This window comes from Pelobates fuscus, chromosome 2 (assembly GCF_036172605.1).
Source record: "Pelobates fuscus isolate aPelFus1 chromosome 2, aPelFus1.pri, whole genome shotgun sequence".
Classification (NCBI taxonomy): Eukaryota; Metazoa; Chordata; class Amphibia; order Anura; family Pelobatidae; genus Pelobates; species Pelobates fuscus.
In genome coordinates, this window is record NC_086318.1 from 10537113 (window position 1) to 10775620 (window position 238508).

Consider the following 238508-nt stretch of genomic DNA (forward strand, 5'->3'; position numbering starts at 1 on the left):
TATTCATGCACCTTTGGTCAGACAGTGTTTGAAACCCAGAAGTTAGACTCTATGGTGTTCCGTGCACATTACCAGGGGGTGAAGCAGGAAAGACCATAGAGAGTGACCCAGAATCTATCTGTAAAATTAATCCCAGAGAAGTGAAACGGCAGGCAATGTAGACCGAGGAAAACAAAATGGCGACGCCCATGTATTGAGATCCAGAAGGAAAAAAAAGCTAATAAATAAAAATAAAATCAAAATCCACGTTGGGGAGTAAAGTTATTAATATACACCGGGCATGGGGAAACGAAAACTGAAACAAACAAAAACAATCACTTTGTTACTTGAAGTAAAGAGCAATCCTCTTATTGAATTCCATAAAAAATGAATAATTAATTAGCCGAGATTTGCTTATCCCATCTTACAGGGCCGCCAATGAAGTTTAAATGTAAGATACGGGTAGCTGGCAGCTGGGGGGAATTTGCCCATTGGCACCTTTGGTCTTCTTTAAACCAAATTCATTTTTTGTTAGTGCACATGTAGGGGAGGCAGATACCCATCAGTTCATAAATCAAAGCACTAGGGGTGTGAGCGTGCTTCTTAGAGAATGAAATCAATGGCTCTGAGTTACCCACAAAATGCTAGGGTTTATACAGTGCCGTAGGAGGTGATGGGTGTAATATGCTACTGCTGTAGGTACCGACCACCTTACTTCACCCACCAAAACTCCAGGGTCACACCTCCTCCTTGCCTGAAAAGTAAGAACGGGAAAGAGGTGATGATAGCGTTAAATAAAACCAATGACATTGTGAGGAGTTAGATACAAATGGGGCGTAAAGGGCACAGGAATAAGGGAACAGAGGTGACATGTGAGGTACAGTCCAAGAAGTAAGGACACAGGAGAAGGAGAGCAGGACACACAGGTTTGAGATGAGGGGAGAATGGGGTAAACGATTCAGAGAGGAGGGAACAAAATAAAGAAAGCAGGAGGTGCACAGGTGGGTAAGGGGAGAGAGAGCAGGAGGTAAAGAGATGGGTGAATAAGAGTAGGAGGTACACAGGTGAGTGAGGAGAGGGAGAGCAGGAGGTACAGAGGTGGGTGAGGAGGGAGAGAGCAGGAGGTGCAGAGGTGGGTGAGGAGGGAGAGAGCAGGAGGTACACATGTGGGTGAGGAGGGAGAGAGCAGGAGGTACACATGTGGGTGAGGAGGGAGAGATCAGGAGGTACACAGGTGGGTGAGGAGGGAGAGAGCAGGAGGTACACAGGTGGGTGAGGAGGGAGAGAGCAGAAGGTACACAGGTGGGTGAGGAGGGAGAGAGCAGGAGGTACACAGGTGGGTGAGGAGGGAGAGAGCAGGAGGTACAGAGGTGGGTGAGGAGGGAGAGAGCAGGAGGTACACAGGTGGGTGAGGAGGGAGAGAGCAGAAGGTACACAGGAGGTGAGGAGGGAGAGAGCAGGAGGTGCAGAGGTGGGTGAGGAGGGAGAGAGCAGGAGGTGCAGAGGTGGGTGAGGAGAGGGAGAGCAGGAGGTACAGAGGTGGGTGAGGAGAGGGAGAGCAGGAGGTACAGAGGTGGGTGAGGAGAGGGAGAGCAGGAGGTACAGAGGTGGGTGAGGAGAGGGAGAGCACGAGGTACACAGGTGGGTGAGGAGAGGGAGAGCAGGAGGTGCAGAGGTGGGTGATGAGGGAGAGAGCAGGAGGTGCAGAGGTGGGTGATGAGGGAGAGAGCAGGAGGTGCAGAGGTTGGTGAGGAGGGAGAGAGCAGGAGGTACAGAGGTGGGTGAGGAGGGAGAGAGCAGGAGGTACAGAGGTGGGTGAGGAGAGGGAGAGCAGGAGGTACAGAGGTGGGTGAGGAGAGGGAGAGCAGGAGGTACAGAGGTGGGTGAGGAGAGGGAGAGCAGGAGGTATGTAGGTGGATGAGGAGGGAGAGAGGAGGTGATGAATGTGTTCACTAAACTGAGAACTATAGATAATTGTACATTTTAGGCTAACATATCTTAGATGGAAAAATATGTGAGTTTAAGAACGTTTACAGTTTGACTATTTTTCCCTAAAATGTGCAATTCCCTTTTAAATTCTTCACAATTCCCCATTTAGTGAATAATGCGCGTGTTGCTAGACGTCCCGTGTCACAGTCTTACTTAGTGACGGGGTTAGAGGTTAAATTAATTTTCTGACATTCTATCCACGCTGAGTGTTTCTCTCCCCTTAACGCTCACACAATCCCACCCTCCGCATCCTGTGCGGTGTATTAATACAATTAGCGAAGACGCTCTCTATATGTGAATCTAGGAGCAGTCACTCAGCCCCCTCTACTCCCCCTGCCTATATCCTCCTGCTGGGCTGTGCGATCAATAGACAGTTTCCATTCCCCCTCCTCCTTCCGGCTCAGGCTTTCGGGTAATTAATGGTTTAACCCTTTCTTCGCTTACGTCTGTAATCCTGATGAGTATATTTTTATTAACTAATCTAGGTCAGAGAGAAGTGAGAGCCAGGGCGCGGAGGGAGGAGCCTAATTAACTGTCTTAACTATTCTATTCAAACAGTCCAACACTGACTCTGGGGAGTTTTATCAATAGCGATGCTATTCCTAATGCTAAACCTGTCCCCTGAATCACATGACTAAACCGATGAACTCAGATAAATCATTATACACTCTGCTGAGTTCATGCGTAATATGAAGGGATACTCAGGGGTTTTAAAAAACATGGATTGAAGTTTTGGACTGATTGATGTCAAGTACGGCATTGTCTGACTACTGACTTCCGCTCTCTATAGACTGAATCCTGAACCCTGCAGCTCTCCATAGACTGAGCACTGAACCCTGCAGCTCTCCATAGACTGAACCCTGCAGCTCTCCATAGACTGAATACTGAACCCTGCAGCTCTCCATAGACTGAGCACTGAACCCTGCAGCTCTCCATAGACTGAATACTGAACCCTGCAGCTCTCAATAGACTGAATACTGAACCCTGCAGCTCTCCATACACTGAGCACTGAAGCCTGCAGCTCTCCATAGACTGAAAACTGAACCCTGCAGCTCTCCATAGACTGAATACTGAACCCTGCAGCTCTCAATAGACTGAATACTGAACCCTGCAGCTCTCCATAGACTGAATACTGAACCCTGCAGCTCTCATTAGACTGATCCCTCCATAGAATGAACACTGAACCCTGCAGCCCTCCATAGAATGAATACTGAACCCTGCAGCTCTCCATAGACTGAATACTGAACCCTGCAGCTCTCCATAGACTGAGCACTGAACCCTGCAGCTCTCCATAGACTGAACAATGAACCCTGCAGCTCTCCATGGACTAACCACTAAACCCTGCAGCTCTCCAGAGACTAACCACTAAACCCTGCAGCTCTCAATAGACTAAATACGAAATCCTGCAGCTCTCCATAGACTGAACATTGAACCCTGCAGCTTTCCATAGACTGAACACTGAACCCCCCGGCTCTCCATAGACTGAACATTGAACCCTGTAGCTTTCCATAGACTGAACACTGAACCCTGCAGCTCTCCATAGACTGAACACTAAATCCTATAGCTCTCCATAGACTGAACACTGAACCCTGCAGCTCTCCATAGACTGAACACTGAAGACTAACCACTAAACCCTGCAACTCTCCATAGACTGAACACTAAATCTTTTAGCTCTCCATAGACTGAACACTGAACCCTGCAGCTCTCCATAGACTGAACACTGAACCCTGCAGCTCTCCATAGACTGAGCACTGAACCCTGCAGCTCTCAATAGACTAAATACGAAATCCTGCAGCTCTCCATAGACTGAACATTGAACCCTGCAGCTTTCCATAGACTGAACACTGAACCCCCCGGCTCTCCATAGACTGAACATTGAACCCTGTAGCTCTCCATAGACTGAACACTGAACCCTGCAGCTCTCCATAGACTGAGCACTGAACCCTGCAGCTCTCCATAGACTGAATACTGAACCCTGCAGCTCTCCATAGACTGAACCATGCAGCTCTCCATAGACTGAACACTGAACCCTGCAGCTCTCCATAGACTGAACATTGAACCCAGCAGCTCTCCATAGACTGAACATTGAACCCTGCAGCTCTCCATAGACTGAACACTGAACCCTGCAGCTCTCCATAGACTGAACACTGAACCCTGCAGCTCTCCATAGACTGAATACTGAACCCTGCAGCTCTCAATAGACTGAATACTGAACCCTCCAGCTCTCCATAGACTGAACACTGAACCCTCCAGCTCTCCATAGACTGAACCATGCAGCTCTCCATAGACTGAACACTGAACCCTGCAGCTCTCCATAGACTGAACACTGAACCCTCCAGCTCTCCATAGACTGAACACTGAACCCCCAGCTCTAAATAGACTGAACACTGAACCCTGCAGCTCTCCATAGACTGAATACTGAACCCTGCAGCTCTCAATAGAATGAACACAAAACACCACAGCTCTCCATAGACTCAATACTAAACCCTAAACCTTGTCACGGATTCTCGGAGGGGCCTGCTGGCCAGCCTCATGCCTCAGGACTATGGGTCCTGCAATATACCTTGCCCAATGCACTTGAAAAGGTTCTGTTCATGTAAGGTATGTACTTTTGTACTCCAGACAGAGAGACCGACCGTTAGCCCTAATTCTCTGTAACTGTTTTGGGCAAGGGACCATGCGGGTGGGCGGTCGGTTAAAATTAAAACTTCCAGGAAATTCCTGAACCCCAGAACTGATCTGGGTGATTTTTGGTTATGTTAGTCACCCAGATCAGGGCTATCAGGGGATGTAACGTTTGTGGAGGTTTTATGTATTTTAGGGTAGTTTTGGGGTATTTGGGAAAGTGTGTTTTTTTGTGCTTGGAGATAATTGGATTAGATTAGTACAGTTCCTGATCCAATTATCTCTCAGGCACAGAGGAGGGATTGTCTGATTTTGTATGGAAGTGTCCTGGACCTAAGACCCAATGTGATTGTGTATTTATTTATACTGTGGTTTACTCTCAGGTCCAGGGGGGAGTGCCCCTTGCATGGGGACTGTCATAAAAGCCCAGTGTGGCTACCATGAAACTGAGATTCGTTTTACCCTTCATGAAGTCTAGGCTCATGTTTGGGGGATTGGAGAGCTACATTCACACTCTGGGGATTTCTATAATCACTATACTTCCTTGGATCACAACACTTGCTCTTATAAGAGCAGCCTGCTTCGCTCTCTGGACTAGGAGAGGTCTACCAACTGAAAGCTGGATCCTGATCTTGGGTCCAGGGTGGGTGGAGGACAGCGAGACCCCAGCCAAGCTGCGGCGGTTTGTGGCGTTTACAGTGGCTATGGTGTTCCAGTGCAGTGCTTATGGTGCTCGCAAGTACTAGGAAGCAGCGATTGATGGAGGTACCCGGTCGGGGTGCCAGGCGGTCTGTCACACTCTCCATAGAATAAACCCTGAACCCTGCAGCACTCCATAGACTGAACACTGCACCTTGTAGCTGTCTGTAGGCTGAACTGTGAACCCTGCAGCTTTTCATACACCTGTCACTGCCGCTGTTGATTGAATACTGGATTGGACATTAAACCATGAAGCTCTCGGTAGATTGAACACTGAACCCTGCATCTTTCTATGGACCAATCACTGAACCCTGCATCTTTCTATGGACCAATCACTGAACTCTGCATCTTTCTCTAAGCCAGTCACTGAACTCTGCATCTTTCTATAAGCCAGTCACTGAACTCTGCATCTTTCTATAGACCAATCACTGAACTCTGCATCTTTCTATGGGTCAGTCACTGAACTCTGCAACTCTGTATAGACCAATCACTGAACTCTCCAGCTTTCTATGGACCAATCACTGAACTCTCCAGCTTTCTATGGACCAATCACTGAACTCTTCATTTTTCTATAGACCAATCACTGAACTCTGCATCTTTCTATGGGTCAGTCACTGAACTCTGCAACTCTGTATAGACCAATCACTGAACTCTCCAGCTTTCTATGGACCAATCACTGAACTCTCCAGCTTTCTATGGACCAATCACTGAACTCTCCAGCTTTCTATGGACCAATCACTGAACCCTGCATCTTTCTATGGACCAATCACTGAACTCTGCATCTTTCTATGAGCCAGTCACTGAACTCTGCAACTTTATATAGAACAAACACTGAACTCTGCATCGTTCCATAGACCAATCACTGAACTCTGCAGCTTTCTATGGACCAATCCCTGAACCCTGCAGCGCTCTGTGGACCAATCACTGAACTCTGCATCTTTCTATAGACCAATCACTGAACTCTGCAGCTTTCTATGGGTCAGTCACTGAACTCTGCAGCTTTCTATGGATCAATCACTGAACCCTGCAGCGTTCTATGGGTCAGTCACTGAACTCTGCAGCTTTCTATGGGTCAGTCACTGAACTCTGCAGCTTTCTATCTACCAATCACTGAACCCTACAGCTTTCTATGGGTCAGTCACTGAACTCTGCAGCTTTCTATGGGCCAGTCACTGAACTCTGCATCTTTCTATGGACCAATCACTGAACTCTGCAGCTTTCTATGGGTCAGTCACTGAACTCTGCAGCTTTCTATGGGCCAGTCACTGAACTCTGCAGCTTTCTATGGGCCAGTCACTGAACTCTGCATCTTTCTATGGACCAATCGCTTAACTCTGCAGCTTTCTATGGACCAATCACTAAACTCTGCATTTTTTTATGGACCAATCACTTAACTCTGCAGCTTTTTATAGACCAATCACTAAACTCTGCATCTTTCTATGGACCAATCACTGAACTCTGCAGATTTCTATGGACCAATCACTGAACTCTGCAGCTTTCTATGGGCCAGTCACTGAACTCTGCAGCTTTCTATGGACCAATCACTGAACTCTGCAGCTTTCTATGGACCAATCAATGTACTCTGCAGCTTTCTATGGACCAATCACTGAACTCTGCAGCTTTCTATGGGTCAGTCACTGAACTCTGCAGCTTTCTATGGACCAATCACTGAACCCTGCAGCTTTCTATGGACCAATCACTGAACCCTACAGCTTTCTATGGGTCAGTCACTGAACTCTGCAGCTTTCTATGGACCAATCACTGAACCCTGCAGCTTTCTATGGACCAATCACTGAACCCTACAGCTTTCTATGGGCCAGTCACTGAACTCTGCAGCTTTCTATGGGCCAGTCACTGAACTCTGCATCTTTCTATGGATCAATCACTGTACTCTGCAGCTTTCTATGGACCAATCACTGTACTCTGCAGCTTTCTATGGACCAATCACTGAACCCTGCAGCGTTCTATGGGTCAGTCACTGAACTCTGCAGCTTTCTATGGGTCAGTCACTGAACTCTGCAGCTTTCTATGGGTCAGTCACTGAACTCTGCATCTTTCTATGGACCAATCACTGTACTCTGCAGCTTTCTATGGACCAATCACTGTACTCTGCAGCGTTCTATGGACCAATCACTGAACTTTGCAGCTTTCTATGGACCAATCACTGTACTCTGCAGCTTTCTATGGGTCAGTCACTGAACTCTGCAGCTTTCTATGGACCAATCACTGTACTCTGCAGCTTTCTATGGGTCAGTCACTGAACTCTGCAGCTTTCTATGGGTCAGTCACTGAACTCTGCAGCTTTCTATGGGTCAGTCACTGAACCCTGCAGCTTTCTATGGACCAATCACTGAACCCTACAGCTTTCTATGGGTCAGTCACTGAACTCTGCAGCTTTCTATGGACCAATCACTGAACCCTGCAGCTTTCTATGGACCAATCACTGAACCCTACAGCTTTCTATGGGCCAGTCACTGAACTCTGCAGCTTTCTATGGGCCAGTCACTGAACTCTGCATCTTTCTATGGATCAATCACTGTACTCTGCAGCTTTCTATGGACCAATCACTGTACTCTGCAGCTTTCTATGGACCAATCACTGAACCCTGCAGCGTTCTATGGGTCAGTCACTGAACTCTGCAGCTTTCTATGGGTCAGTCACTGAACTCTGCAGCTTTCTATGGGTCAGTCACTGAACTCTGCATCTTTCTATGGACCAATCACTGTACTCTGCAGCTTTCTATGGACCAATCACTGTACTCTGCAGCGTTCTATGGACCAATCACTGAACTTTGCAGCTTTCTATGGACCAATCACTGTACTCTGCAGCTTTCTATGGGTCAGTCACTGAACTCTGCAGCTTTCTATGGACCAATCACTGTACTCTGCAGCTTTCTATGGGTCAGTCACTGAACTCTGCAGCTTTCTATGGGTCAGTCACTGAACTCTGCAGCTTTCTATGGGTCAGTCACTGAACTCTGCAGCTTTCTATCTACCAATCACTGAACCCTACAGCTTTCTATGGGTCAGTCACTGAACTCTGCATCTTTCTATGGACCAATCACTGAACTCTGCATCTTTCTATGGACCAATCACTGAACCCTGCAGCGTTCTATGGACCAATCACTGTACTCTGCAGCTTTCTATGGGTCAGTCACTGAACTGTGCAGCTTTCTATAAACCAATCACTGAACTCTGCAGCTTTCTATGGGTCAGTCACTGAACTCTGCATCTTTCTATGGACCAATCACTGAACTCTGCAGCTTTCTATGGACCAATCACTGTACTCTGCAGCTTTCTATGGGTCAGTCACTGAACTCTGCATCTTTCTATGGACCAATCACTGAACTCTGCAGCTTTCTATGGACCAATCACTGTACTCTGCAGCTTTCTATGGGTCAGTCACTGAACTGTGCAGCTTTCTATAAACCAATCACTGAACTCTGCAGCTTTCTATGGGTCAGTCACTGTACTCTGCCTGCTTTCTATGGACCAATCACTGTACTCTGCAGCTTTCTATGGACCAATCGCTGAACTCTGCAGCTTTCTATGGACCAATCACTGAACTCTGTAGCTTTCTATGGGTCAGTCACTGTACTCTGCAGCTTTCTATGGACCAATCACTGAACTCTGCAGCTTTCTATGGACCAATCACTGAACTCTGCAGCTTTCCATAGACCAATCACTAAACCCTGCAGCTTTCTATGGACCAATCACTGAACTGTGCAGCTCTCCCAACCCAAACAGTTAAGTGTATAGTTCAGTTGAAACGTGTAAAGTGTGAATTGTATTTGTGTAGTGTGCCCTATGTGTATATCAGCGCACCACTCATGATAATTGGCAGCCGTAAAATAAATCTGCCCATTGGGAATGGGGTGAACATCTTGGAGATCAGGAACTCAGTCTTCACATCAGTATTTTCTTTTAGTTCCTCTGGCACAGTATATATCAGGTATATAGCGCCATAATATTCCTGTTATTTTCATATTTTAATAGAATGGGTCACACTCATTAAAGCACTGTTTGTGCTGGCACCTTTCTAGTTAGGGGGTACATGGAGTTAGTGTTTTGAGTTAGGGTTCCAGCCATGTTAGGGGGTACACAGAGTTGGTGTTTAGGGTTCTAGCCATGTTAGGGGGTACACAGAGTTGGTGTTTAGGGTTCTAGCCATGTTAGGGGGTACACAGAGTTAGTGTTTAGGGTTCCAGCCATGTTAGGGGGTACACAGAGTTGGTGTTTAGGGTTCCAGCCATGTTAGGGGGTACACAGAGTTGGTGTTTAGGGTTCCAGCCATGTTATGGGGTACACAGAGTTGGTGTTTAGGGTTCTAGCCATGTTAGGGGGTACACAGCGTTGGTGTTTAGGGTTCCAGCCATGTTAGGGGGTACACAGAGTTGGTGTTTAGGGTTCCAGCCATGTTAGGGGGTACACAGAGTTGGTGTTTAGGGTTCCAGCCATGTTAGGGGGTACACAGAGTTGGTGTTTAGGGTTCCAGCCATGTTAGGGGGTACACAGAGTTAGTGTTTAAAGTTAGGATTCTAGCCATGTTAGGGGATACACAGAGTTAGTGTTTAAAGTTAGGATTCTAGCCATGTTAGGGGGTACACAGAGTTAGTGTTTAAAGTTAGGATTCTAGCCAGGTTAAGGGGTACATGTAGTTGATGTTTATGGTTAGGGTTCTACCCACATTAGGGGGTACATGTAGTTTGTGTTTAGGGTTCCAGCCATGTTAGGGGATACACAGAGTTGGTGTTTAGGGTTAGGGTTCTAGACATGTTAGGAGGTACACAGAGTTGGTGTTTAGGGTTCCAGCCATGTCAGAGGTTACACAGAGTTGGTGTTTAGGGTTCCAGCCATGTTATGGGGTACACAGAGTTGGTATTTAGGGTTCCAGCCATGTTAGGGGGTACACAGAGTTGGTGTTTAGGGTTCCAGCCATGTTAGGGGGTACACAGAGTTGGTGTTTAGGGTTCCAGCCATGTTAGGGGGTACACAGAGTTGGTGTTTAGGGTTCCAGCCATGTTAGGGGGTACACAGAGTTGGTGTTTAGGGTTCCAGCCATGTTAGGGAGTACACAGAGTTGGTATTTAGGGTTCCAGCCATGTTAGGGGGTACACAGAGTTGGTGTTTAGGGTTCCAGCCATGTCAGGGGGTACTCAGAGTTGGTGTTTAGGGTTCCAGCCATGTTAGGGGGTACACAGAGTTGGTGTTTAGGGTTCCAGCCATGTTAGGGGGTACACAGAGTTGGTGTTTAGGGTTCCAGCCATGTTAGGGGGTACACAGAGTTGGTGTTTAGGGTTCCAGCCATGTTAGGGGGTACACAGAGTTGGTGTTTAGGGTTCCAGCCATGTCAGGGGGTACACAGAGTTGGTGTTTAGGGTTCCAGCCATGTTAGGGGGTACACAGAGTTGGTGTTTAGGGTTAGAGTTCTAGCTATGTAAAGGGGTGCACAGAATTTTGGTTGGGAGTTGCAGAGAATACAGATAGTAACCTAATTAATGATATGAAGAACACATCTGTAATTTGCCACCGGAAACATGATATGTAACACGCTGTGTACGCTGACAGGAACATGTAATATAACATGACAAAACATACCCAGTATAACGGAACACACAACATATGGATACACACAGGAATACCTAACACACGGAATTCACAATATAGCTTACTGAAACATACACATAAATACACAGTATATCTAAATATAACACACAATACAACAAATATATCACACACAGAAATACACAGTATATCTAAATGTAACACACAATACAACAAATATATCACACACAGAAATACACAGTATATCTAAATATAACACACAATACAACACAATATATCACACACAGAAATACACAGTATATCTAAATATAACACACAATACAACACAATATATCACACACAGAAATACACAGTATATCTAAATATAACACACAATACAACACAATATATCACACACAGAAATACACAGTATATCTAAATGTAACACACAATACAACACAATATATCACACACAGAAATACACAGTATATCTAAATGTAACACACAATACAACACAATATATCACACACATAAATACACAGTATATCTAAATATAACACACAATACAACACAATATATCACACACATAAATACACAGTATATCTAAATATAACACACAATACAACACAATATATCACACACAGAAATACACAGTATATCTAAATATAACACACAATACAACACAATATATCACACACAGAAATACACAGTATATCTAAATATAACACACAATACAACACAATATATCACACACAGAAATACACAGTATATCTAAATATAACACACAATACAACACAATATATCACACACAGAAATACACAGTATATCTAAATATAACACACAATACAACACAATATATCACACACAGAAATACACAGTATATCTAAATATAACACACAGAAAAATACAATGTAACAGACTGAAACACACACAAAAATACCCAATAGAATATATCAAAATACACACAAAGCACACAGAACTAAACACTATAACATTACAAAGTACACACAGAACACACAATACAACCGAAACATACAAACTCACAGAAAAAAAGCCTTGATACACTGACACAGATACACACAATGTAAAATGTCACTCTTACACTGCACACACTTGGTACTGTCAGATGCTTTTTAAGTCCTCTCTTTGCTCCTGTATTGTCCCCCCCCCCCCCCCCCCCTAAGCACAGCAGCAGTGGCTGTGTGACAGACAGTTTGATAACTCCCAGGGCTGCCGTATGGACGTCAAAGGGTTACAGGATCTGAGTTTTCTTAGTGAATGAGCCAGGACTCTGTGTTTAGGACACAAACCCAGGCTTATCCCCTACCAGAGCTCCCTCCTCCTCCTCCTGAAGTGGAGGGGGGCTGGGATAAACCCTCTGGAGGTGAAGGGATAGGGGCTGGGGTGGAGGTGGAGCCTCTCCACTTGTCCTGTACACAAATCTGTAACTGTGATGAAGCATCCCACTTGGACCACAAGCACCATGGCACATAGAGGAGCAGTCGTTGCCTCCCACTGTGCCTTGGTGATGCTTCCCTTGGACATGTTCCTGACGATGGGATTGATGATGATGATAGTGTTAGTAGAAAGCTTGGCGGAGACCCTGGACCCTTGAGTTTTTGCAGTTTTTGGAGGGCTATGCAGCAGGACCAGGAACACCATGGAGAAACTCTCAGTTGGCATCTCCGAACTCAGCTGGAGCTCGGTGGCTTTACCCTTGGATGTGATCGTTAGCAAATTCCGACTGCCGACCCTCGTGAAAGTGGGCAAAGGTAAGAAGCCAGTTAATGCACTTTACATGGCAAGACGCCAAGCTTTCATTCAAACCAATGACACTAGCCATGCCTGTTAAGGGAGACCTCTATGCCGTCTGTGCAGTATCGGACTAGACCTGCTCTAGATCTAGTCTAGATGAAGCAAAGCCTAATGTTCCATATTCTCCGGCATAGGTTCCTAGCTGAGCCCATGAAGCTTACTCTCTAATTGGAGGTCCTGTATATCTGTGACCTGTCCAGGGCACTGAGAGATGAATGAGTTAATCTGAGATATAGCATTTTTTATTGATAAAGGTAGTCTAGGGATGATAAACAACCTCACAGCTATTAATTACTGAAACTAGGGCTTTTATACACAGATAACCAGCATCACTTTAACATCACAATGGACAGAGAGTACTTCTCCTATGTTAGCCAGTACTGGATCCATTAATGATGGATAAACTTGTAATACTGAAGGGTACTGCATCCATTAATGATGGGTAAACTTATAATACTGGACGGTACTGGATCCATTAATGATGGGTAGACTCCTAATACTGGACGGTACTGGATCCATTAATGATGGGTAGACTCATAATACTGGACGGTACTGGATCCATTAATGATGGGTAGACTCATAATACTGGACGGTACTGGATCCATTAATGATGGGTAGACTCATAATACTGGACGGTACTGGATCCATTAATGATGGGTAGACTCGTAATACTGGACGGTGCTGGATCCATTAATGATGGGTAGACTCGTAATACTGGACGGTACTGGATCCATTAATGATGGGTAGACTCCTAATACTGGATGGTACTGGATCCATTAATGATGGGTAGACTCGTAATATTGGACGGTACTGGATCCATTAATGATGGGTAGACTCGTAATATTGGACGGTACTGGATCCATTAATGATGGGTAGACTCGTAATACTGGACGGTACTGGATCCATTAATGATGGGTAGACTTGTAAAACGTTTGCCGGTGTATCTCTATGCCGGGTTAGAGGGCCTAGAGCCGCACTGCTTAGCAGACATGGACCATTGCCCTTTATTCCTGTGATACTAAGATATGTCCTGTATTATGGACAAACATAAGTATATGTAGGATACTCTACATATATGGCTAAAGTCTGCAAAATTTATATTTTATGTTCGTCAATGAAATACCAGTTGGTAGCTTTTAACCCACTGTGTGCCTCATATATGTAGAGAACACTGCTGCCCTCCAGACCTGAAGGGGTTAATTGTAGATGTATCCAAGCCCTCTGTAGAGGCAGACACCTCTCAGCTGACCCCGGCTCAGGACTTCACCAATTAATAGGGAGACGGAGTCACCCAGCCAATAGCTCTAGCAATGAAGCTTCAGACCAGCTGTTTGGCACGGCAGCTTGCATGGACTGCAACTCCCATCATGCAGAGCAGTGCAATAGAGCTAGGACTGGAATATAGAGAGTTGGAAAAACTGATCCATGTAAAGCTACAAACTCAGGGTTATTCACTAAAGTGAGAATTCAAAGTGAAATTCTAATTTATGGCCAAAGTAGCCAAAATGCTCAAATTCTCTCATTCACCGGTGCGTCCAGATCGGCTACTCTGAGCTAAAGTTAGAAATGCCCTTTAATTGTTAGTGACTAGTCCTGTGTCTGTGTCTGTAGTATTGTTTGATTCACCTAAACATGGTGCTCTTTTATTACCCTTATATATCTGACAGAGGGTGTGTGGGCACCTAGTACCTACCTGATGCAAAGAGTCAGAGCTCTCTGTTTTAATAGAAACGTACATTTATTGACAGTGGTCGAAGCTCGTTATCCGGTTGAGGGCTCTTTGACGTAAATGCATGGCCCGCAGGCCCAGCACAGGCCGGCTCAGGGCTGCGTTCGTTATTTGGTGTAATATTGATGGCAGCCAGAGAATTCAGGAGCGAGTACGTGGGGGGAGGGGCTGACGAAATCCAGGGGTAAGTAATAATAAAGTTATAATGACTCTGAATGGGAAACAGACTAACAAAGCCTGTTTATGACTGACATTGATTCACTTAAAATATAGCAAAAATAGTGAAATGTATCAAAATAGTAACTTTACAAAGTAATATCATAAGTTTTATAGGAATGTACTTTATCAAAGCCAAAATGTAACTTCCCAAATCCTGTTTGAATAACATTAAATAGCATGTTATATTGTGCTTTATATACTACTCTAAAACACAGATAGCTCCTCCTCTTGCGCAAGCTTCCTGACATCACTGAAGTTTTGCAGACATTGACCGGTGTGTAGACAAAACAGTCCATTGTCTGGCACAGGCTCTTATTCGCATGGTGACGCACAAAATGGCCACCCTGCGCAGTGACGCGGCACCTTCCACTTGGCCGACTGGACATGTAGCTCATGAAACATCCAAATGTATTTTGCCCTAGAATAAATCAAGGAAAATAATGATTATTCTATTGATTGTGGAAAAAAATTGTAGTGGTTATTGATACATTTTAATGTACAAATATTATTTAGAGTTTGAGGTTTGTTCTTGAAAATCAATGAGGCATCAATTATGTAATTGCACTAAAAGTCATCCTGGGTTACATGGACTCATAAATAAACTCGGTACAATATTATTTTTAACATCGATATTGGTGTGTTTATAAAAACAAAACACTCATGTATTTCTAAAAATATACTTTCCTTATTCTATTAATGTAATCTGACACACATAGGAACCCCCTCCCACCAAATAAATCTGCCCCATACACTTTACTTATTTATTAGGTTACTATTTATTGTTTCTAACTATAATGTAGAACTATTACTAGGCCTGTCCTCCTGTTACTGAACCTGTCACCAGGGAGATGAGTGTATCATTTGGATATAGTGAAAAAACTAAAACACACAATTGCCCATAATTTGCTCAAAATGCTAGTTCCAGTTTCGGAAAACATAGAATTCACCTACAGTTTGGTAAATAAACCCCTTGGTTAATAAACTGGAAAGGAAACGTCCCGAATTTCACCAACAGGCCTAATTTTAGATTATTAATCTACATTCATCGACCATCTTCAGACATCCATAGCATCTCCGTTGTCATCCTATAAAAGAATCAATAATTCGGGATCCAGACAGTAATCCGGGGCTGGCGCCCTCTGCTGGTAGGGTATGAAGTGCAGAGAGCAGCTGTTTGAACTCACTGGGCGAGCACTCCATGGATTGGAGTGCGCACACTCACTCAATGCACTTTAGTAGCCCAATCTAACTATATATATAAACATCTAACTCTCCTAGACGTACGGACTCTCACCATTCAGTTCTGCCATTAAATGGCTGTGAATGATGGAAACAGATTCTAGGAACAAAGGCTGGCGATATTGTATTCAGTATATCTCCATGGTTACTATCGAAGACTAGAAACGAGAATTAAAACCGATAAAACAAACGTCTTATTTCTGGTAATAGAGAAATAGCAGACTCATAGAAAGTATCGCTATAGGAACGGGATTCGCTTTACGATTTATAGGATAATAGTCAAGGGATTGAATCATTTCTGGGAATATGTGCATAAGGCTACACTTCAAAAGTAGTAGGTGCACAGAATGACCTCCCAGCAGACACGGCAGAAAGGAATTTAAAGTGGAATTGTCACAGCAGAGGTTTTTGAATGATAGAACCTGCTATTAATTTATTTTTTATTTCTATTTCATAGCTGACCGTTCTGACACCCAAAGAGCATGACGTGTAAATGAGTTAAATCCCCAGACATAGTGACGCAGGGGGTAATTAGGGCAGGAATGACCTGTGAAGTATGAGCTCGCTCTGAGCCTCAGGTGGTAATAATTTCACATTCAGCATAAAAGGAGTGCGTTACAGACCTACCTCCACTGCACCACTCACCTCGCTAACAGGGGTGTTTGCTAAAGTAAGAATTGTTGTCAATTCAAATTGAATTTCAAATGTGTAATTTGCAAAGACCCCCGAAAGGGTCTAGTGGCTGCAGGGTACAGAGGAAGGTAGCGGGATCCCTCACGGTCTCTTCCTTATTTGCTCTGCGCATTCTCCAACGCATGCGGTGAGGTCAGAGGAGGATCTTGCGAGATTGTGTGAGTCTCCATCCATCGATGTAATATTCCATCAGCTGGGGCTACTGATGGGATTGGGCAAAAGTACATGGCAAAGCCCCGCCTTTTATTAAGGGAACACTATAAGGTCAGGAACACAAACATGTATTCCTGACCCTATAGCAGGGGTAGGCAACCTTTTAGCAGCACTGTGCCGATATAGGATTATGATGTCCCGTAGCGTGCCGATCCTATTTTTTTAAATTGAGGTGTGTATGCTGCTGTATTCTGCTTGTGTTATTTTTACTGTAATTGCTTTGTATCGTTGTATTTGTGCGTATATGTGCTATTATATTGTATATGTTCATTAGTAGTTTATGGTATCGTATATGATACATATGAATGTGGGCTGTGTATGAGGGCTGCTTGTGGAATTGTGTGTGGATGGATATGTCACATTGTGTGTTTGGTAGTGTGTGGGGGCTGTTTGTGGTATTGCATGTGAGAGGCTGCATGTGGGGTTGTGTGCATGTATGTGGATTGTTAGCGGGTTATGTTTGTGCGGATTGTGTGTATGTTTGCGTGTAGGCTGTTCGTATTATTTGTATGAGGGGAGGGTTATTGTGTATTTCTGTGTAAATCTAGCAGTGTGGGTGGCTTCCCCTGGGTTCCAGTGGGGACCAGGCTGGCCAGGTACAGGTCAAGGACAGGAGCTGCAACAGCAGCTGCAGGCTGCTCTACTACAGTGTGGATTCCCATTCACAAGTCCTGGGATGAAGTGATCTGAGATCACTTCCTCTCCGTTCTGCAATGCATAAATTGAGGATTTTCCTTCACCACCTTTTCGTATTAGCAGATATCTGAAGTTTCACTGAGACTCCTTATAGGCCAGAGCCTGTTTGGCTCTAGCAGCCTTGAGTGCCGTGGAAAGACACCTTGAGTGCCGTGCATGGCACTAGTGCCGTAGGTTGCCTACCCCTGCCCTATAGTGTTACAAACAACATCAAACCCCTGACCCATCTTGCAACCCTAAATATAGTAAAATCTTACTTGTATTCAAGTCGGCAGCTGCTGGCTCTGCTACTAATCTGGCTGCATGGCTGACATCATCTGGGTGATTCTCTCAGCCAATCACAATTCTTTCATATAGGATTGGCTAAGACTGTCAAGGAGGCAGATCAGGGGCAGAGCCAGCATGATTCAAACCCAGCCCTGGCCAATCAGCGTCTCCTCATAGAGATGAATTGAATCAATGAATCTCTATGAGGAAAGTTCAGTGTCTGCATGCAGAGGGAGGAGATACTGAATGTTTGGATGCATTTTAGGCAGCCATGACCCAGGAAGGATCTCTAACAGCCATCTGAGGAGTGGCCAGTGAAGTTATCACTAGGCTGTAATGTAAACACTGCATTTTCTCTGAAAAGACAGTGTTTACAGCAAAAAGCCTGAAGGGAATGATTCTACTCACCAGAACAAATTCAATAAGCTGTAGTTGTTCTGGTGACTACAATGTCCCTTTAACTTTAACGTTAAACTTATGATACCTTATGTCTTGTGGTATCTTTGGAACGTGTTAGAATTTCACAGAATTTCCAACGTATTCGGGATAAATATTGTATCTTTAGTAAATACTGAGGAGAGGCCGATCCACTTTAGGCTAAAGTAACTGACTTGGGGAGTTTATTTTCAGTTCGGCCATTTTGTCCTTAAATTCGAATTCACTAGAATTCAGTCAGTATTTACTCCATATTTTATCTCAGTTTCTCTTAGAACCTTAGTACATAGCTCTGACGTGCGCTGGTATGGGCAATGTGCTCTCTGGAGATCACAGAGATTGATTCACTAGACCAGCGGTTCCCAAAGTGTGGGTCGCGACCCACTGGTGGGTCGCAGGGCGATCCCCAGTGGGTCGCGCTGACCCACACATCCAGGGCCGCCGGGCAGTCAGGCAGACTGACACCAGGAGGGAGCCCGGCGGCTTGCCCTGTATGCCGCCGGGCTCCCTCCAATCAGTCTGCCCAGCAGCTCACACCGGCCTGCAGCTCCGCCGGGTGCAGAGCTGCAGACCGTGTGATAGAAGTCTCGCGAGCTCCCAGAGCGTTACCATGGAAACACTCAGGGAGCTCGCGAGACTTTTATTACACGGCCTGCAGCTCTGCACCCGGCGGAGCTGCAGACCGGAGTGTTAACCCACCGGACCACCAGGGAGACACTGGACCACCAGGGATGTCTAATGAAGGTAGGGCACAGAGCCCAAACAATGCCCCCCCCCACCCCAATGTAACCCCTTCTAAGCCTACCCCCACCCCCCCCACACTGTAACGCCTTCTCTGCCCCCCCCACTCCACTGTAACCCCTTCTCTGTCTGCCCCTCTCCCCCCTGTAACCCCTTCTCTGCCTGCCCCCCTCCCCCACTGTAACCCCTTCTCTTCCCCCCCCCACTCCACTGTAACCCCTTCTCTGCCCCCCCCCACTCCACTGTAACCCCTTCCCTGTCTGCCCCCACTGTAACCCCTTCTCTGCCTGCCCCCCTCCCCCCACTGTAACCCCTTCTCTGCCTGCCCCCTCCCCCCACTGTAACCCCTTCTCTGCCTGCTCTCCCCCACTGTAACCCCTTCTCTGCCTGCCCTCCCCCAATGTAACCCCTTCTCTGTCTGCCCCCCTCCCCCCTGTAACCCCTTCTCTGCCTGCCCCCTCCCCCCAATGTAACCCCTTCTCTGCCTGCCCCCCTCCCCCCAATGTAACCCCTTCTCTGCCTGCCCTCCCCCCACTGTAACCCCTTCTCTGCCTGCCCTCCCCCCACTAACCCCTTCTCTGCCTGCCCTCCCCCCCCTGTAACCCCTTCTCTGCCTGCCCTCCTCCCCCCTGTAACCCCTTCTCTGCCTGCCCTCCCCCCTGTAACCCCTTCTCTGCCTACCCTCCCCACTGTAACCCCTTCTCTGCCTACCCTCCCCACTGTAACCCCTTCTCTGCCTAGCCTCCCCACTAACCCTTCTCTCCCTGTCCCTCCCCCACTGTAACCCCTTCTCTGCCTACCCCCCACTGTAACCCCTTCTCTCCCTGCCCCTCTCCCCCCCACTGTCGCCTTTTCTCCCCCTGCCCCCCCACACTGTAACCCTTTCTCCCCCTGCCTGCCCACTGTAACCCTTTCTCCCCCTGCCTGCCCACTGTAACCCTTTCTCCCCCTGCCTGCCCACTGTAACCCTTTCTCCCCCTGCCTGCCCACTGTAACCCTTTCTCCCCCTGCCCGCCCACTGTAACCCTTTCTCCCCCTGCCCGCCCACTGTAACCCTTTCTCCCCCTGCCCGCCCACTGTAACCCTTTCTCACACTGCCCCCCACACTGTTACCAGTACACACTCCCTCCCACACTGTCACCCTCACCTCCTGTCTCTGCGTGTCCTTTTGTGTCGGTGTGTGTGTGTGTATTTGTGTGTCTGTGTGTATCTGTGTACATGAGTGTCTGTGTATCTGTGTGTGGGAAACTAAGTGTCATTGTGTGTATCGCTGTGTCAATGTGTGTATTTGTGTGTCTGTGTGTGTGTATACACTGCACACATACTCCATACAAAAAACATGCTTACATTGAAACACACATTGTGTATATGTATATTTTATAAACACAATATACACACACTGCATCCACTACACACACACACACACACTGCAATCAAACGCAAACATTACATACAAACACACCCCTGCATTAAAACACTAAAATGATCTACAAACACCCCTTCATTCAAACACCAACACTACACACAAAAAGCACACCTGCATTTAAAGTCCTACACTACATATACAAACACCCCTGCATTCAGACGCAAGCATTACAAACAAGTACACCACTACATTCCAATAGCAACAGTACATACAAATACACCCATACATACACACATATACTTAATACAAAAACATGCTTACATTCAAACACTGCTCACAAATATAACCCTGCAATGATGTGCAAATGGTAGATCTCCATCTGGCATATTATTGTTGAAGTTCTCCGACAGATGGAGATCTACCTTTTGGCCACACTTTCACTAGATGGGGGCCCAGAAAACATACTTGCACCACGGTCCTCTCTACATTAGTTCCACCACTAGGATAATCAACGTGAGGTGCCTGGATGAAAGAGCAGGACAACAACATTTCTGATTCTGAGTTTGTGAGTAAGCAGTTGTATGTCTCTAAAACTGATTGCCATGATGTGTAAAGTTTCTGCCTCTAAAACTGCCATGATATATCAAAATTATGCCTCTAGAACTGCCATGTTATGCCGGTGTGCCAATTGACTGCTTCTGAAACTGATTGCCATGATGTGCCACGTTTATGCATCTAAAAGTGATTGCCATGGTGTGCCAAGTTTATGCATCTAAAGCTGATTGCCATGGTGTGCCAAGTTTATGTATTTAAAGCTGTCATGATGTTCCAATTGTATGCCTCTAAAACTGATTGCCATGATGTACCAATTTTATGCATCTAAAACTGATTGCAATGGTATGCCAATTGTATGCATCTAAAGCGGATTGCCATGGTGTGCCAATTGTATGCATCTAAAGCGGATTGCCATGGTGTGCCAATTGTATGCATCTAAAGCGGATTGCCATGGTGTGCCAATTGTATGCATCTAAAGCGGATTTCCACGGTGTGCCAATTGTATGCTTCTGAAGCTGATTGCCATGGTGTGCCAAGTTTATGCATCTAAAGCTGATTGCCATGGTGTGCCAAGTTTATGTATTTAAAGCTGTCATGATGTTCCAATTGTATGCCTCTAAAACTGATTGCCATGATGTACCAATTGTATGCATCTAAAACTGATTGCAGTGGTATGCCAATTGTTTGCATCTTAAGCGAATTGCCATGGTGTGCCAATTGTATGCATCTAAAGCGGATTGCTATAGTTTGCCAATTATATGCTTCTAAAGCGGTTTGCCATGGTGTGCCAATTGTATGCCTCTGAAGCTGATTGCCATGGTGTACCAATTTTATGCATCTAAAGCTGATTGCAATGGTATGCCAATTGTATGCATCTAAAGCGGATTGCCATGGTGTGCCAATTGTATGCATCTAAAGCGGATTGCCATGGTGTGCCAATTGTATGCATCTAAAGCGGATTTCCACGGTGTGCCAATTGTATGCTTCTGAAGCTGATTGCCATGATGTGCCAAGTTTATGCATCTAAAAGTGATTGCCATGATATGCCAATTTTATGCATCTAAAGCTGATTGCCATGGTGTGCCAATTGAATGCTTCTGAAGCTGATTGCCATGATGTGCCAAGTTTATGCATCTAAAAGTGATTGCCATGATATGCCAAGTTTATGCATCTAAAGCTGATTACCATGGTGTGACAATTTTATGCATCTGTTTGCGATGGTGTGCCAATTGAATGCTTCTGAAACTGATTGCCATGATGTGCCACGTTTATGCATCTAAAAGTGATTGCCATGATATGCCAAGTTTATGCATCTAAAGCTGATTGCCATGGTGTGCCAAGTTTATGTATTTAAAGCTGTCATGATGTTCCAATTGTATGCCTCTAAAACTGATTGCCATGATGTACCAATTGTATGCATCTAAAACTGATTGCAGTGGTATGCCAATTGTTTGCATCTTAAGCGAATTGCCATGGTGTGCCAATTGTATGCATCTAAAGCGGATTGCTATAGTTTGCCAATTATATGCTTCTAAAGCGGTTTGCCATGGTGTGCCAATTGTATGCATCTAAAGCTGATTGCAATGATATGCCAATTGTATGCATCTAAAGCGGATTGCCATGGTGTGCCAATTGTATGCATCTAAAGCGGATTTCCACGGTGTGCCAATCGTATGCCTCTGAAGCGGATTGCCATGGTGTTCACTTTTTAAAATACGCATTAAAAGCAAGTGGGTCTCGAAAAATTACCATTTTGAAAAGTGGGTCTCGGCCCATAAAAGTTTGGGAAGCCCTGCACTAGACAATGCTTTTTATGTTTAATTAAAAGCTGCATTTCTACAATTTAGGACAAATTTATTTTAGTGTAAATTGGTATATTTATTCCTTCCCCCTGCATGCAGGATTCTTACAGGGTAGAGAGGAGACCATTACAGAACACAAACCTTCCGGAATTGTTTAAAACCGCCATTTTGGTTTTTAATTGGTTCGGGTGCAGGACGTCCCCTACTTCCTGCCCCTCAACTTAAAGCTGCAATTAATCAGATAAATGGACACTTTACTTCAGTTGGGCTGATTGAGTTGCCCTATGGATAACCAAGTTTTATTAAAGTTTTTTTAAAGTTTTTTTTTTTAATCCTAAATCACATAAAAAGTGAACATTTTGATAACCAATGACTTAACCCTTGAATCTAAGGAGTAATTGGAAGCCAGATATTCTCACCTGCCTATCGATCTCTGACCTGGTCACATGATGTCCCTTCCTCCCTCTCTTCCTCCCTTCCTTCTTTCCACCCTCTCTTCCTCCCTTCCCTTTCCCTTCCCTCTCTCCCTCTCTCCCTCCCTCCATTCCTTCTATCCTCTTTCCTTCTTTCTTCCCTCTTTCCCTCCCTCCATTCCTTCTATCCTCTTTCCTCCCTCTCTCTCTCTCTCCCTCCCTTCCTTCTATCCTCTTTCCTTCTTTCTTCCCTCCCTCCCTTCCTTCCTTCTATCCCTTTTTCCTCCCTTCCCTCTCTCTCCCTCCCTTCCCTCTCTTTCCTTCTTTCTTCCCTCTCTCCCTCCCTCCCTCCCTCCCTCCCTTCATTCTATCCTCTTATCTCCCTCCCTCTCTTCCTCCCTTCCTTCTCTCCTTTCTTCTTTCCTCCCTCTCTCCATCCCTTCCTTCTATCCTTCCCTTCCTTCCTTCCTTCCTTCCTTTTCAAAGTGAATTATAAACTGAAATTCCCATTGAATTAATAACAATTCCCACATTAATAAATAGCTGTCTCACTGAGAAAGATTCACTTCCTGACATTTCACACTGTAGCGGACCCTGGGTAACCCAACTGGTTACCTCCGCTATTATCTTCCTTCAGCTGCTCAGGAACCACTTTAAAATATACAGAGACCCATTTCCCCCCAGTAACTGTACGACACACAGTTCTGGAGGTACAACACGATTTTATTACACCACACTCGGCTTTTATGCATAGCCCCATGCAAGGCGTCCATTTCACAAACACACAGGGGTCATATCCCAAGATTGTCTACACCTGGGAGCCAAAGTACGTGAAAGGGGGGTCGCTGACCACTCGGGCCAGGGATCTCCCGCCAAGTTCGACAGAGGGTTCTTCAGCCTCTGTACCTGGGAGCCAAAGCGTAACTGTGGCGAAACGGACCTCGCCACGTGTCCTTGGAGGGGGCTGCTTGCCCGCCTCTTGCCTTTGGACTATGGCCCTGGGAGATTGGGCCCTTTTACAAAACGTATTCGGCCCTAACAGAGTGCATGTCACTCATTCTGGCCCTTTAAACACAGTGGGGCCATTCGGTACTTGCCCTGTGTGAGCAGTGATACCCCCAGATAGCTATGCCATGGAGCCTATTCATATAATGAAAGACTATGGGAACGACTTTGGCTCCATGGCAATTAAACTGTATTTGTGTGGTCTGCATGCCATTCACCTAATAATGTGCACGGAGACCTGAGCTATCTGGGGATATGTTACATGTCTGGGTTTAATGTATAAAAAGTAACTTTATATATTTTAAAACATAATCCTGTATTTAGGTCCCCACATGTGTAATGGAGTTTTGTCTTTGACCTGGGAGATAATTGGATTACTTCTCCAATTATCTCCAGGGCAGAAGGGAGGAAGCCAGGATGCATTGTGGGGATGTTTTACTTTTACTGTTTGAGCCAGATTTTGCCATGCTGCCAGCCAGGGCCCAAAAGATACTTTTACTAACTTTTGAACCCCTGGTCTGATTAATGCCAATTTTTAATATGTTGTTCCCCTGAATGGATTGATTGTGGATATGTATTTTTATGTGAATGTGATGTATGGTTTTAAAGTTACAGAGTATGTGTGGAAACTGTATTTTTACTGTAGGTAATAATTATGTTAATTGCTTATCTGAGGGGAGGGGATGTGTAGGTTGTACTGTTGCTTGATTGGTTGTTTTATGCCTCCCCCTGGGTGTGTCCTGTATGTGCACAACCGTAATAAAAACCAGGCTGGGTGTTCCAGACCTGAGTTCCTGCTTAACCCTCAAAGTGAAGTGTCGTCTCCTTATTGGGGGAGGATTTATTGTATGCTGTTCCAGTTTGACTGCTAGGAGTGTAAACCTATTCGTAGGGTTTTTCCTATTCGGCTGTCTACAGCATTCAAATGCTAGAGAGGATTCCTATGCCTCTCAGAGTCGGTGGTTGTGGTGTCTGCTGCAGAGTGCTTGGAGACCTCGGAAAGCACTAGGAGCATCCGTCAGCGGAGGGTACCCGGTCGGGGTGCCAGCGGTTCCGTTACAGCAACAAAGTCTCTTTGTCTCCCAGGCACAAAAAACCCGCCAAATTAGCCAGTGCCCCAAAAGTGTCGCCACCAACCTCAGACGTCCTCACAACGGCACATTCCCCGGTTCAGTCTCCGTTCGCGGGGTTCTGGTGCTGAAACCGGCAAGGGAATTGTCTCCTTTCGGGACCAGAATGCTCCCCCTGGCTGACATTCATCTATACAAAATGGGGGAGCACTCATTAATTACTTCCCTTGTGTGTTTCCCACACCCTACTCGGTGTCCCAGGTACTGCACTTCTGCCATCCCTATGTGGCACTTACTGGGCTTTAAGGTTAATCCTGCCTCCCTTATCTGGTCAAATACAGCTCCTACATGTACCAGATGCTCTTCACAAGTGTCGCTGTATACGACTGTGTCGTACAGGTATGCACAGGTATAATTCTGGAGGCCCTCCAACAGCCGGTCCTTGAACTTTGGAAAGTGGCCATCCTTTGGTATTCTTCATCCCAAATGGCATTACCTTAAATTGGTACAAGCTAAATGGAGTGACGAATGCCAACTTGGGAATAGCATCTGCAGCTAGGGGAATCTGCCAGTACCCCTTACACAAATCTATCGAGCCTGAAGGCTGTGATGGACCGCTTTGCACTCCGACCGAGTAACTCCGTCAATCGCTGCTTCCTAGTACTGACGAGTGACATAAGCACTGCGCTGGAGCACCATAACCACCGCAGACCCCACAAACCGCCGCAGCTTGGTTGGGGTCTCGCCGTCCTTCTCCCACTCTGGACACAAGACCAGGATCCAGCTTCCAGTAGGTATACCTCTCTTAATCCAGAGAGCAGCAACAGCTCTTACAAGAGCTTAGTGATTATACTCTGGGGAGTGTAGTGATTATAGCAATCCCCAGAGTGTAGGTCTCCAATACCCCAAACATGAGCCAAGACTTCATGAAGGTGCAAGATGATCTGAGCTTTAATGGTTCAGGTTGGCTTTTATACAATTCTCCAGGCCAGCGGAACACCCCTTGGACCTGATGGGGCACAGGAACACAAAGGACATAAACCAATCAGAACAAACATACAGTCTGTGACACGCCCATGTACAGCACACAATCCCTCCCCTCTGCTTGGGAGATAATTGAGTAAAGTCCTGTAAGTAACTCCATTATCTCCAGGCAGAATACCCACATTTTCACAAAGTTCAGAAAGTACCCCAAAAATGTCACATCCCCGGATAGCCCTGATCTGGGTGAACAACATATCCAAAAATCACCCAGATCAAGGCACTGGTTCAAAAGTTTAATGGAAGTCTCTTATTGACTGGCTGCATGCATGGCTTCATGGCCAAAACAGTTCCAGGGAATTAGGGACAGCGGTCGGTCTCTCTTTGTGGAGTACAAAAGTACATACATTACATTAATGGAGGGTAAGGTATATTGCAGGGCCCATAGTCACAGGGTAGGAGACAAGCAAACAGGCCCCTCCAAAAACTTGTGACAACTTGTGACAAACTCACAGAAAAAGAGGAGTTTGTCACAAAGGCCATCTGGTCTAATAGCTCGTCTGTATGGGGCATGGGTTAAGCATCCAAGACCATCTTGTTAATGAGCCTCCGGTAGTCTACACAGAACCGGTTGGCTCTAGTTTCGGGAACAGCACTACCGGAGAGGCCCAAAGACTCTTAGACGGCTCGATGACCCCCAGTCGGAGCATCTCCTGGATCTCCTGTCTCGAACCGCCTCTGGTACGGGGTTTGACGCAGAGGCTGTTGGTCGGGGTCTCTACCTTGTGGGTGGTTAGTGGGGTAAACTCTGGCAGATTGGAGATTGTCTCCCTCTTTGCAGACAGCATCTGCAGCGCCTGTCTGCATTCCTCAGCAGTCAGTCGGTCCCCCAAGTGGACCTCATTTATGGACCCTGCCTGAGCCCCATCCTCCAGGAGGTCAGACAGGGGAAGATTATCAAAATCTTCTGAGGCAGGAGCACATATAATGGCTACCTCCTCTGTCCGCTCGTGGTAGGGCTTCAGCATGTTAACATGCAACATGCGTCTAACTTCTGTACCTGAGCACGGACCAATAACATAAGTAGTATCACACTTCCGTTCCACTACCCAGTATGGGCCCTGCCAGGCAGCCTGTAGCCTATCATGCTGGATGGTTTCAGAACGAAAACCTTCTGTCCGATCTGAACTCTACGGCTCCTGACTCCCGGATCATACCAAGTCCGCTGGTGCCTCTGAGCCAATGTTCCCACACACCAGGTGAGTGAGTTCCTCCAGCCAGTCCCTGAACTCCAGCACATATGGGATGATGGGGGTCCCTTCCTGATCCCATTCCCCTCCCAGTGTTCTTGGACAAGGTCTAGGGGCCCTTTAATCTGCCCGAATCCTGCAGATTCCTGGGGCACCTCCTGGTATGCGAACAGGAGATGCGACAGGAATCTTGCCCAATCCGCTGTCGCTGCAAAGGTACGGAGCATCTGCTTCAACATGCCATTGAAGCGGTCAAACATTCCATTGGTCTGCGGATGGTATAGGGAGCTCTAGATCGGCTTAATGCCGCATAACCTCCACAGTTGGTGGGTCATCTCGGCAGCAAACTGGGTGCCCTGATCTGAGATGATCTCTCGAGGAAGCCCCATCTGAGAGAACACTCGCATCAGGGCTTCGACTACAGTCTCTGCCTGAATATTACTCAGGACGACTGTCTCGGGGTACTGAGTAGCGTAGTCCACAATGGTCAGAATATATTTGTTCCCAGAGGACCTATAATGTTGACAGCTACACTGCCGAAGGGGTCTTCAATAATGGGTAGGGGCTGGAGCTTGGCCTTATGCAGGTCGCCCTGCCTCCCCACTCTCTGGCAGACTGGCAATACTGCCTCAGGTCCTTAGAGATGCCTGGTCAGAAACGTTTTGGGTGAGTTGATGCTTAGTACGACTCACTCCCAAATGCCCTGCCAGGGAAATATTGTGAGCTATCTTCAATAGCTCATGTCGATATTTCCTGGGGACCACCAGCTGCTGAGTGGTAGTAGGAGCTGTCCCTTTGTCTCCCAGACACAGAAAAGACTGCCAAATTAGCCAGTGTCCCAAAAGTGTCCCCACCAATCTCAGGTGTCCTCACAACGGCATATTCCCCGGTTTAGTCTCCGTTCTCAGAATTCCGGTGCTGAAACCTGCAAGGGAAGTGGCTCCTTTTGGGATCCGAATGGTCCCCCTGGCTCGCGTTCATATATGAAATGGCAGCCACCCAGGGGAGCACTCATTAATTACTTCCCTTGCGATTTCATGTTGCCAGTGCGAACGTTGCGGTTTCACAGTGCAAACTTTCTGATTAATTGGTGGGAACGTTCTAATGGGTCACCAGGTGGTCCCCGTTCGGGAGGCGAAGGGGTTTTATTCGTATGAACGCTCCCAAACGGGGAAACCGAGTATAAGGCACGAAAGTCAGGATAAACACATAAAACAAAGGGGAAAAGGCATGAATAGGCAGTGGTTCTGCCACACACACGTTAATAAATAGCCGGCTGGCTGACAGCGTCACTTCCTGACATTTCACACAGCGAATAGCCGTCTCCGTCCTGAGTTGTACAGACATATTTCCTGGCTTCAGGTGACCACCTAGTCAAACTAGAGGAAACCAGTCTTTGTGGAAGGGAATGCCTGAGCTTAATAGGAGTGGTTGACCAACGCGTAAGCTACCGAGAGCTCTATGTCTGATGACAGGAGATAAATGTAGAGTCCTGGGAATGTGGAAAGCAGGGGCTCACATGGCTCCAGACAATGGCAGAAGCTGGTGCTGATTTAGTGCACACGGTTATAAATTAGTGCATTTCAGGGCTTCCCTACAAACATCCCTTACCCCTTGGCACCCAGTGTGTGTGTCTCATTAACATGCAGGGCGCAGGGCGCAGATGGCAAAGCAAGCATTCTTTACACACACAGCCCTCCTGTTCCCATCCGCCCCCCTCCCCCAAACACTCAGCAAAATGGGGGGGGGGGGGGGGAGGTGGGTGGAAATCCCATTAACCTATTCATTGCCACTATACTGCCTGCCTGATGGGGTTAAATGAAGACACGGGGGCTCATTCGCTAAATGGGGAATTGTGGCGAATTGACAAGGGATTTGCAAATGTTAGAGGAAATTAAAACTGGAAAAAGCATCTGAGCTGGAGATAAATCAAATTGTTATATTTGTGGCATTATATCTATGTTTCCCCAGTGAACGAATAAGCCCCACTAACCCCATTAACTAGTTATAGCTTTTAACACGGTCTCATTACAGCGTCTGTTAATTTGCGCTAGCTAATAATCTATCAATGGAGGATAGTCGGTGTCTACCATTCCCATTACCTTAATCCAGCAATAAACTACAGAGTAACAGGGCGCCGACAGAGGAGCAATGTGAGCTGATTTTCTGCAATCAATATAGAACAATTTAGAATTCTAGTTTAAGGTGTCAATAAATCCCAATTGATCGGATGATTAAAATCCCTCTGTATGTTTCAATATATTTAGCGCTGCTTAGTATATGTTTTAAGGAATTCTTAATTCCATGTTCACTTACAATCCCCTACAAGTTTCTACTGACGTTTAACCTAATTTGGTTGGTGACTGATCTCACGCAGGACTCTGGGTGCTAGAGGTCCTGTCACCCTGGAGGAATATAGGTGTATTATTTAGATCGGTCACAGTGTTTCAGAGATGTGCGGACCTCTGATAGCACAGAGACTAACAGCTGATATCACATCTCCTCGGGGGAGGGGTGTTTATCTTATCTCCACCCACGCGGATAGGTTACACCCACTATGGCTTTTCTTGCTAGCTCCACACATTTAACTGTTGGCAACAGTAGTCTCCCGGCTACTGCTGATTGGTCATTTACAGTTGTATGTGGTGATCATGTACTGCCAAGGAAGGTTGAATCAGGAGAGACTGACTATGTTGGAAGGGTACTACTTTGACCTTAAATCTGAAGTTCACTTTGAATTCTCACTTTAGTGAATAAGGAGTGAACATTCGGCATTGTGTGACTCTCTGTGTTATTATTTTGCATTGTATAAAGATTTATATTATTATTCAGTGTTAGCTGTTCATATGCCCCACCTTCCTTTAAGTTGATATTCTAATGGCAACACTGAATACTCACAGCTAGCTTTACGCAGCACTGAATACTCACAGCCAGCTTTACGCAGCACTGAATACTTACAGCTAGCTTTCCGCAGCACTGAATACTCACAGCTAGCTTTACACAGCACTGAATAGTCACAGCTAGCTTTACGCAGCGCTGAATACTCACAGCTAGCTTTACGCAGCACTGAATACTCACAGCTAGCTTTACACAGCACTGAATAGTCACAGCTAGCTTTACTCAGCTCTGAATACTCACAGCTAGCTTTACGCAGCGCTGAATACTCACAGCTAGCTTTACTCAGCGCTGAATACTCACAGCTAGCTTTACCCAGCACTGAATACTCACAGCCAGCTTTACACAGCGCTGAATACTCACAGCCAGCTTTACGCAGCGCTGAATACTCACAGCTAGCTTTACCCAGCACTGAATACTCACAGCCAGCTTTACACAGCACTGAATACTCACAGCTAATTTTACCCAGCACTGAATAGTCACAGCAAGCTTTACGCAGCGCTGAATACTCACAGCTAACTTTACGCAGCGCTGAATACTCACAGCTAGCTTTACACAGCGCTGAATACTTACAGCTAGCTTTACTCAGCTCTGAATACTCACAGCTAGCTTTACTCAGCTCTGAATACTCACAGCCAGCTTTACTCAGCTCTGAATACTCACAGCTAGCTTTACCCCACACTGAATACTCACAGCTAGCTTTACCCAGCACTGAATACTCACAGCTAGCTTTACCCAGCGCTGAATACTCACAGCTAGCTTTACCCAGCACTGAATAGTCACAGCTAGCTTTACGCAGCGCTGAATACTCACAGCTAGCTTTACTCAGCTCTGAATACTCACAGCTAGCTTTACGCAGCACTGAATAGTCACAGCTAGCTTTACGCAGCACTGAATACTCACAGCTAGCTTTACTCAGCTCTGAATACTCACAGCTAGCTTTACGCAGCGCTGAATACTCACAGCTAGCTTTACTCAGCTCTGAATACTCACAGCTAGCTTTACGCAGCGCTGAATACTCACAGCTAGCTTTACTCAGCTCTGAATACTCACAGCTAGCTTTACGCAGCGCTGAATACTCACAGTTAGCTTTACTCAGCTCTGAATACTCACAGCTAGCATTACGCAGCACTGAATACTCACAGCTAGCTTTACACAGCACTGAATACTCACAGCTAGCTTTACCCAGCACTGAATAATAACAGCTAGCTTTACGCAGCGCTGAATACTCACAGTTAGCTTTACGCAGCGCTGAATACTCACAGCTAGCTTTACGTAGTGCTGAATACTCACAGCTAGCTTTACGCAGCACTGAATACTCACAGCTAGCTTTACGCAGCGCTGAATACTCACAGCTAGCTTTACGCAGCACTGAATACTCACAGCTAGCTTTACACAGCACTGAATACTCACAGCTAGCTTTACACAGCACTGAATACTCACAGCTAGCTTTACGCAGCGCTGAATACTCACAGCTAGCTTTACCCAGCACTGAATACTCACAGCTAGCTTTACCCAGCACTGAATAGTCACAGTTAGCTTTACGCAGCGCTGAATACTCACAGCTAGCTTTACGCAGCACTAAATACTCACAGCTAGCTTTACGCAGCGCTGAATACTCACAGATAGCTTTACGCAGCACTGAATACTCACAGCTAGCTTTACCCAGCACTGAATACTCACAGCTAGCTTTACCCAGCACTGAATACTCACAGCTAGCTTTACCCAGCACTGAATAGTCACAGCAAGCTTTACGCAGCGCTGAATACTCACAGCTAGCTTTACCCAGCACTGAATACTCACAGCTAGCTTTACGCAGCGCTGAATACTCACAGCTAGCTTTACGCAGCGCTGAATACTCACAGCTAGCTTTACGCAGCGCTGAATACTCACAGCTAGCTTTACGCAGCGCTGAATACTCACAGCTAGCTTTACTCAGTGCTGAATACTCACAGCTAGCTTTACGCAGCGCTGAATACTCACAGCTAGCTTTACCCAGCACTGAATACTCACAGCTAGCTTTACGCAGCGCTGAATACTCACATCTAGCTTTACCCAGCGCTGAATACTCACAGATAGCTTTACGCAGCGCTGAATACTCACAGCTAGCTTTACGCAGCTCTGAATATTCACAGCTAGCTTTACGCAGCTCTGAATACTCACAGCTAGCTTCACGCAGCGCTGAATACTCACAGCTAGCTTTACTCAGCTCTGAATACTCACAGCTAGCTTTACGCAGTGCTGAATACTCACAGCTAGCTTTACGCAGCGCTGAATACTCACAGCCAGCTTTAGGCAGCGCGGAATACTCACAGCTAGCTCTAAGCAGCGCTGAATACTCACAGCTAGCTTTACTCAGCTCTGAATACTCACAGCTAGCTTTACGAAGCGCTGAATACTCACAGCTAGCTTTACTCAGCTCTGAATACTCACAGCTAGCTTTACGCAGCGCTGAATACTCACAGCTAGCTTTACGAAGCGCTGAATACTCACAGCTAGCTTTACTCAGCTCTGAATACTCACAGCTAGCTTTACGCAGCGCTGAATACTCACAGCTAGCTTTACTCAGCTCTGAATACACACAGCTAGCTTTACTCAGCTCTGAATACACACAGCTAGCTTTACGCAGTGCTGAATACTCACAGCCAGCTTTACGCAGCGCGGAATACTCACAGCTAGCTCTAGGCAGCGCTGAATACTCACAGCTAGCTTTACGCAGTGCTAAATATTCACAGCTAGCTTTACGCAGCGCTGAATACTCACAGCTAGCTTTACGCAGCGCTGAATATTCACAGCTAGTTTTACGCAGCGCTGAATACTCACAGCTAGCTTTACACAGTGCTGAATACTCACAGCTAGCTTTATGCAGCGCTGAATACTCACAGCTAGCTTTACGCAGTGCTGAATACTCACAGCTAACTTTATGCAGCGCTAAATATTCACAGCTCGTTTTACGCGGTGCTGAATACTCACAGCTAGCTTTACGCAGCGCTGAATACTCACAGCTAACTTTACACAGCGCTGAATACTCACAGCTAGCTTTACCCAGCGCTGAATACTCACAGATAGCTTTACGCAGCGCTGAATACTCACAGCTAGCTTTACGCAGCTCTGAATATTCACAGCTAGCTTTACGCAGCTCTGAATACTCACAGCTAGCTTCACGCAGCGCTGAATACTCACAGCTAGCTTTACTCAGCTCTGAATACTCACAGCTAGCTTTACGCAGTGCTGAATACTCACAGCTAGCTTTACGCAGCGCTGAATACTCACAGCCAGCTTTAGGCAGCGCGGAATACTCACAGCTAGCTCTAAGCAGCGCTGAATACTCACAGCTAGCTTTACTCAGCTCTGAATACTCACAGCTAGCTTTACGAAGCGCTGAATACTCACAGCTAGCTTTACTCAGCTCTGAATACTCACAGCTAGCTTTACGCAGCGCTGAATACTCACAGCTAGCTTTACGAAGCGCTGAATACTCACAGCTAGCTTTACTCAGCTCTGAATACTCACAGCTAGCTTTACGCAGCGCTGAATACTCACAGCTAGCTTTACTCAGCTCTGAATACACACAGCTAGCTTTACTCAGCTCTGAATACACACAGCTAGCTTTACGCAGTGCTGAATACTCACAGCCAGCTTTACGCAGCGCGGAATACTCACAGCTAGCTCTAGGCAGCGCTGAATACTCACAGCTAGCTTTACGCAGTGCTAAATATTCACAGCTAGCTTTACGCAGCGCTGAATACTCACAGCTAGCTTTACGCAGCGCTGAATATTCACAGCTAGTTTTACGCAGCGCTGAATACTCACAGCTAGCTTTACACAGTGCTGAATACTCACAGCTAGCTTTATGCAGCGCTGAATACTCACAGCTAGCTTTACGCAGTGCTGAATACTCACAGCTAACTTTATGCAGCGCTAAATATTCACAGCTCGTTTTACGCGGTGCTGAATACTCACAGCTAGCTTTACGCAGCGCTGAATACTCACAGCTAACTTTACACAGCGCTGAATACTCACAGCTAGCTTTACGCAGTGCTGAATACTCACAGCTAGCTTTACGCAGCGCTGAATACTCACAGCTAGCTTTACGCAGCGCTGAATACTCACAGCTAGCTTTACGCAGCGCTGAATACTCACAGCTAGCTTTACGCAGCGCTGGATACTCACAGCCAGCTTTACGCAGCGCTGAATACTCACAGCTAGCTTTACCCAGCACTGAATATTCACAGCCAGATTTACGCAGTGCTGAATACTCACAGCTAGCTTCACGCAGCGCTGAATACTCACAGCCAGCTTTACGCAGTGCTGAATACTCACAGGTAGTTTACGCAGTGCTGAATACTCACAGCTAGCTTTACGCAGCAATGAATACTCACAGCCAGCTTTACGCAGTCCTGAATACTCACAGCTAGTTTACGCAGCGCTGAATACTCACAGCTAGCTTTACGCAGCGCTGGATACTCACAGCCAGCTTTATGCAGCGCTGAATACTCACAGCTAGCTTTACCCAGTGCTGAATAATCACAGCTAGCTTTACCCAGCACTGAATATTCACAGCCAGATTTACGCAGCGCTGAATACTCACAGCTACCTTTACACAGCGCTGAATACTCACAGCTAGCTTTACGCAGCGCTGAATACTCACAGCTAGCTTTACGCAGCACTGAATACTCACAGCTAGCTTTACGCAAAGCTGAATACTCACAGCTAGCTTTACTTAGCTCTGAATACTCACAGCTAGCTTTACACAGTGCTGAATACTCACAGCTAGCTTTACGCAGCGCTGGATACTAACAGCTAACTTTTTGCAGCGCTGAGTACTCACAGATAGCTTTACGCAGCGCTGAATATTCACAGCTAGCTTTACACAGCGCTGAATACTCACAGCTAGCTTTACTCAGTGCTGAATACTCACAGCTAGCTTTACACAATGTAGAATACCCACAGCTAGCTTTACGCAGCACTGAATACTCACAGCTACCTTTACACAGCGCTGAATACTCACAGCTAGCTTTACGCAGCGCTGAATACTCACAGCTAGCTTTACACAATGTAGAATACCCACTGTGACAGACCCATCCGTCGGGACTAAAACTATTTGGGTTCGTCTGATTTGCCCAGTACTTATGGTCCCTGAGAGATTATGCGAAGGGTTGTGACTTTGTATAAAAGACATTTCAAGTACGGCGGAAACTAATGAAACGCCCAAGCTACCAAAGTCCTCGAGGTGGCCGACATCGGACAAAGGACCACGTGGCGGCGGCCATTTTAACTTCGAACCCGCCGACCCGTATTATCGACGATACTTCGACAGTTCAACGAAAGTCGAAGTACCGACCCACCTCGAACGGGACTTAGCCATTTTTAGGCCAGCAAGTGACCGACCGCACAGCCCGAATCCAGGGAACTATTTTGGGCAAGAAAAGATACCTGCGGTCGGTCATAAACGAACATTCGCGTAACTTTTTATTCACTGAAGGGATTGATGTGATTTTTGAGAATGGTTATGTTTTCAGTATGCTGAATCTGAATATGTGTCTCTTATGTGAACATGATGGATGGATTTGAAGTTATGAAAGTTATATAAAAGTATATTTCAAACTGTATGTATAATAGGATTATGTGTCACACCAAGGGGAGGGAATGTGTGGGATGTAACATCGATGCCAGTGGTTATTTTATGCCTCCCCTTGGGTGTGGCCTGTGTGTGTGAAATGCAAATAAAAGGCAGGCTGGCTGATCCAGTCCTCAGTTCATGTTTTACCCTCCTAATGGAGCTTGGTCTCGTTATTGGGGGAACCGGGAATACAAGTGACTAACGACTGTGTCTGGAGCTCGGAAGGTGGTACCGTAACAACTGGTGGCAAGCGACGGGATGATCTTCAACGCCCAAAGAAACCGCTACGACCAAGAATAAAATGGAACTACAATACCAAAACCTGAGAAGAGCTACCTTAAAAGACTTATTGGAACAAAGGGGCGGACAGGCCAGTAACCTCAAGAAGAGGGACATTATTGCTTTATTGCTGGAAATGGATGGAGTACCAGCGGCAGAGGGAGCCAATGGACCCAGCCCCGACGACAGAACCCCCGAGGAGGCAAGATTTGACCGGGCGGTAAGAATTCGGCTGGCCCATTATGGCCCCAACCCCTCCGTAGAGATCATCACCCAGGTTCAAGCCGCTGTGGAGGCCAGCCTGCTACGCCAAAACGGTACTGCAGCGGCCCCAGTCACAGCAAACCCGGGGGACAAACAGAAAGTGCCATTTGCGGCCTTCAAAGCCTTCAGTGAGACCGAAGGAGAGATTGACGGGTACCTTGCGGATTTTGAGCGGCAATGTGCCCTGCACAAGGTACCCCCGGCAGACTGGGTTGCTATACTGTCCGGCAAGTTATCCGGCCGGGCCAACGACGCTTTTCGGGCTATTCCGGATGAGGAGATCGGGGATTATGTTACCGTCAGGGAAGCTTTACTTGCCCGGTATGCCGTCACCCCCGAGGCATACCGGAGGAGGTTCCGGGACACTGCAAAGACCTCTGGGGACTCATACGTGGAATGGGCCTGCAAGGTACATCGCACAGCCGCGTTTCGGGCCCTGAAGCAGGCTCTTGTGAATGCCCCTGTCCTGGCTGCCCCAGTCCCTAACAAACGTTTTCTTGTCCACACAGACGCTTCCATGTATGGACTGGGGGCTGTGCTGAGCCAGGTCGGGGAGGATGGAGGAGAGCACCCTGTCGCATATCTCAGCAGAAAGTTACTACCTCGAGAAGTGAGTTATGCGGCAGTAGAGAAAGAGTGTTTAGCCCTGGTCTGGGCACTGAAGAAACTGAGCCCTTACCTATACGGACAAGAATTTTCTCTCGTAACAGACCACAACCCCCTTGTCTGGCTTAACCGGGTCTCTGGGGACAATGGCAGACTGCTGAGGTGGAGTTTGGCATTGCAGCCTTACAATTTCACTATCAGTTACCGGCCCGGTAAGCAGAATGGGAATGCGGATGGGTTATCCCGGCAAACAGACGTCCCTATCCTCCCTAAGTCCGGTCATCCCCAAGTTGACCCGCCACAGGGTCAAGCCGGGTCTGCCGGAGTGTTCCACAAGGAGGGAGCCATGTGACAGACCCATCCGTCGGGACTAAAACTATTTGGGTTCGTCTGATTTGCCCAGTACTTATGGTCCCTGAGAGATTATGCGAAGGGTTGTGACTTTGTATAAAAGACATTTCAAGTACGGCGGAAACTAATGAAACGCCCAAGCTACCAAAGTCCTCGAGGTGGCCGACATCGGACAAAGGACCACGTGGCGGCGGCCATTTTAACTTCGAACCCGCCGACCCGTATTATCGACGATACTTCGACAGTTCAACGAAAGTCGAAGTACCGACCCACCTCGAACGGGACTTAGCCATTTTTAGGCCAGCAAGTGACCGACCGCACAGCCCGAATCCAGGGAACTATTTTGGGCAAGAAAAGATACCTGCGGTCGGTCATAAACGAACATTCGCGTAACTTTTTATTCACTGAAGGGATTGATGTGATTTTTGAGAATGGTTATGTTTTCAGTATGCTGAATCTGAATATGTGTCTCTTATGTGAACATGATGGATGGATTTGAAGTTATGAAAGTTATATAAAAGTATATTTCAAACTGTATGTATAATAGGATTATGTGTCACACCAAGGGGAGGGAATGTGTGGGATGTAACATCGATGCCAGTGGTTATTTTATGCCTCCCCTTGGGTGTGGCCTGTGTGTGTGAAATGCAAATAAAAGGCAGGCTGGCTGATCCAGTCCTCAGTTCATGTTTTACCCTCCTAATGGAGCTTGGTCTCGTTATTGGGGGAACCGGGAATACAAGTGACTAACGACTGTGTCTGGAGCTCGGAAGGTGGTACCGTAACACCCACATCTAGAATTACGCAGCACTGAATACTCCCAGCTACCTTTACGCAACGCTGAATACTTTCAGCTAGCTTTACGCAGCACTGAATACTCACAGCTAGCTTTACGCAGCACTGAATACTCACAGCTAGCTTTACGCAGCGCTGAATACTCACAGATAGCTTTACGCAGCGCTGAATATTCACAGCTAGTTTTACGCAGCGCTGAACATTCACAGCTAGCTTTACCCAGCACTGAATACCCACAGCTAGCTTTACGCAGCGCTGAATACTCACAGTTAGCTTTACGCAGCGCTGAATACTCACAGCTAGCTTTACGCAGCGCTGAATACTCACAGATAGCTTTACCCAGCACTGAATAGTCACAGCAAGCTTTACGCAGCGCTGAATACTCACAGCTAGCTTTACGCAGCGCTGAATACTCACAGCTAGCTTTACGCAGCGCTGAATACTCACAGCTAGCTTTACGCAGCGCTGAATACTCACTGCTAGCTTTACGCAGCGCTGAATACTCACAGCTAGCTTTACTCAGTGCTGAATACTCACAGCTAGCTTTACGCAGCGCTGAATACTCACAGCTAGCTTTACGCAGCGCTGAATACTCACAGCTAGCTTTACCCAGCACTGAATACTCACAGCTAGCTTTACGCAGCGCTGAACACTCACATCTAGCTTTACCCAGCGCTGAATACTCACAGATAGCTTTACACAGCGCTGAATACTCACAGCTAGCTTCACGCAGCTCTGAATATTCACAGATAGCTTTACGCAGCTCTGAATACTCACAGCTAGCTTCACGCAGCGCTGAATACTCACAGCTAGCTTTACTCAGCTCTGAATACTCACAGCTAGCTTTACGCAGCGCTGAATACTCACAGCTAGCTTTACGCAGTGCTGAATACTCACAGCTAGCTTTACGCAGCGCTGAATACTCACAGCCAGCTTTACGCAGCGCGGAATACTCACAGCTAGCTCTAGGCAGCGCTGAATACTCACAGCTAGCTTTACTCAGCTCTGAATACTCACAGCTAGCTTTACGAAGCGCTGAATACTCACAGCTAGCTTTACTCAGCTCTGAATACTCACAGCTAGCTTTACGCAGCGCTGAATACTCACAGCTAGCTTTACTCAGCTCTGAATACTCACAGCTAGCTTTACGCAGCGCTGAATACTTACAGCCAGCTTTACGCAGCGCGGAATACTCACAGCTAGCTCTAGGCAGCGCTGAATACTCACAGCTAGCTTTACTCAGTGCTGAATACTCACAGCTAGATTTATGCAGCGCTGAAAACTCACCTCTAACTTTACGCAGCGCTGAATACTCACAGCTAGCTTTACACAGCACTGAATACTCAGAGCTAGCTTTAAGCAGTGCTGAATACTCACAGCTAGCTTTATGCAGTGCTAAATACTCACAGCTAGCTTTACGCAGCGCTGAATACTCACAGCTAGCTTTACGCAGCGCTGAATATTCACAGCTAGTTTTACGCAGTGCTGAATACTCACAGCTAGCTTTACACAGTGCTGAATACTCACAGCTAGCTTTATGCAGCGCTGAATACTCACAGCTAGCTTTACGCAGTGCTGAATACTCACAGCTAACTTTATGCAGCGCTGAATATTCACAGCTCGTTTTACGCGGTGCTGAATACTCACAGCTAGCTTTACGCAGCGCTGAATACTCACAGCTAACTTTACACAGCGCTGAATACTCACAGCTAGCTTTACGCAGCGCTGAATACTCACAGCTAGCTTTACGCAGCGCTGAATACTCACAGCTAGCTTTACGCAGCGCTGAATACTCACAGCTAGCTTTACGCAGCGCTGAATACTCACAGCCAGCTTTACGCAGCGCTGGATACTCACAGCCAGCTTTACGCAGCGCTGAATACGCACAGCTAGCTTTATGCAGCACTGAATACTCACAGCTAGCTTTACGCAGCACTGAATACTCACAGCTAGCTTTACGCAGCGCTGGATACTCACAGCCAGCTTTACACAGCGCTGAATACTCACAGCTAGCTTTACGCAGCACTGAATACTCACAGCTAGCTTTACGCAGTGCTGAATACTCACAGCTAACTTTATGCAGCGCTGAATATTCACAGCTAGTTTTACGCGGTGCTGAATACTCACAGCTAACTTTACACAGCGCTGAATACTCACAGCTAGCTTTACGCAGTGCTGAATACTCACAGCTAACTTTACACAGCGCTGAATATTCACAGCTAGTTTTACGCAGTGCTGAATACTCACAGCTAACTTTACACAGCGCTGAATACTCACAGCTAGCTTTACGCAGTGCTGAATACTCACAGCTAGCTTTACGCAGTGCTGAATACTCACAGCTAGCTTTACGCAGCGCTGAATACTCACAGCTAGCTTTACGCAGCGCTGAATACTCACAGCTAGCTTTACGCAGCGCTGGATACTCACAGCCAGCTTTACGCAGCGCTGAATACTCACAGCTAGCTTTACCCAGCACTGAATATTCACAGCCAGATTTACGCAGTGCTGAATACTCACAGCTAGATTCACGCAGCGCTGAATACTCACAGCCAGCTTTACGCAGTGCTGAATACTCACAGGTAGTTTACGCAGTGCTGAATACTCACAGCTAGCTTTACGCAGCAATGAATACTCACAGCCAGCTTTACACAGTCCTGAATACTCACAGCTAGTTTACGCAGCGCTGAATACTCACAGCTAGCTTTACGCAGCGCTGGATACTCACAGCCAGCTTTATGCAGCGCTGAATACTCACAGCTAGCTTTACCCAGTGCTGAATATTCACAGCTAGCTTTACCCAGCACTGAATATTCACAGCCAGATTTACGCAGCGCTGAATACTCACAGCTACCTTTACACAGCGCTGAATACTCACAGCTAGCTTTACGCAGCGCTGAATACTCACAGCTAGCTTTACGCAGCACTGAATACTCACAGCAAGCTTTACGCAAAGCTGAATACTCACAGCTAGCTTTACTTAGCTCTGAATACTCACAGCTAGCTTTACACAGTGCTGAATACTCACAGCTAGCATTACGCAGCGCTGGATACTCACAGCTAGCTTTATACAGCGCTGAATACTCACAGATAGCTTTACGCAGCGCTGAATACTCACAGATAGCTTTACGCAGCGCTGAGTACTCACAGATAGCTTTACGCAGCGCTGAATATTCACAGCTAGCTTTACACAGCGCTGAATACTCACAGCTAGCTTTACTCAGTGCTGAATACTCACAGCTAGCTTCACGCAGCACTAAATACTCACAGCCAGCTTTACTCAGCTCTGAATACTCACAGCTAGCTTTACACAATGTAGAATACCCACAGCTAGCTTTACGCAGCACTGAATACTCACAGCTACCTTTACACAGCGCTGAATACTCACAGCTATCTTTACGCAGCGCTGAATACTCACAGCTATCTTTACGCAGCGCTGAATACTCACAGCTATCTTTACGCAGCGCTGAATACTCACAGCTAGCTTTACACAGCACTGAATACTCACAACTAGCTATACGCAGCACTGAATACTCACAGCTAACTTTACGCAGCGCTGAATACTCAGTGCTTTACTCAGTGCTGAATACTTTCTGCCAGCTTTACGCAGCACTGGATACTCACAGCTAGCTTTACTCAGTGCTGAATACTCACAGCTAGCTTTACACAGCACTGAATACTCACAACTAGCTATACGCAGCACTGAATACTCACAGCTAACTTTACGCAGCGCTGAATACTCAGTGCTTTACTCAGTGCTGAATACTTTCAGCCAGCTTTACGCAGCACTGCATACTCACAGCTAGCTTTACTCAGTGCTGAATACTCACAGCTAGCTTTACGCAGCACTGAATACTCACAGCTAACTTTACGCAGCGCTGAATACTCACAGATAGCTTTACGCAGCGCTGAATACTCACAGATAGCTTTATTCAGCGCTGAATACTCACAGCTAGCTTTACTCAGCGCTGAATACTCACAGCCAGCTTTACTCAGCACTGAATACTCACAGCTAACTTTATGCAGCGCTGAATACTCACCGCTAGCTTTACTCAGTGCTGAATACTCACAGCTAGCTTTACTCAGCGCTGAATACTCACAGCTAGCTTTACGCAACGCTGAAAACTCACAGCTAGTTTTACGCAGCACTGAATACTCACAGCTATCTTTACGCAGCGCTGAATACTCACAGCTAGCTTTACACAGCACTGAATACTCACAACTAGCTTTACGCAGCGCTGAATACTCACAGCTAACTTTACGCAGCGCTGAATACTCAGCTTTACTCAGTGCTTTACTCAGTGCTGAATACTCACAGCTAGCTTTACTCAGCACTGAATACTCACAGCCATCTTTACGCAGCACTGGATACTCACAGCTAGCTTTACGCAGCGCTGGATACTCACAGCCAGCTTTACGCAGCACTGAATACTCACAGCTAACTTTACGCAGCGCTGAATACTCACAGATAGATTTACGCAGCGCTGAATACTCACAGCTAGCTTTACTCAGCACTGAATACTCACAGCTAGCTTTACTCAGCGCTGAATACTCACAGCTAGCTTTACTCAGCAATGAATACTCACAGCCAGCTTTACTCAGCACTGAATACTCACAGCTAACTTTATGCAGCGCTGAATACTCACAGCTAGCTTTACTCAGCAATGAATACTCACAGCCAGCTTTACGCAGCGCTGAATACTCACAGCTAGTTTTACGCAGCACTGAATACTCACAGCTATCTTTTCGCAGCGCTGAATACTCAAAGCTATCTTTATGCAGTGATGAATACTCACAGCTAGCTTTACTCAGCGCTGAATACTCACAGCTAGCTTTACGCAGCGCTGAATACTCACAGCTAGTTTTACGCAGCACTGAATACTCACAGCTAGCTTTACGCAGCGCTGAATACTCACAGCTATCTTTACGCAGTGCTGAATACTCACAGCTAGCTTTACTCAGCGCTGAATACTCACAGCTAGCTTTACGCAGCACTGAATACTCACAGCCAGCTTTACGCAGCACTGAATACTCACAGCTACCTTTACGCAGCGCTGAATACTCACAGCTAACTTTATGCAGCGCTGAATACTCACAGCTAACTTTATGCAGCGCTGAATACTCACAGCTAGCTTTACGTAGCGCTGGATACTCACAGCTAGCTTTACGCAGCGCTGAATACTCACAGCTAGCTTTACGCAGCGCTGAATACTCACAGCTAGTTTTACGCAGCGCTGAATACTCACAGCTAGCTTTACGCAGTGCTGAATACTCACTGTAGCGGAATGCAGTAAGCCTGTCCTGCAAAATGCCTGTGTGACTGTGTCCGTATAATTTTTCCCTATGTTAAAAATTGCTGTTCGTCTGTGTATTATGTGAATTATATGTTATTCGGTAGTTTCCATCCGTACTACATACGTATGGAAACTACCGAACGGAGGGGCCACCCCGGAGAGAAGTGTGCCAGCAATTAAGGCTCACATTCTTTCCCAAACCACAAGTTAACCGGCATTAACCTTGTGTCTGGGTGGCCGCCATTCGGCATGCGTACACGTGGCGGCGGCCATCTTACGCATGAAAATCCCAGCGGTGTTTGGTCGTCGAGTGCCTGGAACTCAAATCGGACACTCAGACAACCAAACACCGCTGAGACCTCCAGAGCTCCGTAACTGCCGAACGGAGAGACATAACGAATCCCCATTCGGTAGTAATAAAGTACCGAATGAGGGAATCACTATCTAGGCGAATGTAAATGTGGATGGCAATTGTAAATGTCTATTTTAACTACTGAACGGAGACCGACCGCAGGGCCCATTCTCATGGAACCCTTTTCGGATACCAACTCGTGTGCGGTCGGTCAAACTTCACTTGCCGGTAACTGCCGAACCCCTGGTCCGATCTGGGTGAATTTTGGATATTATATTCACCCAGATCAGGGCTACCCAGCGGTACCCTGATATTAAAGCTATATGATATTTTAGAGGTACATCCAAGTTTGGGGTAAACTACTGTACAACTTAAGGGGATTATGACCCACTCTGAGGGGAGGAGATGTGTGGGAGGTAACAAGAATGTTATTGGTTACTATCATAATTGTTGTAGTTTCCTCCCTTGCATGGGAGCAGGCTTTATAAGAAACCCTGGAATAAACGATTGCTAGTTCTACTCCTGAAACTGTGTGTCGTCCAGTTATTGGGAGTGCTGTGGGGATATTGCTGTACCGTTTTACCTGCTGGAAACTCTGCTGTGGATTTACTAATGACTTGTTCCTGAGCCTTCCTTGGATCTAAAGTGGAGAATAGCTGCGAGAAATCAGCTCTCCGCTACATTGGTTGGCAGCGCTGGGATCCAGACTCACAGAGGAACAAGGATTAATGGAGATTGACCTTTCTACGCTAAAAAGAACCACCTTGAAAGATCTTCTGGAAGCAAAAGGTGTTTCTGCCAGCAGCAAATCCAAAGCAACGCTTATCACCGAAGTAATGGCAGAATACAGAGCAGAGGAGGTCCAGGCCACGGAACAAAGACCTGAAACAGAACAGGAGGAGTTCCAAAGGCAATTACAATACAGACTGGCCTTCTATGGGGAAAACCCACCCACAGAAATCATCTCTAAAACCATGACAGAGGTGCAGGAATTTGTAAAGAGAAACAGGAGACCACAAACACCAGAAAGAGGTACCGCAGGAGCTATAGCACAAGAGGGTAAGCCCAAAATTCCCTACCAAGCTTTTAAAACGTATGTGGAAGCAGAGGAGGATATAGATGCCTTCCTACAGGACTTTGAGAGACTATGTACACTGCATAACATACCAAGGGAAGAGTGGGTACCCATATTAGCGGGACGGCTGTCAGGAAGGGCAGCGGAAGCCTACCGCACTGTACCAGATGTGGAAATTAGGAACTATAACCGGGTGAAAGAGATTATCTTGGCCCGGTATGCAATAACAGCAGAGGCATACCGGAGACGTTTCAGGGAACTGAAAAAGGTGGACAAAGATTCACATGCGGAGTGGGCTTGCCGACTAGAAAGGGCAGCCCTTGGGTGGATGCAGTCGAGTAAAGCGAGGTCCATGGAGGACTTATTACAAATGCTGCTGTTGGAGCAGTTTTATGAGGGGATATCCTCAGAACTGCAGGAGTGGGTGAGGGACCGTAACCCCACCACCCTCACCGAGGCTGCCAAAAAGGCAGATGACTTTATGGATGCTCGCAGACAAACCAAGACAGTGGGTAACAAACCGGCCATGCGGCCACTGGGGGTAAATTCATTTTCTCCTAACCCTCAACCCCCACCAAGATCCCTTCCTCCACCAGCACCAGCCGCAGCGCAGCCGAGATACCGCACACCTGCTTCTGTGCAATGCCACCGATGCCAGAGGTGGGGACATTACCAACGAGATTGTCCGCAGTCCAGGGAACGCAACACCTGGATCCGACCAGGGCCCCCACCACCACCACCGAGAGCAGCAGCGCATCATTACCAGGACGAGGTACCACTTCCCTACAGCTCTGCCGTTCCAGTCACGACTGTGGAACAGTGGGAAGTGCTGCATGAGGCCAACCCCTTACAGGCACAGGCGGATAACCGCCAGCACCATAGGCAAACCGTATATCTGGAAGGGAAGCCTATGCAGGGGCTCAGAGACTCAGGAGCCACCATCACCCTGGTGCAAAGCCATTTGGTTCCAGATAAGGCTAAACTGAATAAGACTGTGGCTGTCAGGGTTGCAGGGGGAGCCGTGTATCGGCTAGACACAGCCAGGGTACATTTGCATTGGGGTGCGGGGTACGGGAATGTGGAAGTGGGACTAATGCCGCAACTACCTGCTGAGGTGGTCCTGGGGAATGACCTGGGCAAACTCACCTCCGCATTTGAACCACAACCTACTGAAGAAGCACACCCAGTAGTCACCAGGCAACAGGCCCGCACCCAACAAAATAACGCACTGCCGGAGGTCCAGGTAAGAGATTCCTCCCCTTCCCTAGACTGTATCCCTTGGGCCCCCCCTGACGAGTTTGTAGCCGAGGTAGTCACTGACCCCACTTTACAGGTATACCGAGACAAGGTCACCTCTATCCAACCGGGGGCGGAGGGGGAAAGATTTGTATGGGACCGACAGTTATTATACCGGGAATCAAGTAAACAAATAGACGGGTCAGACCCCATTACCACAAGACAGCTGGTGGTACCTCAGAGGTACCGAACCGAATTACTCCGGATAGCGCACGATATTCCGCTATCCGGACATTTGGGGGTCAGCCGTACCAGATATCGATTGACCCAGAGTTTCTTTTGGCCAGGGATTAGCCAGGAGGTACGCAGGTACTGTAATACCTGCGACACGTGCCAGAGGGTGGGAAAGAGGGGGGATAAGCATAAGGCGAAGCTGCACCCCCTACCCATAATTGAGGAACCCTTTCATAGGGTTGCCGTAGATATTGTAGGTCCCTTCCGGAAACCTAGCCCCTCGGGCAAACGGTACATCCTGACTGTAGTGGACTATGCCACGCGCTACCCCGAGGCGGTAGCTTTAACTAATATACATGCAGAGACGGTGGCTGAGGCGCTGATGCAGGTTTTCTCCCGGATGGGGCTACCCAGGGAGATCATCTCGGATCAGGGCACTCAGTTCACGGCAGAGGTTACCCAACAACTCTGGAAGTTCTGTAAAATTAAGCCTATAATTAGTGCTCCGTACCACCCCCAGACTAATGGGCTCTGCGAACGGTTCAATGGCACCTTAAAGCAAATGCTCCGAACCTTCGCAGAGACTCACCGAGACTGGGAAAAATTCCTGCCGCACTTACTGTTTGCTTACAGGGAAGTGCCGCAGGAATCTACGGGATTTTCCCCTTTTGAGCTGCTATTCGGGAGGAGAGTAAGGGGACCCCTAGACTTGATTAGAGAGCACTGGGAGGGAGACCGTAGCGTGGACGGTACCCCTATTGTACCATATGTGTTGGCCCTCCGAGATCGCCTGGAAGCACTCACCAAGACGGTAAAGGAAAACCTACAGGCAGCTCAGACGCGGCAGCGCACCTGGTACGATAGAGGCGCCAGGGACCGCAGCTTTCAGGTCGGACAGAAAGTTTTAATTTTAAAACCTGTTCGACACGATAAGCTACAGGCCGCCTGGCAAGGTCCTTATAGAGTGGTAGAACAACGATGTGACACCACGTATATAATTGGCCACTGCGCAGGGAATGGGGGGCGACGCATGATCCATGTGAACATGCTGAAACCTTACCAGGAACGTTCAGAGGAGGTGACAGCGATCTGCGCCCCCACCTCTGAAGAGAGCGACAGCCTACCCCTCCCCGATCTGTTAGAAGACGGACAGCTGGCTGGGGATTTAGGAGCAGTTGTATTGGGGGATCGGTTGAGCCCACAGGAGCGTATCGAGGTACAACAGCTACTGCAGGAAAAGCAGGAAACCTTTTCTAATGTACCTGGATACACCCCTCTGGCTACCCACCGAGTAGACACCCCAGGTCAACTCCCCATGCGCCAGACCCCGTACCGCATCCCTGAAGCGGTCCGGGAGAATATGCGCAAAGAAATTGAGGAGATGATACAGTTAGGAGTGATTGAGCCCTCAGATAGTCCCTGGGCATCTCCAGTGGTCCTCGTACCAAAGCGGGACGGCACGACCCGCTTTTGCGTGGACTACAGGAGACTGAATGAGAAGACCGTATCCGACGCATACCCGATGCCTAGGATCGATGAGTTACTAGACCGGATGGCCAGGGGGCAATACCTTACCACGATTGATCTGTGCAAAGGGTATTGGCAGATTCCCCTGGCCCCGGACGCCATCCCCAAGTCCGCCTTTGTCACCCCATTCGGCCTGTACCAATTTAAGGTCATGCCGTTTGGGATGAAAAACGCGCCAGCTACCTTCCAGCGGATGGTGGACCGTCTCCTAGATGGGTTCCAAGACTATACCTGCGCATATCTCGATGATATTGCCATATTTAGCGATACCTGGCAGGAACACTTGGCCCATATAGGAGCGGTCCTAGACAGGATCAGGGAGGCTGGTTTGACCCTAAAGCCAGCTAAGTGTAGTATCGGGATGGCCGAGGTACAGTACCTGGGCCACCGAGTGGGCTGTGGTAAGCAGAAGCCGGAACCCGCCAAAGTAGAGGCGGTATCCCAGTGGCCTACCCCGACGACTAAAACCCAGGTGTTAGCCTTCTTAGGGACAGCAGGGTATTATCGGAAGTTTGTCCCCAATTATAGTGCCCTGGCCAAACCCCTCACTGACCTGACCCGTAAAAACCTTCCCCGCCAAGTAACCTGGACCCCGGAGTGTGAGCAGGCATTCCAAAACTTGAAAGATGCACTTGTTAATGCCCCTGTCTTGGCCGCTCCCAATCCAACTAAACGTTTTCTTGTCCACACAGACGCTTCTATGTTTGGATTGGGGGCAGTATTAAGCCAAGTCGGGGCCGATGGCGGAGAACATCCCGTGGCTTACATCAGTCGCAAACTTTTACCCCGGGAAGTAAGCTACGCCGCCATCGAGAAGGAATGCCTGGCTGTGGTGTGGGCCTTGAAGAAATTGCAACCCTATTTGTATGGACAGGCTTTTTCGCTGCTCACGGATCACAACCCGTTAGTCTGGCTGAACCGGGTGGCGGGGGACAATGCCAGGCTGCTGCGCTGGAGTTTGGCGCTACAGCCTTTTGACTTTAACATTCAATACCGCCCGGGTAAGCAAAATGGAAACGCCGACGGGTTGTCGCGACAAACTGATCTGGAGAAATGATCCGTGAGCACCCCGGTCATCCCCAAGCCGATCCGTGGTGGATCAGACTGTGTATGCCGGCTTGTGGGCAAGGGGGAGCAGTGTAGCGGAATGCAGTAAGCCTGTCCTGCAAAATGCCTGTGTGACTGTGTCCGTATAATTTTTCCCTATGTTAAAAATTGCTGTTCGTCTGTGTATTATGTGAATTATATGTTATTCGGTAGTTTCCATCCGTACTACATACGTATGGAAACTACCGAACGGAGGGGCCACCCCGGAGAGAAGTGTGCCAGCAATTAAGGCTCACATTCTTTCCCAAACCACAAGTTAACCGGCATTAACCTTGTGTCTGGGTGGCCGCCATTCGGCATGCGTACACGTGGCGGCGGCCATCTTACGCATGAAAATCCCAGCGGTGTTTGGTCGTCGAGTGCCTGGAACTCAAATCGGACACTCAGACAACCAAACACCGCTGAGACCTCCAGAGCTCCGTAACTGCCGAACGGAGAGACATAACGAATCCCCATTCGGTAGTAATAAAGTACCGAATGAGGGAATCACTATCTAGGCGAATGTAAATGTGGATGGCAATTGTAAATGTCTATTTTAACTACTGAACGGAGACCGACCGCAGGGCCCATTCTCATGGAACCCTTTTCGGATACCAACTCGTGTGCGGTCGGTCAAACTTCACTTGCCGGTAACTGCCGAACCCCTGGTCCGATCTGGGTGAATTTTGGATATTATATTCACCCAGATCAGGGCTACCCAGCGGTACCCTGATATTAAAGCTATATGATATTTTAGAGGTACATCCAAGTTTGGGGTAAACTACTGTACAACTTAAGGGGATTATGACCCACTCTGAGGGGAGGAGATGTGTGGGAGGTAACAAGAATGTTATTGGTTACTATCATAATTGTTGTAGTTTCCTCCCTTGCATGGGAGCAGGCTTTATAAGAAACCCTGGAATAAACGATTGCTAGTTCTACTCCTGAAACTGTGTGTCGTCCAGTTATTGGGAGTGCTGTGGGGATATTGCTGTACCGTTTTACCTGCTGGAAACTCTGCTGTGGATTTACTAATGACTTGTTCCTGAGCCTTCCTTGGATCTAAAGTGGAGAATAGCTGCGAGAAATCAGCTCTCCGCTACACTCACAGCTAGCTTTACGCAGCGCTGAATACTCACAGCTAGCTTTACGCAGCGCTGAATACTCACAGCTAGCTTTACGCAGCGCTGAATACTCACAGCTAGTTTTAGCAGCGCTGAATACTCACAGCTAGCTTTACGCAGTGCTGAATACTCACAGCTAGCTTTACGCAGCGCTGAATACTCACAGCAAGCTTTACGCAGCGCTGAATACTCACAGCTAGCTTTACGCAGCGCTGAATACTCACAGCTAGCTTTACGCAGCACTGAATACTCACAGCTAGCTTTACTCAGCTCTGAATACTCACAGCTAGCTTTACTCAGCTCTGAATACTCACAGCTAGCTTTACGCAGCGCTGAATATTCACAGCTAGCTTTACGCAACGCTGGATACTCACAGCTAGCTTTACGCAGCACTGAATACTCACAGCCAGCTTTACGCAGCACTGAATACTCACAGCTAGTTTTAGCAGCGCTGAATACTCACAGCTAGCTTTACGCAGCGCTGAATACTCACAGCTAACTTTATGCAGCGCTGAATACTCACAGCTAGTTTTATGCAGCGCTGAATACTCACAGCTAGTTTTACGCAGCGCTAAATACTCACAGCTATCTTTACGCACTAGTTAACATGTTTATTTTATGGCAAACCTGGCAATTGTTTGAGATTTAATTCCCCAGCAAACACTCTCATATTGGTGAAAATTAATAGAGACAAATCCAGCTTTTCTTAAATAATCCTCTCTGCGCATTTACGTTTTACAAGGATTTAGAGAACTATCCACACTCTAACGAGTGTAATGAGTAATTCTAAGGGCATCTCTTAAAGAATGTGTCTATGCTGTATCAGAAGATATTAGATCTACTAGAAGAGTCCAGTTCAATCCAGGACAATCCAATAAGACAGCAAGTGTATTCCACTGTCAGTCTCATGTCTGGGCTGCACAGGACGCTCAGTAATGAATGGAGGGATGCGTTTAGTGGTTTAGAGCGCACAGTCCGTCCTCTCATCGTGCTCCTGCAGCGGGTTACAGGGCAGATAAAGTGCTTAATGGGTTCATTTCTGGGAACGCAAGGTCCAGCTCCGGGACTGGGAGATGCACTTACTGAAACCTTAATGAACTATTCCCCCTTCACACAGCGCAGATTCCTACAAACTATGGATGAGACTCTGTGTCTGAAAGGTTTAATGCTGGACAGACAGTGATCATATCCTCTGGCAATCCCACAATGGATTGTGTAATGGTGGTGGACCTGGGTGAGAATCATGGGGAAAGACTTGTCTCGCCCCCTTAACCACTCTCCATAGACAGAATGATAAACCCAGCAGCTCTCCATAGACAGAATGATAAACCCAGCAACTCTCCATAGATAGAATGATAAACCCAGCAGCTCTCCATAGACAGAATGATAAACCCAGCAGCTCTCCATAGACAGAATGATAAACCCAGCAGCTCTCCATAGACAGAATGATAAACCCAGCAGCTCTCCATAGACAGAATGATAAACCCAGCAGCTCTCCATAGACAGAATGATAAACCCAGCAGCTCTCCATAGACAGAATGATAAACCCAGCAGCTCTCCATAGACAGAATGATAAACCCAGCAGCTCTCCATAGACAGAATGATAAACCCAGCAACTCTCCATAGACAGAATGATAAACCCAGCAGCTCTCTATAGAGAGAATGATAAACCCAGCAGCTCTCCACAGACAGAATGATAAACCCAGCAGCTCTCCATAGACAGAATGATAAACCCAGCAGCTCTCCATAGACAGAATGATAAACCCAGCAGCTCTCTATAGAGAGAATGATAAACCCAGCAGCTCTCCATAGACAGAATGATAAACCCAGCAGCTCTCCATAGACAGAATGATAAACCCAGCAACTCTCCATAGACAGAATGATAAACCAAGCAACTCTAAGACAGTGATCATATCCTCTGGCAATCCCACAATGGATTGTGTAATAGTGGTGGACCTGGGTGAGAATCATGGGGAAAGACTTGTCTCGCCCCCTCGACCACTCTCCATAGACAGAATTATAAACCCCGCAGCTCTCCATAGATAGAATGATAAACCCAGCAGCTCTCCATAGAGAGAATGATAAACCCAGCAGCTCTCCATAGACAGAATGATAAACCCAGCAGCTCTCCACAGACAGAATGATAAACCCAGCAGCTCTCCACAGACAGAATGATAAACCCAGCAACTCTCCATAGACAGAATGATAAACCCTGCAGCTCTCTATAGACAGAATGATAAACCCAGCAACTCTCCATAGACAGAATGATAAACCCAGCAGCTCTCCACAGACAGAATGATAAACCCAGCAACTCTCCATAGACAGAATGATAAACCCTGCAGCTCTCTATAGACAGAATGATAAACCCAGCAACTCTAAATAGACAGAATGATAAACCAAGCAACTCTCAGACAGTGATCATATCCTCTGGCAATCCCACAATGGATTGTGTAATAGTGGTGGACCTGGGTGAGAATCATGGGGAAAGACTTGTCTCGCCCCCTCGACCACTCTCCATAGACAGAATTATAAACCCCGCAGCTCTCCATAGATAGAATGATAAACCCAGCAGCTCTCCATAGACAGAATGATAAACCCAGCAGCTCTCCATAGACAGAATGATAAACCCAGCAGCTCTCCATAGACAGAATGATAAACCCAGCAGCTCTCCATAGACAGAATGATAAACCCAGCAGCTCTCCATAGACAGAATGATAAACCCAGCAGCTCTCCATAGACAGAATGATAAACCCAGCAGCTCTCCATAGACAGAATGATAAACCCTGCAGCTCTCCATAGACAGAATGATAAACCTAGCAGCTCTCCATAGACAGAATGATAAACCCAGCAGCTCTCCATAGACAGAATGATAAACCCAGCAACTCTCCATAGACAGAATGATAAACCCAGCAGCTCTCCATAGACAGAATGATAAACCCTGCAACCCTCCATAGACAGAATGATAAACCCAGCAGCTCTCCGTAGACAGAATGATAAACCCAGCAGCTCTCCATAGACAGAATGATAAACCCAGCAACTCTCCATAGACAGAATGATAAACCCAGCAACTCTCCATAGACAGAATGATAAACCCAGCAACTCTCCATAGACAGAATGATAAACCCAGCAACTCTCCACAGACAGAATGATAAACCCAGCAGCTCTCCATAGACAGAATGATAAACCCTGCAACCCTCCATAGACAGAATGATAAACCCAGCAGCTCTCCGTAGACAGAATGATAAACCCAGCAGCTCTCTATAGACAGAATGATAAACCCAGCAACTCTCCATAGACAGAATGATAAACCAAGCAACTCTCAGACAGTGATCATATCCTCTGGCAATCCCACAATGGATTGTGTAATAGTGGTGGACCTGGGTGAGAATCATGGAGAAAGACTTGTCTCGCCCCCTCGACCACTCTCCATAGACAGAATTATAAACCCCGCAGCTCTCCATAGATAGAATGATAAACCCAGCAGCTCTCCATAGACAGAATGATAAACCCAGCAGCTCTCCATAGACAGAATGATAAACCCAGCAGCTCTCCATAGACAGAATGATAAACCCAGCAGCTCTCCATAGACAGAATGATAAACCCAGCAGCTCTCCATAGACAGAATGATAAACCCAGCAGCTCTCCATAGACAGAATGATAAACCCAGCAGCTCTCCATAGACAGAATGATAAACCCAGCAGCTCTCCATAGACAGAATGATAAACCAAGCAACTCTCCATAGACAGAATGATAAACCCAGCAACTCTCCATAGACAGAATGATAAACCCAGCAGCTCTCTATAGAGAGAATGATAAACCCAGCAGCTCTCCACAGACAGAATGATAAACCCAGCAGCTCTCCATAGACAGAATGATAAACCCAGCAGCTCTCCATAGACAGAATGATAAACCCAGCAGCTCTCTATAGAGAGAATGATAAACCCAGCAGCTCTCCATAGACAGAATGATAAACCCAGCAGCTCTCCATAGACAGAATGATAAACCCAGCAACTCTCCATAGACAGAATGATAAACCAAGCAACTCTAAGACAGTGATCATATCCTCTGGCAATCCCACAATGGATTGTGTAATAGTGGTTGACCTGGGTGAGAATCATGGGGAAAGACTTGTCTCGCCCCCTCGACCACTCTCCATAGACAGAATTATAAACCCCGCAGCTCTCCATAGATAGAATGATAAACCCAGCAGCTCTCCATAGAGAGAATGATAAACCCAGCAGCTCTCCATAGACAGAATGATAAACCCAGCAGCTCTCCACAGACAGAATGATAAACCCAGCAGCTCTCCACAGACAGAATGATAAACCCAGCAACTCTCCATAGACAGAATGATAAACCCTGCAGCTCTCTATAGACAGAATGATAAACCCAGCAACTCTCCATAGACAGAATGATAAACCCAGCAGCTCTCCACAGACAGAATGATAAACCCAGCAACTCTCCATAGACAGAATGATAAACCCTGCAGCTCTCTATAGACAGAATGATAAACCCAGCAACTCTCCATAGACAGAATGATAAACCAAGCAACTCTCAGACAGTGATCATATCCTCTGGCAATCCCACAATGGATTGTGTAATAGTGGTGGACCTGGGTGAGAATCATGGGGAAAGACTTGTCTCGCCCCCTCGACCACTCTCCATAGACAGAATGATAAACCCCGCAGCTCTCCATAGATAGAATGATAAACCCAGCAGCTCTCCATAGACAGAATGATAGACCCAGCAGCTCTCCATAGACAGAATGATAAACCCAGCAGCTCTCCATAGACAGAATGATAAACCCAGCAGCTTTCCATAGACAGAATGATAAACCCAGCAGCTCTCCATAGACAGAATGATAAACCCAGCAGCTCTCCATAGACAGAATGATAAACCCAGCAGCTCTCCATAGACAGAATAATAAACCCTGCAGCTCTCCATAGACAGAATGATAAACCCTGCAGCTCTCCATAGACAGAATGATAAACCCAGCAGCTCTCCATAGACAGAATGATAAACCCAGCAGCTCTCCATAGACAGAATGATAAACCCAGCAGCTCTCCATAGACAGAATGATAAACCCAGCAGCTCTCCATAGACAGAATGATAAACCCAGCAGCTCTCCATAGACAGAATGATAAACCCAGCAGCTCTCCATAGACAGAATGATAAACCCAACAGCTCTCCATAGACAGAATGATAAACCCAGCAGCTCTCTATAGACAGAATGATAAACCAAGCAACTCTCCATAGACAGAATGATAAACCCAGCAACTCTCCATAGACAGAATGATAAACCCAGCAGCTCTCTATAGAGAGAATGATAAACCCAGCAGCTCTCCACAGACAGAATGATAAACCCAGCAGCTCTCCATAGACAGAATGATCAACCCAGCAGCTCTCCATAGACAGAATGATAAACCCAGCAGCTCTCCATAGACAGAATGATAAACCCAGCAGCTCTCCATAGACAGAATGATAAACCCAGCAGCTCTCTATAGACAGAATGATAAACCAAGCAACTCTCCATAGATAGAATGATAAACCCAGCAGCTCTCCATAGACAGAATGATAAACCCAGCAGCTCTCCATAGACAGAATGATAAACCAAGCAACTCTCCATAGACAGAATGATAAACCAAGCAACTCTCAGACAGTGATCATATCCTCTGGCAATCCCACAATAGATTGTGTAATAGTGGTGGACCTGGGTGAGAATCATGGGGAAAGACTTGTCTCGCCCCCTTAACCACTCTCCATAGACAGAATTATAAACCCAGCAGCTCTCCATAGATAGAATGATAAACCCTGCAGCTCTCCATAGACAGAATGATAAACCCAGCAGCTCTCCATAGACAGAATGATAAACCCAGCAGCTCTCCATAGACAGAATGATAAACCCAGCAGCTCTCCACAGACAGAATGATAAACCCAGCAGCTCTCCACAGACAGAATGATAAACCCAGCAGCTCTCCATAGACAGAATGATAAACCCAGCAGCTCTCCATAGACAGAATGATAAACCCAGCAGCTCTCTATAGACAGAATGATAAACCCAGCAGCTCTCTATAGACAGAATGATAAACCCAGCAACTCTCTATAGACAGAATGATAAACCCCGCAGCTCTCTATAGACAGAATGATAAACCCCGCAGCTCTCCATAGACAGAATGATAAACCCAGCAGCTCTCCACAGACAGAATGATAAACCCAGCAGCTCTCCACAGACAGAATGATAAACCCAGCAACTCTCCATAGACAGAATGATAAACCCTGCAGCTCTCTATAGACAGAATGATAAACCCAGCAACTCTCCATAGACAGAATGATAAACCCAGCAGCTCTCCACAGACAGAATGATAAACCCAGCAACTCTCCATAGACAGAATGATAAACCCTGCAGCTCTCTATAGACAGAATGATAAACCCAGCAACTCTCCATAGACAGAATGATAAACCAAGCAACTCTCAGACAGTGATCATATCCTCTGGCAATCCCACAATGGATTGTGTAATAGTGGTGGACCTGGGTGAGAATCATGGGGAAAGACTTGTCTCGCCCCCTCGACCACTCTCCATAGACAGAATGATAAACCCCGCAGCTCTCCATAGATAGAATGATAAACCCAGCAGCTCTCCATAGACAGAATGATAGACCCAGCAGCTCTCCATAGACAGAATGATAAACCCAGCAGCTCTCCATAGACAGAATGATAAACCCAGCAGCTTTCCATAGACAGAATGATAAACCCAGCAGCTCTCCATAGACAGAATGATAAACCCAGCAGCTCTCCATAGACAGAATGATAAACCCAGCAGCTCTCCATAGACAGAATAATAAACCCTGCAGCTCTCCATAGACAGAATGATAAACCCTGCAGCTCTCCATAGACAGAATGATAAACCCAGCAGCTCTCCATAGACAGAATGATAAACCCAGCAGCTCTCCATAGACAGAATGATAAACCCAGCAGCTCTCCATAGACAGAATGATAAACCCAGCAGCTCTCCATAGACAGAATGATAAACCCAGCAGCTCTCCATAGACAGAATGATAAACCCAGCAGCTCTCCATAGACAGAATGATAAACCCAACAGCTCTCCATAGACAGAATGATAAACCCAGCAGCTCTCTATAGACAGAATGATAAACCAAGCAACTCTCCATAGACAGAATGATAAACCCAGCAACTCTCCATAGACAGAATGATAAACCCAGCAGCTCTCTATAGAGAGAATGATAAACCCAGCAGCTCTCCACAGACAGAATGATAAACCCAGCAGCTCTCCATAGACAGAATGATAAACCCAGCAGCTCTCCATAGACAGAATGATAAACCCAGCAGCTCTCCATAGACAGAATGATAAACCCAGCAGCTCTCCATAGACAGAATGATAAACCCAGCAGCTCTCTATAGACAGAATGATAAACCAAGCAACTCTCCATAGATAGAATGATAAACCCAGCAGCTCTCCATAGACAGAATGATAAACCCAGCAGCTCTCCATAGACAGAATGATAAACCAAGCAACTCTCCATAGACAGAATGATAAACCAAGCAACTCTCAGACAGTGATCATATCCTCTGGCAATCCCACAATAGATTGTGTAATAGTGGTGGACCTGGGTGAGAATCATGGGGAAAGACTTGTCTCGCCCCCTTAACCACTCTCCATAGACAGAATTATAAACCCAGCAGCTCTCCATAGATAGAATGATAAACCCTGCAGCTCTCCATAGACAGAATGATAAACCCAGCAGCTCTCCATAGACAGAATGATAAACCCAGCAGCTCTCCATAGACAGAATGATAAACCCAGCAGCTCTCCACAGACAGAATGATAAACCCAGCAGCTCTCCACAGACAGAATGATAAACCCAGCAGCTCTCCATAGACAGAATGATAAACCCAGCAGCTCTCCATAGACAGAATGATAAACCCAGCAGCTCTCTATAGACAGAATGATAAACCCAGCAGCTCTCTATAGACAGAATGATAAACCCAGCAACTCTCTATAGACAGAATGATAAACCCCGCAGCTCTCTATAGACAGAATGATAAACCCCGCAGCTCTCCATAGACAGAATGATAAACCCAGCAGCTCTCCATAGACAGAATGATAAACCCTGCAGCTCTCCATAGACAGAATGATAAACCCAGCAACTCTCCACAGACAGAATGATAAACCCAGCAACTCTCCACAGACAGAATGATAAACCCAGCAGCTCTCCATAGACAGAATGATAAACCCAGCAGCTCTCCATAGACAGAATGATAAACCCAGCAGCTCTCTATAGACAGAATGATAAACCCAGCAGCTCTCTATAGACAGAATGATAAACCCAGCAACTCTCTATAGACAGAATGATAAACCCCGCAGCTCTCTATAGACAGAATGATAAACCCCGCAGCTCTCCATAGACAGAATGATAAACCCAGCAGCTCTCCACAGACAGAATGATAAACCCAGCAACTCTCCATAGACAGAATGATAAACCCAGCAGCTCTCCACAGACAGAATGATAAACCCAGCAACTCTCCATAGACAGAATGATAAACCCTGCAGCTCTCTATAGACAGAATGATAAACCCAGCAACTCTCCATAGACAGAATGATAAACCAAGCAACTCTCAGACAGTGATCATATCCTCGTGCAATCCCACAATGGATTGTGTAATAGTGGTGGACCTGGGTGAGAATCATGGGGAAAGACTTGTCTCGCCCCCTCGACCACTCTCCATAGACAGAATTATAAACCCCGCAGCTCTCCATAGATAGAATGATAAACCCAGCAGCTCTCCATAGACAGAATGATAAACCCAGCAGCTCTCCATAGACAGAATGATAAACCCAGCAGCTCTCCATAGACAGAATGATAAACCCAGCAGCTCTCCACAGACAGAATGATAAACCCAGCAGCTCTCTATAGACAGAATGATAAACCCAGCAGCTCTCCATAGACAGAATGATAAACCCAGCAACTCTCCATAGACAGAATGATAAACCCAGCAGCTCTCCATAGACAGAATGATAAACCCTGCAGCTCTCCACAGACAGAATGATAAACCCTGCAGCTCTCTATAGACAGAATGATAAACCCAGCAACTCTCAGACAGTGATCATATCCTCTGGCAATCCCACAATGGATTGTGTAATAGTGGTGGACCTGGGTGAGAATCATGGGGAAAGACTTGTCTCGCCCCCTCGACCACTCTCCATAGACAGAATGATAAACCCAGCAGCTCTCCATAGATAGAATGATAAACCCAGCAGCTCTCCATAGACAGAATGATAAACCCAGCAGCTCTCCATAGACAGAATGATAAACCCAGCAGCTCTCCATAGACAGAATGATAAACCCAGCAGCTCTCCATAGACAGAATGATAAACCCAGCAGCTCTCCATAGACAGAATAATAAACCCTGCAGCTCTCCATAGACAGAATGATAAACCCTGCAGCTCTCCATAGACAGAATGATAAACCCAGCAGCTCTCCATAGACAGAATGATAAACCCAGCAGCTCTCCATAGACAGAATGATAAACCCAGTGTAGCGGAATGCAGTAAGCCTGTCCTGCAACATGCCTGTGTGACTGTGTCCGTATAATTTTTCCCTATGTTAAAATTGCTGTTCGTCTGTTTATTATGTGAATTATATGTTATTCGGTAGTTTCCATCCGTACTACATACTTATGGAAACTACCGAACGGAGGGGCCACCCCGGAGAGAAGTGTGCCAGCAATTAAGGCTCACATTCTTTCCCAAACCACAAGTTAACCGGCATTAACCTTGTGTCTGGGTGGCCGCCATTCGGCATGCGTACACGTGGCGGCGGCCATCTTACGCATGAAAATCCCAGCGGTGTTTGGTCGTCGAGTGCCTGGAACTCAAATCGGACACTCAGACAACCAAACACCGCTGAGACCTCCAGAGCTCCGTAACTGCCGAACGGAGAGACATAACGAATCCCCATTCGGTAGTAATAAAGTACCGAATGAGGGAATCACTATCTAGGCGAATGTAAATGTGGATGGCAATTGTAAATGTCTATTTTAACTACTGAACGGAGACCGACCGCAGGGCCCATTCTCATGGAACCCTTTTCGGATACCAACTCGTGTGCGGTCGGTCAAACTTCACTTGCCGGTAACTGCCGAACCCCTGGTCCGATCTGGGTGAATTTTGGATATTATATTCACCCAGATCAGGGCTACCCAGCGGTACCCTGATATTAAAGCTATATGATATTTTAGAGGTACATCCAAGTTTGGGGTAAACTACGGTACAACTTAAGGGGATTATGACCCACTCTGAGGGGAGGAGATGTGTGGGAGGTAACAAGAATGTTATTGGTTACTATCATAATTGTTGTAGTTCCCTCCCTTGCATGGGAGCAGGCTTTATAAGAAACCCTGGAATAAACGATTGCTAGTTCTACTCCTGAAACTGTGTGTCGTCCAGTTATTGGGAGTGCTGTGGGGATATTGCTGTACCGTTTTACCTGCTGGAAACTCTGCTGTGGATTTACTAATGACTTGTTCCTGAGCCTCCCTTGGATCTAACGTGGAGAATAGCTGCGAGAAATCAGCTCTCCGCTACATTGGTTGGCAGCGCTGGGATCCAGACTCACAGAGGAACAAGGATTAATGGAGATTGACCTTTCTACACTAAAAAGAACCACCTTGAAAGATCTTCTGGAAGCAAAAGGTGTTTCTGCCAGCAGCAAATCCAAAGCAACGCTTATCACCGAAGTAATGGCAGAATACAGAGCAGAGGAGGTCCAGGCCACGGAACAAAGACCTGAAACAGAACAGGAGGAGTTCCAAAGGCAATTACAATACAGACTGGCCTTCTATGGGGAAAACCCACCCACAGAAATCATCTCTAAAACCATGACAGAGGTGCAGGAATTTGTAAAGAGAAACAGGAGACCACAAACACCAGAAAGAGGTACCGCAGGAGCTATAGCACAAGAGGGTAAGCCCAAAATTCCCTACCAAGCTTTTAAAACGTATGTGGAAGCAGAGGAGGATATAGATGCCTTCCTACAGGACTTTGAGAGACTATGTACACTGCATAACATACCAAGGGAAGAGTGGGTACCCATATTAGCGGGACGGCTGTCAGGAAGGGCAGCGGAAGCCTACCGCACTGTACCAGATGTGGAAATTAGGAACTATAACCGGGTGAAAGAGATTATCTTGGCCCGGTATGCAATAACAGCAGAGGCATACCGGAGACGTTTCAGGGAACTGAAAAAGGTGGACAAAGATTCACATGCGGAGTGGGCTTGCCGACTAGAAAGGGCAGCCCTTGGGTGGATGCAGTCGAGTAAAGCGAGGTCCATGGAGGACTTATTACAAATGCTGCTGTTGGAGCAGTTTTATGAGGGGATATCCTCAGAACTGCAGGAGTGGGTGAGGGACCGTAACCCCACCACCCTCACCGAGGCTGCCAAAAAGGCAGATGACTTTATGGATGCTCGCAGACAAACCAAGCCAGTGGGTAACAAACCGGCCATGCGGCCACTGGGGGTAAATTCATTTTCTCCTAACCCTCAACCCCCACCAAGATCCCTTCCTCCACCAGCACCAGCCGCAGCGCAGCCAAGATACCGCACACCTGCTTCTGTGCAATGCCACCGATGCCAGAGGTGGGGACATTACCAACGAGATTGTCCGCAGTCCAGGGAACGCAACACCTGGATCCGACCAGGGCCCCCACCACCACCACCGAGAGCAGCAGCGCATCATTACCAGGACGAGGTACCACTTCCCTACAGCTCTGCCGTTCCAGTCACGACTGTGGAACAGTGGGAAGTGCTGCATGAGGCCAACCCCTTACAGGCACAGGCGGATAACCGCCAGCACCATAGGCAAACCGTATATCTGGAAGGGAAGCCTATGCAGGGGCTCAGAGACTCAGGAGCCACCATCACCCTGGTGCAAAGCCATTTGGTTCCAGATAAGGCTAAACTGAATAAGACTGTGGCCGTCAGGGTTGCAGGGGGAGCCGTGTATCGGCTAGACACAGCCAGGGTACATTTGCATTGGGGTGCGGGGTACGGGAATGTGGAAGTGGGACTAATGCCGCAACTACCTGCTGAGGTGGTCCTGGGGAATGACCTGGGCAAACTCACCTCCGCATTTGAACCACAACCTACTGAAGAAGCACACCCAGTAGTCACCAGGCAACAGGCCCGCACCCAACAAAATAACGCACTGCCGGAGGTCCAGGTAAGAGATTCCTCCCCTTCCCTAGACTGTATCCCTTGGGCCCCTCCTGACGAGTTTGTAGCCGAGGTAGTCACTGACCCCACTTTACAGGTATACCGAGACAAGGTCACCTCTATCCAACCGGGGGCGGAGGGGGAAAGATTTGTATGGGACCGACAGTTATTATACCGGGAATCAAGTAAACAAATAGACGGGTCAGACCCCATTACCACAAGACAGCTGGTGGTACCTCAGAGGTACCGAACCGAATTACTCCGGATAGCGCACGATATTCCGCTATCCGGACATTTGGGGGTCAGCCGTACCAGATATCGATTGACCCAGAGTTTCTTTTGGCCAGGGATTAGCCAGGAGGTACGCAGGTACTGTAATACCTGCGACACGTGCCAGAAGGTGGGAAAGAGGGGGGATAAGCATAAGGCGAAGCTGCACCCCCTACCCATAATTGAGGAACCCTTTCATAGGGTTGCCGTAGATATTGTAGGTCCCTTCCGGAAACCTAGCCCCTCGGGCAAACGGTACATCCTGACTGTAGTGGACTATGCCACGCGCTACCCCGAGGCAGTAGCTTTAACTAATATACATGCAGAGACGGTGGCTGAGGCGCTGATGCAGGTTTTCTCCCGGATGGGGCTACCCAGGGAGATCATCTCGGATCAGGGCACTCAGTTCACGGCAGAGGTTACCCAACAACTCTGGAAGTTCTGTAAAGTTAAGCCTATAATTAGTGCTCCGTACCACCCCCAGACTAATGGGCTCTGCGAACGGTTCAATGGCACCTTAAAGCAAATGCTCCGAACCTTCGCAGAGACTCACCGAGACTGGGAAAAATTCCTGCCGCACTTACTGTTTGCTTACAGGGAAGTGCCGCAGGAATCTACGGGATTTTCCCCTTTTGAGCTGCTATTCGGGAGGAGAGTAAGGGGACCCCTAGACTTGATTAGAGAGCACTGGGAGGGAGACCGTAGCGTGGACGGTACCCCTATTGTACCATATGTGTTGGCCCTCCGAGATCGCCTGGAAGCACTCACCAAGACGGTAAAGGAAAACCTACAGGCAGCTCAGACGCGGCAGCGCACCTGGTACGATAGAGGCGCCAGGGACCGCAGCTTTCAGGTCGGACAGAAAGTGTTAATTTTAAAACCTGTTCGACACGATAAGCTACAGGCCGCCTGGCAAGGTCCTTATAGAGTGGTAGAACAACGATGTGACACCACGTATATAATTGGCCACTGCGCAGGGAATGGGGGGCGACGCATGATCCATGTGAACATGCTGAAACCTTACCAGGAACGTTCAGAGGAGGTGACAGCGATCTGCGCCCCCACCTCTGAAGAGAGCGACAGCCTACCCCTCCCCGATCTGTTAGAAGACGGACAGCTGGCTGGGGATTTAGGAGCAGTTGTATTGGGGGATCGGTTGAGCCCACAGGAGCGTATCGAGGTACAACAGCTACTGCAGGAAAAGCAGGAAACCTTTTCTAATGTACCTGGATACACCCCTCTGGCTACCCACCGAGTAGACACCCCAGGTCAACTCCCCATGCGCCAGACCCCGTACCGCATCCCTGAAGCGGTCCGGGAGAATATGCGCAAAGAAATTGAGGAGATGATACAGTTAGGAGTGATTGAGCCCTCAGATAGTCCCTGGGCATCTCCAGTGGTCCTCGTACCAAAGCGGGACGGCACGACCCGCTTTTGCGTGGACTACAGGAGACTGAATGAGAAGACCGTATCCGACGCATACCCGATGCCTAGGATCGATGAGTTACTAGACCGGATGGCCAGGGGGCAATACCTTACCACGATTGATCTGTGCAAAGGGTATTGGCAGATTCCCCTGGCCCCGGACGCCATCCCCAAGTCCGCCTTTGTCACCCCATTCGGCCTGTACCAATTTAAGGTCATGCCGTTTGGGATGAAAAACGCGCCAGCTACCTTCCAGCGGATGGTGGACCGTCTCCTAGATGGGTTCCAAGACTATACCTGCGCATATCTCGATGATATTGCCATATTTAGCGATACCTGGCAGGAACACTTGGCCCATATAGGAGCGGTCCTAGACAGGATCAGGGAGGCTGGTTTGACCCTAAAGCCAGCTAAGTGTAGTATCGGGATGGCCGAGGTACAGTACCTGGGCCACCGAGTGGGCTGTGGTAAGCAGAAGCCGGAACCCGCCAAAGTAGAGGCGGTATCCCAGTGGCCTACCCCGACGACTAAAACCCAGGTGTTAGCCTTCTTAGGGACCGCAGGGTATTATCGGAAGTTTGTCCCCAATTATAGTGCCCTGGCCAAACCCCTCACTGACCTGACCCGTAAAAACCTTCCCCGCCAAGTAACCTGGACCCCGGAGTGTGAGCAGGCATTCCAAAACTTGAAAGATGCACTCGTTAATGCCCCTGTCTTGGCCGCTCCCAATCCAACTAAACGTTTTCTTGTCCACACAGACGCTTCTATGTTTGGATTGGGGGCAGTATTAAGCCAAGTCGGGGCCGATGGCGGAGAACATCCCGTGGCTTACATCAGTCGCAAACTTTTACCCCGGGAAGTAAGCTACGCCGCCATCGAGAAGGAATGCCTGGCTGTGGTGTGGGCCTTGAAGAAATTGCAACCCTATTTGTATGGACAGGCTTTTTCGCTGCTCACGGATCACAACCCGTTAGTCTGGCTGAACCGGGTGGCGGGGGACAATGCCAGGCTGCTGCGCTGGAGTTTGGCGCTACAGCCTTTTGACTTTAACATTCAATACCGCCCGGGTAAGCAAAATGGAAACGCCGACGGGTTGTCGCGACAAACTGATCTGGAGAAATGATCCGTGAGCACCCCGGTCATCCCCAAGCCGATCCGTGGTGGATCAGACTGTGTATGCCGGCTTGTGGGCAAGGGGGAGCAGTGTAGCGGAATGCAGTAAGCCTGTCCTGCAACATGCCTGTGTGACTGTGTCCGTATAATTTTTCCCTATGTTAAAATTGCTGTTCGTCTGTTTATTATGTGAATTATATGTTATTCGGTAGTTTCCATCCGTACTACATACTTATGGAAACTACCGAACGGAGGGGCCACCCCGGAGAGAAGTGTGCCAGCAATTAAGGCTCACATTCTTTCCCAAACCACAAGTTAACCGGCATTAACCTTGTGTCTGGGTGGCCGCCATTCGGCATGCGTACACGTGGCGGCGGCCATCTTACGCATGAAAATCCCAGCGGTGTTTGGTCGTCGAGTGCCTGGAACTCAAATCGGACACTCAGACAACCAAACACCGCTGAGACCTCCAGAGCTCCGTAACTGCCGAACGGAGAGACATAACGAATCCCCATTCGGTAGTAATAAAGTACCGAATGAGGGAATCACTATCTAGGCGAATGTAAATGTGGATGGCAATTGTAAATGTCTATTTTAACTACTGAACGGAGACCGACCGCAGGGCCCATTCTCATGGAACCCTTTTCGGATACCAACTCGTGTGCGGTCGGTCAAACTTCACTTGCCGGTAACTGCCGAACCCCTGGTCCGATCTGGGTGAATTTTGGATATTATATTCACCCAGATCAGGGCTACCCAGCGGTACCCTGATATTAAAGCTATATGATATTTTAGAGGTACATCCAAGTTTGGGGTAAACTACGGTACAACTTAAGGGGATTATGACCCACTCTGAGGGGAGGAGATGTGTGGGAGGTAACAAGAATGTTATTGGTTACTATCATAATTGTTGTAGTTCCCTCCCTTGCATGGGAGCAGGCTTTATAAGAAACCCTGGAATAAACGATTGCTAGTTCTACTCCTGAAACTGTGTGTCGTCCAGTTATTGGGAGTGCTGTGGGGATATTGCTGTACCGTTTTACCTGCTGGAAACTCTGCTGTGGATTTACTAATGACTTGTTCCTGAGCCTCCCTTGGATCTAACGTGGAGAATAGCTGCGAGAAATCAGCTCTCCGCTACACCCAGCAGCTCTCCATAGACAGAATGATAAACCCAGCAGCTCTCCATAGACAGAATGATAAACCCAGCAGCTCTCCATAGACAGAATGATAAACCCAGCAGCTCTCCATAGACAGAATGATAAACCCAACAGCTCTCCATAGACAGAATGATAAACCCAGCAGCTCTCTATAGACAGAATGATAAACCAAGCAACTCTCCATAGACAGAATGATAAACCCAGCAACTCTCCATAGACAGAATGATAAACCCAGCAGCTCTCTATAGAGAGAATGATAAACCCAGCAGCTCTCCACAGACAGAATGATAAACCCAGCAGCTCTCCATAGACAGAATGATAAACCCAGCAGCTCTCCATAGACAGAATGATAAACCCAGCAGCTCTCCATAGACAGAATGATAAACCCAGCAGCTCTCCATAGACAGAATGATAAACCCAGCAGCTCTCCATAGACAGAATGATAAACCAAGCAACTCTCCATAGACAGAATGATAAACCAAGCAACTCTCAGACAGTGATCATATCCTCTGGCAATCCCACAATAGATTGTGTAATAGTGGTGGACCTGGGTGAGAATCATGGGGAAAGACTTGTCTCGCCCCCTTAACCACTCTCCATAGACAGAATTATAAACCCAGCAGCTCTCCATAGATAGAATGATAAACCCTGCAGCTCTCCATAGACAGAATGATAAACCCAGCAGCTCTCCATAGACAGAATGATAAACCCAGCAGCTCTCCATAGACAGAATGATAAACCCAGCAGCTCTCCACAGACAGAATGATAAACCCAGCAGCTCTCCACAGACAGAATGATAAACCCAGCAGCTCTCCATAGACAGAATGATAAACCCAGCAGCTCTCCATAGACAGAATGATAAACCCAGCAGCTCTCTATAGACAGAATGATAAACCCAGCAGCTCTCTATAGACAGAATGATAAACCCAGCAACTCTCTATAGACAGAATGATAAACCCCGCAGCTCTCTATAGACAGAATGATAAACCCCGCAGCTCTCCATAGACAGAATGATAAACCCAGCAGCTCTCCATAGACAGAATGATAAACCCTGCAGCTCTCCATAGACAGAATGATAAACCCAGCAACTCTCCATAGACAGAATGATAAACCCAGCAACTCTCCACAGACAGAATGATAAACCCAGCAGCTCTCCATAGACAGAATGATAAACCCAGCAGCTCTCCATAGACAGAATGATAAACCCAGCAGCTCTCTATAGACAGAATGATAAACCCAGCAGCTCTCTATAGACAGAATGATAAACCCAGCAACTCTCTATAGACAGAATGATAAACCCCGCAGCTCTCTATAGACAGAATGATAAACCCCGCAGCTCTCCATAGACAGAATGATAAACCCAGCAGCTCTCCACAGACAGAATGATAAACCCAGCAACTCTCCATAGACAGAATGATAAACCCAGCAGCTCTCCACAGACAGAATGATAAACCCAGCAACTCTCCATAGACAGAATGATAAACCCTGCAGCTCTCTATAGACAGAATGATAAACCCAGCAACTCTCCATAGACAGAATGATAAACCAAGCAACTCTCAGACAGTGATCATATCCTCGTGCAATCCCACAATGGATTGTGTAATAGTGGTGGACCTGGGTGAGAATCATGGGGAAAGACTTGTCTCGCCCCCTCGACCACTCTCCATAGACAGAATTATAAACCCCGCAGCTCTCCATAGATAGAATGATAAACCCAGCAGCTCTCCATAGACAGAATGATAAACCCAGCAGCTCTCCATAGACAGAATGATAAACCCAGCAGCTCTCCATAGACAGAATGATAAACCCAGCAGCTCTCCACAGACAGAATGATAAACCCAGCAGCTCTCTATAGACAGAATGATAAACCCAGCAGCTCTCCATAGACAGAATGATAAACCCAGCAACTCTCCATAGACAGAATGATAAACCCAGCAGCTCTCCATAGACAGAATGATAAACCCTGCAGCTCTCCACAGACAGAATGATAAACCCTGCAGCTCTCTATAGACAGAATGATAAACCCAGCAACTCTCAGACAGTGATCATATCCTCTGGCAATCCCACAATGGATTGTGTAATAGTGGTGGACCTGGGTGAGAATCATGGGGAAAGACTTGTCTCGCCCCCTCGACCACTCTCCATAGACAGAATGATAAACCCAGCAGCTCTCCATAGATAGAATGATAAACCCAGCAGCTCTCCATAGACAGAATGATAAACCCAGCAGCTCTCCATAGACAGAATGATAAACCCAGCAGCTCTCCATAGACAGAATGATAAACCCAGCAGCTCTCCATAGACAGAATGATAAACCCAGCAGCTCTCCATAGACAGAATGATAAACCCAGCAACTCTCCATAGACAGAATGATAAACCCTGCAGCTCTCCATAGACAGAATGATAAACCCAGCAGCTCTCCATAGACAGAATGATAAACCCAGCAACTCTCCATAGACAGAATGATAAACACAGCAGCTCTCCATAGACAGAATGATAAACCCAGCAGCTCTCCATAGACAGAATGATAAACCCAGCAGCTCTCCATAGACAGAATGATAAACCCAGCAGCTCTCCATAGACAGAATGATAAACCCAGCAGCTCTCCATAGACAGAATGATAAACCCAGCAGCTCTCTATAGACAGAATGATAAACCAAGCAACTCTCCATAGACAGAATGATAAACCCAGCAACTCTCCATAGACAGAATGATAAACCCAGCAGCTCTCTATAGAGAGAATGATAAACCCAGCAGCTCTCCACAGACAGAATGATAAACCCAGCAGCTCTCCATAGACAGAATGATAAACCCAGCAGCTCTCCATAGACAGAATGATAAACCCAGCAGCTCTCTATAGACAGAATGATAAACCAAGCAGCTCTCCATAGACAGAATGATAAACCCAGCAGCTCTCAGACAGTGATCATATCCTCTGGCAATCCCACAATAGATTGTGTAATAGTGGTGGACCTGGGTGAGAATCATGGGGAAAGACTTGTCTCGCCCCCTTAACCACTCTCCATAGACAGAATTATAAACCCAGCAGCTCTCCATAGATAGAATGATAAACCCAGCAACTCTCCATAGACAGAATGATAAACCCAGCAGCTCTCCACAGACAGAATGATAAACCCAGCAGCTCTCCATAGACAGAATGATAAACCCAGCAGCTCTCCATAGACAGAATGATAAACCCAGCAGCTCTCTATAGACAGAATGATAAACCCAGCAGCTCTCTATAGACAGAATGATAAACCCAGCAACTCTCTATAGACAGAATGATAAACCCAGCAACTCTCTATAGACAGAATGATAAACCCCGCAGCTCTCCATAGACAGAATGATAAACCCAGCAGCTCTCCATAGACAGAATGATAAACCCTGCAGCTCTCCATAGACAGAATGATAAACCCAGCAACTCTCCACAGACAGAATGATAAACCCAGCAACTCTCCATAGACAGAATGATAAACCCAGCAACTCTCCATAGATAGAATGATAAACCCAGCAGCTCTCCACAGACAGAATGATAAACCCAGCAGCTCTCTATAGACAGAATGATAAACCCAGCAGCTCTCTATAGACAGAATGATAAACCCAGCAGCTCTCCATAGACAGAATGATAAACCCAGCAGCTCTCCATGGATAGAATGATAAACCCAGCAGCTCTCTATAGACAGAATGATAAACCCAGCAGCTCTCCATAGACAGAATGATAAACCCAGCAGCTCTCCATAGACAGAATGATAAACCCAGCAACTCTCCACAGACAGAATGATAAACCCAGCAACTCTCCATAGACAGAATGATAAACCCAGCAGCTCTCCATAGACAGAATGATAAACCCAGCAGCTCTCCATAGACAGAATGATAAACCCAGCAACTCTCCATAGACAGAATGATAAACCCTGCAGCTCTCCATAGACAGAATGATAAACCCAGCAGCTCTCCATAGACAGAATGATAAACCCAGCAACTCTCCATAGACAGAATGATAAACACAGCAGCTCTCCATAGACAGAATGATAAACCCAGCAGCTCTCCATAGACAGAATGATAAACCCAGCAGCTCTCCATAGACAGAATGATAAACCCAGCAGCTCTCCATAGACAGAATGATAAACCCAGCAGCTCTCCATAGACAGAATGATAAACCCAGCAGCTCTCTATAGACAGAATGATAAACCAAGCAACTCTCCATAGACAGAATGATAAACCCAGCAACTCTCCATAGACAGAATGATAAACCCAGCAGCTCTCTATAGAGAGAATGATAAACCCAGCAGCTCTCCACAGACAGAATGATAAACCCAGCAGCTCTCCATAGACAGAATGATAAACCCAGCAGCTCTCCATAGACAGAATGATAAACCCAGCAGCTCTCTATAGACAGAATGATAAACCAAGCAGCTCTCCATAGACAGAATGATAAACCCAGCAGCTCTCAGACAGTGATCATATCCTCTGGCAATCCCACAATAGATTGTGTAATAGTGGTGGACCTGGGTGAGAATCATGGGGAAAGACTTGTCTCGCCCCCTTAACCACTCTCCATAGACAGAATTATAAACCCAGCAGCTCTCCATAGATAGAATGATAAACCCAGCAACTCTCCATAGACAGAATGATAAACCCAGCAGCTCTCCACAGACAGAATGATAAACCCAGCAGCTCTCCATAGACAGAATGATAAACCCAGCAGCTCTCCATAGACAGAATGATAAACCCAGCAGCTCTCTATAGACAGAATGATAAACCCAGCAGCTCTCTATAGACAGAATGATAAACCCAGCAACTCTCTATAGACAGAATGATAAACCCCGCAGCTCTCCATAGACAGAATGATAAACCCAGCAGCTCTCCATAGACAGAATGATAAACCCTGCAGCTCTCCATAGACAGAATGATAAACCCAGCAACTCTCCACAGACAGAATGATAAACCCAGCAACTCTCCATAGACAGAATGATAAACCCAGCAACTCTCCATAGATAGAATGATAAACCCAGCAGCTCTCCACAGACAGAATGATAAACCCAGCAGCTCTCTATAGACAGAATGATAAACCCAGCAGCTCTCTATAGACAGAATGATAAACCCAGCAGCTCTCCATAGACAGAATGATAAACCCAGCAGCTCTCCATGGATAGAATGATAAACCCAGCAGCTCTCTATAGACAGAATGATAAACCCAGCAGCTCTCCATAGACAGAATGATAAACCCAGCAACTCTCCACAGACAGAATGATAAACCCAGCAACTCTCCATAGACAGAATGATAAACCCAGCAACTCTCCATAGATAGAATGATAAACCCAGCAGCTCTCCACAGATAGAATGATAAACCCAGCAGCTCTCTATAGACAGAATGATAAACCCAGCAGCTCTCTATAGACAGAATGATAAACCCAGCAGCTCTCTATAGACAGAATGATAAACCCAGCAGCTCTCCATGGATAGAATGATAAACCCAGCAACTGAGAATAGCCACGGCAGCGTATATAACCACACACATGGTTCTATGAGCTGGCTATTTTTCTGTATGGCTGGGGTTGTGCTAGTGACTTTATGAATATGTGATCCTACCTGCATGGACCAGCCTGCTGGACGTGCATTACCTTCTAGGGGGAAGGTATTCTGATATTCTTAAACATCCAGCTGTTGGTATTTACTACAATAATATCTTTTTACCTTTATTTTTTTGTTCTTATATTTCGTACAGTTGAGGTGTTTTATCTTCAGATAATAATTGGACTTTTCTACCTAGCAATGATTTTGTGTGACTGCAGTTGTGCCATTTAATAGGACACGACACACGGAGCTGTGGGTGGGTGGGTGGGTGGGGTGGGTGGGTGGGTGGGCTGCTCACAGCGTGACTCCCACGAGTTTGCCAAATATCAGCCTTTATTAAATGCAATTTCACTTAGGAAAAACAAGCTTTTATGTGCAAGTCAGACACTTTAATAATGTTCGGCTTCTTCCGCTGTGTGGTAAGAAGGGAGATGGGTCGTAGCAGAATGTCTTTTAATAAATCCCTGGGAATGAATCAGAGCGAGGAGAGGGGAGGCCTTTATTGCGTGCCTCTCCGCACGCATTATTTCCCCACTTGTGCCCTTCGTGGCTGCCAGGCAATGATAGGTATAGTTTTTACTTTGCGGCTGATTACATTAAAAATAAAAAGTTACTCTGAGCACCATAGTCACTTCAGTGATTTGCAGTGGTTATGGTGCTTGGAGTCTGAACCTGCAGGGTTTCCGTATGAAACACTGGGCATACAGAGAAAATGCACGTTACTGTAACTCCACCTCTAGCGTCAACGTTAGCTTGGAACGAGAGTCTCAGGCTGGCTAATGTTAATCCCGTTAATATTTGGTGTCTTCATTCAACATGTGACATCCCCTCTAAATAAATAATCAATTCAATGTTTTCCTCTCCATTTTTACTCCTGTAACCAGTTACTGGATGGGAGGCCCATCCTGATCTTTCCCCAGGATTCCGAGAGAGAATTAGTGAACGTGCATTCATGTACCATGTCACACTTGTTCAATAATTTGTCATTGAAGTGAATAAGAAAAGCTCGCTCATGGGCAATAGATCCACAAGCTGGTTCTCAATCCCTCCCAGAGTAAAACAAAATGAATGGGAGCAGCCATGAAAGCCAGCGAACGTCACTAGCGAAACATATTTACTTACCGGAACTTTTCTAATTTTTTTTAAAGGCAGTTTCAACTCTATTACACTTTCATTTTCCTTTCCAGGGTTTTAAGGGAAGTATACAGCTCGTGCTTGGTGATTAAAGAGGGATGCAAGGTGTGGAGCTATGGTGGGCTATGATTACGCCCATGACGGGAAAAAGTGTAAGATGGGTATTTTATAACCATGTAATAGACCTTGTAGCTTTTACTGTTTTTTTGGCCTTTCTGAACCCGTAGTCTAATTATTAGACCAACCCTTTATTCCCTATGAATGGCTAGGGACCATAGTCCATCTAACCTGAATACAAGATGACACTTTAGACTGTTTCCTCGGGAGCACTGTGATGCCACTTGTAGAATTTATATGAAAATATCTGAGGATCACACACTGTCAGACAGAGACAACCTATAGATGCAAACAAAACAGACAATACACAGGACAACCAGCAGAGGGCGTGTGTCATAGAAAGATTATACTCAGAATAAAACATATATGTGGAGATAAGTGGAACATATTGGGGTAACCGCATTTTTATAACTAAAATTACACCACAGGAAGTCTCCCACGTACCATACACGACATGTACGAGGACGGGGACGTCACAAAGCCATCACACCTCAACATATTGTCATTATGACCTTTAACCTTCTCAGATTCTCGCCCAACTGGTGGATTTATCCAACGATTTCACTGATTTGTGCATTTTGACTGAAGATGAATTATCATAGGAGCTCAAAGAGAACTAACAAGTCAATACTAACATAGACTTTGCCAAAGAAGTCCTGGCTGTGCACCAATAAATCTACGACAATGTTTGAATCACAAGTGGTATAGGCAGTTACATTTAATAGGATTGAAAATTCAGATGTTAGAAGACCCCTTTGATCTGACCTACATTTATGTGAAGATAGAGCCAGAAAGCCTTAATTTTATTGTGGTGTTGAACTGGGGTCAGGAGATGGCTCCCTGTGCGGTACTTACATGGTGCTAGAGAATTGACTATCCAGATAATATTTCTCTCTGTATCAGTAAAATGCACATTTTTGGCAGAGGACTATGAAGCATAATTTGGCTGCGAAACCAAGCACAGGAGTCATGAAAAATTAATGAGAAGTTTTAGTGTTGCCAGATATTCAGGCGGTCAATTAAGGGCCGTGAGTGGGAGAGAAGGCTATAGATTAATCAGTCGTTCTCTCTCTCTCGTAGGCACAAAGTTAGGAAGGAAATGGTGGATATTCCGCTTATTAGCAGCTGTTTTTGTTTATCGCTTTACATTGTAACATTCTCTTTATAATTCAATATATTTTTCTATATTTTCTTATTTTAGTTTATTTTTTTGGATTTTATATATTTGTTTTCTTCTTCTATTGTTATATTTTTATTTATCTTGGGGTATATTGCAAGTTGGTTTAAGGGTGAATGAGCTGTAAATTAAAATATTAATGGGGACCACCCTGGCAGGTAAAGCTCTCTGCCCTAGTAAGAATTTGGGAGATTTTTCTGGCAGTTCCACTATAGCATCATCACACTATGACCTCATAGCCTACCACCCTCAACATGTTTTACATCCTACAAGTGGAGCAGGAAAAATACATTGTTATATCTGTCGGTATTGGGTGCCTAGATAACCTCCCTCCATATTAGCCTCGTCTCTGTGATGCGTATGACACTGATAGTTGCGCCACACAACTTTTTAAATCCAACTCGTGCCTAAAGTAATGTGTATAGTCTCAAATTACGCAATGCAACTATCGGTGTAACACACTTCAAGGCTGTGTAGGCGCCCTGTAGGGAGGGTGCGCTATTTAAATTTTTTTTTTCAGTGCATTTAGGGTGGAACATGCAAACTTTTGATGCCACAACAGCATAGACAAGTCATTCAGAGGCAGTTACAGTAACATACATCAGGGCTTGTATACACGTTGTACATGTTTATAAAGAGTAGGAACAAGTAATTGGCAACAAGCATATTGTTATTCTCCAGCTGCTAGGCTGAATGCTCAATATTAGAAAGAAACGGCATGTAATTGTGCAGTCGGGAATAAAACTATAGTGGAGCCCTAGTCCTAGCAGGGACTCTCTCCAGCTGGTTCCTCCAACATACGCTCAGGAACAAGTAGAATACTCCAAGGGAACAGCCAAACACAGTAAAATAATCCAGGAATCTCCAAGCTCCTCTGCAGCAACTGGACGACACTCAGCTCTGGGGGTATAACTGGTTTTAATTGAGCCACACTCGCCCTTTTATGTGAGTCCCCATGCAAGGGGTTTCCAAATACACATTCCAGGGGCATTCCCCACTGGACCTGAGAGTAGACTGAGACAAAATATATAACATAATTATATTAACTCTCAGGTTCCGGATATATACAAAAATAACACCCCAAAACATATAGTTGGCAACAAGGTACCCCCTCAAGTTCTATAGCCCCGGATAGCCTGGATCTGAGCGCCCAAAATATTCGAAAAGTGCTCAGATCCCACGAACGCAGCAGAAACGCCACCGGGATATAGTTTAGACCGACTGCACACGAGACGCCTGCCCAAAAAGGTTCCATGAAATCAGGCTGTGAGATCGGTCTCTTTCGGGAGTACAAAACATAAAACTAACAAATTAACTGTTCATGTGTAAGCTCATCTCATGTATCTTGTTCGGGAGTATGATCCCCCCGAATGCCACTCTGTTCATATGAATTCTGCCGAACATAACCAGAGGTGGAAGTCCCAGTGGTGTTTGCGCCATCGAGTGTCCGATATTAGTTCCATACACTCGACGACCAAACACTGCTGTCTCTGTTCGTGGTTAAAGATGGCCGCCACCACGTGTTCGCACATACGAATGGCGTCCACCCAGCCGACCGCTTAGAATGTTGGTGTTATTGTGGTTTGGGAAACTGTGAACAGAGGTTACTAGGGTTAACAAGCGGCACACTCCACATATGGGTGATTTGTTCGGTTGTCGAACAGAATACTGTTAATATGGGAGGTGAATTCTATATACCGAACAACCCTGCGAACAGGGTAAATAGCAGGATAATCCAGGGACAGGGTTTCTGTCCCACACACGTGATATAAGTAAAACATACGAAATAAAAGGGGGCAAGATATCCCAAAAAGGGAATAAAGGGTAATGGCCAAAGGTTCATTCCACTACAAAAACAATGGAAGTGGTTGTGCACTTTTTTCTTTTTCCCCCTTAAGGGGATCATGGTTTAATTGAGTAAGGCGAGTGTGTGTTCTGTTATTTTTTTTATGGGTTGTTGGGTGTCACACTCCTCTTTTGCTTGGGAGGGGGGGCATAAAGTGGTAGATTGGTTTTGTCGTTTATCACGTTATAAGTTGGCTTTCGTGCCACTGTGTAAGCCTATGGTCTCTATCAGAGCCTTGGTAGAGGTTGTATGCCAGGTGTGCTGTGTGTGAATTTGTGAGTAGTGTTGACCCCTAACCTAAGGGGCTCATGGGGGAGGGTTTTGTCATGGCCCATTTAAGGGGTCTGTGATGAACAGAACCTCGCCACGGGCTACTGGAGGAGCCGGCTTGCCAGCCTCCTGCCCGAGGACTATGGGGTAAACTTGGGCCAATGTACTGTGGAAAGACTTTGTTTGTGCCTTTTCCCTTCTATGGTTCGATATATGGGATTCACTGAACGGATCATACCCATTTTGTTCGTACACCTACAAACTACCGAACAGCCAGACCACCCAGGGGAGTTGTGTGCTGCTTGTTGACTCTTTTGAACACTATCAACACCTTAACCACAACGTTCTAAACGGTTGGCAGGGTGGTCGCTGTTCGTATATAAGCAGCTGTAATGCTGGCTATGGGGACTACAGTGGTTATGGTGTCGGGTGGAGTGCTTGGAAGTACTCTGTGTCACTAGGATGCAGCGATATGGCGGAGGTACCCAGTCAGGGTGCCAGGCTGTCCGCCACAGGGTCTTAGCCCTTAGCAGTGAGTTAAGTGGAAACAGTAGCCAAACTTGGAGTAAAGAGAACAGCCAGGTTAACTCAGAGAGGAGAACATAAGTACATGTAAACATTTAGTATGCATTGTGTAATGTGTTCAGGTCACTGCCTCCTGCCTCCTGTTGCTTCTGGGGATGAATGAAACAGTTCTTTCTGGATCCCATTCATGGGAGTTTGAAGATATCTCCGGTGTTGGGGTGCTCAGTGTTTTGAAGGAAGGCAGGGACCTCTGACAGAGTGAAGAGTTTCAGGACGTCGTCTCCGCAGATCACTGCCAAGGTTCTTGGCAGCAGCCATCTATATTCCACTTTCTCTCTCTCCATAGTCGTACAGTCACTTTACACAAGGACTTATATATTTCCTTTTTTAAAGTTATTGTTGTGTTAATGTAAGGACACAAGGAAAGTTCGTACTTTCTGGTAGCCCTACAGTTTCATTTTGATTGATGGCTGAAGATAGTTTATGGTCAGCTATCAGTTAAGTTTATCTTTGAGAAGAGGGTGGAAGGTAATTGAGTGTCTGACCATCTGGACAACAAAAGGGAAACAAAGAGCATAACATATCCTGTAGCCAATAAGAAATCAATGCACAAAGCACATTCTGAGTATCAGGGCCCAGGGAAATAGGCTGCTGTTGACAAAGTGGAGTTGTAGAAAAAACACAACAGGGATGTAATAATGTCAAAATCTCTAAAAAAAGCATTTCCTCTGTCTTGCATTAATGCACAGGATATCGGACAGAACATAAACACAAATCATCTAATCGCTAATATCGGTGAGGGTTTCTCGACATGACCAATTTTAGCAACTAGAACATTGGCTGCCCCTGCCACATTATCCACCATAGCAACACAATGTGTACGGCAATATGATGACTTGTCTGAACGTCAATAAAACTTAATTTTCTCTAAGGAACGTGAACAAACATAGTTACTGTGTAAATAATGATGTCCAGACAATAATTCTGGGACAATCTTCCAGCCAGAGGAACATTCTATTGGTTTCCGTGGTGACTGTACCACCTTCAGAACTTTACCCCAGATTTGCTCTTTATGCAGAACTCCAGAGGTGTTCGAATCGAACAAAGTGATTTGGTTGCTTTGCATCGAAGGTTTCCACATTACGAGGCGAGATAAACAACATTCGGATCATTACATCTCAGGTTTTTTCAATCTTTAGTTATAATATTGAAACTGTATGAGTGGGATTCGAGAAACGCACAGTTACGTAACTGAAAGGAGAAGGCTCCTTGCGCAGTTCTATGATTAGGCAGAGCTATTTATTGCACTCGGTGGGGGAAGCTCCGTAAATTATTTAACTTTTTCTAACACTATGCAAGATCCTTGTTGATGTATTTTTTAATGTGTGTCTTTATAGGAAATTTAAAGCTTTTATTGTGTGTCGGGTCTGCATTAGTCAGATTAAGAAAAAGTTGTTTGTTAGCTGAACAGACTTAAAACAGATATGTTGATTTTATTTCATGTGTCTGGGATCATCTTTGAAGTTGGGTAACCGTCTGGCAGGCTTGGTGTGACTTTCACAGGTAGAGCAGAGGGGATTACATTGATCAACTGAGAAAATATATTAAATTAAATCACTTGTAAAATAACTCAGAATTAGAGAGGGAGGATTTCCGGACACATCTCCTGAACGGGTGCACGTGTGACGTGTCTGCTGTTTAATAAATTTCATAACCTTTACAGTTTAGGAGGCATAAAGAATTGAAATGTTTAATTAATTGGGCACAACTCAAAAACATAGGAAAAGGTTGTTTAGTTGTATCCATTAAAAATGAAAAAAGCAAGAGAGCGCATACAGTAAGCAATAAAAATATAATAATACAAAATATTAAATGAGTAATGGTATAGCAGCTTAACACATAACAAACTTCCCCAAATTCCAAGCACCCAAAGTATACCAAAAAAAGTGCAGAAACCCCCAAATGGAACCCTTACATAAATAAATGTGGTATTGTTTCCAATAACCACAATATCAGCTTTATACACAGCTTCTTGACAAAGCCACAGGAAGCGGGTGAAACGCGTTGATATTGAGAGAGGCCTTCTAGAGCCTACGGGCTATTACAGCGGTGTCCGTCCCGAACTTATATCCCAGTCTGAATGAGGAGATAGCCATCAGAACGGAGACAGATGGAGTGATAACACATCTATAACACCATTGTATAAAGCTATGTATAGGGTACGATGCACCTGTCATGGTTGATTATATATTTCCTACCTGTTCTATGTTAAATTTTGGATATATTGTGTATTAATATTGTTTTTGTATTTTATTGTACCCTATCAATGCAATGTTTTGTGGACGCAGGACATACTTGAAAACGAGAGAAATCTCAGTGTATCTTACCTGGTAAAATATTTTATAAATAAATAAATAAATAATATACCGACATCCCTGATATCTACAACAATAAATCAGACGTGGACTGAACAATTCAGAACTCTTTCCCTATAAAGTTATATATTTTTAGTGCTACCCCCAATTAACTCAGGGGGAGTATTCACTAAGCACTGACACTGTTTTTGTATTGTTATATTTATTGTTTAGTTTTAGAGATATATGTTTAAACCAAGCATTTAGTGGTAAAGCATGCGAGTTGATAAAAGCCCAGTAAAGTCACCCAGGCCATGTTATGTCCATAAATATTGACACTAGAGGCGCTTCCTCTGCGATAAGTGAGTTAAACCTGGCAACGTGACTCAGAAGCCCATCAGGTCCCCAGGAGCATTAGATTGGAATATGCCAGAGAAGGCCATGCCGTTGGAGGGTCAGAGCCTATATTATTAAGGACAGGGACACTAACGCGTTCTGATCACAGCTTTGTATTCCGAATGCTGTACTGTTCCTCTAATGTTCCAGTGAAATATTTTAGGAATGAAGTGAGGATGATGGGTATTCTAGTGATATCAAACCTCGTTAGATCTGTCCTATTAACGCGTGACACTGGAGGAGAGAATGTTCTGTAGAAACCATAATTACAGGTTTTTAGGATATTCTGGGTTAGAACAGTGCCTGACAACCGAGAGTTAAAGGAAATCATTAGTAATTATATCCTCTGTCCCACAGATTGCGGCTTCCGTATTCTCCGATCCCACAATGAATGCGATGAATTGCTTTGCATATCACAAAGGCAGTCTCACGTCGGGCAGTAATAGGCTAATAACCGTGGCATGTTTGGTGAAATTTAGAAGATTTTCGATTTATTTATTAAGGCAGAAATGTCAACATGATCGTATTACAGTTATATACATTTAGCTGTTCATTATCTAAATATTTCTTATAAAGACTGAACGAATACGTGAACGATTTACATAATTTTCTGTTTTAGCTTTGTCTGTGTTATGATCTGTTTCTATGCCAGATTGCTCTCAGGAACTGCCCTTGAGGCATGCGTCTGTCCGGTTTGTGAAACTGTGTCCCAACCTGATGTTGCAAATGTGATCGTCACTCAATAAAGGCATTTTTTAATGCTTCTAGTGGTTTCCTTAAAATCAACAGAAAATGCAGCTTATAATGAATTCTCCAGTCTCATAATGATCCAACCCCTTCATGGAAAGCATCTTTAGTACCGTTTGCTGTTATGACCTGCTGCAAACAAGATGCATAGCAAGATACCAGCTTCTTACAGCTTTCCTGAGGAATCTTAGCCTGTTGCTCATGAGCAATGGCCCCCGGCTCATTAATATTCTTGGGTTTGCATGCTACAACCACCTTCTTACATTCCCACTTTAGAATTTTCCAGGAATTCTTCTGCGACCAAGCCTTTGTGGAATTTGAGGTGTCTTGTTGGAAGATCCAATGACGCCAAAGCTTCAGCTTCTTCATAGACTGCAAGGCGTCTTCTCCTCATACTTCAGTGAATCCATCTTGCCTTCCACACAGTGAAGGTTTCTAGAGCCCCAGATCATCACTAAGCCACCACCATGCTTAACTGTCGGCAGAGTGGTCTTTTCAGCATATGCTTCATTCTTCTTTCTCCAGACATACTGCTGATCCATTGGGCCACAAAGTTCCAGTTTTGCCTCATCACTCCACAGACCAAAATCCCCAAACATCTGTGGCTTATTTATGTGATTTTGAGCATATTGGAGAAGACTTTTGTTGTGTTCTTGGGTCAGTAGTGGTGTACATCTTGGAGTTCTGGCATGGAAACTATGAGTGCTTAATATGCGCCTGTCAGGGTACCTGAAGTCTCTACCTCCGAGAGAGGTAGAGACTTAGACGTTCAGCCGTCCGGACGCCATGTTTCCTCTGTTCCTCGCGGTCGACCCGGTCACACAAACGCCGGCCGCGAGGGAGTCTCTTCCTTTTGTAGCATGGTGCCCGGAGGCCGACGTCATCACGCCAATCCGGAACGACCTGTCACTCAGTCCGAGACAGACTAATCAGGTTTCGTCGGAGGCGTGTCTATCCTCTCTAGACAGGGTATTTAAACATACTTCGCCCTGTTGCTCATTGCCCTGTCGTGGTTCTAGCCTGTCTAGTCACACAGTGCTCTGGTGTTTCTCAGTTATCCTTTTGGTTTCGACCCGGCTTGTTTCCTTACTCTGTTTACCTCCGTTATCCTTGACCCGGCTTGTTCCTCGCTTACCTGTCTTCTCGTTCCCTCGACCTCGGCTTGTCTCTGACCATTCTCTATACTCTCTGTACGTTAGCCCGGCCATTCTAAGGACCGGTATACGTACCCTGTACCTGTTTGTACTCTGCGTGTTGGATCCCTGTCCCGATCCTGACATTACGACAGGGCCAATGGATCCTGCAGGTACAAACAGTCAGGTTGGTTCCTCTGATTCCAGGTTTGACGCCATGGAACACAGAATGGACCAAATGGCCTTAGCACTACAGGCATTGTTGTCTCGTGCTAATAATCCTCCAGAGGAGACGCGTCCTACTCCTATTTCCTCTGTAGGTTCAGGCCTAGAGGTAGCTACTGTAGGTGCCTCTTCCCGTGTTACTCCACCTGTACGTTATGGTGGGTCACCTGAGAAGTGTCGTGGTTTTTTAAACCAGATCAGCATTCACTTTGAATTGCAACCTCGCTCCTATCCTACCGATAGGGCAAAGGTTGGGTTTATTATCACCTTACTCATTGAGAAAGCTCTGAGATGGGCTAACCCATTATGGGAGAACGATAACCCGTTGGTATACAATTATACTGCCTTTGTAGCTGCTTTTAGAAGAACTTTTGACCCCCCTGGTAGAAAGGTCAATGCAGCCAGATTACTGTTGCGCCTGAGACAGGAGAACCGAACATTAGTGGATTATGCACTAGAGTTCAGGTCTCTGGCGTCAGAAGTTAAGTGGAATGAACAGGCTTATATGGATGTATTCTTGAACGGGTTATCAGATGTTATCCTTGACGAAATTGCTACTAGGGAGCTACCAGAGAATTTAGAGGACTTAATTTCGTTCATTTCTCGTATTGATGAACGTATAAGAGAAAGACAGAACACTCGAGAGAGGAACCTAAGACCTGCCTTTAAATTAGCACCCGCATTTCTAAGTCCTGAGTCCAATACCTCACTGATTCCTGAACCTATGCAGATAGGCAATACTCATCTCTCAGAAGAGGAGAGACTGTACAGGAGAAGGGAGGGATTGTGTATGTATTGTGGAGTCAGAGGTCATTTACGCCTGAATTGTCCTGTTCGCTCGGGAAACGCCCGCACCTAAGTTTCTCTAGAGGACAGGCCTTGGGTGTTTCTATTTTGTCCTCTACGCATAATTACAAAAATCACAGGCTTTTACTACCAGTTTCTTTAACATGGAAGAAGGAAGTACTTAAGACCGTGGCATTGATAGATTCCGGCGCTGCTGAGAATTTTATCGATCAAGCCTTTGCCACTAAGCACACTATTCCTTCCCAGTTAAGAGAGACCCCCTTGGCCGTTGAGGCCATTGATGGTAGACCACTACTCGAGCCTGTTATTACTCGTGAGACTATATCCATGAGCCTGTCTGTTGGTATCTTACACGAGGAGAGTATATCTCTTATGCTTATTTCGTCCCCTTCCGTTCCCATAGTTCTGGGGTATCCATGGTTAAAGAGACATAACCCTACTATCGATTGGGAGTTAGGGGAGATACTCTCGTGGGGTCAGGGTTGTCAGGAGAGGTGTTTACAGAAGGTATCCCCTTTGGCTGTAATTTACACACCTGACAATACTACCCAGCCTAAAGAGAGACAGATACCTCCTTTGTACATGGACTTAAAGGCAGTATTCGATAAAAAGAACGCTGATACTCTACCTCCACACAGGTCCTTTGATTGTAAAATTAACCTATTACCTGGTACCATGCCTCCTAGGGGCAATGTATACCCTCTATCCACTAAAGAGAATGCTGTTTTAGAGGAGTATATTCAGGAGAATTTAGACAAGGGATTTATCAGGAGATCCTCATCTCCTGCCGGGGCTGGGTTCTTTTTTGTTAAGAAGAAGGATGGGTCACTCAGACCTTGTATCGATTATCGAGGGTTGAATAAAATAACCATCAGGAATGCCTATCCTATCCCCTTGATTACAGAACTCTTTGATCGGTTAAAGGGCTCTAAGATTTTCACCAAGTTGGACCTCAGAGGGGCGTACAACTTGGTGAGAATTCAGCAAGGCCATGAGTGGAAGACAGCGTTTAATACCCGCTATGGTCATTATGAGTATACGGTCATGCCTTTTGGTCTCTGTAACGCACCTGCAGTTTTCCAAGATTTGATTAACGAAGTTCTTAGGGAATTTCAACATGATTGTGTTATTGTCTACCTGGATGACATACTCATACACTCTAAAGAGATTGAGACCCACCATCGACAAGTCAGACAGGTATTACACAAACTTTTACAACATGGTTTGTACTGTAAACTTGAGAAATGCAGTTTTGACCAGACCCAGATAGACTTTCTTGGATACGTGATTTCTGGGGAGGGCTTTAAGATGGATCCTGACAAACTCCAGTCTATTTTAGATTGGCCATTGCCTCAGGGACTCAAAGCTATTCAGAGATTTATTGGCTTCTCTAATTATTATAGACGCTTCATTAAGGGCTACTCGTCTATTATTGCGCCCATCACCAATATGACCAAACAAGGGGCGGATACTAAGACATGGTCTACTGATGCTCTAGCTGCTTTCAAGAGTCTCAAAGAACTTTTTGCTTCTGCTCCAATACTAGTCCATCCGGATACGACCTTACCGTTCCTGCTCGAGGTCGATGCCTCTGAGACAGGAGTTGGGGCGGTTCTGTCACAAAGATTGGGGGTAGATAAACCATTGCACCCATGTGGTTTTTTTTTCTAGGAAACTTTCGGGCCCTGAGAGCAGATATGACATCGGCGACAGAGAACTCTTAGCAGTCATTAAAGCCTTAAAGGAATGGAGACATTTATTAGAGGGAACCTTACACCCTATTACTATCCTGACGGACCACAAGAACTTGTCCTACATTGGGGAGGCTAAGCGCCTGTCCTCTAGGCAGGCTCGTTGGTCCTTATTCCTGACTCACTTCAACTATGTGCTGACTTATAGACCTGGTTCAAAAAATTCTAAAGCCGATGCCTTATCTCGCCAGTATGAACCTTCTACTGTACCTGAGCCGGTTCTTTCCTCTATAGTTCCGAAATGCAATATTGTTGCTAATACGAATCTCAGGATTCATTCTCCGTTACTGGCCGAGATCGTTAAGCTACAACATTTAGCACCTAGACAGACTCCTGTGGGTCGACATTTCGTTCCTCCTGCTCTTCAACTGGAACTGTTGCAGTGTTTCCATAACAGCAAGATGGCGGGACATCCTGGTATTCGCAAGACTTTTGCGTTGATCTCTAAGGATTTCTGGTGGCCTGCTTTACGTAGGGATACTAAAGATTTCATCGCTGCATGTGAGGTTTGTACTAAGACCAAACAACCTCATACGCTTCCTTGTGGATTCCTACACCCCTTAGAAGTTCCAGAGAAGCCGTGGTCCTGCTTGGCCATGGACTTTATTGTCGATCTACCTATCTCTAAAAAACAGACTGTTATCCTCACCGTGGTTGACAGATTCACTAAGATGGCACACTTCATTCCTCTGCCTAAACTTCCATCTTCTCCCGAATTGGCCGAGATATTCGCTAGAGAGATTTTTCGCCTACATGGGATTCCCTCTCAAATTGTGTCTGACAGAGGTTCCCAATTTATTTCCCGTTTTTGGAGGTCCTTCTGTTCGCAACTTGGTATCAAATTGAACTTTTCTTCTGCCTATCACCCTCAGTCTAATGGAGCTGCTGAACGTACCAACCAGAAAATTGAACAATATTTGCGATGTTTTGTTTCCGAACACCAGGATGATTGGGTCGGTTTGATTCCTTGGGCAGAGTTTGCGCACAACAATCTCGTTTGCGATTCTACTCATTCAAGCCCCTTCTTCATGAATTATGGCTTTCACCCGTCTATTCTTCCTTCGGCTTCTCCTTCCCAGGGGGTGCCGTCGGTTGATGTTCATGTTGCTAATCTGAGGAAGTTGTGGGATCAAACTCGGCAAATCCTTACGCACAATTCTATGCTGGTTAAGAAACATGCTGATAAACGTAGAAGGGCGGCTCCGCTCTTTGTTCCGGGTGATAGGGTATGGTTGAGCACGAGGAACATCCGTTTAAAGGTGCCCTCCATGAAGTTCGCTCCCCGTTATATTGGACCTTACAGGGTGTTGTCTCGTATCAATCCAGTTGCGTATCGTCTAGCTCTTCCTGATACCTTACGCATCCCTAACTCGTTTCATGTGTCGTTGCTGAAACCTCTTATTTGTAACAGGTTCTCCTCCACAATAGCCCCTCCTTGTCCTGTTCAGGTGGAGGGTCAGGAGGAGTATGAGGTTAACTCTATTATTGATTCTCGTATCTCCCGGGGGAAAGTACAATATCTGGTCGATTGGAAGGGATACGGTCCTGAGGAGAGGAGTTGGGTACCTCAGGAGGATGTTCATGCTCCCCGTCTCCGCAGGGCGTATCACTCTCGCTTTCCATCTCGTCCCGGTTCTTTCCGCCCGGTGGGCGTATCTGAGGGGGGGGGTACTGTCAGGGTACCTGAAGTCTCTACCTCCGAGAGAGGTAGAGACTTAGACGTTCAGCCGTCCGGACGCCATGTTTCCTCTGTTCCTCGCGGTCGACCCGGTCACACAAACGCCGGCCGCGAGGGAGTCTCTTCCTTTTGTAGCATGGTGCCCGGAGGCCGACGTCATCACGCCAATCCGGAACGACCTGTCACTCAGTCCGAGACAGACTAATCAGGTTTCGTCGGAGGCGTGTCTATCCTCTCTAGACAGGGTATTTAAACATACTTCGCCCTGTTGCTCATTGCCCTGTCGTGGTTCTAGCCTGTCTAGTCACACAGTGCTCTGGTGTTTCTCAGTTATCCTTTTGGTTTCGACCCGGCTTGTTTCCTTACTCTGTTTACCTCCGTTATCCTTGACCCGGCTTGTTCCTCGCTTACCTGTCTTCTCGTTCCCTCGACCTCGGCTTGTCTCTGACCATTCTCTATACTCTCTGTACGTTAGCCCGGCCATTCTAAGGACCGGTATACGTACCCTGTACCTGTTTGTACTCTGCGTGTTGGATCCCTGTCCCGATCCTGACAGCGCCTTACTGTGCTCACTGAAACCTCAGTATGTTTTACCACCAAGTCTTGCTGTGGGTCTTTTACAGTCACTTGAGGGTTTTTCACAACTTGTCTTTCCAGAAATCTGGTGGCAGCCATTAATCTCTTCCCTTTTTTTCCCCATCAGGGGCAGTGTAACCACTGACCCTTCAACTTTGAACTTGAGAACTGTGTGTGACGAAACCAATCTTGCCACATTGTATTGGAGGAGCCTGGTTGCCCGCCTGCTGCCTCTGGACTATGGACCGGGGCAGCTAAAGGGTTAATTTTACTGTGCAGAAGGATTTATTTCTCCCTTTCTGCACAGCAGTTCGGTAGATTCCATCTACCGAACAAACAGCCGTTCACCAACATCCCCAGAGCCGTGGGAAGCCGGCCGGCGTTGTTAATTGGCCACCCAGAAGCTGGAGTGTGCTGCCAATTTACCTCCCTGAAGCTGCGGTTAACCGCAGCTTAATTGCTTGTTAACTGTGTGGCCGCTGTTACACTTTGCGGCCGCTAGGTGGCGGTGTTCTGGAGCTCCCCGGGCAGCCAGCGCTTTTCTGCCCGGCTTTCATGCACCAAAATCGGACACTTTTACGTGCAGGTACCGCTGAACCTCCAGCCCCTGGTTCTCATTCGTATGGATTTGGTGAATGCAGGGAAATTCGGTAGTTTGTTTTATGTGAACTGTAGTAACCCAGATAGCCTGCCATGGAGCCTGTTCGTATAATTAAAGACTTTGGCTCCATGGCAATTAAAATGTATTTGTGTGATCTGGGTGCCATTCTCCTAATAATGTGCACCCAGACCTGAGCTATCTGGGGATATGTTACATGTCTGTGTTTTGTGTATAAAATGTGTCTGTATGTATTTTAAAGTGATAGTCTGTTTCTGTGTCACCATGTGCATAATGGAGTCTGGCCTTTGTCCTAGGAGATAATTGAATTACTTCATTAATTATCTCCAGGGCAGAGAGGAGGAAACCAAGATGCATGGTGGGAAAGTATTGTGGCTGTGTGTACGAAAATGATACGTCTGTCTGCTGTTTCAGTCTTCCATCTGGTCCCCTAGGGGAGTGTCCACCAGGTGGGAGACCTGCATAAATACAGGGGCAGGTAGCCCTGAATAAACAGACCACTGCTTGACCCTCAACACGGAGCCTTGTCTCGTTCTTGGGGGGATTCACTGTATGCTGATAGGGACTGACTGCCAGGAGTGTAAGCCGCTTGGGAGCTTTTCCTGTTCGTCTGCTTGCAGCAATTCGTGAGGTTCCAGTTCGGGAGTTTGGAGTGCTACCTTATTCCCTTGTATTCAGTTCGGGAGTTTGATGTATTCACCTATATCCAATTCGTGAGTTTTGGTGCTTTTACAGTAGCTGTGCCTTTTTGTGAAAAGGGGATTATCGCCTAAACGGATTTTTACCCTTTTCTGCTGAAACGGTCCGTAACACTATGTTTCTAACGGTGTCTCTAGGAACATTCAGTGCCTTCGCTATCTTTTTGTATTCTGTTCCTTGTTTGTGAACAAGAGATCTCTTCTCTTAACTTTGTGGACCATTCTTTTGACTTAGCCATATTACTAACATTCAAATAAACATGACACTTAACATACCCCTAGCCAGTTCAGGTATTCAAAGTGTTGCAGCCAGGGCTGGACTGACCCACCAGGATACAGGGAAATTTCCCGGTGGGCCTTCAGCACCTGAGGTTGGGCAGACAGCTGCGTGAGCTGGTGGCCGCAGGGGAGCTGTGCTGGCGGTCGTGGGGGAGTTGTGCTGTCTCTGCTCAGCTCCCCCGCCGGCCCCGGTCTCATTAAGTAGGCGGGGGAGCAGAGCAGAGACAGCACAGCTCCCCCTGCAGCCACCAGCAGAGCTCCTCCTGAGGACGCCAGCACACCCAGCTGTCGGTCCTGCACGACCCCCTGGCCGGTCGCCCACAGGTAGCAATAATGTGTGTCAGTCTGTCAGTGTGAGTGTATGTGTGTGTGTGTCTGTCTGTCATGGTGCGTGTGCCTGTCTGTGTCATGGTGTGTGTGTCTGTCAAGGTGTATGTATGCCTGTCATGGTATAGGTGTGTGTGCGTGTGTGTCTGTCATGGTATATGTGTGTGTCTGTGTGTGTTTAAAAAAAGTGTTTTTACTCACCCTTTTTCCCCCCCACGCTGTGCAGGTCTCCCCTCGACTGACCCTGCCTCTATGCTTTCTATGCTCTATGCTTTGCCATCGGATTGGCTGCAAAACGCTACACCAATCAGCATCTCCTCATAGAGATGCATTGAATCAATTTATCTCTATGGGGAATGTTTAGCACCACAGGAAGCGCCTCTAGTGACCGTCTGAGTGACTGTCACTAGGAAGCAATGTAAACACTGCCTTTTCTCTGAAAAGTCAGTGTTTACATTGAAAAGCCTGCATGGACACGCTATAGACACCAGAACCACTACATTAAGCTGTGTGTGTGCGCCTGCTAGTGAGTGAGCTTGCTTGTGTGTGTGTGTGTGTGTGTGTGTGTGTGTGCCTGCTAGTGAGTGCGCTTGTGTTTTTATGTCAATGACCTTATGTATATCAGTGAGATTGTTTGTCTATGAGGCTGTGTATCAATGAGATTGTGTCAGTGAGATTGTCTGTATCTGCATGTGAGAATGCTTACTGTATAATTAAATGCTTTACTCTGAAATGACCGATATTTTATATGAGAAAATGCAATATATATTTGAGATAGATATATATTACTCAATCGTCTGGGGTGGGGTGGTATTTGAGATATATATATATATATTACTCAATCGTCTGGGGTGGCCTTACATATTAAATGCGACAAGATATGGCGCAATGACTTATGAGGCTGGCATAGATTTTTTTTTTCCAGGGTTGCTTTGTATCCCCAGTCCGGCCCTGGTTCCCTGGTTCCAGCTCACACACACACACACACACTCACACTCACACTGACAGCCCTTGATTAGTTACATCAGGTGTGCTTGAGAAAACTCGTTTTGCATATTTGTGCTGTTGTGAGGGATTCGATTCAGGGGGTTGAATAATTTTGGGACTGGAGAAGTCATTATAAGTTGCATTTTCAGTTGAATTTGGGGAAACCACTTGAAGCATTTGTTGTGTTGACCTGAACGTCTGTAAATTGTGACAATAAACCCGATTTTTTTATGTGGGTTGAATTATTTTTATTACAACTGTATATATGTACCAGTCCTGCATCCTATGTGCATTAATCGGTAGAAGCTGGGTAGATAGTGCAGTTAGTTAAAGTCACAACTACAGTTCAACCTCAGCAACACAGCTTAAAGTCCTAGAGGAAGCAGCTTTCATACTTCCATAGCTGATAGTTTAGTAATATTATGCTAAATAATGTTACATTTACTAATTATCTGCTCATTGATTTAGAAGATCTGATCTTTGATTTGAGTTGTATTGTGTCCTCTTGGGGATGAAATAGCTGTATGAGAAAATTGGATTATTATTATTACAACCTCCTGACATTAATCCACTCATTTCACCTCTTCTTCTCTGTGTGAGAGGTCTCCACTCATTGACAAACATGACATCACTTCAATCAGTGTTGATCTCATTCAGCTGGTTCATTGCTCAGTCGACAGTATGCAGTGCAGCCTGGCAGTTCAGCTCATTCATGTTCCAATGTAATAGAGTGCCATCCATTAGCTGCCTCATTCATCCATCAACTCGCCTATCCATCCATCCAACCATCAACCCACCCATCCATCCATCAACCCGCCCATCCATCTGTGACGGACCGCTGGCACTCCGACCGAGTACCTCCGCCAATCGATGCTCCTAGCGCTTGCTGAGGACTCTGAGCACTTCAACCAACACCATCAGCACTGCGGACCCCACTTCCAGCGATGCAGCTGTGCCAGGGTCTCGCCGTCTCTCACCCACCATGGATCCACGACCAAGATCCAGCTCCCAGTGGGTGAACCTCTCCTAAATCCAAAAAGTGTAGCAGGAACAAATCAAGCTCTTACAAGAGCTTACTCTGGGGAGTAAGTGATTATAGCAATCCCCAGAGTGTAGGTATCCCTTCCCCCAAGCATGAGCCAAGGCTTCAAGAAAGGTTCAAGTAGGTCTGGTTTATTTAGGGCTACCGGCCTGGTGTTTATGCAAGTGTCCACCAGGTGGACACTCCCCTAGGGAACCTGATGTAACAATGGGACACATATTGGATATTAGCCAATCACAGACAATACAAACAAAACACTCCCACCGTGACATCACAATCCTCCCTCTCTATCCTGGAGACAATTGGGAAGTAATCGAATTATCTCCCAGGACAGAGGCAAGACTCCATTAACCACATGGTTGCAAAAATACATAAAATTACACAATGTTACAATTACTACATAAACTATATACATGCAACATATCCCCAGATAGCTTAGATCTGAGCGCACATTACCAAATGGCGCTCAGATCACCTACATACAGTTCAATCACCATGGAGCCAAAGTCTTTTCCATAGTCTTTCGTTACACGAATAGGCTCCATGGCATAGCACTACTCACATACTGAAAGTCCTGAATGCCCCGGCAGAAATACACAAATAAACCTTTCTGCAGGAGAAAATACAGCTATCAGCACAGGGGCCATAGTCGGAAGGCAGGAGGCTAGCCAGTAGTCCCCTCCAGGCACAAGTGGCGAAGGGCACTTCGTCACACCATCTATCCATCAACCCATTTACACACCAATCAATACGACCATCCATTCATCCACCCACCCTCCCATCCATCCACTTATCAACCCACCATCCATTTACCCGCCCACCCATCAAACCAACCATCCAAAAAAAACTTCAATCCACCCACCCACCCTCCCATCCATCCGTCCATCCAACCATCAACCCACCTGTGACAAACTGCCTTTTGTCACTGGCTTTTTATGTGACCAACTGCCCTTTACCACTGGCTTTTGGAGGAGCCTGATTGCCAGCCTCCTGCCTTATGACTATGGCCCTGGGGTGTATGGCCCTTTAAAAACATTAGATGGGCATATTGAGACTTTTGGGAACAATGACCTTTTAAGACTATGTCCCCAGACTGTGAAAATACATTGTCCGTGCCTTTTGCCTATATGGTTCGGTAAATGGGGCTTACCGAACAAAATATCGAACAGGCAGACAACACAACAGTGGAGTGTGCTGCCAAATGTGTTTTGCCGTCGAACTCATGGAACTGAAAACGGCTACACGATGGCCCGAACACAGCTGAACCTTACCTTCTTTTCCACTTCGACAGAAATCGAAGTGCGTTCAGCGATTCGAACGCCACGTTATAATGGGCTTTTGGCACGAACGGCGCCGTTCGTGCATTCGAATGGGACTTAGTAGTTTTTTCTATGTGAAATAGACTGACCGCACAGCCCAAATCTATGGAACTGTTTTGGGCAGGAAATCCTGCGTGCGGTCGGTCAAAGGAGGCTTCCACAAAACTTTAACCCTAGGGCAAATTTATTCTGTTTGTGGGATCTAAGCGCTGTTCGCCTATATCGGGCGCTCAGATCCGCGCTATCTGGGTATAGGTTAAATGTGGGGGTTCTGTTTAGTATAATAGGAATTATGTATTTTTACTGTTAGTGTAAACTGGAGATATTTTCTGTACCTGGAGATTATTGAGTTTACTACGGATCCTTAAGCCAATAATCTCCAGGATAGAGGGGAGCGATTTTTCTGTGTATGTGGGAGTCTTATTTTGTTAATTAGTGTTCCCATTGGTTTGTGTCCCTTTTGTCCCAGTTTACCACCAGGTCCAGGGGGTGTGCCTCTGGCCTGAAAACTTGTATAAAAGAAAGTATTTTGGTGCTCATTAAACAGATCATCTTGTACCTTCATGAAGTTTCGGCTCATGTTTGGGGGATTGGAGAACTACACTCTGGGGATTGCTATAATCACTATACTCCCTTGGGTATAATCACTAAGCTCTGCTAAGAGCTTGTTCCAGTTTCTGCTCTCTGGAATTCGGAGAGGTCGACCTACTGGAAGCTGGACCCTGGTCTTCGGTCCAGAGTGGGTGGGGACGGCGAGACCACAACCAATCTGTGGCGGTTCGTGGGGTCTGCAGTGGTTATGGTGTCAGGTGGAGTGCTTGGAGCCCTCGGAAAGCACTAGGAGCATCCATCAATGGAAGGTACCCAGTAGGGGTGCCAGACGATCCGTTACACCACCCACCCATCTGTCCATCAACCTATCCACCCACTCATCAACCCGCCAATCCATCTATGTATCCATCCAACCAACCATCAAACCACCCACCCAACTATCAATCCACCCACCCTCCCATCCATCAATCCGCCTATCCATCAACCCATCCACCCAACCATCCATCCAACCTTCAATCCACCCACCCTCCCATTCATCCAACCATCTACATATCAACCAATCCACCCATCCATTAATCTGCATATCCATCAACCCATCCACCCAACCATCCATCCAGCCTTCAATCCACCCACCCAACCATCAACCCACCCATCCATCTACATATAAACCAATCCACCCTCTCATCAACCTACCCATCCATCAATCCACCCACACATCCATCAATCCATCAACCCATCAACCCACCCATTCATCCATCAATCCACCACCCATCCATCCGACCATCCATTTGTCCATCTATTAATCTATCCACCCATTCATTCATCCATTACCCCTTTCCTCCATAGAATTAACCGTTTTCTCCCTCAGATGTCACTAGTAACGGCTGAGGCTGGACAGCTTTTATCAATCAGAAAACACATAAGGCAAAGTAGTCCCTGCGATTTCTTTTGACGGAGTCTATATTTCAGTGAATTTCCGACACGGTTTTTATGAAATTTCATTTTATCTTTATTTGATTTTTTTATTTTATCTTTATGAAATGATTATTTGGGCGGTGGGGGATGACAGAGTCGCTATAATGGGTAACACATATAAGGGGAGCGTTTATTGTGTTTTTATGGGTTTTATTAATGCCCAAATTTCTTAAAATTCTTATTTATTCACATTCCTTACTTCATTTATTCAAATCCAAATCTCAGCGTCAGTTCCTATTAAATAATTTGGTTTATGTAAAGTTTATCCTATATTTGATGACTGCCGTTCGACTCGGTTTGACTCGGTTTTCTGAAATGATTATTTTTACTTTCCAGCTTAGTGTCTGGTTTTGTGATTTGTAGACTTGATTTAATTCTTGGTAAATTAGCTCAGATTATCAGCTGCCTGGCTTTACATACCGCTCACGGAGGACATTATAACATGTCTGTATATGGACCGGGCCGGATATAATCCCTCGACAAGCAGCTTTAACGCACATTGCCTGATTGGTCGACACTAATAAGAGAAGAGCGTGAACGTTGCCATGGAAATCCCGCTGTGTGGGCTTCAAGCCTTTTTTTTTTTTTTTTTTTTTAAGAAATCAATAGTAATGAGATTCAGTGTAATATCACTAAAAATAATCCGGTCAGTCTGCTAATTGCCGCGAGAGATGGGATTTATGGCCAATATCCAGACGTTCTGTGGAGGGTGTCCTATCAGTGGATGATTTAATACTCGTAGTGATTTCTTTAAACACAGCACTGACAGCCCGTTACCTGGGAAAATAGAACCGTTTGCATTCCTTGTGTACCCCACGTATCCCACCAGTCTCCCTTCTCACAGTTTCTTCCACAGCTGCTGCCAGTTTGTGTTAACCTCTGTGTCTCCTCCGTCCATTTCCCCTCGCTTTTAGCTTCGTCGCTAAACTGGGAAAGGTCGGGGATGGCAGGTTTTTAAAGGTTATGAGAGCTGCCAGGCCAACGCTTAGAGTTAGAGAATTGTTTTAAAGGTTTGCTGTTTGTGTCTACGTTTTGCAATTCCCCTGTCAGTTCTCGTTGGAAGATTATTGCACAGAGTTGGGTTACTGGATTTGCAATTTACTTTATTTAGTGAATTAATCAATTCAGAGTTTTTCATCCTAACTCTACCAGTCTCCCTTTTGAGAGAGTTTTCCAATGTTCCACCAATACTCCTTCATTTACCTGTACTATGAGTGATGGGAGTTGTTTGGTTTGCATGGCAGAGAGTGTGTGATGGGAGTTGTGTGCGTTGCTGAGAGTGTGTAATGGGATTTGTGAGCATGGCAGAAAGTGTGTGATGGGAGTTGTGTGCGTGGCGGAGAGTGTGTGATGGGAGTTGTGTGCATGGCAGAGAGTGTGTGATGGGAGTTGTGTGCGTGGCAGAGAGTGTGTGATGGGAGTTGTGTGCGTGGCAGAGAGTGTGTGATGGGAGTTGTGTGCATGGCGGAGAGTGTGTGATGGGAGTTGTGTGCGTTGCTGAGAGTGTGTGATGGGAGTTGTGTGCGTTGCTGAGAGTGTGTAATGGGATTTGTGTGCGTGGCAGAAAGTGTGTGATGGGATTTGTGTGCATGGCTGAGAATGTGTGATGGAATTTGTGTGTGTGGCTGAGCGTGTGTGATGGGAGTTGTGTGCGTGGCAGAGAGTGTGTGATGGGATTTGTGTGCGTGGCTGAGAGTGTGTGATGGGAGTTGTGTTCGTGGCTGAGAGTGTGTGATGGGATTTGTGTGCATGGCTGAGAGTGTGTGATGGAATTTGTGTGCGTGGCTGAGAGTGTGTGATGGGAGTTGTGTTCGTGGCTGAGAGTGTGTGATGGGATTTGTGTGCATGGCTGAGAGTGTGTGATGGGATTTGTGTGCATGGCAGAGAGTGTGTGATGGGATTTGTGTGCATGGCAGAGAGTGTGTGATGGAATTTGTGTGTGTGGCTTAGGTTGTGTGATGGGAGTTGTGTTTGTGGCTGAGAGTGTGTCATGGGAGTTGTGTTTGTGGCTAAGAGTGTGTGATGGGAGTTGTGTGCGTGGCTTAGGTTGTGTGATGGAAGTTGTGTGCATGGCTCTCTGTCTGTCTATCTATCTGTGACGGACCGCCTGGCACCCCGACCGCGTGCCTCCACCAATCGCTGCTTCCTTTTAATCCTTGAGTGCCATAAGCACCGCACACCATAACCACTATAAACCCCACAGCCAGCGTTACAGCTTGGTTGGGGTCTCGCTGTTCTCCACCTACTTTGGACCCAAGACCAGGATCCAGCTTCCAGTGGGTAGACCTCTCCCAATCCAGAGAGTAAAGCAGGATAGCTCTTACAAGAGCAAGTGTTGTAATCCAAGGGAGTATAGTGATTATAGCAATCCCCAGAGTGAATATAGCTGTCCCCTCCACAGATGAGACGAGGCTCTATGTTGAGGGTGAAGAGGAACTGTTTAATGGGAGCCACATGCAGCCTTATATGCAAGTCCCCATGTAAGGGGTTTGCTATAACATATTCCAGGGGCATTCCCCATTGGACCTGTGTGGCGAAACCGACCTCGCCACGTGTCCTTGGAGGGGGCTGCTTGCCCGCCTCTTGCCTTTGGACTATGGCCCTGGGAGATTGGGCCCTTTTACAAAACGTATTCGGCCCTTAAAGAGTGCATGTCACTCATTCTGGCCCTTTAAACACAGTGGGGCCATTCGGTACTTGCCCTGTGTGAGCAGTGATACCCCCAGATAGCTATGCCATGGAGCCTATTCATATAATGAAAGACTATGGGAAAGACTTTGGCTCCATGGCAATTAAACTGTATTTGTGTGGTCTGCGTGCCATTCACCTAATAATGTGCATGCAGACCTGAGCTATCTGGGTATATGTTACATGTCTGTGTTTAATGTATAAAAAGTGACTTTATATATTTTAAAACATAATCCTGTATTTAGGTCCCCACATGTGTGATGGAGTTTTGTCTTTGACCTGGGAGATAATTGGATTACTTCTCCAATTATCTCCAGGGCAGAAGGGAGGAAGCCAGGATGCATTGTGGGGATGTTTTACTTTTACTGTTTGAGACAGATTAAAATACTGCCAGCCAGGGGGAACAAAAGATACTTTTACTAACTTTTGAACCCCTGGTCTGATTCATGCCATTTTTTAATATGTTTTAAAGTTACAGAGTATGTGTGGAAACTGTATTTTTTACTGTATGTAATAATTATGTTAATTGCTTATCTGAGGGGAGGGGATGTGTGGGTTGTACTGTTACTTGATTGGTTGTTTTATGCCTCCCCCTGGGTGTGTCCTGTATGTGCACAACTGTAATAAAAAGCAGGCTGGGTGTTCCAGACCTCAGATTCTGCTTGACCCTCAAACCGATGTGTCGTCTCGTTTTTGGGGGAATTGGATTGTATGCTGACTGCCAGGAGTGTAAGCGGATTGGATGCTTTTCCTGTTCGGCTGATTCCAGGGTTCGTGTGTTTCCAGTTCGGGAGTTTCCAGAATTCGTACAGTTTGCAGTTCGGGAGATTGGTGATTGCAGTAGCTGCTGGTCTATGGAAAGGGGGGATATCGCCTAAACTGGGTTTTATCCTCTTGTAAGTGAAACGGTCCGTTACAACCTGAGAGGGGACTATGACAAAGTACACAACTTAAAGACATTGGCTGTCAAGTCCAGGACACTTCCACACAAAACAGGGTAATCCCTCACCTATGCCTGAGAAATAATTGAGTCAGGAACTGTACTAAACTCAATTAACTCCAGGCACAGAAAACATACATTTTAACAATATCCCGCAAGTACCCCCAAAACATGTGTAAATCCCACAAAAAAGTCACATCCCCCGATAGCCCTGATCTAGGGGACCACCATATCTAAAAATCACCCAGATCAGTTCAGGGGTTCGGGATTTTCATGGAAGTCATAATTTTATCGACCACACACGAGGCTCCTGGCCAAAACTGTTCCATGAAATGGGGCTGGGCGGTCAGTCTCTTTCGGGGGTACAAAATACAGTAAAAGTACTGAATGTAGCAGTTCGTGGGTACAGTCAGTCTTTGTCTCTCGGGAGCTTTCTCCCACCGAACGCCTTTCAATTTCCACACGTTTTACTGAACTTCGATGGAAGTGGAAGTACTGTCGCTGTTTGCGCCGTTGAGTGTCCAATTTGAGTTCCATGCACTCGACGACCAAACACCGCGGCTAAAGATGGCCGCCGCAATGTGATCAGCAATACGGATGACGACCACCCAGCTGATCACCAATTTAGTTGCGGTTAAGAATAAGTCAATGGGGTTAATGAGCTGCACACTCCACTTACAGGTGGTCCAACTGTTCAGGAGTTGATTCGGTAACCAAACAGAATAAGTACAATCCGTTCGGCACATCTAATGTACCGAACCTGGTGATTGAAGAGGCACGAACAGAGCCTTTTAACAGTCCTGAACCAGGAGCCATAGTCCTGAGGTTGGAGGCTGGCCAGTAGGCCCCTCCAAGAACCTGTGACGAGGTTCAGTATAGATAGATACGAGGTTCAGTATCTATCTATCTATCTATCTATCTAGATAGAGTGCAGAGAGTAGCTGTAAATGTAAAGTGTCCTGAGTTCACTTCTATTTAATCTGTTTCTAAATGATCTTGTAGCTAGCATTATTATTATTATTATATTTATATAGCGCCAACAAATTCCGTTGTGCTGTACAAGGGGTGGACTAACAAACATGTCATTGTAACCAGATAAGTTTGACGCACAGGAACATGACTTTACTTCCGTACAGTGGGATTTGGATGAGATTCACTGTAGATATGTGCAACATCTTGTCATTTGGGATGAATAATTAATTTATTCCAATTTGTACAAATACAAATAGGGATGAGTAGGGGATAAGGAAAAGGATTCAAGAATAATTCTAGACAATGGATTAGGCAACAGTGTGCAGCCAGCAGTTACAAAGGCTAGTAAGATACCGCCGTGCAATAAGAGGGTAAGGTATACATTCAGGTAATGAAACTATTGGGGTTAATTTACTAAATAACATATTTTAGGGGGAGCCACACTCCTGTGTACGATTAAAGTTTAATTCACAGAGCAAGAGATAATAACTTCTAAAGAAAACACACTGTACTGTGAGATCATATAGAAAATGAAACCAGAATTAAGCGGTGAAATTGCAGTGGCATGATCTATATACCCAAACTGCTTCAATAAACTAAAGTTGTTTTGGTGCTTTTGGACAATACATCAGACAAGAGGTCATCCTTTGAGGTCCAAGTGCCATTTTGGAGTTAAGATAGATTTTGTTTTCTACTTGTTTGACAGCTGGAATTATCTTTTGTTCGGTTTCTTTCTTTTGGATCAACAGCAGAACCAGATAAGCGGCTGATAAGATAAATTTTTTCAGCCGTTACCACTTATTATCTGCTGGACCTGCACAGCAAAAGGTTCAATAATTATTGTCCGTTACTTTTATAAAATCTGCCGTATTGATGGCCGGAATACTTGTTAGCTGTAAATCAGCGCTTTTACGTGTTACATTGCTGTAAAATACAAGTAACAGTTCAGGGTCAGGATCGTCCTGGTCTATGGCAGTAATTCCCAATCCATTTCCCAAGGAAAGTTTTATAAATATTTTGAAATAATTATATTTAAGGACACGGACACAGTATGAAAACGCATTAGACCGTGGCGTTAAAATGATTCATATTTGAGTTCAGCGGGCGCAATGTGTTTCTATTGTAGTATTTCAGATGCACATTGTTCGGGGTCAGTAAATCCTGATTCATCGTATAGTCCATAATGGAGAGATTTGGCGTCTGACCTGCAGGAACATTTAGCTATGTATAGCAGGAGGTTTGTAATATTTATATGGATTGATATTCTTTATAGCTATTACAGATTGTCATTCCAGGTTCTGGACACTTTACATCTAGCATATACTTAGCTACACACTGAGAGACATTGGTTTGATCCAAAATGTCGAGCCTTGGCCCAATAGCTGCATATTGACAGCTTTATAGAATTCACTGCAACTGGTATAGGGGTTATGGTTACCAAGTACTATAATAGCAACTGGTATTGGTTACATTGTATCCTAATGGGCAGTTGGGATGGGTTATACTGTACCCTAATGGGCAGTTCATATGGGTTATACTGTACCCTAATGGGCAGTTCGTATGGGTTATACTGTACCCTAATGGGCAGTTTGTATGGGTTACAATGTACCCTAACAGGTAGTTGGTATGGGTTTACTGTATACTAATGGGCAGTTGGTATGGGTGACATTGTACCCTACTGGATAGTTGGTATGGGTTATACTGTACCCTAATGGGCAGTTCATATGGGTTATACTGTACCCTAATGGGCAGTTTGTATGGGTTACAATGTACCCTAACAGGTAGTTGGTATGGGTTTACTGTATACTAATGGGCAGTTGGTATGGGTGACATTGTACCCTACTGGATAGTTGGTATGGGTTATACTGTACCCTAATGGGCAGTTGGTATGGGTTATCCTGATGAGCAGTTGGTATGGGTTACATTGTGCGCTAATGGGCAGTTGATATGGTTTATGATGTACCTTATTGGACATTTGGTATGGGTTATACTGTACCCTGATGAGCAGTTGGTATGGGTTATACTGTACCCTACTGGGCAGTTGGTATGGGTTATACTGTACCCTGATGAGCAGTTGGTATGGGTTATACTGTACCCTACTGGGCAGTTGGTATGGGTTATACTGTACCCTGATGAGCAGTTGGTATGGGTTATACTGTACCCTAATGGGCAGTTGGTATGGGTTATCCTGATGAGCAGTTGGTATGGGTTACATTGTGCGCTAATGGGCAGTTGATATGGTTTATGATGTACCTTACTGGACATTTGGTATGGGTTATACTGTACCCTGATGAGCAGTTGGTATGGGTTATACTGTACCCTACTTGGCAGTTGGTATGGGTTATACTGTACCCTACTTGGCAGTTGGTATGGGCTATACTGTACCCTGATGAGCAGTTGGTATGGGTTATACTGTACCCTACTTGGCAGTTGGTATGGGTTATACTGTACCCTGATGAGCAGTTGGTATGGGTTATACTGTACCCTACTGGGCAGTTGGTATGGGTTATACTGTACCCTGATGAGCAGTTGGTATGGGTTATACTGTACCCTACTGGGCAGTTGGTATGGGTTATACTGTACCCTGATGAGCAGTTGGTATGGGTTATACTATTTCCTAATGGGCAATTTATATGGTTTATGATGTGCCCTACTGGGCAGTTGGTATGGGTTATACTGTACCCTACTGGATAGTTGGTATGGGTTATACTGTACCCTAATGGGCAGTTGGTATGGGTTATCCTGATGAGCAGTTGGTATGGGTTACATTGTGCGCTAATGGGCAGTTGATATGGTTTATGATGTACCTTACTGGACATTTGGTATGGGTTATACTGTACCCTGATGAGCAGTTGGTATGGGTTATACTGTACCCTACTGGGCAGTTGGTATGGGTTATACTGTACCCTGATGAGCAGTTGGTATGGGTTATACTATTTCCTAATGGGCAATTGATATGGTTTATGATGTGCCCTACTGGGCAGTTGGTATGGGTGACATTGTACCCTACTGGATAGTTGGTATGGGTTATACTGTACCCTAATGGGCAGTTGGTATGGGTTATCCTGATGAGCAGTTGGTATGGGTTACATTGTGCGCTAATGGGCAGTTGATATGGTTTATGATGTACCTTACTGGACATTTGGTATGGGTTATACTGTACCCTGATGAGCAGTTGGTATGGGTTATACTGTACCCTACTGGGCAGTTGGTATGGGTTATACTGTACCCTGATGAGCAGTTGGTATGGGTTATACTGTACCCTACTGGGCAGTTGGTATGGGTTATACTGTACCCTGATGAGCAGTTGGTATGGGTTATACTGTACCCTAATGGGCAGTTGGTATGGGTTATCCTGATGAGCAGTTGGTATGGGTTACATTGTGCGCTAATGGGCAGTTGATATGGTTTATGATGTACCTTACTGGACATTTGGTATGGGTTATACTGTACCCTGATGAGCAGTTGGTATGGGTTATACTGTACCCTACTTGGCAGTTGGTATGGGTTATACTGTACCCTACTTGGCAGTTGGTATGGGTTATACTGTACCCTACTTGGCAGTTGGTATGGGTTATCCTGATGAGCAGTTGGTATGGGTTACATTGTGCGCTAATGGGCAGTTGATATGGTTTATGATGTACCTTACTGGACATTTGGTATGGGTTATACTGTACCCTGATGAGCAGTTGGTATGGGTTATACTGTACCCTACTGGGCAGTTGGTGTGGGTTATACTGTACCCTGATGAGCAGTTGGTATGGGTTATACTGTACCCTGATGAGCAGTTGGTATGGGTTATACTGTACCCTACTGGGCAGTTGGTATGGGTTATACTGTAGCCTGATGAGCAGTTGGTATGGGTTATACTGTACCCTAATGGGCAGTTGGTATGGGTTATCCTGATGAGCAGTTGGTATGGGTTACATTGTGCGCTAATGGGCAGTTGATATGGTTTATGATGTACCTTACTGGACATTTGGTATGGGTTATACTGTACCCTGATGAGCAGTTGGTATGGGTTATACTGTACCCGACTTGGCAGTTGGTATGGGTTATACTGTACCCTACTTGGCAGTTGGTATGGGTTATACTGTACCCTACTTGGCAGTTGGTATGGGTTATCCTGATGAGCAGTTGGTATGGGTTACATTGTGCGCTAATGGGCAGTTGATATGGTTTATGATGTACCTTACTGGACATTTGGTATGGGTTATACTGTACCCTGATGAGCAGTTGGTATGGGTTATACTGTACCCGACTGGGCAGTTGGTATGGGTTATACTGTACCCTGATGAGCAGTTGGTATGGGTTATACTGTACCCTGATGAGCAGTTGGTATGGGTTATACTGTACCCTGATGAGCAGTTGGTATGGGTTATACTGTACCCTGATGAGCAGTTGGTATGGGTTATACTGTACCCTACTGGGCAGTTGGTATGGGTTATACTGTACCCTGATGAGCAGTTGGTATGGGTTATACTATTTCCTAATGGGCAATTGATATGGTTTATGATGTGCCCTACTGGGCAGTTGGTATGGGTTATACTGTTTTTGTTTTAGGCAGTGGTGTGTCCCTTTAAGAGCCAAGATTTGAGAAAACTGTATCAGAATAGGAGAGAACGTTGTAAAACAAGTGTCTAAGTGAAATCGTCACCAATACATGCAGGAAATGGAATGAGATGTTTTATAAATCACAGAACATGTATAAATGTGCAACTCTTGGCATTACAATAAAATGATTTCAGAATATAAGATTCATTAAGGTCAAACAGAGAAACATATCCTGGTGTCTAATCCTATAGCGCATGTTATTTCAAGCATGAAACACAGTCAGTAATAGGAAAAACATAAAAAATATAATAAAATGTATTTTGTATAAACTGTCGGTAAACTCGCTGGACATAGCTTAACGATTGAATCTGAATAAATACACGTGTAAGTAGTTTCATTCTTCTCTGCTATCCAGTGAATCTCAATAAGTGAATACTGCTCGGGGTGAGAGGTCACGGGATGCAGCCCATCTCCCCAGTAACCGTTACCAAGGACGGAAGCTTTTATCACTTTTTATATAACTGCAAATTGCAGAGAAACCACTTTTTGTTCTTTTCTTTTCTGATTCAAAGTGTTGAGTTTAGTCCTGTGGTCCTGGGGGAGAATTCTCAGATTTAACCCCTGCAGTCACCCTGTCGCTGTATACACCGTATACCCTGCTGACATTTACTGCGGAGAACTCGTTAGAAGAATTGAGTGTTATTGAATGGTCAGTAAGGGTACAGGCTGCACTGCGCGTTACAGTTTAGCAGTTTTACTGTCACTGTATCCCTGTCAGTCATTGATATTAGCTCCACCCTTTCATCTTTCCCCTTTTATTACAAACACCCAAAACAACGCTGTATTAGCTGCCAATTTTTATTACGTCACCATAATTCCCCTTTTTTGCTACTTTTCCTGCCTTCTTCTTTACCTTCCTTATATTCTATCAATATCTCAGCGGTCTCTTGTTCCCTTTCTCTTTATCCTCTCCTTCTCCTTCCTTTTATTTTATAAGATAACAAAACGTAACTTGCCAAACCATGAGCCAGTCTAAACACTGCTTTCTCTCCTCCTTTATTTTATCCTTTTTTTTTTTCTATTTTTATTCCCCTTTTTATTATTTTAATATTAACCTTTTTATCTCCTTTTTAATGCTTTTCTTTCACCTTCCTTATGGCAATGTCCAAAAGTAAGGCTGAGCCAGTTAGCCCACTTATTATTAATAGCCAACAACAATTCTCTCCTCCTGCCTATAACTTTTCTTTCTCCTATTTTACAAGTGCTCTGCTCCGCTTCTGCCTGTCCCTGCTTTCATGCATCAGCTCCCACTCCGCCCCTTCCTCTTCCCAGGTGTTACACTCGCTCGCGTTGGCACATTATCGCGCACATGTACGGGTTCTCTTGTTCACACCCATTGACACACAGCATTCACACCCACTGACACACGGCGTTCACACCCACTGACACACGGCGTTCACACCCACTGACACACGGCGTTCACACCCACTGACACACGGCGTTCACACCCACTGACACACGGCGTTCACACCCACTGACACACGGCGTTCACACCCACTGACACACGGCGTTCACACCCACTGACACACGGCGTTCACACCCACTGACACACGGCGTTCACACCCACTGACACACGGCGTTCACACCCACTGACACACGGCGTTCACACCCACTGACACACAGCATTCACACCCACTGACACACAGCATTCACACTCACTGACACACAGCATTCACACCCACTGACACACAGCATTCACATCCACTGACACACAGCATTCACACCCACTGACACACAGCATTCACACCCACTGACACACAGCATTCACACCCACTGACACACAGCATTCACACCTACTGACACACAGCATTCACACCTACTGACACACAGCATTCACACATCATTCACACCCAGTAGCGTATACACACTCCATGGGGCCCCAGGACGAAACTGCTCAGTGGGGCCCCCCTTGCCTCTCTCCCCTTCCCTCACCTCTCTCTCCCGATCCGTGGGCCCCCCCGACACATACATAGACACAAACACATACACACAGACATACACCCCCCCGACAGACACATACATACATATAGACACACACAGACACATACATACATACACATACTGAGACACTCACATACAGAGGCACATTCAGAGACACAGATACATACAGACACATACAGAGATTCAGACACACATACAGAGACACAGACACACACACACAAAACAAAGACACACATACATACACATACATACATACATACAGAGACACATACACATACACAAAATTCTTCCCACCTTTTGTTACTTTCCCTGGGTTCCAGTGGGGCTCAGCCTGATGGGAGTCAGAGTTCCCACTCTGACTCCCTCTTCCTTCCTACTTCCTCCCGCGCGGGCTGATAGCTGGGAAGAGTGACCGAGGAGTCACTTCCTCCCAGCAGTGATGTCATCACAGGGGGCCCAGTCGCGCTGTTAAAGCGCCCAGCGCCGACCGGGTCCCCTGACAATCCCTGTCCATCGGGTGGCCCTGACAGCATGGGCCACCGGATGGACCCTTTAACATGCGGCCCTGGCAGTTTACCTCGCAGGCCGGGGCTGCAAAATGACACACAGTATTCACATCCATTGACACAGAGCATTCACACCCACTGACACACAGCATTCACGCTCACTGACACACAGTATTCACACACACTGACACACAGTATACACACACTGACACACAGTATACACACACTGACACAGTATTCACATCCATTGAAACACAGCATTCACGCCAACTGACACACAGCATTCACGCCAACTGACACACAGCATTCACGCCAACTGACACACAGCATTCACGCCAACTGACACACAGCATTCACGCCAACTGACACACAGCATTCACGCCAACTGACACACAGCATTCACGCCAACTGACACACAGCATTCACGCCAACTGACACACAGCACACACACGTTTTGAACCACAGCATTCACACCCAACTGACACACAGCATTCACACCCACTCGCACTCTGTCTATGCATTCTGTCCCTCAGCATTCCTTTCATGTCATGAATATTCTAAAATATATTTATAGCTTTATTCTATTCTGTGGTTCTTTTCCTAAACAATGTATTATGGCGAATTGACAAGTGAATTAATAGATGCATGACAAAATAGCAGATTTATAATAAAAAACAGTCCATCTCAGCTATTTAATTGAATATGAATCCTCAGCAAAGCAGTTTATTAACCCCTTAAGGACACATGACGTGTGAGACACGTCATGATTCCCTTTTATTCCAGAAGTTTGGTCCTTAAGGGGTTAAATAGAATGTTTACAGGTTAATTTGTCACAATTTGCTGTGATTTACGTGTCTTACTGGCGCACGCAATGACTCGATCTAACAGGTTTCCTTATTCTAGGGGAGTACGTAGAAGGTGTGAATGACCAGGATGTTATTCTGATTCACTCGTGCCGCCAGTGGACCACAGTGACTGCGCACAGCCTGGAGGAAGGGCATTATGTCATTGGCCCCAAGATTGACATCCCACTTCAGTACCCAGGTGAGAAAATCCACACAAGTATGACATCACTCAGAGATTGACATGGTCATACACAGACTAGTAGAGTACTAGGGATATGGAACAGTTTATTTTACATTAAAATTAGGATTCAATTATCCAAGTTCTGACCCAATCAGATGTTTTGGCCTATTTAGTGTGAGAATCTGGGAGCAATCTGATTCCAAAATGTTAACACCTGTTGGTACTAAGGCAGTGTGCTATTATCGAATACCGGTCATTCCTCTGACCAGGAACCTATGAAATCAGAGTATATAAAACCATACCCTGGCATGATCTGAACAGTAACCGTTTAACAAGACCATATTGTAGCGGAGAGCTGATTTCTCGCAGCTATTCTCCACTTTAGATCCAAGGGAGGCTCAGGAACAAGTCATTAGTAAATCCACAGCAGAGTTTCCAGCAGGTAAAAAGGTTCAGCGAAATCCCCACAGCACTCACAATAACTGGACGACACACAGTTTCAGGAGTAGAACTGACAATCGTTTATTCCAAGGTTTCTTATAAAGCCTGCTCCCATGCAAGGGAGGGAACTACAGTAATTATGACAGTAACCAATACCATTCTTGTTACCTCCCACACATCTTCTCCCCTCAGAGTGAGTCATAATCCCCTTAAGTTGTACAGTACTTTACCCCAAACTTGGATGTACCCCTAAACCATCACATATCCTTAATATCAGGGTACCGCTAGGTAGCCCTGATCTGGGTGAATATAATATCCAAAATTCACCCAGATCGGACCAGGGGTTCGGTAGTTACAGGCAGGGGAAGTTTGACCGACCGCACACGAGTTGGTATCCGAAAAGGGTTCCACGAGAATGGGCCCTGCGGTCGGTCTCCGTTCGGCAGTTAAAACAGGCATTTATAATTGCCATCCACATTTACATTCACCTAGATAGTGATTCCCTCATTCGGTACTTTATTACTACCGAATGGGGATTCGTTGTGTTTCTCCGTTCGGCAGTTACGGAGCTCTGGAGGTCTCAGCGGTGTTTGGTTGTTTGAGTGTCCGATTTGAGTTCCAGGCACTCGACGACCAAACACCGCTGGGATTTTCATGCGTAAGATGGCCGCCGCCACGTGTACGCATGCCGAATGGCGGCCACCCAGATACAATGCTAATGAGCCGGTTAACTTGCGGTTGGAAGGAATGTGAACTTTAATAGCCGGCACACTTCTCTCTGGGGTGGTCCCTCCGTTCGGTAGTTTCCATAAGTATATAGTACGGATGGAAACTACCGAATACCATACAATTCACATAATACACACACGAATAGCAATTTCAACATAGGGAAAACATATACAAACACAGTCACACAGGCATTTTGCAGGACAGGCTCACTGCATTCCGCTACACATATTAAAACGTACCCAGAAATAAATAGTATGAGCAGGTGCCTGATGTGGATTTTCTGATGTAACCTGTGCCATACAGGCAGGTTTGGAAAATAAAATATTAGACACGTTGCCCATGAAGAATGTATTATCCTTGGCTGGAACTCAAGACCTCTGCCTTTAAGGGATATGTTGTATATTTTCTTTGTAAATAGTCACATTATGCAGCCAAACCATGCTTCTCTTTGTAAATAGTCACACAATATAACCTTACTGTGCTTCTTTGTAAATAGTCACACGATACGGCCATACTGTGCTTCTCTTTGTAAATAGTCACACGATACGGCCATACTGTGCTTCTCTTTGTAAATAGTCACACGATACGGCCAAACCGTGCTTCTCTTTGTAAATAGTCACACGATACGGCCAAACCGTGCTTCTCTTTGTAAATAGTCACACGATACGGCCAAACCGTTTTTTCTTTGTAAATAGTCACACAATACAACCATACTGTGCTTCTCTTTGTAAATAGTCACACGATATAACCTTACTGTGCTTCTCTTTGTAAATAGTCACACGATACGGCCGTACCGTGCTTCTCTTTGTAAATAGTCACACGACACAACCATACTGTGATTCTCTTTGTAAATAGTCACACGATATAACCTTACTGTGCTTCTTTGTAAATAGTCACACGATACGTCCATACTGTGCTTCTCTTTGTAAATAGTCACACGATACGGCCAAACCGTGCTTCTCTGTCAGGGTCTTACCTGAGTTGGGAGTCTGTAGCACAGATATGTCGCTCACCCTTGCAGATAGCCACAGGCCGAGGTGGTCAGGTAAGAATTCACCTGGCCTGTGGGTCTGTGCACGGGGGCTGTGCAGGATGCAGTACCAAATTCGCAGGACAGGCAAGGACAGAACCAGCAGGATAGTCGAGGGATAGCCGAGGTCAAAGGATGCCAGAGGTCAGAATAAACGTAGTCACAAGCCGAGGTCAAATATACGAAGCAGAATAAACAGGAACACTGGTACGACACAGGAACACTAGATCAAAGACTTGACAATGAGTACAGGGCGAGGCTGGGTTTAAATACCCTGCTGATGAAGATCAGAGTCAGGTGAGATACAGACAAGTCAAGGTGCAGCCCCCGGTGTAGTAGCCAAGCCAGGATGAACAAGACCGGAATCAGTAGTCTCTGGTAAAGCTGCTGTGGCTCAGAGGCAGAGAGCAGGACTAGGATAGATAAGTACCCCGGTTCAAGTCCCCTGTTGGGAATTCCAGGAGCGACCACGTCTGGCTGTCTGTCTCACAGGTGAGTACCCTGACAGTACCTCCCCCTTCAAAAACGACCTCTGGGCGTAAGTAGGCTCCTCATTGAAATAATCAGTCTCTCCAGAGTCACTCTCAGAATCCATCGAGTCCCCATAGTGAAAGTCCTCAGTATGGTATCCCTGATTAGCTCAGGATTTCCCAGTACCAGCTTCTGGTACGGCTGACGATCGGTCTAGGTTCCGGGTAGGGGTGACAAAAACTTCCACAACTTCGGGAGGGACAGTGCTCGTAGCTAGCAGTGCTTTTTCGAACACTTCCAGGTCTTTTTTACAGACCGTAGTGCCATTAGAAGCAATGACACAATCCTTAGGTAAATCCTTTTCAAGTGGGCAGGAAGTAGTGGTGGTACTACAGGAAGCAACTTTGGTAGTAGATGCAGACGACTCTGGAGCAGGGGGTATAGCATTCTCCATGGAAGCCAAGCCTGGACAGGAATAACGGCTCTCTTGTAGCTCTTTAGGCTGATAAGCGGTGTACACTGGACGAAGAATATTATTACCCAGTCGGAGAGCTGGAGGTCTAGGAGGGCGAACAGGACAAAGCGTGATGAAGTGTCCTCCTTCTCCACAGTAAAAACACAGACCATGGCTTCTCCTTCGGTCCCTCTCCCCAGGTGTGACTTTGCAGTGGACACGTCCAATTTGCATAGGTTCCTCAGGATCAAGTGGAACACAGGATACCTCTGGAGTTTTCCTGGGAACTGGATCATAAGAGGGCATCACTGGGGTGTGGTGATAGTACTCGGTTCCTTGGTGACGTAGACTCCGCGATTTTTTAGTAGGTGGAGCTGGCTTGGTCTTAGTGGTCCTGCACTGTGAGTCCAAAGCAATAATAAAGGATTCCCAGCTGACAAGGACAGGACTCTTCCTCTGCAACATTTGGTAAGACCAAACTTTAATGCGTCCAGACAACAGGTTGATAGCCGCTCTGACCCTGATGAAATCCGTGGCGTAAGTTCGAGGCTTTAAAGAGAACAATACCTCGCAATCCATCCTGAATGACTGGAAGGACGTGTAGTTACCATCAAATCTGTCGGGCATGATGACAAAGGGTTCCGGAGCTGGATGTACTGCGCCTTTAAGAGAAAAAAGTTCCTGCTGCAACTCCGAAACAGTCTGGGCCAGGCTGGACACTTGCTGGAGTGAGGGTGAGCACATTTCTGCGGACTCCATATTGGTCAAGTCTTTTGTCAGGGTCTTACCTGAGTTGGGAGTCTGTAGCGCAGATATGTCGCTCACCCTTGCAGATAGCCACAGGCCGAGGTGGTCAGGTAAGAATTCACCTGGCCTGTGGGTCTGTGCACGGGGGCTGTGCAGGATGCAGTACCAAATTCGCAGGACAGGCAAGGACAGAACCAGCAGGATAGTCGAGGGATAGCCGAGGTCAAAGGATGCCAGAGGTCAGAATAAACGTAGTCACAAGCCGAGGTCAAATATACGAAGCAGAATAAACAGGAACACTGGTACGACACAGGAACACTAGATCAAAGACTTGACAATGAGTACAGGGCGAGGCTGGGTTTAAATACCCTGCTGATGAAGATCAGAGTCAGGTGAGATACAGACAAGTCAAGGTGCAGCCCCCGGTATAGTAGCCAAGCCAGGATGAACAAGACCGGAATCAGTAGTCTCTGGTAAAGCTGCTGTGGCTCAGAGGCAGAGAGCAGGACTAGGATAGATAAGTACCCCGGTTCAAGTCCCCTGTTGGGAATTCCAGGAGCGACCACGTCTGGCCGTCTGTCTCACAGGTGAGTACCCTGACATTCTCTTTGTAAATAGTCACACGATACGGCCAAACCGTGCTCCTCTTTGTATATAGTCACACAATATAACCATACTGTGCTTCTTTGTAAATAGTCACACGATACGGCCACACTGTGCTTCTCTTTGTAAATAGTCACACGATACGGCCAAACCGTGCTTCTCTTTGTAAATAGTCACACGATACGGCCAAACCGTTTTTTCTTTGTAAATAGTCACACAATACAACCATACTGTGCTTCTCTTTGTAAATAGTCACACGATATAACCTTACTGTGTTTCTTTTTCTAAATAGTCACACGATACGGCCATACCGTGCTTCTCTTTGTATATAGTCACACGATATAACCTTACTGTGCTTCTCTTTGTAAAGTCACATGATACGGCCGTACCGTGCTTCTCTTTGTAAATAGTCACACGACACAACCATACTGTGATTCTCTTTGTAAATAGTCACACTATATAACCTTACTGTGCTTCTCTTTGTAAATAGTCACACGATACGGCCAAACCGTGCTTCTCTTTGTAAATAGTCACACGATACGGCCAAACCGTGCTTCTCTTTGTAAATAGTCACACGATACGGCCAAACCGTGCTTCTCTTTGTAAATAGTCACACGATACGGCCAAACCGTTTTTTCTTTGTAAATAGTCACACAATACAACCATACTGTGCTTCTCTTTGTAAATAGTCACACGATATAACCTTACTGTGTTTCTTTTTCTAAATAGTCCCACGATACGGCCATACCGTGCTTCTCTTTGTATATAGTCACACGATATAACCTTACTGTGCTTCTCTTTGTAAAGTCACATAATACGGCCGTACCGTGCTTCTCTTTGTAAATAGTCACACGACACAACCATACTGTGATTCTCTTTGTAAATAGTCACACTATATAACCTTACTGTGCTTCTCTTTGTAAATAGTCACACGATACGGCCAAACCGTGCTTCTCTTTGTAAATAGTCACACGATACGGCCAAACCGTGCTTCTCTTTGTAAATAGTCACACGATACGGCCAAACCGTGCTTCTCTTTGTAAATAGTCACACGATACGGCCAAACCGTGCTTCTCTTTGTAAATAGTCACACAATATAACCTTACTGTGCTTCTTTGTAAATAGTCACACAATACAACCATACCGTGCTTCTCTTTGTAAATAGTCACACAATACAACCATACTGTGCTTCTCTTTGTAAATAGTCACACGATATAACCTTACTGTGCTTCTCTTTGTAAATAGTCACACGATACGGCCAAACCGTGCTTCTCTTTATAGTCACACGATATAACCTTAATGTGCTTCTCTTTGTAAATAGTCACACGATACGGCCATACTGTGCTTCTCTTTGTAAATAGTCACACGATACGGCCAAACCGTGCTTCTCTTTGTAAATAGTCACACGATACGGCCATACTGTGCTTCTCTTTGTAAATAGTCACACAATACAACCATACTGTGCTTCTCTTTGTAAATAGTCACACGATATAACCTTACTGTGCTTCTCTTTGTAAATAGTCACACAATACGGCCATACCGTGCTTCTCTTTGTATATAGTCACACAATATAACCTTACTGTGCTTCTCTTTGTAAATAGTCACACGACACAACCATACTGTGCTTCTCTTTGTAAATAGTCACACAATACGGTCATACCATGATTCTCTTTGTAAATAGTCACACAATACAACCATACTGTGCTTCTATTTGTAAATAGTCACATGATACGGCCATACTGTGCTTCTCTTTGTAAATAGTCACATGATACGGCCATACCGTGCTTCTCTTTGTAAATAGTCACACGACACAACCATACTGTGCTTCTCTTTGTAAATAGTCACACAATACGGTCATACCATAATTCTCTTTGTAAATAGTCACACAATACAACCATACTGTGCTTCTATTTGTAAATAGTCACATGATACGGCCATACTGTGCTTCTCTTTGTAAATAGTCACATGATACGGCCATACTGTGCTTCTCTTTGTAAATAGTCACATGATACGGCCATACTGTGCTTCTCTTTGTAAATAGTCACATGATACGGCCATACTGTGCTTCTCTTTGTAAATAGTCACATGATACGGCCATACTGTGCTTCTCTTAGTAAATAGTCACATGATATAACCATACTGTGCTTCTCTTTGTAAATAGTCACATGATAAGGCCATACTGTGCTTCTCTTTGTAAATAGTCACACGATACGGTCATACCTTGATTCTCTTTGTAAATAGTCACACGATACGGCCACACTGTGCTTCTCTTTGTAAATAGTCACACCATATGGTCATACCGTGCTTCTCTTTGTAAATAGTCACACAATATAACCATACTGTGCTTCACTTTGTAAATAGTCACATGATACGACCATGCTGTGCTTCTCTTTGTAAACAGTGTACAATACGTCCATACCATGCTTCTCTTTGTAAACAGTCACATGATATGGCCATATTGTGCCTTGCTTTGTAAATAGTCACATGATAGAGCCATACCATGCTTCTTTTTGCAAAAATTCACATGAAATGGGCATATTCCCTTTGTAGGTATTGACTAGATGAAGCATGTCAAACTTGTGGTCCACCTGCCCTCGGGCCACTTTATGTTGTGGCTGTGACCAGCCGCAAGACAGGAAAGATATTTCCTGTCTGATTCTTGTCTTCCCTCCCACCACCGATTGCGTGCTCCCGCAGGCCAGCCTCTCCCCCTTCCCTCCTGCTCGCAGTGCCAGAGGAGCATCTGGCCTGCTTGAGCAGAGAAAAGCAGGAATGGAACTGGAGGACGGGCAGCTCATCTTAAGGTAGGGGAAGATAGTCTTGGGGGACCTTCCTGAGTACTGTGCTAAATTGGGGAGGGAGGAAGTGTATTAATTTGAGGGAGGGAGGGGGCGTGTATTAAATTGGGGGAGGGAGTGGGGCAGTGTTTGTAGAGTGGTGGAAGGGGGGCAGTGTGTTAAATTGGGGGAGGGCAATGTATTAATTTGGGGGAGCGAGGGGGGAATTGTATTAAACTAGGGGAGGGCAGTGTATTAAAGTAGAGTGCTGGGAGGAGGGGCAGTGTATTCAATTAGAGTGGAGGGAGGATGGGCAGTGTATTAGATTAAGGGGCAGTGTATTAGAATGGGTGAAGGGGGCAGTGTATTAGAGTGGAGGAAGGGGGCAGTGTATTGGATTTGTGGGCAGTGTATTAGAGTGGAGGAAGGGGGGCAGTATGTTGGATTTGTGGGCAGTGTATTAGAGTGGAGGAAGGGGGGCAGTATGTTGGATTTGTGGGCAGTGTATTAGAGTGGAGGAAGGGGGGCAGTATGTTGGATTTGTGGGCAGTGTATTAGAGTGGAGGAAGGGGGGCAGTGTGTTGGATTTGTGGGCAGTGTATTAGAGTGGAGGAAGGGGGGCAGTGTGTTGGATTTGTGGGCAGTGTATTAGAAGGGGAGGGGGCAGTGTATTAGATTGGGTCTGCATAGAGGCGCTGAACGCTCCCCATGGAGATGCTGATTGGCCATGCAGCTTTTTTCCCACACATGCACAATTTATATTTTACAGCTGTGCAACGAACAGCATACATTCACCATTTCAGTCCCATTACTAAACTTTTCTTAACCCCTTAAGGACCGGCCTGTTTTTGCGATGTTTGTATGTTAAGGACCAGAGCAGTTTTAACACTTTTGTGGTGTTTGTGTTTAGCTGAAATTTTCCGCTCTCTCATTTACGGTTCCCATACAAGTTATATATTGTTTTTTTCAGGACAAAAGGGGCTTTCTTTACATACCATTATTTGTATTATGTCATATATTGTATTTAAAAAAAATAATAAAATATGGTGAAAAATTAAAAAAAAAAAATGTTTTTGGACTTTTACTTGAAAAATCTTTTACTTATCAACAAAAGCTAATGAAAAAAACTGCTAAATAGATTCAAAATTTTGTCCCGAGTTTAAAAACACCCAGTGTTTACATGCTTTATTGCAAGTTATAGGCCTATAAATACAAGTAGGAAATTGCTGTTTCAATATATATATATGGCTGTTTAAATGTATCAATAGTGACCTTGTAACACCGTTATCTGTCATAAATCCCCGAAATACACCTAACATGTACATATTTTTTTTAAAGTAGACAACCCAGGGTATTCAAAATTGGGTATGTCCAGTTTTTTTTAGTAGCCACCTAGTCACAAACACTGGCCAAAGTTAGCATTTATATTTGTTTGTGTGTTAAAAATGCAAGAACCGCTAACTTTGGCCGGTGTTTGTGACTAAGTGGCTACTAAAAAAGGCTGAACATACCCCATTTGCAATACCTTGGGTTGTCTTCTTTTGCAAATGGTATGCCATCATGGGGCTAATTCTCATTCCTTGGCTACCATACGCTCTCAAAGGCAACCTAACCAATCCGACAAATTTCAATAAAAAAAAAGTAAAATCAAGCCTTATATTTGACCCTGTAACTTTCACAAACACTATAAAACCTCTACATGTAGGGTACTGTTATACTCAGGAGACTTCGCTGAACACAAATATTAGTGTATCAGAACATTAAAATGTATCACAGCAATAATATCCTCAGTGAAAGTGCTGTTTGTGTGTGAAAAATGAAAAAAACTTCAGTTTCACTGACAATATCATCGCTGTGATATGTTTTACTGTTTTGAAACACTAATATTTGTGTTCAGCGAAGTCTCCCGAGTAAAACAGTACCCCCCATGTACAGGTTTTAGGGTGTAATAGAAAGTTACAGGGTTAAACACAGTGCTAGCAAATTAAATTATCTGGACTTTCGGCCTGGGTTGGCAGGCAGGTCCCTCAAATTGCAATCATTAGGAGGGGCGGAGCCTGACCGGGGAGCTGAGCAGACACGCTTTCTGCGAGCTCCTGAGCCTGGACCCGATTTTCGGTGACAAACAGGGGTATTCTTGCCTGAATTGGTCCTGCCAACACAGCAACCGGCACCATGCGAACTGGGGCACAGAATGACACCTTGCAAGCCTGCACACTCGCTGAGAAACCGGGCCGGGAACTCTGGGCCTATGACGCATGGGGTAAGGGAGAGACGGCCGCTTTCCTGACCCGCCAAAACAAGCAGCACCCGAAGCATCGGGCCTCCCAACCCCCCCCCTCCAGGACCAGAGGGGGTTATCCTGGTCCACACAAGCGTACACCCGAAGCCTGAATTAATTGTCATGGGTGAGAACAGCCGAGAGCGCGAAACACGAGACCAAGCGACCGCACCTAAAATGGCGGCGACAGGCCCAATTATGGACCAAACCTCAATCCGACCTCTGCACGAGCGGCTTGACGCCCTGCTAAACCGGTTCTGGAAGATGCTGGAGGATCGGACGACGCACCAAACCTCTGATTGCATGGAGGAGCCGAAACAGCCCCAAACTGCGAGGCAGAGTGGGCAGACCCCAGGAACGACCGCCACGCACCGACGGGCGGTACACACACCCGGGCAGGGGTACGTTTGGAGAATCCCTCCTATACACCGACCACATCGCCGGAGAGCCGCCCGCCGCTGGCGGCGGAAGACCACCAGGACCCTCCTCAGCGCCCGCTATGGGAAAGACCCGGCCCCAAGAGGCAACCGAGTCTGTGGACAAAAGGTGCCAACCCCACACTATGCCCGGGGGAAGGGAGAAGCCCCCTGCAGCAGCAATCACTCCCACTCCTCGCTGACCCACCTGCAGTCGCTGCCGGCAATACTACCCAGAGGGAGCTGGCGCGACCCACGCCTACCCGGCCACGCAAGCGGAGCCACCAGAACGGGCATCGGGTGAAGTAATCCATGAACCTGCAGGTTGCGGCCCCATCTATCAATCCAGCCCGCGACGCTGAAACTGCTCTTTGACCAACCGAACTATAGACTTTTAAGCATCTACTCGTTTTTAATTGTGATAATATGTGCAGTGGTTCTAACAAGACGCACTAAAGGTTTATCTGAACCAATTGCATAATTATAAGGTTAGGTCACCACTGTATCCTGCTACCCAGTAGGCGCAGCTCTAACTTAGCGACAGCTCAGAGAGTAAATTTACTGCCATATCTCTGCCCAGCCAATGCTGAGGTTGACAAGCTTGATTAGCCTATTATCCTGTACCACTCTTGGGCCCGCATAATTCCCCTCAGGATGACCTTTAAGATCTTCCTGGTATTCAGCCTGGCGCAACTTTCCAACGTGATTATACCCATGTTTTAGTAGACCATTTGTCAGCCTGTCACAGCCAAGAACCTGCGTTATTAAGCCGTTTATATCATCCATACTGTTTCTCACCTTGACATATTTTCCTTAACTTGTACATTTTAAGTTAAGCTGGATCTGTTATTCTTAAATTTTGAGTATACTTGTTAACCGACACAAAATAAGCCTGAAATCTCTATGTATTTACGTGACGAAATTTGGCAAAACACCTGTGCTCACATGTTTTAAAAATGTCGTAACTTGTGCACGGCTTAACTTACCTGACCAGTGTCACTAACGCTGAACTAGCCAGACCTGCTTGCATATTGCAGTTAGCATGTACCTAGCATAAGTAACTAATGTGTTTTTTTTTTTTTTATCTATGTGTAATCTGTTGCCTGACCAGCATGACCTAGCGAGATATTAATCCGGATCCTACGATCCTTAGCTTGTATTTTCAAATTGGAGCTTAACTACGTTACATAAAAAAAAAAAAAAAATTAGGCATTGAAAATCTGGAAATGTACTTTAACTTTGTGTATTGTTGTACCGATCCTATAATGTAACTCGCTTTAACGTTTCCTCCGTCTTCTCTTCTGTACCCCATAATATATGCCTTAATAAAAATCAGATTGACAAAAAAAAAATTGCAATCATTAAAATTACTTAATTAGGTAAAAATATTACATAAATACACATGTAGAATTTTAATATATATATACATATTTATATATTTGACGTCTACGTGTATATTTATGAAATTATTTATGTAATTATGTATATGGACATATGTATATTTCGTATTGTTTTTATTTATACATAGATATATATATCATTACATTCTAAGTGTATTTTGATATAAATATATATATATATCAAAATACTGTTAGAATAAAATTGCATATATAAATATTTTTTTTATAATTATTAAAAATTATTTCTATTTTTTGTTTTTTATTAACATATTATTTGTATTTTATAATAATAATATATATATATATATATATATATATATATATATATATATACCATATATAGCAATTATATATATTGTATATGTAACGGATCGCCTGGCACCCCGACTTGGTACCTCCGTTAATGGATGCTCCTAGTGCTTCCTGAGGACTCCAAGCACTCTGGCAGACACCACCATCACCGAATCCGAGAAACCTTTTAAATTCTCCCAAGCATATGAATGCTGTAGACCATTGAATAGGAACCATACGAATAGGCTTGTACTCCTAGCAGTCAACTGGAACAGCATGCAATAAATCCTTCCCCCAATAATGAGACGACACATCACTTTGAGGGTAAAACAGGAACTCTGGACTGGCTCATCCAGCCTGGCTTTTATTACAATAATCCACATACAGGCCACACCCAGGGGGAGGCATAAAATAACCAATCACATACATGGTTCAGCCCACACATCCCCTCCCCTCAGATAACATTAAACCCAATTATCCGGTACACTTTTCCAGCCAAGTTCTGGATGTACCCCAAAAACAGGGGGCACACCTTTAAATCCAGCATCGCTGGATAGCCCCTGTGGCGAAACCAATCTCGCCACTGGGCCCTGGAGAAGCCTGTTTGCTAGCCTCCTACCTACTGACTATGGCCCCTGGGTTATTTGGGGCATATTGTACTGTATATTGCTGCTACTGGCCCTTTTAACAGCATCTATGGACATTTTGGGACTACTGTCCCTTTAAGACTGTGAAGCATATTCGAGTGTACTGCCTGTAATATTATATATGTATTTATAGATGTGTTAAGTGTATCCTGGGTGATTTGTATGCAACATTCATCTGATTGTTCGGTAGAATCACTCCATTCAGTATATTGAGTGAAACTACCGAACAACCAGACCACCCAGGAATGAGTGTGCCTCCAATTACCGTTTGCAACAATGTTGCAAACGGGTAATTGGCAATCATTGCAGTGTGGTCTTTGTCCTCTGGGTGGCCGCCATTCGGGAAACAAACACGTGGCGGCGGCCATCTTAAACTACCGAACAGCGGTGTTTTGCCGTCGAGTGTCTGGAACTAAAATCGGACACTTGACTAGGCAAACACCACTGAGACCTCCATACTTCCAGAAATTCGTATGGAAACTACCGAATGACCCGCCGTTCGGTAGAAAGAGCCCCATAAACAAGGGAATTCATTCAAACCCTCTCCAGGCTCTATAACACAGGCAATTCGCCTGTTTTCATTCCCTTGTTTGTGACCGACCGCAGGGCCAAAATGCATGGAACTGTTTTCGGATACTTTACCCATGCGGTTGGTCAAATCTTTGGAACCCCATATCTCACGAATCATTCATCCGAATTACTTGAATTTTGGATATGTTGTCCCCCTGAATAAGGGCTATCCAGCGATGCTGGATTTAAAGGTGTACCCCCGGGTTTTGGGGTACATCCAGAACTTGGCTGAAAAAGTGTACCGGATAATTGAGTTTAATGTTATCTGAGGGGAGGGGATGTGTGGGCTGAACCATGTATGTGATTGGTTATTTTATGCCTCCCCCTGGGTGTGGCCTGTATGTGGATTAGTGTAATAAAAGCCGGGCTGGATGAGCCAGTCCAGAGTTCCTGTTTTAACCTCAAAGTGATGTGTCGTCTCATTATTGGGGGAAGGATTTATTGTATGCTGTTCCAGTTGACTGCTAGGGGTACAAGCCTATTCGTATGGTTCCTATTCAATGGTCTACAGCATTCATACGCTTGGGAGAATTTAAAGGTTTCTTGGATTCGGTGATTATGGTGTCTGCCAGAGTGCTTGGAGTCCTCAGGAAGCACTAGGAGCATCCATTAACGGAGGTACCAAGTCGGGGTGCCAGGTGATCCGTTACATTGGTGGCAGCGGTGGGATGGCGTCCTAGTGCGAGGTAAAGCAGCTCGGAGACACAGTACGTTTGGATTTACAAATTGAGGGCAACGCTAGCAGTCGTGCAGCGCCCCTGGGAGCAGACTAGTATGGAAGGTTCTGGCTCTGGAGATGATTGGCTGGCCGAGGTGAGGCAGCGAGTGGCCGAGTATGGGGATGATATACCCATGGAGACACGCCGGGTGATCTGGAACCAGGTCATGGCTGAGCGAAACACAAGGCTGGACCGAGAATTCCGGTTGGCGAAAGAGAGGAAGTATGCTCAGCAGCAGGAGCGTTACAGCAGCCGAGTAGAGGCTGCATCCGAGGAGGTTAGCCGTCTTTCCCTGAGGCGGCGGGAGGAACCCGAAGTGGGGGTCCTCATAGACTGGTCCTGTGAGGAACCACAACAGGCAGGTAGAGATGGGACCAAGGTCTCTCCACCGGGCCCACCGGGATGCTGGGCAGCCGGCCCAGATCCCCAGCAGCAGCCAGAGTTGCCAGGTGGGGAAGCAGGTGGCCCTTACTCACAAATGTTGAGGGGCCTCACGGATTGGTCCTGGGAAGACCCACAGATGGCAGGTGGAGATGGGACTGCGGTCTCTCTACCGGCCCTACAGGGATGCTGGGCAGTCGGCCCAGATCCCCAGCGGCAGTGTGCGTTACAGGGAGCTGAAAGTGCCGTTCTTGCTCCCCAGCGGCAGTCTACGGTGCAGGGAGAGGAGCCTGTTATCCCCTCTCCCCAGCGGTTGAAGGTGTGTAAGGGAGAGGAGTTTGTTACCCCCTCTCCCCACCGACAACCTAACCCACCAAGGGGAGACAGTAAACCCCTCACCAGCACAGATGGGACCGTGGTCTCTGTGCCCAAGTTACAGGGAGCTGAAGGGGCCATCCTTGCTCCCCAGCGGCAGGTTACAGTTCAGAGAGAGGAGCTTGTTACACCCTCTCTCCAGCGGCAGCCTAACCCACCAAGGGGAGACCGTAAGCCCCACACCAGCGCAGATGGGACCGTGGTCTCTGCGCCCAAGTTACAGGGAGCTGAAGGGGCCGTCCTCCCTCCCCAGCGGCAGTGTGATTTGTTGGGAATTGGGAGCCCAGTCTCCATTCCCCAGCGGCAGTGTGAATTGCAGGGAATTGGGAGCCCAGTCTCCATTCCCCAGCGGCAGGCTGAGTTACAGGGGGCAGAGGTAGTTGTTCCTATCCCCCAGCAGCAGAGTGATATGCCGGGAATGCAGTGTGAAGTGCAGGGAGAGGAGAGCAGCGTCTTCCCTCCCCAGCGGAAGGCTGAGTTACAGGGGGCAGAGGTAGTTGGTCCTACCCCCCAGCAGCAGCGTGATTTTTTGGGAATAGAGAGCCCAGTCTCTATTCCCCAGCAGCAGGACACTGAATTGGGAGGAGAGACAGTCGGTCTCCCTCCACAAAGACTGAAAGTAGGCATGGGAGAGGAGATTGTTACCACCTCTCCCCAGCGGCGGATCATCAATGGGCAGAGTGTTCTAATGGGAGAGGAGCTGGTTACCACCTCTCCCCAGCGGCAGCTTAATGTACCAGGGGGAGACTGTAAGCCCCACACCTGTGCAGATGGGACCGTGGTCTCTGCACTTCCAGCACAGGGGGTAGGGACGGTCGGTCCTGCCCCCCCACAACAGGGCTGTTTAGCCAAAGGGGAGACAGTCTGTCTCCAGCAGCAGAGCTGTGTAACTAAAGGGGAGACAGTCGGTCTCCAGCAGCAGAGCTGCGCAGCTAAAGGGGAGACAGTCAGTCTCCAGCAACCAGGCTCCAACCAGACTACTCCTGTAGTAGTGCTGGCACCAGGGCAGAGTACCGCTGGTCTCTGCCCACTCAGCAACCCACCAAAACAGCCTACCAGTCCCCCACACAGCCGGGGTGAGGCACCTGGACCTGGACAAGTTTTTCCATTACTCAGGTGTAGTAACCATTTATTGTGGGTGGGCTGTACTGCTGTTTCTGTTTTGTGGGTGGGCTGCTGGACTAACAAGGGCACTGACCGGCAAGAGGTCAGGTACCCTGTTAGTCTGTTTGGAAAAGGGGAGAAATGTGGCGAAACCAATCTCGCCACTGGGCCCTGGAGAAGCCTGTTTGCTAGCCTCCTACCTACTGACTATGGCCCCTGGGTTATTTGGGGCATATTGTACTGTATATTGCTGCTACTGGCCCTTTTAACAGCATCTATGGACATTTTGGGACTACTGTCCCTTTAAGACTGTGAAGCATATTCGAGTGTACTGCCTGTAATATTATATATGTATTTATAGATGTGTTAAGTGTATCCTGGGTGATTTGTATGCAACATTCATCTGATTGTTCGGTAGAATCACTCCATTCAGTATATTGAGTGAAACTACCGAACAACCAGACCACCCAGGAATGAGTGTGCCTCCAATTACCGTTTGCAACAATGTTGCAAACAGGTAATTGGCAATCAGTGCAGTGTGGTCTTTGTCCTCTGGGTGGCCGCCATTCGGGAAACAAACACGTGGCGGCGGCCATCTTAAACTACCGAACAGCGGTGTTTTGCCGTCGAGTGTCTGGAACTAAAATCGGACACTTGACTAGGCAAACACCACTGAGACCTCCATACTTCCAGAAATTCGTATGGAAACTACCGAATGACCCGCCGTTCGGTAGAAAGAGCCCCATAAACAAGGGAATTCATTCAAACCCTCTCCAGGCTCTATAACACAGGCAATTCGCCTGTTTTCATTCCCTTGTTTGTGACCGACCGCAGGGCCAAAATGCATGGAACTGTTTTCGGATACTTTACCCATGCGGTCGGTCAAATCTTTGGAACCCCATATCTCACGAATCATTCATCCGAATTACTTGAATTTTGGATATGTTGTCCCCCTGAATAAGGGCTATCCAGCGATGCTGGATTTAAAGGTGTACCCCCGGGTTTTGGGGTACATCCAGAACTTGGCTGAAAAAGTGTACCGGATAATTGAGTTTAATGTTATCTGAGGGGAGGGGATGTGTGGGCTGAACCATGTATGTGATTGGTTATTTTATGCCTCCCCCTGGGTGTGGCCTGTATGTGGATTAGTGTAATAAAAGCCGGGCTGGATGAGCCAGTCCAGAGTTCCTGTTTTAACCTCAAAGTGATGTGTCGTCTCATTATTGGGGGAAGGATTTATTGTATGCTGTTCCAGTTGACTGCTAGGGGTACAAGCCTATTCGTATGGTTCCTATTCAATGGTCTACAGCATTCATACGCTTGGGAGAATTTAAAGGTTTCTTGGATTCGGTGATTATGGTGTCTGCCAGAGTGCTTGGAGTCCTCAGGAAGCACTAGGAGCATCCATTAACGGAGGTACCAAGTCGGGGTGCCAGGTGATCCGTTACAGCCCCTATTCAGGGGGGAAACATATCCAAAATTCAAGTCATTCGGATGAACAGTTCGGCAGATATGGGTTTCCAAAGATTTGACCGACCGCATGGGTAAAGTATCCGAAAACAGTTCCATGCATTTTGGCCCTGCGGTCGGTCACAAACAAGGGAATGAAAACAGACGAATTGCCTGTGTTATAGAGCCTGGAGAGGGTTTGAATGAATTCCCTTGTTTGTGGGGTTCTTTCTACCGAACGGCTGGTCATTCGGTAGTTTCTATACGAATTTCTGGAAGTATGGAGGTCTCAGCGGTGTTTGCCTAGTCAAGTGTCCGATTTTAGTTCCAGACACTCGACGGCAAAACACCGCTGTTCGGTAGTTTAAGATGGCCGCCGCCACGTGTTTGTTTCCCGAATGGCGGCCACCCAGAGGACAAAGAATACATTACACTGATTGCCAATTACCCGTTTGCAACATTGTTGCAAACTGTAATTGGAGGCACACTTATTCCTGGGTGGTCTGGTTGTTCGGTAGTTTCACTCAATATAATGAATGGAGTGATTCTACCGAACAATCAGATGAATGCTGCATACGTATCACCCAGGTTAAACTTAACACATGAATACATATACAATATTACAGGCAGCACACTAGAACATGCTTCACAGTCTTAAAGGGACAGTAGTCCCAAAAGTCCCAATGTGTCCATAGATGCTGTTAAAAGGGCCAGTAGCAGCAATATACAGTACAATATGCCCAAATATAAATCTTTAACTGTACCAATTTTCCAGGGGCCATAGTCAGCAGGTAAGAGGCAGGCAGCCAGGCCCCTCCAATGCCCAGTGGCGAGGTAGGTTCCGCCACAGTATATATTCGTGTGTAATTTAAATATAAGTGTATTTTTATATTAATATACGTATTTATAAATATAAAAATACACTTAATATGACATTATATATATATCATATATATATATATATATATATATATATACACATATTATTATTTTTTACACTGATTTTACACTGTTTTTTTTTTTACTTTATTTTTTAGATTTTTCACTTGCAGGGAGACTGCCTGTCAGCACAGACAGTCCCCCTGCAGGCAGATACACAGACACCTATTGCGGTCATGTGATCACATGGCCGTGGGGTCCTGATCTGCCGAGGGGGGACTGCCCGGGCAGACGGGGGACTGCCCGGGCAGACAGGCAACCCCCCTGGACCGGGTGGAGCACTGATCGCCGCCGTGGGACCGACTGCGATCAGCTAAGTAGCCCCAGACCGTTATGACGGTTCATGACCGTCAGCGGTCCAAATGCACGTTTTACCGCTGACGGTCCTGAACCGTCAGCGGTCCTGAAGGGGTTAATATGTCAAGGTAGTTGGACGGAAACGTTGGTTATATGCAAATGTACGACTTCTTAAAATAAATTCTTGTTTACTTTGAAGCCCCATGAGCATGAGGACGTCCAGTGTCAGTTAGGCAACATTTTTTATACTGTACTTTTCTAAATAAACCTACGAATTTATAAAAATTTACATTTTTGTTTTGCGACCCATATATACTTCAATCTTGTTTATTTGGCCCGTGTTAGCCTTTGAGTTTGACGTGCTTGGCCTAAATGGTCAGCTGGGGTTCGCTTATTTAGGTAACCTTCCCTTATTATGAACCTTTTTTTAAGGCCAGAGTAGACAACATACCGTAGTTGAAACATTTTCTCATTTGGCTATTTTGACCTTAAATGTAACATTCACTTTGAATTTTCACTTTAGTAAATAACTAAAGCAAATTCAAAATATTTCAAATCCACCATCTAAAAAAAAGGAAATGTATATATAAAAAAGTGAAATGGTTATAAAATGCTCTTCAATTCAATGGTTCTGGCCGAGGATTGCTGCACAGTCTTTAGTGGACCCTGATGGATCTATTGGACCATAATGACCCTTTGTGGACCCTGATGGATCTATTGGACTCTAATGGCCTCTGGTGGACCCTGAAGGATCTGTTGGACTCTAATGACCTCTGGTGGACCCTGATATATCTATTGGACTCTAACGGCTTCTGGTGGACCCTGATGGATCTATTGGACTTTAATGACCTCTGGTGGACCCTGATGGATTTATTGGACTTTAATGAACTCTGGTGGACCCTGATGGATCTGTTGGACTCTAACGGCCTCTGGTGGACCATGATAGCATCTAGTGGACCTTGGTGGAGCAGATGAGGAATGGTTGTGGTGTGATAGACCCCAGCACATTCCTTGCTAATCTGCTCCTCTGTGATGTGACCTTGGCTCTCTACGACCTTGTTATCTCAGCACTGACACTCATAGCTGAGATGTGCAAATCCTGATTGTTCATTCAGCTACTTTACTGTCTGAGTCATTCAAAGGGAAAACCACACAATGACAAAAGCATAGTTTTTACCAGGATCTCTCCAGCTTTGATGGCATATTAATTACAACCTTGTCAGAGACTCAACTTGCGAGTCTTCCAAATAATTAGACTTTAATCTGTGACATACTAAATATGATCCTGGTTCTCTTAGCAAGCTGCTCGGGAGAATTTGTGCACTCCGTTTCAGAAATGTATGTAGGGGGAGAGCGAGGGTTAAAATAGTCGCTGGGTATGAAAGATGTTGAATGGCAACTTGGAGTAACAATGAATTCTAATCCTGTCCACGGCTGAAAAAGATCATTTCTTTAAGCTAAAACATTTTTGTTTGCAAGTCCTATTATTTATTTTTTCTCTTGTAAAACTGACTGTGTGCAAGTTTTGCACTTTTTTCATGCAAAGTTTGACTGTTTTATCCTTTTTATATTTTCACTGTTTTTCTGGATAATAGAAGCAGGCCTTTAACTCATGGCATTGTGGAAGAATTTAGAATGTTCCCCAGGAAGCAGCAGTTTCATTGCTTCCTGGAAGTCAAACAAAGACTGCTGGTCGAATCATACCTTGTATAGTAAAAAAAAAAAAATAAAAAAAAAAATTTGGGTGGCACACCGTCCCCTGCACCGACAGGGCATGCAGTCTGCCACCAACTGCACTTGATGCCAAGACAGGAACAGAGACTGACAGACAAGGAGAGGAGTGCTTTGTGTCAGTGTAGCGGAACAGACAGAAGGACGTTCTATGTCAGTGTAGGTAAGTAGTTAGACAGATAGACAAACAGACAGAGGAATGCTCTATGTCAGTGTAGGTAGACAGACAGACAAACAAACAGACAGCCACAGAGATGTTCTGTGTCACTGTAGGTGAACAGACAGAGAGATAGACAAACAGACAGAGGGATGCTCTGTGTAAGTGGACAGAAAGTGAAAACAGACAGACAGAGGGATGCTATATATCAATGTAGGTGGACAGACAGACAGAGGGATGCTCTGGGTCAGTGTAGGTGGACAGACAGACAGAGGGATGCTATATATCAATGTAGGTGGAGAGACAGACAGGGATGCTATATATCAATGTAGGTGGAGAGACAGACAGAGGGATGCTATATATCAATGTAGGTGGAGAGACAGACAGAGGGATGCTATATATCAATGTAGGTGGAGAGACAGACAGAGGGATGCTATATATCAATGTAGGTGGAGAGACAGACAGAGGGATGCTATATATCAGTGTAGGTGGAGAGACAGACAGAGGGATGCTATATATCAATGTAGGTGGAGAGACAGACAGAGGGATGCTCTGTATCAATGTAGGTGGAGAGACAGACAGAGGGATGCTATATATCAATGTAGGTGGAGAGACAGACAGAGGGATGCTATATATCAATGTAGGTGGAGAGACAGACAGAGGGATGCTATATATCAATGTAGGTGGAGAGACAGACAGAGGGATGCTCTGTATCAATGTAGGTGGAGAGACAGACAGAGGGATGCTATATATCAGTGTAGGTGGAGAGACAGACAGAGGGATGCTATATATCAATGTAGGTGGAGAGACAGACAGAGGGATGCTCTGTATCAATGTAGGTGGAGAGACAGACAGAGGGATGCTATATATCAATGTAGGTGGAGAGACAGACAGAGGGATGCTATATATCAATGTAGGTGGAGAGACAGACAGAGGGATGCTATATATCAATGTAGGTGGAGAGACAGACAGAGGGATGCTATATATCAGTGTAGGTGGAGAGACAGACAGAGGGATGCTATATATCAATGTAGGTGGAGAGACAGACAGAGGGATGCTATATATCAATGTAGGTGGAGAGACAGACAGAGGGATGCTCTGTATCAGTGTAGGTGGAGAGACAGACAGAGGGATGCTATATATCAATGTAGGTGGAGAGACAGACAGAGGGATGCTCTGTATCAGTGTAGGTGGAGAGACAGACAGAGGGATGCTATATATCAATGTAGGTGGAGAGACAGACAGAGGGATGCTCTGTATCAGTGTAGGTGGACAGACAGACAGAGGGATGCTATATATCAATGTAGGTGGAGAGACAGACAGAGGGATGCTCTGTATCAGTGTAGGTGGACAGACAGACAGAGGGATGCTATATATCAATGTAGGTGGAGAGACAGACAGAGGGATGCTATATATCAATGTAGGTGGAGAGACAGACAGAGGGATGCTCTGTGTCAGTGTAGGTGGACAGACAGACAGAGGGATGCTCTGTATCAATGTAGGTGGAGAGACAGACAGAGGGATGCTATATATCAATGTAGGTGGAGAGACAGACAGAGGGATGCTCTGTATCAGTGTAGGTGGACAGACAGACAGAGGGATGCTATATATCAATGTAGGTGGAGAGACAGACAGAGGGATGCTCTGTATCAGTGTAGGTGGACAGACAGACAGAGGGATGCTATATATCAATGTAGGTGGACAGACAGACAGAGGGATGCTATATATCAATGTAGGTGGACAGACAGACAGAGGGATGCTCTGTGTCAGTGTAGGTGGACGGACAGACAGAGGGATGCTATATATCAATGTAGGCTATATTCCTCATTGAGAAGATTTCAGATTCTCGATGAGAGGCTGGTTTATGAGCCTGGTGATATTTTAAGGGATCTGAGATCATCCAGCGATGCCTTAATGAGCGTTTTGGAGAGCTGCTCTTTCTGACAATGATTCAGACTAATGAATAAATAATGTGTAATGTATCCAGGGATCAGAGACTCAGAGACTGGGAGGCAGCGGGGGAGATGTGTGAACCTCCTCTACGACCCATTCATAAAGTTACATCATGCATGATCCATCAGATTGAACACTATATATACAAATACACATCCACATATATATATACTGCATGCGTACCCTCATATACATAGTGTGTGTACCTCCTATACACAGAGTGCGTACCTCATATACACTGTGCGTACCTCCTATACATAGTGTGCGTACCTCCTATACATAGTGTGTGTACCTCCTATACATAGTGTGTGTACCTCCTATACATAGTGTGTGTACCTCCTATACATAGTGTGTGTACCTCCTATACATAGTGTGTGTACCTCCTATACATAGTGTGTGTACCTCCTATACATAGTGTGTGTACCTCCTATACATAGTGTGCGTACCTCCTTTACATAGTGTGTGTACCTCCTATACATAGTGTGCGTACCTCCTATACATAGTGTGTGTACACTACTATACACAGAGTGCGTACCCTCATATACATAATGTGCGTACCCTCATATACACTGTGTGCGTACCTCCTATACATAGTGTGTGTACCCTACTATACACAGAGTGCGTACCCTCATATACACTGTGTGCGTACCTCCTATACATAGTTGTGGCGGAACCAGCCTTGCCACTGGGCATTGGAGAAGACGGATTGCCAGCCTCCTGCCATGTGACTATGGCCCCTGGGATGTATTACCTGCTCTCCGGTACTGCTGAGGTTTGCTACCAACTAGGTGGATTTGGCTATGGAGCTTGTCTAGTGCCCTCTGTTGGTAGCAACAGTAATATGCACTACCTGAATAGCAAGACTAGTAATTTGGGTATAGGGTAGATTCGGGTAGATTTGCATATTGCTAATTCTGCAGGCATTGTGTTATAATAAGTCACTGTATGTTGCCTGCTATAATTTGACTGTTTGTAATTTTATTGAATTTTCACAGCACTGTTAATGTAATGACCATATGGGCTAGTCCAAGTAAAATAACGTTTTAGATAGTTCTTCTTCACCCTCAATCTAGAGTCCTGTCTCTTATTGGGGGAATTGCTATATCACTACAAGGGATTGCTATGCTCTGCATACTTCCCTGGATAATCACTTCTAAGCTCTTGTAGGAGCTTGTTCCTGTCTTGCTCTCTGAAGGAGTCTACGGTGTAGAGTGCTTGGAGTGCTTGGAGCCCTCAGGAAGCGCTAGGAGCATCCTTCAACGGAGGTACCCAGTCGGGGTGCCAGGTGGTCCGTTACAATAGTGTGTGTAGCGGAATGCAGTAAGCCTGTCCTATAACATGCCTGTGTGACTGTATTCGTTCTATTTTGCCTGTGTTGAAATTGCTATTCGTATATTTACTATGTGAATTGTATGTTATTCGGTAGTTTCCATCCGTACCATATGCTTATGGAAACTACCGAACTGAGGGACCACCCCAGAGAGAAGTGTGCCAGCAATTAAGGTTCACATTCTTTCTAAACCGCAAGTTAATCGGCTCAGTAAGATTGTATCTGGGTGGCCGCCATTCGGCATGCGTACACGTGGCGGCGGCCATCTTACGCATGAAAATCTCAGCGGTGTTTGGTCGTCGAGTGTCTGGAACTCAAATCGGACACTCAAACAACCGAACTCCGCTGAGACCTCCAGAGCTCCGTAACTGCCGAATGGAGAGTCCTAACAAATCCCCATTCGGTAGAAACAAAGTACCGAATGAGGGAACCAATATCTATGTGAATTGAAGTATGGATGGCAATTATAAATGTATGTTTTAACTGCCGAACGGAGACCGACCGCAGGGCCCAATCTTATGGAACCCTTTTCGGATACCAACTCGTGTGCGGTCGGTCAAACTTCACCTCTACGTAACTACCGAACCACTGGTCCGATCTGGGTGAATTTTGGATATCATAGTCACCCAGATCAGGGCTACCTAGCGGTACCCTAATATTAATGTTATGTGATGGTTTAGGGGTACATCCAGGTTTGGGGTAAATTACTGTGCCAGTTAAGGGGATTATGACTCACTCTGAGGGGAGGAGATGTGTGGGAGGTAACAAGCACTGTATTGGTTACTGTCCTAATTACTGTGAATCCCTCCCTTGCATGGGAGCAGGCTTTATAAGAAACCCTGGAATAAACGATTGTCAGTTCTACTCCTGAAACTGTGTGTCGTCCAGTTATTGGGAGTGCTGTGGGGATATTTCTGTACCTTTTTACCTGCTGGAAACTCTGCTGTGGATTTACTAATGACTTGTCCCTGAGCCTCCCTAGGATCTTAAGTGGAGAATAGCTGCGAGAATTCAGCTCTCCGCTACATTGGTTGGCAGCGCTGGGATCCAGACTCACAGAGGAACAAGGATTAATGGAGATTGACCTTTCTACTCTAAAGAGATCCACATTGAAAGAACTTCTGGAAGCAAAAGGTGTTTCAGCTAACAGCAAATCCAAAGCAACGCTTATCACTGAAGTAATGGCAGAATACAGAGCAGAGGAGGTCCAGGCCACGGAACAAAGACCTGAAACAGAACAGGAGGAGTTCCAAAGGCAATTACAATTCAGGCTGGCCTTTTATGGGGAAAACCCACCAACAGAGATCATCTCTAAAACCATGACAGAGGTGCAGGAGTTTGTGATGAGCAAAAGGAGACCACAAACACCGGAAAGAAGTGCAGCAGGAGCTGTGACACAAGAGGGTAAGCCCAAAATTCCCTATCAAGCTTTTAAAACGTATGTGGAGACAGAGGAGGATATAGATGCCTTCCTCCAAGACTTTGAGACTATGTACGCTGCATAACATACCAAGGGAAGAGTGGGTACCCATATTAGCAGGACGTCTGTCAGGAAGGGCAGCTGAAGCCTACCGCACTGTACCAGATGTTGAAATTAGGAACTATAGCCGGGTAAAAGAGATTATCCTGGCCCGGTATGCAATAACACCAGAGGCATACCGGAGGCGCTTCAGGGAACTGAAAAAGGCTGACAAAGACTCGCACGCAGAGTGGGCTTGCCGACTAGAAAGGGCAGCTCTTGGGTGGATGCAGTCAAATAAAGCGCGGTCCATGGAGGACTTGTTACAAATGTTGCTATTGGAACAGTTTTATGAGGGGATATCCGCAGAACTGCAGGAATGGGTGAGGGATCGTAACCCCACCTCCCTCACCGAGGCTGCCAAAAAGGCAGATGATTTTATGGATGCCCGCAGACAAACCAAGGCAGTGAATACTAAACCTGCCATGTGGCCGCTGGGAGGAAATTCCTTCTCCCCTAACCCTCAGCCCCCACCAAGACAACTCCCTCCACCAGCACCAGCAGCAGCACAACCGAGATACCGCACACCTGCTTCTGTGCAATGCCACCGGTGCCAGAAGTGGGGACATTTCCAGCGAGATTGTCCGCAGTCTAGAGACTGCACCACCTGGATCCGACCAGGGCCTCCACCACCACCACCGAGAGCAGCAGCGCACCACTACCAGAACGAGGTACCACTTCTGTAGGGTCTGCAGTTCCAGTCACGACTGTGGAACAGTGGGAAGTGCTGCATGAGGCCAACCCATTACAGGCACAGGCGGACAATCGACAGCACCATAGGCAGACCGTGTATCTAGAAGGGAAGCCTATGCAGGGGCTCAGAGACTCGGGAGCCACCATCACCTTGGTTCAAAGTCATTTGGTTTCTGACAAGGCCAAACTGAATAAGACTGTGGCTGTCAGGGTTGCAGGGGGAGCCGTGTATCGGCTAGACACAGCCAGGGTACACTTGCATTGGGGTGCGGGGTTCGGGAATGTAGAAGTGGGACTGATGCCGCAATTACCTGCTGAGGTGGTCCTGGGGAATGATCTGGGCAAACTCACCTCCGCATTTGAGCCCCAAACTACTGAGGAAGCGCACCCAGTAGTCACCAGGCAACAGGCCCGCACCCAGCACAACAACGTACTGCCGGAGGTCCAGGTAAGAGATTCCTCCCCTTCCCTAGACTGTAACCCTTGGGCCCCTCCTGACGAGTTTGTAGCCGAGGTGATCACTGACCCTACTTTACAAGTATACCGAGACAAGGTCACCTCTAACCAACCGGGGGCGGAGGGAAAAAGATTTGTGTGGGACAGACAGTTATTGTACCGAGAGATGAGTAAACAGATAGCTGATGGGGTCAGACCCCATTGCTGCAAGGCAGCTGGTAGTACCCCAGAGGTACCGAACCGAATTACTCCGGATAGCGCACGATATTCCGCTATCCGGACATTTGGGGGTCAGCCGTACCAGATATCGGCTGACCCAAAGTTTCTTCTGGCCAGGGATTAGTCAGGAGGTGCGCAGATATTGTAATACCTGTGATACGTGCCAGAGGGTAGGAAAGAGGGGGGATAAGCGTAAGGCTAAGCTGCACCCACTACCCATAATCGAGGAACCCTTTCATAGGGTCGCAGTAGATATTGTAGGCCCCCTCCGGAAGCCTAGCCATCGGGCAAACGGTACATCTTGACCGTAGTGGACTACGCCACTCGCTACCCCGAGGCGGTAGCCTTAACTAACATACATGCAGAGACGGTGGCTGAGGCGCTGATGCAGATTTTCTCCCGGATGGGGTTACCCAGGGAGATCATCTCGGATCAGGGCACTCAGTTCACGGCAGAGGTCACCCAACAGCTCTGGAAGTTCTGTAAAGTTAAGCCCATAATTAGTGCTCCCTACCACCCCCAGACTAATGGGCTCTGCGAACGGTTCAATGGCACCTTAAAACAGATGCTCCGAACCTTCGCAGAGACTCACCGAGACTGGGAAAAATTCCTACCGCACTTACTGTTTGCTTACAGGGAGGTGCCGCAGGAATCTACGGGATTTTCCCCCTTTGAACTGCTATTCGGGAGGAGGGTAAGGGGACCCCTAGACTTGATTAGAGAACACTGGGAGGGAGACCGTAGCGCCGACGGCACTCCTATTGTACCATATGTGTTGGCCCTCCGAGATCGCCTGGAAGCACTCACGAAGACGGTAAAGGAAAACCTACAGGCAGCTCAGACACGTCAGCGCACCTGGTACGATAGGGGCGCCAGGGACCGTAGCTTTCAGGTCGGGCAGAAAGTTTTAATTTTAAAACCTGTCCGACACGATAAGCTACAGGCCGCCTGGCAAGGCCCTTATAAAGTGGTAGAACAACGATGTGACACCACTTATATAATTGGCCACTGCGCAGGGACTGGGGGGCGACGCATGATCCATGTGAACATGATGAAGCCTTACCAGGAACGTTCAGAGGAGGTGACAGCTATCTGCGCACCCACCTCTGAAGAAGGCGACAGCCTACCCCTCCCCGATCTGTTAGAAGACGGACAGCTGGCTGGGGATTTAGGAGCAGTTGTATTGGGGGATCGGTTGAGCCCACAGGAGCGTATCGAGGTACAACAACTACTGCAAGAAAAGCAGGAGACCTTTTCTAATGTACCTGGATACACCCCTCTGGCTACCAACCGAGTAGAAACCCCAGGACAACTCCCCATGCGCCAGACCCCGTACCGCATCCCTGAAGCGGTACAGGAGAATATGCGCAAAGAGATTGAGGAGATGATTCAGTTAGGAGTAATTGAACCCTCAGATAGCCCCTGGGCTTCTCCTGTGGTCCTCGTACCAAAGCGGGACGGCACGACCCGCTTTTGCGTGGACTACAGGAGATTGAATGAAAAGACAGTATCCGACGCATACCCGGTGCCTAGGATCGATGAGTTACTAGACCGGATGGCCAGGGGTCAATACCTTACCACTATTGATTTGTGTAAAGGGTATTGGCAGATTCCCTTGGCCCCGGACGCCATCCCTAAGTCCGCCTTTGTCACCCCATTCGGCCTGTACCAATTTAAGGTCATGCCGTTTGGGATGAAAAGCGCGCCGGCTACCTTCCAGCGGATGGTGGACCGCCTCCTAGATGGGTTCCAAGTCTATACCTGCGCATATCTCGATGATATCGCCATATTTAGCGATACCTGGCAGGAGCACTTGGCCCATATAGGAGCGGTTCTAGACAGGATCAGGGAGGCTGGTTTAACCTTAAAACCAGCTAAATGTAGCATTGGGATGGCCGAGGTACAGTACCTGGGCCACAGAGTGGGCTGTGGTAAACAAAAGCCGGAACCAGCCAAAGTAGAGGCGGTAGCACAGTGGCCTACCCCGAAAACTAAAACCCAGGTGTTAGCCTTCCTAGGGACAGCAGGGTACTACCGGAAGTTTGTCCCCAATTATAGTGCCCTGGCCAAACCCCTCACTGACCTGACACGTAAAAACCTTCCCCGCCAAGTAACCTGGACCCCGGAGTGTGAGCAGGCATTCCAACACTTGAAAGATGCACTTGTTAATGCCCCTGTCTTGGCCGCTCCCAATCCAACTAAACGTTTTCTTGTTCACACAGACGCTTCTATGTTTGGATTGGGGGCAGTACTGAGCCAAGTCGGGGCCGATGGCGGAGAACACCCCGTGGCTTACATCAGTCGCAAACTTTTACCCCGGGAAGTAAGCTACGCCGCCATCGAGAAGGAATGCCTGGCTGTGGTGTGGGCCTTGAAGAAATTGCAACCCTATTTATATGGACAGGCTTTTTCTCTGCTCACGGATCACAACCCGTTAGTCTGGCTGAACCGGGTGGCTGGGGACAATGCCAGGCTGCTGCGCTGGAGTTTGGCGCTGCAGCCTTTTGACTTTAACATTCAGTACCGCCCGGGTAAGCAAAATGGAAACGCCGACGGGTTGTCACGACAAACTGATCTGGAGAAATGATCCGTGAGCACCCCGGTCATCTCCAAGCCGATCTGTGTGGGATCAGACTGTGTATGCCGGCTTGTGGGCAAGGGGGAGCAGTGTAGCGGAATGCAGTAAGCCTGTCCTATAACATGCCTGTGTGACTGTATTCGTTCTATTTTGCCTGTGTTGAAATTGCTATTCGTATATTTACTATGTGAATTGTATGTTATTCGGTAGTTTCCATCCGTACCATATGCTTATGGAAACTACCGAACTGAGGGACCACCCCAGAGAGAAGTGTGCCAGCAATTAAGGTTCACATTCTTTCTAAACCGCAAGTTAATCGGCTCAGTAAGATTGTATCTGGGTGGCCGCCATTCGGCATGCGTACACGTGGCGGCGGCCATCTTACGCATGAAAATCTCAGCGGTGTTTGGTCGTCGAGTGTCTGGAACTCAAATCGGACACTCAAACAACCGAACACCGCTGAGACCTCCAGAGCTCCTAACAGAGTCCTAACAAATCCCCATTCGGTAGAAACAAAGTACCGAATGAGGGAACCAATATCTATGTGAATTGAAGTATGGATGGCAATTATAAATGTATGTTTTAACTGCCGAACGGAGACCGACCGCAGGGCCCAATCTTATGGAACCCTTTTCGGATACCAACTCGTGTGCGGTCGGTCAAACTTCACCTCCACGTAACTACCGAACCACTGGTCCGATCTGGGTGAATTTTGGATATCATAGTCACCCAGATCAGGGCTACCTAGCGGTACCCTAATATTAATGTTATGTGATGGTTTAGGGGTACATCCAGGTTTGGGGTAAATTACTGTGCCAGTTAAGGGGATTATGACTCACTCTGAGGGGAGGAGATGTGTGGGAGGTAACAAGCACTGTATTGGTTACTGTCCTAATTACTGTGAATCCCTCCCTTGCATGGGAGCAGGCTTTATAAGAAACCTTGGAATAAACGATTGTCAGTTCTACTCCTGAAACTGTGTGTCGTCCAGTTATTGGGAGTGCTGTGGGGATATTGCTGTACCTTTTTACCTGCTGGAAACTCTGCTGTGGATTTACTAATGAATTGTTCCTGAGCCTCCCTAGGATCTTAAGTGGAGAATAGCTGCGAGAATTCAGCTCTCCGCTACAGTGTGTGTACCTTACTATACACAGAGTGCGTACCTCATATACATAGTGTGTGTACCCTACTATACACAGAGTGCGTACCTCATATACACAGTGTGCGTACCTCATATACATAGTGTGTGTATCCTACTATACACAGAGTGCATACCCTCATATACACTGTGCGTACCTCATATACATAGTGTGTATACCGGCTCCTATACATAGTGTGACGAGAGCAATCTCGCCACATTGCATTGTAGAAGCCTGGTTGCCCGCCTGCTGCCTTTGGACTATGGCCCTGGGAGATTGGGCCCTTTAAAATCCGTATTCAGCCCTAACAGAGTGCATGTCACTCATTCTGGCCCTTTAAATACAGTGGGGTCATTCGGTACTTGCCCTGTGTGAGCGGTGATACCCCAGATAGCTATGCCATGGAGCCCATTCATATAATGAAAGACTATGGGAAAGACTTTAGCTCCATGGCAATTGAACTGTATGTGTGTGGTCTGAGCGCCATTCAATAATATGCTGTAACGGATCACCTGGCACCCCGACTGAGTACCTCCGTTAATGGATGCTCCTAGTGCTTCCTGAGGACTCCAAGCACTCTGGCAGACACCATAATCACCGAACCGATGCAGCATATGAACCTTCTCAAGCATATGAATGCTGTATACAGCCGAATAGGACAAACCATGCAAATAGGTTTCCACTCCTAGCAGTCAAACTGGAACAGCATACAATAAATCCTTCCCCCAATAATGAGACGACACATCACTTTGAGGTTAAAACAGGAACTCTGGACTGGCTCATCCAGCCTGGCTTTTATTACAATACTACACAAACAGTCCCCACCCAGGGGGAGGCATAAAACACCCAATCACACACATGGTTCAGCCCACACATCTCCTCCCCTTAGATAATACTTAACCCAATTATATAGTACACACTTTTCCCCAATTCCTGGATGTACCCCAAATACATATGATACAACCCTAAAACAGGTATCCCCTGATAGCCCTGATCTGGGTGAGCAACATACTCAAAAATCACCCAGATCGGACCAGGGGTTCGGGAGTTATGAGCAGGCAAAGTTTTGACCGACCGCATGGGTAAAGTATCCGAAAACAGTTCCATGCATTTTGGCCCTGCGGTCGGTCACAAACAGGTGAATGAAACACACGAATTACTGGTGTTATAGAGACTAAGGGGAATTCGTATGAATCCCCTAGTTCGTACGTTCCTTTCTACCGAACGGCGGGTCATTCGGTAGTTTCCCCACGAAATCCTGGAAGTCTGGAGGTCTCAGCGGTGTTTGCCTAGTCGAGTGTCCGATTTCAGTTCCAGACACTCGACGGCAAAACACCGCTGTTCGGCAGTTAAAGATGGCCGCCGCCACGTGGTGGTTTTCCTGAATGGCGGCCACCCAGAGGACACAGCACACATTACATGATTGCCAATTACCCGTTTGCAACATTGTTGCAAACGGTAATTGGAGGCACACTTATTCCTGGGTGGTCTGGTTGTTCGGTAGTTTCCTCAATACAATGAATGGAGTGATTCTACCGAACAATCAGATGAATGCTGCATACAAATCACCCAGGTTAAACTTAACACATATATAAATACATATATAATATTACAGGCTGTACACTAGGATATGCTTCACAGTCTTAAAGGGACAGTAGTCCCAAAAGTCCCAATGTGTCCATAGATGCTGTTAAAAGGGCCAGTAGCAGCAATATACAGTATAACAAGCCCAAATATAAATCTTTAAATGTACCAGTTTTCCAGGGGCCATAGTCAGCGGGTAAGAGGCAGGCAGCCAGGCCCCTCCAATGTCCAGTGGCGAGGTGGGTTCCGCCACATTTCTCCCCTTTCCCATTTAGACTATCCAGACTCCAGACCTCCAGTCGGTCTGGGGCTCTGATAGTCGGCTGGCTGTCCTTACAGGGGGTAGTTGTCCAGATGGCCCCCTGCCACTCGTGTCCAGTTGTAAGTCCAAGGCTTGGGGAAAAAGTAACCAGGGTGTCCTCTCTCCTGGTTGAACACAGCTGTGGTTGGGGAAAAACGACTGTCTCCCCTTCCGATATTTTGTCTGGCTGTTGTGGACTAGGACCGACTGTCCCTATCCCCAGTGGTGTAGGTGCAGAGACTACGGTCCCATCTGCACGGTTGTGGGGTTTACTGTCTCCCCTTGGTGTGCTAAGCTGCCGCTGGGGAGAGGGGATGACAAACTCCTCTCCCTGAACCATAGACTGCCGCTGGGGAGCAAGGACGGCTCCTTCAGCTCCCTGTAACTTGGGCACAGAGACCACGGTCCCATCTGTGCTGGTGAGGGGCTTACTGTCTCCCCTTGGTGAGCTGTGCTGCCGCTGGGGAGAGGAAACAACAAACCCCTCTCCCTGAACCGTAGACGGCCGCTGGGGAGCAAGAACATCTCCTTCAGCTCCCGGTAGCTTGGGCACAGAGACCACGGTCCCATCTGTGCTGGTGTGGGGCTTACTGTCTCCCCTTGGTGTGTTAGGCTGCCGCTGGGGAGCAAGGATGGCACCTTCAGCCCCCTGTAATACACACTGCCGCTGGGGATCTGGGCCAACTGCCCAGCCTCCCTGTAGGGCCGGCAGAGAGACCACGGTCCCATCTCCACCTGCCATCTGTGGGTCTTCCCAGGACCAGTCGATAAGGTCCCCCATTTCTGGGGCTGGTTGGGCAGTAGGAGGTACTAAATGCAGGTCTCCTACTGGCGGGCTTAGTTGTTGGGGAGGGGGAACAAAACTCACCGCTCCCAATGGTGTACAGTCCAGAAGCCCCATCAGGTTAGAGACAGGCGGTGTCACTGGATCATATAAGTCCGCATAATTCTGTTCGATCTCCCACTGCTCTGGTGGTACTTGTGGGGTATATGGTAACTGACTGGCGCTGAACAGGTGTTGGTAATCCTGCTCCAGCTCCCATTCCTGGACAGCCAGTTCAGTCAAGTCTGGCCTTAGGTCCTCGGCCATAGGGAGATCCAGCACGGCTTCTCTGTAGTCAAATATGTCCCAAAGCCGTGACTCTGCCGCACTCCCAAATTCTGGTTCTGCAAATGTCCCCCATAATAAGCCAGGGCCATTATAATCCTCGCCCTCGGGTTTGCCAAATTTGGCCATTCCAGGCACCCGCTGAACCGCGTACCAACGTAGCGCTTGGTATGCGTCCTCGAGACCCAGTTCTCTCCATGCCAGTGAATCAAGTTGCATCACCCATTCCTCCTGAGCCTGTTCTCCCAGCATAGGTATCCGTAGGGCCACTCTACCTTGTAACCGCTGCTCCTTGCTGGGAAGACGCTCCCCTCGCCAACGCTGGACACCCTCTAGGGTTTCTTCCCACATCTCTTGTCGTGCGCTGTCACTGCAGTCCAACCTGGTTGCCTCTACTATTGGCTTTACCAGTGGTGCTAAGAGGTTCTGTAACCTCCGGTTAAACTCCTCTTCCACCTGGAGCACTGTCCAGGGACTCGCTGGTTCTATGCCACTCCATAATAATTCCTGTGTCTCCAGGGTGTTGTTCCTCTCACACCAGGACGCCATCCCACCGCTTGCCACCAATGTAACGGATCACCTGGCACCCCGACTGAGTACCTCCGTTAATGGATGCTCCTAGTGCTTCCTGAGGACTCCAAGCACTCTGGCAGACACCATAATCACCGAACCGATGCAGCATATGAACCTTCTCAAGCATATGAATGCTGTATACAGCCGAATAGGACAAACCATGCAAATAGGTTTCCACTCCTAGCAGTCAAACTGGAACAGCATACAATAAATCCTTCCCCCAATAATGAGACGACACATCACTTTGAGGTTAAAACAGGAACTCTGGACTGGCTCATCCAGCCTGGCTTTTATTACAATACTACACAAACAGTCCCCACCCAGGGGGAGGCATAAAACACCCAATCACACACATGGTTCAGCCCACACATCTCCTCCCCTTAGATAATACTTAACCCAATTATATAGTACACACTTTTCCCCAATTCCTGGATGTACCCCAAATACATATGATACAACCCTAAAACAGGTATCCCCTGATAGCCCTGATCTGGGTGAGCAACATACTCAAAAATCACCCAGATCGGACCAGGGGTTCGGGAGTTATGAGCAGGCAAAGTTTTGACCGACCGCATGGGTAAAGTATCCGAAAACAGTTCCATGCATTTTGGCCCTGCGGTCGGTCACAAACAGGTGAATGAAACACACGAATTACTGGTGTTATAGAGACTAAGGGGAATTCGTATGAATCCCCTAGTTCGTACGTTCCTTTCTACCGAACGGCGGGTCATTCGGTAGTTTCCCCACGAAATCCTGGAAGTCTGGAGGTCTCAGCGGTGTTTGCCTAGTCGAGTGTCCGATTTCAGTTCCAGACACTCGACGGCAAAACACCGCTGTTCGGCAGTTAAAGATGGCCGCCGCCACGTGGTGGTTTTCCTGAATGGCGGCCACCCAGAGGACACAGCACACATTACATGATTGCCAATTACCCGTTTGCAACATTGTTGCAAACGGTAATTGGAGGCACACTTATTCCTGGGTGGTCTGGTTGTTCGGTAGTTTCCTCAATACAATGAATGGAGTGATTCTACCGAACAATCAGATGAATGCTGCATACAAATCACCCAGGTTAAACTTAACACATATATAAATACATATATAATATTACAGGCTGTACACTAGGATATGCTTCACAGTCTTAAAGGGACAGTAGTCCCAAAAGTCCCAATGTGTCCATAGATGCTGTTAAAAGGGCCAGTAGCAGCAATATACAGTATAACAAGCCCAAATATAAATCTTTAAATGTACCAGTTTTCCAGGGGCCATAGTCAGCGGGTAAGAGGCAGGCAGCCAGGCCCCTCCAATGTCCAGTGGCGAGGTGGGTTCCGCCACATATGCGCTCAGACCTAAGCTATCTGGGGATATGTTGCATGTCTTTATTTTATGTAGTAAATGTAACTTTGTGTATTTTATTGTATTTTATGTCTTTTTGCAACCATATGCTCAATGGAGTCTGCCTCTATCCCTGGATATAATTGGATTATTTTCCCATTGTCTCCAGGAAAGAGGGCTCTGTAAAACTGGTCTGAGCCAGATAGCCATGTGCCAGCCAGGGCCCAAAAGATACTTTACCAACTATTGAACCCCTGGTCTGACTCATGCAATTTTTTAATATGTTGTTCCCCTGAATGGATTGATTGTGAAAATGTAATTTGTATGTGAATGTGAATGTGATGTATGGTTTTAGAGTTATGAAAGTTGGGTAGAAAGTATGTTTTAACTGTATGTGTAATTGAGTTTCCTCTCAGGATAAGGGGATGGAATATGTGGGATGTAACTGATATGTGATTGGTTGTTTTATACCTCCCTGTGGGCGGTCCTGTATTTGAAAAGACTGTAATAAAAACCAGGCTGGGTGTGCCAGCACCTCAGACCACTGCTTGACCCTCAACACGGAGCCTTGTCTCGTTCTTGGGGGGATTCACTGTATGCTGTTGGAGACTGATTGCCAGGAGTGTAAGCTGATGTATGCTTTTACTGTTCGTCTGTTAGCAGCTATTCGTGAGGTTCCAGTTTGGAGTGCTATTTTGTATCCAGTTTAGGAGTTTGGTGTTCTGCAGTAGCTGTGCCTGTGTCTCAGAAAGGGGATTATCACCTAAACGGATTTTAACCCCTTGTCTGCTGAAACGGTCCGTAACAATTGGTGGCAAGTGGCAGGATCGTTCCTACAGCCAGAAGGACAGCTACAGGAGACACCAATTATTTGGATTGTACAATTTGAGGGCAACGCATGTCTCAGTACAGCGACCCTGACAGCACCAGCATGGAACCAGCAGTGGAGTACGATGAGGGTATCATGGATGACCGAGATGCAGTCCGCAAAGGCATCTGGTACCAGGCACTGGGTATTGTGGAATATCTGCGGGACGAGAGGCTCCCCAAGGACGAGCAGCGACAGCAAAAGCGACTAGCCCTGCGGAGGCCTTTCCTGGGAGAGCAGCCCCTGGAAGAGTGGGTAGAAGATCTGAAGTATCTGATAAGGCGGGAGATGTGGCTGGAGGATGCCTACCAGGCACTCTGGTGGTATGAAGCTCAGTACCTACCCCGGACAGCCGAGCATGACAAGCCAGAGGGAGACGAGTTTGATGGTCCTGGCTTGTTATGGGAGACTTTTGCAGAGCCTGAGTTTGGGAGCGCTACACAAGTCCGGTTCCAGGATCTCTTTGAGTGGAGGGAGAGCAGGTATGACTGAGACGACACTCATAAGATTGAGCAAGACCTGGTCCACCTGGTGACCCGGGAGATGGAGCTGGAACAGGGCTACCAAAATCTCTTCCACTCCAGTGAGAAGGCTCAGCAGGGAAGCAGAGACCCAGATCCAGACCCATTCAGCTGGGCAGATATTGAGGAGATTTACTGGGAAGAACCCCAGGTGGCCGGTGGAGATGGGACCGAGGTCTCTCCACCGGTCCTGCAGGGAATTGGGAGCCCAGTCTCCATTCCCCAGCGGCAGTGTGAAGTGCAGGGAGAGGAGAGCAGTGTCCTCCCTCCCCAGCGGCAGGCTGAGTTACAGGGGGCAGGGGTAGTTGTTCCTGCCCCCCAGCAGCAAAATGATATGCCGGGAAGGCAGTGTGAAGTGCAGGGAGAGGAGAGCAGCGTCCTTCCTCCCCAGCGGCAGGCTGAGTTACAGGGGGCAGAGGTAGTTGTTCCTGCCCCCCAGCAGCAGAGTGATATGCCGGGAAGGCAGTGTGAAGGGCAGGGAGAAGAGAGCAGCGTCCTCCCTCCCCAGTGGCAGGCTGAGTTACAGGGGGCAGAGGTAGTTGTTCCTGCCCCCCAGCAGCAGAGTGATATGCCGGAAAGGCAGTGTGAAGTGCAGGGAGAGGAGAGCAGCGTCCTCCCTCCCCAGCGGCAGGCTGAGTTACAGGGGGCAGAGGTAGTTGTTCCTGCCCCCCAGCAGCAGCGTGATTTTTGGGGAATTGGGAGCCCAGTCTCCATTCCCCAGCGGCCGAGTGATGTGCCAGGAATTGGGAGCCCAGTCTTCATTCCCCAGCGGCAGTGTGATGTGCCGGGAATTGGGAGCCCAGTCTCCATTCCCCAGCGGCAGTGTTATTTGTTGGGAATTGGGAGCCCAGTCTCCAGTCCCCAGCGGCAGAGTGTCCAGCAGGGAATAGAGAGCCCAGTCTCCTTTCCCCAGCAGCTGGACTCTGTGTTGGGAGGAGAGACAGTCGGTCTCCCTCTGCAGAGACTGGAAGTATGTATGGGAGAGGAGGTTGTTACCACCTCTCCCCAGCAACAGATTAGTAATGTACAGGGAATAGAGAGCCCAGTCTCCATTCCCCATGCGGCAGAGTGTTCTATCGGGAGAGAAGCTTGTTACCCCTTCTCCCCAGCGACAGCTTAATGTACCAGGGGGAGACTGTAAGCCCCACACCTGTGCAGATGGGACCGTGGTCTCTGCACTTACCACACAGGGGGTAGGGACGGTCGGTCCTACCCCCCCACAACAGGGCTGTTTAGACAGTCGGTCTCCCCCTCCGGCAGCAGAGCCGTGCACCTAAAAGGGAGACAGTCGGTCTCCCGCAACCAGGCTCCAACCAGACTACTCCCGTGGTAGTGCTGGCACCAGGACAGAGTACCGCTGGTCTCTGCCCACTCAGCAATCCACCAAGGCCTACCAGTCCCCCACACAGCCGTGGTGAGGCACCTGGACATGGACAAGATTCTCCCTTACCCAGGTGTAGTAACCATTTATTGTGGGTGGGCTGTACTGTTTTTTCTGTTTTGTGGGTGGGCTGCTGGACTAACAAGGGCACTGACCGGCAGGAGGTCAGGTACCCCTGTTAGTCTGTTTAAAGGCCCCTGTTAGGCCCTTTAAAAACCGTATTCGGCCCTAACAGAGTGCATGTCTCTCATTCTGGCCCTTTAAATACAGTGGGATCATTTGGTACTTGCCCTGTGTGAGCGGTGATACCCCAGATAGCTATGCCATGGAGCCCATTCATATAATGAAAGATATGGGAAAGACTTTACCTCCATAGCAATTGAACTGTATGTGTGTGGTCTGAGCGATTCAATAATATGCGCTCAGACCTAAGCTATCTGGGGATATGTTGCATGTCTTTATTTTATGTAGTAAATGTAACCTTGTGTATTTTATTGTATTTTATGTCTTTTTGCAACCATGTGCTCAATGGAGTCTGCCTCTATCCCTGGATATAATTGGATTATTTTCCCATTGTCTCCAGGAAAGAGGGCTCTGTAAAACTGGTCTGAGCCAGATAGCCATGTGCCAGCCAGGGCCCAAAAGATACTTTACTAACTTTTGAACCCCTGGTTTGATTCATGCCATTTTTTAATATGTTGTTCCCCTGAATGGATTGATTGTAAATATGTAATTTGTATGTGAATGTGATGTATGGTTTTAGAGTTATGAAAGTTGGGTAGAAAGTATGTTTTAACTGTATGTGTAATTGAGTTTCCTCTCAGGATAAGGGGAGGGAATATGTGGGATGTAACTGATATGTGATTTGTTGTTTTATACCTCCGTGTTGGCGGTCCTGTATTTGAAAAGACTAATAAAAACCAGGCTGGGTGTGCCAGCACCTCAGACCACTGCTTGACCCCCACTGTATGCTGTTGGAGACTGATTGCCAGGAGTGTAAGCTGATGTATGCTTTTCCTATTCGTCTGCTAGCAGCTATTCGTGAGGTTCCAGTTTGGAGTGCTATTTTGTATCCAGTTTGGGAGTTTGGTGTTCTGCAGTAGCTGTGCCTGTGTCTCAGAAAGGGGATTATCACCTAAACGGATTTTAACCCCTTGTCTGCTGAAACGGTCCGTAACACATAGTGTGTGTACCCTACTATACACAGAGTGCATACCTCATATACACTGTGTGTGAACCTCCTATACATAGTGTGCGTACCTCATATACATAGTGTGTGTACCTTACTATACACAGATTGCGTACCCTCATATACACAGTGTGCGTACATCCTATACATAGTGTGTGTACCCTACTATACACAGTGCGTACCTCCTATACATAGTGTGTGTATCCTACTATACACAGAGTGCATACCCTCATATACACTGTGCGTACCTCATATACATAGTATGTGTACCTCCTATACATAGTGTGTGTATCCTACTATACACAGAGTGCATACCTCATATACACTGTGTGCCAACCTCCTATACATAGTGTGCATACCTCATATACATAGTGTGTGTATTCTACTATACACAGAGTGCATACCTCATATACACTGTGTGCAAACCTCCTATACATAGTGTGGGTACCTCATATACATAGTGCGTGTACCTTACTATACACAGATTGCGTACCCTCATATACACAGTGTGCGTACCTCCTATACATAGTGTGTGTACCCTACTATACACAGAGTGCGTACCCTCATATACACAGTGTGTACCCTACTATATACAGAGTGCATACCCTAATATACACAGTGTGTGTACCCTACTATTCACAGAGTGCATACCTCATATACACAGAATGTGTACCTCATATACACAGAGTGCATACCATCATATACACACACTATGCATACTATCATATACACAGTGTGTGTACCTTCTATACATAGTGTGTGTACCTTACTATACACAGAGTGTGTACCCTTATATAAACAGTGTGTACCCTCATATACACAGTGTGCATACCTCATATACAGTGTGTGTACCTCAGATACACAGAGTGCCTACCCTCATATACACAGCGTGTGTACCATCATATACACAGAATGTGTACCTCACATACACAGAGTGCGTACCCTAACATACACTGTGTGCGTACCCTAATATACACAGTGTGCGTACCTCATATACACAGTATGCGTACCTCAAATGCACAGAATACGTACCATCATATACACAGAGTGCGTACCATCTTATACACAGAGTGCGTTCCTCATATACATAGCATGTGTACCTCGTATACACAGAGTGCGTGCCATCATATACACAGAGTGCGTGCCATCATATACACAGAGTGCATGTATTAAAAACACAGGGTGCATACCATCATATACACAGGGTGCATACCATCATATACACAGGGTGCGTACCATCATTGTGACGGACCTCTCAAGAAAGGCATGCCCCCTGTTAATTTTGAACCAATCCAGGGAAAAGGGTGTGACCGGGCGCCATTGCCAAATAGTCTTGAACTCTTATTCGGCTCAAGCAAATCCCCCGAGGCAGTAAATCTTTAACTAGAGCGCTTTTCGGCCCTGGCCCACAGATCAGTTGCGCAATTTGTACAGACTATGCAAGAGGCCAAGAGGCATCCAAAGACACCAAGCTCGTGGGGGATATTATTTGAACGCGCCATGGTTAAGTACTGACATAGAAGACCCACTCCGAACATTGGAACTCTGCGCCGGATCGGGGTCAAGCCATGTACTGCTGAACTCAGACCCTCCATACATTTCGGGCTAGTCATCTCTGATCAGGGCACTTTTTGGACACGGGGGGCGTCCAAAGAACTTTCGAGGGATATAAGTCTTGTTCCGAGTTATGCATATTTTATGTGTATTTTTCATGTTTTCTCTTTTATGCTGAGTCACAGTGACACTGTATTTTGTGGGCATATTGTGGATGTGTTTATGGGTATATTTGGGGTGTGTTTACTATACCCATAGTTTGTATGTAAGTGGGCCATTTGGCCAGAATAAATAGTTCTTCATCCTTCACTAAGTCTCGACTAGTGTTTGGGTGATGCCGCGGTTACCCTTCGGCAGTAACTATAATCACTGACAAGCGGCTATAATCACTCTGGAGCTGATCACAACTGGAAGGGGCGACCACAGGCGGTATTCACCCATCTCTGATAGGGGGTATTGCCACAATCATATACGCAGAAGACGTACTATCATATACACAGAGTGTGTACCATCACATACACAGAGTGCGTACCATCACATACACAGAGTGCGTACCATCACATACACAGAGTGCGTACCATCATATACACAGAGTGCGTACATCACATACACAGAGTGCGTACCATCATATACACAGAGTACGTATCATCATATACACAGAGTGCGTACCATCACATACACAGAGTGCGTACCATCACATACACAGAGTGCGTACCATCATATACACAGAGTGTGTATCATCACATACACAGAGTGCGTACCATCATATACACAGAGTACGTATCATCATATACACAGAGTGCGTACCATCACATACACAGAGTGCGTACCATCACATACACAGAGTGCGTACCATCATATACACAGAGTGTGTATCATCACATACACAGAGTGCGTACCATCATATACACAGAGTACGTATCATCATATACACAGAGTGCGTACCATCACATACACAGAGTGCGTACCATCACATACACAGAGTGCGTACCATCATATACACAGAGTGTGTATCATCACATACACAGAGTGCGTACCATCATATACACAGAGTGCGTATCATCATATACACAGAGTGCGTACCATCACATACACAGAGTGCGTATATGTCTGAGGGACAGCTTCAGGTAAGTATACCTACCTTCCACTGCACTTTACAGTCACTGGACCCTAACAGGAGATGTCACCTTTGGGGTATGCATGGACTCCCGAAAGTGACAGCACCATTTTAATATAACAAGGCAGCATTTTAAGTAGCCTTGAAAAATTTTAAACTCAATTTTTTGTGATTGCTGTTCCTTACTCTGTGTTTTTTTATATTTTGTTCTTAATGGCAGCACCCACTACTGAGAAATGCATGTACTGGGTGTGCCCACAATTTATATCAAAGGCCACCATCAGTTCCATGCCACTGCTTCAACATGATAAAACCTAGGTAACGCCATACGTTTAGAAAGGGGGCGTTGGGGTAAATTAGGGGACTGGCCATTAAAGTAACAGACACGATTTAATATAAATAAGACCCATTGTACAGCACTACGGATTGGTTGCCGCTTTATAAATAACAATAATAAGAGCTGGATTCTGTATTTCAGAATGGGATTGAATAAAGGGTAATATTTAATGAGGATTTCAGAATAATTTGAGCATCGTAACTCAGCGGCTGCAATGGACAGTATTAATTCATGTGATGAAGACAGAATTCTGTCTCTTTGTAAAAGAATGTCCTAACTTGGAAGAGTCATTTGGGTGCTGGGTTTTAATAAAGATATTATGGAACGGGGAATATGGTGCTTAGTAGAGATTATTAATATCGGAGTGTAGTTCGAAAGACTGAAAACATTTACACAATATAAAAATACTCAGTGGAGAGAGATGATAACAAGATGTAAATATACTCTGTGTCAATATTCATTAACAGAATGATATAAAAGGGATCGTACGTCCATAGAGGCATCGGAAGGGGATTTTCCCAGTATTGGAGGGAGCCATAAAGATACGGAATTCACTGAATTAGAGAGTTTGTTACTCACTTATTCACTTTTACTTTATATCTTCTATAACATTTATATGAAACAGGTGGGATTTATCTGAATAAACATGAGGTAATTTAAGTAAACTCGACTCAGACACAATCTGGATAAGGACGTCGTATTGTGCACAAAGCAAGAATCCAGCGGGCTGCTACACAGGGCACAGTGTCCCCCCCACCGATGCCATCGACGAGCCCCGACTCTGGTTGGTGGTGTCGCTGACGCCATGCTCAGTCAGAGTATCCCTGGTGTTCTGGGAAAGTGGATGTGTACCATGTTTTACAAAGGATGTGAGCTCAGTAAAATCCAATATTTACTCCGGAAGGCAGAATGACAAATGATATCCAGGATTATTGCAGGGAATATCCCTGGGGGAGCAGCATGCTAAGTGCAGCAAGTACGGAGAGGGAGGGGGGGGGGGGTCCTGCTGGGTCAGGACTGTAATCCTATACACCGAATGTTGGACACATTGCATCAGATATACCTGCGATCAGCAGCATTTACTGAGAAACTCGATACAAGGCAGCCTTGTCCCGGCTGTATGGAAAGCAGACAGGTCAAACAAATATTTATACTGTCAATAAAACGAATATTAATGGTATTATGGTGACATACAGACAGACAGACAGATTATATGTAAAGAGAGCGGCACAGAATATATGGACATGCAGACAGATTAGGCCAGAAATACAGACAGATTAGATTGGGAAAATAAACAGAATAAATGTCAAGAGACAGACACATTAAATGGACAGACACACGTTAGATAGACAGACAGACATTAGATGGACAGAGAGACAGATCAATTAGGTGGACAGACATAAGGTGGACATACAGACAGATTAGGTGGACAGACAGACAGATTAGGTGGACAGACAGACAGATTAGGTGGACAGAGAGACAGACAGATTAGGTGGACAGAGGAACACACATGCATGTCATATTGCACATTGCAAACAATATTCTGATTGGTCTTTCTTTCTGTGTTTGGAATTATATAGACAAATAGGTAGGCCCTGTTTTATTTATTTTTTTAATTATTATTGTTATTATTATTATTATTATTATTATTTTATTGATTTCTGCTGAGCAAAGGCTTCTGGAAACAAATGTCAGGCTAAGCAACTAGGCTAAACCGGTTCATTTTATTTTCATGTTTGTTATTCGTTATTTTTATCACAAACGAGTCCACCTTGACCTCCTCTGTATCTTTGGCTTGAGTGCCGTGAATGAGATTTAACATTAAACAAAAAAATCGTCGTCTTTTGTAAATGAGATAGAATCATTACGTTCTAGCAAAAAACCTATTCTTTACAAGATAAAGTGTCACCAAACGTATTCAAGTTATATTTAACATTCTACCCTATTATATTATCATGCATTTACAGCAGAAGCCATATTTGTGATTTATCTATCTGTGCCAAAGAGTATCAAATCATAACGTTTAGGTAGAAACAATACCGTATCGATACATTTTAGGAATTTGGCTGACGAAAAGTCGGGATAAGATTTTATACATGATAAAGTTATAAAGTGTCAATGTATAAGACATCTTAAAGCTTTCACACAGTTATCTCCTCAGTTAAGGGAGTTAGGGCTCCATACTCACTGGAGTAAAATGCCCATAGCTGTTTTAATGAAGCCATCTGTTTTGTCAATAGTTGGACTCTCCAACTTGTGCAGAGTAAGGCCTTTTTAACTCATCCAACTCATCAATAGTAAATGAGGACTTAATAAATAAGTAAGTATCTGCACTGTTGGAATGGAGGGATATGTTTGGCCAGCTGTGATTAGATCCGACGCTAACGAGGAAAACATATGGTAGTTATATTGCTGGAGCAGACTAATGAGGCCTTTTACATCAGATCGGCAGGGATGGCTACGATATGGTCGCCTCTTACTGGCCCAAATATTTCCGACACATTGCGCTCTGATTATCACACAGTCTACCATGTCCTATCGGGAACGGCCAAGAAAGGGGGCAAGAGAATTAGCAGCCCATCTCTCTGTCTGGTCGCAATAATTTACAGAAACTATATCTAAATTCTACGCAGTAATGTATATTTTATTAAAGTATATATTACATATATTTTCTTCTTAATGTTGTTACACTTGAAGGTGTCATTGAGCTAATTCCCCAACTGAAGAACAAGTCACCATGGTAAATCCACCCTCAGTGTTAATATAGTTATAACAAACAATTAGTTATATCGCTGGAAGTAATGCACCATGAAACCTAAAAAACAAACTCTACAAACTCTACAAATGGAACCAGTAAATCTTCCTTGTAATGTTATATCACTCCTCTCCACCGTGCTCTTCTAAAATGGAGTTATTTACCAACATGTGATATGAGCGCATGTCTGACAAGCTTTCATTTAATATGAGGGAGCTCCATCCCCCGGTGCTGATTTATTAACCTGTGAATTGCCAGGAATTTAACATTTCAGGTAGAGATGTCCCAAATAGTTCGCAGGCGAATAGTTCCTGGCGAACATAGCTTGTTCGCGTTCACCACAGATGGCGAACATATGCGATGTTCGGTCCGCCCCCTATTCGTCATCATTGAGTAAACTTTGACCCTGTACCTCACAGTCAGCAGACACATTCCAGCCAATCAGCAGCACACCCTCCCTCCTAGACCCTCCCACCTCCTGGACAGCATCCATTTTAGATTCATTCGAAAGCAGCATTCTTTTTTTTTTGTATTTCTTTTTTTTTTTAGACAGAAGTGTGTTATATTTGAGCATGCTAGGCTGAACGTGCGTATATCATGGCTAGTTGCACTGAGGGTATGAGTATATAGCAGTACATTGTTGTGAAAGATGGCTGTCATGTTTAGCGTGTAGCTTGCACGTTATCAACTGTGTATTTATATCAGCAGCTCCACCACTAGTTATAAATCAAGTGTGAGTCGCCCCATGAGATGAGACTAGTGAATAACATAATACATGAACGGTTAAGGTAAAGGCATGTAAGGAACTATGACAATAAACTCTTTAGGAGGTGAAATAATGACATGTTTAAAGGCTTGCTACTTTACGATTAGTTAATGTGCAGAGAGCAGTTCATGTGATCAAAGGCATGGTGTGGAGGATCGGCTATAGTGGGACATGCTTGGCAGGCTGCTGTTTACTGCTTGTGCTCATCCGATCCCTTCTGGGCGCCAGGTGCAGACCCTGGGAGTCCCTGATACCTGGAACAACAAAGGCAAGTCTCTGGCTGAGTGCCGGGTTCACGGCTTGAGGTGGTGGAAGCTTGTTTTGTCGGGTGGTCGAATCTGTCCCGGTGGTGCTTCACGTCCGGTGCGGGACTGTGGTGGCTTAAGGTGGAGGCGAGTACTTGACGTGGGGTAGGCTCTGCATTTCTGTTTGTGCCTCCGGTCCCGTCTTCGACGCCTTTTGCGTTGATGGATTTTAATGGGGACTCCTTCGCTTAGCTGTGGTGGAGCTTGTTGGGGCTTCCTGCTTGTTATTTGCTTCCAACATTGATTAAAGAGTCTGTCCAGCTTAGACTCAATATCCTGCCATGCTTTGCTGGTACCAGGAGGACATGCGGCTGCGCCATATTGGGAGAGTATTATATTATAACTATATATTCTTTAGTAACTAAGATTTCTAAATATCGAAATCTGATCGTGATTTATCCAGTCATATATCATGCTATTAGAAAATTTTAATTAATTTAGATTAATTAAATGAGACCAGTATAATTACCAGTTGAGTAGATATTTTCATCAGATTAGTAGGTAGTCTCAGGAACTGAATGAATGTGTGATGGTGTGTAAGAAATTCTGAGTGCCCTGGAGTGGATATCTGTCATGGGTTTCTCTGCATTCCCCCCGACTGCTCACCTCTTTGGTTCTTTGCTTCCTTTGCCTCTCTCCCCCTTTCTTCCCTTTCTCTTAACTTTTTATAAGGGAAAATTCACTAGGTGATAGACCAATAGAAAACTGGAGGTGTGGTTACCTTCCAGATAGCAATTTAAGTATTTGGTCTATAGAGGGCAGTCTCGTCGAAATAAACATTCCTATCCAGGAAAGAGTTAACTTTTCCTGGTGGCTATTTTGACGTCATTTAGCTTATCTTTATGGTTGTCTATAACTAGAGTTTACTGTCAGTTCAAAGAGTTTCTTTGGGCTTTCTTCAGACTATGTGTCTGGCAATTCTGCTATAATTTCTAATATGACAGTTATAACTAAGTATGACCCCTAAACTTACAATGGGACGTTATACAATATCGAAGGTAAAATTAAATTATTTAATCTTCTCTGTCACAAATGTCTGGGTTTAGAATTAATTATATTCCATTAGCATTTAGACAGTCTGTCCATCCCCCGTTCTCATTTCTTATCAACAGGTTTGTATTTACTAAGCATTACTTTAGCTCTGGCAAAGTGGTTAGTTTTACAGAAGGGATAGAAATCTTGTGTCTTTTGTTATCTTGAAGATAACAAAATGGAGTCTGCTCTGTTCAGAATGATTTAGGCAATATACACTTTAATTTCTATCATAGCACAAAATGTCTGCCGATATAAATACCCTGACAGCACAGTCAGACAGCATGCATCGGCACCCAGGGTCAGCCAGACAGCACGCCAATCAACGCATGCTGTTGCCACCACCAGAATGCCGTCATTGCAGAGCTCAGCAGTGTGGCATTTTTTTGGTGTGCCTGCCTCCGACAACAGCGATGCCATTTGCAACCTGTGCCAAAAGAAACTGAGTCGTGGGAAGTCCAACACCCACCTAGGTACAACTGCTGTCCTCCTTGCCCCCTCTCAACCATCCGCCACTCCGCCTCTCGCCTTGAGCAGTTCCTGCTCATCTGCCCACAGTCAGGTGTCTGTCAAGGACATGTTTGAGCGTAAGAAGCCAATGTCACAAAGTCACCCCCTTGCCCGGCATCTGACAGCTGGCTTGTCTGAACTCTTAGCCCGCCAGCTGGTGGAGTCTGAGGCGTTCCAAAAAATTGTAGCTATTGGGACACCGCAGTGGAAGGTACCCGGCCGAAATTTCTTTGCACAAAAGGCAATCCCCAACCTGTACTCGATTGTGCAAAAGGAAGTAATGGCATGTCTGGCACACAGTGTTGGGGCAAGGTCCATCTGACCACTGATACCTGGTCTGCAAAGCATGGTCAGGGCAGGTATATCACCTACACTGCGCATTGGGTAAACCTGCTGACGGCTGCCAAGCATGGAATGCATGGAATGTGTGGCTCGCCACGACTTGCAGGCAGGCCTGCTGCCACCTCCTCTACTCCTCCTACTCCATCCTCTTCCATAACCTCCTCGGCTGAGCCCTCTTCTGCTGCTGCGTCTTGCGCCACATCAACGGCACCCCCCCAGCTCCCCAGGTACTATTCCACATCCCGGATATGGCAGTGTCACGCCGTCTTGGGGTTGACTTTCCTGAAAGCAGAGAGTCACACCGGACCAGCACTCCTGTCCGCCCTGAACGCACAGGTGGATCAGTGGCTGACTCCGCACCAACTAGGAGATCGGCAAAGTGGTTTGTGACAACGGAAGAAATTTGTTGGCGGCATTGAATTTGGGCAAGTTGACACATGTGCCGTGCATGGCACATGTGTGTAATCTGATCGTACAGCGCTTTGTGCATAAGTACCCAGGCTTACAGGACGTCCTGAAGCAGGCCAGGAAGGTGTGTGGCCATTTCAGGCATTCCTACACAGCCATGGCGCACTTTTCAGATATCCAGCGGTGAAACAACATGCCAGTGAGGAGCTTGCTTTGCGACAGCCCGACACGTTGGAATTCAACACTCCTAATGTTCGACCGCCTGCTCCAACAAGGAAAAGCCGTTAATGATTATTTGTATGACCGGGGTGCTAGGACAGCCTCTGCGGAGCTGGGAATTTTTTTGCCACGTTACTGGACGCTCATGCGCAATGCCTGTAGGCTCATGCGTCCTTTTGAGGAGGTGACAAACCTAGTCAGTCGCACCGAAGGCACCATCAGCGACATCATACCATTTGTTTTCTTCCTGGAGCGTGCCCTGCGAAGAGTGCTGGATCAGGCCGTAGATGAGCGTGAAGAGGAAGAGGAAGAGTTGAGGTCACCATCACCACCAGAAACAGCCTTATCAGCATCGCTTGCTGGACCTGCGGCAACGCTAGAAGAGGATTGTGAGGAAGAGGAGGAGGAGGAGGAGGAGGAAGACCAACCACAACAGGCATCCCAGGGTGCTCGTTGTCACCTATCTGGTACCCGTGGTGTTGTACGTGGCTGGGGGGAAGAACATACCTTCAGTGAGATCACTGAGGATGAGGAACGGGACATGAGTAGCTCGGCATCTAACCTTGTGCAAATGGGGTCTTTCATGCTGTCGTGCCTGTTGAGGGACCCTCGTATAAAAAGAGTGAAGGAGAACGACCTGTACTGGGTGTCCACGCTACTAGACCCCCGGTATAAGCAGAAAGTGCCTGAAATGTTACCGAATTACCGCAAGTCGGAAAGGATGCAGCAGTTCCAAAATAAATAAAAAAGTATGCTTTACACAGCGTATAAGGGTGATGTCACAGCACAACGGGAATCTAACAGGGGAAGAGGTGAAAGTAATCCTCCTCCTCCCACGACCACGCCGGCAAGGAGAAGACGCTTTACAGACGTGTTGTTGATGGAGGACATGCAGAGTTTTTTAAGTCCTACGCATCGCCACAGCCCTTCGGGGTCCACCCTCAGAGAACGACTCAACCGACAGGTAGCAGACTACCTCGCCTTAACTGCAGATATCGACACTCTGAGGAGCAATGAACCCCTTGACTACTGGGTATGCAGGCTTGACCTGTGGCCTGAGCTATCCCAATTTGCGATAGAACTTCTGGCCTGCCCCGCTTCAAGTGTCCTGTCAGAAAGGACCTTCAGTGCAGCAGGAGGTATTGTCACTGAGAAGAGAAGCGCCTAGGTCAAAAAAGTCTAGATTACCTCACCTTTATTAAGATGAATGAGGGATGGATCCCGCGGGGATGAGAGGGACGTAACAGGGATTAAACTGATAAGAATAGTACTACTTAACACACCAGTCCTATCTGGTGGCACATTAGATTGCACGAGCAGTGCCCCAAATTTGAAGTAGGAGGACCGACCAAGCATCTTTTTCCATCTCCCGGTTCCTAAAATCGATGCCATATACACGTCCCCTGACAGGGGATGTAACAGGGATTAAACTGATAGGAATAGTACTACTTAACACACCTTATAATAACGTAGAGAGAGGCAATGCAGAGAGAGGAGCCTGAAGAAGAGGAGTCAGAGGAGGAAGGTGGCTTTGAGGAGGTGGAAGACCAAACACAGCAGGCGTCCCAGGGGGCTTGTTGTCACCTTTCGGGGACCCTTGGTGTTGTACGTGGCTGGGTGGAGGAAGAGACCTTCAATGACATCAGTGAGGACAAGGAACGGGACATGGCTAACTTGGTATCCAACCTTGTGCAAATGGGGAGTTTGCGGTTGTGCAAATGGACTGTTTGCGGTGCGTTAAACGGGGAGTTTGGTCTGTCACTGTGAAGCGGGCGTAACCCTTACACTACCTGATCGATACACCATCATACCTGATGTTTTAAAGCACGTTATTCCAAACAATTTAGGAATGTTAGGTGATTTATGCCCTTTATGGATTAAAACCAGACTCTGCATCAACAATGTAATTTTCCATGGGAGTTTTGCCATGGATCCCCCTCCGGCATGCCCCAGTCCAGGTGTTAGTCCCCTTGAAACAACTTTTCCATCACTATTGTGGCCAGAAAGAGTCCCTGTGGGTTTTAAAATTCGCCTGCCTATTTAAGTCTATGGCGGTTCGTCCGTTTGCGAACATTTGCGGAAATTCGCGTTCGCCGTTTGCGAACGGAAAATTTGATGTTCGCGACATCTCTAATTTTAGGCCAAAAATGTGAAGACATTGTTGACTCTTTCAGTTCCTCTATCGTAAAATCTGAAAAATATGAGCTATAACATTCACAGACATTTTCACGTTGGTGAATAACCCTGAAGGTGTTCAGACCTGCACTCACGGATAGTGATACTCAGTGCCATTGAAGAGATGTTAACCGTCGTGCGGATAACTAATGTCTAGATTACAGATAAATAATTATACACCGTGTATTTTTAATTTAATTTCTATCTTTAATGAGGAAGGAAGATGGTTATGACAGGGTTACATTAACTCTTTCAGTCTGTTTAACTGTATAAGTTGGGTAACGTGAGACGATGAGAAATACAAACTCTGTAAAACAGACACATTTGCAGCTCAGGATTAAATCTTTGCACATTTACATATTTCCAGGGATTTTGGCCTAGAATTACGAATCTTTGCTGTGATTGGCCGGCCTGGTCTTGTGTGCAGAGAGCTGTCCGGGAGAGAGGGTCTGGCTTCAATGGATCCAATGGTCCTATTCAGTCCCCCGTTACCAAGGCGACATGATGTAAGGAATCTTCGAGGGGGATGAAAAGGGGTGTAAAAAGTCCTGAAATAGGAATGTTATTCCCTACTATGGTACAATGTGCAGAGAACAAGGGAACTCCAGTCTTCCTTTGTACCAGCCATAATACATTTCATTTTACACGTTGCTTTATTAAAACACTGGGCAAGAGGCTAAACATTCCTAATTATAAACCAGCATCTAATACAGGAGACATTCTGTGTAATAGAGAAGGGGAGCTCAGAGGAGTGATGTGTAATAGAGAGGGGGTAATAGAAGCATGGTGTAATAGAGAGGGGGTAATAGAAGCATGGTGTAATAAAGAGGGGGTAATAGAAGCATGGTGTAATAGAGAGGGGGTAATAGAAGCATGGTGTAATAAAGAGGGGGTAATAGAAGCATGGTGTAATAAAGAGGGGTAATAGAAACATGGTGTAATAGAGAGGGTAATAGCAACATGGTGTAATAGAGAGGGGTAATAGAAGCATGGTGTAATAGAGAGGGGTAATAGAAACATGGTATAATAGAGAGGGAGTAATAGAAGCATGGTGTAATAGAGAGGGTAATAGCAACATGGTGTAATAGAGAGGGTAATAGAAACATGGTGTAATAGAGAGGGTAATAGAAACATGGTGTAATAGAGAGGGTAATAGAAGCATGGTGTAATAAAGAGGGGTAATAGAAACATGGTGTAATAGAGAGGGTAATAGAAACATGGTGTAATAGAGAGGGTAATAGAAACATGGTGTAATAGAGAGGGGGTAATAGAAGCATGGTGTAATAGAGAGGGGGTAATAGAAGCATGGTGTAATAGAGAGGGGGTAATAGAAGCATGGTGTAATAAAGAGGGGGTAATAGAAGCATGGTGTAATAAAGAGGGGGTAATATAAGCATGGTGTAATAGAGAGGGGGTAATAGAAGCATGGTGTAATAAAGAGGGGGTAATAGAAGCATGGTGTAATAAAGAGGGGTAATAGAAACATGGTGTAATAGAGAGGGTAATAGCAACATGGTGTAATAGAGAGGGGTAATAGAAGCATGGTGTAATAGAGAGGGGTAATAGAAACATGGTATAATAGAGAGGGAGTAATAGAAGCATGGTGTAATAGAGAGGGGGTAATAGAATCATGGTGTAATAGAGAGGGGGGTAATAGAAACATGGTGTAATAGAGAGGGGTAATAGAAGCATGGTGTAATAGAGAGGGGGGTAATAGAAGCATGGTGTAATAGAGAGGGGGTAATAGAAGCATGGTGTAATAGAGAGGGGTAATAGAAACATGGTGTAATAGAGAGGGGTAATAGAAGCATGGTGTAATAGAGAGGGGGTAACAGAAGCATGGTGTAATAGAGAGGGGGTAATAGAATCATGGTGTAATAGAGAGGGGGGTAATAGAAACATGGTGTAATAGAGAGGGGTAATAGAAGCATGGTGTAATAGAGAGGGGGTAATAGAAGCATGGTGTAATAGAGAGGGGGTAATAGAAGCATGGTGTAATAGAGAGGGGTAATAGAAACATGGTGTAATAGAGAGGGGTAATAGAAGCATGGTGTAATAGAGAGGGGGTAACAGAAGCACGGTGTAATAGAGAGGGGTAGTAGAAGCATGGTGTAATAGAGAGGGGTAACAGAAGCATGGTGTAATAGAGAGGGGGTAACAGAAGCATGGTGTAATAGAGAGGGGGTAATAGAAGCATGGTGTAATAGAGAGGGGGTAATAGAAGCATGGTGTAATAGAGAGGGGGTAATAGAAGCATGGTGTAATAGAGAGGGGGTAATAGAAACATGGTGTAATAGAGAGGGGGTAATAGAAGCATGGTGTAATAGAGAGGGGTAATAGAAACATGGTGTAATATAGAGGGGGTAACAGACGCATGGTGTAATAGAGAGGGGGCAATAGAAGCATGGTGTAATAGAGAGGGGGTAATAGAAGCATGGTGTAATAGAGAGGGGTAATAGAAACATGGTGTAATAGAGAGGGGTAATAGAAGCATGGTGTAATAGAGAGGGGGTAACAGAAGCATGGTGTAATAGAGAGGGGGTAACAGAAGCATGGTGTAATAGAGAGGGGTAATAGAGAGGGAGTAAAAGAAACATGGTGTAATAGAGAGGGGTAGTAGAAGCATGGTGTAATAGAGAGGGGTAGTAGAAGCACGGTGTAATAGAGAGGGGGTAACAGAAGCATGGTGTCATAGAGAGGGGGTAACAGAAGCATGGTGATAAATAGCCATTCTTTGACCTCTGTGGGAAAAAATACAAAATACTTACATCTTAGGGCCAGTAGGAGCAGAATTACCCAGAATGCTACTTGATCTGGAGGTCACCCAACGGAGCCAGAAAGTCGATCTCTCACTTTGCAAATAAAAAAAATAAAACAATTACCATGGAGAAATTAGAGGGGCAAAGGTTTAAAAATAATATCAGGAAGTATTACTTTACTGAGAGGGTAGTGGATACATGGAATAGACTTCCAGCTGAAGTGGTAGAGGTTAACACAGTAAAGGAGTTTAAGCATGCGTGGGATAGGCATAAGGCTTTCATAACTATAAGATAAGGCCAGGGACTAATGAAAGTATTTAGAAAATTGGGCAGAGTAGATGGGCCGATTGGTTCTTATCTGCCGCCACATTCTATGTTTCTATGTTTCTATGTAAAATAAAAAAGACTTATAAAGATGTAACGGACCACCTGGCACCCCGACTGGGTACCTCCGTTGAAGGATGCTCCTAGCGCTTCCTGAGGGCTCCAAGCACTTCAGCAGACACCACAACCACCGCAGACCCCACGAACCGCCGCAGCTTGGTTGGGGTCTCGCCGTCTCCTTCCCACCCTGAACCTCCAACAAGGCTCCAGGCTCCACTGGGTGAACCTCTCTTCCAAGAGAGCAAAGCAGGAACAAGCTCTTAAAAGAGCTTAGTAGTGATTAGCCAAGGGAGCATGCAGAGCATAGCAATACCTTGTAGTAATATAGCAATTCCCCCAATAAGAGACAAGACTCTAGATTGAGGGTTAAGCAGGAACAGAATGCACTGAGGCTTTATTGCTCTTATATACACATTTCTCCACAAGGTTACCACCCACATGGGCCTTGTGGAACAACCAATCATAAACCGACACACAGTTAAACACTTCCATTCATTCCAGCAAAAATCCTCCCCTCTGCCTGTGATATAATTACTGAACACAATGGGTTAACCTAATTATCACAGGCAGGAAAATACAGTTTTTATACAATTTTTATAACTTTAAAAATATACATCCAATCTTAATAAAACTTAAATTTTTATAACCAGCATAACTACGTGAAAAACATATGCAAAATTTGTAAGAATTGATCCAGTGGTTCGGGAGATAGCTGGAAGTCATATTTTGACCGACCGCATGCACATTTTCATGCCCAAAACAGTTCCAGAGAATCAGACTGTGCGGCCGGTCTATTTCCCCTGTTAACTATAGTTCAAATAGGCAAACGGCAGGGGGCGGGGCCTGACCATCATGGAGGAGAGAAGTGTTTCACTCAAGCTCTTCCGCAATCTTGGAATAAAAAGCATTTCACAGCCCCATACAACACGACCTGGGCAGCAACAAGCAACTCATTAGACTTCTGACCAGGCTGAGACATGTTGCAGAGGTCGGCAACTCACTGAAGCCCAACTGCCACACTAACAGCGGCATGCGGCCTTCTGGGCAACGGGCCAGGGAGACGGCTGATCCCTCTCTCTGGAGCGACACATCGACGACTCCAGTGAGGCAAGCACCCCGTTACCCCCAGCCCCCCCTTGGACTGTTGGGGGTGATCACGGTCCCACTCAGGCAAGCTACACCGATCTGCGAGAGGAACAGGACACAACTCTACTCCTCAACAATCAGCCCAGTGACTCCACAATCATGGCGGAAGCCATGTGTCCCCTCCGTCCGCATGTTTCCCAGGCTGATATTCAGACCAGGCTGGACGCTATCTTTGCTGCCTTCTGGCGAACACTGGAATGCTGGGCGTCTCAACCAGTCCTACAGCAATCAAGTCACCCCTCACCCAAGCAGCCGGCTCCACGCACCAAAAAGCCCAGAATGGCAGTCGGAGGGAAAAAGCGCAAGAAACCAAAGTGGAGGTTAGCGGCACTTCAACTAATACACCCACGCAAGAGCCACCGCTCGCACCGAATGCGGAGTACATGCCCCCCTCAACCTCAGCACTACCAACCTGATCCGGAGTTCTCTCTCACGTCCCGCCGGATGGGCAAATGCTCGCCGGATGGGCAAATGCTCCAGACCTACACATACCTGAACCGAGTGGAGAGGACGCAAGCTCTAACACACTTGATGAGGAAGATTGGAGATAAGATCATATTGCAAGATTGGGAGATGACTGCACAAGGCATAGGCTGAAACGCAGGCATTGCAGGACTCTAGGGGACTTGTAACCGCTGTCTGCTGCCTCAGGTACCCCCATGCCACAGAGGGCATCATAACTAACTGTCGACTACATCACAGCTGCTCACATGTTGGCAATGTGAACTTTCTTTCAGTTAAAGTTTCTTAGTTATTTTAGTTTGACATAGCAGTCTTAGAGCGAGCAAAGCAATGTACCGAGCAAAGTTAGTTTACTCGTTGAATGCATTTAATATATATGTCCTCACATACTATTATGCTCGGGCCACAGGGTTGCAAAGCTCAACACATAGACAGGATAGCCACAAGCCGGGATAATCTACATATTGCAAATATTATTAAAAGAATATAGCCATGGAGGTTCACTGTGTTAACCTATCAGTTTAGCTAGTTTATTCACCCACTCACTTATTACATTTAATTAATAATCTTCTAGTCTGTTGATAACGTTGCTTTGAATCACATGTCTCGTTTTCCACGCAGACTAGTAAGTTCCAGCACCCAACTCACGGCAGTAGTATATAGCAAAGTACCACCAAGCTACTTACATAATACACTACAATGCAGTAAAACAATGTTTAGCCTGTAATTGAGCTTGTTTATACTACAAAAATGTGCTCACACTCATGCCAATACTAAGCTTGCATGAATATCAATGTACGCTGTTGTGGCATTTGCACATGTTATGTACCTACCTGCACAAAACAAAAACAAAAAAACAGGCGAACGGCAACCGTTCAAATTGTCGAACGAATTGTCGAACGACGTTCTAATTGACGAACAGCGTTCAAATTGTCGAATGAGTTGAAGTCTGGAGAAGGTAAAACTTCAGTTGAATTAAAATGGCTGTAACCGAAGTGCCAATTTAAAGTTGCAAACTTGCTCCAATACAATTTAAAGGGGCAGAAAAAGTACAATAAAATCCAATATGCCCAAACAACATTTTTAAAGGGCCAAATCTTCCAGGGGCCAGAGTCACAAGGCTGGAGGCTGGCAATTAGTCCTCTCCAGGCACAAGTAACGAAGGGCACTGCGTCACAAAAGATATTTCTAAAATGGAAAAAAATGCATATTTGTTGTCAGAGTAGGGGTCCTTTGGAGAAAACTGCATACTCAGCCTTCTTGCAAACTCGGCCCTGATTGTAGTATGGCAGTTTCGATATTAAGCCATGTTCCTGTCCCGTCCAATCACACAGCGATAAGCTGAGTCGGAGTGCGTGAAGGAGAGACGCCATTGGTAAACGCTGTGAGAGAAAAGTACATAAAGTAAACTTGTCTCTAGGTAGGCAATTGGCTTTCATAATTCATCTACAAATCAATTGAAATTATGTATTTTGATCGATTGGCTGACTGCAAAGTTCATAGAAGCCACTCACTGCGAGTTTGTATTTGTACATCTATGATTTATTCTACCTGATCAGCAATGAGAGACATATTAAGGGCCCAGTTTAATTCAATCTGGGCTTGTAACATGACTAGGCCATGTGGTGCTCATCCAATCCAATATGAAGAGTCCATTAGCCAGCAATGATTGCTGGGGAGGCCCTGTAAGTTTTTTTTGTAAATCTGAGATTAGGTCAAAAAAGCATTTTCCCTATAAATATACGTATGGGTAGAATGACATTTAGTGCAATACTTAAAGGACCACTATAGTGCAGGAAAACACACTCGTTTTCCTGGCACTATAGTGCCCTGAGGGTGCCCCCACCCTCAGGGACCCCCTCCCGCCGGGTTCTGGAGAGAGGAAAGGGGTTAAAACTTACCTTTCTCCAGCGCCAGGCGGGGAGCTTTCCTCCTCCTCTCCTCCTTCCTCGCGACGTCATCGACTGAATGCGCATGCGCGGCAGGAGCCGTGCGCGCATTCAGCCGGTCGCATAGGAAAGCATTTACAATGAGCAAACCGTTCACCCACACAACGCCATACACGCTGTCTGCCATCTGCCCTGTACAGTGAAAACCAGGATTCGTCCATGAAGAGTTGTGAGGCCGGTTGGATGTACTGCCAAATTCTCTGAATCTTACATACAGTATAAGGTGGTGTATCTTCTTATTTGGATAGCTGACAATAATATTCCTAGAGATAAAACAAAATAGGACACATAATAGTGCAATAAAGCCTGTATAAAATCATAAAATGCAAATGGTAGATGGAATTTCACTCACAAGTAGGGAGCCTATGGATAAGGCTCAGACTTCCAGCTCTGTGGGATATAAAGGTTCCCACTTCCTTCTTTATACTGCCAGGAGGTGTCAAGTAATAGGATGTCCGCTCAAAGGTGAGTATAAATACAAAGTGCTTTATTCTAAAGTGCACAAGAAAATATAAAACAAAATAAATTAAATACAGTCTGAAGGCAAGTCCTTTGTGTGATCCTTAAATTCTCTAAAACGCCTTTGGAGACGGCTTATGGTAGAGAAATAAACATTAAATTCTCGGGCAACAGCTCTGGTGGACATTCCTGCAGTCAGCATGCCAATTGCACGCTTCCTCAAAACTTGCGACATCTGTGGCATTATGCTGTGTGATAAAACTGCACATTTTAGAGTGGCCTTTTATTGTGGCCAGCCTAAGGCACACCTCTGCAATAATCATGCTGTCTAATCAGCATCTTGATATGCCACCTGTGAGGTGGATGGATTATCTCGGCAAAGGAGAAGTGCTCACTAACACAGATTTAGACAGATTTGTGAACAATATTTGAGAGAAATAGGCCTTTTGTGTACTTAGAAAAAGTTATAGATCTTTGAGTTCAGCTCATGAAAAATTGGGGCAAAAACAAAAGTGTTGCGTTTATAATTTTGTTCAGTGTATTTGTTATGACTTTGGCCTTGACACGATGATGATGATGATGATGATGATGATGATGATGATGATGATGATGTGACTATAGCTGGACAAAGAGACTGATGTTTACCTTCTCGATTTTTGTTTCTGGAGAGCCTGGTGATGTTGTGGATAGAAGGGTTATGTTATCTGTGCAGTTCTTGTGATGGCAATATAGTCGAGTTTATATAATACGTTTACCCTAGAGATATGGTTAAAGTGTTCTTTTGGTGATGTGATAGTACCTGCTTTCAGTGCCCTGTCTGAAGCTTGGTTTGTATGCCTTTTGTGGGGAGATGGAATTTCAATCTTAATCAGAAGCAAGGAGAGTAACCAACGTGATGCATTGCGGTCGCCATTCACATTTCTTCACTTTATGGCTGACCAGTGTGATCGTTCAGAGGATTATGTCAGTTCTAGTTTGTAGTAATGGTTTAGTAAATACATTCTGTATTTCAGTCTTTCAATGCTCCCATACATAGACTAAGGTATATAAAGAAATGGTTGGTCGATATCTGTGCAGCAGTGTAACTGGCACAGAGCCTTAACCTCAAGACCATAAACCACCTCTTACATGAATGTGAGCCAAGTCTAATCACCCAACATCATTGCGCAACCTCACAAAGGTTCTTGTGTGTGAATACATTCATGTTCTGATATCTAGTGGAAAACAGAACACTGGGGTTTCTTACCACATGGGAAAGAGGAAAACTCCGTATTAATACCCACAACATTAAAATGGCTTGAGGAGCTGATATCCACATATTAATGAGTTTACAGACTGCTTTGGATAAAGTAAAGTTTTATATAGTTTGCGCTAGTGGGACATTGTAATTTTGAATGGTGTCTCTCGGGCAGCAGAAACACAATCTTCTATTAAAGGAACCTGCAGTCCCTACCGAAAAAATATATATATTTTTTTCAGGATTATAGGTTCCTATCTATTGATGTGATCACTGTCCACTCCCATTTGCTCTGTAATAGGGAAGTTAAATGAAGATTAACTACCTCGTTTCCATCACTGAGACTCCTCTGCGACCACTCCCGCCCTTCCTCCATCAATGTCAGTGTGACGGACCGCCTTGCACCCCGACCGGGTACCTCCATCAATGTCAGCATGCCTTCTAACATGACCTGTATTCCAGTCCAACCAATGCTTCTCAAAGAGACGAGAACGCAAATGCAGTAAAACGCTGTGCTCCTCCAATCATACGTTCCCCTCAGCAGCAAATGATTTAAGAACCAAGTTTTACTCGAAGGCAGGATTACTAGGCTGTAAGGAAGACAGTCACTAGAGACACCTTACCATTTTAATGTAGATATTTCTACAAAACATCATTGTTTTACATTAAATGGTTAGAAGTACAGGACTGCTGCACACAGATCATTGAGATGAAGTGGTCTGAGTGATGTCAGTGGTCCATCAAATTATATTTTATATCTTATGTATGTATTAATATAATCTTTATGCTATTGTTTACCATCTCATTTTTAATATTGATATATGTTGACATTTTTTAATACATCACTTGCATACCTGTCCAACTCCCTCTCTTTGAGAATGGGATTATCTGCCCAACATTCCCTATTTCACAATGGTCCATTGTTGTCTAACCGTTTGTTGTCCAATGCAAACGTTCTATTGGGCTTCAAGTTATAAGATTATGAGCCCTGAAAGGACACAGTGACCAGTCCTGGTGATTAACCCTATTTAAATATAATATATACACACTAACAAACGAATGCTTTGCCCCTACAGAATGAACACACCAGGGAATCCAATAATTATATATAGTAAAAGTGTCATTGAGTACTCGTTGAGTAGTATCTAAAAACACACATAAGCTCTTTCAGTTTTAGAGTGTACATTTAGTGGTATTCCCGCCTGACAGGCAATTGGATTGACCCATGATGAATCCATTAACCCTTACCCTAACATGCGTTAGAATCTATGTTTCATGTCATGCAGTTCACATGTGGACGTTCCTCAACGCATTAACCATCTTAATACGAGAGCTGGGTTCTTCTTTTTGTCATTAGCCATTTGAGAACCTGAGTGGAGCGATTGTCGGTGACCTTCGCAGCTGACCTTGTGAGACTACATTAACTATTAACAGTCGGAAATGCAATTAGCTATTAACACATTAAATGCCCTTGTGGATTTCCCCTCTGAAAGCTGCTGAGATTGACCTCAGATGACCACATGAACCCGTCAAGAAACAGAGCCCCACTGATAGGATTTGACTCTATTATTTAAATTGTTAGCAGTCCTGTTTTTCATGGTCTCGCTTTCTGCTTTTATAACTGCACACTGAGGCCATGATTTGATACGTTTTCCAAATGATTCAATACTTTTGTGAGTCCATTAACACGTTCTACACAAGACACATACTATTCATCTGTTATCCAATCATTGTGACACTATTAACCTGTTCTGTAACTGTGAGGAACATATTTAGGGAACCGCAAACACACAGGATTGCTATGGGTTGAGCACCACACCTCTTTGGAGGTGACCACAGGAAAGGATAAATTTGAGGAGAGCAGTTTAAACAGTAAGTATTGCAGTTAGCATGTAAATCTCCGAAATTAAAACTAGTGTATGACCCAAGGATGCCATCAGATATTTTGGGGCCCCTGACACAGCTCAGGTTCTGGGACCCAGGCGCTTGCCCCCGAGTCCGCCCATAGAGTCACACCCGAGTCTGTCCACAGGGCCTGCCCCCAAGTCTACCCACAAGGATGTGGTGTGTGTATAGTGGATGTAGAATGTGTAAAGTGGATGATGGATGCCTGTCATGGATACAGTGTGTATAGTGGATGTAGAATGTGTAAAGTGGATGAGGTATGCCTGTCAAGGCCCTGGGGAGATAGCGCAGCTAAGCGGACAAGGGCACATGTAGGAGTGTGGGGATAGATGCATGGGATTGGTTGGGAAGAGTCTGTGGGTGTGATTATGTTCTGTGTAAGACAGTGTGGGGGAGGTCTTACCTCAGTGCCACTTGGGATTCGGGCCAGCAAACAGCTTCCTGTCCTCCTGCTCCTGTTTGCCTGGGCCTGCAGATTTACACAGCTTGATGGTTGAGGCTTCTGGCTTCCCTCAGGGCTGCTGCAGCGTGGATGGTGGCCGGCACCTGTGGGATCAATTGGCAAGCATTACTGAAGGTATGGCTGCCGGTGTGGGCCCCCCCCCGCGGCCTACCTCCCCCTGGAGCACCCCCTGCGGTCTCCCCTGCTGCCTCCCATGCGGTCCCTGCCCCTGGGGGCCGCACCAGCCCTGGCAGGCGTTCCCACCCGCCTGCCAGGCTCTCCCCTGATCCCTCTCCTCGGGCCCGGTTGATGAGGTGGAGCCCGGGCCCGAGGCATCAACAGGACTGCGTGTCTGGGGGCTCCAGACACGCGGCCTACCGACAGGGGCCTGGATTTGAGGATTTCTGCGGCCGCGCTCGTGGCACGGCCTTCTGCCACAAGGCCTGCCACTGCCGCACGGCCTGCAGCCTCCTTTGCCGCCCGGCCTTGCACTCCCAGGCCGGGGATGCGGCCTCCTACCGCCGCGCGGCCTGCTTTGTGCACGGCCGCGCGGGCCCTCACTGCAAGGCAGGGGATGCGGCCTGCTACTGCGCGCGGCCTCCTGGGGCTTCTGCCGTGCGGCACACACATGGGCCCCCTACCACACCATCCGCCCCGGCCGCCAGCGCTGGATTGCGGGCCGGGGGCGGTGGGCGGCGGATTCAGCTCTCCGGGCGGCGGGCGGCCGCCCGGCACCAGTCCAGGTCCCCCCGCGGCCGGCGGGGGGTTGAGGCGGTGAGTAGGCCCCCGCAGGCCGCGAGGGGTACCTTAGTACCGCCGTTTGGGATGGGGGGGTCTCTTTGCCCGTTGGGAGCCTCCTCTGCCGGTGAGGAAGGCTCCCAGGGCTGTCTCCCCTTCTTTTCTGCCAGTTGATCCAGCTTTCCCCTTTTTTGGGCCCCTTGGTCCCCCCTTGGTCTTCCCCGTTTTTCTGCTTCTCCCCCCCCCCCCCTCTCCTCTAGTGGGCCTGCCCTCTCCCCTCCTTTTTTCCCTCTCCTATTTTTTCTTTTCCCCTCCCCATGGTCTCCATTCCCTTTCTGTCTCCCCCTCTATGTCCCCCCCCCTCTATCTAGCCTGGTCCCCCCCTCTATCTAGCCTGGTCCCCCCCCCCCCTATCTATCCTGGACCCCTCCCCCCCCACCCTGCAGGTCACTTACCTCGGCCATCTCCTCTGGGGCGTGGGCTCTCCTCTTCTCCACTGCTCTCTCCTCTGGACTCTGCTGCAGTTCATGGATCCCTCCAGCAGGTGGCGCCTGGATCACAGCTGTTGTCTTCTGTGGATGCTGGTTCTGCTGTTTCTTTGCCTCGTTCTTCTGCGTCTGGTGAGTACTTTCCCCCCTCTTTTAGCGCTTCGCGTGCATACGTTGTTCCTTCTTTGTTTTGTCTGGTCCTCCTAGCACAAAAAAAAAATAAAAAATATTAATAATAATAATAACAGAAATAATAATAGAAGAAAAAAAAAAAAAAAACAGACAAAAACAAAACAAAAGAGAAGTAATTTGCAGTACAATAATTAATTGTGTCCATTACCGCGTGGATTGAATTAAACGACAACCACATAACAGAAAATACAACCGTGATTAAACTCTCCGGTGAATATTCAAAGCAAAAAAAGAAAAAAGAAAAAGAAAAGCAAAACATGTGTATATGTGTGTGTGTATGTGTATATATGTGTGTATGTATGTATAGCTATATATATATTTATGTATATATATATATATATATGAACGAAGATTGTTTGGGTACGAGGACTGCGCTTTCCCCCCCTTCGTTTCAGTATGTCTCATTTGTTTAGGTACACTTTCCCGTATCATATGTTTAGGGACGCTTTCCTGCAGCGTCTGGCGCAGCTGTTAGGGCCAGCGGAGCCTCCCAGGTTCACGTGACTCTGGGTGTTGCTGAGCTACTATGGCCCGCTTGGTTTGCGCGCAATAATAGGGAACGGATGGGGGAGAGGGTTTTTTTTTTATTGATAGTATGTTCCCTCCTGCCACGGTGGGTCCCTTGACTAAGATGGACGTTAGGGGCTCAGGGAGGGTCGTGGCGGGTACATCCCATGGCGCATATTCGGGTGCACCGCGTGTTCTAGTTGGCATGGTCAGGGAGAGGGCTCCCTGTCAGTGATGAGTGGTTCTGCGATCAGGATGCTCTCGGGACGCATATCGTCACTGGGTGGAACTGGTTTGGTGGTAGATACGTTTTGCACTGTCATCTGCGGTTGGCAGTGCGACCCTTCTTGGCCTGGGACCGAATGGGCTTCGGCCTCTGGTTTTACTTGGGGCTTGTCTGGCGCCGCTGCTATCTGTCGGCTCGGTGCAAGGCCCGCAGTCCATGTGTAGCTCCATCGCCTGAAGACCGCTCTGCGGGTCCCCCCCCCCTTGGGATATGGTGCCCATGGGGGAGCGGGGTCAATATAGCCAGATTCTTTCTTTACTTAGTTGTTGTTTCCTTCCAGGGGCTGGGTTTGGGATGGGTGGCTGCGGGGCCATGGGGCCTTGCCGATGAAGGCAGCTGTGGGATAGTTTTTCCGGCTGCTGCCGGTACGCCCGTCGGGTTATTGTTTCCAGGCGTTGTTTCTGACAGTCCGGATAAGGTGGCTCTGTGCTTCCACGTGAGTGCTCCCGACGTCGCTTCTGTGTGGGGCCGTCAGTGTCGCGTTTCCGCTCTCTGCTGCCGCAGTGTTTTCTTGGAGTAGTGTTTTGGAGTTTAGGAGTTCCGTGGGTACGTGCTGTAGTCGCCTGGATAGTGGGATCCATTCCTGCGAAGGGGACGTCCGTTGCCCCTGACTACGGTTTGGGACATCAGGTAGGAGGCGTTGGGGGTTTTGATGGTGTGGTGGGTTGCGACTGCGCTACCCGTGGGCTCTCCTGGGTATGCTGGGCTTTGCCGGTGGGGTTTGCCCTTGGGGCTGTATGGGGTTCCTTCTGGGCCTGCTTTCCGCTGGCTTTGTGCAATCTGGCCTTCTAAGTCCTTGCCGCTGGCTTCCAACTGTTTGCCGCGGCGGCAGGTTTGGGGGTTTTTGGGCCATTTGGGCTCTCGGTGGTGTGCTGACTCTTGCCCATTGCGCGGGCTCTGGCGGACTCTGGTGTTCTCGGAGCTCCCCCTTGCTGGTAGCATGGTAGGCATGGGGTACCCAGCTCACGAACGAGTGGGTGGGTTTTTTCCTTTGGGACCATCATGGGGGGGGGGGGGTGCTGGCTGTCTTTATCATGTGTCGTTAACCGCTTCCCCGGTGGTGCTCTGGTACTCTGGTTGCAGCACCTGGCTCGGAGTGGCTTGGGCTAGGGGCGGCTGGTCCGGGGTTTTGTCCGGTTATTCCCATTGTGTTAGCCGATGCTCTGTCTTGTTCATTATCGGGCGCGGTGTCGATTTATAAGGCGGTGGGGGGTGGTTGCTTGGTCCACCGGTCTGATGAGACTGGTCCGTGGGTTGATCTCTGCGGCGGCGTGGTGGCCCGTTCCAGTAGGGTGGGAGTGATTGGGGCGGATGGGAATGTTTCTTTGTGGGTTCCGGGATGGGACTGCTCATCTACATGTTTGGTTACGGGTGTTGGGGCGATTTCAGCGATTGGCTGGGGTCGGCTTCCCGTTCATGTTACGGTCGCCGGCAATTGGGTGGACTTCTTAGTTGTTGCGGGGTTGACTTTCTGCATCCTCCTGAGGTAGAGGGAATGCACGGGGTTATGGTTGGGCTCCTTCCATGCTGTAAAGGGTTCCAGGATAGTCTGCGTTATACCGTTCGATCGGGGGCAGTGCAGGGTTCCGTCCTTTGCCTGTTTTCATTGGGAGTGCTGTTCCGTCCCCTGGATTGTTCAGCCTTCTCACCCTGTTTGGTTCTAGGAGATGGGTTTTTTCACCCCCGCGTCCATTTAGTCGGGGTGTTCCCCTTGGGGGCTCGAATTCCTGGATAAGGATGGTGGGGAATTCAAGGGGCATTTATTTTGGTTGGGGGCGGCTACGGATGCTGCCAGGCTGGACGTGCCTGCGCCAATGGTTCAGAGGGCTCGAATGGTGGGAGTCAGGTTGGTGGGTTCCTTGGGTTCACCTTGCTGGTCTCTGACTGGATTTATCTCCGCGGTACGGTCCCCCCTCCACCCCGGACTGGGGAGGGTGGGATTTTCGTGTGTAATTTGGGCCAGGAGGCGAGAGCGAGTGGTTGGATCTTCAACCTTTGGGAGCGGAGGTTCGGTGGCCTGGCACCGGATACGTGAGGGGGGGGTGTGGCTCCTCCTTATACGAGGTCAGCTGTCCCGCCTCATGGGGTACATGGGGTTCTGTCATCCCTGGGTGGCATGACATGGGTCGGTAACGGTTCGGACTTGGGTGCTCTTCCGCATTATGTTTCTTCCCCATGGTTCTCGGGGGCTATCCCCCTTTCCCGCTGGCAGTGCGCCCCGCAGGTGAGTGCCCTGGTGCGCTGCGGTCGGTCATTGGACTAGATGTGTTTCTGGGTTTGTCGTGGGTGATATATATATTAATACAGAAAAAAAAAAAAAGAATTAAAATTAAAATTTCCAGTTCGCCTTTTGGGTTTGGCCGGATGTGGCCTGGTTATCTCGAGGGAAGGGTGCGCTTGCTGGAGGTCGGACTTGACCTCTGTTACTCTAGCGCGGCGTGAAGTGGTGGAACAGGCCATGGCTGGTTGTGGTGGGGTTCCCCGCTGATTTTAGGCGTAAAACAGCGGGGTTGTGGCGGGGGTATGTCCTTGCCAATTGAGTTGGAGGTTACGTTTAAGTAGATGGAATGAGATGAACAAGTTTTTTAAGGTCTCAAACCTCCCCTGCTCTAAAGGTTAAACTTTAGGTTGCCTGAGGTCTCGTGCCCATCGAGCGTGGATAAGGTCGGCTGATGGCAGGCATTGGAAATATATGATTTTTATGACGAGGGGGGAGGTGAGAGGGAGTGGTGATTAGGAACCACTCCAGGTTTTATTGGCAAGGACGGTTGGGTCACTGTATAACACTATGGGTGGAGTTATATATGTATATATGTTAATTTATGCTTATTTATGTCTAATGTTTGGTTACAGAAAAGAAGAGATTTAATAAATAAAGTTATGGATGTGTTATGCAGTAATTTAGTTTGTCATAATAAATGCTGTGGCCTGTTTCATCCATACTAAGTGGTCTGTCGTTACTGGGGGGTTTAATGGGGTTAGATTTTGTTCTAGGCTGCATCGCGATTCCCCACTACGTACATACATGGATACAGTGTGTATAGTGGAGTCAGATTGTATGTTTATGTAATGTATGTGTGTATTAGATGCAGAGTGTGTGTGTAGTGGATGTAGTGTGTGTATAGTGACTGCAGAGTGTGTGTTTGTGTAAGGATGTTGTGTGTGTATACTGACTGCAGAGTGTGTGTTTGTGTAAAGACATAGTGTGTGTAGTGACTGCAGAGTGTGTGTGTTTGTGTAAGGATGTAGTGTATGTAGTGAATGAACAGTGCGTGTTTGTGTAAGGATGTAGTGTATGTAGTGAATGAAGAGTGCGTCTTTGTGTAAGGGTGTAGTGAATGCAGAGTGTTTGTGAAGGGATGTAGTGTGTGTGTATAGTGACTGCAGATGTGTGTTTGTGTAAGGATATAGTGACTGCAGAGTGCATGTTTGTGTAGTGGTTGTATTGTGGTGTAGTGACTGCAGAGTGTATGTTTGTGTAGTGGTTGTATTGTGGTATAGTGACTGCAGAGTGCATGTTTGTGTAGTGGTTGTATTGTGGTGTAGTGACTGCAGAGTGTGTGTTTGTGTAGTGGTTGTATTGTGGTATAGTGACTGCAGAGTGATAGAATGGGCAGTTGGAAGACAAGGTGTAACCCATGATTTATATAAAGCGTTCCACAGGACGTTAATGCTGATAGAATTCTTAGAATAGGCAGTTGTAGGACAAGGTGTCACCGATGATTTATATAAAGCGTTACACAGGGCGTTAATGCTGACAGAAGGTTTAGAATGGGCAGTTGGAGGACAAGGTGTAACCCATGATTTATATAAAGCATTACACAGGGCGTTAATGCTGATAGAATTCTTAGAATAGGCAGTTGTAGGACAAGGTGTCACCGATGATTTATATAAAGCGTTACACAGGACGTTAATTCTGACAGAAGGCTTAGAATGGGCAGTTGGAGACAAGGTGTCACCGATGATTTATATAAAGCATTATACAGGATGTTAATGCTGACAGAAGGCTTAGAATAGGCAGTTGGAGGACAAGGTGTAACACACGATTTATATAAAGCATTACACAGGACGTTAATGCTGACAGAAGGCTTAGAATGGGCAGTTGGAGACAAGGTGTCACCGATGATTTATATAAAGCATTACACAGGACGTTAATGCTGACAGAAGGCTTAGAATGGGCAGTTGGAGACAAGGTGTAACCCATGATTTATATAAAGCGTTACACAGGACGTTAATGCTGATGGAAGGCTTATAATGGGCAGTTGGAGACAAGGTATAACCCATGATTTATATAAAGCATTACACAGGATGTTAATACTGACAGAAGGCTTAGAATGGGCAGTTGGAGGACAAGGTGTAACCCATGATTTATATAAAGCATTACACAGGACGTTAATGCTGACAGAAGGCTTAGAATGGGCAGTTGGAGACAAGGTGTCACCGATGATTTATATAAAGCATTACACAGGATGTTAATGCTGACAGAAGGTTTAGAGTGGGCAGTTGGAGACAAGGTGTAACCCATGATTTATATAAAGCATTACACAGGACGTTAATGCTGATAGAATTCTTAGAATAGGCAGTTGTAGGACAAGGTGTCACCGATGATTTATATAAAGCGTTACACAGGACGTTAATGCTGACAGAAGGCTTAGAATGGGCAGTTGGAGACAAGGGGTCACCGATGATTTATATAAAGCATTATACAGGATGTTAATGCTGACAGAAGGCTTAGAATAGGCAGTTGGAGGACAAGGTGTAACACACGATTTATATAAAGCATTACACAGGACGTTAATGCTGACAGAAGGCTTAGAATGGGCAGTTGGAGACAAGGTGTCACCGATGATTTATATAAAGCATTACACAGGACGTTAATGCTGACAGAAGGCTTAGAATGGGCAGTTGGAGACAAGGTGTAACCCATGATTTATATAAAGCGTTACACAGGACGTTAATGCTGATGGAAGGCTTATAATGGGCAGTTGGAGACAAGGTATAACCCATGATTTATATAAAGCATTACACAGGATGTTAATACTGACAGAAGGCTTAGAATGGGCAGTTGGAGGACAAGGTGTAACCCATGATTTATATAAAGCATTACACAGGACGTTAATGCTGAGAGAAGGCTTAGAATGGGCAGTTGGAGGACAAGGTGTAACCCATGATTTATATAAAGCATTACACAGGATGTTAATGCTGAGAGAAGGCTTAGAATGGGCAGTTGGAGGACAAGGTGTAACCCATGATTTATATAAAGCATTACACAGGATGTTAATACTGACAGAAGGCTTAGAATGGGCAGTTGGAGGACAAGGTGTAACCCATGATTTATATAAAGCATTACACAGGACGTTAATGCTGACAGAAGGCTTAGAATGGGCAGTTGGAGACAAGGTGTCACCGATGATTTATATAAAGCATTACACAGGATGTTAATGCTGACAGAAGGCTTAGAATGGGCAGTTGGAGGACAAGGTGTAACTCATGATTTATATAAAGCATAACACAGGACGTTAATGCTAACAGAAGGCTTAGAATGGGCAGTTGGAGGACAAGGTGTAACCCATGATTTATATAAAGCATTACACAGGATGTTAATGCTGAGAGAAGGCTTAGAATGGGCAGGTGGAGGACAAGGTGTAACCCATGATTTATATAAAGCATTACACAGGGCGTTAATGCTGACAGAAGGCTTAGAATAGGCAGTTGTAGGACAAGGTGTAACCCATGATTTATATAAAGCATTACACAGGACGTTAATGCTGACAGAAGGCTTAGAATGGGCAGTTGGAGACAAGGTGTAACCCATGATTTATATAAAGCATTACACAGGGCGTTAATGCTGACAGAAGGCTTAGAATAGGCAGTTGTAGGACAAGGTGTAACCCATGATTTATATAAAGTGTTACACAGGACGTTAATGCTAACAGAAGGCTTAGAATGGGCAGTTGGAGGACAAGGTGTAGCCCATGCTTTATATAAAGCATTACACAGGACGTTAATGCTGATGGAAGGCTTATAATGGGCAGTTGGAGGACAAGGTGTAACCCATGATTTATATAAAGCATAACACAGGACGCTAATGCTGACAGAAGGCTTAGAATGGGCAATTGGAGGACAAGGTGTAACCCATGATTTATATAAAGCATTACACAGAATGTCAATGCTGACAGAAGGCTTAGAATGGGCAGTTGGAGGACAAGGTGTAGCCCATGATTTATATAAAGCATTACACAGGACGGTAATGCTGACAGAAGGCTTAGAATGGGCAGTTGGAGGACAAGGTGTAACACACGATTTATATAAAGCATTACACAGGATGTTAATGCTGACAGAAGGCTTAGAATGGGCAGTTGGAGACAAGGTGTAACCCATGATTTATATAAAGCATTACACAGGACGTTAATGCTAACAGAAGGCTTAGAATGGGCAGTTGGAGGACAAGGTGTAGCCCATGATTTATATAAAGCATTACACAGGACGTTAATGCTAACAGAAGGCTTAGAATGGGCAGTTGGAGGACAAGGTGTAACACACGATTTATATAAAGCATTACACAGGATGTTAATGCTGACAGAAGGCTTAGAATGGGCAGTTGGAGACAAGGTATAACCCATGATTTATATAAAGCATTACACAGGACGTTAATGCTGATGGAAGGCTTAGAATGGGCAGTTGGAGGACAAGGTATAACCCATGATTTATATAAAGCATTACACAGGGCGTTAATGCTGACAGAAGGCTTAGAGTGGGCAGTTGGAGACAAGGTGTAACCCATGATTTATATAAAGCGTTACACAGGGCGTTAATGCTGACAGAAGGTTTAGAATGGGCAGTTGGAGGACAAGGTGTAACCCATGATTTATATAAAGCATTACACAGGACGTTAATGCTGACAGAAGGCTTAGAATGGGCAGTTGGAGACAAGGTGTAACCCATGATTTATATAAAGCATTACACAGGACGTTAATGCTGACAGAAGGCTTAGAATGGGCAGTTGGAGACAAGGTGTCACCGATGATTTATATAAAGCATTACACAGGATGTTAATGCTGACAGAAGGTTTAGAATGGGCAGTTGGAGGACAAGGTGTAACTCATGATTTATATAAAGCATTACACAGGATGTTAATGCTGAGAGAAGGCTTAGAATGGGCAGGTGGAGGACAAGGTGTAACCCATGATTTATATAAAGCATTACACAGGGCGTTAATGCTGACAGAAGGCTTAGAATAGGCAGTTGTAGGACAAGGTGTAACCCATGATTTATATAAAGCATTACACAGGACGTTAATGCTGACAGAAGGCTTAGAATGGGCAGTTGGAGACAAGGTGTCACCGATGATTTATATAAAGCATTACACAGGGCGTTAATGCTGACAGAAGGCTTAGAATGGGCAGTTGGAGGACAAGGTGTAACCCATGATTTATATAAAGCATTACACAGGATGTTAATGCTGAGAGAAGGCTTAGAATGGGCAGGTGGAGGACAAGGTGTCACCGATGATTTATATAAAGCGTTACACAGGGCGTTAATGCTGACAGAAGGCTTAGAATAGGCAGTTGTAGGACAAGGTGTAACCCATGATTTATATAAAGCATTACACAGGACGTTAATGCTGACAGAAGGCTTAGAATGGGCAGTTGGAGACAAGGTGTAACCCATGATTTATATAAAGCATTACACAGGGCGTTAATGCTGACAGAAGGCTTAGAATAGGCAGTTGTAGGACAAGGTGTAACCCATGATTTATATAAAGCGTTACACAGGACGTTAATGCTAACAGAAGGCTTAGAATGGGCAGTTGGAGGACAAGGTGTAGCCCATGCTTTATATAAAGCATTACACAGGACGTTAATGCTGATGGAAGGCTTATAATGGGCAGTTGGAGGACAAGGTGTAACCCATGATTTATATAAAGCATTACACAGGACGCTAATGCTGACAGAAGGCTTAGAATGGGCAATTGGAGGACAAGGTGTAACCCATGATTTATATAAAGCATTACACAGGGCGTTAATGCTGACAGAAGGCTTAGAATAGGCAGTTGTAGGACAAGGTGTAACCCATGATTTATATAAAGCGTTACACAGGACGTTAATGCTAACAGAAGGCTTAGAATGGGCAGTTGGAGGACAAGGTGTAGCCCATGCTTTATATAAAGCATTACACAGGACGTTAATGCTGATGGAAGGCTTATAATGGGCAGTTGGAGGACAAGGTGTAACCCATGATTTATATAAAGCATTACACAGGACGCTAATGCTGACAGAAGGCTTAGAATGGGCAATTGGAGGACAAGGTGTAACACACGATTTATATAAAGCATTACACAGGATGTTAATGCTGACAGAAGGCTTAGAATGGGCAGTTGGAGACAAGGTGTAACCCATGATTTATATAAAGCATTACACAGGACGTTAATGCTAACAGAAGGCTTAGAATGGGCAGTTGGAGGACAAGGTGTAACACACGATTTATATAAAGCATTACACAGGATGTTAATGCTGACAGAAGGCTTAGAATGGGCAGTTGGAGGACAAGGTGTAACCCATGATTTATATAAAGCATTACACAGGACGTTAATGCTGATGGAAGGCTTAGAATGGGCAGTTGGAGGACAAGGTATAACCCATGATTTATATAAAGCATTACACAGGGCGTTAATGCTGACAGAAGGCTTAGAGTGGGCAGTTGGAGACAAGGTGTAACCCATGATTTATATAAAGCATTACACAGGACGTTAATGCTAACAGAAGGCTTAGAGTGGGCAGTTGGAGACAAGGTGTAACCCATGATTTATATAAAGCGTTACACAGGGCGTTAATGCTGACAGAAGGTTTAGAATGGGCAGTTGGAGGACAAGGTGTAACCCATGATTTATATAAAGCATTACACAGGACGTTAATGCTGACAGAAGGCTTAGAATGGGCAGTTGGAGACATGGTGTAACCCATGATTTATATAAAGCGTTACACAGGGCGTTAATGCTGATGGAAGGCTTAGAATGGGCAGTTGGAGACAAGGTGTAACCCATGATTTATATAAAGCATTACACAGGACGTTAATGCTGACAGAAGGCTTAGAATGGGCAGTTGGAGGACAAGGTGTAACACACGATATGTAAAGCGTTACACAGGACGTTAATGCTGACAGAAGGCTTAGAATGGGCAGTTGGAGGACAAGGTGTAACCCATGATTTATATAAAGCATTACACAGGGCGTTAATGCTGACAGAAGGCTTAGAATGGGCAGTTGGAGACAAGGTGTAACCCATGATTTATATAAAGCGTTACACAGGACGTTAATGCTGACAGAAGGCTTAGAATGGGCAGTTGGAGGACAAGGTATAACCCATGATTTATATAAAGCATTACACAGGATGTTAATGCTGACAGAAGGCTTAGAATGGGCAGTTGGAGGACAAGGTGTAACCCATGATTTATATAAAGCGTTACACAGGGCGTTAATGCTGACAGAAGGCTTAGAATGGGCAGTTGGAGGACAAGGTATAACCCATGATTTATATAAAGCATTAGGACGTTAATGTTGAGAGAAGGCTTAGAATAGGTAGTTGAAGGACAAGGTGTGTGTTGCGGCAGGGTTAATCTGTAATAAGGAGAGGAGTTAATCTGTTCATTGATACATTGTCTGCCTTATCAGCCTTTCAGTCAGGAAGGAAGAGTATCTTCTTGCCAAGATTGGTCCCCTCAGTCCTGACCCATGGATAATCGTTAATCAATCGTCTATCATTTAATTGCCTTTATCAGAGTCTTGTCCTGATGAACTTCGTCCACCTCTAGTCTGATCGCCCACCAGCCTTGTTTTACTGAGGAGGGGGTAAGGGGCTGCACTTTTACTGGCAATCTCCTGATCTGTTTCATGGTAATGAAAGATCTCTGGGGATGGTGGGCTGCCCACTTACTTTTATTGAAGGCGGTTACCCTGAGCTGCTGAGTTGCAAAGTGGTGGATTCCAGGCACACTCCTCTGCTGCTTGCTGAGCTAATTGTGTTATATCAGCTGACATACAGGCTCTTAGTGATGTTCAGTCCAACATGCTTCTTCATATCTATGGCCATGATTTACAATGTCCAGATAATGGCTCGCAGTCCTAAATAACCCCAGAATCTGCCTATAACAGGGGCATTGCTCCTCCTGAAGGCTGGATTCACTCAGGTCTTCTCACCATAGTTCTAAAAAAGGAATCAGAAGCTGTATTTCAAATAAATCTGTTTGCTCCCACTTTTAGCAGTGTTTTCTTAAATAAAATTTCAGAAATGTTTGTCATTCCGTTAATAAAATGTGCTGCAGATACATATATTTCTTTTTTGTACCTCGGACAGACATTTAATGTAAATCTATGAAATATTCGCATCATTACGAATCCTATCTCTTTTTCGGAGCAAAATGTCTGAAATTAGTTTCTATTGAAGTCAATGTGGCTCACTGAAGCTAACAAACTGAGCAAACTCCGAAAATGAATTCTTATTGTAATTATTGTTACCATGCATTACTTCACCTCCTCAACTTTACCAAACCTGAAGGGAAAGAGGAAACCTGACTAAGGTGATTTCTATAAAAAAAATAGACCATAGTTACATGGTTACATGGTTACATAGTTACATGGTTACATGGTTACATGGTTACATGGTTACATGGTTACATGGTTAAATGTTACCTAGTTACATGGTTACTGGTTACATGGTTACATGGTTAAATGTTACCTAGTTACATGGTTACATGGTTACATGGTTACATAGTTACATGGTACATGGTTACATTGTTACATAGTTACATGTTACATAGTTACATGGTTACATGGTTACATGGTTACATGGTTACATAGTTACATGGTTACATGGTTACATGGTTACATGGTTACATAGGTACATGTTGCATAGTTACATGGTTACATGTTTACATGGTTACATAGGTACATGGTTACATGTTAACTAGTTACATGGTTACATGGTTACATGGTTACATAGGTACATGTTACATGGTTACATGGTTTCATGGTTACATAGTTACATGTTACATAGTTACATGGTTACATGGTTACATGGTTACATGGTTACATAGCTACATAGTTACATGTTACATAGTTACATGGTTACATAGTTACTGGTTACATGGTTACATGGTTACATGGTTACATAGTTACATGGTTACATGGTTACATCGTTACATGGTTACATGGTTACATGGTTACATGATTACATGGTTACATAGTTACATGGTTACATAGTTACATGGTTACATGGTTACATGGTTTCATGATTACATGGTTACATGGTTACCTGGTTACATAGTTACATGGTTACATGGTTACATGATTACATTGTTACATAGTTACATGGTTACATGGTTACATAGTTACATGGTTACATAGTTACATGGTTACATGGTTACATGATTACATGGTTACATGGTTACATAGTTACATGGTTACATGGTTACATGGTTACATAGTTACATGGCTACATGGTTACATGGTTACATGTTACATGGTTACATGGTTACATAGTTACATGGTTACATAGTTACATGGTTACATGGTTACATGGTTACATGGTTACATGATTACATGGTTACATAGTTACATGGTTACATGGTTATATAGTTACATGGCTACATGGTTACATAGTTACATGTTACATGGTTACATAGTTACATAGTTACATGGTTACATGGTTACATGGTTACATAGTTACATAGTTACATGGTTACATGGTTACATGGTTACATAGTTAAATAGTTACATGGTTACATGGTTACATGGTTTCATGATTACATGGTTACATGGTTACATGGTTACATGGTTACATGGTTACATGATTACATTGTTACATAGTTACATGGTTACATGGTTACATAGTTACATGGTTACATAGTTACATAGTTACATGGTTACATGGTTACATGATTACATGGTTACATGGTTACATGATTACATGGTTACATGGTTACATAGTTACATGGTTACATGGTTACATGGTTACATAGTTACATGGCTACATGGTTACATGGTTACATGTTACATGGTTACATGGTTACATAGTTACATGGTTACATAGTTACATGGTTACATGGTTACATGGTTACATGATTACATGGTTACATAGTTACATGGTTACATGGTTATATAGTTACATGGCTACATGGTTACATAGTTACATGTTACATGGTTACATAGTTACATAGTTACATGGTTACATGGTTACATGGTTACATGGTTACATAGTTACATAGTTACATGGTTACATGGTTACATGGTTACATAGTTAAATAGTTACATGGTTACATGATTACATGGTTACATGGTTACATAGTTACATGGTTACATGGTTACATGGTTACATAGTTACATGGCTACATGGTTACATGGTTACATGTTACATGGTTACATGGTTACATAGTTACATGGTTACATAGTTACATGGTTACATGGTTACATGGTTACATGATTACATGGTTACATAGTTACATGGTTACATGGTTATATAGTTACATGGCTACATGGTTACATAGTTACATGTTACATGGTTACATAGTTACATAGTTACATGGTTACATGGTTACATGGTTACATAGTTACATGTTACATGGTTACATAGTTACATAGTTACATGGTTACATGGTTACATGGTTACATGGTTACATAGTTAAATAGTTACATGGTTACATGGTTACATAGCTGAAAAGAGACTTGTGTCCATCAAGTTCAGCCTTCCTCACATATGCTTTTGTTGTTGATCCAAAAGAAGACAAAAAACCCAGTCTGTAGCGCTTCCAATTTTGCAGAAAACAAGGAAAATATTTCTTCTCGACCCCTGAATGGCAGTCAGATTTATCTTTGGATCAAAACGCGATTACCTTTTAAAAATGATACCCTGAGTATTCTGTTTTTACAAGTATTAATCCAGTTGCCTTTTAAAGATAAAACCACCTCAGGGTTGTGGAAATATAAAAATAATCTACTTGTCCATGGGACTAATGTGGAAACCCAATCCACTTGTCCCGCATAACAAGCTACTTGTTTTGACCCAGAAAATAATAATTAGTAATACTGGGGTCCCTATCTCGAGCGTCCTTCCCTGTCATTACTCATAGTGTGCTGGCAGTTTGTAGTATGTCTGGTGATTGGGGAGCAATGGACCACCAAGGTAAGTATGGATCTGTTTACAATGTACATTTATCACCATCACTGGGTTGAATACACTATAACGCCAGATTCCTGCCAGTTTGCCAGCTATTTAACATGTGGGAGTTTTGGCTGGATAATTTGAGCTGCAAATTAAAATAATACTCCACTGGATCTGCTGTTTCCATGAAAATTTTTCTCCAATTTTAAACTGAAGTTATTACCAATATCTATATTTTAAAAGGTCTCTTTATTAGAGGAAGACTTAAGTACCATAACCATTTCAGTGTAACGGACCGTTTTGCTCACCAGAGGTTAAAAAACATTTAGGCAATATTCCCCTTTCCAGATGCACAGGCAGCAACTGTAAGCACCAATCTCCCGAACTGCAAACTCTACGAATCCTGGAAACAGCCGAACAGGAAAACCATACAAAAGGGTTACACTCCTGGCAGTCAGCATACAATCCAATTCCCCCAATAACGAGACGACACTTCGGTTTGAGGGTTAAGCAGAATCTGACTGTCCTGGCACATACAGTCTCTTTTATTCCCAATCCACAACCACAGTACAGCCCACAGGGTATTACAGAACAACCAATCAATCCGTACAATACACACAGACACTCCCACACAAAATCCTCCCCTCTGCCTGTGATATGATTACTGAACACAATGGGTAATCTCATTATCACAGGCAGAGGAATACAGTTTTTACACAATATTTATAACTTCTAAAATGTACATGTCACAAACATAAAACATACATTTTCATAAGCAGCATACTCCAAATACAAACATATGTCCAAATCATCCAAATTGGTCCATTGGTTCAAAAGATAGAACGAAGTCCTTTATGACCAAATGAAGCATGGCTTTTCTGCCTAAAACCAGTTCCACAGAGTCTTCTATCCTGGAGATAATTAAGAAGTAATCCAATTATCTCCAAGGACAGAGGCAAAACTCCACTAGCCACATGGCAGACAAAAGACAATAAAAGACATAAAAATACAATAAAATACACAAGGTTACATTTATTACATAAAATACAGACATTCTACCTGTAGCGAAAGCCACTTCGCCACTGTGTTTTGGAGGGGGCTGCTTGCCCGCCTCTTACCGTGTGACTACGGTCCCTGGGCGATTTGGCCCTTTATGCACGGTATTTGGGCATACTGTGTTTTATCGTGCGGCTACTGGCCCTTTAAGCACAGTGAATGGACTTTTATTGTACTGTGCTGGCCTTTTAAAAACAGTGTATGGACATACTGAAACTTTTTGGACACTTCCTCTTCCCCTCCCCCGGATCCATTGTTCTCCAGCAGGGTGTTGTCCCAGGGACAAGGAAAAGCCATGCTTGCAAGTGAAAACAAAGGACTTCGACCTAACCGTTAAACCCCTGAACCTATTCAAGTGAATTTTGGATATGTTTGTCCCCAAGTTATACTGGTTAAAATAATATAAGTTTTATGTATGTACGATGTTAACTCACAAAGTTATAAAAATGTATAAAAAGTGTAACTTTTCAGCTTGGAGATAATTGAGTAGATACAGTAATTGACTCAATTATCTCCTAAGCAGAGGGGAGGAATATGCTGGGTGTGTTTCTATTGTCCCATTGTGTCTGATTGGCTGCTGTACTTGCATTGTATGTGTTGTAATGTGTCTATTGGTTGTTCTGCAAAACCCTGTGAGCAGTACTAGGTTTTGTGGATTGTGAATAAAAAGGGCTGCAAGCTAGCAGCCAGAGAGTTCCTGTTTTACCCTCAAAGTGATGTGTCGTCTCATTATTGGGGGGAAGGATTTATTGTATGCTGTTCCAGTTGACTGCTAGGAGTACAAGCCTATTCGTATGGTTCCTATTCAATGGTCTACAGCATTCATATGCTTGGGAGAATTTAAAGGTTTCTCGGATTCTGTGATTGTGGTGTCTGCCAGAGTGCTTGGAGTCCTCAGGAAGCACTAGGAGCATCCATTAACGGAGGTACCCAGTCGGGGTGCCAGGTGATCCGTTACATTGGTGGCAGCGGTGGGATGGCGTCCTAGTGCGAGGAGAAGCAGCTCAGAGACACCGGTAACTTGTGGAGTTGTGCAGCGTCCCTATCTTCAGCAACATAATGGAACCAGCAGTGGCTACAGCAAGCATGGCGTATAGCTACTCCGTACTAGAGTTTGGCACGATGGTAGGGTTGCGCCTGAAGTTTTACGGACCCAATCCAGAGGAGAAATACGTGAGGTTTGTGTGGGACATGGTGACCCGGAACCTACAACACAGGGCGTTGAGGGAAGGCCAGTGGGCACGTTGGGAGAAACTCCAGCCACAGGTAGAGTGGGACGAGGAAGAAACCGAGGTGGCCGGTGGAGATGGGACCGAGGTCTCTCTACCGGCCCTACAGGGATGCTGGGCACCCGGCCCAGATCCCCAGCGGCAGTATGTTTTACAGGGAGGGGAGACAGTCGGTCTCACTCCCCAGCGGCAGAATGTGTTATTGGAGGAAGAGACAACCGGTCTCCCTCCCCAACAGCAACCAGAGGTACCCGAGGTAGAGGACCTCATAGACTGGTCCTGGGAGGACCCCCTGCAGGCAGGTGGAGATGGGACCGAGATCTCTCCACCGGCCCTACAGGGATGCTGGGCAACCGGCCCAGATCCCCAACTAGAGCTGGAGTTACAGAAAGTGGAGAGCATCGACCTCCCCCCCCAGCAGCAGCCGGAGTACCAGGGGGAGGTAAGTGATATTTCTCCTCCCCAGTCAACTCCTTTGTTCCCTGACCCCCCAGCAGAAGAGCTGGCAACTGGGCAGAGCGCCGCTGGCCTCTGTCCTCCCTTGTTTCCTTCCCCTGAGCCTGACTTTCTACAGGCTGCCTCAGCGGAAGAGCTGGCAACTGGGCAGAGCGCCGCTGGCCTCTGTCCTTCCTTTTTTCCTTACCCTGAGACTACCCCAGCTCTGACCCCGGAGCAGAGCACATCGGGCATCTGGCCCCCAAGTACTCACAGCCATTTGCCCAGCAAGGCCGAGGGTGCCACAGTTTCACCCCACAACTTGGGACCTACAGGCCAGTATGACTTATTGTTGGGGGGCTATTCTGTGAATTCTTTATTGTGGGGGGGCTACACTGCTAAATTTGTTTTGTGGGTTAGACCCTCTGTGAACTATGTACCGTGGGTGGGCCATTCTGTGAATTCTTTATTGTGGGGGGGCTACACTGCTAAATTTGTTTTGTGGGTGGGCTACTCTGCTAATTTTGTTTTATGGGTGGGCTGCCCGACTAATCTAGGTACTGACCGGCAGAAGGTCAGGTACCTGGTTAGTCTACCCCCGAATGGGAAGATATGTAGCGAAAGCCACTTCGCCACTGTGTTTTGGAGGGGGCTGCTTGCCCGCCTCTTACCGTGTGACTACGGTCCCTGGGCGATTTGGCCCTTTATGCACGGTATTTGGGCATACTGTGTTTTATCGTGCGGCTACTGGCCCTTTAAGCACAGTGAATGGACTTTTATTGTACTGTGCTGGCCTTTTAAAAACAGTGTATGGACATACTGAAACTTTTTGGACACTTCCTCTTCCCCTCCCCCGGATCCATTGTTCTCCAGCAGGGTGTTGTCCCAGGGACAAGGAAAAGCCATGCTTGCAAGTGAAAACAAAGGACTTCGACCTAACCGTTAAACCCCTGAACCTATTCAAGTGAATTTTGGATATGTTTGTCCCCAAGTTATACTGGTTAAAATAATATAAGTTTTATGTATGTACGATGTTAACTCACAAAGTTATAAAAATGTATAAAAAGTGTAACTTTTCAGCTTGGAGATAATTGAGTAGATACAGTAATTGACTCAATTATCTCCTAAGCAGAGGGGAGGAATATGCTGGGTGTGTTTCTATTGTCCCATTGTGTCTGATTGGCTGCTGTACTTGCATTGTATGTGTTGTAATGTGTCTATTGGTTGTTCTGCAAAACCCTGTGAGCAGTACTAGGTTTTGTGGATTGTGAATAAAAAGGGCTGCAAGCTAGCAGCCAGAGAGTTCCTGTTTTACCCTCAAAGTGATGTGTCGTCTCATTATTGGGGGGAAGGATTTATTGTATGCTGTTCCAGTTGACTGCTAGGAGTACAAGCCTATTCGTATGGTTCCTATTCAATGGTCTACAGCATTCATATGCTTGGGAGAATTTAAAGGTTTCTCGGATTCGGTGATTGTGGTGTCTGCCAGAGTGCTTGGAGTCCTCAGGAAGCACTAGGAGCATCCATTAACGGAGGTACCCAGTCGGGGTGCCAGGTGATCCGTTACACTACCTATCCCCAGATAGCTTAGATCTGAGCGCACATTATTACCGGATGGCGCTCAGATAACATACATACAGTTCAATCGCCATGGAGCCAAAGTTTCATACAGTCTTTCAGTATACAGCTGGGCTCCATGGCATAGTTATCTGGGGTAGCATGGCTTTAACAGTCCGCAGAAAGGCACAAACCAGCCTTTCTGCAGGGAAAAAGAACAGGGGCCATAGTCTAAAGGCAAGAGGCGAGCAAGCAGCCCCCTCCAAGGCCACGTGGCGAGGTCGGTTTCGCTACATTACTCCCCTTTACCATCCAGACTAACAAGGTATCTGATCTCCTGTTGGTCAGTGCCCTGGTTAGTCCAGCAACCCACCCACAGAACACAATCAGCAGTACAGCCAACCCACAATAAAGAGTTACTGCACCTGGGTAAACGTGCAGCCAGTTTTTGTCCAGGGGCTCCATCACGGCTTTGTGGGGTACGGGTACTTTGGATCTGTGGGTTGCTGAGTGGGCAGACCCTGGACCCAGTATTACTGCTGGAGGGCACGACAGGCGGTCTCCCCTTTCAATATTTTGTCCTGCTGCTGGGGGCGAGACTGACTGCCTCATCTGGGAGAATATGGTCTCCCCTTTGGGAAATAAGCTGCCGCTGGGAAGAGGTGGTCACTGACTTCTCTCCCTGGAACCCTTTCAGCTGCTGGGGAGAGGGGGTAGCAGGCTCCTCTCCCGGACACTCTCTCTGCTGGTGAAGGGGGGGACCGACTGTCTCCCCTTTCAATATTTTGTCCTGCTGCTGGGGGGAGAGACTGACTGCCTCATCTGCCCCATCTGGGAGAATAGGGTCTCCCCTTTGATAAATAAGCTGCCGCTGGGGAGAGGTGCTCACCGACTTCTCTCCCTGGAACCCGTTCAGCCACTGAGGAGAGGGGGTAGCAGGTTCATCTCCCAGACACTCTCTCTGCTGGTGAAGGGGGGACCGACTGTCTCCCCTTTCAATATTTTGTCCTACGGCTGGGGTGCGAGACCGACTGTCTCTGCTCCCTGCAGGAAACTCTGCTGCTGGGGAGGAAGGACGGCACCTTCAGCTCCCTGCAGGACACTCTGCCGCTGGGGAGGAAGGACGGCACCTTCCGCTCCCTGTAATACACACTGCCGCTGGGGAGGAAGGACGGTACCTTCCGCTCCCTGGGATACACACTGCCGCTGGGGAGGAAGGACGACACCTTCAGCTCCTGTGACACACACTGCCGCTGGGGAGGAAGGACGGCACCTTCTTCTCCCTGGGGTACACACTGCCGCTGGGGAGGAAGGACGGCACCTTCTTCTCCCTGGGGTACACACTGCCACTGGGGAGGAAGGACGGCACCTTCTGCTCCCTGGGGTACACACTGCCGCTGGGGAGGAAGGAAGGTACCTTCAGCTCCCTGGGACTCACACTGCCGCTGGGGAGGAAGGACGGCACCTTCAGCTCCCTGGGATACACACTGCCGCTGGGGAGGAAGGACGGCACCTTCAGCTCCCTGGGATACACACTGCCGCTGGGGAGGAAGGATTGCACCTTCAGCTCCCTGGGGTACACACTGCCGCTGGGGAGGAAGGACGGCACCTTCTGCTCCCTGGGATACACACTGCCGCTGGGGAGGAAGGACGGCACCTTCTGCTCCCTGGGGTACACACTGCCGCTGGGGAGGAAGGACGGCACCTTCAGCTCCCTGGGATACACACTGCCGCTGGGGAGGAAGGACGGCACCTTCTGCTCCCTGGGGTACACACTGCCGCTGGGGAGGAAGGACGGCACCTTCAGCTCCCTGGGATACACACTGCCGCTGGGGAGGAAGGACGGCACCTTCTGCTCCCTGGGATACACACTGCCGCTGGGGAGGAAGGACGACACCTTCAGCTCCCTGGGACTCACACTGCCGCTGGGGAGGAAGGACGACACCTTCAGCTCCCTGGGACTCACACTGCCGCTGGGGAGGAAGGACGGCACCTTCAGCTCCCTGGGATACACACTGCCGCTGGGGAGGAAGGACGGCACCTTCAGCTCCCTGGGATACACACTGCCGCTGGGGAGGAAGGACGGCACCTTCCGCTCCCTGGGATACACACTGCCGCTGGGGAGGAAGGATGGCACCTTCAGCTCCCTGGGATACACACTGCCGCTGGGGAGGAAGGACGGCACCTTCAGCTCCCTGGGATACACACTGCCGCTGGGGAGGAAGGATGGCCCCTTCAGCTCCCTGGGATACACACTGCCGCTGGGGAGGAAGGATGGCACCTTCAGCTCCCTGGGATACACACTGCCGCTGGGGAGGAAGGACGGCACCTTCAGCTCCCTGTAATACACACTGCCGCTGGGGAGGAAGGACGACACCTTCAGCTCCCTGTAACTCCTTTTTGGCCAAATCTGTTAGGAATTGCAGGTACTCTCCTACTAGTTTCCTGGCGAGCTGCACGGCTCTCTCTGGGGGGTTGGGTCCATAGACAGACAGCACCTCATTAACCTCTCTGTCAAACTCCTCCTGAGTGTAGTCAGACGCCATGTTTGCTCTGCTGAAGTTGGATCCTTTTGTATATAGGGTCGCTGTACGGGTACTAATGTTGCCCTCAATTTGTAAATCTAGGGAATGGTGTTACCTTGTAGCTGTCCTTCTGGGCTGTGGGAATGATCCCGTCGCTTGCCACCAATTGTAACGGACCGTTTTGCTCACCAGAGGTTAAAAACCATTTAGGCGATATTCCCCTTTCCAGATGCACAGGCAGCAACTGTAAGCACCAATCTCCCGAACTGCAAACTCTAAAAATCCTGGAAACAGCCGAACAGGAAAACCATACAAAAGGGTTGCACTCCTGGCAGTCAGCATACATTCTAATTCCTCCATTAACGAGACGACACTTCGGTTTGAGGGTTAAGCAGAATCTGACTGTCCTGGCACATACAGTCTCTTTTATTCCCAATCCACAACCACAGTACAGCCCACAGGGTATTACAGAACAACCAATCAATCCATACAATACACACAGACACTCCCACACAAAATCCTTCCCTCTGCCTGTGATATGATTACTGAACACAATGGGTAATCTCATTATCACAGGCAGAGGAATACAGTTTTTACACAATATTTATACCTTCTAAAAGTACATGTCACAAACATAAAACATACATTTTTCATAAGCAGCATACTCCAAATACAAACATATGTCAAAATCATCCAAATTGGTCCATTGGTTCAAAAGATAGATCGAAGTCCTTTGTGACCAAATGAAGCATGGCTTTTCTGCCCAAAACCAGTTCCACAGAGTCTTCTATCCTGGAGATAATTGAGAAGTAATCCAATTATCTCCAAGGTCAGAGGCAAAACTCCATTAGCCACATGGCAGACAATAAAAAGACAATAAAAGACATACAAATACAATAAAATACACAAGGTTAAATTTATTACATAAAATACAGACATTCTACCTATCCCCAGATAGCTTAGATCTGAGCGCACATTATTACCGGATGGCGCTCAGATAACATACATACAGTTCAATCGCCATGGAGCCAAAGTTTCATATAGTCTTTCAGTATACGGCTGGGCTCCATGGCATAGTTATCTGGGGTAGCATGGCTTTAACAGTCCGCAGAAAGGCACAAACCAGCCTTTCTGCAGGGAAAAAGAACAGGGGCCATAGTCTAAAGGCAAGAGGTGGGCAAGCAGCCCCCTCCAAGGACACGTGGCGAGGTCGGTTTCGCCACACACACTTTAATGGTCATTCTGCCCTGGTGTCCACCAGTGTAAGTAGTCAAACCATTTTCTAATAATTTGACAACTTACCTGGGGTAAGTTCATCAGAGCCAGAAGCCATTGACCTATGTCCAGCGGTACAGATCTGAGCTCATTAGTTGAGAGTGATCACCGTAGCAGACCCTTGGTAACCCGACTACTTACCTCCGCTATTAATGAATACACAGACCCATTTCCCCCCCAGTAACTGGATGACACACAGTTCCAGGGGCACAACAATGACTTTATTGGCCACACCTGGCTTTATATCTTTACTATGCAAAGGGTGAATCACTCAAACAGACATTGTCCCCTCCCATATAACAGAACCAGAACCCTTTGTCCCTTGTTCTCGCCACTCAGTGTCCCCTGCCAGGGGCCTTTGCGAGTGACAGAAACTCCAGTCCCTTTTTCCCCAGTCTCCACCACCTAAATGCAGGGTTTCCCACTTCCCATGTCAGAGGGGTCTTCTTCCCAGGATCCTCTGTACCTGGGAGTCCCAGTGGGAAAGACTCGCGCCTCACATCGAAAGCCTGCCAAACCCCCACCCCTCCCCATTGTCCCCAAAGAGATGTCCACACCAATCCCAGGGACTTCCACAATGGTGCCCGAATGGCGGCCACCCAGGGGAAGCACTCATTAATTACTTCCCTTGTGGTTTTACACTTGTTGTTCACTGTTATTGCTGTTTCGAACTTATGTTGCAAGTTGGGGAATGTTCTAATTGATTGGTGCGAACATTCCAAAGGGCAATGAGGGGGTCCCCGTTCGGGAAACGAACGTGCCGGGACATATTCCACAAATGCTCTCCCTGGTTGGCGTTCATGTATACGAAATGGCTGCCACCCAGGAGAGGCACGTGCCGCTCGTTTCCCTTGGTGTCTGTGGTTTTCACACCTCATGGTTTGTTTGTGGTTTTCACACCTCGTTAGCGAGTTGTGAACATTCTAAATGGAGTATTAGGGTGCTCCCCGTTTGGGAGACAAACTGGTTTTGTTCGTATGAGGTCTCCCGAACGGGGAGCAGGTAAAACACACAAGCAATCATGAATACATGGGGAACATGGGCAATTATACAAAGACACTTCACGGTTTAGCGGTGATCCTGCTACAATCACCTGGCATATTCAGCCAATGAGCTAGGGCAGCATGGCAGGGCTTAGCTCCTAGCAGGAGGTTCTGCCTCTCAATGGAGGAAGCAGCCGGTGATGCTGGACGGCAGCAGGATTTGGCTATGCTAAGTAGCAGAATATGGAAAGTGGGACTTGTTAACCTGGCCACCTCACACTATTAACACTAAATTACACACTTTCTAACTTCAAATGTACTTTTTTTCCAACTATTCTTTGTTGTTTTTTTATTATAGCGTGTCCGGCACATCTGAGACATTTTGTCTCACTACGAATCTTAGTGAATAAGGATTCATCTAGTAAGATGCAAATGAGATAATATGGCGGGTTCTACACAAATACAAAATTGATACAAATAAATACAAACTTATTGCAATACAGATGGCCATTTTTTTCTGAGGCGTCTGGTAATATATAGTCCTAGTGAGACTTAATACTCCGCTGAACCCGTCTGTGAGTTCATGTGAGAGTCATTGGGGCTAATTACTCTCAGTAAATGGGCCTCTAAGGCCATTTTTCTTGTAAATCTTCACTTTTGTGACGTTTTGACTTTGCGAATGTTCTCAAGCATTAGAAAGCAAACCAGATAATTCTAAATTCCCTGCTGTCCTCTTCCAATGGATTTTTACAGCCAGCAGGAACTCGGCATTGCTTTCAACTGTCGAGCGAGGAAAATAGGCTGTCCTAGGAATGTAGGGCTGTTTGTGTGTAATTTGCAAGTGTTGTTTTGTGTGAATGTCTTCTCTTTGTTGAGAGGCGACTCTGGCGGCCTTTAGATACACATCTTGTGTTTTTATTTATTGCATCCCTTTCAGCCACTGCAAAACCTAACAAAAACACAAGTCAGACCACAAAGACACAACAAAAAATAAATAAAACACAGAGCATGAAACAAATAAAGAAGGTTAAAAGAAGTAAAAAAAATAAAAAGTTCAGCATTTAGCTCTCCCCCTACAAAACAAACAATGTCTGGCTCTCCCCAATGTAAACCAGCGACAAAATTCCCCAAAATGTTACTTTTCTCCAAGCTGGTTCTCCCGTGACAAACTTTGTATATCAATTTACATTTAAATAAATGTGTCACAACCTTTTGTATGAATATAACATCTTACAATGACTCACTCTTATTATTTTGTTTACGTACAGGGTCAGTCTCAAAGCAGAGATATCATTAATTAAACACACCGTCGGATTCCACGCTGCATTTACTGAAAACCTGGAAGGAAATAGCAATAGTTACACAGAATTGAAAACACTACTCTCAGTGGTGTCTGACTAATTAATAAACTTTTTTTCCTCCCCCACTCATGGGCAGCAGGTGCTGAACGCCCAAACAGTATAACAAGTCAATAAAACCAGACACAGTGCCCCCCATTCCTGAACCGCATGTAGAGACATTGGGTAATTAACTTACTGTTTTTCTTCATATTAAAGATGCCAAAAATATGGAATAGAATGCATTACTGAAATATCGGAGTGTGGGTTCCCTGAGATCCCCCACGAAAATACCACAAACATCATCAGCTATGCTAATCATGCCTTTGGCTTTTGACGTTCCACTGCCCCAGTTCCCAGTAAAGGGATTCTTTAGTGTTATGAATGCAAAGTTGTATTCCTTACACTATAGTTCTCTCTGCCCCCGCTCCATCCTGCTCCCCCTGCACAGACAGGGTTATAAAACCCTCTATTTACTCACCCGATAACTAATGCTCTAATTAGACCCTCCCAATAGGGAGGCATTGCTTCAATGCTTTGCTTCGATGCTTTCCTATGGGGATTTTACTGACGCTGGATGTCCTCATGCGAGTGTGAGTGTGTCCAGCGTCAGTTAAGCGACATAAAGTCTTTAAGCCACCAGGAAGTGCCTCTAGTGGCTCTCTGATTGACTACATTGAATTACATTGCAGGAATAAAGCGGACTGGGACACTGCACCCAGACAACTTCAATGAGCTAAAATGTTCTGGGTGCCAATAGTGTCTCTTTAAGGGAGTATGACAATTCTTTGCAGCTGCAGCAGATACCAGAGACACTGTAGTTGGAGCACTAACCATTGAGCTATCAATGCAGCAATAAATAGTAACTTTCTATATGTGAATGTACAACGGCTAGTGGCCATCATAACCACCAAGAGTTTATTGTGACTGATCTGGCAGGCTACATTGGAACACTGGGACATTTTTAGCATGGAATAGGTTAAACAGCCTCTGTTTAAAGTGAGTGACCTGATCCCATCCTATAGAGCAGACCCCCGGGGGGACACAGCTCGGTCACCGTAGCAGAGAGCACACAGTCTCCAGGAGATGTTCCCAGACACTCTTTATCCATAAAACTCTTGGGCTCTCAGCCATTGTTTGTTTAACAATAAAAAAAGCTCTGATAAAGTCCACATTAAATAATGCAACTTGATAACCACACTCCAGTAACTGTGTCAGGCACTGCGATATGTATTTTATATAATATGTGGTGGCCTTGGGCAACTGCAGGATAGGGAAAGAGTGGGCAAGTGCCCCCCACCCCCAGAAAATGCCCTTCTTCTGGTTTAAATGGTGCCATCGAGGGGCAGTGCCTAGACGTAGTCTGGCTGTACTCCCCCTGAGTATTTTATGCAGTTGCCCCTGGTGATAGCAAGTTAATATAGTTTTGGGAAGATTAACTCGTTAGGGTAAGCTGCAGTGATCTGCAGTGAGCGGGTTAAATTGACAGATTGCAGATTATCAGACTTCGGCATGGTGGACAAAATGTGGTTCCTCAGAAAAAAAAAATAGTTTGGAGTTTTGTCCATCTTCTGGTTTGGTTCTGATAAATTTTGTCCGTCCAATAGATTCGGAAAATGATTTGGACAAATCAAAAAAGGTGAAAAAATGGTCGATAATGTTATGTATTTATTTTGAAGCACATTGATTGGACCATTTTTTAACCTTTTTTCGGTTCAGAGGACAAGTGAGAAGAAGTAACCAATACAGGGAAGGAAGGAGGAGCCGTAACAGTTCTATATTTCTATATTTCTTATATTTCTATATTTATTTGATATCACGTGATTTTATGGAAAAGACTTGTTTAAGGGGTTAAAAAGTGATAATCTGTACAACTCCCTACTCAGTCCCCCAAAACGGTCCGTTTAGTGAATAATCCCCCCCACCCATGATATTTCAGACTAATGCGATGAATTAATTGTGTGATTTTTTTGTTTTTGTTTTAATTGTATTTCTTGTGCCTGTCCCCGGTACCTGCTCGAAGCGCCCACGAATGACAGTTGTGGAAGCGACAGTGATTAAATCCTTCGCTAAACAAAGACACAGCGAATGCTTTTAGACAAAAGCCATAACAGGCTGAGCACTAGAACACAAAGGGGCACTTTGTCCTCAGGCTGAATAGAGGAGATTACTCCAGATTCCCAGCTTCAACGTGGAGCTCCGCATCGTAACTCTGCAAGACCAACGTCCAGATTCCCTGAGTCAGACTGAGAGCTTGCCCAGCTCTGGACAGTGAGAATTACTCTCATACATTCAGCTCTCATGGCAGACTATTCACTGCTTGCAAACTGGTGCTGAAGGACAGCGAACACTGGCAGCCTGTCCTGATACGCAGCTTCATCTCCCCCTAGTGGTGAAAGTAAAGTAGTGCTTGTTCCAGACTGTGAACTGGTCTATAAAAATGGCTTTTTTTTTTTAAACGGGTTCAGACCTATATTGGGGGCTTCCAATTCTTTTATCACACATTCTAGGAGATTGTTTTTCCATGCTTTTGCCAATTTCTTTTTTCTTTAAATAAAGCAGAGCCTGCTGCAAATAAAAGAACAGATGTAATTATGACACCAGTCGGCTGATTGTGCACGATGTTTGACACCAGTCGGCTGATTGTGCACGATGTTTGACACCAGTCGGCTGATTGTGCATGATGTTTGACACCAGTCGGCTGATTGTGCACGATGTTTGACACCAGTCGGCTGATTGTGCACGATGTTTGACACCAGTCGGCTGATTGTGTACGATGTTTGACACCAGTCGGCTGATTGTGTACGATGTTTGACACCAGTCGGCTGATTGTGTACGATGTTTGACACCAGTCGGCTGATTGTGTACGATGTTTGACACCAGTCGGCTGATTGTGCACGATGTTTGACACCAGTCGGCTGATTGTGTACGATGTTTGACACCAGTCGGCTGATTGTGTACGATGTTTGACACCAGTCGGCTGATTGTGTACGATGTTTGACACCAGTCGGCTGATTGTGTACGATGTTTGACACCAGTCGGCTGATTGTGCACGATGTTTGACACCAGTCGGCTGATTGTGCATGATGTTTGACACCAGTCGGCTGATTGTGCACGATGTTTGACACCAGTCGGCTGATTGTGCACGATGTTTGACACCAGTCGGCTGATGTACGACAAGCATGTCAAACTTGCGGCCCACAATAGATATATTTGCGGCCCACCTGCCCTGGGGCACTTTGTGTTGTGCCTGTAAGACAGAAAAGATATATATTAGATTGGGTGGAGGGGGCAGTGTATTAGCGTGGGGTGGAGGGGGCAGTGTATTGGATTTGTGGGCAGTGTATTAGAATGGGGTGGGGGCAGTGTATTGGATTTGTGGGCAGTGTATTAGAATGGGGTGGGGGGCAGCGTATTGGATTTGTGGGCAGTGTATTATAATGGGGTGGGGGCAGTGTATTGGATTGGTGGGCAGTGTATTAGAATGGGGTGGGGGGCAGCGTATTGGATTTGTGGGCAGTGTATTAGAATGGGGTGGGGGCAGTGTGTTGGATTTGTGGGCAGTGTATTAGAATGGGGTGGGGGGCAGTGTATTGGATTTGTGGGCAGTGTATAAGAATGGGGTAAGGGGCAGTGTATTGTATTTGTGGGCTGTGTATTAGAATGGGGTGGGGGGCAGTGTGTTGGATTTGTGGGCTGTGTATTAGAATGGGGTGGGGGCAGTGTGTTGGATTTGTGGGCAGTGTATTAGAATGGGGGAGGGGCAGCGTATTGGATTTGTGGGCAGTGTATTAGAATGGGGTGGGGGCAGTGTGTTGGATTTGTGGGCAGTGTATTCGAATGGGGTGGGGGGCAGCGTATGGGATTTGTGGGCAGTGTTTTAGAATGGGGTGGGGGGCAGCGTATTGGATTTGTGGGCAGTGTATTAGAAAGGGGTAAGGGGCAGTGTGTTGGATTTGTGGGCAGTGTATTAGAATGGGGTGGGGGGCAGCGTATTGGATTTGTGGGCAGTGTATTCGAAGGTGGTGGGTGGCAGCGTATTGGATTTGTGGGCAGTGTATTAGAATGGGGTAAGGGGCAGTGTGTTGGATTTGTGGGCAGTGTATTAGAATGGGGTGGGGGGCAGTGTATTGTATTTGTGGGCAGTGTATTAGAATGGGGTAAGGGGCAGTGTGTTGGATTTGTGGGCAGTGTATTAGAATGGGGTGGGGGGCAGTGTGTTGGATTTGTGGGCAGTGTATTAGAATGGGGTGGGGGGCAGTGTGTTGGATTTGTGGGCAGTGTATTAGAATGGGGTGGGGGGCAGCGTATTGTATTTGTGGGCAGTGTATTAGAATGGGGTGGGGGCAATTTGTTGGATTTGTGGGCAGTGTATTAGCATGGGGGAGGGGCAGTGTGTTGGATTTGTGGGCAGTGTATTAGAATGGGGTGGGGGGCAGCGTATTGGATTTGTGGGCAGTGTATTAGAATGGGGTAAGGGGCAGTGTGTTTGATTTGTTGGCAGTGTATTAGAATGGGGTGGGGGGCAGTGTATTGTATTTGTGGGCAGTGTATTAGAATGGGGTGGGGGGCAGTGTGTTGGATATGGGGCCAATGTATTGTCTTTGTGGGCAGTGTATTAGATTGGGTCTGAATGGAGGTGCTGAATGCTCCCCATGGAGGTGCTGATTGTCAGCGCAGCTTTTTGCCACACAAAAATGTATCTGACTTATATTTCATATTGGTTTATTCATTATAGACAGTCTCTTTTATTTAAGCTTCTCAGCTTGAGGTATTCACTTACCCCTATTACTGTATGCAGTTATCCCTACTGATTTACCTCTCACATATCCCCCACAGGTCAGCTGAGCTTCATTACTCTCCTTAGGGTTATAGTTGTGGAGTGTTTATTTCATTTTTTGTTTATATATTTTCTCTATGTATCTTATGGTTTACCAATTAATGTGTGTTTTAATTCTTAAGCAACTCTGAGGTATCTAAACATGTACGCCTTGGACTTTTTGCCCTAGGACCACTTCCTTTCTTCTCTTTAATACTAAAATAACCTAGCCACTGGGTTCTGGGGGGCCTGTTTGCTAGCCTTTTGCCTCAGGATTATGGCCCTGGGGTGTATGGCTCTTTAAAAACATTATTTGGGCATATTGAGACTTTTTGGAACAAGGCCCCTGTAAAACTGTGTCCCCCGACTGTGAAAATTCTTTGTTCGTGTCCTTTTCTTATATGGTTCGGTAAATGGGGCTTACCATACAAATTACCGAAAAGGCGGACCTCACACGAGTGGAGTGTGCCGCCAATTTCCTCCCAGGCTGGTGGTTAACCACAGGTTAATTGTCGAACGCTGGGTGGCCACGTTCGTACAGTCGAACACGTGGTGGCGGCCATCTTGTTTAGTCGAACACGGTCAGCTGTGTTTTGCCGTCAAACTCATGGAACTTAAATCGGCTACACGACGGCACAAATACCGCTGAACCTTACCTTCTTTTCCACTTTGACGGAAATCGAAGTGTGTTCGACGATTCGAACGCCACGTTATTATGGGCTATTTGCAGGAACGGTGCCCGTTCTTGCATTCAATGGGACTTAGTCTTTTTTCTATGTGAAATAGACCAAATATGACTTCCACCTATCTTTTGAACCACTGGACCAATTCGGATGATTTTTACATGTTTGTACACTGTTTATGCTGGTTTAGAATATAGAATTATATGTGAATTGTATGTATAGTTCGGAAGTTATGAATATTGTATAAAACTGTATATTTTCTACCTGTGATAATTAAGTTAACCCATTGTGTTCAGTAATTATATCACAGGAAGAAGGGAGGGTTTGTGTGCCTTAACTGGGAGTGTCTGACTGTACTGTAATGTTTTGATTGGCTATTGTAACAGCATGTCCTGTATCCCACAAGGTCCACGTAGGTGGTAACCTTGTGGGAAAACTTGTATATAAGTGCCAATAAACCCTCAGACTGCTGAGTTCCTGTTTTACCCTCAACATAGAGCCTCGTTTCATGTATGGGGGAAAAGGCTGCATTTACACTGGGAATTGCTATACACTGTATACTCCCTTGGCTATAATCACTAAGCTCTTTTAAGAGCAAGTTCCTTCTTTGCTCTCTGAAGGAAGAGAGGTTCCGTCTGCAGTGCTTATGGTGTTGAGTGGAGTGCTTGGAGCCTTCAGGAAGCATCCATCAACGGAAGTACCCAGTCAGGGTGCCAGGTGATCCGTTAACCCCCTATCTAGATATCCTGAAGACACACACTATAGGCCCTGTACACCAAACAAAATTCTGTTTTTCTTTTTGCCACACATGCACAATGTCTTTTGTTTTTTAGACAGGATTAGGGAAGTTGAAATATGACCCTTTGAAAAGGGTATTTCATGCATCTTGTGATTGTGTCATGTGTCAATGAGATAAGACATTTATAATAATTGTAAAAATAAAAATGATGAATGACGTGACATAATGGTAATCCTATGTTCTAATACAGAGGTAGCCCAGAATGTGAAGAATTACAATCATCCAATGGTGCTGGACGGACAGGTGTTGAGATACCATATTGTGGGGAAAGGAGAATGATTACCAGGTTTTTTTTTTACTATAGTGAATTTCAAATTTAAAGGGACACTATAGTCACCAGAAGAACTACAGCTTTTTGCATTTGTTCTGGTGAGTATAATCATTCCCTTTGGGCTTTTTGCAGTAAACATTGTGGTTTCAGAGAAAATGCAGTGTTTACATTACAGCCTAGTGATAACTCCACTGGCCACTCCTCAGATGGCTGTTAGAGGTGCTTCCTGCGGCAGTGCTGCACAGAGTGACTGCCATTCAGTGTCTCCACCCTCTGCATGCATTGACTCAATGTATCTGTATGAGGAGATGCTGATTGGACAGGGCTGTATTTGGCTTGTGCTGGCTCTACCCCTGATCGCTTCCTTGACAGTCTCAGCCAATCCAATGCTTTCCTATGCACTTCTGATGATGTCAGCCAAACAGGCAGATTGGGGGGGGGGGGGGGGGGGGGGAGTGCTTGGAGCCTTCAGGAAGCATCCATCAACGGAAGTACCCAGTCAGGGTGCCAGGTGATCCGTTAACCCCCTATCTAGATATCCTGAAGACACACACTATAGGCCCTGTACACCAAACAAAATTCTGTTTTTCTTTTTGCCACACATGCACAATGTCTTTTGTTTTTTAGACAGGATTAGGGAAGCAGGCTTAACGCTGAAGCCTGCCAAATGTAACATAGGAATGGCCGAGGTCCAGTACCTCGGGCATCGAGTAGGCTATGGGAAACAGAAACCTGAGACAGCTAAAGTAGAGGCTGTAGCCCAGTGGCCAACCCCCAGAACCAAGACTCAGGTGTTAGCCTTTATAGGGACGGCCCTACTTTGAAGCCCTACAAGAGTGAGGAGGTCCAGTGTCAGTTAGGCAACTTTTTTTATACTGTACTTCTCGAAATAAACCCACGTTACTATGAAAACTGACCTTTTTGTTTAAACCTTGTTAAACCTTGTTTAAACCTTGTTTATTTGGCACGTGTTAGCCTTTGAATTTGACATGCTTGGTGTACGATGTTGGACACCAGTCAGCTGATTGTGTAATACATATATGAAGATTCTAGCACATGTGTATTTATAGATGAGGTATATGTTGCAATATGTAGTAGACACATAGATATTGGGACAAGATGGAGAGTTCCGATTAGCAGCTGTGCAGAGAAGAGACTGGATTTAAGAGAGTTACGTATTGTACCCCTAAATAGGTTTTTCTCTCCTGAAGGAAGAACGTGTTGTAAGTAAGATTCATATCCAAATAGAGAATGGCCAGAAATTATACTTGTAGACAGGTGAAATGGGTGCGCACAGGTGGGGTACTCACCCTAATTTAATGGGTACATAGCAAAGGGTTAACGGTGTGACATAGCAATGCCACAACACTCAGTTGTCACAATAAGATTAGTATTATGTAGGGATAATTTAATTCCAACACCTGTCTCACAGGAAACACTTCCTAACGTTCCCTTCCTTTTCCAGGGAAGTTCAAGCTGTTGGATCAGGATCGCGATGTCCGTGAGCCCGTGCAGTATTTCAGCAGCGTAGAAGAGGTGGCGAGTGTATTTCCTGACCGTGTCTTTGTAATGGAAGCCATCACATTCAGCGTCAAGGTCAGCGTCACTGCTTTCCTGGTACAAAAAGGGTCCATATTGAACAAGGAGAGGTGATATCTTGAAAGAGAGTCAGATGTTCTCCAACCATGCCAGATTTAGTGCATAGCTTTAAAGGAACACTATAGTAACCAAGACAACTTCAGTTTAATGAAGCAGATTGTGTGTGTATATCATGCCCCTAAAGTCTCACTGCTCGAATCTCTACCATTTAGAAGTTAAATCACTTTTGTTTCTGATTATGCAGCCCTTGTCACATGTCCCCTGGCTGTGAATGACACAGCATGCATGAAAACAAAATGGTTTCATTTTTAATCAGATGTAACTTATTTTAAAGGGACACTATAGTCACCTAAATTACTTTAGCTAAACAGAGCAGTTTTAGTGTATAGATCATTCCCCTGCAATTTCACTGCTCAATTCACTGCCATTTAGGAGTTAAATCACTTTGTTTCTGTTTATGCAGCCCTAGCCACACCTCCCCTGGCTATGATTGACAGAGCCTGCATGAAAAAAAAACTGGTTTCACTTTCAAACAGATGTAATTTACCTTAAATAATTGTATCTCAATCTCTAAATTGAACTTTAATCACATACAGGAGGCTCTTGCAGGGTCTAGCAAGCTATTAACATAGCAGGGGATAATACAATCTTAATTAAACAGAACTTGCAATAAAGAAAGCCTAAATAGGGCTCTCTATACAGGAAGTGTTTATGGAAGGCTGTGCAAGTCACATGCAGGGAGGTGTGACTAGGGTTCATAAACAAAGGGATTAAATTCCTAAATGGCAGAGGATTGAGCAGTGAGGCTGCAGGGGCATGTTCTATACACCAAAACTGCTTCATTAAGCTTAAGTTGTTCAGGTGACTATACTGTCCCTTTAAACGTTTTTATCTCCTGCTCTGTAAATTGAACTTTAATTACACACAGGAGGCTCCTGCCAGGTCTAACAAGCTATTAACAGAGCAGGAGATAGGAAATTCTAAATTAAATAGAATGTGCAATAAAGGAAGTGTATTTGGAGTACTGTACACAGTACTGGAGACCGTATCTTCAGAAGGATATTGATACCTTAGAGAGAGTTCAGAGAAGGGCTACTAAACTGGTTCATGGATTGCAGGATAAAACTTACCAGGAAAGGTTAAAGGATCTTAACATGTATAGCTTGGAGGACGAGACAGGGGGGATATGATAGAAACATTTAAATACATAAAGGGAATCAACACAGTAAAGGAGGAGACTATATTTAAAAGAAGAAAAACTACCACAACAAGAGGACATAGTCTTACATTAGAGGGGCAAAGGTTTAAAAATAATACCAGGAAGTATTACTTTACTGAGAGGGTAGTGGATGCATGGAATAGCCTTCCATCTGAAGTGGTAGAGGTTAACACAGTAAAGGAGTTTAAGCATGCGTGGGATAGGCATAAGGCTATCCTAACTATAAGATAAGGCCAGGGACTAATGAAAGTATTTAGAAAACTGGGCAGACTAGATGGGCCGAATGGTTCTTATCTGCCGTCACATTCTATGTTTCTATGTTTCTATGTTTCTATGTAAACATTAGATTACTTTTTACAGGAAGTGTTTAGGGAGGCTGTGTAAGTCACATGCAGGGAGGTGTGACTAGGACTGTATAAACAAAGTTCATTAACTCCTACATGGCAGAGAATTGAGACTGCAGGAGCAGTGATATATACACAAAACCTGCTTCATTAAGATAAAGTTGTTTTGGTCACTATTGTGTCCTTTTAAAGAGAAACGTATTACTTCTCGGCAAACCATATTTTGAATATGTGCTGGCATTAAAATGCCTGCATTTCTCGGATTAAAGAATAATCTTCCTCTGGTTCTGTCCATCATCATGAAAACCCAAGCTGGGATGGAAAATAGTTAGTTGGAGACCTAAAAAGCCTGAGCTGTTAATGTTACATACTATTTTGACAAAAGTCCAACACATTCTAATAAGTAATATCTGCTTCTGTTAAATAAAAAGTAATGTAAAATGTTTAATCCAACTGGAGAATCAACGACACTTCAGGATTGTCATGAGTACATGCATTTTATCCAGCTCTGGTCTCCAGGGGATTAGATATTGTATAATTGAAATCTCAGTAGCAGCCAGATATGTTTAATGTTTTATACACTCCCAGACTCCTCCATATAATATTCAGAAAGTTTATTAAATCTGTCAAAATCTGTGATCTGTATTTTTCCCCTTAGGTGGTCTCCGGTGAATTCAGTGAAGACAGTGAGGTGTACAATTTTACCTTGCACACTGGAGATGAGCTGACTCTTATGGGCCAGGCAGAGATCCTGTGTGCTAAGACAGTGAAGGAAAAGTCACGCTTCAATACTATCCTAAAGAAGTTTGGAAAGACTGGCACTCTCGGTAAACAGGTGAAGGGCAAGATGCCCTGCTTGATATGCATGAACCATCGCACCAATGAGAGTTTGAGTCTTCCCTTCCAGTGCAAGGGCAGCTTCAGTACACGGAGTCCACTGGAGCTACAGATGCAGGAAGGGGAACACACAATTCGTAGCATTATCGAGAAGGTACGACTGCCAGTCAATGTAGTGGTTCCCACCCGCCCTGCTCGCAACCCTTATGACCTTCATGTCATTAGAGAGGGCCATCGGTATAAGCTGGTGAGCATCATCTCTAAAACTGTGGTGCTTTGTTGCCTCCTGCGAAAAGTGGAAGTGAATCCCTTCCACTTTCTTCTTCTCACAGACATGCCACGCTTTTCTCTACCTGAGGGTCTTCTCTGTGGAGACCCACACTTTGATAAATTAGTGAGAGACTGCTCTCTTTTTTGCCAAGAACAGAGGTTCAACCCAGATGAGTATTCCAAGGCTGTTCGAGAAACTAAGACAGACTTTACAGAGGAATGTGCCAGTCCTAGAAAAATTCGTGTCTGCCTTCAGGGATTTTCTACAGGCTCCATTAACTACACCAGAGAGGAACTGAGCCAGGGTCTTCAGCGTCTTTCATTGTGTGTTTACAGTGGAACACTTCCAGACAATCCCAGTCCACCTGACTGCCGTGAGGCTCAGAACCAGGGTTTGGGCTCTTCATCTGATAACTCAGACCTTGACCAGGAGTACATGACTCCTGATTGGGTGGAACAAGATTTTAGGACTCAGGATCAGCTTGAGATTCCCTATGAGGAACTTTGGACCAACCAGACCTCTGAGAATTACTCAGAACCCAGCAGTCAACCTGTTGATTTAGAGTGTGGTAACAAGGTCCAGCAAGACCTCATCTCTTTTGTGACATCTTCTCCCATGGAAGGAAAAGGAAATGCATGTTCTCCACCAGCCTTAACTACTGAGGAGAAAAGGGAAGAAAATCCTCCCCCTGTCCCTCCAAAATCAGATGCAGTAAGTGTTCATCCGACATCAAATAATTGTAGTACAGTTTGACTGAGCAGTTGAAATATGACCCTTTGAAAAGGGTATTTCATGCATCTTGTGATTGTGTCATGTGTCAATGAGATAAGACATTTATAATAATTGTAAAAATAAAAATGATGAATGACGTGACATAATGGTAATCCTATGTTCTAATACAGAGGTAGCCCAGAATGTGAAGAATTACAATCATCCAATGGTGCTGGACGGACAGGTGTTGAGATACCATATTGTGGGGAAAGGAGAATGATACACGTAGGATGGGACCATTACCAGGGTTTTTTTTTTACTATAGTGAATTTCAAATTTAAAGGGACACTATAGTCACCAGAAGAACTACAGCTTTTTGCATTTGTTCTGGTGAGTATAATCATTCCCTTTGGGCTTTTTGCAGTAAACATTGTGGTTTCAGAGAAAATGCAGTGTTTACATTACACCCTAGTGATAACTCCACTGGCCACTCCTCAGATGGCTGTTAGAGGTGCTTCCTGCGGCAGTGCTGCACAGAGTGACTGCCATTCAGTGTCTCCACCCTCTGCATGCATTGACTCAATGTATCTGTATGAGGAGATGCTGATTGGACAGGGCTGTATTTGGCTTGTGCTGGCTCTACCCCTGATCGCTTCCTTGACAGTCTCAGCCAATCCAATGCTTTCCTATGCACTTCTGATGATGTCAGCCAAACAGGCAGATTGGGGGGGGGGGGGGGGGGGGAGCCAGCAGCAGCAGACTGAAATAATGTTAAGATTTTATTATATTTAGGAGGGCAAGGGGATGCCAGGGGGGCTAGATGTTGTTTTTAACAAACATGTATTCCTGACCCTATAGCTTTCCTCTAAAGGAGTAACCCAACTGGGAGCACATCTGACTTAGAAAATGTTTCCGGCTATTTTATCCCTAAATTTGAAATAAATTCTCACTTTAGTAAATAACCTAGTGTATGATAAACCCAAGGAATGGAAGCATTACATGATAAAAGTGACAGTAACATTGAATAACAAGTGAGAGTCTGTGACATGAATGAAAATATCCTGCAGTCGATACGCCATGTGAGAGAACAGACATGGTTTATTATGATCTCTACATCTTCCACAAGCCTTCAGCAGCCGTGTTATCTCATGTTATATCATGTTATCTCATGGTATCGCATGGTATCTCATGTTATCGCATGGTATCTCATGGGATCTCATGGGATCTCATGGTATCTCATGGTACCGCATGGTATCTCATGGTATCTCATGTTATCTCATGGTATCTCATGTGATCTCATGGTATCTAATGTTATCTCATGCTATCTCATGCTATCTCATGCTATCTCATGCTATCTCCTGGTATCTCATGTTATCTCATGGTATCTCATGTGGTCTCATGTTATCTCATGGTATCTCATGTTATATCATGTAATCTCATGGTATCTCATGGCATCTCATGGTATATCATGGTATCTCATGGCATCTCATGTTATCTCATGGTATCTCATGTTATCTGCCATTATCATAATTATTTATGGCATTTATATAGCGCCAACCTATTCCAATATTATAAGAAGGGGGACATTTAACAATAAATGAGACAATTACAAAATGTTACAAGAACAATAGATGAATGAGGACCCTGCTCAAACAAGCTTATAGTCTATAGGAAGTGGGGTATAAAAAAAACAATAGGAAGAGCGTCCGGGAGATAGCCACCAAACAACAACGGTGGGAAACTAGCAGAATTGGAAGATGACAGTGGAGAGTGGCCCTTTAAGAAGAGAGCAAGATTTTTGACACAGAAGTTACTCTGGGAGGCCATATGCTTTGAAGAGATGGGTTTGGAGGGACTTCTTAAACGATTGAAGACTATGGGAGACTCTAATGGGGGTTAGGCAGACTGTTCCAAAGGAAAATAAGCCACCTATGAGAAGTCCTGCAAGTGTGAATCAGCAGTAAGGGTGTGAGGAGCGGACAAGAGAAGGTCACCGGCAGAGAGAGCAGGAGGAGGCGTACCTACCAATTGGTGAAGAAATATAACAGCTTTATAGGTAAGGGTTATTATTTTGAATTGGCACTTACAGGAAGCCGGTGTACGGACTAACAGAGAGGTGAGGTGTGATTGGACCGACTGGAGAGGAAAATCAGTCTGGCGGCAGCATTCATTACAGACTGTAGTTTTCTGGCGCAGGTCCTCCAGTCAGTGTTCTAAAGTTACGATAAAAAGAAGGGTAAACAGGACACCCTTGCCAGGTACCATTGGGATCTGGAATGGGGCAGAAAGAAATCCAGCATTGGAATTGACATATAAATAAATATAAAGCCATAATACCTTTTACCAAAGAGGTATAAGCAAACACTCCATGTATGTCCAGATCAGTCTGTCGAAGGTCTTTTTCCCATTCAGCGTTAGGAGATGGCCCCTGTCAGAAGAGTACCCTAGATGTTATACAACATTTAACAGCTTTATAGTGTTTCTGTCGGAGCAAACAATCTCTGACTGATCATTGTGTACAAGGTTTGATAAAAAAATTTATATTCTGTTTGCTATTAATGTTGCATATAATTTGGTATCATAATTTAAAAGTGATATAGGTCTGACATGTTGGCATTGTGTGGGAGGCTTCCCTGGCTTACACGATGTGGGTATGTATGCCCCTAGCATTTCTTACAGGAGGGATCCCAATTTGAAACTCCTGTGAAATATAGATAGTAACGACTTGGCAATTAGCTGCTGGTGGGCCATCAGGACCAGGTGCTTTGTGAGAGGACATCTCTGAAATCGTTTTTTCCAGCTCTTCTAGAGCCAAGGGTTCCGCTATCAGTTAAATGTCAGTGGGGGTCAATCCAGGGAGCTTCAATGGAGCTAACACCCCGCCCCCTTGGTGACATCAGCAAAATAGTCGATTTTTAGCCAATCTAATGCTTTCCCAAAGCCGTTTTGGTCAACAGGTGACTGGTGGGACCGAGGAAGGTTGTCAAACCATGTTAAAGTGGGCTGTAGTGGTTATGGTACTTGTAGTGTTCCTTTGATGAGTGGTGTTTTGTTATGTATCCAGTTTGTCCATATGTCTGTGGTTTTGACTCTTTATTAAGACTGTGCTTGATGTGATTAGTTTTTACTCTTTATAGGCTTTTTACTCAGGTATTACAGCGCCATCTAGTGGAGCAGTCAGTTCACTTCATGTCACCTGATTGGACAGTTTATTAGATGGTGAGCCCTTTTATTCTCAACTTCTCAATTCTTCGTTATGAAATCTCTGCAATTAAACTGTCCTGGAGTGAAGTGTCTCTGAACCTTTCAGTTCTTCCCGTACTGTGAGCGCCTGTCTTAATAACAATCTCCATGGGAACAAGATAATGCCATTAAAAGTCATCGGGCCATTCGCAGCTCTCTAATTGGATGTTGCTAGGACACCTAGATGACTCCACACAGCTGGTCCATCAGCTCCTGGACCTTAGGACATGTAGTCACAGAGTTGGGAGACGCAGGTCGATGATAAACTTTGAGACTTTCGTCTTTCTGATGAAGTACTGACCACAAAGGACCTTTCTGACAGCTTTAATGACATGTTTAGTGTAACCAGGATACATTTTAGTTTGAGAAACATAAGGGAATTACCTTTTTAATCTTTAAACTGTGTGGAACAATTTCCTGCACTGTCAGCATTGGCAGCTGGTGAAATGTTTAAATGGTGGGGCAATAGACTCAACCTCTCAATAAACTCGTAATTGTCCACCAGCCTCTTATTTCTCCCCTCTCATTTATAGCAGCCTTCTCTGTCTCGCTTCCTTTACATGTAACTCCTCTTTTCAACCATTTCACTTTACTCTTATTTATGAATGGCACATTATTTTTATATTCACTCCATTTATGCATATGCACATCTTAACTCCTAACGTGTATTTTTAAAGAGTAATTTAAGACAGACACCCCCCTCTCTTGGATATGAATACACAGATATTACTTATCTAATCCCCATAAAACGGGGGATAGTGAATATATTGTACTCACAAACTGGAGATTGATAGTAGGCATATGACAGCTCAAAGTACTGCAGCATCTTCTTTCCTTCACTCCATGTCTGTATATAAAGGTAAAAAGAGGAGAGGCAAACACATAGTGCAAAACTGTATGAAAATATAATCAATATTTATTACAAGTCAGTAAAATAGTAAGCTCATCTGTAAAACACTTCACCCACTCTGAAGGGAAATAAAATGGATCTACTGGAACAGTGTTGATGTGGTTCAATTCCAAAGGTGAAGTAAAAACAGCAATAGAAATATAAATAAATAAATAGCATAAAATAATATGTCTCTCCTGGCCCTTCGGACTGGGTGAATTCTAGATACTGGCTGATAGGCCATTGTAAGAATGCCCACCAGGATTAACACTCCAGTATCAGCTGTGCCAGTAACACTCCAGTATCAGCTGTGCCTGTGTCAGGTTTTTGTACCATTGTTTTGTTTTGTTTTTCCCGGTTTATCAATATCTTGGTCGCATTGCCAATTTTTGACAGAGGCGCATATGCTCAGTCATTGCAGCGTTGTGACATCATCCCATTTAAATCCTTGTCACCTGGGGATTGGCGACCTTTTGTGTTTCCCTAAGCATGTTTCTGCTGAAGTTCTATTGTTTTTTATGTTTTTTTGACCCATCATTGATTTTTGTCTTTTCTGGTATCCCTGATTTGACTAGTCATGACCCTGATTTTGGTTCTTGGTTTTCCAGGACCCACCAGTTTTCTATTTGTATCTCTGGCCTTTAAATGAGTAATTTAGTGCTGTTCTTCCGATTTCTACTCTACACGTTAAGCCCAGCCATCTATATGTATCTTTTTTTACTTATGTCATCTTAGGATCCTACCTGTTCCTGGCTGCCATATATTTAGAGATAAAAGATCCCCAAGGTCCCCATTAATGGTGCTCTCTGCGGGGTATACATACAATACGTCAAATCGCTGCTAGATCAGCTAGATTAAACCTCGTTAGAATGGCTGTCACCTGGCTGACCATTCCTCTGTATCTACAACTGAAATGCTGAAATGGCCTGTTTGTAACAAGTGAATATATGGAACTTCAAATGTACCGTGTGGACTAAAACACAATTTTAAAATATAACCAATAATAATAGTATTAGAGACGAAGTAAGGTCAGGGCCGGCGCCACCTGTAAGGCAAGCCCCAGGCGGCGCAGCACTGCTGCATGGAGGGCGGACGGGTTTATGACCGGCAGGAGGGAAGCGCAGAGCGCTCCCTCCTGCCGGTCTCTCCATGTAGCGTGGCCGGGCGGCGCGGAACGCGAGACAGGAACCTTTGTTTCCTGTACCCGGCCGCCGGCGGAATGACAGGAAGTGCTCACTCAGTGAGCATTTCCTGTCATTCCGCCGGCGGCCGGGTACAGGAAACAAAGGTTCCTGTCCCGCGTTCCGCGCCGCCCGGCCACGCTACATGGGCAGGAGGGGAGGGTAAGGACCACTAAGGGGGGGGGGGGGTTAAGGACCACTAACGGGGGGGGGGTTTGGGGGGGTTTAAGGACCACTAAGGGAGGGGGTTAAGGACCACTAAGGGGGAGGGGGGGTTTAGGGACCACTAAGGGGGAGGGGGGGGGGTTTAGGGACCACTAAGGGAGAGGGGGGGGGGGGGTTAAGGACCACTAAGAGGGGGAGGGGGGGTTTAAGGACCACTAAGGGAGGGGGGGGGGTATAAGGACCACTAAGGGAGGGGGGGGGTATAAGGACCACTAAGGGAGGGGGGGGGGTATAAGGACTACTAAGGGAAGGGGGGGGGGAAATAAGGACCACTAAAGGGGGGGGGGTGGTATAAGGACCACTAAGGGAGGGAGGGTGTATAAGGACCACTAAGGGAGGGGGGGGTATAAGGACCACTAAGGGGGGTATAAGGACCACTAAGAGAGGGGGGGTATAAGGACCACTAAGTGGGGGGGGGTATAAGGACCACTAGGGGAGGGGGGGTATAAGGACCACTAGGGGAGGGGGGGTATAAGGACCACTAGGGGAGGGGGGGTATAAGGACCACTAGGGGAGGGCGGGTATAAGGACCACTAGGGGAGGGGGGGGGTATAAGGACCACTAGGGGAGGGGGGGTATAATGACCACTAGGGGAGGGGGGTATAAGGACCACTAGGGGAGGGGGGGTATAAGGACCACTAGGGGAGGGGGGTATAAGGACCACTAGGGGAGGGGGGGGGTATAAGGACCACTAAGGGGGGGGGGTTAAGGACCACTAAGGGAGGGATGGGGGGGTATAAGGACCACTATGGGATGGGGGGGTATAAGGACCACTATGGGTTGGGGGGGTATAAGGACCACTAGGGGAGGGGGGGATAAGGACCACTAGGGGAGGGGGGATAAGGACCACTAGGGGAGGGGGGATAAGGACCACTAGGGGAGGTTGGGGGGATAAGGACCACTATGGGAGGTTGGGGGGGATAAGGACCACTAAGGGGGGTAAGGACCACCAAAGGGGGGTAAGGAGGGAGGACTACTAAGGAGAGGGGAGGAGGGTTATTACCACTAAGGGGGTGGGGGGAGTAGGGGAAGGTCTACTAAGGGGTTTGGGAGAGGGAGGACCACTAAAGGGGGAGGGGGGAGTGAGAAGACCACCAAGGGGGACTGCAGAGGGACAGGGGGCCAAGGGAGAGCACTAAGTGACAGAAGGGGAGAACACGGATGGACAGAAGGGAAGGGGAAATCAATAATTGAGGGGAGAGCACTATGAATTTTTTTTTTTTAAAAAGAAAGCTGTTCCCATCTCAGTCCCTATCCTATCCACAAACCCTCTCTTTTACACTACACACATACACAATGCATCCCCCACACACACACACACACAGAAACATACAATGCATTCCTACTCACACACAGACACACCCGAAACACACAATTCATCCCTTACGTTCTCTTACATAATTAATGCACCCCTTACAGACACACACTGCATTCAATTACATACACAGAAACAAACCTTGCACCCCTTACACACACACACCCAGAAACATACAATGCATTCCTTACACGCAAACACACACTACATCCCCTATAAACACACTACATCCCTTACACAAATTGCACACATAAAACATCCCCAACTCATGGATGGGCCATGTAGGTGGATTTATGGGTGGGCATTGAGCTGTGTAAGGGGCCCTAAAAAAATGGAGCTGCTTCCTGTTCGTTAATTGTTGTGAGCACTGTTAAAAACAGTCTCCAGAGAGCCGCTTCTACACCAGACCTGTGGAGCCAGACTGAGCCCATCATCAGCCTCTTGTCCTCATCTGGTGGTAAGTAGGCAATCCAATATATTATTAGTGGCACTAATCTCTAATTTACCTCACATTAAATGGATACTATAGTCACCAGAAGCACTACAGCATAATGTAGTGGTTCTGGTGTCTATAGCCTGTGCCTGTAGGCTTTTTAATGTAAACACACTGTCTTTTCAGATAAGACACTTTGTGAAGACTGGCGTTGGCCCATATGGCAGAGCATATGGGCGGGGCATTGTGATGTCACATGGTGGGCTGGACATATGGGGGGGCGGCAAAATTTTTTTTGCCTAGGGCGGCAAAAATCCTTGCACCGGCCCTGAGTAAGGTTTTATTCACTCAGTTTGTATGTGTTTGGTTAAAAATAAATGTATTACACCTGGTGTTGGTATAATAAGAGTCCAGAAGATGGCACTATTTAATTGTGGGATATGCTACTGCTGAAAATCAGTCCTAGAGAATTAAGATGGAATATGATATAGTATACAATATAACAGGGGTAGGCAACCTTTTAGCAGCACTGTGCCGATATAGGAGTGTGATGTCCTGTAGCGGGCCGGTCCTATTTTTTTAAATTGAGGTGTGTATGCTGCCGTATTCTGCTTGTGGTATTTTTACTGTGATTGCTTTGTATTGTTGTATTTGTGCGTATAGGAGCTATTATATTGTATATGTTCATTAGTAGTTTATGGTATCGTGTATGATACTTATGAATGTGGGCTGTGTATGGAGGCTGCTTGTGGAATTGTGTGTGTGGATGGATGTGTCACATTGTGTGTGTATGTGTGGGGGCTGTTTGGTGTATTGCATGTGAGAGGCTGCATGTGGGTTTGTGTACATGTATGTGGATTGTTAGCGGGCTACGTTTGTGCGGATTGTGTGTATGTTTGTTTGTAGGCTGTTCATATTATTTGCATGAGGGGAGGGTTATTCTGCATTTCTGTGTATATCTAGCAGTGTTAATGACTTACCTGGGTTCCGGTGGGGACCAGGCTGGCCAGGTACAGGTCAAGGACAGGAGCTGCAACAGCAGCTGCAGGCTGCTCTACTACAGATCTGAGATCACTTGCTCTATGTGCTGCAATGCATAAATTGAGGATTGTCCTTCACCACCTCTTCGTATTAGCAGATATCTTAAGTTTTACTGGGACTCCTGATAGACCAGAGCCTATTTGGCTCTAGCAGCCTTGAGTGCCGTGCAAAGACACCTCGAGTGCCGTGCATGGCACTAGTGCCGTAGGTTGCCTACCCCTGCAATATAACCACTAGAGGGCGATCTGGTACCTCTGTCTGGTTATCAGAGTATGTATAACTTTGAAATTAGAGATCTATAGGATTACCAAATGTTTAAATAGAAGCAAATATGGTGATCTGTCAGTTGGGACAATAATGGGCTACCCTGGGCTTGTGCCCTAAATTCCAAAAAATATTCAATAAAAAGGAGTACCTCAAAATAGGGTTCCCTCACTGGTATTGAAAATCCCACAGTAAATTTCTCAGTGTCTGGAATAAAAAATGGAGGATGGAATAGGATGGAATAAAAAAATAACAAAAAGTATTGTGTTTGTATAAGGTAAAAAGTATCGATTTCTAATAATGCCAATGTTATTGGCATGTGCCTGCTGTACATTGAATCCATTTGTCACTGATTATAAATTAAGCACGAACTCCCTAACGAGGAGCCATTAGGAATCTCATTGTGAAAGCTCTTCAGTCCTAATAGGTGTATTTATAGAGAAAATAAGATCCCCCCCCATTTACTAATCACGCGTGTTCTGCATGTGCATAAAGCCAGATTGGACATTGAAGTTATCACAAACTGATACTTTTGAGATTATACAAACACACTACTTTTAGTTCCTTTTTATTCAATCCTCTATTGAGACACTGATACATTTACTGGGGGGTTTTCAGTACCAGTTAGGGGACCCTAATTTGAGGTACTCTTTGTTATATAACCTCAGTCCCTTCTATCAAAGAGATGTCACTGAATAGGTAAGTTTTATTGCAGAGCCGAAGTAATTTACATCTTGTATATATACTGCATCGAATCTCATACACCTCGGATTCCATTGCTCTTTAAGGGTGAAAGTATTTTCTGTATGTTGTATCTTTCAGGTAAGAGAAGAATGTCGTCTTCTCAATGCTCCCCCTGTACCTCCACGTGGTGGGAGACTGTATTCTGCATCATCCAGCCCACCCGTTCCTCCTCGGCTTCCAAAAGCACAGATTCCAGCGACACATTCTCCTAATCCGAGCCTATCATACTACTCTTCTGGGCTCCATGACATGTGAGTTACTCCCACAGAGCTTCTTCAGCACTAACAATGTACACAAACTCACTCCTGTATCTCTCTGAACAGCTCCAATCTTAATGCTCCATCTTAGATCCCTCTTAATGCTCCCCGTATCCTCCTCAAACACTCTAAACCATAAACTCTCTGCTGTAGCCCCTCAACCTCTCCCAAATATCAAGAGGAAGCATAGGCACATTATGCAGGAGATGAGAACGTGAAGAAAGGTTGTTGTAAATAATTAGAGAGGCAAGAAACAGTGGTTGTATAGTCCAAGTGAGAAGTTCTGGGTGTAGGGTGTAGGAGAGAATTATAGTAAAATGATCCAGTGATTGTATGGTGGGTGTGTAGGAGAGTAAGTGGGCAACATTCTCCTAATCCGAGCCTATCATACTACTCTTCTGGGCTCCATGACATGTGAGTTACTCCCACAGAGCTTCTTCAGCACTAACAATGTACACAAACTCACTCCTGTATCTCTCTGAACAGCTCCAATCTTAATGCTCCATCTTAGATCCCTCTTAATGCTCCCCGTATCCTCCTCAAACACTCTAAACCATAAACTCTCTGCTGTAGCCCCTCAACCTCTCCCAAATATCAAGAGGAAGCATAGGCACATTATGCAGGAGATGAGAACGTGAAGAAAGGTTGTTGTAAATAATTAGAGAGGCAAGAAACAGTGGTTGTATAGTCCAAGTGAGAAGTTCTGGGTGTAGGGTGTAGGAGAGAATTATAGTAAAATGATCCAGTGATTGTATGGTGGGTGTGTAGGAGAGTAAGTGGGCAAAAGATGATACAATTAGACAGGAAACATTGGTTGTATAGTATTTGAGGAGCAGGGTCGTTTTAACAGCATTATAGGCCCCCGGCCAATGCAGTGCACTGTGGCCCTGCCTACACAACCACTCACAGGAATAGAAATTTAAATTATCGATAAAATTACACTTATATTTATTAATACCTCCAACAAAATCAGTGTTTAAACATTAAAAACATGTCGTACAGCAGAGATTAAGCCACTCAAACGTTTAGTAGGTAGCAGGGGGAGGCAACCAACACGGACTGTTATAAATATTAGACAAACTTTATTATAGCTTTACGGCTTCACAACAGTATGTGTGTTGATTTTGTCTTGCCTATGTACAATTAGTATCTGTATGATGTTTTTGTCATTGTCAATACATTTATTTGTAACATCAATATCCCATGTACGGATACAGAGGTGATAAGTCCACCTAAATATTTTAATAAATAGAGTTTGAAAGTTCTAAATAAATCTCCCGGAACAACATACTGAAAAGTTGCCAAACCTATGGGCCCCCTCTACTTGTGATGCTCTTGGGCAATTGCCCAGTGTGCCCATACGTGTAGACAGCCCTATTGAGAAGGTGAGAGTAGGTTGTAGGACAGAATTATAGAGAAAGGTAATATTTGTACAGTGAAGGTAAGATGATGAGAGCGCAATGGACACTGGAAGAAAAAAGAGAATGTAAAATGATCAGAATATGAGAGTGAGCGGATAAATATGAATTCAGGAAGAAAAAAAGCACAGATGACATTGGGATGGATTAGACCATAAGAACATAAAATAAGTCAGGCCATAACCAATTATTAATTCAAATGTTCTTATCGTAACATCTTAACCTATAGCTAGCTTGCAGGTGTATATTTATGTTCACGCCTTGCACATAGCTAAGTTTCAATATAACTACACACTTGGAATTAACACTTAGAATTAAAAGTTATTAACTATGCAGTTCTAATTACACATTACTAAGCAGTTATGATCAAGGGGAGAAACACAGGAAATAAGGCCAACGGCACAAACTAACAGGAAATAACACTAACACCTGTTACACAATGTTCTATAGCTCTTGTCTAGGGGTATATTCACTAAGCATTGTATGTAGATAAAGTGTATTATTCGTAACAAGGATGTACATTGATGAAGTTGTGGCTTTTGCCATGCCTCCGCTTAGAGAAATTTGGTCATAACAGCAAATATGTAATGTGGATTCTCTTACTTTTATTTAATTATTTTATCTCTCTCTTTCCATTAGATCAGGAACTCGCAGTGGAAGTGGCTCTCCTTCTCCAGATTCTTACTCCTTGTACTGTTACCCCTGTACATGGGGAGATTGCAAAGCTGGTGATGCTTCAAGCCGCCAGATGTCAGGGACCATGGCTTCCACCTCCCAGCCTACTCAGACATCATGGTCAGAATCTTGGGCCTATGCTGATACAGGTCCGAGTGTTGCAAGTGGAAGATCTACCCCCCTCTTGAGCACAGATACCACCATTAAAACCTACTACAGCTGCCCAAGGCTGAAGCCCCCTCAGACCCCAAAACGATTTGCCCCCTTTGGAGCCTTGAATCCATTTGCCAATCCATCCTTTGCTTCAACACCCTTATCTTCAGGGGAATGGTTGGACCCCTTGGAAACCAAGAAATCGCCCTTATCTTCTGCATCTGATGCCATTGATCCTTTTGATGTGAGTAATAGCCAGAACACCTCACCGGATTCTGCCTCTATTGGATCTGAAGTACAATTCATGCCAGAGTCCATCTTTAAATCAGGAGGGACAGGTTCATGTCCTGCACCTCCACCTCGACCTACAAAAGGCTTTGAGACTGAAAATATTGTCATAAGGAGCACAGCACCACTATCCCCTACTATTCTACGGGGAGCAGAAGGGGGCATCACAAGAGTTTATCTGACCCAAGGAGTAATTGAAGTCCCACCAATGTCCTCTAGAAATAGTTCCAATACATCATCTACTCACACCCCAGGAATACCTAGACTCCCAGGAGAGCCACACGCTTGGCACCCTCCCTCCGACCTATCGACTCTATCAGTGGAGGAGGTGTCTCGCTGTTTAAGGTTTATTGGTCTCTCAGAGGATGTAGTGACATTTTTTGTGAGGGAGCGTATTGATGGAAGCATTTTTGTTCAACTGACAGAGGAAATCCTGTCTGATGACTTCAAACTCACCAAACTCCAAGTGAAAAAGATCATGCAATTCATTAAAGGCTGGAGGCCGAAGATATGAACGATGTCCTTCACAATGGACATTTGGCTAATACACGCAGATCGGTAGTCCCATGGCTAGAAACAGAGGGTTATCATTAAAAAAAACTTCTTTCTACCTACAATTTTTTGGGGTTATAACTCTATTTTTACCTAACATTTGATCCTTCCTGTGGTATACATAGCACAATTTGCACAAAATATAAAATAATTTTAAAGTTGATTTGTTTCTGTTTGCGTCGAATGCTGAGCTGCTAAAATAGAGGCTCTGTATCAGATCTAAACTTGACATAAAATTGTATTCTAAACTTGCCTGCTACCATTATTGCATTGATATATTTTTCTTTCATTCATCATTTTATCCTTGGCGTATATAACACAAAGATGAGCTATCGATGGTAATTATATAAGGACAAAACTAACAAATGACAAATAAGAAATAAACTAGAACCCAGGACGGTGTCCCATAACAAAATGTTTTATTGTGATCTATAATCAGATGACATGAATTATATGGGCTCTTAATGTTACATAGTTACATAGTTACATAGCTGAAAAGAGACTTGCGTCCATCAAGTTCAGCCTTCCTCACATTTGTTTTTTGCTGTTGATCCAAAAGAAGACAAAAAACCCAGTTTGAAACACTTCCAATTTTGCAACAAGCTAGGAAAAAAATTCCTTCTTGACCCCAGAATGGCAGTCAGATTTATCATTGGATCAAGCAGTTATTACCCTACATTGAAAGATTATAACCTTGAATATTCTGTTTTTGCAAGTATGCATGTGACCCATTATATTGAGAAATTAGCACTGGGTTTTGTAATTTACCTTTTATCCATAGAAACAGAATGTGACAGCAGATAAGAACCGTTCGGCCCATCTAGTCTGCCACATGACATATCCCATAATAATAAAAATATAACATAGCTGTTAAAGGTTTACTTGTACACATACATCAATAATGACAGTTAATGATTAACAGTGAAGCATGGATTATTAGAATTTAACAACTTTCACTGATCTGTCGGCTAAACTACCTCCGTGGGACCTTCGCGCTGTGTAAGCTGAATCAAACGGAGCCTTGTAGGTGATAATAGAAACAAACTATACATGTTTATCAAATGCTACCTTAACCCATTAAGGATGGTGGGTGTGCTATGCCGTCTTTGGTGACCTGGCTCTAAACGCCGGCGGGAGGCATGGCACGTCCCCGCCATCCTATGTGCTTACCTTGCGGTGGGGGGGCTTACCTGGCATCCCCGGGAGTCCCCCTGCTACCGTTCCGGCCCTCCTTGGCCACCCACAGCAGTGCCAGCAAGGGAAGTGCCTGGAATGACAGGTACTCCCCCTGCTGCCTGTAAAAAGTAAAATAAAAGTTAAAAACTCCTTAAAATTAAATAATATATACCTGGATCATATATGTTGGATGTCCATTGGCCTGGATTTGTGGGAGGAGTTATGACCCTATATAAACCCTACCTCCCTACTTACCTTTGCCGTTCAAGCTGTTTTGACTGTTACTATAGTTACCTGCATTTCCGGTCAGCTGTTCCCGCCAAGTCCTGCATCGAGCAAACAGTCTCCCTCCAGCTGCACCTACCGCAGACCTCCGGGCTCGTCCACCGGCCACCCCGCTATTTTCGTTACCCATTCCAGGCTGTCTGGCTTCCGGTCACGATGTAAGGATCCCGCGGACGGCTCCGAGGGGAGGCTGCAGTCCGCTCACGGCACTCACCCTCCAGCCGTCCGCGGTCCCCTTCCTGGCGTGCGCTCGGCGGACGGCATCCTCCCAGCCACCGATGCCGCATGCGTCTTCCTCTGCGTTCCCCAGCGGCAGCATGCATGATGCTGCACGCTGGGAGACCGCCCATTTTAACAAACGCCGGGGTCAGCCACCTGACCCGGCGTTAAAGGCACAGTGCCTCAATCACAGTGGGAGGTCTAGATATCTCCCACGTGTGATTGTTAATTCTGATTGGAAATTATCCAATCAGAATTAACCTATGGATTTAAATACTTACCTTTCCTGTTCCTCTCTGCCCTGTTGTGGTCTTTGCTTGCTAGTATTGCTACTGAACTTGTGTTTCTGGTTACGTACTCTCTGGCTTGTTTATCTGACTTTGTGACTTTCTCCTACCCTTTGACCTCGGCTTGTTTCTCGTTATTCTGTCTTCTGGTTCCCCTTACTCGGCTTGTCTCCTGACTATTCTCTGTGTGCTTAGCCCAGCCACTCTAAGGTCCGGTACTGCACCTTTTCTGTGTGTGTGTTAGCGTGTTTGGTTCCCGGAATCGTGACATTACAACAGGGCCAAAATGGAACCTGCTGACATTCCACAGCTCCTAGTTAATCAGGAGGCTAGAATGGATGGTTTAGACCACCGTATGGATCAGTTTGCTCAAGCTTTACAAACCATACTGGATCGTACTGCACACTTGCAACCTGCCGTTCAGGAGGCTGCTGCTGCTGTGCCTGAACCCATTCCCACTCCGGTACCCGTTCCTGCTCATGTAGTTCATATGACGCTGCAACAGCGCTACAGCGGTGACCCAGCATTGTGTCGTGGTTTTTCTCAACCAAATTGATATCCATTTGGTGATGAATCCACGTTCCTATCCCACTGACAGATTTAAAATCGCTTTTTTGATTAACCACTTGTCCGGAAAAGCTTTAGCATGGGCCAACCCCATGTGGGAGAATACGTCTCCTATGTCCATTGCAGATTTTCTGACAGCTTTCAAACGCACGTTTGATCAACCTGGTAGGGTTGCTTCTGCTGGCAAAGCTCTGCTTAGGGTCCGACAGGGTAACAGATCTGTAGCGGATTATACTATCGAATTCCGCACTCTAGCAGCTGAAGTGGTTTGGAATAATGACGCCCTTGTAACAGCCTTTCAGGAGGGTTACGTACTGGATGAAATAGCATCCAGGGAATTGCCTGTTCTTCTGGATGATGTTATAGACTATTTAATTCTTATTGATAACCGTATTAGAGAGAGGCGTAGTCAAAGACGGATGCATACACGAGTGTTACCTGCTCTACCCAGTACTGCATTACTAGCATTACCCGCTCCTAGGCAACCATCCCCCGAACCCATGCAATTGGGTGCTACGGGGTTAACTGAGGCTGAAAGAGCGTATCGTAGAAGGGAGGGGTTATGCCTTTATTGTGGGAAGAGGGGGAACCACTGTAATGCCTGCCCTAGAGTACAGGGAAACTGCAGCACCTAAGGCCTAGAGAGGGGTCGGCCTCGGGTGTTATGACCTTGTCCCCTCATGTGTCCATCTCCAGACCGTTTATTACGGTTTCTCTTTTGGTCAATAAAGCCACTATAACAACCAAAGCCTTGATCGATTCAGGTGCGGCAGACAACCTTATGGATGAGAACTTTGCTAAAACCGCAGCCTTGACTTTGATCCAAAAGGCCACACCCTTGGCAGTTGAGGCCATAGATGGTAGACTACTTAAGAAACCTCTGGTGACCCATGAAACCCAAGAAATAGTTATGTCTGTGGGTGCTTTGCACAAGGAAAGGTTAACCTTCCAAATAATTGACTCCCCTACTGCTTCCATCGTTCTGGGTTTTCCCTGGTTAGTTAAACACAACCCAGTACTTGATTGGGGTTGTTTAGATATACTCTCCTGGGGGGAATCTTGTCAACGAGACTGTATGGCTCATTTACGTCCTGTTTGTTTACTCAACGTGCCCACGGCTAAACCACTTTCTGTTTCTGTCCCTTCTGTGTATGCAGACCTTGCATTGGTTTTTGAAAAAAGGGAGGCAGATAAGCTACCTCCACATCGTGACTATGACTGTGCCATAAACCTGTTACCGGGTGCTATGCCTCCTAGGGGTAAGGTCTACACTCTTTCTGAGAAAGAAAACCAGGTCAGGGAGGAGTACATACGTGAATCCTTAAATAAAGGTTTTATTAGAAGGTCCTCCTCTCCTGCTGGTGCTGGTTTCTTTTTTGTGGCAAAGAAGGAGGGTGATTTGAGGCCATGTATAGACTACAGGGCTCTAAACAATATAACAATTTAAAACGCCTACCCTATCCCCCTCATCACTGAGTTGTTTGATCATGTTAAAGGTTCTAAGTACTTCACTAAATTAGACCTCAGGGGGGCTTATAACCTTGTCCGTATAAAGGAGAATGACGAGTGGAAGACAGCGTTCAATACGCGTAGTGGGCATTACGAATATCTGGTTATGCCTTTTGGATTGTGTAATGCTCCTGCTGTGTTTCAGGACCTCATAAATGACGTCCTTAGGGATCTATTGCATGTCTGTGCAGTGGTGTACCTTGACGACATACTTATTCTCCTGATATATTCTCCTGATTTGAAGTCACATCATAATCATGTCACATCACATCAGGAAAGTGCTTAAAAAGTTATTACAGAACGGACTTTATTGTAAGTTAGAAAAATGTTTGTTCAATCAGACCTCTGTGCAATTCCTAGGATATATAATTTCTGAACAGGATTTCAGTATGGATCCTGCTAAATTGGAAGCCATACTGTCCTGGCCACTTCCCCAAGGACTTAAGGCTATCCAGCGTTTTATAGGATTTGCTAACTATTATAGGAAATTTATAAAAAACTTTTCAACTCTTATCTCCCCTATAAGGAAGCTGACTAAAAAAGGTCTACACCCTAGGGCAGGGGTAGACAACCTACGGCACTAGTGCCATGCATGGCACTCGAGGTGTCTTTGCACGGCACTCAAGGCTGCTAGAGCCAAACAGGCTCTGGCTTATCAGGAGTCCCAGTAAAACTTCAGATATCTGCCAATACGAAGAGGTTGTGAAGGACAATCCTCAATTTAAGCATTGTAGCACATGGAGGAAGTGATCTCAGATCACTTCCTCCCAGCACTTGTGAATGGTAATCCACATGTAGTAAAGCAGCCCACAGCTGCTGTTGCAGCTCCTGTCCTTGACCTGTACCTGGCCAGCCTGGTCCCCACTGGACCCCAGGGAAGCCACCCACACTGCTAGATATACACAGAAATGCAGAATAACCCTCCCCTCATACAAATAATACAAACAGCCCACACACAAACATACACACAATCAGCACAAACGTAACCCGCTAACAATCCACATACATGCACACAACCCCACATGCAGCCTCTCACATGCAATACCCCAAACAGCCCCCACACACTACTAAACACAAAATGTGACATATCCATCCACACACAATTCCACAAGCAGCCCCCATACACAGCCCACATTCATATGTATCATACATGATACCATAAACTACTAATGAACATATACAATATAATAGCTTATATATGCACAAATACAATGATCCAAAGCAATTACAGTACAAATAACACAAGCAGAATACGGCAGCATACACACCTCAATTTTAAAAAAATAGGACCGGCACGCTACGGGACATCACAATCCTATATCGGCACAGTGCTGCTAAAAGGTTGCCTACCCCTGCCCTAGGGTTTGGACTCCTGAAGCCCTTAAGGCCTTCAGAACTCTCAAGAAGGCATTTGCCTCTGTTCCAGTGCTACACCACCTTAATCCTTCTCTTCCCTTTGTTATGGAAGTAGACGCTTCTGAATCGGGTGTGGGAGCAGTACTGTCACAGAGGTTATCGTATGACGAACCCCTCCATCCCTGTTGTTACTTTTCAAAAAGGTTGTCTGATCCAGAAAAGAATTACGATGTTGGGAACAGGGAACTATTAGCTATTGTATTAGTTTTAAGGAATGGAGGTACTTATTAGAGGGTTCTAGACACAAAATTATGGTTATAACAGATCATAAGAACCTCTCCTATATAGCTGATGCTAAAAGGTTGTCCGCCCGGCAGGCTAGATGGTCTCTATTTCTTTCACGCTTCCAATACGTTATTACCTATAGACCTGGTTGCCGTAATGCCAAAGCTGACGCTATCTCTCGACAGTATGAACCTGTAGAATTTGTTAACCCGACTCCTGAACCTATTGTACCTACGTCTCAGATAATAGCTGCTACCCGTTTGGTTGTTTCGTCTCCTTTCCTTGCTAATATTAAGACATACCAAACCCAAGCACCCCCTGAGACGCCTGTTGGTAAACTATACGTTAAAGTAAATGACAGAAAAAAGTTGTTAACTTTATTTCACACCGCCAAAACTGCTGGTCATCCGGGGGTTACCAAGACTTATAAGGGCCTCCTTCAACAGTTCTGGTGGCCTTCACTTAAGCGAGACGTGGTGGATTTTGTACACGCTTGTCGGGTCTGTACGCAGTATAAGTCTCCTAATGTGAGACCCCAGGGTCTACTGATGCCTCTATCTGTACCCAAGAAACCATGGACCCACTTATCCATGGATTTTATTGTAGACCTTCCTCCTTCTGATGGTCAGATAGTGATCTTGACTGTGACGGATAGGTTCTCTAAAATGGCGCACTTTATTCCGCTTAAGAAACTGCCTTCTGCGATTCAGCTTGCTCAGGTGTTTGCCAAGGAAGTGTTCCGCTTGCATGGGGTACCTCAGGATATCGTATCTGACAGGGGCCCTCAATTTGTCTCTCGGTTTTGGAGGGGCTTTTGTGCTGAGATGGGGGTCTCCTTGTCGTTCACTTCCTCCTATCACCCTCAATCTAATGGTGCAGCCGAACGTGCAAATCAGTCTGTGGAATTGTATTTGCGCTGCTTCACTAATGCGCACCAGGACGACTGGTCTCGCCTCCTTCCGTGGGCTGAATTTGCCAGGAATACGGTGTCACATTCGTCTACTGGCTTAAGTCCTTTTGAGGTTGCTTATGGGTTTCGGCCTTCTGTCCTTCCCGGTGCGTTCTCCGACAAGGGAATGCCCGCCTTGGACCAGCACCTCGCCTCTTTGCGGAAGATGTGCGATCAGGTTCATATTGCGCTGTCTCGTTCAGCAGCTGCTCAGAAGAAGTTTGCTGATCGCCGTAGGGGTGCGGCCCCTTCTTATGCTCCGGGTGATAGGGTATGGTTGTCATCCAGGAACCTCCATCTCAAGGTTCCCTCGATGAAGTTTGCTCCCAGATTTCTTGGTCCCTACAAGGTGTTACGTAAGATTAACCCCGTTTCCTACTCCCTGGACTTGCCTCCTTCCATGCGTATTCCGAACACATTTCACGTCCCGCTTTTGAAGCCCTTGCTGTGTAACCGGTTCTCTCGTCCCCTCGGACGGCCCGTTTCCCCTCGCACTGTCTCTAGTGACGTCTACGAAGTGGCTGCCCTTCTCGACTCTCGTGTTTCTAGGGGTCGGCTGCAATATCTGGTGGATTGGAAGGGTTACGGCCCTGAGGAGCGGTCTTGGGTTTCGAGCTCTGATTTGCACGCTCCCTCTTTGGTCCGCTCCTTTCATGCCCGGTTTCCTTTGAAGCCTTCTGCTTCCCGCCCTCCGGGCGGTCTTCGAGGGGGGCGGGGGGTAATGTCAGGATCCCGCGGGCGGCTGCGAGGGGAGGCTGCAGTCCGCTCGCGGCACTCACCCTCCAGCCGTCCGCGGTTCCCTTCCTGGCGTGCGCTTGGCGGACGGCATCCTCCCAGCCACGGATGCCGCCCGCATCTTCCTCTGTGTCCCCCAGCGGCAGCATGCATGACGCTGCACGCTGGGAGACCGCCCATTTTAACAAACGCCGGGGTCAGCCACCTGACCCGGCGTTAAAGGCACAGCGCCTCAATCACAGTGGGAGGTCTAGATATCTCCCACGTGTGATTGTTAAAGGACCACTCTAGGCACCCAGACCACTTCAGCTTAATGAAGTGGTCTGGGTGCCAGGTCCAGCTAGCTTTTACCCTTTTTTTTATAAACATAGCAGTTTCTCTGAGGGTTAAGCCAGCCTCCAGAGCCTCTAGTGGCTGTCTCATTGACAGCTGCTAGAGGCGCTTGCGTGATTCTCACTGTGAAAATCACAGTGAGAGCACGCAAGCGTCCATAGGAAAGCATTATGAATGCTTTCCTATGCGACCGGCTGAATGCGAGCGCGGCTCCTGCCGCGCATGCACATTCAGCCGATGATGTCGCGAGGAAGAAGAGGAGGAGGAGGAAAGCTCCCCGCCCGGCGCTGGAGAAAGAGGTAAGTTTAACCCCTTCCTCCCCCCAGAGCCCGGCGGGAGTGGGTCCCTGAGGGTGGGGGCACCCTCAGGGCACTCTAGTGCCAGGAAAACGAGTATGTTTTCCTGGCACTAGAGTGGTCCTTTAATTCTGATTGGAAATTATCCAATCAGAATTAACCTATGGATTTAAATACTTACCTTTCCTGTTCCTCTCTGCCCTGTTGTGGTCTTTGCTTGCTAGTATTGCTACTGAACTTGTGTTTCTGGTTACGTACTCTCTGGCTTGTTTATCTGACTTTGTGACTTTCTCCTACCCTTTGACCTCGGCTTGTTTCTCGTTATGCTGTCTTCTGGTTCCCCTTACTCGGCTTTTCTCCTGACTATTCTCTGTGTGCTTAGCCCGGCCACTCTAAGGTCTGGTACTGCACCTTTTCTGTGTGTGTGTTAGCGTGTTTGGTTCCCAGAATCTTGACACACGAGACCGGCACGCATCACGTAAGCTTCAAACGTGGGAAATAGCATTCAGCTATTTCCCGTGTTCGGGCCTAAAAACAAGGGGATAGGCTCCCTTTATGAATAATTATTTCTTACCTGTTAGCGTAATTACTCCGTTCGTGTACTTCTGCGGTCGTGCGGCTATCAGACGACCGCAGAGTACACACTTTTCGCTTACTCTCATTAAAGTAATTACCGTCCGCCTATTCTCACACACTTTCGTATGTTTTTGGCATTCGTCTGTTTAGCTGAAGGCGTACGATCGGCTGTTTGTCACTCAATCTTTCGTTTGGATCCTTGTCTATCTACCACACACGTGCCAGTTATATCCCGAACGCAATATATATTTTTTTTTTTACATTCTTTATTTTTATTGTGCATAAGTGAACAAGTTGTCCTACATCGTCACGATAACGATTGCAAGAACATGCATAAAACATAATGAAACAGGTTACATACGGTATTAATCTTCATGAGTCATCGCTGGCTTCATTTTGCTGCTTCAGCACATTTGTATATTTAAAGGTATTACTGCTGATCTCGTATGAAATGGCGTTTATGCTAGGCATGGTTATAAGAAACAGAACAGAATAAAGAACGTCTTTTTACCTTAAAGACAGAGGCTAAGGTCCTATATATGCTTAATCACTTATCAAGACATGGTTTAAACAAAGTTATAACAAGTACTTATGTTCGTTGCAAACAAGCTATACATATCCTAGTCAGCCTCAGTGGTATGCATTGTTAATAAATGTTTAAATACAGAGTATAAGATTTACGAAATAAGAACCTGCTTGATATTAAAGATTGCATGCTTTAAGTTCTATGATAGACACCTAGTCTAATGTGTGGCTAAACAAGATAAAATCTGCACGTTTTTTTAAAAGGAAATACTGACAGACAATAAACGAAGCCACGAGCTAGAGTATGAACTGTCTGTGTTCCCCTGAGGTTTGTCCTAAATCAGTCCGTTTGCCAGGCAACATGAGAGGCGCGGAGGGAGGCAGTGTTAGCTGTCTTCAGCCAATACCCCGTGCATGCCGTAGTGGACAGTCCATCCCTTGCTGCTGGGCAGGAAAGCGTTCAAGGGGCATCAGTGGGTTGGCTGTGCAGCCTCTTGCAGGCAAGGTTCCTCCATGGTCCTGGAGCAATGCGAGGGCTGGTACTTTTGGACCACGAGCCTGGGGTCCTTCCAGGTCCAGAATCTTCAATGACGGACGGTTGCGTTGGGCCTTGCGTGGGTCAGGCATGCGTCTTCGCCTGATTCTCGTGGCCCTCCGCTTGTGTGGCCGGTACCTGTGGTTCTCGCCCCTCAGCGCCCTCTGTCCAGGTGGGCGTTTTATGTGAGTTGCTGGAATAGGGGTCGTCTTTGTGCCCTTCAGGGGTTTCCCAAGCCTCCTTGTGCTGCAGCTGTGCACTGTAGGTGGTTCACATGTGGGTATGGCTGGTCGTGTACGTGCCAGTAACCGAGCCCAGAACCGTTCAAAGATTTCCTCAAGGGAGTCTCTCACTTTAGGAATGGGCATTGCAGGCTGCTGCTTTAGCGTGCCGTGAGTGTTAGAGTCGATTGAGTCCGCCATGTTGGAGGCCCTCTCCCCTGGTCTGCTGGTTTTGGCTGTCAGGCCTGGTTGCAGGTAAGAGGTCGGGCCAGCTCCGTTTGGCGGGGACCGGGATATCCCCCACCGGTCCATCGGGGGGGGGGAGGGTAATGCTTGGTACTTATCTGTGGCTCGGAGTAGTGAGCGGGAAGCGGCCGCCTTCCCACACAGTCCTCTCCTGTAGGCCTCAGCCTGCCGTTACTGTTCCCGCGCGTACCGGGTGACAAGTTTGGTATCTGCAGGTGTGTACCGGGTTCCCAAAGCTGTCTAGCTTCTTTTTGAGAGTCCTCTAGTCTCTTAACCCCAGATTTCATGCTTTTTTTTTCCCCATACGGTGGGAGCTCAGGCAAAGCATGGCTGTCTCTCTTGCTGGTCAGGCTCCGCCCCCCCCCGAACGCAATATTAACCGAACACAAGGGGGTTTACAAATTCTATGTTCCTTACCTATTTCTTACGTTTTTTCTTAAATTCATGTGACACTATTCACCACCCGTCATTTAATCTGATATATTCCCAGGGGCCATTCTCTTAAAGTAACATGTGGCCCCTATACGTTCGTGATATCGATAAGCTGAGCCACCATTACACCTCTTAAAATTATCCAGCTCCAAGCTTATTCTGTTCCTTAGTCATAATTATTTATGTTGTTGGGTTGCTTAAATCTCTGTCTAAATTAAACATTATTCCTGTTTCCTTATGCTTAAATATAATATGGTTAGGTTCTGCCTCTCTTCTTAAAGTAATAACTCCAGGACGTAGTTCAAGTAGCCCATTTCAAGATTCAGGTAAAAAAGGTTGCCATTTTTTACGTTTTCATGAGGCCTCATTCAGCCTCCACAGCCTTTTTTTTACAAATCCCCTCCCACCGCCTAAGTGGGTTCCAAACTTTAAACACCACCTGATGTCAAGATGCATCACCCATCATGACTGTTATTATTTGTACATATTAAATTTTTTATCATTTCTGAAAAAATGTACTTTTTACATTTCTCCTGAGGCCCCATTTCAGCCTCCACGGTCTTTTTTACTATTTCTCCGCGGCAAGCTGTGTCCAGGAATCCTCTTGCAGGCCTTTTCCGTCCGTCCAGCTTCTTACCCGGGTCTTCGTCGTAGATCGCGTCCCAGGGACTCCTAAACCGTAAGTTAGACCTACCTGTCACGCCAGGATCGGTTCCCACGGCGCACGGTACAGCACGGGTCCTCGCTTTACGGTTTTTTCTGCACAGTCGCAATTACACAGCCTTTTTCGCTGTTTCATTTCGTACAATTTGTTCGGCTAAATCATGCGTATTAAGAGAAGCGATCATTTCGCACAACTGTTTCCCTTGCTTCATTTAACAATTATCATTTTGTTTGTGTTTTCCGTTCAGCACTTATTCATGTTATATTCATGCACACTTGCTGTTCGCATTAAAGTTCATACGTTTACGCTATTCGTGCTAACTTCTGGATCCCTTCATACTAGATTCGGTTTTTCTGCTATGTATTCACATAGATCTGGTTTGTGAGTTACATTTCATAATTTCATGTATATACATTCGGTTAAATAGTTGCTTGTTTTAATAGACAGACCATTTTCATTGCTATTTAAAGGTATTACTTATTACATCAAGTGCATGAAACCAGCTAACATTTCTGTATGGATCATTGGACTCCCACGCTTCCAGGAGTTTTCATAAATTATCCATTTCATTTAAAATTGACTCAGCCTACGTTACAGGCCTCATTTCTTTGTTGTTAACTATGACACATAAGGCTATAATTCCTTTTCATGCATACTCGGATTGAATCACACGTACTGATCCAACCAATCATACGTTTTTTCTGCACAGTAATATACATATATATATATATATAACTTACATTTTATGTTTCCCTTACACACCATTATTATAGAACACATATGTTGTTTATACATAGGCCACGGCCTCCCTCAGATATCTTATTAAAGCCATGACATAATTTTTCTGAGTAACACATTTCTATTCCCATGGTATATCACAACATTTTATTTTCAATCATACGCCAGCAAACCATAAAAACATTGCTGCTACAGGCTGTTTTTCTTTCCAACAATCCACACTCATCATACTACTTTCTTTTACCCATTTCAGGCTGTCAAGCTTATATATATTTGCTCCAGGTTTTTCCTGTGAATTTGTCATACTACCAGGTACGTACACCTGCTCATATGGTATTTCTACCATACATTTCATTTCATCCCCCTAGGTTAGAGTGCTGGCAATAGGGTCACAGGCTTCCCAATAGGTATTTACCCCGTCTTGGCAGTCGCCATCAGTTAGTGGTCCCGTGAAGCCAACACCCCGCCTCAACGTTTCAGAGGCAAACACCCATCGGGCCACACGTTAGCTAGCCGCCTCGCATGTTGCATAGAGAGGGCCTCACCCAGGGCCGGCCTTAGGCATTTAGACGCCCTGTGCGAAAAATCTTCACAGCGCCCCCCCCCCCCCGTCATCCATGTATGCTGTAATGTTTGTGTTGTCTGTGTATGTGATAGTAGGTGTGATGACTGTGTGTGATATGTATGCTATGTGTGATATTTGTAATGGGTGTATTAACAGTGTGTGATGTGCGTGTATCGGTTGTATGTGACACACACACACACACACAGAGTCAGACGGCCATACACACACACAGGAAGACATCCACACACACACAGGCAGACAGTCATACACACACACACACAGACACACAAAGGCAGACAGTCTCACACACACACACAGACACAGACAGTAATACACACAGACACACACAGAGGCAGACAGTAATACACACAGACACACACAGTCATACACACAGACACACACAGAGGCAGTCATACACACACACACACACGCAGACAGTCATACACGCAGACAGTCATACACACAGACACACACAGGCAGACAGTCATACACACAGACACACAGAGGCAGACAGCCATACACACAGACACACACACAGAGGCAGACAGTAATACACACAGTGGCAGACAGTCATACACACACACACACAGACACACACATGCAGATAGTCAGACACACAGACACACAGAGGCAGACAGTCATACACACAGAGGCAGACAGTCATACACACAGAGGCAGACAGTCATACACACAGACGCAGACAGTCATACACACAGACGCAGACAGTCATACACACAGACACACACACAGAGGCAGACAGTAATACACACAGACACACAGAGGCAGACAGTCACACACACACACACACAGACAGTAATACACACACACAGGCAGACAGTCATACACACAGACACACAGAGGCAGACAGTCACACACACACACACACACACACAGACACACACACACAGACACAAACAGTAATACACACACACAGGCAGACAGTCATACACACAGAGGCAGACAGTCACACACACACACAGACAGTAATACACACACACAGGCAGACAGTCATACACACAGACACACAGGCAGACAGTCAGACACACAGACACACAGAGGCAGACAGTCATACACACAGACAGTAATACACACAGGCAGAGAGTCATACACACACACACACACACACACACGCACAGTCATACACACAGACACACAGAGGCAGACAGTCATACACACAGGCAGAGAGTCATACACACACACACACACAGACAGTCATACACACAGACACACAGAGGCAGTCAGTCATACACACAGACACAGACAGTAATACACACAGACACACACAGAGGCAGACAGTAATACACACAGACACACACAGTCATACACACAGACACACACAGAGGCAGACAGTCATACACACACACACACACACACACAGACAGTCATACACACAGACACACAGAGGCAGACAGTCATACACACACAGACAGTAATACACACAGGCAGAGAGTCACACTCACCTGACAATCCCACAGTTACCTGTGGAGTTCATTGTGGAGGCAGTGCAGCTCCTGGTGACTGTTTGGTGGGGAAGCAGGGACTCCTTCCTGCTTCCCCTGCAGCAGTTTTCCGGTGCTTTTAGCTCCGCCCCCGCCGCACGGTAAGCTCCGCCCCTGCTGCAAATTTAAAAAAAATAAATAAATAAATAAATTTTAAATCCCGGCCGGCTGTGCGGCCGCACGGCGCCCCCTGCTCCATGGCGCCCTGTGCGGCCGCACAGCTCGCACACCCCTAAGGCCGGCCCTGGCCTCACCTGTCACTCCCTTCCCCTGTTTTCTGTATTACAGTCACCGAGAGGCCTAAAACACCTGCCACTACGACGAGTGGCCTCAATATCCCCTCGCGCCAACGCATAGATAGAGCCTCTCAAGCCGCTTGGCAATTAGCAGGGCCTCATCTGTCACCAAACAAGTATAATGTTTCGCCATCCGGCCTAGCTAGCCTGCCAGTACAATTTGGTGGTTTCATACACTAATTACCGTATTTTTCGCTCCATAAGACGCACCTCACCATAAGACGCACCTAGTTTTTAGAGGAAGAAACCCAGAAAACAATATATTCTGAACAAACTGTCCCATAGTGTTTCTTACTATGGGACAGTTTGTTCAGAATATTTTTTTTCTCCCCTGTCCCATAGTGTCCCCCCTCCCATAGTCTTCTCCCACCCCCTCCCCATAGTCTTCTCCCACCCCCTCCCCATAGTCTTCTCCCACCCCCTCCCCATAGTCTTCATCCCCCTCCCCTCCCCTCCCCTCCCCATAGTCTTCATCCCCCCTCCCCTCCCCATAGTCTTCATCCCCCCTCTCCTCCCCTCCCCATAGTCTTCACCCCCCCTCCCCTCCCCTCCCCATAGTCTTCACCCCCCCTCCCCTCCCCTCCCCATAGTCTTCATCCCCCCTCCCCTCCCCATAGTCTTCATCCCCCCTCCCCTCCCCTCCCCATAGTCTTCATCCCCCCTCCCCTCCCCTCCCCTCCCCATAGTCTTCATCCCCCCTCCCCTCCCCTCCCCTCCCCATAGTCTTCATCCCCCCTCCCCCCTCCCCTCCCCATAGTCTTCATCCCCCCTCCCCATAGTCTTCATCCCCCCTCTCCTCCCCTCCCCATAGTCTTCATCCCCCCTCCCCATAGTCTTCATCCCCCCTCCCCTCCCCTCCCCATAGTCTTCATCCCCCTCCCCTCCCCATAGTCTTCATCCCCCCCTCCCCTCCCCATAGTCTTCATCCCCCCCTCCCCTCCCCATAGTCTTCATCCCCCCTCCCCTCCCCATAGTCTTCATCCCCCCTCTCCTCCCCTCCCCATAGTCTTCATCCCCCCTCCCATCCCCATAGTCTTCATCCCCCCTCCCCTCCCCTCCCCATAGTCTTCATCCCCCCTCCCCTCCCCATAGTCTTCATCCCCCCTCCCCTCCCCTCCCCATAGTCTTCATCCCCCCTCCCCTCCCCATAGTCTTCATCCCCCCTCCCCTCCCCATAGTCTTCATCCCCCCCTCCCCATAGTCTTCATCCCCCCTCCCCTCCCCATAGTCTTCATCCCCCCGGAACTGTGCTGCCGAGAAACGCTACATGACAGGTAAGTAAAACTTCATATTCGCTCCATAAGACGCACAGACATTTCCCCTCACTTTTGAGGGGGGAAAAAGTGCGTCTTATGGAGCGAAAAATACGGTAATTGTTTTGTCTATAGTATGTCTCAGGAAGGGGTAGAGGATTTCTCCCTGCCTAGAGCTATCACTCCCACACAAGGAGGAGAGCTAGCTAATCCAGCATCGATCAGATCCTGGACGATCCCTCGTATAACCACGGAATTGAGGAGACGAAAAATCCCCTACCCCGCTACAGCAAGGAAAGCAGAACTTTTCAAACTGCTACGTACATCTACAAACAACATGGATGCCGGGGAAGGACCTAGCCAGTCCAACCCAGGAGACATACATGCCATGTTGTCTTCACTCATGGCGTCCATGAGCATGGTCAACTCCAGGCTGGAGAAACTTGAGTCGGTCACCACGGCCCTTACTCTAGTTTGATCTCTACATGCACAAGCTGAGAGTAGACCTGGGCAACCCCCCCTCCCCTCCCCTCCCCATAGTCTTCACCCCCCCTCCCCTCCCCTCCCCATAGTCTTCATCCCCCCTCCCCTCCCCATAGTCTTCATCCCCCCTCCCCTCCCCTCCCCTCCCCATAGTCTTCATCCCCCCTCCCCTCCCCTCCCCATAGTCTACATCCCCCCTCCCCTCCCCTCCCCATAGTATTCATCCCCCCTCCCCTCCCCATAGTCTTCATCCCCCCTCCCCATAGTCTTCATCCCCCCTCTCCTCCCCATAGTCTTCATCCCCCCTCCCCTCCCCTCCCCATAGTCTTCATCCCCCTCCCCTCCCCATAGTCTTCATCCCCCTCCCCCTCCCCATAGTCTTCATCCCCCCCTCCCCATAGTCTTCATCCCCCCTCCCCTCCCCATAGTCTTCATCCCCCCTCTCCTCCCCTCCCCATAGTCTTCATCCCCCCTCCCATCCCCATAGTCTTCATCCCCCCTCCCCTCCCCTCCCCATAGTCTTCATCCCCCCTCCCCTCCCCCTCCCCATAGTCTTCATCCCCCTTCCCCTCCCCATAGTCTTCATCCCCCCTCCCCTCCCCATAGTCTTCATCCCCCCTCTCCTCCCCTTCCCATAGTCTTCATCCCCCCTCTCCTCCCCTCCCCATAGTCTTCATCCCCCCTCCCCTCCCCTCCCCATAGTCTTCATCCCCCCTCCCCTCCCCTCCCCATAGCCTTCATCCCCCCTCCCCTCCCCTCCCCATAGTCTTCATCCCCCCTCCCCTCCCCTCCCCATAGTCTTCATCCCCCCTCCCCTCCCCTCCCCATAGTCTTCATCCCCCTCCCCTCCCCTCCCCATAGTCTTCATCCCCCTTCCCCATAGTCTTCATCCCCCCTGCCCTCCCCTCCCCTCCCCATAGTCTTCTCTCCCATACTGTCCCCCTCCCCTTGTCCCATAATTACTTACCTGTCTTGTAGCGTTTCTCGGCAGCACAGGGCGCACCGCGGTACTGGAACTTGAATTTCATGTTCCGGATTCCGGCGGGACTGAAAGGAAGTGCGCACACTGAGCTGAGTGCGCACTTCCTTTCAGTCCCCGCCGGAAACCGGAACATGAAATTCAAGTTCCAGTACCGCGGTGCGCCCTGTGCTGCCGAGAAACGCTACATGACAGGTAAGTAAAACTTCATATTCGCTCCATAAGACGCACAGACATTTCCCCTCACTTTTGAGGGGGGAAAAAGTGCGTCTTATGGAGCGAAAAATACGGTAATTGTTTTGTCTATAGTATGTCTCAGGAAGGGGTAGAGGATTTCTCCCTGCCTAGAGCTATCACTCCCACACAAGGAGGAGAGCTAGCTAATCTAGCATCGATCAGATCCTGGACGATCCCTCGTATAACCACGGAATTGAGGAGACGAAAAATCCCCTACCCCGCTACAGCAAGGAAAGCAGAACTTTTCAAACTGCTACGTACATCTACAAACAACATGGATGCCGGGGAAGGACCTAGCCAGTCCAACCCAGGAGACATACATGCCATGTTGTCTTCACTCATGGCGTCCATGAGCATGGTCAACTCCAGGCTGGAGAAACTTGAGTCGGTCACCACGGCCCTTACTCTAGTTTGATCTCTACATGCACAAGCTGAGAGTAGACCTGGGCAACAAATATGGTGGTTCAGCCTTCTATGACTACCATAGGTCTTTTTCTGCAAAAGTGTCTGGAGCCTTCTCCCAGTACGGAACACGGTCCAACTGGGGAAGGATTGATACCGTCATTTTTTGCAGACACTTTGCAGGTCTAAGAACACCGGCTTGTGCATACTGCTCCTCCACAGCCCATACTAAAAAATGTTGTCCCAACACAGCGGACAAATATGCCTCCACGCAAGGAGCTAGTTCCTCTGGTGTTCCAGAGAAGTTGTCAGGAGACAAACTGGGACGCCCAATCAAGTTTCCAGATATGTAATAATTTCAATGTTGGGTGTTGTAATTATAGTGGATGTAGACTATTGCATGTCTGTTCAAAATGTTTTAGGGCACATGCAAAGACCATGTGTCCAAATAAAATGTATTCCAAGCCTTACCTAACGTCCATTAATATGCCAGTATTTACTGCATTTATGTCTCAGCACCCATCTAGACACCTAGATGGGGCCTTTCAAAACTCCTCCATTCATAGAATGGCGCACTAACCCCATTGGTATTGTGACAGGGAAATCTTCCCAAAAACAGAGACTCATCATTGATTTATCGGCACCCCACTCATCGGCCAACCCCAGTCTTAACTCCCTCATACCCTCTGAGGAATTCTCCCTGCAATACACCACCATAGATCACGCCATTACCGCTATCATACAAGCAGGGGTTGGAGCCTGGCTTAGTAAGACCGACATTACTAACGCCTTTAAATTACTACCAATCCACCCCACACTGTGACACCTGCATGGCATCAAGTGGTCCGGGAACTACTATTTTTTCTCCCTTTTAACTTTTGGGTCCAAAAGTAGCCCAGCTATTTTCGACACATTTGCCGAAGCATTGTGCTGGTTACTATTGAACATAGCCAGATGCCCTACGGTATTACATTACCTGGACGATTTCCTACTGGTCGAGGAGAACACTTCCCCTCCTACTAGTCTCAAAGCTACCACTAAGCTATTTGAGCAACTAGGTGTAACTATCTCCCCTAAGAAAACAGAGGGGCCAGACATGGTTATCACTTTTCTGGGTATCCAATTAGACTCCACCACAATGCAAGCGAGCCTACCACACGATAAGATAGAGAATATTCTCACTTACATAAACACATGCGCATCATACCTCAAGGCCGCTCCTTTATATCACGACTATTGCATCTTTTCCCACTTTTCCTACATGACACACACAGGTTGTCCTTAGATACCGAAGCTACGGAAGATCTAAACATGTGGAAGAGATTTTTAACCACTTGGAATGGTAAAAGTATGTTCCTCCCTCAATTGACTGACTCATCTCCTACCATTTGGTCAGATGCGGCATCTACCACTGGTTTTGCAGCAATTTTTCGGAACGAATGGCTTTGGGGCAGCTGGCTTTCAGCAGTTCAGGATTTGGAAGGTTTTTCCACTACCTCAGCTCTTTTTGAGATCTATCCCATCGTGGCGGCTGCCGTAGCATGGGGTCATTTATGGGCTAATATGCCAGTGCGTTGTTACTCAGACAACCAAGCAACCTGTCACATCATCAACAAAGGTCGTTCCAAATCCCTTACGATCATGAGATTTCTGAGGAAACTCACTTGGTTGGCAGCTTGTCATAATTTTTTCCTATGTTGTTTCCAGGGCCGTTTGAAGGAATTTGGGGGCCCCAAGCAAAACGGACATGGAGGCCCCCACATGCACGCTCAAGGTCTGGGCCCCCCGGCGCCTGCACCCGGGTCCTCCCCCTCCCCCCCCCCTCCCCTCCTGCCCCCACCTCCCCCCATGTTAACTAACACAGTGCTGCAGTGCCGCCGTGTTTACAATAAAAGGCCTGCAGGGACAGGCTATAGACACCAGAACCACTACATTAAGCTGCAGTGGTTTTGGGGACTATACTGTCCCTTTAATGTGAGGTAAATTAGAGATTAGTGCCACGAATAATATACTAGATTGCCTACTCACAACCAGATGAGGATGATGATGGGCTTCAGCTGCCGTCTGGCTCCACTGGTCTGGTGTAGAACAGGCTCTCTGGAGGCGGTTTGTAACTGTGGTCACAAAAATCAATGTTCTGGGAGAACGGGAAGCAGCTCCATTTTTTGAGGGCCATTTACACAGCTCAAGGTCTGGGTCCCAGGGTCCACCTTCATGTTCCACCAATGAGTTTGTTCACAGGGGTGTGTGTGTGTGTGTGGGGGGGGGGATGTCCTGATGTGTGTAAGGAATGCATTGTGTGAATCTGTGTTTGTATGTGTAAGGGCTGCAAGGTGAGTTTGTGTATGTATGGGATGCAGTGTGTGTGTCTGTAAGGCAGTGTTTCCCAACCCAGTCCTCAAGGCACACCTACCAGTCCAGGATTTAAGGATTACCCAGTTTTGTCTAAGGTGTTTTTAGAAAAAAAAGAAAAAACACCTTAGACACAACTGGGTCACCCCTAAATCCTGGACTGGTAGGTGTGCCTTGAGGACTGGGTTGGGAAACACTGCTGTAAGGGATGCACTGAGTGTGTGGAAGGGGTGCATTGTGTGTTGCTGTGTGTAAGGGATGCATTGCTTGTGTATGTGTGTCTGTGTGTAATGCATTGTGTGTTTTTCTGTGTGCAAGGGGTGCATTGTGTGTGTGATGGATGTCAATATCTCCCCCTACCCCCGTCAATTTCCTTCTTCTCCCCCCCTCTCCAATTTCCTTCTTCTCCCCCTCCCTCTCATTGCCTTCTCCCCCTCCAATTTCCTTCTTCTCCCCCTCCCTCTCATTTCCTTCCTTCTCCCCCCCTCCAATTTCCTTCTTCTCCCCCTCCCTCTCATTTCCTTCCTTTTCCCCCCCTCCAATTTCCTTCCTCGCCCCTCCAATTTCCTTCCTCCCTCCCCCCCTCAAGTTTCCTTCCTCCCTCCCCCCTCAAATTTCCTTCCTCTCCCCCTCCCTCAAATTTCCTTCCTCTCCCCCTCCCTCAAATGTCCTCCCTTCCTCTCCCCCCTCCCTCTCCCTCTCCCTCAAATGTCCTCCCTTCCTCTCCCTCCCCTCCCTCAAATTTCCTCCCTCCCTCTCCCCCCCACTCCCTCAAATTTCCTCTCTCCCTCTCCCCCAACTACCTCAAATTTCCTCCCTCCCTCTCCCCCCCACTCCCTCAAATTTCCTCCCTCCCTCTCCCCCCACTCCCTCAAATTTCCTCCCTCCCTCTCCCCCCCCACCCACTCAAATTTCCTCCCTCTCCTCCCCCCACCCACTCAAATTTCCTCCCTCTCCCCCCCACCCACTCAAATGTCCTCCCTCACCCCCCCCACCCACTCAAATGTCATCCCTCACCCCCCCACCCACTCAAATTTTCTCCCTCCCCCCCACCCACTCAAATTTTCTCCCTCCCCCCCACACACCCACTCACTCAAATTTTCTCCCTCCCCCCCACTCAAATTTTCTCCCTCTCCCCCCTCCCCCCTCAACTACCTCAAATTTCCTCCCTCCCTCTCCCCCCCACTCCCTCAAATTTCCTCCCTCCCTCTCCCCCCCACTCCCTCAAATTTCCTCCCTCCCTCTCCCCCCCACCCACTCAAATTTCCTCCCTCTCCTCCCCCCACCCACTCAAATTTCCTCCCTCTCCCCCCCACCCACTCAAATGTCCTCCCTCACCCCCCCCACCCACTCAAATGTCCTCCCTCACCCCCCACCCACTCAAATTTTCTCCCTCCCCCCACCCCACTCAAATTTCTCCCTCCCTCCCCCCACCCACCC

General features: G+C 46.1%; 1 protein-coding gene across 1 annotated transcript; it reads left to right on the top strand.

Moving 5' to 3' along the window:
• Window positions 1-12313: 12313 nt before the first annotated feature.
• GAREM2 (GRB2 associated regulator of MAPK1 subtype 2) lies at window positions 12314-217315 on the top strand. Its single transcript, XM_063440771.1, has 6 exons — window positions 12314-12607; window positions 105938-106078; window positions 200875-201005; window positions 203230-204390; window positions 213804-213976; window positions 216040-217315. The coding sequence occupies exons 1-6, from the start codon at window positions 12496-12498 to the stop codon at window positions 217028-217030; spliced, it is 2709 nt and encodes a 902-aa protein (XP_063296841.1). The 5' UTR covers window positions 12314-12495; the 3' UTR covers window positions 217031-217315.
• Window positions 217316-238508: the final 21193 nt, after the last annotated feature.

Coding starts and splice junctions, on each gene's coding strand:
- GAREM2 (XM_063440771.1), top strand. CDS start 12,496: ATGGAGAAACTCTCAGTTGGCATCTCCGAACTCAGCTGGAGCTCGGTG. Junction 106,079..200,874: donor CATCCCACTTCAGTACCCAG/GTGAGAAAATCC, acceptor TTCCTTTTCCAG/GGAAGTTCAAGCTGTTGGAT. Junction 213,977..216,039: donor TCTTCTGGGCTCCATGACAT/GTGAGTTACTCC, acceptor TCTTTCCATTAG/ATCAGGAACTCGCAGTGGAA.